Source organism: Tamandua tetradactyla, chromosome 23, assembly GCF_023851605.1.
Source record: "Tamandua tetradactyla isolate mTamTet1 chromosome 23, mTamTet1.pri, whole genome shotgun sequence".
NCBI classification, from domain to species: Eukaryota; Metazoa; Chordata; class Mammalia; order Pilosa; family Myrmecophagidae; genus Tamandua; species Tamandua tetradactyla.
In genome coordinates this window covers 31826556-32100806 of record NC_135349.1, presented here as the reverse complement: position 1 = coordinate 32100806, position 274251 = coordinate 31826556, and the positions used below count along the sequence as shown (strand labels likewise).

The following is a 274251-nucleotide window of genomic DNA, read 5'->3' as shown; positions in this document are numbered from 1 at the left end:
TTTTTTCCCTATAGTTTCTGTTTCTTGTCAGATTTCAGATGTTCTGTCCTCCAGTTCACTAACCCTAACCTCTGTCTCTTGAAATCTACCATTGTAGGTTTCCATTGTTTTTTCATCTCTTCTACTGTACCTTCCATCCCCATAAGTTCTGTGATTTGTTTTTCAGACTTTCCATTTCTTCTTTTTGTTCGTTCCTTGCCTTCTTCATATCCTCCCTCAATTCATTGATTTGGTTTTTGATGAGGTTTTCCATATCTGTTCGTATATTCTGAATTAATTGCTTCAGCTCTTATATCTCATTTGAACTATTGGTTTGTTCCTTTGATTGGGCCATATCTTCAATTTTCCTGGTGTGATTTGTTATTTTTTGCTGGCGTCTAGACATTTAATTACTTTAATTAGCTTATTCTGGAGATTGCTTTCACTTCTCTTACCTAGGGTTTTCTTGCTAGATGAGTTTGTTGTCTATATATTGTTTGACATTCAGTTCAGCTTTTTCTGGACCTCTAGCTTAGGTTTTGTTTAACAGAGGATAATTTTTCAGTTCTTGTTTTCTTGTTTCTTGCCCTGGTTGTATGGTGCCTTTTCCCTCCCCACGCTTAGGAGGGTCTACGTAGGTATTATAGACTCCAGCCGGGTATTCCCGGACTAAACTGGCCTCCTATCAGGGGGAAGGAGTCATCTGCGTCAGTTTTCCCTGAGGGTGAGACCCAGCAGGTTAAAAGACTTTCCTGTGAAGTCTCTGGGCTCTGTTTTTCTTATACTGCCCAGGATGTGGCGTGTCTGCCTGCAGGTTGCACCAGCAAAAGATGTTGCGGCACTTTTAACTTTGGGAGACTCTCCTTGCTGGGGGCATGGTGGAGACAGAGGAGAGGTTGTAGGCTGGTTTTAATGGCTTCAAATTTGCCAAGCCCTGGGGTCTGAATTCCTTGAGGGAGGGATTCCACCTGAGTTGGGCTTCAACCCTCCCCTGGGGAAGGCACAGGTGGGAGACAGCCCTGAAAGCAGCCCGTTTCTGCCTATGCCTGGGGCAGTTGCAGTCTGAGAAGTCCCACCGCTGAATCCAGAGGCTGCCAAGTCTCCGTAGAAACACAGCCACTAAAACCTCCGTTTCCTCCCCTTTCCTCTTTTTCCGTGAGCCCAGTGAGTGACCTCTGCCTTGACCAGGTTTAGAGTCTCTTTCCTTTCCCTCTGGGAAGCCACCTGTGGGGGAGGGACACCAGGCACCCGCCGCCGCAGCTTGGGGAACTCACCATTCTGGGGATGCTCGCAGCCCATCCAGCTGGTCAGACTGGGGTATGCTGTGTGTCCAGTCACTGACATGGCTCCGGGAGCTGTTCGGTACTGTTTCTGGTTATTTAGTAGTTGTTCTGGAGGACGAACTAAAATACGAACATTGCTAAGCTGCCATCTTGGCCCCTCCTCCTTAACATGAAAGTTTGCCATTTCTTTTGAAAGACACATATGAAACCAGAAGGAAAGTTAGATGATGAAGACTGAGATGGTATAATCTAGGAATGCCTAAATGTACAATGATAGTGACTAAATGTACAAATTAAAAAATGTTTTGCATGAGGAAGAACAAAGGAATGTCAATGAGAGGGATGGGTAAGGGGTATGGGATGTTTGAGTTGTTTTTTTCTTTTTCTGGAGTGATACAAATGTTCTAAAAATGCTCATAGTGAAGAATACACAACTATGTGATGATATTGTGAGCCATTGATTGTATAATATGGTTGGACTGGACTGTGTGTGCGTATAAATTTCTCAATAAAAATTTTTTTTTTAAAAAAAAGAGAATGGAGATCTTAGGAGGAGGAGGGGCCAAGATGGTGGCTTAGCAATGTGCGCATTTTAATTCATCCTCCAGAACAACTACTAAATAACCAGAAACAGGACAGAACAGCTCCTGGGGCCATGTCAGTGACCGGACACACAGCGTACCCCAGTCTGGACCAGCTGGACCAGCTGCGAGCCCCCCTAGAACCGTGAGTTCCCAAAGCCACTGTGGCCGGCACCCCTCCCCCGCAGGTTGCTTCCCAGAGGGGAAAGGAAAGAGACTTTACCAGCAGCAGGGGCTGAGCACAACCAAATGCTAATTGTGGCATTAATTAACAAATTCTGACTACTAAAAATAGACCCCCAGCTCAGGTGAACCTGGTCAAAGTGGAGGTCACTCAGTTTTGCCCCAGCACCAAGGGGCAGGGCCGACAGAAAAAGAAAAAGAAAAAAAAAAAGAAATAGAGGTTTTTTTGGTTGTTTCTACAAAGGTTTTACTGCCTTTGGATACAGTGGCAGGGCTTCTCAGGCTGCAACTGCCCCAGGCATAGGCAGAAGTGAGCTCGATTATGGGCTTGTCTGGAGCCGATTCCTTCCCCAGGGGAGGGGTGAAGCCCAAACCAGGTGGAATCCTTCCGTTAAGGAATTCAGACACCAGGGCTTGGTAATTTGAAGCCATTAAAAGCAGTCTACAACCTCACCTCTGTCTCCACCACACCCCCAGCAGAGAGAGTCTGCCAAAGCTAAAAGTACTGCATCATCTTATGCTGATGGGGCCTGCAGACAGACAAGCATCACATACTGGGCAGGATAAGAAAAACAGAGTCCAGACACTTCACAGAAAAGTGTTTCAACCTGCTGGGTCTCACCCTCAGGGAAAACCGACACAGGTGACTCTTTCCTCCTGATAGGAGGCCACTTTGGTCTGGGAAAATCCGGCTGGGGTCTATAATACCTAAGTAGACCCTCCTAAGTGAGGGGTGGGGGGAGGCACCATACAAGCGGGGCAAGAAACAAGAAATGAAAAATTCAAAATTCTCCTCTGTTCAACAAAACTTAAGCTAGAGGCCCAGAAAAAGCTGAACTGAATGTCAAAGAAGAGACAGACAACAAATTCATCCAGCAAGAAAACCCTAGGCGAAAGCAATCTCCAGAATAAACTAATTAAGGTAATTAAGTGCCTGGACACCAGCAAAAAATAACAAATCACACTAGGAAAATTGAAGATATGACCCAGTCAAAGGAACAAACCAACAATTCAAGTGAGATACAGGAGCTGAAACAATTAATTCAGAATATATGAACAGACATGGAAAACCTCATCAAAAACGAAATCAATGAATTGAGGGAGGATATAAAGAAGGCAAGGAATGAACAAAAAGAAGAAATTGAAAGTCTGAAAAAACAAATCACAGAACTTATGGGAATGAAAGGCACAGTAGAAGAGATTAAAAAAACAATGGAAACCTACAATGGTAGATTTCGAGAGGCAGAACGTAGGATTACTGAACTGTAGGATAGAACATCTGAAATCCAACAAGAAAAAGAAAATATAGGGAAAGATATGGAAAAATATGAGCGGGGACTCAGGGAATTGAATGAAAATATGAAGCGCATGAATATAAGTGTTGTGGGTGTCCTGGAAGGAGAAGAGGAGGGAAAAGGAGGAGAAAAGCTAATGGGGGAAATTATCACTGAAAATTTCCCAACTCTTATGAAAGACTTGAAATTACAGATCCAAGAAGTGAAGCATACCCCAAAGAGAAAAGATTCAAATAGATGTACTCCAAGACACTAACTAATCAGAATGTCAGAGGTCAAAGAGAAAGAAAGAATCTAGAAAGCAGCAAGAGAAAAGCAATCCATCACATACAAGGGAAGCCCAATAAGACTATGTTTAGATTTCTCAGCAGAAAGCATGGAGGCAAGAAGACAGTGGGATGATATATTTAGATTACTAAAGGAGAAAAACTGCCAACCAAGAATTCTATACCCAGCAAAACTGTCCTTCAAAACTAAGGGAGAAATTAAAATATTTCCAGACAAAAGATCACTGAGAGAATTTGTGACCAAGAGACTAGATGTGCAAGAAACACTAAAGGGAGCACTAGAAGCAGATACAAAAAGACAGAAGAGAGAGGTGTGGTGAAGAGTGCAGAAAGGAAGACTATGAGTAAAGGTAAAAAGAAGGAAATATAGATATGACATATAAAATCCAAAAGGAAAATGGTAGAAGAAAGTCCTACCTATACAGTAATAATACTAAATGTTAATGGATTAAACTCCCCAATCAAAAGACATAAACTGGCAGAATGGATTAAAAAACAGGACCCATCTATATGCTGTCTACAGGAAACACATCTTAGACCCAAACATAGGTTGAAAGTGAAAGGTTGGGAAAAGATATTTTATGCAAATAACAATCAGAAAAGAGCAGGAGAAGCTATACTAATACCCAACAAATTAGATTTCAGAAGTAAAACAGTTAAAAGAGACAAAGAAGGATACATGTATTAATAAAAGGAACAATTCAGCATGAAGACACAACAATCATAAATATTTATGCACCAAAATAGAATGCTCCAAAATACATGTGGCAAACACTGAAAAGAGAAATAGACACATCTACCATAATAGTTGGAAACTTCAATTCCACACTCTCATCAACAGACAGAACATCTAGACAGAGGATCAATACAGAAACAGAGAATTTAAATAATATAATAAATGAGTTAGACTTAACAGACATTTATAGAACCATTACACCCCACAACAGCAGGATATACCTTTTTCTCAAGTGCTCATGGATCATTCTCAAAGATAGACCATATGCTGGCTCACAAAGCAAGTCTCAATAAAATTTAAAAGATTAAAATCATACAAAACACTTTCTCAGATCATAAAGGAATGAAGTTTGGAAATCAATAATAGGCAAAGCACCAGAAAATTCACAAATATGTGGAGGCTCAACAACACACTCTTAAACAACCACTGGGTCAAGGAAGAAATTACAAGAGAAATCAGTTAATATCTCGAGGCAAATGAAAATGAAAACAGAATATATCAAAACTTATGGGATGCAGCAAAGGCAGTGCTAAGAGGGAAATTTATTGCCCTAAATGCCTATATCAAAAAAAAAAGAAAGGGCAAAAAATGAGGAATTAACTATTCACTTGGAAGAAATAGAGAAAGAACAGCAAACCAACCCCAAAGCAAGCAAAAGGAAAGAAATAATAAAGATTAGAGCAGAAATAAATGAAATTGAGAACATGAAAACAATTGAGAAAATCAATAAAACCAGAAGCTGGTTTTATGAGAAATTCCATAAGATTGATGGACCCTTACCAAGATTGACAAAAAGAAGAAGAGAGAGAGGATGCAAATAAATAAGATCAGAAATGGAAGAGGAGACATAACCACTGACCCCACAGAAATAAAGGAAGTAATGACAGGATACTATGAACAACTTCATGCTAATAAATACAGCAATGTAGATGAAATGGACAACTTCTTAGAAAGGCATGAACAACAAACTTTGACTCCAGAAGAAATAGACGACCTCAACAAACCAATAACAAGTAAAGTAATTGAATCAGTCTTTCAGAAGCTCCCCAAAAAGAAAAGTCCAGGAACACATGGCTTCACACGTGAATTCTACCAAACATTCGAGAAAGAATTAGTACCAATCCTGCTTCAAACTCTCCAAAAAAAATTGAAGAGGAGGGAAAGCTACCTAACTCATTCTACAAAGCCAACATCACCCTCATACCAAAGCCAGACAAAGATATTACAAAAAAAGAAAACTACAGACCAATCTCTCTAATGAATATGAATGTAAAAATCCTCAACAAAATTCTAGCAAATTGAATCCAGCAACACATTAAAAGAATTATACATCATGACCAAGCAGGATTCACCCCAGGTATGCAAGGATGGTTCAACATAAGAAAATCAATTAATGTAATACACCATATCAACAAATAAAAGCAGAAAAACCACATGATCATCTCAATTGATGCAGAAAAGACATTTGACAAAATTCAACATCCTTTCCTGTTGAAAACACTTCAAAGGAATAGAAAGGAACTTCCTCAAAATGATAAAGGGAATATATGAGAAACTCACAGCTAATATCATCTTCAATGGGGAAAAACTGAAAACTTTCCCACTAAGATCAGGAACAAGACAAGGATGTCCACTATCACTACTGTTATTCAACATTGTGTTGGAAGTTCTAGCCAGAGCAATTAGAAAAGAAAAAGAAATACAAGGCATCAAAACTGGAAAGGAAGAAGTAAAACTCTCACTGTTTGCAGATGATATGACACTATATGTTGAAAACCCTGAAAAATCCGCAGCAAAACTACTAGAGCTAATAAACGAGTACAGCAAAGTGGCAGGTTAAAGGATCAACACTCAAAAATCTGTAGTGTTTCTATATACTAGTAATGAACAATCTGAGGGGGAAATCAAGAAACGAATTCCATTTACAATTGCAACCAAAAGAACGAAATATTTATGAATAAATTTAACTAAAGAGACAAAAAACCTATACAAAGAAAACTACAGGAAATTGTTAAAAGAAATCACAGAAGACCTAAATAGATAGAAGGGCATATGGTGTTCATGGATTGGAAGACTAAATATAGTTATGATGTCAATTGTACCTAAATTGATTTACAGATTCAATGCAATACCAATCAAAATCACAACAACTTACTTTTCAGATAGAAAAACCAATAACCAAATTTATCTGGCAGGGCAGGGTGCCCAAAATAGCTAAAAGTATCCTGAGGAAAAAAAAAATGAAGTCGGAGGTCTCATGCTACCTGACTTTAAGGTGTATTTTGAAGATACAGTGGTCAAAACAGTTGGCATAAAGATAGGTACACTGACCAATGGAATTGAATGGAGTGTTCAGATATAGAACTTATCATCTATGGACAATTGATCTTTGATAAGGCAGTCAAGCCAACTCACCTGGGACAGAACAGTCTCTTCAATAAATGGTGCCTAGAGAACTGGATATCCATATGCAAAAGAATGAAAGAGGACCCATATCTCACACCCTATACAAAAGTTAACTCAAAATGGATCAAAGTCCTAAACATTAGGTCTAAGAACATTAAACTGTTAGAAGAAAATGTAGGGAAATATCTTATAAATCTTTTACTTGGAGGTGGTTTTATAGACCTTACACCTCAAGCAAGAGCATTGAAGAAATAAATAAATAAATGGGAACTCCTCAAAATTAAACACTTTTGCACATCAAAGAACTTCATCAAGAAAGTAAAAAGACAGCCTACAGAATGGGAGACAATATTTGGAAACGACATATCAAATAAAGGTCTAGTATCCAGAATTTATAAAGAAATTGTTCAACTCAACCACAAAAAGACAGCCAATCTAATTTCAAAATGGGAAAAAGACCTAAACGCACTTGTCAGAAGAGGAAATACAAATGGCCAAAAGGCACATGAAGAGATGCTCAACTTCCCTGGCCATTAGAGAAATGCAAATCAAAACCACAATGAGATCTCACACTCACCAGAATGGCCATTATCAATAAAACAGAAAATGACACGTGCTGGAGAGGATGTGGGGAAAGAGGCACACTTACCCACTGTTGGTGGGATTGTCAAATGGTGCAACCACTGTGGAAGGCAGTTTGGCGGTTCCTGAAAAAGCTGAATATAGAATTGTCATATGACTCGGCAATACCACTGCTAGGTATCTACTCAAAAGGACATAAGGGCAAGGACACAAACAGACATTTGCACACCAATGTTTATAGCAGCATTATTTACAATTGCAAAGAGATGGAAACAGCCAAAATGTCCACCAATAGAAGAGTGGCTAAACAAACTGTGGTTTGTTTATGATGCAATATTATGTAGCCGTAAGACAGAATACAGTTATGAAGTATGTAACAACATGGATGGACCTTGAGGACATAATGCTGAGTGAGATTAGCCAAAAACAAAAGGACAAATACTGTATGGTCTCACTGACATGAACTGACATTAGTTAAGAAACTTGGAATATTTCATTGGTAACAGAGACCATCAGGAGATAGAAATAGGGTAAGATATTGGGTAATTGGAGCTGAAGGGATACGGATTATGCAACAGGACTGAATATAAAAACTCAGAAATGGGCAGCACAATACTATCTAACTGTAATATAATTATGTTAAAACACTGAATGAAGCTGAATGTGAGAATGATACAAGGAGGAGGGCTAGGGACATAAATGAAACCAGAAAGAAAGATAGACGATAAAAACTGAGATGGCATAATCTAGGAATGCCTAGAGTGTATAATGATAGTGACTAAATGTACACATTTTTAAACTGTTTTTGCACGAGGAAGAACAAAGGAATGTCATTACTGCAGGGTGCTGAAAACAGATGGTAATTAATATTTTAAAATTTCAACTTATGTGTGAGACTAAAGCAAAAAATGTTTATTTGGCACAAAATTTATATTTTGACTAGTGCATTTCCTAATGTAACTTATGTAGATAGTTGGTTGAACAACATAAGTACTTGGAATCTCAGGTAGGACATGATATTTTGTTGGTTTGTCCAGAGTGATGCCCCCATGAATCCCAGAGTGATTTATCAGTGAGTAGATAAGTATTTGCAAAGCCCCCTTTGGGGAATGGTGAGAACAGGGAGAAATTCAACTTCCCCAAGTTGAATTCTTGATATTCTCACAAGCAGTGTGGACAACCAAAGCTATAGGCTGAGCCCCCAGTCTTGGGGTTTGTTCATACGAAACTTAACCCCACAAAGGATAGGTCAAGCCCACTTAAAATTAGGCCTAAGAGTCACCCCCAAGAGAACCTCTTTTGTTGCTCAGATGTGGCCTCTCTCTCCAGTCAACACAACAAGCAAACTCAACACCCTCCCCCTGTCTACGTGGGACATGACTCCCAGGGGTGCGGACCTTCCTGGCAATGTGGGACAGAAATCCTAGAATGAGCTGAGACTCAGCATCAAGGGATTGAGAAAACCTTCTCGACCAAAAGGGAGAAGAGTGAAATGAGACAAAGTGTCAATGGCTGAGAGATTCCAAAGAGAGTCGAGAGGTTATCCTGGAGGTTATTCTTACACATTAGGTAGATATCACCTTGTTATTCAAGATGTAATGGAGAGGCTGGAGGGAACTGCCTGAAAATGTGGAGCTGTGTTTCAGTAGCCATGTTTCTTGATGATGACTGGATAATGGTATAGCTTTCACAATGTGACTGTGAAAACCTTGTGTCTGATGCTCCTTTTATCTACCTTGTCAACAGACGAGTAGAACATAGAATAAAAATAAGTAATAGGGGGAACAAATGTTAAAATTTAATTTGAAATTCTAGTGATCAACGAAACCGAGGGGTAAGAGGTATGGTATGTATAAATTTTTTTTTCTGTTTTTGTTTTATTTCTTTTTCTGAATAGATGCAAATGTTCTAAGAAATGATTATGATGATGAATATGCAACTATGTGATGATATTGTGAATTACTGATTATATATATAGAATGGAATGATCAACATAGGAATGTTTGCATTTTCTTTGTGTTTTTTGGTATTTATAAAATAAAAAAGTTTATGGACACCTGTGCCAGGAGAAAAAAAAAAAGAAAATGTTGGAAGCAGCTATCTCTATTTCTGCATGGTGGCATTATGGGTAACTTATAACTTTCCTTTTTGCTTATAAGAGTTTCCCTAACTTTTCTATAATTCTTAAATTTCACTGCTTGAAATAAAAAATGTTATCTAAAAAAGAGAGAGAGAGAGAGAGAGAGAGAGAGAGAGAGAGAGAGAGAGAGAGAGAGAGAATTAAAGAAGCTGGAAAAAGGAGAAAAGTGTAAAAGCTTCCTTTTCTCAAAAGGCTAGTTATGTCTTCTTCCTATCTGACAGCCAAATGCAAAGGGATAAGCAAACAAACATACCAGCTGGACCTCCAAGCCCAACAACAGCCACATCTCCTGGGCTGAGTGTTTGGTTTCTGAACATTTCCCCAGGTCACCTTCAAAGTGCAAGGAATGGGATTCGCATTCTATCTCTTGGCTTCCAGCATCACTGGTTTTGGGTAAAGGAAAAGTTGGTCTCTAAAGGTTTTTCTCATGGTGACACTTGCTCCTGAATAGGATTTCTTTGAGATAGACCTGAGTTAGGACCCAGAAATCTGATGTTATAGGGAAATCAAGGAACTGTGTATACTTCCCAAGTCGTTGGGACTGTATTTCTCCTGCTTAATTCCCCATGATCATGCTTCCCTAAAAACAAAAGCAAATGGGAAGACAAGCAACTCTGCAATGAATGTGTACTGGCTGAGGATTTTTTCTGTTTTCGTTTTATTTCTTTTTCTGAATAGATGCAAATGTTCCAGGGGATTTTGACTTGAAAAAGCAGTCACTTCAGTGCTGTATTGAGCCAAACATCATAGCATCTCTCATTCCGACCCTAGAGCTGATGGGGTCAAATGGAATGACTCATATGTTTGCACATGTACAGCTAAGACCACAAGTGAGCCAAGCAGTTAGCCCTGAGACTAAGTGGGGTAGCTCAAGGTCATGAATCCTCCAGTTCTTGGAAAAGGGTGAGAATTCAAATGGGGTAGGAGTTGGGAGGAGTATGTGTGTGTTAGGGGAGAGAAGTGGAGCTATTTAGTAGCCCAATAGAGCTTGAGAAAGGAGCCATCTTTCAAGGGGCCTAAATTTTCAGATTTCAAAGGAAATGGAAAGGAAACCATGGGTCTGAAGAGTCACTAGCTCACCTAGTCATTTGATGATATCTTTTGATTCTATTATGATGCCCTTAGACCTGGGTCCTACCTTGTCCAAAGGGAAATGGATTAGCCCACAGTCACTATCCTTGATGGAATGCCTTGCTTTTCCACACTAATCTAAGTTATAACTGTGGACTAGACAAAAGGCACAACACCTCAGCCCTCCTAAGTAGGAGCATAAGTGAACTGTTGGCTAAGGTGGATTTTACTTCAGCCCCATGTAACTGGCTCTTCCCAAGAAGAGGCTGTGATAGTTTCTGAGGCAAGTGGGCTCAAGGGGAAATCTTCACAGAGAGGCTAAGCTACCTTCTCCTGGGGCCAGATGAGGGGTATTTAGGCCCAGTGAGACTTTCCCTGGAGTCCTGAGCTTCTCCAAACTCTGTACTTTGGCCAAGACCCACTGGCCGCTCTGAATGATTACAATCAAGAACACTGTTGCCTCTGACTGGGGCCAGAAGTATGTTTCATCAGAGGTTGTCACGATGGTATCCCAGGCCAGCGCCATTTTCCCCCTGGATTACTGTGGTCAGTCTAGGTAAACTTCCTCCCTCTATTCCTGCGTATTCTTCAGCCATTGGTAGAATGATTGTTATATATATGCTATGGATATGTTATGAATATTTTGAAGTCCAACTCTCCAGCACTGCAGAATGTGACCTTATTTGGAAATAAGACCATTAGAGATGAAATTTGGCAAGTTAAAATGAAGTTCTACTGGGAGTATGACTGGTGCCCTTATAAGAAAGGGAGAGAAGACACAGGCACAGATAGAAAAGATGACCAGGTGAGGACAGAGGCAAATGTATCAACAAGTCAAGGAACACTTGGGGCTACCAGAGCCAGGAGGGGGGCATGCAAGAGATTTTTCCTTGGAAAATTTGGAGGGAGCATGGCCCGACCAAAACCTTGATTTCAGACTTCTAGCCTTCAGAACTGGCAGACAATACATTTCTGTTGTTGTAAGTCATCCAGTTTGTGGCAATTTGTTCGAGTAGCCCTAGGAATCTAAGATAGTGACCATCTTCATCTCCTAGCTGCTAAAACAAATACCATACAATGGTTGGCTTAACAATATGAATTCATTAGCTAATAGTTTCAGAAGCTAGAAGGCTTGCTTCTTTCCAGGGTCAGGATCTGCCAAAACTGGCTGTTTGGCAATCTTTGGGTTCCTTGGCTTTTCCATCACATGGCAACACACAAAGCAATGTCTTCTCCTTTCTCCTCCTGGTTTCACTGACTTCCAGCTTCTGGCCGCTCCTCATGGTTTCTCCCTCCATCTGACTTTCACTCTGTTTATAAAGGACTCTAGTAATCTGGATTAAAGTCCAACTTGATTCAGTGGCGCCACACCTTAACTGAAGTAACATCCTGAAGAGATCTTATTTCCAGTGGGTATACCCACCAGATTGTGGACCAAGACCAAGACCATGTCCAAACTGGGGAACACAATTCAATTTGCCACAGAGACTTTTTTCAAATATGAATCTGATCAAATCAACCCCCTATTTAGAATCCTTCAAAGACTTCCCGAACTCTCAAGATGAAGTCCACATTCTTTAATGGGACCCCTATGACTAGACCCCTATGACTAGGCCCATCTCCAGTTGTGACTCTGCTCACTCTCCCTTTGAAATTTAAGATCCTATAATATGTTCTTTCTCACCTTTGGGTGTAGCCCAGTGCCTGGCACAAAGTGGGCCTCCATGAGTATAGCTAAATATTGAATAAATAGGTCTTTGCCCTGTCTCCTTCCCTCTGCCTAAGCAACCCCTCCTTCTTCTGGCTAATCCCTATTCTTTTAGTCTCTGCTTAAATGGTATTTCTTCTAGAAAGTCTTCCCTGATCACCCCAACCTCACTTTGTCCCTTCAAATTAAGCATCACACTTGATTAGCTAGAGTGAAAACTCCCCAAGGGCACATGGTGTCATTCTGACCTATGCCTAGCAGAGCACCTAGTGAATGGATGAATAGATAGATGAGCTTCAGGGCATAAATTGTGTCTGGCTCTTTGTCTCACCTCCACCACCCACCCATCCTGCCTCCCTGGGCTGGCTGTTCATCCCTGACTAAGTACCTATAAATAAGGAAAACCCGTTTCTGCACCAATTTATTTCAATATCTGAGCTCCCGGAAGTTACCAAATGGCAGATCCAGTCACTTGTGGACCTCAAATATGTTCCTAGGGTTGCCTGTATGATCAGCTCTTACCTTTTGGGCAGGCCCACAATCAATCATCAAATCCTGGTGACTCTGCTTCCCTAAGAACCTGTTCATCTGTCCGCTTCACTCTCTTTCCTCTGCCTCTATCTTCATTTGGGCTAGCATCAGCTTTTATCTAAGGAGTCTCCCAGCTTCCAGTCTTGCCCCTACCATAGGCCATTTTCTGCACTGTACCCTCAGGGATCTCAACTGAAATTGGACGATGCCCTTCCCTTCCTTCCTTCCTCAATGGCTCCCCGAGGCCCAGGGATAACTTCCAAACAGAGGCTCTAAGGTCCTTCATGCTCCAGCTCCTCCTAACTTCACCGGTCTCTAAGGTCCTTCATGCTCCAGCTCCTCCTAACCTCACCGGTCTCATTCTTTGCCTGTTGCCTGCCTCCCACAGTGGTTCCAGGCTCTCACCACACAGCCGTTGCACAAGCTTTTCCTGTTGCCTGGAGCGCCCACCTCTACCACCTTCACCCCCACATTTCCACGAAAGCTTCAGGGAGCCATCCCTGACTGGAGGGGTTAGAATTCCTCCCATGTGCTCTCACAAACCTTCCTTCTCAGGAACATTTCTCACTATTTCCTGTGTACTTCCTTCCAGGTTGTTTCCCAAGAGTCTAGGGCAGTGTATGGAAGAGGAATCACTCCGTGTTTACCTGGAAGAAACACGTAAGTTATTTATGAGCCGTGAACTTCGCTGATAAGGGGTCTCGTGTGAAAACAAAAATGTTGAGTTTCTACCATGAAATGACACGGCAAATGCTTTTTTTGTCACCAAATATATTATTTATTGATGTGCACTCAATTGAATTCAAATACAAGTGGAGAGAGTGAAAACAGAACCCTGAAGATTTTTTTGTTCTTCTTTGTATCAAATACGCCTCCCTGTGGTCATTTGTGATGACACATTTGTTTCTTTGTTGTTTAAAAATGCTTTTCTTGTGAAATGTAGAACATACAAGAGTCTACGGACCACAGAAAATACTGAAATATATTCCTGTGTGTATCCAACCGAGAGCAAAAACATGGAACATTATCATCTCCAGAAATTCCCTAGGATCCCTCCCCGGTCACCTCACCCTTCTTCTTCAGAGATAATCACTATTCTGAAATTTTGTGTTATCACATATTTTTCTTTAGTTTTTACTGCTAGTTTACCTGTTCTTACCCTAGACACTGTTATTTTTTTGTTTTTGAACTTCATACGAATGGAATCACACTTCATGAATTGTTGACTTGCTTCTTTTGTTCAGCATCAATGTAAAAATGATCCATGTTGATGCTTTTAACTATAGTTTATTCATTTTCACTGCTGCAACGTGTTCCACTGTATGCATACACCACAACTTTTTTATCCACTCCACAACTGTTAAGACATTTGAGTTCATTTCAGAATATTATGAACAGGCTGCTAGATATTCCTGTACATTTTGTGATGATCTGATGTGTGTAGGGGACAGATCCTAAGGTGACTACCAATGATCTCACCTCCTGAAATTCCCACCTTTGCACAATCCCCTCCTCCTGCTTATGACTAGGACCTGTGACTTGCTTCTAACCAGTATGGCAAAGGTAATGGGATGCCAGTCTCATGGTTATGTTATGTGATATAAATATATCTTGATAGGAGATTCACTCTGGAGAGTCTCATTGCTGGAATGATGAAGTAAGTGGCCATTTGGGGCAGCCCAAGTGTCAGGGGTCTGTGGGCAACAGCTAGGAGCTGAGGGTGGCCTCAAATGATGACCAGCAAGAAGCCAGGACCCTTCATCCGACAGAGTCTAGGCAATGAATTCCTTCCCTAGTCACGACTCCAGATGAGACCTCAGCCCTGGCTGATACCTTGCTTTGCTTGCAGCCTTGTAAGATCCCAAGCAGAGGACCAGGAGCATTGCCCAGATTCCTGATCCACCAAAACTGTGAGAAAATAAATGTGTTTTAAGCTGCTGTGCTGGTTTGAAAGGATGTATGTAACCTAGAAAAGCCATGTTCTAATCAAAATCCCATTTCGCAAAAGCAGAATAATCCCTATTCAATACTGTATGTAATTAGATCGTCTCCCTGGAGATGTAACCCAATCAAGAGTGGTTGTTAAGCTGGATTAGGTGATGACATGTCTCCACCTATTTGGGTGGGTCTTGATTTGTTTCTGAAGTCCTATAAAAGAGGAAACATTCTGGAGAATAAGAGATTGAGAGAGAGCAGAGCAGAACGACATAGCTATGAGAAGTAGAGTCCACCAGGAAGTGACCTTTGGAGATGAAGAAGGAAAATGCCTCCCGGGGAGCTTCATGAAACAGGAAGCCAAGAGAAGCTAGCAGATGACGCCGTGTTTGCCATGTGCCCTTCCATTTGAGAGAGAAACCCTGAACTTCATCGGCCTTCCTGAAACATGGTATCTTTCCTTGTTTGCCTTTGATTGGACATTTTTATAGACTTGTTTTAATTGGGACATTTTCTCGGCCTTAGAACTGTAAACTACCAACTTATTAAATTCCCCTTTTAAAAGCCATTCCGTTTCTGGTATATTGCATTCCAGCAGCTAGCAAACTAGAACAGCTGCTAAATTTGTGGTAATGTGTTATGCATCAATGTATAGATTTGTGTATGGATATGTGAATTTAAGTGGGTGGAGTTGGTTGCAGAAACTATAGGAAGGGGAAAATTTGTCTGCACGGGACCTATACAGCTATAGGTCTTAAAGGACAGGTTCTTCTGGGGAACTGATCAATTAGGAATCATTTGGTTGCAAGTGACAGAAACAAACGCAAGAAAATTTATGCCAAAAAAACAAAAGGAGGGGATTTTTTATGAGAAGACCAGGGCAGAAGAGCATCCTGGCTGTAGGACATGGATTAGAAGCTGGGAACTCAGAGTGCGCTTCCCTTCACTTTTCACTTCTGTTTCTCCCTGCCTGTCAACTTCTTACTTTGCAGTCTAGTTTTCTCTGCTACTCAGAATCCATGGTGGGCAGTAATGGTGACCCACAGCACCCAAGAACTCTTCCAGAAGAGACAGGCTCTGCACCAATAAATGCTGGCTGGGAGGTGTGGTGACATCACGCAGGCATGGCTATGGACTGGAGGGTGATTAAGGGATTTGTTGTGAACTATGGACACCTCTAAAAGTGGCTACTAAAGAGAGATGTCCCAATTTTTCACCTCTACCACCAGTGAAATACCTTTTGCTTTGCATCCCTTACCCAGCAGCCTGGGCAGTTTTGGTTACTTCTGGCCTCTTGGCTGCATCACAGCCAGTGACTTCACAAAGCCAGCATATCTTTCCTCTTTTCTAGCCCCCCAATATGATGTTAAAATAGTGAAAGCTATTGGCTTAGAAACATCCTTGTCAATGAAGTGCTGCCTACAGCCTATGGAAGACTCCTGGAGTCTGAGTCACAGAGGCTACTTGGGACCCTGGAGTACAGAGATGGTAGTCCAGAATTTGTGAGAAGAGGGTGAAAAGCTCTGGAACACAGTTATGAACCACCAGGCCCGTGGTGCAGGTGGGAAAATGGTGAGAACAGAACACAAGTAGAGAAGCCAAAGGGAGGGTTTGTCTTAGGAGTACCTGTGGAAATCAGTGGTATTTGGGGTAGCACTGGGAGCTGAAGCTCCCAAAGGGGAAAGTGGTTCCATTTATATGGAGCTTCCAAGGGAATGAGGGCAACTAGCTAGGGGACTAGCCCATTCCCATTGCATCTGAACTCTTGGGAAACATAATCAAGGAAGTCAGTGACCTGCTCTGACCCTCTGTGGACTCCAAAGTGCTGGATCAAGAAGAGACTTCTGCCAGTATGCTACATGGGTGCTGAATTGCAAGGCAAGGTGAAAGGAACACCATGGTGGTACGGTGTGGGAGGGGGACAGGGATACAGGACCAGATAAGAAATTGTTCAGAATATAAGAAAACAATCTGAGAAGGCACATAACTGGCAGCATCTTCCAGGAAACCAGCACCTTCCTGGTCAAGGATGGTCACCATGAGGTTAGATCATAAAGTCTCTGCTGGTGGATGGGGTGTAAAGAGGCTCTTCCAAGTTCAGTGCAAGGTGGAGGTGATCAAGCATCATGGCAAGTTTCCTGGGAGGAGTGATCACTGGTCACGAGGCTGAGAAAGTCAGAAGATCCAGGTACCACTCCTGGCTCTGCCTCTCAGATAAGTCTCAGTTCCCCCATCTGCACACGTGTCATTATAGCTCTGAATGCTCTAAGCTGAGCCACCTCACACCATTGCTTACCCCATCTATGAAGAAGGAGAGTAGCTTCCATTAGGCAGTTAGCGTTGACACATATTAAACAATCAAATAATTTTCATTTATCTGAAAATTGGGGCTCTTGGTTAGGGTGATTGCTATAAACAACAGGAGAGTAAAAACTGAATGGCGTTCTGGAATAAGGGTATAGTCTGTTGTATTTCAGCATCAGCAATAACAAAACACATGATACAGCCCGGGTAGAATGTTCAGCATGGACCTTACTTTTCGCTAGGCACAAAGCAGTCTTCTCAGCAAACACCATGTCCCAGCTTCCTCATCAGTATAGCTCAGGCATCGTGTTGGAAGAATCTCCAAAGGTGATGCAGAGAAGCCTGACTGCACAGCTGGTCAATCTGAAGAATGGACTCAACACTGATGAACAATCTTTATGGAAATGTTTGCTTTCTCTAGTTTGTTCTACACTAAAGGAGTGTTCTAGAAAAATAATGCAGGGATGGTGTACGAGGAGGGAAAGGGTGAACCTTAAGCAAATATATAAATTTAAGATATGGAATAAAATGGGCTTATTGATACATATTTTAAATGTAATTACTAAGTGTATGGAGTCCTTCGGAGTATAGGAAATTCTGAGTTAAACTTATGAAGTCTGTTTACAGTGGAAGAAGGTCCAGTGTCTCCTAAGCAAGGGATTGGTCACCTGGCATATCTAGTCAACAACTTTATCAACAAAAGGGCTCAGGGTGGCCACCCTTGGCAGTGTCTGTCTCTCTCTATACACAAGAAAAAAATGCCATCTCTGGGCCATAGGGACTGGTCAAGCAAAGAGAGGTTAAGCAAAGCAGCAAGGTGGGGATGTGACTAAAACAACCATCCAGACTATTTCATTTTCCTCCAATTATCCATTCACTCTTTCCAAGTATTTCAATCCTGGGAAAAGTGGCTTGGAAAGAGCATGAAAGCATTCATGTCATTGGAAAAAGTGAATTCCAATTGAAAGCAATAGTTTCTGATTTATGACTAGACCTGGGAAAACTAAGTTATTGTGAATCAGCCTCCAGGAGTCTAAGCAACTCCACAGGGACAAGAAAGGGGCATCTAGACTGGTAAGAATGATGGTAGACCCCTGACTATGGAGCACTGCTGAGGGACAGCCAGACAGGGAGGTCTCTAGGGCACCTATTGAGTGCTTTTGCTGCTGTGACCACACCCTCTCTTCTTTCAAACTCCTACAATTACAACTGGATGCTCCATGATGTCCCATTCACAATTCTACTGGTTTAAATGACAGTATGCACGTACACACACACACAATCCACACTTCTGCCTCCAAGAATGATCAAGTTTTCATATAAACCACAGAATATATTTAATTCAAATTAAACATGAAACTAGAATAATATTCGGTCCTTATCAAGTAGCAATTACATTGTTAAAAAAAAAAAACAGAACAGTACATTTCTTTCTACATTCTGGCAATCCATCAAGGCACAAGTCACATCCAGTTTGATGTGGTGACAGATCCAGCGGTCACCATCAAAGCTCATGGTTTGAGGGGGTCAGGAGAGACGTAGACCACACTTAATACAAAATGATTCTGCAGCACGTTTGAAGGAGAGGAAGCTCCTTCTAATATACATGAACAAAAGTCCAGTAGCAGGAAGTAGGCAACTTGCATAATTCATGCACTTTATTAAATAGTTAACGCGTTGCTTCTTATTCATTCGAATTGCTGTTGGTGCTGCCTGCATTAACAGCAGTGACAAAAGCCTCCTATACACATCTTGGCAGTATTACTTTCCTCTCTAGGTATTTTGTTTTTGTTTTTGGCATGATTTCTTTCCCATCTAAACAAAGCCAACTTCTTCAAGACACAGGTCATTCAGCTTTAAAAGTTCAGCCTCCACATTCTTGGGCTGTGCAGAAGGCAAAATCTTACATAGTAAGGTCTTCTTTTTCCCTCCGCTGAAAGCTGTTCACTGTTTTGTCTGCAAAGTTAAATGTCTGTTTGCCCCTGTTCCACTCACCAGGGTGGAAGGGGTCAAGGGCCAGTTAGGGCTTTCTTCACAGGGCAGTACTTTCTGTGTCATTGTCTATATCCAGCAGAATGCGGCCAGGCAGGTCTTTGCTTGCTGAGTCTGAGTGCATTTCAGGGACGATGCTGCGAAGCGGTTCTGAAACCCTAGAATTGGCGTCTGGACAAAAACATGAGGAGACATGGTGTCAATGAGTGGTAATGCCCAAGAGGCCTCTGGCGGCACTTTGAGAAGAGAGGCTAGAAAGTTTCGGGTTCAGCCCATGCACATACATGTTTCCTTACAAGAGGCATAATCAGCCCTTGGAAGTCAGGAGCCAAGCCTTGAGATCCCAGGGGCAGCCACGTGGCACAGCCCCATCTCCTGACCCTGGTGGTTTGTGAGCCCGCGGTAGCCCTCCTGGGGGTATGATGCTGGCAGCCTGGAGGTGGGATGCAAACACAAAGGACGCTACTGCTGTAACTGAGGAAAGGAAATCTTCCTCTGAGGAAAGGAAATCTTGCTCTTACCATTTCCTCTAAGGTATTACTTGCAAGCTCCTGACTATAACGCGGGCTGCAGGAAAAGATTAGCTTCACTGGGAAGAACTCTCTCCTCTAAGGCTGATGGAACTGCCTTACATTATTAATGCTATGCCCTCAACCTTGGCACTAGTGATGTTTTGAGCTGGACAGTTCTTTGTTGTGGGCTCTGTAGATGTTTAGTAACATCCCTGGTCTCTACCCACCAGATGGCACTCCTGCTCCCCTCAGTGTGACAACCAAAAATGTTCCCAGACACTGCCAAATGCCCCCTTGGGGGGATGGGGAGGACAATTATCCCTGGTTGACAATCACTGAGGTAAGACAACAAGTCTACAAGCATTAATTTTCTCTTCTTTTTCCAATACCTGCACCTCCAATTCCTTTTTCATATTTTATTGTGTTGGCTGGAATGCCTTTAGCTAGATGGCAATGCATGGTCCTCAAGCCATTATTCCTCTCTCCCATGCATACAGAAGATACCTTTATCTATCACAGCCCTCTTCCCAGTGAAGCCAGGTAGATCTCAGAATTCATTCATTCGTTGAACAAATTATCTACTGAGTATCTACCACATGCCAGGCACTGCTCTATCTGCTAAGGATACAACAGTGAACAAGACAGACACAGCCTTCAGGAAGCCTCAGGTCAAGCTGGGAGACAGGTCCTAATCAAAACAGAAAGGTCGGTTTCTCTAGTGATAGGAGGAGGTGTGGGTTCTAGAAAATTATAAGAGCCCTCCTGAATAGCTCAGGCCTGGTATAAGAGAAAAGGGAGCTGGTCAATTTGCTGTAGTTTTGCTTCGCCAGGTAGAGTTAGTCACGGTGGGGAACAGGGGGGGAATAAACTGGGAGATGGGTGTGCTGGGGAGTTTCCCTGTAATGCTTAGTGTTGCTTTCCTGTACTTACTGTGGTACAAAGCTACATCATAACTGTCCCTGCTGGCAGCTACCTTTAAGAGTATTTCTGTTTCTCTTGCTCCTCATCCATGTCAGGCACAGGTGGCAAGTGCTGGTCTCTTCAGGAAGGCTCACTGCTTTGACACTGGTTCCTGCCCCTACGGCTCGCGTCCACACTCTTGTCCCTACAGTTCTGAGCTGCAGGATGGAAATCTACTTATTCCCCATGGTGCTCCTTTTTGTGCAATGATTCCTGGATTGGCAGAGCCATCCTGCCTAATTTCCCATCCATCACATCGCAGAGAAATTCCTTAAACTTTCTGGCATATGGATTGTACCTGTTCCCCTAAGCTCCAGAAGTAAGTTATGTTTTTTCCTTATGATTCTATTTCTTTAGATATTTTAATGAAAATTTGAGAAATAGGGAAATTAAACGCACAGATTCATATCCAGAGTGAGAGTAAAAATTTCTAGCAACTGGTGCAGCACAAATACTACCAACAGAACTGGAAATGGCCATAAACAACCAGCCAGACCGTACTGTGCGGCAGCCTGTTTCTCACCCCGCTGGTCTACTCTCCTGGATTAGACACCATCGGCATGCATCAGGTTTTCAACACCGAAGACTCCTTACTCAATAAGTTCAGTTTATTGATATGTGGTCCATTTTGGGGAGGTAAAAGAAACTCCTAACGATGAAAAGGCTGGAGATGGCCATTTCAGAAGTGGTTAATTTTTGTGTTCTTATCATTCAACTTTTAGAGGAGTGAAAGATTAGTGGAAAGAGGGGAAGTGGCCAGAAGCAAACATGGATTTATACAAGAACACACCAGGTGCTTTCATTCCATTGTTCAGGAGGTCACTGAAAGCATTATTCACTTTCAAGCTTTCTCTTCCTAACTGATGGCCTCTGGCCTCCCTCCTACAACTTAAGCCTCAATTTACTTGAGATGAACCCATTTCATTCTTTCAGGCCAATCTGACCCTGTATTATTGTTTCACTTCTCAATCTATCTTCTCCTAGCACCTTGCTTCATATTTTCTTCTCAATTTTTATCACAAGGCTCCATAATGTTAGAGATAGCATTTTTGTTTTGCAAAATAAGCAACCACTTTTTGAACTGTAAGCCCTTCTTGGCTGAAACCTTTCTAAAAACGGATTTCCAGGTATATGGAGGTACCAAGATGTCGAGAGTTCAGGGGCTGAAAGTCATTTCAGACAATGCAAGTCTTATGATAATCAAAAAGCGAAGAGAATTGTGCTGAATTGCACCATCCAAAGGTGCAGTCAAGGGTTGTCTGTGCACACAAAATTTAAAATGTCTTGGAATTGTCCTCACTGCAACTGAAGCTAAATGAGGGCAGGGATCCTGTCTGGCTGTTCACAATGTATCCCCAGTGCTAGAACAGCAACCGGCAACTAGCAGACGCTCAGTGTGGGTGTCTGGTTGGTGGATGGATGACTAAGGAATCATTTAGTCCAGTCATCTTTTCAATTTTCTCCATTAATCAGCAAAGAAGTGGATTGCCTTGAAGGCAACATTGGTGCAAAAAATCCACTGCAAATTCAAACCTTTTACCATTATCCTAGCTAGTCAAACAAATGGTGCAACCAGCCCTATCTCTTCTTAGCCCAAAGAGTTTCTGAGAAACTGACAGGACCTGGGAGCAGATGCATGATTTAAAAGCACTGTCCATCCTAATTAGATTTCTACTTTTTAATATCTGTATTTACATGCAAGCTAACACCTATCACCCACAGACACTTTTCAGAGGCCAAATCTGCTATCTTTCCCTTTTCCTCAGGCACAAATAAAAATAATTTCTAGATCTGTACACTTGTCTGTATTTCTTTAACTATTTATGATGAACACACATTACTTACATACTCAGAACAAAAATTATGTTGGGAACATACGGGAAATTCCTTTTCTCTGTCTCCTACCTGCCAGGTCGTGAGACAGAAAACCCTTTAAGTCTGCTCCAGGTTGGCAGGCAGACTTCTTTCCCTAGCCCCTCTTTCACGCTTACACAAATCATTTTTTGAAAAAGAAAAAAAAAAAGTTTTTTTACCACACAAAAAAAGTAGTGAGATTTAGAGATGTGTGCAGAGCCAGTTCTTAGACAGATACTAATTCTGAACCGCAACAGAGAACATTATTGAGCATTTACTACATATGAGATAACTATGCTAACTGCTATCCCACATTAGTGCAATATCTCATTGAACTATGACATAACTCTGGCAGCATTAGCCCCATGATATAGAATAAAAAGGGAATTCTGAGAAGCTCAACACCTCACCCAAGGTGACAAAGTCAGTAATGGATGGAGAGGATCAAAGCTAGATGGGCTGGATTCTGGCATCTGGTTCTTAATAAGCATAATGCTTTCCCTCTTCCTTAAAGGGGCTTCTACGCCCTTGGGTGTGGGTCCTGAAAAGAGACATTTTCTGAAGAGATAATGGGTTGTGTTTTAAACACTCTGGTTCATTTTAATAAAGAGGGAAAAAAGGCTATTTTAGAAAGCTACCTACAGGAATCCTTCTTTATGCTTTTTAAGTCCTCTAAAACCCTCTGGTTATGAATTTACTTAAAGCATCAGTTTTCACTATATGAATTCCAAGAAGGCTGGTCTTGGAACATATTGCTTGGAGCTAGGGTCATATGGCAAATACTCTGTTAAAAAAAGCAAAAGAGAGACCGAGTAACCAGCCTCAGCCCAAAGACAGAATGCAATACGATTTATAATTGACTTGAAGCTCTACAAAGTGTAATCCAGGTTCCTTCGTATTGAGTATCTTTTTTTTATTTTTATTTTTTATTTTTTAGTCTGGGCAGGCACCGGGAATCGAACCCAGGTCTCCAGCATAGCAGGCGAGAACTCTCCCTGCTAAGCCACCATGGCCCACCCTCGTACTGAGTATCTTTACCCAGGAAGTGGACTCACCAATGACCAGAACAGGCATTCTACAATTTAGGGTATGGGTCTAGAAGATGTGTCACATCAACAATTTTGAGTATGTGCTTTAGACTGTAAACCTTCCCTTCAAAGGGTCCAAGATTATTCTGATGGTCACTTTGACAGATAATACACCCTTAAAATGAAACTGCAAGGAGAATAAACTACTCCCAGCAACCATTTCTCTTCTCAACTTCAACAGCTTTCAAGGCCTATAGGAGACTCTGAGTCAACTTTTTATAATATAAAGTCAAAGGAGAGATTCTGTTAAGTCTTATCAGATATCTATCTTGAAGTGATTTTGATATCTATTCATTAAAAATATACTGCAAGTAGAAGCAGAAGCCACTTAAATGAATAACTATGGGTAACAGTATACCTGCTTGATGAAATATTATGCAGTATTGTTAAAGATGGTTATTAAAAACATTTTAACATGGGGAAGTACAAATGGTATAAAGTAAATAATAATTCAGGACCAAAATCTGTATGTTAAATAATTATGACCATGAACCCCCTTGCCCTTTAGAGTAAATAAAATCTAGAAGGAAAAGAATAGCAAAATATCAACAGTGGGCTACTTCAATTACAGAATTATGGACAATTTTATATTATTTCTATTTCCAATATACGTTTTTAATATCCATGTTTAATTTTTGTTAATGAATTGCTTTCATGATGAAAGAGTGTTTAATTTTTAAAAGCAAACACTATGAGAACCAGCAGTGTCTAGTTTTAAGTGACTGCTATGGGAGTTGCTTGATCTATTCATTATTGCACAAGGGATAAGTGACTCATGGGAATTTTCATGCTCACTAATTAAGAAATATTTTCTACTCCAGAGGATTTTCTTTGTAACTCATTAAAGAACTGCTGTAATGAAAAACAAGTGGTTCATCAGCTCCACCCCAGACCTCCTGCATCTGGACCCGAGGAGGCTAGGTCTGGACGTCTGAGTTTTCACAATGTTGACATGTGAATCTAATACATTTCCCTGGGCTAAGCATATTTTTTCTAGATAAAAACGGTATCATTTATTAGACCCACTGTATAATCAGTACTATTCTTATTTTACCTACTTTAATCTCTTTAACTGCAATTCTCACAAATCTCACTATTTACCACTCAATCAGGTTGTGCGTTGCCTGGTATTCTTCAGTGAGCTGAAATATTAACTGAAGTTTGTTTAACTCTAAAGTGTGTGTCCTTTCGACTATACCTCAAGCCTGCTTGGTATAGAAAAGAATGTAAATTAATGAGGCCAGCCTGTGACCACCTGTAACACATCTGTGGACACACTTAGAATTGGGAGTAATTGACAGCAAGCACAAATGAAGCCAGCCCTCCCTTAGTACATGCACTATTAGTAGGGATGCAAGCAGCCAGGGTAAGGGTGACCGGTTAGTAACAGGCATTAGTGCACAAATATGATCACAAAGCAGCAAAAATGCTTTGGCCAATCAGGTGCCTTTTCCTTACCATTAAATATTCCAATTTCATTTCTTACTGAATATGGCAGGTCATACATCTAAATTATTTAATAAAATGTTTAAATTAGAATACTCTTTTCTAAAATCTATCACTTCAAAAACAGCGAACTGTAAACTTTTTACCTGGGAAAACGAAACTACTGTTTCCTGGAATTACAATTAAGAACAGAGAATCAAAATAATACCAGAAACTTCCATTCTCCCATCCTGGGGCTGAGCTGCCAGAGTTCGGCTGCTAAAGCCTACTTGGCAGCAGTAATCTCCCCCAAAGAGTTTATCTTAATCCCACAGATCTTAATTCAACTCTTCAAGATTAAATGCTCTAAAGGAACAATCTGTCTTCAGGAATTTGTACTTCTAATTTTCCGAGTGAAAACTTGGAATTATGTAATAATCAAGGACTGTCTTATCCAAGAAAATTTAGTTTTTTCTTCTCAACATACCCAATGATTTCCTCCAAGAATAGTTAATAGCTGCATGGTCAAACCAGTGGATTCATAAATTTTAAACCCTTTGTGGACTTCTAAATACAGTCCACAGGATTTTAAGAAATTAAAGGTTAATTCTGTAATACAAAGACAATTGTGGTCATCTGGAATCTGAGTCAGGAGAATCACAGCATAGACTGGTTTTTAAATATTTATCTAACATCTTAAGGAAAAAATTTTTTTTAAATAAAATTTCATTTACCTGAGAATTATAAAGTAAAGTACATTGCAGTATTATCGCAGAGCAATATAATAACCTTCTAGAATAAACACAACCCGGATGAAAATGGTATTAAAAAACGACACAATTCTGGTTTATGGTCTTTTCATCTAAATAAAATGTACGATTTCAGAATAAAATTTTGGTGTGTCACAGGACTGAATTTTTGTTAAAAGGCTAAGCCTAAATTAGGATTTAGTCACTTTACTCTGTACATTACTTCCCCACCCATCCCAAGGAGGTGGGCAACCCTGAACTTTTGGACTAATCACCAAGGAATTGGGAAGGTGGAATCATACCTTCCTCTGTGCCCATGTCCATGTTTTAAAGATTGCACTCTCATTTCTCCCTTCTAGTTTCTACAGAGTCTTACTCAGACCAAAGCTGTGAACGCTTTGGCTAAGTAACTCACAAAAGTCTTAGAGTTTAAATGAGTTGATAAAAGGAATTATATACTGTAATGAGAGCCTGTATGTCCAAATGACGTCCTAAAGGAAACTCACAGTACCTTTTCAAAGCTCATATAGTTGAAGAAAGCAAAACGTAAGCATGCTAGATTACAAAGGAATTTAGCATAGAATCAAGTTTTTTTTTTTTTTTTTTTTGGTCCTGAGAATTTCAGACATCAAATTAAGCAGCTCCATGCAGTTAACTGGCACTTAAGATAAAAAATTAAAAATAAAGGCTCAAGACACAAGGAATACAGTTTTCTGTGCTGAGTGGACCCGAATTCTATTTTGCTCAATGCTAATACCAATGACAGGAAAATCACGCTAAGAAAAAGCTTACCAACAAAAAGAAAAAAGACATTCTCAGCATCTTATCTGAGCATCTTGAAATCAGGCTCTTTATTTAGTTACATCTACCTCTTGAATAAGGAGTACTCAGCTCCAAGTGCTTCTGATAAAAACCAAAGTAATGTCTACACGCTACAGAATGGAAGCCCTTTTGACTACCATGGCATGGGTCAAATGGCTACTCTGAGCACAAAGTCAAAAGCACATATGCAAAACACAGCTAAGCAGAGCATCTGAAGCTGCCGTACAAGCTGCTTGAGGGGGGTGTTACAGACCTTAGTCCTGGAAACCTTCCCCACCTGTGAGGGTATTAGGACAGGGATATATTAAGAAACAAACAAAACCAATGTGGTTTTCTTCCTTTCTTTTTTTTTGGTTTTTTAAGTTTTACTCAGTGTCATCAGAAAAAAGTTAATCATTGAGAGCATCATCAAATTATGCTTAAAAGCATTACATTTCTGAAAAAGAAATGATCAAGAGATAGACTAGTCAGTTAACATTCATCATTTGGAGTGCCAGTCTTGCATGTTTTAGTCCTGGGTCATTTTCAGCTAAGAAGTTCCTCAGTATGGTCGGAGAGCCCAGAGGTATATTTCAGCTTCTTACATAAAAATGTCCTCATTTAGAACAATGACTAAAGACTCCTAATTACCTTTTTTTTTTTTTTACATGTGCAGGCACTGGGAATCGAACCCAGGTCTCCGACAAGGCAGGTGAGAACTCCACTTGCTGAGCCACCTCTAATGGCCCGTCCCTAATTACCATTTTTTAAGGCACTAAAAAAACCTATCCATCCTTAAATCAATAGTAAATTAGAGGATTTGGGATGGAAAGGCTTTTTGGGAGGGGAGAAGGGGATGGAAAGGCTTTTTAAAATCTTAATTAAATGAAATGATTATGTTCTGAACTGCCTATGAACTCCAGTAAGCAGCCCACCAAAATCTGCATAATCATTATTACTCTAGAACAAGTTTCCACTGGAATTTATGGGAAAACTTTGATTTTTTTCCTTTTGAGTCACTGGGGAATAGCGCTTTGATATGAACATGCACGAGATCTCTCCCCCAGAACATCCAATTTGGCACAAATCATGTTTTTTAAAGTTATACTGGAAACTCCTCATTCATTATGAACATTTTTTACTCTTGGGAGGAAAACAAGCATTTTAATGAAGAATTCACTAAGAAATTTATTTCCTGCTCATGTTGTACCTTTCACATGGGTTAAAATGTGAATGTAGATCAGTCTTAAACACATAATGAAACTATAAATCAGGGCTGACAAACTTTTCATGTAAAGAGCCAGATAGTAAATACTTTCGGCTTTGCAGGCCACACAGTTTCTGTCAGGACTATTCAACTACATAGCAGCAGCCATAAACAATATATAAACAAACAGGCATGGCTGTGTTCCAACAAAACTTTATGCATAAACACAGGCCAGATTTGAGTCACAGGCACAGTTTGCTGACCCTTGCTATAAATCAAAGCCCAAATGAAGGGGAGTAGTACAAAAGAAATGCAGAGAGGAAAGGGGGGGATACTGGATCCATTTTCCCACTTACCTGTTACTATTTTGGAAGCTGTAGGTGCTGTGCTGATGGGGCTGCCGTCCGCAGCTGCCGGGGCGCTGGGAGGATGAGGAGGTGGGGGCACGCTGGGGCGGTTCCTTGGCTTTGGTACTGGTCTTGGTCTTGGTAAGGTTCCAGCATGTGGTTGCACAGTCTCAGGGTTACTCACCGCCTGGGTCTGAGAAGCTGGCAGGCCGAGATTCTGTTTTCCTAGGGGTGGAGTACTGGGGGGTGTCGGAGTCTGGGGAGGGGTGTGAGATGGCTGCTCAAGTCCATGCTCACTGGGCAGTGACACAGCATTGGGAGGGCCCTGGCTCCCTGGTTTGGTGTGCATCAGAGGTGTGGCCTGGGTCGGGGGCTGCGGCGGTGGGTGATTGGGGGCTTGTATTGGAGACAGGCTGCTGGAGTACCTCCGGGGTGCAGAGAGCTGGGAGGTGGCAGAGGGCTGGCTGGGAGCCTGCCCTGTGTGCTGAGTGGGAGGAGAAGGACTTCGGGTGGATGGCTTTGGTGACAGACTGGGCGGATGCTGAGATGTTCCTGGAGAGCTCTGGGCCCCGGGATGGCCAGGAGGTGGGTTTCCTGGTTTTGGGGGTGCTGGAGCAGGTTTTTTAACAGCTGCACAAAGGGAGCAAAAAACAAAACACCAGTAAGAAGAGTACAGCAAAGCTAACACTTCCTTACCCAAGTGACCAAGCTTAAGCTTCCCAGTAATAAGTCATGCTGATGTCATGTGCCCCAGATACAAGATGATGAAGAGGGCTCTGTGGTCTTCCTCTCCCAAATTCATAGCTCCATGAGTAAAACATCAACAAATTCTCAGCAAATTGAGGACATTCTAAAAAATGCTCAAAACTGTCAAGATCATGAAAAACAAGGAAAGACTGAAACCGTCAGACCAGAAGAGACTAAGGAGAAGGGTCAACTAAATGCAATGCAGTGGCCTGGATTGGATCTTGCTACAGGAAAAGGACATTAATGAAAACACTGGTGAACTCCAAATGAAGTTTGAAGCTTATATGGCAATATACTAATGTTGTTTTTAAGTTGTGACAAATGAACTCTGGTGATGTAAGATGTTAGTGGGGGGAGGTGGGGTGCATGGAAATTCTCAGTACTATCTTTGCAACTTCTCGTTAGATTTAAATTATTCCAAAAGAGAAGTTTGTTTTTAAAAATTACATTATATGCACAGGACTTTAAAGACCTGTTTTTAAAAGTTCAATAATAAAAAGTAAAACTCTCTGTATAGATCATTTGAACAATTAAAACACAGGGAGCACAGAATAAGAAAGAGGTCCTTTAAATCCTGTATAGATTATTGTAATACCTGGATACATCCTACAGTATATTAAGCAGATAATCAAAAAGTATTGGCAAAGTCCCCTGAGGGAGGGGAGAAAGAATATGGAACTATTAAACCTTACCATCAGGGAATCCCCTGATATTGTGTCAAACTTGAGGGACACCCAAATCAATAGGCCATGCCCTCAATCATGAGGCTTACTCTTATGAAGCTTATGTAGGTAGCAGAGAAGCTTAGACTAGCTATAGGCATGCATAAGCGTTACTTCTAGAGGACCTCTGTTGCTCAGATGTGGCCTTACTCTCTCTAAGCCCAACTCTGCAAGTGAAATCATTGCCCTTTCCCCTGCATGGGACATAACATCCAGGGGTGAAAGTTTCCCTGGCAATGTGGAAGATGACTCCCAGGGATGAATCCAGACCTGGCACCGTGGAATCAACAATTCCATCCCTATCAAAAGGGGGAAAAGAAGTATAATTAATAAAGTACCAGTGGCAGAGTGAGTTCAAACAGAGTTGAGAGGCTACTCTGGAGGCTGCTTTTACGCAAACTTCAGGTTAGGTAGACCTTACTACCTATCATAACCTCCAACCCCAAACCAGAGCCATTCCAGCCAATCCTAAAGAACACCTAGGGCAACATATAAGATTCTACAAGAGTTCCGTGTACTCAGTAACCTTCTAGAAACTTACAACCTCCCGATGGGTCCTGGTCCAGATAAGTCCTGAAACCTAGCCCAGCCTCTCCAGAACATCAGATAGTTCATTCTCCCTATCCCATATTAGCGACAGACTCTTTCAATATCAAAAATTTAGAATTGCCATAGCCCAAACAACCCTAAAGAGAGGTATGGAAAGATCAAAGGTGATGGTGGAATCATATAGTAAAGATAGAATTTAACAAATGAATATGAATGCTGAATCATTAAACTGACATCTCTTTTAGTCTCCAGTATTTTAGAGCAGCTAGAACTAAAAACCCAAAATTGTGAAATTATAACCCATGCCAAACTCTAAAATATGTTCTACAACTAATTGTGGTGCTGTGCTTTGAAATTTTATAGCTTTTTTGTATATATGTTATTTTTCACCGAAAAAAAAAGAAAAAAAGTTGATGGTGATGATAAAAAAATATTTAAGTCCTCTAGCCTCCTATATTCTGGAACAGCTAGAAGGAAAAACATGAGAGGATCGTATAGTAGCCCATGACAAACACTGGGATCTGTCCTGAAATCACTTGTTGAAGAGTGCTTTGAAAAGCATTGCTTTTTTATTTCTTTGCTTTGTATATATGTTGCAGTATACAATAAAAAAAGGTAAAAAAGAAAAAAAAAAGTAAAATTCAGTTAATAGAGGCAAGACTGCCCTTACAGAGGCACTGCTCTGAGCCCATTCCTAAGCGCCCTTCTCTCCCTACTTTGACAGCACGGGTATAAATGGAGAGAAGCAAGAAAAGCTGGAATAGTGACACACCCTCAACCCTAACCCAAGAACAACTGGTCTACTGACACCATGTTCTTTGCATAAGCCATCTCAGAATTATTTCCTGAAGAGAGCTGAATCACTCACTCCTTCTCTATATCAGCTGAGATCAGCATTACAGTGTTAGGAGTTTGGTACCAGGAGGCAATAGGACAGAGCCTGGAAGGGTTCTGGGGAAAGGGTGGAAAAATAATGGACCTGGAGACCTGGTACTGGGGTAGGAGAGGTGGATGGAAAATAGAGACTTTAGCATTGTTCGATTTTTGCTTAGACCCTACTCATCCTCCAAGGAGAGAAGGAAATGAAGGAAAGAAACTAATATATCATTCATCTAACATGTCACCAGTACCAGGTTAGCACTTTTTACATAAATTATCTCATTTAAGTCTCATAAGCTCACTGCAGGATAGACATTGCTATACCCACTTCTCAGTGGGGAGATGGGCTTCGGAGAGGTTACGTTTCGCAAAATGTCACACAGCAAGTGGCAGAACAAAGGTTAATGCCCATGTCATCTGGACTCCATGGGACTATTTCCTCTTCCACAACCCAAAAATGCATGGTTCCCTGTTTACAGGGCCCAGAATTCAGCATTGAAAAGGGTAAAGTCTTCTCTGCTATGTTGGCCTACAGTTTTTGACCTTGGAACTCAGAAAATCTTTTCACATCACAACAACCAATCAGTTGACCAAGGATGAATTCTGGAATATTAGCTGTGGTCTGGTTACCTTAAGCAATTTTTAAGTTTAGTTTTTAGCTTTCTGTTCTAAGCATTATTAATTGCAAATGCATATTGAATGAAGACAATTTCTGACATGTAAGGCTGCAAAGGGAATTAGGAGAGGAAGCACTACCGCGTCATGATGGTGCACGGGGGCCCAAGTTCCATGGTGAGGCAAGGCTGGGAGAAAGGGAGGCCTTTTCCAAAACCACCTAAGAAGGTGGTGAGAAGCTGAGTGGAGAACAGAAAGGATCAAACTCATCTTGCAAAGTCCAAGATCTGATTTCAGGAATCAAGAATCAGAAAAAGCTCCTAATGTGGCTAGGAAGGAGACAATCTGAAACCAGAGTTATACCTGGAATCCAAGCAGAGAAGACCTAAATTTCCTCAAGGATTGGGTGGCATACAGATGAGGATGAAGATGGCCTTCAGCAGGACAAGTGATGTTTGTAACTTGAATTTGCCTCCCTGTCTGTAATGTGTAAAAATTCCACCTAATATTTCTAGAATACTTTATAAATACTCTGTACTTTATAAAGAAAATGTTTTCACAGATCAGACATATCTCATAGGCATTTTATTTCTACTTTACATTTATAGAAATTAAGTTTGGAAAGGTCAAATTAAACGCCTTTAGCCAGCCATGCAACGTTAGGCAAAAGATGGAACTCAAACTTTGGAGTCCAGGGCTTTTTTCCATTTATTGAAATTGCCTTTCACGATGACCATCAAGAACCAATCCATGCAAGAACATTTGACTCACCTGGATTCATCCTTTCCTGCAGCCACTGACATCCTCTTAGGTGGATGTCACTCTGCCAATGTCGCTACCACAGCCAGAGTGGCCTTCACAAGAGCCACATTAACCTTCTGAAAATACTGCTTTTACATACCTCTTCACTTTACCTAGCATGACTCCCCACTGCTTAGGGGCCAGGTTTGAATACTTAACCCTGACTCTGAAGGACTTCCATCTCTGACCTACCTGGCCTAACCACCTTTGTTTCTTACCTGAGCCTTGGAGTGAACTTTCTGGCTGCCAGACTAGTGTCTTTATTATTCCCCATTGCAGTTACAGTTACCACTGACATGCATTTACATAGGAGAATTCAACTCCAGAAACTCAGAAAATAAAGAGGGTGAGGGGAAGCCTAGTTCATTTATAGTCTTGTTCAAGTTCTCCATTTCCTTACTGACCTGGGTAGATGTTCTATCCATTGATGAATGTGGTATATATTTATATATTTTTTATTTTTTTAATTTTTACTATAAACAATGAACAAACATCTTGACATGGTTACAATCGATGGCTCACAATATCATTACATAGTTGCGTATCATTACATAGTTGTATGTTCATCACCATGATCATTTTTTTGGACATTTGCATCTTTCCAGCAAAAGAAAGAATAAAAAAAATTAAAACTCATATGTCATACCCTTTACCACTCCCTTTCATTGACTACTAGTATCTCAATCTACTAAACTTATTTTAATGTTAAAATAAATCTACTTATTTTTTTGTTTATTTCTTATCCACATTTTTTACTCATCTGTAAATGTGGTAGATTTAAGTCTCCAAATATTGGAGAGCTGTTTATTTCTCCCTTCAGTTTTGTCAGTGTTTGCCCCGTGTTTTGGGGCACCATTACAGGGGCACGGGCACTGTGGTTAGGTGCATAAATGTTTGATTGCTATGCCTTCTTGGTGAATTGATCCTTTAGTTGATATATAGCCTCCTCCTCTGTCTCTTATAAAATTCTTGACTTAAAGTCTATTTTGTCTGATGTTAGTATAGCTACTCCAGCTCTCTTTCAGTTATTATTTACATGGAATGTTTTTCCCATCCTTTCACTTTCAACCTACTTGTGTCTTTGGGACCAAGGTGATGCTCCCGTAAGCATGTAATTGGGTTGTGCTTTTCTGCCCATTTTGCCAAACTGTCTTTTCATTGAGGAGTTTAATCCACTTACATTCAGTGTAATCACTGATAAGACAGGGCTTACTTCAACAATTTTGTGCTTTCTTATACAGCTTATATCTTTTTGGTCTCTTTTCCTTATTGCAGCCTTCTTTGGAATACAGTTGATCTTTTGTCATGTAACTGATTGACCCCTTTCTCATTTCCATTTCTGTATATATTTTAAATATTTTATTTGTAGTTACTCTAGGGTTTGTATTAAACAACCTACATCATGACCTACTAATTTGAAAAGATACCAATTTAACTTCAATAACATTCACAATCTGTTCTCTAGTACCTTCTGCTTCCCCTCTGTGTTGTTTTTGTCCCACATTACCTCCTTTTATTTTGCATGCCCATAACATGGAAATAAGATTATTTCTTATTCAATTGTATTCTAAATCTTATAGGAAATAAAGAGTGGAGTTACACTGAGGATACCGTATTATTGGGTTCTGCATCTATACCATATAGTTACCTTTACTTGATGTTTTATTTCCTTAGCTGCTCAAGCAAATTCCATGCAATGGATTGGCTTAAATGATGGGAATTTATTGGCTCATTGTTTTCAGGTGAGGAGAAGACCAAAGTCAAGGTATCATCAAGGTAATACTTTCTCCCAGAAAACTGTGGCATTCTGGAGCTGGCTGTCAGGGATCCTTGGTCCTTGGCTCTTCTGTCACATGGCAATGTCCAAGGTGGCTTCTCCTGGTCTCTCCATTCTCCTCTGGGTTTCAGTGACTTTCAGATGCTGGTGGCTCACTCTTTTGCATTTTTCTCCCTCTGTGACCTTTTCTATAAGTCCTTCAGTAATAGCATTAGGATCCATCCACACCTTACCGAAGTAACCTCATCAAAAGTCTCAATTTACAAGAGTTCACACCCACAGGAATAGATTAAGTTTAAGAACATATTTTTCTGGGGGAGACAGCTCAAACCACCACACTGGAAAGTCTCACTTCTACATACTGCTCCAAGCTACTATTTCCTTTTAACCTTCCGAAGAACGACCTTTAGCATTTCTTCTAGAGTTGGTGTCTTAGCAATGAACTCTCGATTTTTGTTTATCTGTGAATGTCTTCAACTCTCCTTCATTTTTGAAAAACGTTTTGCAAGATACAGAATTCTTGGCTGGCAGTTTTTCTCTTTTAGTACTTTAAATATGTCATACCACTCCCTTCTTACCTCCATGGCTTCTGAAGAGAAATCGGCACTTAGTCTTATTGAAGATCCCTAGTGACAAATCACTTTCCTCTTCCTACTTTCAGGATTCTCTCTTTATCTCTTGCATTTGACATTTTGATTAGTATGTCTATTAGGGTTTACTCCGTTTGGAAGTCATTGTACTTCCTGAACATATATATTTATGTCTTTTGCAAGATTTAGGAAATTTTCAGCCATTATTTCTTCTCATATTCTTTCTGCACCTTTTCTCCTTTTCCTCTTCTTCTGGGACACCCATGATGCAACATGCTTCATGTTGTCCCACAGATCCTGTAGCTCTACCCACTTTTTTTCAGCTTTTCTCTATTTGCTCTTCCTACTCTATGATTCAAATTGTCCTGTCTCCTAGTTTGCTGAATCTTTTTTCTGCCTGTTCAAAATTTGCTGTTGAACACCTCTAGTGGTATTTTCAATCTCCATTATTGTATTTTCCATTCCCTTAAGTTGTCATGTTTTTTTTTAAACTTTCTACTTCTTTATTTCCTTTAGTTCTAGACCCATATTTAGTCTTTATTTCTGTCTATATCTTCCTTTAGCTCCTTGAATTGATTTAGGAGATTTGACTGAACATCTCTGATTAGTTGCTCCACTGTCAGCGCTTCTTCCAAAGTTTAAATTTGTTCCCTTGAGTGAGCCATCTCTTCCTGTTCCTTTGCATGGCTTGTGATCTTTTGTTGATGTCTGGGCCTTTGATTGTTTTGATGTGCTAACTCAGGAAGTCAGTTTTCTCCCCCTTGCCTAGGCATTAGGCACTAGACTGGCTGTGTGTTAAAGCTCTTCTTCCACACTTGATCCAGTTTACACAAGAACCTTTAGAGCAGACCGTGTTTAACATGGATTTTTTGCAGGTTTTTCTACACCTGCCTCTTGCCTTGGCCTGCACAGTAACTTGTAAGATGGCCCTCTAATGTGGGACTGCTTCCCCTCCAGGAGAGGATTTCCCTTCCTCTGTTCTGCCTCTATGAGTCTTGAGTGTTCTCTGGTTTTTTGTTTGTTTGTTTGTTTTAATAAACTTTCTTCCATAGCCGCTATGAATTGCTCAACTCGTTTGCTCTGGGTTGCCTTCTCACTGAAGCTTTTAGCCCTGGGTCTGCCCTGTCTCAGAATGATTCAGTTTCCTCTTTCTGTGTGGCTTCTCCACCTCTGGTAACTTCCACAATAGGGGATGTCAACCCATGGAACCAGATGGGGTGAGTGTTCAGAAATATCCTATTTTTTTCATTTAGGTACCAATAATGAGGGACTGAGCTGGGACTGGGCATGGTTTGCCAGTCATTCCACTGGAAATTGATCTGTTTTCTGGGGAGGTATTCTGTATGTGTACACACTCTGACTACTAGAGCTCTGCGGTGGGTCTATGTGGCCTTCGGTTCCCATGCGTGAATGTGTGTGGGGTTCTAAATCACTGCGTGGGGGCCCGAAGGCTGGATTGCTGCCAATGTTTGCCTCTCTTAAACTGCACAGAACCAAGCATGAGAAATGGGCCCAGACAAACAAATCTGGCCACTCCCTCTTCCTTCGTTTTTTTGGCATGTTTTTTCCTTTGATTTAGCATTTGTGGACTCTTCTGCCAGTCTCTATCATTTCCCAGAATTTCAAACAAGTTGAATCTGCCCTCTAATTTCACTGTCTCGAAGGGGAAATGGTCCTGGGGCTGTCTTATACCACCACCTTGATGATGTCACTTGACTACACAATTTTATTACACATTTGGTTGTGTGTGTGGCTCCACAACTACTTCTCCAAGGATTTATCAGGTATACACCTCAATCTTGCCTATTAACTGGAGGTTTACCAAAGGCAAAACTGCTATTTCTTTTTTATTTTCTCATCCCTTATAACAGAGCAGATGCAAAAAAATATGGGCTCAGGCATATAATTTTTACTACACACAAAATACACTTGCTATGACAAATTCACTGTTTCCTGAGCTACCAAAATAGCACATCACTCTGGAGTGTCATTGATATTCCAGATAAATGCAGGTGGGAATTAAGACACAGGTTCACATGGTTTTAATTGGCTTTAAAAACATCTTCACTGAATCATGTTCTTTTCTAGACCAGGGTTTCTCAACCTTGGGACCACAGGTATTTTGGGGCAGATAACTGTTTGTTTCATTGTGGGCTTTCCTGTGCATTGTAGGATGTTCAGTAGGCTCCTTGGCCTCTATCCATCCCCCAGGTGTGACAACCAAAAATGTCTCCAGTCATTGCAAATGTTCCCAGGAAGGCAAAATCACCGCCAGCTGTTTTAGACCTGAGGCACTTGGAGCTCCAGACCTGCACAAGTTTACTGAACGCATACTCCATGGCAGGCAAATTATAATAAACAGCAAGGCATACTGGAGTATATGCACCAGGTGAGAGCTCAGGTCACTCAGCGCTGACCTTTCGTTTGAGCTTTGTTGTCTCAAAGGAAAGCACATTCCTAAATGTCTGCTTTTCTCTTCCTCCTTTTCATTTCTCAGTCCCTCTTTCTCTTTAATGACTATTCTTCCCACTTGTCCTTTTAAAATATGGACTGGAAAAGATCTTTCCAAGAGCCTTAGTGCAACCGGAATCCTTACATTATCCCAAGGAGGACTGTACACTGTTCCTCAAAGGTACAGAATAAAGGTGGTACTTACCTCGGCGCAAAGTATGAGGACTGGGACCAGCAGAGTTGTGAACTGGGCCGACGGAAAGCTGGTGGGAGCTGGGAGCTGCCTGGGCCTGGTTTTGGCCAGTGGTTATCTGATTGCTGTTTCTCCCTGGTGCAGGCACAGCTGCAGACACAGAGTCCTTGGGTTTTGGAGGACTGAGGGGAGTAAAAGCCACGTTAGAGGTCAGACACACTCAGCTAGATAAGCTAAGCATACTATAAAATAAAAGACTCCAATCAGAGTGTTCACTTCAATAGGCAAGGTGATTTTAAATTTTAAATAGTCCCTACTGGACCTATAAAGCTAACACTTATTCAGTGCCAAAAAGAATGACATATTTTACGAGGTTCATTGATCAGACTGCCCTCCAAGTATTCCGCCACTCAAATAACAAAGAAAGGTCACTTCAAAACAATGATGAAGAAATTTCAACTTCTAGTTTGTCTATACTTAAATTGGGGAATATTAAAAAACACGAGAGGGCTTTTGGACTTCAGAATTCATGGGATCTTGACATAGACATTGCATAATGCTAAGCAAAAGCTCTAGCAAAATAATTATACTCTAAAATAGAAACTGTTCATCTTAAGAGAAGAAGAACTCTGAGAGTTAAATAAATGTTCAGAGTCCAGAGTTAGTGGGTAGCAGGAAAGAGATCAGAACTCATGTTTTCAACCTCCTGGTCACAGCTTTTTATACTGAAACTTTATAGCAACATTCTATCATGGTCACCAGAGAGTGAATACCATTAGTGAATGTATATAAAAATATCTATAGAACATAAAAGACACATAGCAAATTGATGACTGATATTCCACCTGTCCTGTTGTGGAGACTAATCATTGTCTTAAATAATGTACTTAGCCTTAAGCAAACTGAATGCTGTGAGTAGATGAAAATGTGTCTATCTGCTAACACTTGTTTTCACAAACAAACAGGAAAGTAAAAGTTAATAGATGTAAAGAGTGAGAGTTATTGACAAACCAACACTGAGTCCATGATATACATATGAAGTCTTATAGAGTATGAAGCCTTAATTTCTTTTAACCAAAGAGTGAACCTCCCCAAATGGTATGAGTGAAAAGGAATTCAGGAATGCATTCACAATCCAACTGTGAAGATGGAACAAGACTCTTATCTCATAAGCAGCTTCATTCACTACAAGGCACCTACCCACATGCCCCAAATAGGATAAGATGAGAAAGCTCCATTCCTCTGTGCAGAAAATACCAGATGCACAAACAGGCATCCCGTTTTATTTGTTTTATGCATTTATTTCACTTTATATATGATTATTTAGTGCTTTGGGTGACCAAAGCAGTGCAAATAACTTTTTGCTTAGTAAACAAATTTTAGCACATATTCTATAGTAAGGCTCATCTCTTACAGCAGCTGCCCATTCTGAACCACCTGAGATATCACCTGAAGTGGCCTCTCATGGTTATCTGTCCAGATTAGTGTGGAGAAATGAATTAATGCAAGTTATATAAAAACTTCAACTTTAAGAAAACACCTTTTCTTAAAGTTGCTATACATTTGTGTCCCACCCCAGGTAGGTTATTAGAATTTTAAGCACCCAAAAGAGTCTTAAGAAAATCTACCTTTATTTTCTACCTTGTACTCATGCATCAATACTCCATCAAGACTGAAAGCTCTGGGGGTCAGAGTTACCTAGTGCAGCACCTAGCACATATCAACTATTCAATACATCTGGTGAATGAATGAATGAATGCCAAGAACACTATAATTTAACTTGCTATATCCAAATATTAGCTCTTCTTACCAGTCAGCATAATGGATGACACAAGCAAATGGTACACAAACACTGACAGTTCACATCAAACAGGCGAAAGAGATTTACAATGCAGCTAAAACACCTGTTGGCTTCCAGCACCAAAGCAGTAATTGGTAAAGAATGCAAACAAACGTTGCTTTCTTTTGAAAACAGGAAAGGAAGCAAGCAATTTTCAGTCTGTTTTCTGCCCTTTGCCAACTGGAGGAGTGAAGGTGAATCTGGTTCACTCCATGCCAGAGCGATTCTTTTAGCATGGGTGCCATGCCCAAGACCCTACAACTGCAAGAAGGCTGGGACATCCAGCACATACTGCCAGCAGAAGTCGGCCCCCTTACCTGGTGTCGCCTGGGCTCAGCCCCTGCTCCAGTGTGCCTGCAGAGGAGGGGACAGTCCCACCCCCTGTGCTGCTTTCAGCCTTAGAGCCCTGGGACGGGGGCTCTGGGCCTGCAGGAGCCATGGTGCTGCCATCCGTGGGTGGGAGTGGCGGCTGGAAAGCAGGGGATATGTGCTTTCTATTTAGAGTGCTACCCCGCCGGTGGGCCTGGAAGTCCATAAGCTTCACACCAAAGCTACACAGAAAGAAGAAACAGTCAACACACCATGCAAGCTGACCGCTGAGACAGAAGCCCATCACTCCACGTGTGTTAAATCCCACACACAGGGACAACCTTCCTAGTCACCCAGCAAGCAGCAAAGCAGCAAGGGCCTGATTAGTTGTTATCCCCTATTACCAAGGCAAGCAGCTCAACTCAGTTTTAAGCCCAAGGGAAGCCAACAGACCTGGTACTGAGCAGTGTCCTTTATCAGTTTGGAGTGAGCAGCTGAAAGCAAATAAGCAAGCCTCATCTTCAGTGACATCATGTTAACATGTTTATTTCTACACTACCCAATTCCTATCTCAGACCTAAGTGTTTTGGGAATGAGGTGGAAATGTGTCCAAAAATCAGACCAATGTGGCAATGTAAGGAGAACACATTGCCTTTTAATTAAGCTGAGCTGTAGAGTTGGTTGTATGTGCATATACAAAGAATATATAGGGAGGGATATATAACACTAGAAAAAATAGTTGCTTTTGGGAAGGGGTAGGGATCGGGTTAGAGGGCAGGGTAAGAGGAAGACTCATTTTTCATACACACAAAATTTTTTTCAGTTCAAAAAATAAAAAGATAGATAGTTCCCTAAACTTATGTTCATTGGATCAGTTGGCACAGACAATCCAACCAAGCAGATAGCTTAGAATTGCTTATTGTGTGCCATTGGCACTGCATTTGATATCTTGTAAAATACGAGGGCTAATTTCATTGTTGGATTGAGTTTACTATCAGGAAACACGACCAAATATGTAAATAGAGGCTTAGATAAGTAAAACATCACAAAATAAATGTAGCCTTCAGGATTATAGAATCAGAAAGTGAAGCATTTTTCTTTGCTATACATAAAAACAAAACAAAACAAACAAACAAAAAAAACAAACACCAACCACTTCTCTGTAAGACTGGGCAAACAAGAGTTTGTTGCTTAGCTTTAATATAAAACTATTTCAAGAAAACCCATTACTTCAAACAGACCCCTCTAACTATTAGCATTACTGGGAATACAATGCCATTTCATCATACATTAGAAAGGTTGGCATCTGAAGGCAAAAATCACTAATAGCTTTAATTACCCCTGAAAAGTCCAACAAACATAGTATAGGAACATAGTATAGAGACATTCTGCTTCTCACTAGGTTCACACAACCATTTTTCTTCCAGAAATGGAAATCTGTGGTTTTTCCAGCTGAATATCAAATTCAGTGGTTGGCCTATATTGAGTGGCCAAGTTATACCGAAAACATGTCTATTTGCACACCAGATAAAACAACTCACTATGAGAGGTAAGTTGTTCTCACACTCACTCCTAGCGATAAATCCACACTATTAACTCTCTCTCTTGTTCTTTTATGCCTCCCATACCTGAATTTGTAACGTGTTCCACTGTAGGGCTTATCACAGACCATCAAGTAAAGCTTGAATGCATTTGATATGGATGTTAATTGACAAGCTGCAGACCTATTTTGTGGTCAGAATTATTTATGTTTGTCATGAACCAGAGAAAAATCCCTGAATATACTAGAATCTGTCTATCATGGGTGAGCCACTCTCAAATTACAAGTGCATTGCACCTATAGCAGATACCAAGGGATTAGCAATTCCTTTACAGAAGATCTACTGTTGGTTTGACAATGGCTCCACACACACCTCTCCTTCTTAACTAAGTCCCCTTCCATCACTGCCATGCTGGCAGGCCGCTTCCTCTCCAGCGTCCCCGAGTCAGAGTCATTTCCAGTGTGAGATGAGTGGTTGGAAACTGGGGTGGCAAGAGGTACAAATGCTTCTGATACATTAAAGTCCACCTCTGTAAGAAGAAAAATAAACAAGTGTATGAGACATACAGTACAGGGGTCAAGAGAGCTTTAAAACACCCCGCTGGAAAAGGAACCTCATTCTTCAGTCTACGAGCCTTCACTAATTCACAAGCGGAAGCAGCCCCAGGTGCTTTCGTCTTCTTGAGGATAATTTATGAAACCAGGAGGTAAAATAGCAGAACTAGAAACAGGGGATATGATTCATATTGTGTAAGTTTACACAATTTTTCTGCTTTTTTGTGGGGGAAAAATCTTGAAATACAGAAGAGAACACAGCGTGGACATTTTAACCAATAACAAGAAAAGAGAGAGATTTACAGTTTGATACAAAATAGAAATAAAAGCAACATCAATATCATACTGACTACAGTAGTTTTTCAAGAATCATTTTCTCAAAGGAAATTTTGGGCAGAATGTCAACATTCATTCATCTATCCCATATTTACTCAGCAACTAAAATGAGTGAAGCATGATTCTTGGTGTGGGGAAAACAGTAGTAAAGACAAGATAAACTCTGCCCTGGCACCACAGAGCTAACACTCTGGTGGATGTGAGAACAGCACTGCTCTGATGGAAACTGACTCCAAACTGCTTGCCCGGGGAGCCCATGGGAACCTCTACGGATCCCACAACTGCAGCAAATACAGTTTGCAAACCTATCACCTATAGATGAAGTCCTAATTCTCTCACACAGGCAAGTATGACTTTCACAAATTGGCCCCAATCAACTTCCAGCTTTGCCATCTACCTTTGCACAAATCCAGGTATCTACCTAGGGAAGCAAAAAACCCTCCTCCAGGTGGAAAACTACTTTATCTTCAATGTCACCTCTCTTATAAAGCAATCTCTGGCTCCCTTTTCTGAGCACCTGACTTTATAAAATCTTTCTCTGTCCGTTTTTTAAATACATCATGTATACAATTTATCTGTTTATGTGGCCCTCTTCATGAGTGGCCTGAATTCCTACCACAAGAATATATGGCATACAATGGGTATTCAATGTACAATTACTGAATGAATAACTCTAGCGTTGAGCGAAATAAAGTGAAATACAAAATAACATGGCTACATTAGGTCAAAACATGAACGCAAATGAACAAAAGCCTAGAAAGAAACGTGTAAAAGTGAAGCCAATTATGTAATCATTAAGAGATTACTAATGTATTTTCTTCTTAAAAAGGACTTTCCCCACTATTATAATGTTGCTTTAGCAGTCAATAAAAATGAAATCAAAGAAGAAAATTACCTTCAGGGAAGAACCAGTCGGCATGTTGAATGATTGGTTCAATCACTGCAACTACATGAACAGATGTGGCTGCTGCCATTTCAGCAAGTGTTCTGCAGAGGGAGTTCACAAAATTATAATACTTTCCTTTGGCAGCCTCTAATTTCCTCAGTTTGTATCAGGACAATTCAATTATTTTTACAGGATAAAACATCTAAGTACAGATGAAAAATAATATCTAAAAGGACCTGGCCTATGAGTCTGGCATGGATCACCCAAGAAGAAAAATTACCAACTTGGTTGTTGACGCTTAATCTGCACTGTAATAACAACTATAGTGCCCATTACACACGCACCTACGAGCAACTAAAGCCAGTAAACAGGCAGTGTGTCAAAATGCAGTTTTAAATTTGTCTGGAACAAGGGTTGTATTTTCCCACCAGAACGGTATTGCACACAGTAGTGACCTTCTAAAACCCAAGATCATCAAAAACCAATTTTGCCTATAATAGAACCAAGAGTATTCATTGTTACATGTCTCTTAATATATCAGAAAACCTGAGTTCTGACATTTACACCTAAGGTTGTCATATATATGGATTGGTACCAAGATGAATGTTCACAAAGTGTCCCCTGCCAGGGCTCAAAAGGGAAAAAAGCAGGAAGAATAATTTTCCCTGCCTTCAAAGTGCTCCTACTACAGTTGGGAGTCAGAACACCATGAAGGGAAACAACTGCAAAGCACTGACATTTACTGAATCCCTATCAGGAGCTGGACACCACGATCTGTGGCTCATGTTCTTCACCCCATTTAATTTAATTTCCCAACAATCTGTTATGAAGCCCATTTTACAGGTGAGGACATGGACCCCTCCAAAGCGTCACTCCAGGTCTGACTGCCCCAAACTGACCTCTTTCTTTACTCATTTGTCTTCCCACCAAGAACATTTTCTCAATTTACAGGTATAAGTTCTAGCTAGTTTCAAATTCCAGATTAAAATGCAACTCTTTAAGCAAGCTCTCTTTGCAAATCATCCTTCCTATACTTTTACACTGCCCTTCCTCCACATCCTAGTACCACCCCATTTGATTCGGATCACTCAGGACCAAATCAGAGGACCCTGCTGGATTTGGGAGGAACTGTCTGCTCGTGTTTTTTGCAGATGTTTCTTTTTGCAGAACTAATGTCTATCGATTTGCAAGAACTTTTTATATTTTGTGGGTATTTGGGTATTTGTAGAGCTAATGTCTATTGATTTGCAAGAACTTTTTATATTTGGTGGGTATTTTGTGTGTATTCTTTAGTTTGTGAACTGCCTTTTATTTAAGGTGCTTCCTAGCATACAGAAATTTCTAGATGTTATACAGCCAAACATCCATTTTTTTAAATTATCATTTCTTACACTGCTTTTATGCTCAGAAAATCCTTCTCCATTCCAAAAGTTAACAAATATTTACCTACTATATTTTTTGGCTTCACATTTTACATTTAACTCTTTTGTCCACTGGAGTTTATTTTGCTATAAGATATGAGGTATGTAGCTAACTTTGCATATCCACTTATCTTTAACTTTACTTTATGGTATTGGATATTTGCTAGTAATTTTACAAACACTTTCTGAAACAAGATTGGGCATATGTGAATAAAGGAAAGAAAGAATAAATGAATGAAAGATTGGTTCCAAAAGTCACTGTACTTATTAATGGAAACTTGAATTGTTGATGATTTTACTAAGCAGATCAACAGTAAGGGAGGCAGGCAAGGGTGGTGATGGTTAAAGACACAGGCTCATACCCCTGGCTTCACCACTTGCAACCTTAAGCAAGTTACTTGTTCTTTCTAAGTCTCCGTATCCTCTTCTATACAAATATAAGAACAACAATAGCACCTACTTAAAAGAGCTGTTTGTGAGGATAAAATGAGATAATCAAAGTGCCTCCAAGAGAACAAACAATCAAGGTTAGCAATTTCTTAGCCTTCTCGCTGCTCTTCCAATTCCTCCTCTGTTCAATCTACACTTCTGAATGCCAACAAAATCATCTACATTGTGATCACATGATTTCCCTATGTAGGAATTTCGGTGGCTCTCCAGTGACCCATAAGATAAATTCCCAACACTTCTGCAACATATATGTGGCCCTTTATAATGTGGCTCTGATCCATCAGTCACAGCCTCAGGTCCCCTGGGCACAAGTTATACAAGACCGTGGGACAGAGCCCTCAACTTTAGGGACCAGGTCCTTATACGGCCACAGTGCCTTTGCACATCTAGGTCCCTTCTGCAGGAAACCAGTAATTCATCAAGGTACAGCCTAAGTGTCATTTCCTAACCACAGCATTCCCTGCACTCAGCCTGAATTATATCTCCTTCACCTGTGGTTCACACATACTTTATAATGTCTATGGTATCATACACACAATACACAAATGTGCATGCATGCATATCTTGTTGTTCTGTAAACACTGATTTGCCTGACTGCCCAAGTGCAGGGACTCTGAGGACTGGGACAATGTCTCTTACATCTCTGTGTGCCAACATCTGGGATACCACCGTGCTCACAGCAATGCTCCCGGAATGCTGGTTGAATAGAAAAATCAACTTCAGAACACTGTGCAGTGCATCTTAAACTAGAATGTGTATCCTGAGTTATATCTCAACTCTTTTCATCAGGTGGAAAGAAGAAATTAAAATAATATGATATGGGAAAAAGTTACTTACCCTTCATTTTTGGCCCACAACAAGTTAGGGCCTAACACGATTGCAATGTTGCTGGGAGTCATTTTATTAATGTCACTGGTCTGAGCAAGCTTTGCAAGGAACTTGATTAAGTATCTATGAAATGAAAGGGAAGGGAGAAAGCATCCACTCTGAAAGAAATTATTTGTACGAGTATTATCTTACTGCCCAGTTGGCTCAATCCCAGATGGCTCAGGTGCTAACCTACAGAATATCACCAAAAAAGAATCTGGAAGTGGGTTAAAAAAGAACTTTTACAAATTTCTTGTCTCTTTGTTTCAAAGAACAGATTAATTTAGGGTCTAGAAGAGGTAATAAAAAGCTCATATGTAAATCTCAATGTTTTGACCTCTATTTGCTTTATAATTCTAATCCATTTCTACTTTATACCCCACCTATTTTACCCCTAAATAAGTTACAACAATGTGATTAACAGTGAGTAATATATTTTTTAATACAAACATAGTAAAAAAATATATTGATGTATATGTATATTGCTTAATAAACTAACACTTAAAGGAGACTATATTTGAAATAAATGCTTTATGCTGAAATTATGAAAATATCCAATTTATTTTATAGATACACTGAATAAATTCAATGTATCTATACATTGCCAACCAAAACCTAGGAACATTCCAAGTATCTATCAATACGGGCTGGCTGAAAAAATCATAGTACATCCACATAGTGGAATACTACGCACCTTAAAAAATGTATTATGAACTGATATGGAAAAATCTCCAAGATGTATATTAAGCAGAGATGGTAAGGAGAACAAACTCTATTTTACCCTTTGGTAAAAAAAGAAAAACTGGGAGAGGGTGAGGAAAAAGAAAATATGTATTGATGTACATTTTAATAAATGCATATATATTAACTCTTGCTGGGAAGCTATATAAGAAACTGAAAACATCAACTGTCATTCAGGAAAGGAATTAGGTAGCTGGAGGACAGGAACAGGAAAGAGATTTTTCACTATACCTTTTGTACCTTTTGAATTTTGAACTATGGAAATGTATTCTATATTGAGAAGCCAATTAGTAAAACTATAAAGAATACAATAAACAAAATAAAAGGCCAAACCCCAACCTATTAAGAAGTATAATTCAGTTTCCACTATAAGACACTGAATAGGTTGAGAGGCTATGCAATTCCAAGATAGGTATATTAATGAATCAATGAGGAATATTATAAAGATTAACCCTCATAAGGCAAAGTTGATATGCAAGGTGTCAAAAGGGAATATCTATAGATTGAATTATGAATCCCAATTTAGATATGTTCTTAACCTACATTTCTGTGGGTGTGAACCTATGGTAAATAGGACTTCAGGAAGATGTTACTTTTAGTTAACATGGGACCCAACTGAATGATGGTGTGTCTTAATCAGAATTATTGGAGGCTTTATAAAAAGAACCCAGAAATCACAGAAGAGTAGAAATGAGAGGACCTCATCATGTAATAAGAAAGCCAAGGAATGCCCAAGGACTGCCAGGCAGCCAGCACCCGAATGTTGCCATTTTCAGGGAGAAAGTAAGCTTTCTGATATCTTGATTTTGAACTTCTCTAGCTTCAAAATTGTGAGCAATAAATTCTCGTTCTTTATGCTAACCCATTGAGTGGTATCTGTCACAGTGGCTCAAGCAAACTAAGACAGTGATTGAGCCTGACACTGTACTTCAAGGTTATGTAACATAGCAGACATATCACCTATAAAGTATTTGTGGTTTATGACCAAGCCTTCTAAAAAATTTTTTTTGTTAGGTTTTAATCTTTTTTTTTGGGGGGGGGGGGCATGGTCTCGGAATAAAACCTGGGTCTCCCACATAGAAGGTGAACATTCTACCACTGAACCACCCAGGAATCCTTTTTGTTCGATTTCAAATGATTTTATTCCCTGGGGGTTTCCTTTTTCCCCTTTCTCTATGTTTTTTCAAAGTTATGCTCTAAGTCAAAAGAAAAATAAAAGTTAAAATCCAGAAATTTATTCTTTAACAAACTTTACTGGAAATATGGTTATTCTATCAAGTAACATATATCTCCATTTCCTGAAAGTTTATTTAGCATGATGACTTATGTTTTGTAAACAAACTGTGTAACATACATGAAAAATGTCATTACAGAAAATGAACTATTAATTTTGACTTTCACATACTGCACAATTTAGACTCCAAATCTAACAGTCACAAACTTTTCACAAGAATTTTTTTCCATTAGCTGCAGTACTACAGCAATAAGGCAACTTATCTGTTGAACATAGACATGATACTGATACTTCACATGTGCCACAATTACATACATCAAATCCCATCTGAAGCAACCCCAAGTCGTTCCACAAAGTACTTCCTAATGTGCCAAGTATCTTTGAATTAAGTGGCTACTAGACTGGGGATCAAATATATCCTCGCTCCACAGTCACTCTAGCTCAATGGCTTAATCTGCAGAATGCCAATCATACATACCTAAAGTTAACAAAATTTTGCGGTGGTAACTTCTGACACGTCCTCCATAAGTCTTGAAGTTTTTTGTCTTGATCCTGCACACTGAGGGAGAAAAGCCTTTTTATTTGTAATGGTTCATTAAAACACTTATGAGTTAGTAATACCTGTATTAATATGCCATATTAACAGCGATGCCTCCCAAGGACAGAGAAAGCATGGTTTAAAAACAGCAAAGATTTTAGAAATAAAAAGATCTGGAGTCAAATACCATATTCATCACTAACTATTTCACTCTGAGCAGTTAATTAACCTGGTCAGGACTTAATCTACTGATATGTAAAAATAGGGATAATACTGCTGATTTTGCCGCATTATTGTGAGCTTTGGCAATGTATCATGCAAACCACCTACCCCAATGTCTGTACACAGGAGATCACTGGAAATCCTCTCTAGAAAATGTGTATATTAATGTATGGCTTTACAGAGCACAGATTTTCTTATTCTAAGTGTAGCCTCACCGCAGATCAGTTCGCTAAGCTCAGAGGCACCGAGACCTCCATGCCCTTCCTTGCCTTCAAAGCTGCTCAAAAGTTCCAGACAGAAGAGCCGTTGCTATCCTGAGGCAATTGAAGAAGCTCTTCTACTATACACTTGTAACTTAAACTTTCTTTCACAGTCACAAAAACAGAGAAGCTAAGAGCAGACTCAATTCTGCCCAGTAGTAACGGAGAGTATATGACGTTGTCTGTACAACCTTTGTAAACCTTTGGACTTAAAACATCCCTTCAGAACTGATTAAATCTGGAGAGCTTTGGATAGGAGTGAAACATAATTATACTTTAGAAGTCAGTTCATATGTCAGTGGGATGGTGGCCCATATTCACATTTCTCAAGTAAAGAATCAATACAGCAATAGGTGGGAAGCTTCTGGAAAAGTTCAAAAGGTTATTTCCTCATGGAGATGTATTTAGGAGTCTCACAGCAGAGAGAAAAGTTATGGTTTCAGAGGACTGGAGAAGAGTACCCTTATAAAAGAAACTACAGAACTCTACTCTTAATTCAGTTTTATAAACATTAATGCTTATAACAGGTCAGACTCTGTGCAAGGTTCCAAGGAGACAACTAAGGACTTATCCCTGACTTTAAAAATCTCACCATCTACCAGGGACAAAATCTCTTATCCCACAAATACAGAATAAAGCTCAAAATGCAAATGCCTGGTTAAGGTGGTAGAGGACAGAATCACATCACATGAAGGTAGAACTGATGAGACTAAGCAGCTGCTATCTAATCATGCCTATTTGACAGGTAATGGCGACAACATCTACAGTTGGGAGAAGGAGATAGAAGAGGGGGTGATATTTGTTCCTCTTCCCCTAGAGATGAATTATCAGGCAGACCCGAGAAGAAGTGAGCCATCACCATGTGAGCAGAGGTAAGGAGGAGGCATCTGGCCAATGAGAAAGAAGCTTCTTTCAACTCCATACATAATGTTGTCCTACTGAAAACAAATGTTTCTAAGCAGGTTGATGTTAGGGATGGGGGGAAACAGGATGAGACATTCTGGGTTTGAATCCTGGTTCTGTCAACTACTAGTGGCCTTGGCTCAATTCCTTGGCTTCCCAAGCCTCAGTTTCCTCATCTTTAAAATGAAATAACAACACTACCTGCCTTTCAGGATGCTAATTAAGGATCATAGGAGGCAGTGGGTGCAAAGATTACTAAGTGCTCAGTAAATGTCAACAATTATTACTAATAATAGCATTATCAATATTATTATCACACAGCTGGGTTTCCACGCAGCTCAATGGGCCAGCCTGGGAGGGATCCTCAGTTACAGGGTTTGTGATCAGCCAATTCACTCATCTGGGTGTCACTACACATCTTTATTCATATAGATATTGCAAATTTAAGCCAGTGCATAAGTGGTAACCTTCCTAACCTAACAATTATGATATGCAATATTCTCACTCTGAATTTATATAAGAACTGGAACACATGTTATTTAACAAATATGTAATTTTAATGTTACTTTATCTTGAGAGTAAAATAACTTACAAAAGGTGTGCAATGTTACATATCAAAAGGTATACATTATACAATTTTCTTTAATTCTTAATACTCAGTGTTTTGGGGTTTTTTTGGTTCTGTGACTTGGATGTGAACCAAGACTCAGTGTTTTTTAAACTTACCTTGCAACTTGGGTCCATTCTTCATATAGATTAAAAGTCATCAAAGGTTCAGGCAATTCCCGTAAGTAGGACTTTAAAGCACCTGAAATTATTAATCCTATTGAGTATGAAAACTGGTAAGGCTGGGAATCTTGGGGCATATTATTTCGCAAGTTGAAATGATCTTAATTATAATCTTTCAAGATACACAGAACAAATCATGATTTGGCAGGGGAGGCACTAAAGAATGAAATGCTTTTAAAACAAATTTCATCCCTTACAAAATATATTGAGAGATTAATAGAAAGTAAAATTAACTTAAAAGCCATCATCTTAATAGACATCATTTTTCCAGGTAAATACAGATTTTGGGGTGAAAGAAGGAAAGAAAATACAATTATGTCTTCAAATACATGAAACAAGATACCTTCACCATCATGTAATAATATGAAAAAGAAAACAAAAAGACAGGAATAGAAAAAATATATGTGTGTATATGTCTACACATGTATTTATATATTATACAGACATATGCATACACACACTTTAACATTAGGGAACAATATCAGGAGACTATTTCAGTTTTTTTAGCCACTTAAATCTATAAATTAAAAATGGATTTTTTTTGGTAATGGATAGATGACAGTAATGGTAGCACAGTTTTATGAATGCAATTAGTATCACTGAATTCTACTCATGAAAGTGGTTAAAATGGGCATTCTGCATTGTAGTTAATGTATGTTATCATATTAAGCTTTTTTTCTTTAAAAGGATTTTTTAACAGATGATCTGTCTGAAATAGTAGCTGCCCACCACTTTGAGATCAACTTGATTCACACTCACTAGAGCTCACCTGCTACAGCATGGGGGTCGGAATAGAACTCATCCAGATGAGAAGTAGAACAGTCTAAAGCAGCTTTCAGTTTCTTTAACTTGGAGGCCCCAGCCCCAATTCTGAAAAGGCCCTAAAGACAATTAAATGCCATTAGCATCAAGTGAAAGTTAGGAGCCGCACATTAAGAGCAGCAGCTGGTCTAATGGAAGACCCCACCTTACCCTCTTACCCCCCGACCCTGCACAGCTCCTCCTTCAGGGCTGCAGGAAGATCGAAGGGGACTGGGTATATCCCCCAAGCAGGGACAGGCAGGGAATAGTCCATTTTTAATCAGCACTATAGCTCTTGCTATGTCCAACTGCTAAAATATCTATCTGTTGGAAATCTATCTAAAAACAATATTTTATACATCCACAAGATTGATTTCCCATAGATTTTCTAAATTAAGGAATTTTTTTTTAAATTGATGTTTCAAGACCATTATTAAACTAGGTTGCTAGTTATTTCACTGCCCTTCCCCTACTTAGGAAAAGAAGCAAAAAACACAGGCAGGGCTTCTCAATCTCAGCAGCTAACACCGAGCCAGATAGTCTTTTTTATTCCAGGGGGCTGTTCTGTGCATTGCAGCATATTTAGCAGCATCCCTGGCCTCCACCCACTAGATGTTGTGACAATCAAAATATCCCCAGAAGTTATCAGATGACTCTTAGGGAGCAAATTCACCCCCTGTTGAGAAGCACTGATCTAGGCTATTAGAAGACCAGGTCAGGAGGTGGGAGGAGTGGGTGGTGAGTGGAACAGACAGAAGGGAGTCTCTGGGTATTTCTTGATCTAGGTGCTGGTTACACTGATAGTCTTAGCTTGGGAAAATTCACTGAACTGTTCACTTAGGTACACTTTTCTGTTTGTACATTACATTTCAACAACAAGTTTTTAAAAGGAAAAAAAAATTTTTTTTAGTTGTGTTTTTATTGTGGCTCTACCCTAGCCATGTGACCTTTGGGGTTCACCTGAACTCCCTCTATACTGATTTCCTTATCTGTACTAAAAGAGTCAAGAGACGTGCTCCGTTTGGTTTATGGATTTTTCTGAAAAGGATCCCATAAAGATGTGAGTTGCTCTATCCTTCAGAAAAACTGCATAGCGCTACACAAGTGTAAGATTCTTGTTCTAGATGCTTGCCATTAAAAATTTATACTCATGAAAGCTCTGGTCCACAGGGCATAACGAAATCCATTCTTGTGAAGCACAACCAGCTCTTAAAACGAAATTATTAAATAGGACAAAAACAAGTCAGAGTGCACTGCAAGGAGGAAAGGGGAATGCTGTTCTGTGAAACCTCTGCTTCATCTACAGACAGGTGGATGGTGTTCAAGGTCTCAATTTAAAATGGACTTCTTACTGTGGATCATAGTGACAAAAGTGTGAAAGCCACAGCCTGTACAATATGGACGAGTGGTGTGAGGAGGGCAGGGAAAAGGGCAGAGGGAAGGGTACGGAGACCTGGCACACTGAAGTACCTCTTACCTCCTCCTTCATGCCTGTCTCCAGGAGCAGCATGACACAGGCTTCGATGGGAAGTGCGATTTCACGCCCACTCCTCTTCAAATGTTCTTCCAAAGGAGTCCCAAAGGCCGGCTTTTCTGCCCATTTATCTAAAGCAGCAAACCATTTAGTAAGACACCCAGCAACCTCATGGTATAATTATTTTCTCCCCAAACAAATAAATGGGATTTTTTTTTCCCCAGCAGACTGGTGGCTGAAGCTTTGGGAAGAGGGGAAACATCTATTCTATTTATTTTTGTCATTTAACATTCATTCACTAGATCACAAAATAGGGGGCAGGCTGTGGAGGTCACCCATGGAGCAGAAGCCCTGCACACCCAGCGTGACGCCTGCCGAGGGCTGCCCTGCAGGAGGAGTGGGGAGCCCCTGCCCCAGCCCCAGGCCCACAGTAACACAGGGGGGTGGTGACCTTGGCTAAAAGAAAGGATTCGTCTAAGCATACTGTTTTCACTGAAAATAAGTTTACTTTAGCAATGCAAAGCAGCACTGGCCTTCTACTTAGAGGACAATAAGACTGCTACAATGTGAAAAAGGAAATACTCTCTTAAAATTTCAAACACAAGCTAAGCATTTGTCAGAAAGGCTGGAGATGGTCAACGTGAACTCTTATCAATGCGACATCTCCATGACATGCAGTGTTTCCAAATGCCAAATCCCCAAATAGGACCAAAAACTTGTAGATTCAAAAAAATTACTGGATCAGCAACCCCAAAGCAGCAGTAGAGAAATATCTTTATATCATTTTCAGGCATTTACCCTGCTTTATTCCATAAAAGATTTGAGGCAACTTAGCAGAAATACATACAATAAAGCAGTAAAATAGAAACAAAAATTTAGAAAATGAATGTATTAAATTAGAAGAAGAAAAGTTTGACTGGGTTTGGCCTGCCTGTGGGAGCTGTAGAGATCTGATGCTGTGTGAGCACTTGGAGGCGAAAGAGGGAAAAGGAGCTGGTGAAAAATACTCTACCTGGTGAAAAATACTCTAGTGAGAAGAACTTAGGCCTTTCTTTGGCCATTCTGATATTAAAAATTTAGATTTGAAGAAGGCAATATTTACTCTAGTGTGTTCTTGAACACTGCTTATATACATAAAAGCAGATGTATGGGACACATCCCACAATTTGCATGTAGGGGAAGGAAGAAAACAAAACCCCACAAATCCATAGACCTGAGAGCTTGTGAAAAGTTAAAAACTGATGGAAAGAGAAAGTGGGGCTGAAGAAAGGGGTGAGGCGAAGGGCAGTCAGGTGCCACTCTCAGAACCGCCAGGAGCCCCCAGCCCCAGCCCCAGCCAGCTGAATTTCTAATAGGAAAAGCACACAGAGGACCAGGTTTCTGTGAACAGAGCTCTGTGACAGTCTTTAGAGAGGCCAGTCTTTCCCTTGAATACTACAGCCCTTTCATTTAAGGCAGTGATTCTTAACAGGGGTAGAAAATGGCCACACCCTTACCCTAGGGGCACATTTCAGAATCACCCAGTGGAGTTCTCCCAATGACCCTCACTACCTCCTCCACCACATGCCCGACCCTGTGCTGCTGCTAGGAGGGGCACACTCAACCCCCCAAAAGAATTTTCTAATAAATACTGAAGGGCATATGCCCTTTCCACCTTGGTATAAAGTCGGTAGAGAACAAAGATAAAGTACACTGACCTAGAAACAAACCTGCCTGAGGCACTCGACCCCTCAAAGAACAGACTTATTATGTGCCAGTCACTGCAGTGGGCACCAAAGTTCAGAGATAATTTCCCAGCCTCAAGGGGGAGGAAAGCAATCAAATACATACATGAAAACATTTAACAGTAATTATTAACAAGACAAAACACATTAATGAAGTCAAGGAGAATAAATGATATAGACAAGGGGTCGCAAGTGCAAATGTTTTACAGAGGTGGAAAAGCCAGAAATCAGGTTTGTTATAGTGAAAGCATCTGGTTTTTAAATCATGGCAATAAATTAAAAAACAATTTTTTAAAAGGAGATATCGCTATTTGCAACTTCTGCTGTAGATTGTAAATGGTAGAGCATTTTAGGAAACAAAGTGGTCACTGTTGGCTTAAGTTGTCAGAAAGGCTTCTGAAAGGAGGTTGAGTTTAGAGGGCATCTTGTAAGATTGGTAGGAGTCAGAACAAGAAAACGGTAAACAGTTCTTATGGAGGGGAATGTGTTGAGAAAACACTAGGGGCCTCGAGCCTGAGATTTTACATTTTATCCCATAGTTTCACACACAAAGCACAAGATACAGAGTAGAGGGAGCAGTAGGACTCGCGACGGAAGAGGGGATATTAGAGGTACAGCACAGGAAAGAATGCACAGAACCCAGGGACAAGATGTGAACATCTGGAAAGGAAAGGAAAAAGAAAAAGGAAAAAGATGGCTCCAAGGTTTCAAATCTGGACTGCCTGGAGAAAGGTGTTAGGAAAAAGAAAAGGAAGAAAAGAAAGGACAGCTGGTGTTCAGGGAAGGATCAGTTGGCTTTCTGAGATACGTTGTTTTAGGTGAGAGTGAGCCATCAAAGGGAATTGAGGCTTGGAAGGCTGTATTAAAGATGCAGATGAGAGTGGAAGCTGTCAACTGGGGGATTTCTACAGCAAAAGGGGTGAGAGGGAGGAAGGGAGCAAAGAACAGAGGAGCAAGAACTGACCTCAGAAACGGCTGACTTCTGAAGGAGGAGCCGAAATGGAGCGAACAGAGCAGAAAAAAATAAGTGGAACGAGGACAAAATTTTAACAAGGAAGAGAAGGTCAAAGCCTTTGTAAAATACTAGGATCTGACAACTAAGAGGTTGCTGGTCTCTTGAGAACTGTTGGGCTTTGTTTTGTACTGCTCTGAAATAGCAAAGTGATTAGAGGGTTAAAGGATTGGGAAGGTAAATGGAGGTGGCAGGTAATGAGTTATTAAAAGTCTAACAGAAAAATGAACATAAATGAGATTAAAGGAGCTACTGTGCTTAGAAGAAGGAGGCACTAGATAAATGTGAACTGCTGTGGATGTGAAATCACGGTCAGGAGGGTGACAGGAGGCAGTGGGGTCTTGGCAAATAGTTTTTCTATAATAAGGATATGCTGAGTTTTTCTGAAAACAGAGAAGAGGCTAACAGAAAAGAAGAGATAGACAAGACTAAGAAATAAGCACAGGCAGAGATGGGAGGCGCTGAATTCCTGGGCTTAGGTGACGAGACCAGCTTAGAAAAAAAGACGGATCACCCTCCCTTCAGGGGCTACCCCCCTTCCCATGCCAGCTGTCCTGGTTACATCCTAAAATTCTTCCCCACTCCCTTCCAGCTCCCCACCACTTTCTAACAGACTTCTCTGGGGAAAAAAGCCCTAGGAGCTAAAAAAAAATAGGAGCTAAAAAAATAAAGCACTACTAAAAACTCTAACCTTCTCCGTTTTGTTGGTGAACTCTTTCAAACCAGACTGTAAGCCACTCAAAGGCTAAGATGATGTTTTTACTCCTTTGCCCATGCAGGGCCCAGCACATAGTAGGTATCTCATAAATACACACTCTCAATGCTCTGAACTTGTCCGGCAAGAGTCTGCCCTTTGGAAGGCTAAATGTTAGCCAGCAGCTTTGTACCTTTGCACCGTGACTGAACACCATCATCTACCAATTAGGAAACCGGATCACTTAGGAAAGCAAGGGCAGCTCATCCAATAAAGAATAGCTAAGAAAATCAGACACACTGCGCCTGACATCAATGAAGACCTGGCTACACAGTCAGTCAAGATATGGAATTTTCTAAATCCTTAAACCAAAAAGTTTTGGGCACAAAGCCTTTTGAGATTTTCAGGAGAAAAAGTAGAATTATTGGGCACACATGGGAGGGCGCCAGTGTCCATGCATATCCACAATGCACACCTCCTTCCCCACTTGCACACTCTTTCACAGAGTTACCACACTCAGCACCTAGCTGCTTCCTTTTTCATCTCAAGACCAATGATTGTGCAGGGAAACCAAAGCACCAAATCAGATCTATACCATGAGCAAAAAAGTGAAAACAGTAATTTCTGCCTCAACAACTTCTGCTGATCTCTGCTGGTAAATGCTCTGATCATTGAGCAGAGAGAATTCAAATTAAAAGCTCAGATACTCGATATAAAACAGAACATCAGGGGAAATTTCATTACACTCATTACTTGTGGGTAAGATCTGCACTCTGCTTGAGTATAGTGAACAAAGTATTAGTGCTTATGAGTAGAGTCTTGTGTGAAGACATGTGAAGTGTCCTTTACGGAGTCCAAAGCAGGTGGTCATGGTCTTATCATTCAATCACATTTATTAGGTAGCTGATGAAGTGGTATCAAGTACTGGTTTCCAAAATTTGCTTTTGGAAAGTCCAGAACATTTTCCCTATAATGTGTGGTTTTGGAGTTACAGAGCTAGAATTAAGTCCTACGGAACAAACAGCTGACTTGGAAAAGGATAATTTTTCAAGCCTATTTAGATGACAAAAAAAGATACATAGCACTCCCAAAAGGGACAAGCTTTCTCTTCAACTGAGAGTTTCCCAAGAACTGCACATTTTCTATTAGTATGTTAATTTGGGGGTTGATGAAATTAAAGAATGAAGCAAGGAAAGATTACATTATGCTGGGAAACAGTACCCTCCTAGGCAGAAAGGCTGTATCCAAAGGAAATGCATGCAAAGGAGTCAGGGTGAAGAAGAAAAGGCAAAAGTGGCAGAGGCGAGAAGGAGGCATCAGCCAGCACGCAGGTTACATTACCTTGATGGGCTCGCATTTCGGGGAGGGCCTTTTCTAAGACTGCTAATGCTTTTCTATGGTAATCTGCTTGGGCTTCTAATAACTGAGAACAAACCCACATTCAAAAACAAAAGTAACGTTAGCATCGGATGGACACACACACACAATGGCTGAGCAAAACCAAAAATGAAATATTTTGCAAAAAAGCTACAATGATTCAATTTCTATGCTTTCACTATTTGTCAATGGGAAGATGCTTACCGTAACAAAGAACTTGCCATACTCCCCTTCTTTGGCCATAAAGTTGTACATGTCTGCTGCAAGTTGATCCTAGGTAAGTAGAAAAGAAGATGTGTCATTGAAAAAAAGATGAAAGAAAACTGCATTTGAGAACTGATCTCCAGGAAATGGAGATCAATGGAAAAGCAAAAGTGATAGAAACAACAAAAATTCAATGTCCATCAACTCACTGGTGTACAACCACAAACTGGAGCAACAAAAATGGATTGACATGGAAAGATTCCAAGATATATTAATATACCTAGTTAAAAAGCAAAGTATAGAGCACTGCTTACGGTATGTTACCATCTGGGTAAAAAAAGGAGAGAAAAAAAATATTTTTGTCATATATGTATAAAAATGTTTCTGGAGTTAAAACAAGAAACTAGTAACAGTGGTTATTGCTGGGATCAGTAGAAGGAGGACAAGGTGGAAGAAAGATTTCACTATATACTGTTTTGTACTTTTAGATATTTTAACTAATATAAATGAATCACTTATACAAAAGAAGAAAAAATTTTTCAATGAGATTAGGCAATTGGCTATGCATACATACATATACATACAGCCACACATACACACACATAAATACACTACCCTGTTTTTGGCATTAAAGAGCACAAGTTAATGTGAATGCCCTCCATTTATAAAAACATCTAGAAAGAAAGAGACAGGGAGGGAGGGAAGTAAGGTGGGACAGATAAACTAATGGCCAGGAGGATAAGTGTGGACAGAAACTGGACATAACCTCAAGTGGGTTTGTACCAGTCCTGGTGCCAAGGTGTTTGAGTCTAGCACTCATCGAGGACACAGGACAGAAATGAAAGGCTTGGGCCTGGAAAGGTGAGGAACTAGAGCTGAGATGCGCACACATTAAGGACTCCCAAGGAACTACACCCTCAGTGAAAGGGCAGGTTAGAAAAAAATTCACTCATCAGCAAATGGAAAAAAACAGGAAAGCTTCTGGATTAGGCTGGATCCGGGAAAGACCTGCACTTAAGATTTTACAAACATAGACCACCTCCCATGAGGACTCGAGATTTGAATTTACTATTTATAAGGCCCAGGAACCCTCCAAATTAGCAGGATTAATTATTTAGACTGGGAGACTCATTGGGGAGACTCACTCCCAACCCTGGGCATTCCATAGATAAAGCCGTCTTAAAAACTAAGCCTACAATACAAAAACCACAAAACACACGACAAAAACAATCTAATCATAAGGAAATGTCTACCACAGAGAACTTTAGAAAACAGAATTATGAGAGACTTAAAATAAATATATTTAAAAGGATTAAAGACATTAAAAAAGAAATAAGCACTAGAAAAGAATAATGCCCTATCAAAAAAGGGCAGATTTAAAGAATCAGAATTTCTGAAATGAATAGAAAATATCTGCTTAAATTTTCACCATTTGAATTACTGACAAGCCATAGTATGGACGTTGAGACAAGAGACATCAGCCATGTGGAAAAGTTCACAGTTTTGATGGTCACTGGTGTGGTTAAAACTGAATCAAAGGTGTTAAGAGTGTTTTTCTTTCTAATACATGATCACAAAAACAAATGTAAAATCTACTGTTTTTAGCACTGAAATTTAAATTGTGTGATAGGTTCTAAGTGTCTAGAGTGCAACTGATGCTTTCCCTGAACTGTTGAATTTTTTTGAAGTAGAGTTTTTTCATGTTTGATTTGAATTTGTAAAAAACAAAAATATCATTTTTGTAATTTCATTGACAGAGTTCTCTGCACATCACCCTTTCTGGTTGATAGTAATTAATTTGCCATCACAATGTTTGGAGCATGATTCCTCGCAGCTACTATCAGAATGACTAGGCTTCTTGTTACCCATAAAGGCCTTTGAATTAAGGAGAAAAATTGAATTAGAAGGTGGCAGAGGAAGAGCAACTGGAGGTCGAGAAATAAAGGAATGATATGGTGGGGAGGGGAGAAGGATCAGAATTGCTTCCCTGTGGTTCAGGAGGGTTGTTCCTTATTCTGACAGGCATTGGGATCTTTAGCTGTCAGTGTTGGTGCCAAATGCAAGTAGTGCCAATTCAGAAGTAATTAAAGATAGTGGCCAGTTCATCCAATATTAGAATTAGGGCACAATTTTGAAGTTATTCACTCGGTCATTTTAGATGGAAAACTTGAGATTACTACTGATTTGGGTAAGACGTTATAATTGTGTAGCATCTATAAAATCTGTTGATCCATTTCTTCAACCATTTTATCCTCTCAAAGATGAATGAATTTTCTAGTGGTTAAATAAAAGAACAAATGACAAGGAGTAGATTGTGACTTTTTCATTTAGTTCTTAGAATATTGTTTACCACCATCCTGCCTTCCTTGGTGTAGGTTAGTCCATTTGGAAATCAGATGAATATTATCATTCAGTTTTTAATTAAAATGTGCAAGAATTTGCTGCAGTTTCCTCAAGACAGTTTCACATGGCCATTAGAGTCATTCTCAGGGTTAAGGAACGTAGGCAAATATCTGCCTCAATTTCTCCTTCACTGATAAGTTTTTGAAGAGTTTTGAAGAGTTTAGGATTTTTCTCAAAAGTATGGTTGTAAGAGGATTTTTAATCAGGTCTTACTATGTATGCATGTGTAATTTCTGCAGATATTTTCCTTGTAATTTTTCAAGAATAAATGATCACACAATTCACCCAGTTAGCTAATACATGGAACCTGACCCACTGTTTGAAGAATTTGTGCTTACTTGATATGAGAGCTAAGGGAAAATATGTAGCTTGAGGAAACTGGTTTTAGATAGGAACAGGAGACTATTAGCTCAACTATGGAATTTTTGGAATCTGTTCTCTTGTATATGAATTTTATTGCAATTAACATTGTAATAGTAAAACCCAACGATTGCAACTCTTAAATTTCTCTAGCTGTGTTATGGTTCTTGAACTTTTTCTTCAGAAAACTCAGGTTGAAAGAAACTGACACTTTGTAAATAAGACTTGGCTTTCATGACAAATTGTTTGAATTAAAGATTATATTAAAAGGATTTAAGTGCACTAAATGTGTAATGATGCAAATGTAGAATATATAGTGGGTGAAGTAAACTACCTCATATTTCTTTGAAGGTTTTGTAGAAGCACAATTAAATATTTTAAAATGACTTTGTTACACATGAGCCATCAGGTGTAAAAGAAGTCTATATTTCTAAGTCTGAAGGACAAGGAATAAATGTATTATGCTGGCAATAGATTCATTCTTCATTGTTTGCATGTTCTCCATCAAATCCACAATTAAGTACTGTTTCTGTCATCAATATAACACCCTGAAGCAAAAAAAAAAAAAAAAAAAAAATCTCCAAAATCTGAGAAAAAATAACCAGAGCAAAACTGGTGTGCCTTCTATTGATTTCCGTCTTGGCAAGTGTTGAAAGCAAAATAATTTTTTTTTTAATTCTAGATAGGTTTTATCAGGTTCAGAGTATATGGGGAATGGAGTCCTTCTTTTACCTTTTATGTCTTCTGTTAACATTTATTATGTCTTATTCAGAAACTGAGTCTCAAACTGAAATGCCTTTGAGATCAGACACTTCTATAAAAGTCCTTTGACTTAAATAATTCACATTTGTAGTAAGTTTTATTTCGGTCTGTATTCAGATTCCTAATCATAGCCCATAAGAAGAAATGTGATTTTGATATTGGATTTTGTTGATGTGCTTGTGTCTATTCATTTTTTTCCCCTTTAAATTACAGCCATATAGTATATTTTCTACTTTGTTATGCCTCTTTTATTTGACGGGCATGCAGTGGGTGTTTCTCGGAATGGCCAATTTTTATTAAAATATTTCTGGAGGAGAGAAAAAAGTAAGACACTAGGCCATAACGCACCAGCTCAAACTCCCCTAATTGAGTAGCCGCATTCTAGACCTAGGTTTGACCAGGTGTGGAGAAGACTGCTGTGTAAGTGACACTGGCAAAAGCTACAACTCTAGAGTGTAGCCCAAAAAATAAAAATTAAAAATAAATAAATAAATAAATAAATAAAAACGAAGAGTGTAGCCAGTGTAAGACTATTTTATTAGAAGCATTTTTCTGAATATCATCTTCTAAATACAAAAGTTATAGCCTGATGTCGTGAGTTCAGTTTTAAGTCTTACCCACTACATTATTTTAAGCAAACTATTTTACCTCAGTTCATCAAGTTTTGTTATCTTGTAAAGTGAAAACCGCATGATGAAAATGTTACAGTCCTAACATTATCTTGTAGAATAAAGCAATTATTTTTGAAAGATACTGAATAAGGGGAGGAAAAGTCTAAGTCAATGATCCTAAGACATACTTCTGAAAATAATTTATCACCTCAAATGACATTTGAAATACCTATTTAGATCATAAAGCCCAGATTTAGCTAGCTAATCAGGAATTTAGTTTATAAGATAAGAAGGTGTATTTCTTGCAAATTATGAATCAACTGTCCTAGAAATATTTTTAAAAATCTGCCCTTTCCTATGGATATATCACGACCATTTTACCACATATTAAATCTTTAAATATAATCAGTCCATTCTAGAAAACCTATACTATTCCATTGAGCTATTATTGCCTATTCTGCATTATTCTAATTCCTGTAACTTTATAATATGTTTTACCATGGTTTTCTCTCCTTTTCCCACCTTTTTTTTTTTTTTAGCTACATGGTCCAGAATCGAACCTGGGTCTCCCAGATGGAAGGCAAGCATTCTACCACTGAACCATCCATGCACCCTCCCACCTATTTTTTATTTTAAATAAACAGATATTTTGCCAAGTTTTAAAAAAATACCTCATTTAAATTTTTCTAAGTTATTTCTTTTTATGATCATAAAGTAATATAAATTCTTGGGAGATAAAGAAGGAAGAAGAAAACAAAAATCAACATTAATATCACTCGAGTATTCTGATAGAAACTATGTAAAACATTAATAATCTGCAGTATTTGACTTTCATCCATTATTTGCAAAAACTGAAAGACTGATGTAAATACATATATATTAGCGAATTCTTGTACCTTGCATTGTTCTACTTTATTTCCAGCTTCATCCATCTCTTCCTTTAGGGTATCTATTTTTGATGGAAGACCCTGAAAGTTGGTTCCTGAAGATTTGTGAGCTTGGTTCCACCTATAAAACAACGGGGTAGCCAATACCTAAGAATTAGCTATATAAACTTAGTCCCACAGAGTCAAGGACTTATGGAGACAGACACCTTCCCCAACACTGAATGCACCTCAAATGAGTTTCATTACTTAGGAAGCCAGCTTCCTTCAGCCTTATCCTCTAAGAATGGAAGCAGGCAAAAAGGCATTAGCATCCACCACGACAGGACAGGTCACGTTCTGAGCATAAATGACCACATCTCATCTAAAAGAAATTCCATGGTTGGAAATTAATCAGTGGAACCCCTTTTCAATAGTGCCCAATCATGGAATCCTTGCCATGAAACATCTCTGGAATGTCCCTCTCCCACTCTGAGGTCAGCTCCTGTTCTCAAAGACTCTTTATGACCACCCTGACCTGTGACTACTCTCAGCATGTACAAGCTGGAAAAAACTTCAATCCTGTACCCATCAAGTCAATAGCTATAAAAGCACTTCAAAAATTAAAAACACTTATGGGAATTAATACTCTATAGACAATATCCATGGCAAATGTGAAACCTGTGGAATATTTACATTCCCTTTATAATTATTCAAAAAGAATTGCACTATAGTGACAGTAGGGGGATTAAAAGAGAGATAATAATTTAAACAGTTTGTTTTTCAAGTATGTTTTGACCTCCTGTTTGGGTATGGATGCATGTCTGTTGTTGTGCAAAGTTCTAACACTTCAAATTTAAACATGGACATCACGAAGATGCAATATGAAAACCCATGTTAGCAAACTGTTGAGCTTTCCAGACTGCTGCACTGTCCCTCAAACACCACGCTCTGCCCCATTTAACTTTCTTGATGTGAAGCACTCCTCTACAGAAAGGCTCCAGCAAATCTGCTGAAGCAAAACTGGTGACACTACGTGGGAAGAGTATGGACGTCAGAGTCTGACGTACTCAAGTCTGAAGCTTGGCTCTACCTTTACTAGCTGTGTGAACCTGGCCGATGTCTTTACCTCTCTATGCCTCAGTCACCTCATCTGTAAAGCTAAGATAACAAATACCACCTGCCTTGCAGAAGCGTCATAAGGAGCAAATGAGAGAATAAATATATGTGTGTACATATGTCTGGCATATAATGTATTTCCACTTACTGTTTGCTATTTTCATTTTCTTTCAAAGAAAGGCTATGGGGATAGAAGTAAAAAGGAAACAGTCACTCACGTCACTTTCTTCCACACTCACTTTGACTAACTGAATGAATAAGACCATGAATGTAGGATCAAGGATGGGTGGTTGAAATCTCCTATGGGATCTGTGTATTGCTGATGTAATATCCCTGGTGGATAATCATCTACGACAATATTCAACCAATTCCATGAGGGAGCATCCACTGCCTTAAGTCACTCATTTCATGATCAAATAATTAACCATTAGAACATTCTTCCTTATCGTGTGCAAAAATGCACCTCAGGCTACGTTCCGCTTCCTTTGGCCTTGGTTTTGTTCAAAGTACTCTAATCTCCTATGTATACATGACAAAGAGATTGTGGACTTTGCAGCCAGAATCCCAGCTGCACCACTTACTCTCTATCTGACCTTAAACAAGTCATACAGATAATGTAGGCAGGTCCCTCCTTTATAAAACAAGGTGAGGAGTCTCTTCTCACAGGTAGAGTATGTTACATTAACCTCCTAACCTCTCCTCCCTCTTCAATTCTTGAGGCCCCTCTGCACCTAGGGTTCACCACAGAGTCAGATACATAGTAAGCACCAATCAATATCTGCTGCAAACAGAAATGAGCAAATGAACAGGGACTGCTGGGCAAATCAAATGAGCTCATGTATAATGTACATAGTTCAGTGCCTGGTATGTAGCAAGTGTCCAGTAAATGGTGGCAATGATAAGTTTGCCATGTGCTAATTTCTAGACATACCTTTTTTTATTTTTTAGGTGCATCCCTGACACCATGCAAGTCAGTGATAAGAATTCCATTAAGGACAGAGCTGAGGCTGGAATCCCGCCACAAATCACACAGATGCAGTCCAGCTGACATGAATGCACGAGTCAGCAGCCCTCGGGGTAGGGTTACTGAGTTTTACGTGCATTCATCCCTTTTGCACACAGCACTTCTGGATGATGCAAGGTAATTATACCTGTGCTAGGTCTGTAACACAGGAGCACCCTCAGGGGCTGTTAAGATCACAGATCTCTTCATTTCCACTGTCTGCTGTCCCATGATCTACTAGGACTGCCTGTCATCATCCTCATCTGCCACCCCAATCACAAACTTTTTTCAGATTTTTTCTGCCTCCTTTCACTGTCAGTTCACTAACAACAGCATGTCACACTTCTAACAACAGCCCCAACACCAGGCTGAGACCTGCTCTCTGGATCCAGTGCATGGATCTGCATCCACTCACAGGAGGTTTTCTCTTGCCGTCTTGAGGGTGGCAATGGTTGCTGGGTAAGTGAAACATCACTTTTGGTAATTTGCACAGCTTTACTTTACCTGGCTCTGACCGAATCCCAGTCTAATACCAATTTAGCGAGCTGTTTCCTCTGTTTCTGGATATTGGGAATTTCCACCTGAAAAGAACATTACCAAGTAGGTTGAGCTTTGGGTTTTTTAACTTAATATTTATTTACAAAAAGGATTTTGCATCCCAAATTTATGGCTCTTATTTATAAAAGGAAGTAAAAGTTAGAGCCAGTGGACATTGTTCAAGTGATAGAATTCAGTGAAGCATGAGTCATGCAGATAGCACACCCACCTCAGCGATGCCATACAGAGGGTCCACAATCTCCTTCTCAACGAAGACTTCGTGCTGAGAGAGTTCTAGAGCCAGTTGACTCTCAGCATCTCCACACGTCTCCAGCATCTTCCTTTAAAAATAAGACACCCCAACAGGCACATGTTGATTAAATCAGGCACGGGATATGTGGTAGTTAGAGTCAGGTGCCAACTTGGCCAGGTGAAGGTGCTTAGTTCTAGTGCTGCAGACATGAGCCAATGGCATGTGAACCTCATCTTTTGCTGATTACATCCGCAGTTGACTAGGAGGCGTGACTGCTGCAATGAATGATGTTTGATTTAATTGGCTGGTGCTTAAATGAGAGGCTCAATGTAGCACAGCCCAAGCAGCTCAGCCCAGGCCTTTGGAGATGCAGAAAGGAATCACCCTGGGGAAAGTTGTTGGAACCCAGAGGCCTGGAGAGAAGGTCAGCAGAGACCTGTGCCTTCCCACATAAGGAAGAACCTCAGTTGAAAGTTAGCTGCCTTTCCTCTGAAGAACCATACATCAACTAAATAAATCCCCTTTTATTGAAAGCCAATCTGTTTCTGGTGTGCTGCATTCCAGCAGCTAGCAAACCAGAGCAAGAATATCATGTTGAGTTATCTCTCCTTTCTATATGATGAGACCATGGTAGGGAGTGGCACAAGAAAATCTTAAAATATAATTTAGGGAATCATCCAGAACATTAGCCCACAGATTTCTGCCTTAAAATAAGAGACTATCTTTGATAAATATTTTGTGTCTATGTGCATGGAATGTGCATAAACAGCAAGGTTCTCAACCTACTCAAAGATTAGATCTCTAGTCAGGTGAGTATCACGTGTTCTCAAAATTACCCTGAAAATCTCTTAAGTCAAAGGTAAAGCTCATTACAGGCTGCTTAATGTCCAATTTAGGCAGAGCTTCCCCCAAAGTTAATGCAGATTATGGTATTCTGTGCAGCCAGATGAGGTTGCTGATTAACCTTTGGGGCCCATGTTACCTGAAAATCATGTTTCCTTTTGTTTTGTTGAGTATATATAGCTGACATTGCACAAAATACAAATGCAAATGATGTAACATCACCATCTCTGTCCTTCCCCTCTACTCCTACCTCTCTCCCTTCCTTCCCAATCTCCTCCCTCTACCTCTCGCTGGGATTCTTTTGAAACTTGAAATGTGTGTGGCACTGGCAGGAGGCAGTCATGGTGTCCCAGTTAAGAACATGATCTCTGGTGCCAGGCAGCCGGAGTTTGAATGCAGGTTTTACTATTTACAATGGTGTGGCCTTGGGTAATCTATTCACCTTCTCTGTCCATCTCCATGTCTATAACACAGAAATATCCGAACCTATTGTGGTACTTAGATTGAGTTGTCAACTTGGCCAGGTGAAGGTACCTAGTTCTGTTGCTGTGGGCATGAGCTAATGGTACGTGAACTTCATCTGTTGCTCATTACATCTGCAGTTGCTAAGAGGCAAGCCTGCTATAATGAATGATGTTTGATTTAATTGGCTGGTGCTTAAATGAGAGAGCTCAACATAGCACAGCCCAAGCAGCTCAGCATACCTCATCTCAGCACTCACAGCTCAGCCCAGGCCTTTGGCGATGCAGAAAGAAACCACCCTGGCGAAAGTTGTTGGAACCCAGAGGTCTGGAGAAAAGGCCAGCAGAGATCACCCTGTGCCTTCTCATGTAAGAAAGAACCTCAGATGAAATTTAACTGCCTTTCCTCTGAAGAACTAATGAAATAAATCCCCTTTTATTAAAAGCCAATCCGTCTCTGGTGTGTTGCATTCAGGCAGCTGGCAAACTAGAAGACCTACCTTCTAGTGTTATTTAGAGGACTAAATGAATTATTACAGAGGAGTACTTAGAACAGTGCTAGCACTTGTGATGATGATAAAGGCAGTCATCTGAGGAAGCATAAACACAGAATCACACCCAGACTGGAGGGAAAACAGGAATGAAACATGTGGGTAGGTGTCACCCTCTGCTTAGGGCCAGTGCCTCCAAATATGGGACCAGAGACTGGACAAAAGAAGGGTAAAGGGAGGGAGAAAGTAAATTCCCTCAAAGAAGGAAGAGAAGATTGCTGAGAGTTAAGGACAGTAGATCCAGGGAAATAGGTTGACAGTCCAAAGGCCATACCCAGTTGGGGAGCAGTGCCCTTGTCATAGCAGGAGAAAGCAAAGAGCATTAGAGGGCATTGGCCATGCTGGATATGCAGGTGGAGGACAAACCTCCCCTCTTCCAGTGAAAATTGCTTTATTATATATTTTTTATTATTCAAATAATACATGCTCATTTTGTAAAATAAAATAAGTCTAAGTAATTCAGAAAATTCTTGAGACAATCTCCACTGACACTTCTGTGACTACCCTTGCAGGAGATGATTCTTAAGAGGTAGAAGGGACTAATCAGGGTTTATAAATCTAAATTAATACCTGGGACAAGGGGTTGAGTTCTTCACACCCAAGTTTAAGGGAATAAACACTGACCCTATCAATAACTTTCATTAACAGCCCTTTGTACCATCCAACTCCAGCCTTACTCCCACTCAAGGTAGATTCCCCAGCCATACAGCAGCCTTGACCCACTTCTCTCATGAATCCTGAGCTGTCCTCTGGGCAACTAAGCTGTGCCATCTTGCTCATGCTCCCTCTGGTCACACATGTACACCATCTTGTCCCTCCACCTCCGAAGAGCCAGAGGATGCTTGGATTCTGAAAGACACCAACTCTTACCCCAGGAGAGAATCTTCTAGTTGAGCTGATGCTTCTTGCATATTCTGAGCGAGAGCTGTCAAAGGGAGCTTTTTCTGGAAAGCAGAGAACAGTGTGTTTTTAAATTACAATTTGACACCCTTTTTCAATTATCTGCTTCAAATAATATTCATTGGTTTCTCACTCTAGGCAAATTAGTTAAGAGATAGCCTTCCTGGGTGGGCCACAGTGATTCACTGGCAGAGTTCTCGCCTGCAATGCCGGAGACCCGGGTTTGATTCCAGGTGCCTGCCCATATGGTGGGGGGAGACAGCCTTCCTGGGTTCAAATTCCAGTGCCAAAAGTGTCACAATCTCTCTGTGCCTAAATTTCCTCCTGCTTGGAAAATATGGACAATAGTGTCCATGTTACAAGATGTTGATGCCAAATACCCAGTAGTAAGTACTTAATAAATGTTAACTGCTATAATAATAATAACAATAGTAATTATTTGACATGATAATAATAATTACAGTAGTAGTTATTATTATCAACTAATTAAGTGTATAGTATGTTCCAGGCACTGGGGACATCAGACACAAACCTTGCTCTCCAAACGATTACCACAACAAATAAATACAATAAAATTTTCCATTAAAAAAAAGTTTTCCTGGAATACTCATTCTTAAACTGGGTCTTAATTTGGCTGTAATCTTAGAGTTTAACTTTAGTTAAATACCTAAAAACATCTAGCTAAACATGCAAGAATTTTTTTTTTTATGTCTTTAAATATGAAGCCACTTATTTTCCCAGAGAGCTTTGGAAATGACCATAAGGATCACGTGATCTAATGCTTTAATGTACATTCAAGATGAAGTGGGCAACAGTCCCAGTGGACCCAACTCATAGGTCAGTTTCACCACTGGCCAATGATTTATCTCAGAACATGAGTAAAAAAGGCTTAGAGTGTGCTGGTTTGAAAATATTATGTACCCCAGAAAAGCTATGTTTAAATCCTGATTTAATCTTGTGGGGACAGCTATTTCTTTTAATTCTGATTCAACATTGTATGCTGGAATCTTTTGATTAGATTATCTCCCTGGGCGATATGGCGTGCCTAATCATGGGTGTGACCTTTGATTAGATGGAGATGTGACTCCACCTATTCCAGGTGGGTCTTGATTAATTTACTGGAATCCTTTAAAGGAAGAAACATTTTGGAGAGAGTCAGAAATGACAGAAGCGTCAGAAACAAAAGAGCTGACAGAAATTTCAGAGCAGAGCTGACACAGATGCCAACGTCTGGAGAAGAGAGACATGGATGTTTAGAGATGCTTGCGTCCCAGCAGATGTTGCCAAGAGGTGTTAAGAAAGCCAGAACCTGGAGAGAGCCAGGGGAAGGCAAGAAATGAAAGTCAGCCCCAGAGAAGCAAAGTGAGGAACCTCCAAAGAACAGAGGCTAAAAGCAATGGAGCCCAGCTGACATCACCAGTTGCATCACCTTTCTTGAATTACAGTATCTTTACCTGGATGCCTTAGTTTGGACATTTCCATAGCCTTAGAACTGTAAATGTGCAACTTATTAAATTCCCCTTTTTAAAAGCAGTTCCAGTTCTGGCATACTGCATTCTGGTAGTCTGCAAACTAACATACCTTCCCAGCACAAAGGCACATCACATCAGGGACACAGGGTCCACCTTGCTATAGTTATTGCTCTCTTATAAAACTGATGGCATTTACCTCCCATTTCCACCTCCAGAGTGCTCCACCTGATACATATACACATTTATTTGCTTGTGCTGGATAGATTATATATATGTGTGAAACTGCTAATGCTAGTAGCCTTGGAGGGAAAATTTAATGTTCTTTTGTATATTCTGCATATACATGTGAATGTATAGCCTATTCAAAACAATAAATTGAAATTTAAAAATAAATAAATATATTTACCTACCTACCTACCTTCTCCCACCCCAAGTTATTTTCAAATAAATCAATAAACTGGCTCCATTTGCTTCACAAGGAGACTATTCTCAGCTTTCACACTACTAGATTATGACTGAGAAAGCTGGTAGTGTGCTGCTATCTAAGGGAATTTAAATGTAGTGTATTAAGCACTAAGCAAGAGAAATATAATTTGTGCAACTCTGGGACTCTATGAGTCAATGGACAAAAATCATAAAGAGAGGAGTCTATTTTGACAAATACCATTCAAGTTCCCAGCTGTAAATAGCCTTGTGTATTTTTTTGCCCTGGTCCCAAAGGCACACAATCCTGTTCCCTGATGTAAATAAATAAGGAAATCCTGTTTAACACTGTTAATGAAGATGTTGTCTATCAATATCAAACTCCACACAGGGCTTGAGGCTTCCCAGGGACGAAGAGTTTTCTATCACCATGGATTAATTTAAAAATCTCTAGTCCTAATCTGTAAAATGCATGTGACAGGACAACCGCACTAAAGAGAAGCAATTTCTGATCTAATACGGTCCGCAACGCAAGCTCTGCCATTTCAACAGCTTGAGCTGAGGAGGCTCAACTCTATCATGGCCCTAACTCTATCACACGCACGGGAGCTTCTGGTGGGGCCTTTGGGAGGCTCCTCCTATGTTTTCTAGAGCCTTAGACACTGCTGTTGTTTTTTCCATATTATATAATCTCTTGTGGAAATACCAGTTTCTTCTCGATCATTTTCACAGTGACTCCTCTTACCATGTGGACAATCTCATAGCCCTAAATTTTTGGTGCTTTTGCCTGAGGTTGGAAAAGGAGGCCAAGGGATTAGGTTTTAGATGATGGCCTTTGCCACCTGCTGCCCTTTCAACTGGAATACACCCAACACCTAACAATAATTTCCCTCCTTTTCAACTCAGGCACATCCTCTTCCAGGAAGCCTCAGCTGACTACCACCTTCCTTCTTTGGTGCTCATTCTTCCCATAATAACCAGCGTATATTTTGTTAATCACATTGTTTTATATTCATCCATTTGTGTTTATCTACCCCCACCTGAATGCTAGCACCTTTAAGTTGGAAATTACATCTTATTTCTCATATTTTTAGCATCTATACATAGTAAGTGTTTGATAAACATAGTAAGAGCTTATTTTTAATTAACATACATGATATTTAGGCTCAGTCTCAAAGCACTGCAGACAAAGGGAACAAGAATACACATATGTGAGAAGGACAAGGAAGTATTTGGGGCCAGCCAGATACTATGTGGCTAGAATGTGTGAAGCTGGAGACATGAGGCTGGTAAGGCAAAATGGGTTGGGATTTTAAAGGATTTAAGTCATGTTAAAGAGTTTGGACTTTACCCCAACAATGAGAGCTGACCCATGTCAAAAGAGGCACCATTGGCATTTAAATATTTAAAAAAATTTTTTTAGAGGAGACCACTGGCATTTTGGGACAGTTCTTTGTGTGAACTTTCCCTCTAGACACTGAAGAATATTTAGCATCTCAGTCTCCACCCTCCAAGTGCCAGTAGTGTCCACGGTTGTTATGGCAACCAAAAAATATGTCCCTACATATTTCCAAACGTCCCCAGGGGCATAATTCTGGTCCCTGTTGAGAGCCACTACGTTTTTTTCTTTTTTTTTAAGTCAGGAGGATGACAGGATAGATTTGTCAGGAAACCAACTCTGGGGATCAGGCTAAAAACAGGCTGGGAAGGAGGGAAATTAGAGGCGTAAAATGCAGCTGAGCTCGGAAGGTAACTACAACGGACCAAGTTCTGCATTAAGACAAAGGTGGTAGAGATGAAGCAGATGTGAGGAATTCAAAAGACATTTAGAAAGAATCACTGGACTTGCTGGGCAGGCAGCTCTGGAAGGGTGGAGGACAAAATAAAAGGGAATATAAAATAGCCTGCAGTTTCTAGCTTGCATCACAGGGTGGATGGAATTCTAAAGAGGCAACACAGAAGGAAGAAGTTGTTATGTACACTAAAGCTAAAACAGACATCTAAGGGAGGAAATTTTTTGCTTGGTTAAGGTTCACTTAGAAATCTCTGGCATGAACACATCAGTTACAAGCCATGAGAACAGAGGAGATGGTCTAGGGAACATGACCGCAAGAATATGGAGGAGAGGACAGAACCTTGGGGACTGACAACATTAAAAAGGTAGGGAGATTAAAAAAAAAAAAAAGGATAGAAAGAACAGAAGTCAAGGAAAGAGAATGAGGAGGAGTAGGGGCAGAATCAGCAGACTAGGTCTGGTTCTGATGGGCAGGACCTTGTGGCAGGCATTCTTGGAATCGTAGGTGTATGCAAACTTCCACTCCTTTAACACACTGCAGAATTCTAAGTATTGTGCAAGAGAGGAATAACCCTGTTCTCAAGATGCCCCATAAATGTTTGTAGGAAATAAAAGAAAAGGGTAACATCATAGATCATCTGCATACCAGTTCTTCCTTTTGATATATCTGGTGATAAATAAAATATAGCACAGTATCTAACTCAGCCTGTCAGGAAAGATCATTTGAACAACTCAAATACAAGAGCCCAGAATTGGAATGAGGGCTTGGAATGCCCGGATACATTCCAGAGTATGTTGAGCAGATAACTGAAAAGTATTGGCAAAGTCACTTGAGGGATAGGAGAAAAAATATGGAACTATTAAACTTTATCATGGGGGAAACCTCTGATACTGTCTCAAACATTAGGGACTCCCAAGTCAATAGGCCAACTCCTTGATCTTGAGGCTTCTTGTAAAGCTTATTTATGTAGTGAGGAAGCTATACCTACCTACAGTTATGCCTAAGAGTTACTTTCAGATGACCTCTTTTGTTGCTCAGATGTGACCTCTCTCTGTAAGTCCAATTCTGCAAGTGAAATCATACCCTCCTCCCTACATGGGACATGATATCCAGTGGTGAAAGTGTCCCTGAAAATGTGGGATACAACTCCCAGGGATGAGCCTGGCCCTGGCTCTGTGGGATAAACAATGCCTTCCTGACCAAAAGGGGGAAAGGAATTATAATAAATAAGGTATCAGTGTCTGAGAGAGTTCAAATAGAGTCGAGAGGCTATTCTGGAGGCTACTCTTAGGCAAGCTTCAGCTAGATATTGCTAATTATCATGGTTTGCCAAATCCCAAACAAAACCATTCCTGCCAACCCTAAAGAACACTTGGGGCTCTATCTGAGATTCTACAAAGGTTCCATGTACTATGATTACTTTTCAGAAACTTACAACCTCCAGATGGGCTCCTAGGCTAGATAAGTCCGGAAATCCAGAGGGGCCAGCCTCTACAGAATGTCAACTAGTTCCATCTTCCTATCCCATATTATTGACGGCCCTTTCCAACATGAAAAGGTTAGAACAGTCATAGCCCAAACACTTTTAAAGACTAAGAGAAAGATCAAAGGAGAAGGTGGATTTGTAACAGAGAAGATAGGATTTAACAAATGAATATGATTGCTGAATCATTATACTCATGTTTCTTTTAGTCTCCAGTGTCTTAGAGCAGCTAGAAAGAAAATCCTAAAATTGTGGAAAGGTAACCCATACCAAACTCTGAAATCTGCTCCATAAGTAATTGTTGCAGTGTGCTTTCAAAGCTATTGCTTTTTTGTATATATGCTATTTTTCACAAAGACAAAAAAAAAAGGAGGTTATCCCCAAAGGCACCCCAGGTTCAGATAATGTGAAAGACAGGATTTTTATGGTTGCATATAATTCTTTTATTGATTGATTGATTGACTACATGGGCAGGCACCGGGACTCAAACCCAGGTCTCTGGCATGGCAGGCGAGAATTCTGCCTGCTGAGACACGATGGCCCACCCTGTATATAATTCTTTCAAGGTCATCTTTCATTCAGAAAAATATCTACATTCAGGATGAAAAGCAGACATGGGTCATCAAGCCTTAATGTTGGTCACTGAATTCTGAACTAAGTGGTCATGGACTAATATTACGGTAGTTTGAAAAATAACCAGCCTCCTTGGTTTTTAGTTTTTAATTTACTTTTTATTTAAGAAGCAGTGCCTTAGGATTATACCACATGTCTTACACAATGTGACCGTGTGATTGTGAAAATCTTGTGCATGATGCTCCCTTTATCCAGGGTGTGGAGACATGAGTAAAAAAATAAGGACAAAAAAATAAATAAATAATGAGGGGAGTAAAGAAAAATTGGGTAGATTGAAATACTAGTGGTCAATGAAAGGGAGAGTTAACGGGTATGGGATGTACAGAGGTCTTTTTTTAAATTTTTTTATTTTTTCTGGAGTGATAAAATATTCATAAAATGATCATGATGATGAATACACAACTATATGATGCTATTGTGAGCTCCTGATTACATACTTTGGATGGACGGTACATGCATGACGATATCTCAATAAAAATATTTTAAAATATATATATGTGTGTGTATATATATATAGCATATTATAGTTTCCTTGTGTGCACTCAAATTCTCACCTTCATCATATATGGGCTTCTAAGATTTAGCAGGTGCTCATAAGTTAGCAACATGTGAAACTAAACATGAAGCTAAAGTATAAAAGTTGCCCATGCTATACTGGTAGTACACAAGAACCTAAACAAACGCTCAGAACAAACATATCCTGGAGTAGACATTCAGTGGCCTGGATATCTGGAATTCATCCTTTTTCTTCTTTACAACAGTATTCTGATTGTTCTTAGGGATCTACCTTGCCCTTGACAAGGCCCACGAGCCTGTCTGTATTCTAGTGGGGAGCCGAGGAGCTTACACCAATCATCACAGTCCATCCCCTAGCCTAATCTCACCCTCTTCCATGGTAACTAGGGTTGGATGGGAAGGTTTAGGAATGGATGATGTGACTCGATTCAAGTCAGTGCACTGGAGGGAGGAGAAAGTTCTACAGTTGGGGGCTTGGAAACAAGAAGTTTCCTCACTCAATTAAGAAAACAACTGAAAAGATGCTCTCTACTCCTCCTGGCCTTGCACAAGGAAGAAAGAAGCCCATGAAAGTTGCTGGTAAACAAATCACAAGAATGAGGAGTGCCCGTTTTGGGATAAAGCAGACACTGAAGAAGAGAAAAGGGAAAGAAATAAAGAAACTGGGATACTTGTTGAATCACTGATATGCTAAACGGAGTCTTAACTCAAGTTCACCCTGACCTTTGAACACTGCAGTTACTGAGTCAATAAATCACTTCTATATTCTAAGTCAGTTTAAGATGGGCTTCCCGCATTTTTTTTTCTTTCTTTCTTTCTTTTTTTGCCATCAAAGGATTCCTTACTGACATGTCCATTCTCTTATCAATGACAAATGGCCCATCAAGTCTTTAAAAGTACCTGGAGAAAATTCAGGGTGAGTAGGGCTTTCAGCCCAGCAGTGTCTTAATCACAAAGGAATGTTATGGTCAGGCAGGTGTCATAGTGTAAATGCTGATAAAAAAGTACAAAGCTGCATTTAAATCTGCTCATGCTGCCCGAAGAAACCAACTGATAGGAGAGGTGAAAAAGGCACAAAGAGGCAGGGATGGTGGCTCTGAGTTGCATCTGATACTCACATGTCTCCTGTCGGTGTCTGTGCCATGCTGTCCCTGGAAGCACCCCATTAGGCGCTTGTGGGAATGGTGGCACATGGACCGCACCGTGTCCAGGCGCCGCTCGATCTGACAAGGGAGAGGAAAACGAGCCATGTGCAGGGCTGGAGAGCAAACTCAGCCTCTTTCCTATGTGACATTTGCATGTAGTTAGGAAAAGCATTCTGTAGTCTGTTTTACCTCTTGGGTATAAATGGAAATAAACGGTTCCCATTCACCCATACCAGGGTCTCCTACTTTTGACACTTGGAGCTAGACATTTCCGTGTTGTTGGGGCTGTCCTGTGCATTGTAGGATACCGAACAACATCTCTGGCCTCGACCCACCAGATACCAGTCGCAACCTGCCCCCACCCCACCCCCAAGTTGTAGCAACCAAAAATGCCTCCAAACATTGTCAAATGTCCCCTGGAAGGCAAAATCACCCTTAGTGTAAGGGAGGTCAGATAATAGATCCCTTCAAGGTTGAATCTATCTGCAGGGAGAGGAGACAGTTTTGACTAAACACTGCAGTCAGACTGAGTGGTGGCAATTTACATGCAACTGCCCCAGCAGAGCCCCAGGTCCAACCATTCAGAACCTCAAATGAACGGAGCAGCTAAGGTCCATGGCCAAGTGGGAAATACCAGCGGGGTACTCAGAAGCTTTCTCCTATACATGACAATGGAGTTTTCACATAAAGAACATCAGCAAAACTACTTTTTAAAAATGTCCCACAATTTAAACTCAAACCAGTGTCTTCAAGTTGGTTCCTTGTTGGGTTTGGGGTGGGTTTTTTTTTTTTTTTTTTTTTTTTGGTAAAACTCTGTAAAGCAAAATGGACAACCAGTAGTAAGAAACACTGACTTAGGGGATCCATGGATCATGATGAGCTTCCCAAAATATTATTGCTGGGATAGGGCTGTTTATGGCAAAGAGAGCTGCTTTTTACAGGAAGGAATGCCAAAAATGTGAATTCTGATGACTCATTAAGAAGCAGAGCAGGCCCTTGGGGAAGCTTTCTATTTTAAAGAAAAATCAACAAATTTTGAAGCAGAATAAATTTTGACCCCAAAACATCTAAGACAGTCATATGGCTTTATGCCTTTCTCTCAAGGTCCTCACTGCACTGGCAGATTTCCTCCACATTCAACTCCAATCACCAGGACTCTGAGACCGTAGGCAAATTTACGTTTAGGAACAGATGCCATGTGACCATCCCCAAATCTTAAAATGACCATATTTTAAAACATTAGAAAATAAATACATACTCTTTATTTGCCACAAGAGCAGAAAACATAAACCAACTTCTTAATTTAATTTTTTAATTCCAATTTCCACTAGAATATATATCCCACCAGGACAGAGGCCAGGATCTGTTTTGTTAACTGATTTATCCCAGGGCTTCGTACGATGCCTAACACAAGAAAATGAGGGTGTTCACTTAAGATTTGTTGGAAGTACAATTATACATTGAGTAATCATGCAAGGTATTAGAAAAACAACAGTAAATAAATTGTGGTTCCTGCCCTACAGGGATTCAGTCTCCCGGGGAAAATTCTATGCAAACAAAATAAACAGCCCCTTGTCACTGCTCCGAAAATGATCTGAGGAAAAGGCTATACGAGAACACGAAGCAAAACAAAGGAAGCGTCACACCAGAAATAAAACAAACAAAATAATCTCTGTAGCCTGTAATCATGGTAATAACCACCACAAATCACTGACATTTAGCACATACCACGTACCAGGCACTGTTCTCAGTGCTTTACTAGGTTGAACTCATTAGGCCTCGTAACAACCCTACAGGAATAGACATTATTACTGCCCTCATTTTAGAGAAGTGGACACTGAGGCACAGAAAACATTAATAAATTCCCAAAGGCACAAAGCTCATGAGGGGCATACGTGAGCTTCGAATCCAGATAGTCATTATGTCTGAACTCAGACAGTAGGGCACGGGGGCTGACTTTTAACCAACCATTCATCTCCCTCTTAATAATAAAAAAATACAATAGATATCAGAGTGGGAAAATATTTGTAGTAATCATAACAGACATAGTAACTATCTGTATGATAAAACAAGGAATTCCTAGAAATTAACAAACTCTTCAGACCCCAGTGGATGTTTGGACAAAAGGACAAAAATGGACAGTTGCTGCCTGAGATTCCCGAGAACTCTGCTGCTTTCGAGCTGCCTTGCAAGGTCACCTGGTCCACAACTTAAATGTTTCAAGGATTAAATGAGATGATGTACATTACTGATAAAGGGTGTGGGCAGGAGAATACTGAAGTGAAAAAATCGAGTTTAGTTAAAGCTTGACTGGACCGAAGAGTATTTCTGAAAGTCTAAAAATGAATTTGAAATATTTAATAAAAACCTTCTATGAAATGCTGTTAAAAATATGATTGTCTAAACCCATACAACCCTAAAGAGCGGGATAGAAAGATCAAAGGTGATGGTGGAGTTATACAGAGAAGACAGGATGTAACAAATGAATATGATTGTTGAATCATTAAATTAATATCTCTTTTAGTCTCCAATATCTTAGAGCAGCTAGAAGTAAAAACCTCAAATTGTGGAATTGTAATCCATGTCAAACTCTGAAATATGTTCTACAACTAACTGAGATGCTGTGCTTTGAAATTTATTGCTTTTTTGTATATATGTTATTTTTCACAAAAAAGAAAAAAAAGTTGATTATGATGATAAAAAAATATGTATGCCTTCTAGCCTTCTATACTCTGGAGCACCTAGAAGGAAAAATCTGAGATGATGGTATGGTGGCCCATGACAAACTCTGGGATCTGTTCTGTAACTACTTGTGGAGGAGTGCTTTGAAAACTATTACTTTTTTATTTCGTTTCTTTGTATATTACACAATAAAATTAAAGGCTTTGTTTGCAAAAAGAAAAAAAAGATTGTCTAATAAATTTTTTAAAATATATATCTTCTTTCCCTTAATAAAAACTTCTAGTCCTCAAAAATAAAAACCCAAACAAACAACAGAAATAAGAGCTGCTAAAATAGTCCACCTACAGATGGCTGTCATAACAAGAAGGATGTTTTAGCACGGTGTGGTGGAAGAAGTATTTTTCTAAATTATGCCAGCTTCTCCAACAGGAAGAGAGAGAAAAGTCACCTGGAGGCAGATCTTTGTTTTTTGGACACTCACTTGAGTAGACCAGCTCTACGTTATGCAAGCAAAAAGCAAGGAGAAGAGGCAAGGAGGTATAACAGAAACTTCTGTACAGAGGCAGTTTTGCCCTTCCCTCCATGTTCTGGTGGGGCTGGGAGTGAGGCTGGGCGAAACAACGTGCATAAAGAGTCCAGGGTTTTCTGGGAAAAACTCTCAGCCCCAAAGTTAGGAAACCTGTTGAGAAATGGGCTGGAGTGGTTATGAAGCAGCCCTGCCCAGGGTCCCCTGGCAGGAAATACCCCTACTGAAAGAAGGAGAGTCTGGGCTAACAACTTGAGGCCAACCCTAGGGCCTGCTCAGGCACTCAATATATAGTTGTCCTCACAACAAAGAGTAAGTGAACACCTTCATTTTCTTGTGTTAGACATTGTTTCAGGTAGATATGCTCGCTGTCACTGACCCCTAAGCCCCTCAAGGATCCAACCCAGCCCACATCTCACCTTGGGGAACAACAGTGAGAGAGCGAGTGAGAAGTCACTGCTCAAGGTTGGAACCAGTGGGGCCTCTGCTGCAACTGGCAGAGTCTGTCCCATCAAGGGCAACATGACAACAACTACAGTCTCTTAGCCTACCCCAGGCCCACGACCAAGACACAGTGCCAGCGCACTGGCCAGGCTGGCCCAGCCCTCCCTCCACACCACCCCAACACCTGGCACTTGGAAGCAGGGCTAGCCCCATCTGAACTTCATAACATGATACCAAAGTTTCAGATCCCCTTTCAATCAACATGCAACTCAACTGCTTTACTTTCTGACTCAAAACTATGCTCATCAATTTCACTCTGTTTCAGGTAAAAAAGCACTAGCTTCAATTCTCATCCAGAGGGGTTTCTTCTTTATATGCCTTTAAGCAGAGAGTTTTAAAAATGTTAAAAATGTTATACTTTGTTACCTGTAACAGATCTTCACTGAGGACTTCTGTTTTCTCAGCTCTGTGGGAAAAAAAAAAAATTCATTAGTAATCTAGAAATGAAAAGCAACTCATGAAATCCAATAATGATTACCCTGGAGTTTAAAAGAAACCAGGCAGAAATGAATGGCAACAAGAAGGGACATTTCACCAATTTTTATATCAGAGGGCAACTTAGGCAAAACCAAAGAAAAATGAATTAACAAAAGTTTCCAGAAAATAGCAACCCTAAACAAGAACAAATTATCTGGAACGGTGGTTCTCAAACTTGAATGTGTATAGGATTGTAAGTGAACATAGGGTGTTTGCCCCGATTTAAAACACCAATACCCAGGCCTTGCCCCCAGATGTTCTAATTCAATAGGTTTGGAGTGAGATCCTGAATTTTTAACAACCTCTCCCAGATCAGAATTCCATTACAGGAGGTCCACAAACCACTTTCAGAAAAGACTGTTGTAGAAACACTGGAGTCTCAGTTGCCAGATCATAACAATTTAGAAGACTTCTCTATGCTGTTCAAAAGGTCTACAATTGTGCCACACATAACCCAGAATTATTGAAAATTGCCATTTTTACCATATGACCCAGAAATTCTACTTCTAGATATACACTCAAAGAAAATTAAAACAAGGTCATAAACAGATAGTTGCACACCAATGTTTACAGTTAGCATTATTCAAAATAGCCAAAAGGTGGAAACTATCCAACTGTTCACCAATAAACAGATGGATAAACAAAATGTGGTATGTACATACAATGGAATATTATTTGGCCATAAACAGGAATGAAGTTATGAAACATGCTGAAACATGGAAGAATACTGAAAACATTATGCTCAGTGAAATAAGCAAGGCACATAAAGACAAATATGGTATTGTTGTATATCATTCATAAGAGATGACTAGAAATAACAAATTTGCAGAGATAGAAAAGAGATTAGAAAATGCTGGGTGAGGAGAGAAGAGGAGAAGGGAGAGTATAAAATTTTTTTAAAAAGCAAGTTCTTTTCCAGGATCAAATAGAACTTGCCTTGACTGGAACTTTAAAATAATTTTTCAAAATATAGCCAAATTCCTAAGAAAAAAAATGACTTCTTTTTAGACTTCTAGTACAAATACTGACTTGAGCCACGTCATTTAACTTCCCTACCAAATTCCCAATGAAATGAACAAGGGAATTTTTAAAGGAAAAGAGAAAAATTCTGTTTCATCCCTGAACAATAAGGAGGGAAAAGGCCATCAATGAACCAACAATTCCAAAGCCTTTCCCTAAGCTACAGTGCACGGTGGAGAGCCCCATGATCTTGACTATATACCAAGGCAAGAGAAGGAGGACCTGGTTTTGTCGGAAGGCATGGTTGGGACCCCCTAGAACAAGCTCAATAAAGTACTAAGCTCAGAACAGTGCTGCCTGTACGCGAGGGCAGGAAGGACTGTGGTGCACGCTTCCAGCCTACACTTGGTACAGTGGCATGCTAAGTAAAGCAAGGGTATTGCCACAGAGGATTCCAAAGCCAGTCGTCACAGCAATGTCCCATTTAACAGGGGGATGCCTCCAGGCATAGCTCACTCAATGCTGTCTGCAGGAAACTGGAACTCTGACCTGACTCAAATACTTTCCACGTCCAAGAGAGCAGAGCCTGGAGACAAGGTCAAGGCCTCCAGGAGAAGCCCGGGAGGAAGCCAACTCTCAACCCTCTGAACATGTTCCACAAGCAGAAGGCTAAAATGTGCCATCCTAGCCCTCACCTGGCATGCACAGTGCTGGGAATTGCTAACGCGTCAAACACAGGTAGTCATGCCAGCTGGGGAAGTGGAGCAGGCCCCAGGTGACTGGGAGGTCAAGTACTGGCCTCTAAAAGAAACCTGATGGTCAGACCAGCAAAAACGTACCTGTCATTAGTCTGCCACAGCTTCACCAACAGCTCCCTCCAGTCCTTTCTCCAACAGCCACGCACCTCCTCTAACAAGATACCACCACTGAATTGTATCACTTTTGTCTTTTTTCTGTCCAGTACCAAAAGCTGTGGCTGACACCCTGAACATCTCTAATAGAATCTGCCTAAGTTCTGAAATCTCTAGAAATGCAGAACTCCTTTTTTAACTCTAAATAAGCACAGAAAATATTACGTTAAAATATTAGGAATTTCATAGATGGTAATTAATATTTTAAAATGGCACCTTATGTGTGAGACTAAAGCAAACAATGTTTATTTGTTACAAAATTTATATTTTGACTAGTGCATTTCCTAATATAACTTATGTAGATAGTCTGACTGAACGCCATAAGTACTTGGAATCTCAGGTAGGATATGAGATTTTGTTGGTTTGTCCAGAGTGATGCCCCGATGAATCCCAGAGTGATTCGATCAGTGAGTGGAAAAGTATTTGCAAAGCCCCCTTCAGGGAATGGTGAGAATGGGGAGAAATTCAACTTCCCCAAGTTGAATTCTTGATATTCTCACAAGCAGTGTGGGCAATCAAAGCTATAGGCTGAGCCCCCAGTCTTGGGGTTTGTTCATATGAAACTTAACCCCACAGAGGATAGGTCAAGTCTACTTAAAATTTAGGCCTAAGAGTCACCCCCAAGAGAGCCTCTTTTGTTGCTCAGATGTGGCCTCTCTCTCCAGCCAACATGATGAGCAGTCTCACCACCCTCCCCCTCTCTGTGTGGGACATGACTCCCAGGGGTGTGCACTTTCCTGGCAACGTGGGACAGAGATCCTGGAATGGGCTGAGACTCAGCATCAAGGGATTGAGAAAAACCCTAGAATGAGCTGAGACTTAACATCAAGGGATTGTGAGAATCTTCTCAACCAAAAGGGGGAAGAATGAAATGAGACTAAGTGCCAATGACTGAGAGATTCCAAACAGAGTCGAGAGGTTATCCTGGAGGTTATTCTTACGCATTAAGTAGATATCACCTTGTTGTTCAAGATGTAATGGAGAGGCTGGAGGGAACTGCCTGAAAACGTAGAACTGTGTTCCAGTAGCCATGTTTCTTGATGATGATTGAACAATGATATAGCTTTCACAATGTGACTCTGTGATTGTGAAAACCTTGTGTCTGGTGCTCCTTTTATCTACCATATCAACAGATGAGTAGAACATATGGAATAAAAATAAATAATAGGAGGAACAAATGTTAAAATAAATTTAGTTTGAAATGCTAGTGATAAATGAAAGCAAGGGATAAGTGGTATGGTATGTATAATTTTTTTTCTGTTATCATTTTATTTCTTTTTCTGTTGTCTTTTTATTTCTTTTTCTAAATCGATGCATATGCAACTATGTGATGATATTAAGAATTACTGATTATATATGTAGAATGGAATGATTAAAAAAAAATTAGGAATTTCAAAAGAAGAGATTTCACCTAAGATTCAGAATAAATATATCCTCTTACAAAACAACATTAAAATAATAATAATAGAGGAAGAGGAAAAATGGTTTCAAAACCCCAATGAGGGCTAGTAAATGCTCTAGCAATAGAATTAATAATTGCTCAGTGGTATGCTAGAGCCAGCTGATGAGAACCAAGTATGTACATCTTTTCCCAATTCCTTCTTCAGTGACCTTACACCTTAATGTGAAATAGAAAACCAAATACAATACAAGCAGTTGCAGAAAATACAAATTAGGCTTTTTCTGTTTTGGTTTTTAGAGCCAGTTGTTAAAACATTTACCAGCACAGCACTGCAACAGCCATGAAGAAAATAAAGCAAATGAAAAAACAAAGCAAGTACTACCTTAAGGAAAAACAAAAAGTCTGATGAAAAGATAACATACTACACAACTGTACTGGATGGCAACAGTTGTGTGCCCCAGAAAGCCACGTTCTTTAATTCTCATTCAATATTGCTAGGTGGGATCTTTTTGATTAAGTTGTTTCCATGAAGATGTGACCCACCCAATTATGCGTGGGACCTTTTGATTAGGTGGTTTCCATGGAGATACATCTCTATTCATTCAAGGTGGGGTTGCTTGCTGGAGTCCTTTAAGAGGGAGCCATTTTGGAAAAAGCTTTAAAGCCCACACAGCCAGAGATCTTTTGAGATGCAGAAGGAACACAAGCTTGGGTAAGCCTTATGAAAGAAGAAACCTGGAGAGAAAGCTAGCAGACATCGCCATGTGCCTTCCCAGATAACAGGTGTCCAGAAGCCAAAGACCCCAGCAGATGCCAGACTCATGCCTTCCCGGCTGACAGAGCTGTTTCAGATGGCATCAGTCTTTCTCGAGTGAAGGTAACCTCTTCTTGGTGCCTTGATTTGGACATTTTCATGGCCTTAAAATTGTAAACTTGCAACTTAATAAATTTCCTTTAAAAGTTGTTCTGTTTCTAGTATACTATATCCTGACAGCTTTAGCAAACTAAAACAACTATGATGTTCAGCTGCAAATAACTGGACATAATGTAAATATCAAATAATAATATAACCAAAAATTGTAATATAACTGTGTTGGGAGGATGGAGAAGAAGGAGAGAGGAAAGTTATACAAAAGTCCTAAAGTGCCGTCTATCATAATAGGAAGTGAACACATAATACATAAATTGACAACCCAAAGGACAGCAATTTTCACCTACTATTTGTAAATATAGATATGAGTAAATGCAGAATGATGAGTAAAATTTGAAAGTAACAGTCTTTGCAATGGGTGAATCTCTGGGAGAGTGGAAAGAGAACCCCTAGTACTGGCCTCAACTAAGCCTTTTACTATCAACTGATTTTTTAAACTATGAGTACCCATAGTTTCAAAGTTAAAAAATACTATTAGTTACATTTTTTTCTTTATATGCTGTATGCTATATGGCAGGGGTCACATTTCATTCTTTTTCCATGTGAGTATCCCCTTATTGCAGTACCATTTGTAGAATTTTTGTTTTTGTTTGGTTTTTCATTTGTTTGTTTGCTTGTTTGTTTGTTTTTGGGAAATGCATGGACCAGCACTCAAACCCAGTCTCCAGCATAACAGGCAGGAATTGTACTACTGAACTACCCTCCCACCCCTGTTGGTTACATTTTTAAGTAACATGCTTAATATGTTTTCAGATAAAGTACTTTAAATTTAAAGTAATGAATCCATTGTCAATCTTTATAAAAGTATAACATAATACACACTTCAGAGTATTTAAAATACAAGGAAAATAAATATACTTACTGTCCTTTTGTCAAATTAACAACTCGATCCTTTGCTTTAAATTTAGAGGTACTGTGTTTGAAAAGGTATTTGTACTAAACATATTATTGAAAATGTAACTAACAAACTGTTTAAGTATAAATGTATGCAATGTTTCCTGCCTTTATGGACACTCTATATATTACACTGGCAATATTAATTTTGGAAAAAAATCTAATGCCTTTTTTTAACCAAATTCTGGAGTCCATTGACATTATTAAAGATTATCTATAATCAAGAATTTTACTTCAACTGACAAATCATGACATTATTTTAATTATTAGATCAACACACAAATTGGGGTGGTTCCCTCACTCAATGACTCTCTCACTGGTCTGTGCCTATACCCACCTTCCTTTTTAGGGGACCACCACTGTTCTTCCTGCTCCCCAAAGTGTGGTTCATATTCCCTACCTCCCTCATCACTGACACTCGTCCAAGAGCTAGCTCTTTCCATGCTGAATGGTTTGGGAAGGTTTACCTTTATCAGAGAAGTGGAATTTTAATCTAAGGAAAGTCCAGCACTACTCAGAACACTGGCCAAAGTGCCCATTCAATACTCTGAAGTGTGTATTATGTTATACTTTTGTAAAGATTGACAATTCATTACTTTAAATTTAAAGGCAACTGGCATTTACATTAACCACGGACTGGACTGTCTTATCAGACATTTTGCTGCACTGAGCTAAACTTTTTGCACACAGGTTTTTCTGCTTTGTCAGAGTCTTTTTTGTATCTGACATTCTGCGCTTGAAAACACACTTGAATGTTTCCTGTCTGTAACTGGAAAAACAATACGAAGCAGGAAGGAACTTCCTACTCGCCATTTTACTCTGGGGTTTGTTTTTTCCTATGCAAGCCACTCTGCAATTTCAGTAGTCATTCCGAGGGGCTTACTCAGACAAGATTATAATCAGTGATTATATTTATCACTTTTTGGTAAAGCACAAAATTTTCTCCTCAAAATTTCCAGAGCCTAAAAGCAGCAGTGCTGTGCAAGCCTTGATATGTTCACCTTTTCCCGAGACTAGTGCGGTAATATCTGATGTTGCAGTCATGGCTAACAGGATGTTTCACCAGGAGAGGAGAAAACAAATGTTCACAGCCTCAAATGCTCAAACTAGGAGACAGAGCCAAAGTAAAATGTCCAATTGGCTTGACAATTTTTATCTCTTGTCATGGATTTCTGGAGGAGTTATTGCTATTTCTACACTCAAAAGCCAAATACCACCATTGTGGACCACCATTTTGTTTCCAGGATAGGGACTACTACATTCTGGACACAAATATCCTCTTAAAACATGTATTATGGGCCCGTGGGCTATGGAGCCATGGAGGTAAATGGCCAAGTTCACACCATCAACGTGTACTATGTTCTTACAAACACTGAGCACTGCTGACATTGCTCCTTCTAGTTGGCAAACTTCACAGGGTCAGAGACCATGTCTGTCTTAGATGTCATGCCTCCCCCAGCACCTAGCTTAGTGCCTGCTTGCCACACAGTAAGTGTCTAATTAACACACAATGAAATAATGAATGAAAAAAATAATTGGTTGTCACAAAGAAGACTTTGAAAAATAACTTTCTACATTTCAAAAGAGGTAGCGCACACACAAAAAATTCAACACTACATTTAACACTATATAGAAAAGCAGCTATATATGTGTAAACTCCTTGCTGCAGTAAAATCAACAATGACCAAAATTAAAATGTTATTGCCTTTTGATCTTTCATTAATATTGAAAAAAAAAAAACACAAAAAGAGCAAAACTTTCCATACATACCACATCAAAAAAAATTTTTACCAAAAAAGAGTGAAAGCCATCCCTTTACATATCTAACCTTGTATGCCAGAGTAACCACTGTTACCAATTCGGAAGACATTCTTCCTGATTTTTCTCTAAATTTAAACCAGAGGTTCTCAACCTGCAGAGCTTCCTGCCCCATCCCACCTCCCAATCCTCATTCCCCCAGGGGACATTTGGCGATGTCCGGAAACATTCTTGGTTGTTATGGTGGGTGGCTGCCTCGGGATGCTGCTACCAACCTCTGACGGTAAAACCCAGGGATGCTGCTGAACATCTTAAATGCACAGGACCAGCACCTTCTTTTCCCAAAACAAAGTACTATCCAACCGATATTAGTTTCCTATTGCTGCTATAACTAATTACCACAAACTGAGTGGCTTAAATAGTACAAATTTATTATTTTACATTTCTGGAGGTCAGATTTCCAACATGAGTCTCTTTAAGCTAAAATCAATGTGCCAGCAGGGTGCCTTCTTATCTTGGAGGCCCGAGGGGAAAATCCATTTCCTTGCCTTTTTAGAGGCCACAGCATTCATTGGCCCCCTTCCTGCATCTTCAAAGCCAGCAATGTTGCCTCTCTTTCTACCATTGTCACAGTATCCTCTGACTGATTGTGTCCTCCCTCTTCCACTTTGAAGGAAGAGATTGTACTGGGCCCACCTGGATAATCCAGGTGGTTTCTGTGATTATTTTACCTTAATTCCATCTCCAACCTTTATTCTCCTTTGCCATATTCACAGGTTCTGGGTACTAGGACATGGACATCTTTGGGGGACCCCAAATGTCAGCAGTACCTAGGTTGAGAAACTCAATCATTTAAGTGGATGCATTTACACACATACACATCACACCTGTAAACATACATACAGGAGGGGCATTTTTCCAGGTCATGGCAGAGATGTACAAGCTCTAATTCATTCCTCTTTATGGCTATGCAATAGCCCATTATGTGGATAAGTCATCACTTCCTAAAGCAATTTCATCTTAATGCATCAAGGAGACACCATCCTAATCTTCCATTCTCACATTAAATATAATCAAACTGCAGACTGAAGTCAGGTCAAGATTTTCTCAAATACCCGTATTGTAAATAGCTCCTCCAAGACTTGCTCCCCTAGAACCTTCATTACAGCTAAGAGCAGTAGAAGCTAATATTTGCAAAGTGCTTTCAACGCACCAGGCACCCTACATCTATTCTTGTACTTATTCTAATCCTCAAATCAACCCTACAACTGGAGCAACGGGAACTACTTTACCCCTCTTTTACAGATGAGGATAGTTAGGCTTTGAGAGGTAACCTGACTAATATTATACTGCCAGTAAATGGATTGGGGGGTGGTGGTGGTGTCAAAACCAGAGTCCCTGAATTCTAAGCCCTGACACTTATCTTTACTATGGCCTACAGGACAAATCCAAAACTCTGTCCCTTTTTGCTCAGCCAGCCAACTAAGCATAGCTTTTTTTGGTAATTGCTGCAAAAAATGAAAAGAAGAGTTTTTTCTGACAAGTGAAAATTATGTGAAATTCAAATTTCAGTATCCATAAATATTTATTGGAACACATTTGTATACATATTATCTATGCTGGTTTTGTATACTGGAACACATTTGTGTGCATAGTATCTATTTGGTTTTACATAGACCATTTGGCTTGCAGAAGCTGAGAATATTTACTGTCTGGCCCTTTAAAGAAAATGTTTACTGCCCCCAGATCTCCAACAGTGATTCAAGAAGCAGCTGTCAAAATGAACAAGGGTGGCTGACTTAGATAATATAGTCCAAATGTGGAAGTACAGCCCAGTGCTAGTGATGCAGAAAAATCAGATATTTCACACTTAAATTTTCTATCTCTCCTCAACCCACCCAGCCTCCCCATCCCTAAAACTGAACTATAACTTGTTTTCCTTTGATTTCTACTTATAAATGCAATTCAGGACAAGATATAAATAAACACCATCCACTATAACAGGGGTCAGCAAGCCTTTTCTGGAAAGGACCAAATAAATAATTTAGGCTTTGTGGAACATACCATTTCTGTTGCAACTACATGCTCAGCTTTGCTGCTGTAGCACAAAAGCAATCACAGACAGCATATGAAGGAATGAATGTGGCTGTATTCCAATAAATTTTCATGTGTCACAAAATATTATTCTTCTCTTGATTTTTTCCCAACTGTTCAAAAATGTAAAAACTATTCTGAGCCTATAGCAGCTGGATTTGGCCTGCAGGCACGGTTTATCAGCACTGGCTCTATGCACACGCTAAGGAAGTTTTCCCATGAAACTTCAATCTTTTTAAATCAGTTTCAAAACCCAGATTCTTCCTACTTTGAGGATTGCAATTTCCCAGTTTGCCCTTCAGATGTAGAGATGTGCTGGTTTCTCAAGACTTTGCTGCACTGGTCCTTTTCAACTCTTTTGGTCATTGTGCGTCTTGAGAGCAGGTGCTCAAATTTCTAGCACCCCCTGTATCCTCTAACCAGGGACCACAAATGTCTGATTCCTGTGCTAATACTAACACTGCCCCAAGACTACAGAGCTATTGTATTTTGGTTTACAGTTTCATATAAGAGATCATAGTTCTTTTGGCTTTTTATTTACAAATTCACTCTGATTAAAATGAAAAAGAAGAAATGGGGTATGGAGAGAGTTTTAATAATTGTGGCTACCTGAAATTATCTAAATGCGTCTTAGATGAGTAAAATAAATTACGGCTAATCCACTGAGGAATGTGAATATCATACCAGGTCAGCAACGTAAAATTACTGCATGTAACACAATTTGCATCCATGGCGTAATTACAGTGACTAGACCCACTGCTAAGTAGCATATTTCATTCCCCTGGAATTTTGTACATCATCATCTCCTGTTACAAGTGTCTATGAAATCCACTTGAGCCTATTCACTGAGTTTGGCCACAATAATTTGACTTCGTATGAGCTGGAGGACTGCTTAGTGAGTTTTTACTGTTTTACTTCATTAGATTAGCCATCTTAAATTTCTGGGAAGGAATTTGAAATCTACTAATAGGAATTTAAAAACAAAGGGCCCTCTGACACTTTAAAATGAAACAATTTGCTACATTTATGGATCAAATAGAAAATATTTTGGTAACAGTATGGGGAAAACATGTAATAGTTCTACACTCTGAATTATTTCTCCAAATGACAGAATTCTGCCCATCTATTTAGTCTTCCTTATATAGGTAACATTTCTTTTTTATTTTACACAATAACAAAAATTCTTATCAATCTTAATAGAATTTCCATGATATTTAAACGAATTCCAATAATGACTAAATAACTATTATACTTTAAAACAAATTGAATCAAATTTTATCATTTTCCTACACATGTAAGCTTATCCACATAGCCTTTTGTTTGGTCAGTTGGCACCTGAAATGGGATCTAACTGCTGCCCTTGCCTTAACCATGTGGCCTAAGTCTAAAAGCTCCATTAAACGATTTCTGATTATGTCAAAGTTGGAGAGAAACTTGACTGCCGCCCTTACCACACATAGCAGCTCCTTTCGAGGGTTTCTTGGGGAACTTCCAAATCCCTCACTCCGCAGCTAGTTCTCCTCATTTATAGCATTTGCTGAGTTTCTAGATGGCAAAATTTATTTAAGCACGCAAAAGTATGTGAGAAAGACTGCAAACTGTACAAGCATGTGGAGCAAAGACCTATCTGGGAAAAAAGCACAGGAGGATGATCCAGTTCACTGACACAGAAAGACAAGGGGCCAGGAGGAGCTAAAAAGTCACACAAAACTTTCGAGTGGAAGTGTTAAAGGTAAGGCCATACAAAGTCACCGTCTCCACTCTCCCACACTTCCTCTGACTCAGGGCACCCCCAAAGAGGCACTCCACACCTAAGACAGGTTGTGCAGGCTTTCTCCCAATGTTTCTTCCTAAGTCAGCAAATCTGGACTCTGAAAAGCACTTTCCCATAGAGAGCCGGTTATAAATGGTCATTAAATTCTCAGTCTGGCTTACAAAGACCTATTGAGCTCATAGTTTACCTAAAATGCAGCCCTAATAAGAGCCTACTGATTTTTCTGAGCCACTCCAAATCCAGGGAATGGAGGTAAAAAGAAATCTAGGCGGTAACAGTGGTTTGCCTACCACGGTCACACAGTACGGTCCCAGTAGCTTTACAAAGAATACAGACAATTCCACTTATAAGAAAAGACAAAAAGTAGATTAGTGTGGTTAGCTAGGGTTAAGGGTAGGAGTGGGGATTTACTGTAAAGGGGCATGAGGGATCTTATTGGGATAATGAAAATATTCTAAAATATAGTGGTGGCTACAAAACTCTGTAAATTTACTAAAAACCATTGTCATGCATCTAAAATTGATGAAAATATTCTAAAATATAGTGGTGGTTACAAAACTCTGTAAATTTACTAAAAACCATTGTCATATATCTAAAATTAGTGAATTGTATGGCATATAAAGTGCACCTTTAACAACATAGTTGTTAATAGTTGATGTACAATTATTAAAATGTGCTTTCATCAGTTGTAACAAATATTCTTCACCAACACAAGGAGTGAGTAACAGGGTGTTATATGGGAATTCTGTTTTTTATGCATGATTGTTTTGTAAGCCCACAACTTCTCAAATCAAATTAAATGTTAAAAAGCAGAGGCCAGGTTGAGGGAAAATAAAATATAATAAAAAAATTAAAATAATGCAGATACTTAGAACCCAAGCATCTGGAGTGACTAAATCCGAATTTCTGCAGATGAGACCGGGGCATTTTTTTAAAAGCTCTTCAGATGATTCCAAAGTGCAGCCAAGACTGAGAGCCACAGTTGGAAGGTTCAGAGTACAGTGAGGTGGTGGGTGGCAGAGTAACTACCAGGACAGGATAAAAAGATAAAAAGGGCTCCAGCAGCACAGGCTGGAAGAAGCAAAGGCAGTCTGAAGAATTGCTTATGTACTAGGCCGGAAATGCACTCTTTCTCAGTCAGGACTGCCTGCTGTGAGGTCTGATGTTCATGATTCGCGATTGGGTGTACTCTCTTGCCTTTGCAGGCAGAATTAGCCGAGTGGTAAAAAACTGATGTATGCCAGGTACTAAGTTTCATTTTAAGCAAGGTCAAGGAGCTAAGAGTTAGGCCTCAGGAGTCAGATCTGACTTTGAATTCCAGTGCTGTCAATCAGTAAGCTGCAACTGTAGGTCTCTCTTTCCTCAGCTATAAAATGATGTAACCATCATAACTGTAAAATAGGAGTAATAATAGTAATAGCACCACCATAGTGGTTGTTTAAAAACACCAACCCATTTATCTCATTATACATGGTCCTTGGCAGGCAGCGAGGGCTCAGGGAGTGCTAGCTGGAATCACATAGGGCATTCTAAACCAAGCTTCAGATAAATCCCAAGCCCTAAATGTTATATAAGAATGACCTTTCTGCAGTTATCAAGCTGTTCCAGCTTCTCTCTGGAAGAAGTTACTGTTGAGCTCAGACCACACAAATACAAAAAGCTATGTCTAACTTTCAGCAGGAGCAGGGTAGGCTGTTCAATTAAAACAAAGGGTTGGTTGTGATAATGCCGCGTGGGCTGGGGGCCACCAAAGAGAATCAAAGGCACACAATAAACAGAAATTTAGAGACAGAATAGGTGGTGAGTTAGCAAAACCCGCATCAAAGGATCAATGTCTTAGGCTGCCATCCTCACACCACAGGCAATAACGCTGCAAAAATGTCTGTGCCAGCAGTTCTCAGGTGTGCTGAGAATGAAGAGGCTAAAACAATTCTCCAAATTGAAACCTACCCCTGTTACTATCTCAGGGTGTACTTGCTACACGGTATTTAGCTCTTCATTCATTCCACCAGTATTTATAGCACTCTCATTAAATGTCAAGAACTGGGTAAAAAAGAAGAGGAGGGAGAGAGATGAGACACAGTTTCTATCCTTGAGGAACTGATGGGAAAATCACAAAGGTGAATGATCAACCTCATGCAGAGCGTGCCAGCAGCACTGATGCAGAGGTAATCGACTGTGTGGCCAGGAATGGCTTCACAGAGAGACAGTCCAAGTAGACTTCACACAAGACAGGACAATCAAAGAGCATGGGAGGGGGAAGCTTGGAAGGAATCTGTACTCACTCTGGCACAGAATATGGGGTGATGGGTGGGTGGGGTTGGCCAAAAAGACAGGCTTTACCTGCTAAGGAATTAGGAGGCAATGGGAGCCCCTGACGGTTTCTCAGCAGTGGAGGGACATCAGGTTTAAGTTTTAAAATGAAAATTCTGATAGAGCGCAGATCGATTGCATGGAAGTAGGAAGAACAACTGTGGACCTCCGCAGTTCAGGGGACAGATAACATAGACACAGAGCCCTGGCCACTGACATGCACAGAAGTGGTACAGCAGAATCACGGAATATAAACTATCAACCTGGAAAACACTTCCAAATGTACAAAGGAAAAGTTACAAAATATGTAGCTTTCTCTGGTGAAGAAGTAACTCACAAACAGAAACTGCACCTCATGAATCCTAACACGCTTAATCAGAAGTACTTATCATTGTAACATTAGATTCCAATACTAAACTGAAAAAAAAGTAATATTTTGCATTTGTACATTCTTTTTTTAAAATTAAAGCCCTTTCACATTTATTTTTCATTTTATGTATTACATGTACTCTTAGAGGCCAGTTTTTATTATACCAATTTCACCAGTATGGAAATTGAAGCAGACACCCATTGTGTGAATTACTCAGTGTGAATCAGTCTTCATCCTCAGAGAGAGTGTAATTTCAAGATCACTGAGCAAATTTTCAAGCTAGACTCTAGTCCTAACTCCACCACAAACAAAACACATGATCTAAAAATATATTCTTTTCTGTACCTCAATTTATTTATATTTTCACCAACAATCTCACATGACTTTTAAGAGACTAAAATAAAACAGAAAATAACAAAACACTGTGAAACATTAGAACTGTCCTTTGCAGATGTAGAAAAGTATCCCTATAAATAATGTACATTATATCTTTCAAAAGTGCTGAGAATTTGGATAACTGTGGTCCCTTAAGGTTTCTAAAATTCATACACATCACAGAAGTAGCCCAGAGAGTTTCAAGATAAGCTTCATGCACAAAATGAAGGGGAAAAAAATATTCACCTGGAAAATAGGGTAAGACTACTTCTGAGGGATGACGGATAGATTCGAGCTCGGAAACTCTATAAATCCTCACTTGCCCTTTTCCAAAGGTCAAAGAAAAGTATATTCCAACACCACAACTTAATGGATGAAAAACGCACAGATGACGCAAAATTTAAAAACTGATTCTTTTTAAACTAGGCTTTTTCTCAAAAGGATATTCGGAATAGTGAGATGTTAACAGCGTGGAGATATGCTGGCCCATCCCTGAATTCGCCCACAGGCTTGTTCATGCATACTTTGCCACTAAACTTATCATCTGGTTAGTTATTGAACAAATATTTGTTGGGTTCCCTTCCATGAGGCGTCACGAGTAAGAGGGATATGAGCCCTGCCCTAAGAGAGCTCAAGGCCCATCAAGGAAAATAAGGGATTATACTCCAGCCTGACCAGTGCTCTGATGGGGAAGTGCACAGCCTCTGGGAGTAACAGGTCACCGCGGCCACTGCAGTCGTCGTCACCGTCATGAAAACTAACATTCAGAGCCTGTTCCAGGTATTAATCCCCTTCAAGACCACAGTAACTCCATGGGGTAAGTATTGTTATTACTCCCATGTTGCTGATGAGGAAACTGAGACACAGAAAAATTAATTAACATGAGAAAGATTACAGAAATTACTAGCGGGGCACCTAATGCAAACCTAGGATATCAGAAAAGTTTTCTGAAACCAATGATCGATTCCAAGAGCTACAGGAAAAGTTGGAATTGAAGCTTGGGTGTTACCTAGCAGAAGGACACATCAAGGCAGGGAGGACAAAGGTAGGAAAGAGGATGAAAGGAATAGACACCGGGTGACAGAACATTTCTGTGCTTCAATTTTCTCCTCCGTAAAAATGTAGATATTACAAGTATCTAACTTACAGAGTTGTAAGCATTAAAATACATGCACAGTGCTAATATCTAGAAAGCTCAAAATTGTTTGTTGTTGTTGTAATCACTTAAGTCTGTCAGAAGAGAGACTTATTATCTAGCTTTGTGGGCTCAGACAATTCTCTCTGTGCCTCTGTTTTCTCACTTGTAAAATGGGAATAACAACAGTACTGACCTCACATCTTTGGCAGATATTAAATGAGTCAATACATGCTGAGAACTCGGAATGCCTCCTGGTACAGAGTAACCATCCAGTGAACATTAGCGTTTAATCTTTTTACCCTTCTACATAGTTTTTACATAAGTTAATCTTTTTACATAGTTATGATGCAATAATCTTTTTGTAAGTATCTTTATGGCAACAGTGTGGAAAATTCTTGAGTGAAGAAATAATGGCGGGCAGATAAACCAACGATGAGACAACTAAGAGATCTAAAAATACGAAATGCAAATGAGAAAGGATGAGGACCCATACTGAAGCCATGGGGAATACAGAGAAAGGGACAGACAGATATTACAGATGTAAAACTAACAGGGCTTCATAACGTGTGTGTCTGGAAAGTGAGAAAGAAGAGTCTAGAATGGACGGCATATTTCTATCTTGAGTGACTGACTGGACAAATTTTTTTTTCAACAAAAAAATATGGGAAGTCAGTCCCAACAGGCTGAGTTTAAGGGCTCTGTTGAGCATGTGCGTGGACATGGCCAGTGCATGTTTTGATACATGGTCTGAAGCACAGGAGTCTGGACAGGAATCTCAGATCAAGTATTAGCAACAAACCCAGATTTGAGGAGGTTCACCAAGGGTAAGAAAGCAGAGCCTGCAGCGAAGGTGAAGGCTAAGGGACCACAGCCTTGGGAATCCTTACACGTAAGGGACAGGCGATAGAAGAAGAGACAAAGAAGGGGACAGGAAAGGAATGCCCAGCGAGGGCACGGAAGAAGCCAGGTCTCTTTTCTCAGTGAAGCAGGGACGAGTGGATGGTTAGAGATGTAAACTGTGCCAAAAAGGTCAGGAAAGGCAGGGACGGAGCCAAGTGAGCGAAGGGTTACTGGAAGGCAAGTTGCGGGACACTGAGAGAGTAGGAAGCAAGGCCATGTGAAGGAAGGGGGACGCTGAGAAGACCCTGAACGTGATTATTAGGAATTCAGGAGAAAGCGTCAGTGGAGGGAGGGAAGCTGGAAATGCAGGGCAACAAGGGAAAGATCAAGGAAGCGAAGACCCTGAGAAAGTGGTGCAGGTGGGAGGACCGGTCTTAGATGGACGGCAGTACTGCTGCCATCTTCCACAGAAGAGACAAACGGGAAGTAATGATGACCATCAAGACTGAAACTGGAGGACTGACGATGAAGAAATGGGAGCAGTACCCAATCGTGCTTGGAAATGAGAAGGCAGGTCATCTGAGGAGATCGGGTGTGTCTGCAATGGGGTGGAGCAGGCTTGAGAAAAGTGAAAATTTGGCAAAACCACATAGGAGAAAAGAGGTCAGGAAACTCAGCCAAGGATTGGAATGGCAGTATTAAAAGCCCATATGAGTCACTGAATTGTGAATCTAAAAGTGGTTAAAATGGGAAAATTTGAGTTGCATTATGTTATTGCAATAAAAAGTTAAAAAAAAATTTTTTTTTTAATTAAGAAAAAAAAAGCCTAGCTGAGCTTGGAGACCATAAAATTTGGGCAGCACAATTGGATGCTCTTTCTGGGCCACACCCTGCGTCCCAGGTATAGGAGCGAAGAAGCCAAAAAGACAAATGAGTCAGGCTGTTATTCCGCAGAGCACTGGGGGAGCAAAAGGCCAGCTGGATGGAGTTTTAAAAGTAATGCCCAAGAGGGACTGACATAATTCATTAAGGCCTGACAAGGGAGGGGAATGCAATAAAGGACAAGAGGAAATGTTCTCAAAAGAAGAATCTGAAAGGGTAAGAGTCTGTGGCCAGATGGCAGGCAAAGGATTAGGATTAAGATTTTAGAAAGCGGTTATTCAAACACAATGGCAAACTGCTTTCTGGAAATGTAAACCAGCCTATATTCCTGCCAACAGTGCATGGAAGTACCTCTCTTGTCATTCCCTAGACAGCAACAGTATTTTAATCTTTGTCAGTCTGGTAAGTGAAAAAATAGTCTTGAAGCTTCATATTTCTTCAATTACTTATTTTGAAAATATTCTCATATATTTATTGGTCACGTGTAGTTCACCTATAAACTTTCTGTTCAGGGTATTTGCTCATGATTATAGTGGAGTTCCTTAAATTCATGGATAAGAGGGCTTTATATATTAGGGATATTCATCCTGTATTGTAGCTACCATAGGTATTTTTTTCCAATTAGTCACCTGTCATAATTTTGATTATGACATATGACAGACAGAAGTTAGATCATTAAAGCTACAGATTTTTATTGTTCTTTCTCTGTCCTTTTATGACAAAGCGTGAAGTACTTTCCACAATCAACTATATTTGATTTTATGATTTCTTTTTTTACACGAAAGTTTTAATCCATTTGGAATTTATTTGGGCACACAGTAGTGAGGCGCAATCTAACCTGGTTATTTTTCCCAATACTACCCTGTCATGTCACACTACTTCCTTACTGAGTTATAATGCTTCCTTATAACCTGCCAACTTCTTAAACATACCAGGGCTTGTTTTTGAATTACCCTCGTGCAGTATCAAGAGTGCTATTTTACAAGTACAGAAACGTTAAGTGGAGAAGCTGATTTGCCCAAGGTCAGAGAGCTAGTGAACAGCTCTGACGGGATCTCAGCAAATCGGACTCAATACAATGCAATTTGTTCTACACCACAACTGTCCTAAAAAGCAGTGGCAGATTAAATCACCATCTAAAAGTTTTGAAGACAACTGAATTAACTAATTGAAAAGAAAACCAACCAATTACTATGGGAAAGTAATCTGACATGACCACCAAATCTCATCATAGAGAGAACCACATTCCTGACTCTGGGAACTGGAGTGGATGTTTCAAAGGCTAGCAGAACAGTAGATATGGACGGACATGAGGAGCACATCTGTAAATAATTTTCCTCTAGAGCGTGGTTCACAGCATAAGAACTGGAGCCAGGCGTCTTTCAGATAATTAGCAGCCAACCATGTAGATGGATTTTCTGTAAATTTGGAGTTCTTGTCCATGGACTTTATTATCTCTGTGAATTCCATAAAAAACTATATGCAAATATCGAGTGTGGATGATTTTTCTCCAGGACAGTGTCATTAGACCTCCATCTAAACCTAAAGGCAGGAGGATTCCTTTTCCTAATGACAGTGCTAAGATTCAGAGCCTAAACTGAGCACCATTGGCTTGCGACCTGCTAACCACTTCTTCCTGAGAAGATACATGACCATCTTGCCATGTATATGCCACTTACACGCCCTCACTACTTCTCAACTTTCTCTTCTAATTCCTCAGTCTAAAGTACACTGCAATTTTTGTTTCCATATACCTGGATGACTACAAATTCAACATTCTGAGTTTAAGATCACTTGCCAATCCTATGACAAAGGCTCAAATATATACATAATAAAGGCTCAAATGTCAGATGCACTAAAAGATACAGTTCAAAAAGTAGGGAGAGATGCTTATAAATTTCCACTGGGAGCCTTTCACATTTCCACTAGAAACCATAGCATTTTAGCCAGATTTAAAAATTCCTGCTTCTGCAGTGCCCAGTAGGAGTGCAATCATATGTGTTTATAATACAATAATGCTAGAAGACATTACACAGCCACACATTATTTTGGAGAATCTAACCAAGTAATGAAGGTATGAAAAAGTAAACATTGACATAAATAAAATGAAAAGACCGGAAACATAATACAGATAATATTATATACAAAGAAAAGCCAAAGAAGCAACAAAATTATCCATTGTAATTATAGATTAATAAAGCAAATATATAAACAAACATTATGAGAACGCATGTCTACCAACTGAACTACTTAGGCACTATTTTCAATAACAACAACAAAAATACTTAGAAGGCACATAAAAGTTTTGTGTACATTAAGAGATGTGCCATGCTCATAGAAGTGAACACTAAATGCTATAAAATATCAATTCTCCTAAAGGGTAAGCTCACAGATTTACTAGTCCATAAATATTTGGATTTTAATTTATTTTTGTATCCCAGGGCTTAGCCCACAGCCAGCATACAATAAATAGTAGTTGAATGAATGAGGTCCAGTAGAATCAAAATCCCAACTTAATTTTTCAATGAACTGGAAAACAAAAATTACACAACACATTTTCATACAATAATTAGGAGAGAATAACTGAAAAAGAAAGCCAAAGGATGTCTGTTCTACCAGATAATAAAACACATTACTGATCAACAATTACTAAAACCACAGTGGTATTGGTGCACATAAACAAAAACCATAGCCATAAACCAATGGAAGAGAAGAGAAAGCCCAACAAAATGCCAAAGTAGATATGAGAATTATATGTTTAAAAAAAGAGAAGAGACTAGGGGAGTGACATTATCAAGATGGCGGAACGAGACACTCCAGCATTCCATCTTCCAGAATTTTTGGACAACAAACAAAAACTGGCAGGACTATCTTTCTCAGAGCTCCAGGCACAATTAAAGGGTTATAGTAACTAAGAGAGCACTGAATCAAGAAAAAACAACTTAAAAATGGGAGACGTGATGACAGAAGTCACGCTGAAATCGATGGAGAATAAACAGAGTGGGGGTACACTCTGAAAAGCAACACTGAGCCACCTCAACAGCCGTAAACTTCCTTCATCTGATGTGAGCACATAACTCCGTCACACATACATGCACTGTAGGAAGAATCTGTGTTACTTATAGCAAAGCACAGTATGTGATATTATACCCTCACAGACAAATACTTTCCTTTGGCTTAATTCTCAATAAAGCAACTCCTAAAAATTAAAAAAACAACAATAAAAAAATGATAGAAAAACCTTGTGACACCTTTGTTAGCCTTTCCTTCATAGAAGAAGTTTTTCTAATGGTCTTCCACAGAACAACAAAAGGCAATGAATACTTAACAGTCACAAATGTCATTTATTTTGTCCTCAAATCTTATGGCTGTTTCGGAAATATTGACTTTGGTGTACATAAAAGTACAAATACAGGGAAAGTACTGAAAAGGATGTAAGAGAAGATGTATAAAGATAATGACAATTAAAGAGAATAAAAGATTATACTGTAAGAAATGATGCTGCAATAGATTTTCAAAACTGCACAATTTGGGAGAAAGATGGTGATCGGTTTATAATGGGCAAAGAAAAGAAGAGTACGCTAGTTTCAAAACTTTGTAAAAGCGTTGAAAAACCAACTTACTCCTCCTATTGGGTGGAATGCATCCAAGGATTGTGGATTTTAATACCACAGTCACTCTAGACATAAGAACAAGTGGATCTACAAATAGCCATTCTGTACCTGACTGATTTGACAACAGAAAAACTAGACAAAAAGTTGTTTCACTGTCAAGAATTAGATTACAGTTATCTTTTTTCAATTTAAAGACAAAAAAATTTTTCAATATTAAACAACAGAATTTTCAGTCTGTTAGTTCTCCTCTAAGACCCACTGCCTGTGATCTCTATGTGCCTGTTATAAAGATTGCTCCAGTGTCACAAGTCCAGGGAAGCCTTTGCTAGACCCCCAGGCATATCTCAGAGCCTGCGCTCTCCCTATCCCAGCACTCGGTTTATCTAGCTAAGTAGCCATACTTTGGTGGATTTCCCCAAGGTACAGCTGGGCATGGTTCCAAGCAGCTACTTCAGCATGTATACCTGCAGGTATCCAATGACCAGGTAGAATGCAAGCTGGTTCATTCACAGATGTTCACAATGACAGCTGACAGGTAGTCAGTGACTGCTTAGAAGAATTTCTATATATGTCTGAGCATTTATTTATTTAAATATTTGTCTTCATTTGAACACCTGTTTACTTAGTCTACAATATATGACTTAAACTCTTTAAGAGGTAAATACTTGGCTAGAAACAGGTGGAAGAATTCCAAGAAACAATAGAAGAAATGCTACTGAAACATTAATAGAGCTATCAAATTGACCACAAGACCAAAAGGTATCTCTGATAAGGGAATTACCTAAAGAGAAGAATGGCAGGAAAGGAGAGGAAGACAGAAACATCTTAGAACAAATCAGAAGGCAGCAGACTAAACAAATAATCAATAAGCTGTAATTAATGTGAAATATCATGACCTAGGAAACAAGTCTTTCAACTAGATGGCTGAGATGAACTGAGTACATGCCTCTCATTTCATCTGCTACAAAAAGGCTCTACTTAATCAAAGGACAACTTCTTATATAAGTCAAAGGAAGAGGCTTTTAATAGAATCTCCTTTATGTTTTGAAACTTGCATTAAACCTGTAAGTTTCAAATGACTAAACATAGTCCTGAATGTCTTCTCTTATGGTTCTATAGCTGTACTATAAGTAATGAATGTATTTGAGAACAAGAATGTTAACTTATGTATATTGAAATATAGAGCAAATAAAGAAATGGCATTAAGATCTGCTAGAATTGGTATAATAGTTGTATTCAAATTATGTTTGTATGTCTGTCTCCCCGCTCAAGTTTTTAGGTATTGGTTTTATTTTTAACTAACCTAGCATTTCACAGGTTCTTAGGAGATGTTTGTTGAACTGAATTGATAATTGAGCTATGAAACTGATAACTAAACATTAATTTCACAACAATTAAATACAGAAATGACACATTCAGAAAACTCATAAAAGAAATATGAAATAGGGATACATTTATTTCAACCTTCGTGAAATAATGAAAAGATTATAATACAGAGCAAGCTTTCTGAAGATAATAACTAATGTTAGTAAGGCAAAACATGACCTCTATAAATAATTATTGCATTGTAAATGAAATGACAGCATAATTGTGGACAGTAACTTGGCAATACTATGGCTATATAAATATTAATTTCCAATAAATGTGGTGATTCTAAACTCCAGGGAACTCATCAGAAAAAACTTACTTTTAGGGGAAGGCTATCATTACTAAAATGGTGACTAGTCATGTCAAATGAAGGTGGGGACCTGGATGTCTGACAAAAGGTGTAAAATCCAACTCAGGGTAGCAAAGTTAAAAGGTGAAAAATTATGAGAGCCTAGACTAAGGGATTAGAAAGGACAGGCATAGAGAAATAGAGACCAAGTAAAAAGATAATAAGAAGGGAAAACTGCCAGATGATGGTGATAGCCTTCCCCTTCTTTATATGAAGGAGAAAGAGGGGAACTGACAGGTGAGCAAGAAAGTAAGGTGACATTCACTGCATTAGGGAGCACGGTCAGCAAACTCTGTTAAGGACCAAAGTGTAAAAATATTACAGGCTCTGCAGGGCATCCAGTCTCTGTTACAACTCCTCAACTCTAGTGCTACTGCGTGAAACCCACCTAGACAATATACAAATGAACATGTGGCTATCTATGTTGCTATACATTTTTTAAAAAACAGGCAGTGACTGGATTTGCCCTGCAGGCCACAGTTTGCAAACCCTTTGATTCGAGAATGTAAGGAAAGGAAACTAATTGAGGATGAAGTTCATAGGTTCGATTTTAGTGGGCACTTAAGGTAGAGACATTCAGAGACAACAACATCAATCGAGGGATAAGATGTCAAGTTCAGAAGTCATCAGACATGAGGTTGCAGTTATGGGGCTGAGATCATCCCAGGGAATGGTCTGAGAAGACAGGGGACCAAGGACCCTTCCCTGTCTGAATATAAGGGCAGATGCTCTATGTTAGTTCAGATCTCTATAGTCCTGGAAAGTTATAATTTAACCCTCCTTAATTCACCCTTTTTCAAAAGAGGGTTCCCATTTTTAAAGTGGGGTTTTGATTTCCTTTTCAAGGTAAATAACTTCAAAGTCTCAAATTTGTAGACTTTGTAAAAAAGAAAATTTCCCTCTGGTTAGAAAATATGGCAATTCCAAAATAAAGTGCCTGTCGATGTTTTTGTATTTTATTTGCACATTTTAAAATTCATTACCTATAGTGTTTTTGATTGTTAACAGTTAACATCGTTGTTGACAAAAATTTACATTGTCATTATAGAATGTATGAAAGGGATACATGGGGATGAATCAAGGAAAACTTCAAAACTGCCTCAAGAGTTGTTAAACTACTATGTAAGTTTGCTTTATTATAAAAACATGAAAAATACACAGCATAAGCCAAAAACTGTAATCAGAAAAATAGTATCTTAGAAAAAACCTAAAGTGAAAAACAGGAATTTATTTTAAATATGTATAATTTAATACAATTCATATGTAAAATATTAACAGTTTAGAGTGGTCATTTAAAAATCTGAAAAGCACTTCAAATGTAGAATGTTAAGATGGCAAAATTATATTAAACAATGTTTGCATCAGTGAATCTAAGCCACTAATTTGGGCTGCACATTCATTCACCTTCAGAAGCACTTCTTCAAGCCTGCAAAAAACAGGACTAACAGTCTTAATCTGTTCTTCCCCCAAAAGTGATAATCCAGTAATTCCAAGTAAAGTATAAAAAGGAGCCACCATTTTTCCTGGCCTGTCTGCAAATCCTCCACTTTCTTCATCTTGACATGCCAAGATGAAACTATACAGTTTGTCTCTACCAACCCAATAAAACCCTTCAAATCATCTTTAGGGAAGCCAACACTCATCACGAATAGCATACAGATAGTAACTTCTCTGGCTGTCCACTGAGTCCACCTTATGGTAACATTCACAAAGCCACTAACCCAGTAAATCAGAAAATACGTGATGCAACTGACTAGTAATCGCCAGGAATGGTGTGCATCAATAGATTTGTCCAGCATGGGATTCAGAACCTGTCTGGAACCAAACCCACCATCAAAGTTCCTACAGGACAAAACAAAATCGATTGCCTTTTCTACATTACTAGCATCCAGCTTCCCCAAGAGGGCCAGAGTTGCCACTGCACAGAAAGAAAATCTTGCAGCAATGTCTCCCCAAATGTCTACAGCAAAAAAAAAAAAAAATCTTTTTGTAGACTGTGAACATATTCCACTACTTTATTTACTTCAATAACATTAATATCACCATACAGGGTAAGAATTTGTACAGCACTAAGAGTATACAAGAGATGAGGCTCATGTCCAATACCTGCACCTATTCCACTACACTCATGTTGACGTGACTTAATATAATAATGTTAGAATTTCCTCTCTATTCAAGCGATGAAGTTGGCCCGTGAAATCTAGTATTATGAGACCCCAATAGACACCACTCATTCTCAAATACTCAGACATACAGTAGTCATAATCATCCTTCTTGGAGCCGTAGGATGCAATACAATATGCATGCTTTTCCACTAACAGGGTGTCAGGTGCATCTAGCTTGATAACAATATCCTTTTGTGGTATGCCCAGATCAGCTCCTGACTCATCTGACAGCAGCGAGACACACATCTGAAATCACCATGTCACTGTATTTTATTTTTATTGTGAAATATGTTATACACAAAAAACAGATAGGTAAGGTATAATAAATGATAACACAAATGTATCCACCCTCATCTCAAGAAACTGTTCATTACCAACACCACTATCAACTTTTCATATCATAAGAATTCGTCTTTAAATTAGAGACCAAAAGCAGGTGGACCAAATCCAGACAAAGTTCGAAGATATGTTTTCTTTGGCCTTCATCATGATTTTCCCTTACAGTTGCCAACATTTAAAAAAACATTGAAATCAGCATTCTAGAACATCATTAAAAATGAGATGATGCAGGTACAATATGTCTACATTCACCATGGCAACAAGTAGCTGAAGCTAAAGAGCAATTACCATCTTTAAATGGACATATACTAATCAGTTCACCCCAGTCCTCACCACTCCCTAATATCCTACACTCCCCTACACTTCACTCATTTATTTCCCCTGCCCTGATACTTGTATTTGTAACTCCCTTACACAGCATAATTGTGGTTTCCAACCTTCTGGATTATGGGGAACATTATTTAAAGCCAAAAAAATTTCACAGAATTTCTGTTTAGGAACATTACTAAAATAAGGCGTTCCACAATCCCTTAACCACCATTTTGAAACACCAAAAACTCTAAAACAACAAGTTTTTTTGTAACTCATTTGGTAACAGAATTGACTAGAACTGACAAAAGCTATTTATAATCTTTATTTATTCTACTCAGTGTGAATGTATTCATACATTTCACTATAGATACAGATACCATATTTGATTATGGGGTTCTATCCCAGACCATACTGGAAGTATTACACAATGATAGCATAGGTGTATTATTACCTTCCTAAAATCTGAAAATTCTGACTTTTGAAACTCATCTGGCCTCAACAGTTGTGAAGATGGGACTGTGGACCTGTTGTACTTTTAGTGTCTATGTTTAAGAAAATACACATGCAAAAATGGCCAGATACTGGGGTAATGATGTGTTTAAATGTATCCATACTAGATTAATTACTATGGCATCTACCTATAGTTGAGAAAGAGAAACCCAATGATAAATGCATCATGAAGTGTGAAGACAATGCTTGGCGCACGAACTAATTCTAGGACCCTTGATCATAATGGCAAACCCTTGGATGGGTCAAGCTGTCACCTATACCCCAGGAGAAGATAATTCTATAACAGAATCACATGCTGACTTCCCATATAAAAATGATGCTATTTTTCCATGCCCTTTTTAGGGTTTGCTTTTTTCCCAATGAAAAAACAGGTTTCCAATCACCTATAAATACCCTGTTTGACCTTCTAGAATTTTACAATACTGTAAACTACTTAATAAGGCCACAGATGACCAGATTCAGAAGAAACAGCAAAAATACTGGACATCCACTCCAGCTCTGTGCAAAGGCTGACGGAATCCACTAAGATTGAAGCAAAGCAAAGCAAAGCCACCTACTCTTTCTCAGAAATAGAAAAGGTGGAGGAAAACAGTAAGAGGAAACAGCAAAGTAGGTAAGGGAATACACAATATTACTATCGGCACAGTAAAGAGAAAGTTTACCATTGTCAAATACATGAAGGACTGTCTCATGGAAGAGAGATATATTTGTTCAGGTTGGAATCTTGTTCTGGCATCATCAGACAGAGATGCATTTTGACTCATCGTGCGAATATGAGCGTGTCCTGTAATGTAGCAATCCCTCCACTCCTGGAGAAGGTCATCAGGTTTTTGTGATAAGGATGGGATAGGCAAAGAATGTAAAGGAGAAAAACAAGCCAGGTAGGGACCTGGGCAACCTAGAGAGCTCAGGCCCCATCCAGATGTGACAGCTGACCTCAGCAACAGCTACTTATACTAAGTAGGAAGGTTAGATATTGCCAAATCTTCCAAGATTTTAGAGGAGGCTGGAAATCCAGATTTCATGTGAAAACTCCTAATTTTTACATGCGGGCCCACGATTATAAAACATAAATACTGAACAGACCAAACGGAATGCATCTATGGTCCCCTAGTAACTAGTTAGGAACCTTTGGTCTTGACAAGACACACATCCAGAATTTGGGAGAACTTGACCAGGATTTCTGAACCTCAGTACTGCTGACAACTGGGACCAGATAATTCTGTGTTGTGAGGAGCTGGCTTGTGAATTGTAGGATGTTTAGCAACATCCCTGATCTCTACCTAGGAGATGCCATGGCACCCTCCCCCCAAGCCATGACAATCAAAAATGTCTCAATTGTCAATTATCTTCTGGGGGACAACCCATGGTTGAGAATCACTAAATTAGAGCAACACCCAACTCTTAGCACAACTAATAAGTCTAACATGGGTTTCTCACAGAACAGTAACCCATATGAAGTTTAGAGCTGCTTAGGAATCAGAAAACTTGGGTTTGGATTCGCAGCATTGTCATGTACTAGGCTGATAACCTCTTTGAGCTCTAGTTTCCTCATTGTTAAATCAGGAATAAATAGCGCCACCTCTTAGAGTTGCTATGAGAAGACTGTGAGGTAATTTATGCAAAGCGCCAAGCCCAACAGCTTAATAAGCTCAGAAGACATTTTATAAACATTAATTAACATTATTTTTTTTCTTCTAGGCTGCTCAGTTACTGCAGTCAAAAGTACAGGAGATCTAAACCTAGTAGCTGTGTGAACTTGAGCAAGTCATTTTCCTTCTTTATAAAATAGAAATAATAATCCCAGTGGTGAGAAGCAAGTTAGGTAGTTTAATACAGCAGTTTGTAAACTAAACCACTATACAAACACTAATGATCATTACAATTGGACCTTTTAGAGATTTCAATAAAAGAAAGGATAAGCTCTATAGTAAATCTAAGAATTGAGAATGTAGCAGTATCAGAGAAAGGTACAGGAAAAAGAAAAATGTAATAACAAAGATACTTAACTTTCAGGTCCTTTTAGACAAGTGGTTGCCAAATCTAGCCATGGCATATGTAGTGACACAGCTGTTGTTTAATTTGAATTAAATGCCAACTAGTTTTCATCAAAATCCATATTTTAGGCTTTTCTCAAAAATACCAAAGATCGAGCCACACTGGGCCCAAATTCTAATATGGTCCCTTAGGTGGGGAACGGACCTCTGGGCCCCTACAGCCCTCATCTGGCCCAGGTCACTCACTCATATTACTAGCCTGCCCCTCTAGGCATTTGAGGCCTTATCTAAAGACAACTATCTGGGAAAGCATTTGGACCTCCAGGGGTAACTTCTGTCCCCAATGAACCTAGGAAACGTATCCTCCTGGCCATGCCCTCAAATTCCTTTTCTAATTAAACCTTGCACTTAGAAACTAAATGTTCTTCAAGCTTCTTGTCTTAAAACACACCCTCCTCCTATTCAGAACATCATCTCCCAAAAAGATGCACCTGCACCCACTGGATTATCCGCATCTAAGGGTTTAAAGAAGCATCTCTCTATCTTTTTAGCAGACTACAAAGTCAGGATCCAGCAGACATTTATTATTTGCTTGATGGGCACCTGTTCTCCACTTCTACTGTAACAGTACCTGAGATTACCTTGGGGGCCACATATCCCCACCGTTGGTCCATGTGGTTTATGTGGGGCTAACTCCATTCCCAAGTCCAAGGAAAGGCCCATGACCCAATCAAAAGCACTGTGAGTCAATCCTGTGATTCTGGCAACAGCGACGGGGGGGGGGAAAGTCTTCTCCTTCCCTATGGGACTGGAACCTAGGTCTATGGAAGACTTGGGGGTGGGGGGGTCCTCCTGTGGACAGAGACTGTCTAAAGAATGGAACTTTGGATTCTCCTGAGTCTAAGGACATCCAACTCTTGGGTCTCTTTGGTCACATATCAGCCAATTAATTTCTGCTTTTGATTAAGGCAGTTTGAATTGGGTTTTCTCTTACTTATAACCTAAAGAGATTTAACCGATACCATAGACCTATGAAAGAAGTATTAAAGATGGAAAGAAAATAAAGCTCTGCTCACATTTTCTACTCTGGGAAGATTTTGTTATCGCCCACCATCTAGTAACAACCCTTTGATTTTTGTTTTTTAACTTTTTATTGTAGTAACTTATATACGACTCAAAATTTCCCATTTTAACTATTTTCAACTGTACAATTCCGTGGCATTAATTACATCTACAATATTATGCTAACATCCACAATATCCTGCTATCATAACCAACATCCATTATCCAAACTTTTTCATCACTTCAAAAGAAACTGCACCCATTAAACAATAAAGGTATTAGCCATCCCTTGAACATCACTTATCTCACATTATATAATTATTTTTTACTTTCCTAACTCCTCAACATCCCTATTGAGCTCCTTCAGGGCAGAAACCATGTCATATTCACCTTTAAGCCCTTAACACCTTGCACAATGGCACACAATTTGGGCTCATTAAATGCCTACTGAATAAAGAAAGAACCAGGGACAGGTGGACAAAAAGAACCATCCCGATTGTCTTCCTCAGGACACCCACATCGCGAGACCACCTCATAAGCCCTCCCCTGTGATATACAGACCATATTCTGAAAGAGATTCAGCCACCCACTGAAAACAAATTGCATCATGAGTACTCATTCCTTCCAGGCATTACTAATTCTCTGACATGTCTGTCCTATGGAGCCACACCAGATGGTTACTCACAAGGTCTCTATTCTGGGGAGAGAATACCTCATTGCAAGACAACACCGAGAACTCTATGAATTGATGAACCAATACACACCGGCCATTTGTTCATATATATAACTTCCTTCCCAGTTTGATCACTCAGTCAGAAAACAAGTCAAAGCTCTTTGCTTTCTATCCTTCATCTTGACCCTCATAAACCCGGAATCCTGATTCTGGTTTCCAACAACCCACCTGCTTCAGGTAAAAACAATTCTAGGCTCCCTGATTGCCACTAATATTTCACTCTTCTGGCTCCACTTTTCCTCCTAAACCTTTTTATGATTAGTTAAGTGGAAAATATTACAAATATAGCTAGAAAATCAGCAGGAGAAAGCGACAAGTTTCCCAGTAAAAATAAATATTCTCACATTGGGTGCATAAATGCCCTGCCCTTAATAGCTCTCTAATAGCTGCTGCTTCCACTAGCAACTGGCAATAAAGATTTTCAAACAGAGTCAAAGGTCAGGTTCAGAATTACAGCCTCTGTATGAATCACCATATGTTCTATCCAGTTCATTTTCCCATACTTGGGACCATACTACCAGGGCATCTAGTAAGAACTAGAACCCTGGAATTAATGGAAAAGTTATTGATCATCTTTCAAGTGATAGGAACCACAGCAGGCGCAGTGAATCAACGAACTATCAAGTTGTTTAGTTTAATGAAGGATACAGACAAGTAGAGAGGCAATTACAGAGCAACAGGTGTTGCACAGAATGATGGAAGTGCCCAGGAGGCCACCCAATCTGTGTTGGAGCATCACAGAAGTCCTTCAAGAAGCAAGACCTTTAGAGGAAAGACCTAAAAAACTGAAGAGGAGATAGCTGTAAGAAAGGTGAGGTGTGGTGAAAGAGGCTTCCAGTAGTTCTACGCAAGAGAGCCAGACCTCCTCTGGAAGCCGAAAGTAGGCAAATATCAAGAAAGCAGGCAAAAGTCAAGAAAGAAGCAGCTACTGAGGAAGAAAGGACCAGAGACCCTGAACTGCTTTGTTGCCTTGAAAGTCTCAGAATGTCCCTTGCCTGATACAATGTAAAAACAGCCAAAATGTCCATCTGACAAATGTATCTCAATACTCACTAAACAACTGATTGCACAATGCACACTGCTGAGATCACTAAAAGAGCTACAGTACTCACAAGAAACTGTCTTATGATTTGTATGCAGACTCCAGTTGAAACACCTGCCTCTAAGCATTATTTCTTTAATTCTCTGATAAATAATAGAAAAGGAGGCATGTCCAGGCTTTTGGAAATAGGATAAATGCACAACAAGGAAACAGGGAGAAGTATAACCATTCCGCCCCCCACCAAGAAAAAAAATTAAACAAAACTAAGCAAAAAGTTGAGGGAAACGAAACGGTAAAAAGCAAATTTAGAAAACTCAAGAGGAAGTAAAAGTATTTTCATACACACAAAAAAAGAAGTGTTCCACGTGCCCTCAGCCCAACCGAACTCCCCCTTTACTTAACTTTTGAGAAAAAAAAAAAAAGCACCCAAGCTGTGAAAGAGTCACACTTTATTATCGCTTCACAGAATAAACAGTAAATTAGTACAATACAGTTAGCTACCTTGAAAGACCTTGAAAGATTTTACCCAGATAATACAGCATATGACAATCACTTCCAGAAGCTCTCAAAACCACAGGTCATTCCTGTTCCAAAAGCCTGATCATCAACAAACTCTGATATATATTCTACCACTTAATATCCATAATATTTCTTTTCAAGCACTAAGAACTACCAAGAAACATGGGGGAAGTATCTGCTTCTAAATCCACAACGAGAAAGACGTTAAAAAAATTTTTTTTTTTTTTAGTTAGTCCAAGACTTTTCTCCCAATACCGAATTCCTAAACGTCAAGAACTTGCAATAGTCAAGTTCATATTGGCCCTTGTTTTGAGAATGCACACCCTCTAAATCCCCTCACAGGACGTTTGAAATTTACTAAGCAAATCCAATTGGCTTTAATAAACTTTCAGTTAGTTACTGTTACCATGCTTGTAAATGAGGGATTGGCAACAGGGGAGTCAACCCCGGACTGGCGGGGAACACCGCCCCCAGACACGGCGCTTGGAACAGCATTAGGCACCGAAGAGATTAGAGTTTTAGCCTAAGGCAAGGAGCCTAGGCTGCTTCGATCACCGGACGAGAAAGGATACAGATCAAGTCTAGTCCTCAAGGCGAAACTCCACGGGGCAGAGACGGGGCAGTGGCAAGACCCGAGGGGAAGGGGAAGGGAAGCGGCGGCCCGCCCCAGCTGGTGTCTGGGGACAAGGCGGTGGCGGGGCAGCAGGCGACCACCCAGAGGTCGGTGCCCGAGACCCCGGACTCCGGGCCCGGTTGGCCTCGGACGGGAACGCAGTGGGGCCCGGAGCCCCGGGGTCACAGTCAAGAAGCCGGGCCGCCCCCGCCCCCCACCCGGCGCGACCCTCCGCCCGGCCCGGCCTGGCCAAGCCCGGCTCGGCGCACTACCTGCCCACGGTCTGGTTGGCCAGCTGCTTCATGCGGTTGAACTGCTTCTTCATGGCGGCGGCGGTGGCGGCGGCGGCCCACTGGGCTCAGGCCGGGCAGGGCGGGGAACGGTCTGGCGGCTCCTACATCGCTTTCCGGCCGAGGCGGCGGTGGCGGCTCCCCAGGCCGGCGGCCCCGCCCTCGACGCGTCACTTCCAGCGGCGCCGCCCGCCCCGCGCAGTTGAGCTACAGCGCCGGGCCCAGGGCGCAGCGCTCCGGGTGAGGCGCGCAGCGCGCAGCTATAGGCATCCCGGGTCCCGGTGGCCCGACCGCCCCTCTGAGTTTGCAGGGTTCGAAACCACGCGAGGGGGTGCGCAGCTCGCCCTCCGACCGCCCCACGTCACTCTAGCTCCTTGCAGTTGATTAAAGTCCCCCTTCTCCTGAGCAGAAATTAGGGCCTTTACATACTTTGGCTTCTCGATCAATTGATATTTATTTAGAAAAACTTTAGTCTTTAGAGCAGTTATAGGGTTGCAGAAAATTACGCAGCTCCCATTTACACCCTTGCCACACACACGGACAGTTTGCCCTATTAACATTTTGCATTCATGTCGCACATTTGTTACAAATGAAGAACCAGTATTACTATAATTATATTTTTAACTATTAACTAAAGTCCACAATTTACATCATTAGGGTTCAGTCTTTGAGTTGCTACAGTTCTAAGAGTTTTTTGTTTTGTAAATTTTTGTAGTAGTAACATATATACAATATAAAACTTCCCATTTTAACCACATTCAAGTATGCAATTAAGTGGTGATAATTACATTTACAAATGCTACCCTATCATCGTCACCATCCATTACCTCTATAGATTGAGATTTAAAATTACTGTCATGACTAGATCTCAAAAACATGTTGACAGAAGCCAGACACAACAAATGCACATGGTGTGAAATCATGTATATGACCTTCAAGAATGTGTCAAAGTCATGGAAATAGATACCAAAACAGTGGCTCCTTGGGCAACAAGGGAGCAAGTTGAATGAGAAAGGGCCCAGGGGACTTTTTAGATGCTGGAAACTTTAGTAACTTCTTCAGGTAGTGCTTATGCACAGGTGTCTACATTTTTAAATATGCGCCAACAGGGAATCCAATTTTAAGATATGTGCATGTTATGTAAATTTTCCTTTGATTTATTTTTTTAAGATATAGTTGCATGAAAATCACAAGCTGCAGAATAATTCCTATCATATGATACTGCTTGATAAAAAAGTAAAATACAATGTATATTTTCTGGCAACACACATACTGGGCAAAAGTATGTTTCAAGCTGCCCTTTCAGACCTGGAGTCATGGCCACTGGCCTTGAGTTGGCAAGATGTGCCCAGAAATGGCGAAAGTTACTAAATCCAAGCAAAAAGTGACTGCAAACCAGACGGGGGGAGTGCGGGAAAGAAGCAGAGGCCTTGCTGGATGGCTGTGCCACTGGTAAAGTTCCAGGCCAAGCCACAGCTTTTCTAGGTAGAGCCCAGTCCTCAGTGGGGCCCCCAAATCCCAATTTGCCTCAGAACCGCTCACTGTGTTTTGATTCAGAATAGATTTGGGAAGACACATGCAGGATCTTCCCTCAGTGCAAGAGGCTTTTCTCCAGCAGGGCCAGATTGTTTTCTGACACACAAGGACATTGCCCTCCCATGGTAGACTTGGCCCCAGCTTGGGCCATTTCCTAGGGCAATCATCAAGTAAAGAAACCCTTCTAATATTACTTTTTTAAGTGAACAATGAATGTGAAGTAATGACAAGCCCAGCTATAAGAGATGTGGATTTGGATTCAAAATTAAATGATTTAAGGCATCACTTGGAAATAAAGGAGCAAAAATTTACTGTTATTGCAAAGAAAATACTGATAGTTGAGTTGGAAGAATTGGACAAACAAAAACAAGATGCTGCAAACATGATTTTGATAAAATATCAGCTATCAAAACACCAAAATAAAGGAGAGTGCATCATGAGTAAACTAAAATGGAATCTGATTATTAACAAGAGAATTTGACAATCTGAAGAAATATACTAGAGTTTTACAGAAAGAAAAGTTCATTCAAAGTGAACTGAGCCCTAATGATTTACATTCTACCAAGCAGAAGTTTGAGGATAACACAGAAGGTGTAGTAGGTCAATTAATAAGTACACACACCAAAAAAACAGCATCCAGCACAAGAACACTGAACTCACTGAACTCAAGGGACATATTAGACAAAAATGAGGAGATACTTCCTAGAATCAGGACTGAGTTTATTCAGTCTCAGTCAAGAGTGTAATAAAAAATTTTACTAGAATTTCTTCAGCTTCCTCCACCCAGGATGTTCTCAGCCTTCAATATTAACTGCAGGTGCATATTGTGAAAAGAGAACACATATTAGAAGTTTTCATTGTGAAAATAGCCATCTACCAAGAAAGTATCACAAGATGATGGATATTATTGCTGCCAGAGAAACAGCCCACATTAAGCTGTTGGATGACAAGAAAAAATTGTTCACCTGATGTGAAAGTAGTGGCCAGAACTAAGCTTAAAGAATAGGAGATCTATGCATTCTGCTGTACTAGAAAAGCAGAACCAGCTTGTAGCTAAATGGAAGAAAAAGGCATAAAGTGTGGAAGAAAAGCTGGTGCCATTACTGGAATGCTTGAAACAAGCACTTGCCGTTCTAGTTTCAAAATCAAGACCTACAGAACCATTAGATATGAAGAACTTAGAAAAACAAAATGATCTCCTACAGGAATTGCTGAATGATGTGCAAAAGAAATGGATCAATGTAGGAAGCAGCATGAAAGGAAAAGTGGGAAAAGTCCTAGTGAAAAATCTCTTTTCTGGACATTTCACATACCAAAAAATCAGCACCAGAAAGTGTTGTGATTTTTGTGATGCACATTGGGTACTGAAAGGGAAGAAATGCAGCAGTTCACAGTCACTAGGTGGATGACTAGGTGGTTGGTTGGAGGAGGATCAGTAAGTTTCCCCAGCACACCTCTGAGACTAAATCAGCAGTCTATGCTTAATAGTTCTCAAGTCACAGGTGATACAGAACTTTAGGGAAACCATGAACATTATGTGCATGCTTTTTATAACAAAGAGGCCTTTTGGAAGAAGCCATGTATTTGTTTACAGTTGTGTTTTCTCTAAATTTAATAAATATGTTTTAAATGCTTTTATTTAAAAATGTATCCTTTTATGATGAAAGCTATCATAACTAATGAAAGATTTTATGGAAATCCTTCTAAACTTAATTGTACTTCCCTTCCTCACCCAAACCATGGATTATACTCTACCTAAAGAGTTTTATTATTATTTTGCATTTTGTTGTCATTATTAAAGTAAACATGGCTTGGGACTAGCTCTGCCAGCTGCCTCTTTCACAAAATGCCCTCAAAGCATCTGCTGACAGGCAGGACTTCAAAGAGAATGTAGTTGTTATTGTTAATGTTTTCCTTTGTAAGATAACGTCAGAAATGTATTTTATTAAAAGAAGTTTAAAATACCACTTATGTGTTTATCACTACACAACAATTCTATAAAATGGAAGCCACACTTACAAAAATTCATTATAAAGTCTTTGGACATGGTTGTTTCGATGCTAAATCAATGTCCTAAATCATAGAGGTTTATCTGTTTAAAAATATTTCAAAACCACTTTAAGTTTGGATTCCTTTCTGAAATCTTAAGTAAAATGACTAATTATAAAACATTAACAGAGTAAAGGTTTTGATTGTTCTTTTAGTATCCGTCTATTTTGAAAATTTTAAAGAAAGACTGGTCTATTGTTAAAACAAACAGTTCATATACACTTAAAAATTTATCTTTTAAGGTCTCCACAAGTATTCACCAAATGCGGTTACTTCTTGGTTGGATGGGTGTTGATGGTATTGGAGGCTGTGGTCAAAGGATCTTCAGTATTGTTTGTAGGAATTTAATTTTTTTTTAAAATTTTCTGAAAGCGTATGATTTAATCTTGACACAAGAATGCGCTCCCCCCAAATGAAAGCATCTAGGATTCCTCCAGATTTTACACATCAACTTTAGCTCACTGGTTTACTTATGAAACAGGTTAAATTTTCTACAGTTAAATGTTATACATTAGCTACTGGCTTATTGCTTTTAGTGACTCCCAAAGCACAGTAGCTGGGTGATTTTTTACTTGCCAGTCCATATTTTCTGAGTATTTTTTTCTGAGTATTCTCCTAGGAAAGCACGCCATCTGAGAGGAATCGAAGCTGGAGTTTGTTTTGCTTTGTTTTTTACTTTTTTTTTTCTTTTTTGTGAAAAATAACATATACACAAAAAAGCAATGTATTTCAAAGCACAGCGCAACAATTAGTTGTAGAACAGATTCCAGAGTTTGGCATGGGTTACAATTCCACTATTTTAGGTTTCTACTTATAGCTGCTCTAAGATACTGGAGACTAAACGAGATATCAGTTTAATAGTTCAGCAATCATACTTGTTTGTTAAGTTCTATCTTCTCTGTATAACTCCATAATCACCTTTGATCTTTCTATCCCTCTCTTTAGGGGTGTTTGGGCTATGGCCATTATAGCTTTTTAATATTGAAAGGATCTGTCAATAGTATGGGGTAGGGAGGTAGAATTTGCTGATGTTCTAGAGAGGCTGGGCCTTCTAGGTTTCAGGATTTATCTGGTCCAGGGACCCATCTGGGGGTTGTAGGTTTCTGGCAAGTTACTCTAGTGCACAGAACCTTTGTGGAATCTTACATATTGCCCTAGGTGTTCTTTAGGATTTGCTGGAATGGTCCTGGTTGGGGTTTGGCAAGTTATGATAGATAGCAACTGAACCTTGTGTGAGAGCAACCTCCAGACTAGCCTCTCAAATCTATTTGAATTCTCTCTACCACTGATACTAGTTGCACATAATTACACTTCTTTCCCCCCTTTTGGTCAAGATGGAATTGTTGATCCCATGGTGCCGGGGCTGGACTCATTCCTGGGAGTCATCTTCCATGCCGCCAGGGAGATTTTCACCCCTGGATGTCATGTCCCACGTAGGGGGAAGGGAAATTATTTCAGTTACAGAATTGGGCTTAGAGAGAGTGAGGCACATGTGAGCAAGAAAAGAGGTCCCCCAGAAGTAATTCTTAAGGATACCTATAGGTAGGCTAAGCTTCTCTGCTACCTACATAAGCTTCACAAGGGTAAGCCCCAAGATCAAGGGCTTGGCCTATTAATTTGGGTGTCCCTAAAGTTTGACACAGTATCAGGGGATTCCCTGATGGTAAAGTTTAATAGTTCCAAATGTTAAAATAAATTTAGTAGATTGAAATGCTAGTGATCAATGAAAGAGAGTGATAAGGGGTACAGAAAAAAAATAGGGGAAACAAAGGCTAAAATATATTGAGTAGATGGAAATACTAGCAATCAATGAGAGGGAAGGGTAAGGGTATGGTATGTATGAAAATTTTTTCCTTTTTCTTTTTATTTCTTTTTCTGAATTGATGCAAATGTTCTAAGAAATGATCGTGGTGATGAACACTCAACTATGTGATGATATTGTGAGTTATTGATTATATACCAAGAATGGAATATGGTAAAAATGTTTGTTTTTGTATGTTGTTATGTTTTAAGAATTTTTTTTTTTTTAAGTTTAGTAGTTCCATATTTTTTTCTCCCATCCCTCAAGGGACTTTGCCAATGCTTTTTGATTATCTGCTTAATATACTCTAGGATGTATCCAGGCATTCCATTAAGCTATACAGGATTAAAGGACCTCTTTCTTATTTTGGGCGCCCTGTGTTTCAATTGCTCAAATGAGCTATACAGATGTTTGAGTCAGATCATGTGCTACAGAAAATTTCAGTTCCATACCAAATAAACCGTTCTGCCTTTGGTCTCAAAGAGTATGTGTGTGGTTCTAAAATATAGACAATGTCTTTCTTACTGCTGTATTTTGAATTACTTTAACCCCAACTTGATTGGGGTTCATCCTTATCTCTAAATATGAGGATATATATATATATATATATATATCAGCCTCTCAAAATCCAGAAATAATAATTACCACTCCGGACCAAATGTGTCTGTTATAAATGCTTACAATCTAGGCCGCTGTTTCCTCATAAGCATTTTCTAAAGGAGACCATACCATAATTGTTCTTTCATTTCTGGCTTCATTTGCCTTACCAAATGTCACACAGGTTCATTCACATCATTCCATCCTCACGACTTCGTTCTTTTTTGTAGCAGCACACCATTCAATCATATATATACTGCAGGACTTTGATTTTTACAAGGAGATGATCTTTATGTGTAACTTGTAATTAAAACTTTATTTTGTGTTATCCTTCAAAAATTATAAAATTATGGAGGTGCACGGAAAGTTCAGTGATAGAATTCTCGCCTGCCATGCGAGAGACCCGGGTTCGATTTCTGGCCCATGTACTTACCCCCAAAACAAACGAACTAAACAACAAAAAACCAAACAAACAAAAATTCAATAAATGGTGTTGTAATAACGGGATATTCACTTGAAAAAAGAATGAAATGTGACCCCGCCATACAGCATACAAAAAAAATTATAAAATTATATGGACATTTAAGCTGTGTCTACTCTAAAATCTGTTAAATGTCTGAGGTCAGCTTCCTTGCCCATTTTCTCAAGTGCTATTCCAAAGCTTCATCAGTTTCCTCAAACATCCTGATCTCCTTGTATCTCTTGAAGACAGTAGAAACCAAACGTCAAGAACTCTGTCTTCACCTGTAATTTTTTTTGCTTTTCTTTTAAATTATAAATGGAAAAAATAAAAAGCACATTTCTTTCAAAAAAAAAGAACCCTGTCTTGACTTTCCACACCCCTTTCTTAAAATCTGCCAGCTTGTTGCCATTCATCTCTACCTCTTTTCTTTTTGTTTCAGAGTAAAAGTGATCCAACCTTACAGTTCAAGGCTAATTGCTCCATTGTTCCCTGGAAACCATCCATTCAGATTTCTCCAAATGCCTCACTCCATTAACTTTGCATTCTGCTTTATCTTCATCCTGTCTTTTGTTCTCTTTCCCTGAGTCTATCAGCATACTTCAGCTTCACTGGCATAAATCTATTCTCCTGTCTGTCCTTCCAACAACCGCCTTATCTTTCTAGCCTTCACAGCTAATCCGTTTGAAAAATTATTTACCCCTCTTAATAAAATCCTCATTTTTTACTGTTTTTTTTTGAAACCTCACAAAGTCTTGTTTCATTAATGATCCCAGGAATTCTCTAATTGCTAAATCCAGTACACACTTTTTAATCCTTTATTAACTTTAACTCTCTTTAGTGCCTGATAATTATTAACCATGTCTTCATTTTTAAGTAACCTCCTCCCTTTTCATTTTATGTAATGCCACTTTCCCCGTGTTCCCTTCTGTTTCCATTTGCTAAAGCTGCTGGAATGCAATTTACCAGAAATGGATTGGCTTTACAATGGAATTTGTTAACTTACAGTTTACAGTTCTTAGATCATGCAAATATCCAAATTAAGGCATCAACAGGACGATACCAGTACTCTGAAGACAGACTGCTGGCATCTGGGATACCTCTATCACCTGGGAAGGCACATGGCTAGGTTCTTCGCTTCTGGGTTTCATTGTTTTCAGCTTCTAGTTCCAGAGGCTTCCTCTGTGGGTCCCCTATTAGCTTCTCTGGGATTTTCTGAGTTCTCTTGGCTTATTCGGTAAAAGGATTAAGACCTACCTTGAATGTGGTGGGTCGCATCTCAGTTGAAATAAGCTAACAAATGTCCCACCTACAATACCTCTGCATCCACAGGAATGGATTAAAAGAACATGGCCTTTTCTGGGTACAAAACAGCTTCAAACCAGCACTGCTTCTTAACACCAGACCATTCTTAGTTTCATTTTTGGTGTCCTCTTCTGACCGATTCTTAAATGTCAGTGTGTTTCAAGGTACCATCCTCAGCTAACAGTACCTTTTCACTTCTTCTGCTAGCTCAGGGCATGTTCATCTACTCTCATGTTTCTTCTTTCATCTAGATAGCAATTACTTCTAAATTTTTATGTCTAACCTTACCCTTCTCCTGATTCCACACTGTTTTATCTAATTGTCTGATGGACAGTTGTCCATAAGCTTCTCAAAATCAACCTGTCCATGATATCCAGGGGTGAAAGTCTCCCTGGCGACGTGGGAGATGACTCCCAGGGATGAATCTGGCCCTGGCACCGTGGGATCAACAATTCCATCCTGACCAAAAGAGGAAAAAGAAGTGCAACTAGTAAAGTATCAGTGGCAGAGAGAGTTCAAATAGAGTTGAGAGGCTACTCTGGAGGTTACTCTTATGCAAGCTTCAGTTAGAGCTTGCTACCTATCATAACCTGTCAAACCCCAGCCAGGGCCATTCCAGCAAATCCTAAAGAACACCTAAGGCAATGTATAAGATTCCACAAGGGCTCCATGCACTACAGTAACTTTCCAGAAACCTACAATCTCCAGATGGGTCCCTGGTCCAGATAAGTCCTGAAACCTGGAGGGCACAGCCTCTCTAGAACATCAGCAAATTCCATCTCCCTACCTCATATAAGTGACAGACCCTTCCAATGTAAAAAATTTAGGATGGCCATAGCCCAAACACCCCTAAAGTGAGGGATGGAAAGATCAAAGATGTTGCTGGAGTTATTCAGTGAAGATAGGATTTAACAAAATGAATATGAATGCTGAATCATTGAATTGATATCTCTTTTAGTCTCCAGTATTTTAGAGCAGCTAGAAGTAAAAACCTAAAATTATGGAATTGTAACCCATATCAAACTCTGAAATCTGTTCTTCAACTAATTGTTATGCTGTGCTTTGAAATTTATTGCTGTTTTTTGTATATGTTACTTTTCACAAAACGAAGGAAAAAGTTGATTGTGATGATAAAAAATATTTATTCTTTCTAGCTGCCTATATTCTGGAACAGCTAGAAGGAAAAATCTGAGAGGATCGTGTGGTAGCCCACAACAAACTCTGGGATTTGTCCTGTAACTACCTGTTGAAGAGTACTTTGAAAACTATTACTTCTTTATTTCTTTGCTTTGTATATATGTTATACTATACAATAAATTTTTTTTTAAAAAATCAACATGTCCAAAGGGACCTCACTGTTTTTCCATACAATCCTGTTCCTCTTCCTATATTCTAAAAATAATTTAAAATAAAACCGTAGTCTCTTTTATCACCTAAGCAAGAGGCCTCCGTTTCCTGGTTGACATCTCTCTCTAGCTCAACCAGCCACTCTATATCCAACCAAGCACCAAAAATATTTTCATTCTCTCTTCTTTTCTGTCTCCATTGCAGATTCTTTCATTCCCATCTCTTATATGGATTGGTCCAGAAGACTCCTTGTAACTCAGCCTTGAAATGTGTAGAGACGTTTGTTACCTTGATTTCTATTTCAGTTATCTGTGGTGCAACAGATTATCAAAGCTTTTAATTTCCAAAAAAAATACTCTTTGAATAGCCCAAATCTTGTTAAAATGTTCAAATGGGGTCATTTCTTGGCCAAGGCATTCAGTACTAAGAGGATTGCCTGATGTTTGGCCACTTGTGAGGACTCTTGCGTTCCATCCTTTTAACAGGTTCATCTTGGTAAAGGGATGGAAAGCAGAAACATTCTACTGACTCGGTCATGTATTGTGGTGGCATACTGTCCATAATATGTACAAACTCCCGTTGCTCTTCACTCAGTTGATCAAAAGATGCTTCTCACAAAGCTAAGAAGTCCAGTAGAGGGGTAACTTCCTCCAGCAGCATGGCACAATAGCAAGGGACAAAGGACAGGAAAGGCCACCTTCTCCTGCAAGATATACCAGAGGCGTTGGTATCCATGCTGAACTTGTGGGGTGCTGCCTCTATGACTCAAGGCATAATAGTCAGGTGGATACAGAGAGCCATTGGCAAGGTCTGTGAGAGGCTCTATTTCCAGGAGACCCCAGTGTATATCTGCCAATTGTCACTCTAATGGTGTCTACAATAACAACTGAGTGTTAATGGAATAAGCTTCCCAACCAAAAGATACAGATTGGCTAAAACAGATAAAAAGCATGATATTTTGTACATTTTGTTTACAAGAGACTCAGCTTAGACCCAAAGACACAAATAGATTGAAAGTGAAAGGTTGGAAAAATACCATGCAAATAGTAACAACAATGACAGCAACAAAAACCGGAGTAGCTACCCTAGTATGTGACAAAATTGACTTTAAGTCAAAAATTGTTATAACAGACAAAGATGTACACTACATGTTAATAAAAGGGGCAATCCACCAAAAAGAAATAGCAATCATAAATACTTATGTGCCTAGCCATGGTACAATACTGTAGGTTGGAATCTTTTGTTTAGATTATTTCCACAGAGATGTGGGTGTGATCTTTTGATTAGATGAAGATATGATTCTGTCCAGCAGACATCAACATGAGATGTTAAGCAAGCTAGAACCTGGAGACAGCCAAGGGAAGCCAAGAGATGAAGTTCAGCCCCAGAGAAGCAAAGTGATGAACCCCCACAGGAAACAGAGGCTGAAAGCAACAGAGCCCAGGAGCAAGGGACCAGCAGATGCCAGTCACGTGACTCCCCACTGACAGGTGTTAACCTTCTTTGAATTAAGATATCTTTACCTGGATGCCTCAGTTTGGACATTTTTATAAGCTTAGAACTATAAATTTGTAGCTTTTTAAATTCTCCTTTTTAAAGGCCATTCCAGTTCAGGTATAGCACATTCTGGCAGCATTTAAGAAACTAGTACAGGGTTTATCTGGCATAGGTTCAATCTGGAAGCCTTAAGTTTCTGAGAAAATAAACTTACTGAAAAAATTTTTTTATAGAGACTTAGAGCCCAGGGTACTCTCTAGAGTTTTCAGGAATACTATTAGCTGGGGCATGGCATACTGTGGTTGTTTGAAATATCTGACTATAGCTTGTATAAGAATAACCTATAGAATGACCTTTCGACTGTGTTTGCGATTTTTAGGCACTGAGACCTTATTTTGCTCCATTTCTTTTCCACTTTTTGGTCAAGAAGGTTTTCTCCATTCCACAATTCCAGGGTCAGACTCATCCCTGGGAATCATGTCCCATGGGGGGGGGGGGGGGTAGTAAGTTTATTTGTAGAATTGGCTTTGAGAAAGAGGCCACATTTAGCAATAAAAGGGGCTCTCCGGAGGTGACTGTTAGGCATAATTTCATGCCCACCTAGCTTACCATTGCAGAAATAAGTCTCATAAGAAAAGCCTCAAGATTGAGGGCTTAGCTTATTAAATTGGGAGTCTGTAATGCCTGAGAGAATATCAGGATTTCCTCAGGTGGGGAAATACAATAGATCGACATTTTCCCCTAGTCTCTCAAGGGCACTTTGCAAATAACTTTTTTTTTCTGCTCAAAATATTCTGAAATATATCAGAGTTTTACCTTAAACCAGTACAGAATAATAATATCTCATTCCCTATCCTAAGATTCATGTAGTTAGTTTTTTTTAAATAAAATGACCAATCAGGTTATATTAGACAGTGTGCTACAGAAAATTTAAATTTGGACCATAAAACATCTCTTTCTGTTTTCTCTCACAGAGGTTGATGTTTTTAAAATACAGACAATATCATTCTTTATCCAATATTCTGTTTCACCTTAGTCCTAACCAGGCCCATGACATACATGTCTCTAATTGGAGTCATATTTTTTTCAGCTCTGTAAGAGTTGCTGTATGGAGTAATGCTCACTTAAAGGGCTGCAGATCTCTAATACTGTGTCTCAGGTGCCCCACAAACCCCCAATGATTCAGGAAACTACCAGGTTATACACAAAGGGCACAGAAGCTCAGAGTTTAGAAATACCAGTTAAAACTCAGTTGTTGATGTGACTGCTGTAAGAGCTTACAACCTAGGAATCTTTACAATGTGCCTTATTCGAACATTCTGTACTCCTTAATCATCGATTGCCCAATATCTGCCCACTTTCTATCCCCTAATAACCCATGCACTCAAATTCAATTCTGAGTTCACTCATTACAGTTAATTTATATTAGTGAGACCACACATTATTTGTCCATTTTTTTTCTGGCTTACTTTATGCAAGAACTCAACATAATGTCCTCAACATTCATTCTCCTTGTTACATGCCACATGACTTCATTCTTTCCTGTAGTCACTCATAACTCTGTCATATGTATGATTCAAGTTTTGCCCTTCCATTGTCAGACAATGTACTCTTAAGCCACCTCTATCCATTGAAAATTGTGAAAAATGCCACCATAAACACCAGTGTGCAAATGCCTGTTTGTGTCCCTGCATTCAATTCTTCCAAGTCTTTGTTTATAACAGCATTGTAGCACTAAATATTGGGTTGACACATGATTCAAAGCTAATTTTGTCTATTTCTGATCCTTGCCCCCAACACCTGACAGGTAATGAAGTGGAATATATAAACATCTTCCATTTTATTTACTGAGAAAATGTTTTGTAACAAATACGGTGCAAAATATATACAACAAAAACCTCAAAGACGGACAACAATGAAATAAACTCTTATTAACTTGTCCCAACTAGAGAAATTGTTGCAATGTCTGTGAACTTCTTCCTGATCCTCCTAGTCCTTACACACCCCTTCCCCAGAGATCACCAGTATCCTGATTCCTGTTTTCCTCATTACTTTGCTCTCTCTAAAGTATTTTTCACACGTGTATGTTCCTCTTAACAACATTATTAGTTTTGTTTGATTTGCGTTCATGTTCACTGCTATATAGCTCACCATTGTAGTCATTTTATCACATTATTCATTCATTCTCCTCATGATAGACATATATATGCTTATTTTCTTCCTTTCTATTTTGAACAGTGTGGCTATGCACATTCTTGTGAGTGTATCCTAACACACATTGCGAGAATTTTTCTGGATTATATACTGTGGTGCTTTGAAGCAATATGTACTCCAGAAAAATAAGTTCTTAAATCTAATCCATTCCTATAAGTGTAAACCTATTTTAAGTGGGACCATTTGATGAGACTACTTCAGTTAAGCTGTGACCCACCTCATTCAGGATGGGTCTTAATCCTACATCTGGAGTCCATTATAAACAGAATGAATACAGAGAGAGAGAAAAGAGAAAGCCATGGAAGCAAGAAGCTGAAATCAAAATCTGGAAGTGAAGAAAGGGATTAGTAGATGCTACCATGTGCCTTACCAAGTGGCAGAGTAGCTAAGGATCACTGGCAGCTGGTCTTTGGGAAGAAATCATCAATGATGCCTTAATTTGGAAATTTTCATGGCCTCAACTGTAAGCTAATAAATTCCCATTGTTTAAGCCAATGCCCTTCATGGTATCTGTTTTAAGCAACCTAGGAAACTAAAACCTAGGATACGTATCACTAAGCACTTAGGTCATGGAGTTTGCGGGTAGGAACTTTTAAAGAAAATACCATATTGTTTTCCTAAGTGATTGTACCAATTTACGCTCTAAGAGTACGTAAGTGTCCTGATAACTTTGTGACCTTATTGACACTGGGCATTATCAAACTTAATTTTTGTCAAGAGAGTGATACAAAATCATATCTCATTATATTTTCAATTTGAAGCTTCATGATTACCAATGAGGTAAGCATTTTATTACACTATTGTTGGCCATTTATATTTTCCTTTCCTGTGAAATGCCAGTCACTTTTTTTTATCTATTGGGGTGTCTCAATGTTCCTTATTGATTTGTAGATGTTCTTTATATATGGTGGATACTACTCCTTAACCATATACAAGTGTTGCTGTCTCAGTTTTCCAAGCTACTGCAAAAAATACTTCACATTGATTGACTTAATCACAGAAATTTATTGTCTCATGGTTTTGAAGGATAGAAGTCCAAAATCAAAGTGCTGTCAAGGTCCTACTTTCTCCCTGGAGTCTGTAGCATTCTGGTGCAGACTTGCCACAATCCTTGGGGTTTCTTGCTTTGTATCTCATCACATGGCTATTGATTTGTCTCTTTGTGTCTGCTCTTCTGGTTTCTACCAACACTGGCTACTCCCTGGGGCCTTCTCTGACTGGTGGTATCCATATTTCTTTTTTTTTTTCTTTTGGCAACTTTAGCTTTTGTCTGCATTTAATTGCCCACCACCTCCTTTTAAAAAAAAAAAACATTTTTATTTTAGAGTGTAACATATATCCAAAGTAAAGAAAGAAAAAAGCAATAATTTTCAAAGCACTCTTCAAAAAGTGGTTACAGGATAGATCCCAGAGTTTGTCATGGGCTACCATACGATCCTCTCATATTTTTCCTTCTAGCTGCTCCAGAATATAGGAGGCTAGAGGGCTTGAATACCTTTATCACCACATCGACCTTTTTTCCTTCTTTTTTGTGAACAATAACATATGTACAAAAAAGCTATAAATTTCAAAGCACAGCACCATAATTACTGTAGACCATATTTCAGACTTTGACGTGGGTAACAATTTCACAATTTTAGGTTTTTACTTCTAGCTGCTCTAAAATACTGGAAACTAAAAGAGATAACAATTTAATGATTTAGCATTCATATTCATTTGTCAAGTCCTATTTTCTATGTATAATTCCACCATCACATTTGATCTTTCCATACCTGTCTTTAGGGTTGTTTGGGATGTGGCAATTCTAAATTTTTGCTATTGGAAAGGTCTGTCACTAATATGGGGTAGGGAGATGGAACTATCTGACGTTCTGGAGAGGCTGGGCTAGGTTTCAGGACTTATCTGAACCAGGGACCCACCTGGAGGTTGTAGGTTTCTGGCAAGTTACTCTAGTGCCTGGAACCCTTGTGGAATCTTATATATTGCCTTAGGTGTTCTTTAGGATTGGTTGGAATGGTCCTGGTTGAGGATTGGCAAGTTATGATAGGTAGCAAGGTGAAACTGAAGTTTGTGTAAAAGCAACCTCCAGAGTAGCCTCTCAATTCTATTTGAACTCTCTCTGCCACTGATACCTTATTAGTTAAATTTCTTTTCCCCCATTTGGTCAGGATGTAATTGTTGATCCCACAGTGCCAGGTCTGGACTCATCCCTGGGAGTCATCTCCCACGTCGCCAGGGAGACTTTCACCCGTGGATGTCATGTTCCGTGCAGAGGGGAGGGCAATTATTTCACTTGCAGAGTTGGGCTTAAAGAGAATGAAGACACATTTCAGCAACAACAGAGGTCCTCCAGAAGTAACTCTTAGGGATACCTATAGGTAGGCTAAGCTTCTCTGCTACCTACATAAACTTCACAAGAGTAAACCTCATGATCAAGGGCATGGCCTATTGATTTGGGTGTCCCTAAAGTTTGACACAGTATCAGGGGATTCCCTGATTGTAAGGTTTAATAGTTCCATATTCTTTCTTCTCTTCAAATCTGGTGTTGTGTGCCCCTAGTGTGTTTTTTTATTTGGTCAACAGTCTTTAGTCTCTGTGATATCTGCCATTTTTCCATTTATTCTTTCAAATTCCTCTTTGTGCTCGTCTACTGTCTTCTTGATCTCCTTTATGTCATTTGTTATCCCAGTTATTTTATTAAGTAGAGTTGTATGAAAATCTTTGATTAGTTCCAATGTCTGTGTGTCTCCTTAGGTGTTTTAATTTGGTCATTAGGCAGGGCTATATCTGTCTGCATTGTGATATGCTTAATGACCTTCTGCTGTCTTTGTGGCATGTAAATATCTTGACTGATTTACTTTGGGAGTTGATTTCTTTCAGTGGTCTAAGGCCTTGTGTTTGCGGAATGGTTGTGCAGCAGGGAGCAGGGCATGGGGCGGAGCACTCAGTATGGTGATTTGTTTCAGGGCCAGTATGGGCGCAGGTTGGGGATGTTACACTGATGCTTGTGAACATGAGCACCCAGCAGCCAGGGAGAATGTAGCTGTGTGGGTACAGCGGTCTGGGGGGCATAACACTGGTGTGCATTGGTCTAAGGCATGGTGCCCTTTGTGCACATTCACAGAGCTGTGGCAGCAGGTCGGTGTTACACATTCGTAGATTGGGGGTAGATGTGACCAGCTGCGCTGGTCAGCACTTTCTCAGAGCTGGGAAGTGAGGCTGAGGGCTGTGCACCTGCGTGGTTCTAGGACTGCCATTATGTGTGTTTCCCAGAGCTGAATGACATGATTGGGGGCTCGTGAGCACGTGTCGGCCTGGGAGGCTGTGAAACACTACGGGGGGAGGGGTAGCCTAGGTATGGAGGTTAGTGCCTGCGACCTTTATGCGCTGATAACAGCCTGCAGGGAACAGGGAGGGGGAGGTAGTGCTTGGGAGGGATGTAGGAGAGGTGGGTTGGGCTGCACTTGGGGTGAGGGGGTGGGGCAGGTACATGCACTGGGGGCTGGTGGGGTGGGGGCACCTGGAGCACCGGGAATGGGAGCAGGTGACAGGTTCATGTGCGTGGGGTGTGAGGTGAGTTGCTGGTCACGGGGCTATACTCGTGAGGGTAGAGCGCCCGAGGAACGCAGCCTGGTTTGCTTTCTAGTCCCATGCTCCCATTCGTGGAGTTGCACCGGCTCCGTGGCTCCGCCCAGCTGTCTGCCTCTCAGTTCCTTGGCCTCTGTAACCAGAGCTGCCGCATGTGGTGCAGAAGGCTCTCCCAGGTCAGCGCCCTCCCAAATTGCTGCCTCAGTCGCCCTTCTATCCCTTCTCTAATTTTTCCATGGAGCAGGGCCAATCTCAAGCCCTTTTTTTTTTTTTCTTTTTGCTTATGAAAGATTCCAGTAATATGGATTAGGGCCTGCCCTGATTCAGCTGGGCTACAACTTAACAGGATCTTAGAAGATCCAGTGTTCACACCTTAATTCATACATTGTCAAAGGGTCTTATTTACAAATGGGTTCACACCTACAGGCACAGGGATTAAGATTAAGAACATGTATTTTGAGGTGGTACTAATCCAATCTACTGCAGTTGCAAATGTATTCTGCTAGTTAATGGCAAGCCCTTTAACTTACTTCATTGTATCTTCTAATGAAAAGTTGTTAGTACTGATGAAGTTAAATTTATATATATATATATTTAAATATTTTTATTGACAAATTTTCACACACATACAGTCCATGCATGGTATACAGTCAGTGGCTCACAATATCATCACATAATTGTGTATTAATCACCATGATCATTTTTAGAACATTTGCATCACTCCAGAAAAGGAAATGAAAAGAAAAAAAAATTCATAGATTCCATACCCTTCTTCTTCTTGACCACTAATGTTTCAATCTAACCAGTTTAATTTTTTTAACCCCTTATCCCCCCTATTATTTATTTATTTTTTAATCTTTTTTTTTTTTTACTCATCTGTCCATATCCTGGATAAAAGGAGTATCAGATACAAGGTTTTCACAATACATAGTCACATTGTAAATGTTATATCGCTATACAATAGTCTTCAGCAATCAAGGCTACTGGGATAAAGTTCAACAGTTTCAAGTATTTCCCTCCAGCCACTCCAATACACCATAAACTAAAAAGGGATATCTGTATAATGTATATGAATAACCTCCAAGATAACCTCTCTAACCTTTGAAATCTCTCAGCTTCTGAACCTTTATTCTGTCTCATTTCTCTCTTCCCCCTTTGGTCAAGAAGACTTTCTCAATCCCAAAATGCCAGGTCCCGGCTCATCCCAGGAGTTCTGTCCCACGTTGCCAGGGAGATTTACACCCCTGGGAGTCATGTCCCTCATGGTGAGGGGTGGAGGGTAGTGAGTTCACCTGCCAGGTTGGTTTAGAGAGAGAGGTCACATCTGAACAACAAAAGAGGTTCTCTGGGGGTGACTCAGGTATAACTGTAACTAGGCTTAGCTTATCCATTGCAGAAATAGATTTAATAGGGGTGAACCCAACATCAAGGGCAGAGTCTATTGATTGGGTTGTCCTCAAACTTGTGATAATATGAGGAATTCTCCAAATAGGGAAGTTAAATATTTCCTCCTTTCTCCCCAGTCCCCCAAGAGATCTTTGCAAATACTTCTATATTCATTGCCCAAATTACTCTGGGATGTATCGGGACATCACTCTAACCTGGACAAACCAACAAGATCTCACTCCCTATTCAAGGTTCCACATACTTTCAGTGTTCAATTAAACTGTCCATACAAGTTAGATTAGGTAATGCATTACCCAAAATATAAATTTTGCACCAAATAAAGATCTCTCCCTTTGCTCTCACACAGAAGTTGAAGTTTTAAAATATAGATGATATCACCCTTTACCCTGTACTCTGATCTACCTTAACTCTATCCAGATTAGCTTCATTTATAGCTCTAGCTGAAGTCTGATTCCCTTTTCAGCTTTTAAACAGTTTCTAAATGGTGCAGTGCTGACTTTCATCGCTTCGGAGCTCTAACTCTGAGTTTCATGTGTCACATAAATACCCTAAGTTTCTGGGAACAACCATGCTATACACAATCAGCTCAGTATCTCAGAATTTAGAAATAACAGTTGCAACTTCTGAATATATATGACTGCTGTAAAAAGACTATTTATAATAGGCTCCAATCTGATAATCCATGCTCTCAACTTTAATTCATTGAGTTTTTATATTATAATTAGTCCACATGAGTGAGGCATGATAATATTTGTCTTTTTGTTTCTGACATTTTATTCAACACACAGTCCTTAAGTTGCATTCATATAGTTGCATGCCTTGCAAGTTCATTTCTTCTTGCAACTGATCAGTAGTCCATTGTATGTATGCACCACCATATCCCCTTCCATTCGGCAGTTGATGTATCTACCCTTAGGCCACCTCCATCCCTTGTGGATCGGCAACACTGCTGCCATAAACACCAGTGTACAAATGTCCATTTTTGTCCCCACACTCAGTTCCTCCAGGTATATACTGAGCAACGGGGTTTCAGGATCATATGGCAACCCCACCCCTAGGCTCCTGTGGAACCAACACACTGCCCTCGAAGGGGCTGCCCCTCTCAGTTTCTCTACCAACAGAGAATAGGTACATCTCTTTCTCAACATTCTCTAGCACTTGTTTCTCTCTGTTCATTTTTAAACAGTTGTATTCGCACATGATACAATCCAACCCAAGTAAATAGACAGGACTTTGCCACCATGATCTAGATGAAGACATTTCCTTTTCTTACGGTAAGAATCTGTATCCCTGCTTATTGACATTTAGTTTTGGCATAATGCCTTTGTTATGATCAGTGGAAGCATATTACAATGTTACTGCTGACTACGGACCCTAGCTTGCATTGATTGTACTTTTTCCCATATACCGTTTATTTCAACACCCTGCAATACTGACATTCATTTGTTCTCCCTCATGCAGAAACGTTTTTGTATTTGTACACTTAATCACCATCATTGGCCACTTGAGGCATTCCTAAATTACGATGTCTCAGTCTTTATCCTCTATCTTTCCTCCTGATTTCATATGTGTCCCAGCCCTTTTCCTTCAATCATATTCATATTCAACTTCATTCAGTGTACTTAATGTGCTACAATCAGGTAGTATTGTGCTATCCATTTCTGAATTTTTACAATCAGTCCTGTTGCACAACCTATTTTCCTCCAACACCAATTACCCAATCTCTACTCTATTTCTATCTCCTGATAACTGTGTTCTTAACTTCAACTCTCAAAGTCCACTAATTATTGTTAGTTCATATTAGTGAGATCATATAGCATGTGTACTTTTGTTTCTGACTAATTTCACTTAGCATAATGTCCTCAAGTTTCAACCATGTTGTTACATGCTTCATGACTTTATTCTATCTTACAGAATGTTTTGTTTAGCACAGCTTGTGTCTTCTTGAAGAAATTCCCCCAACCCCAAGATCTAAAATGCATTCTATATTCATTTTCCACAAATGCTAAAGTGTATTCTTTCACAGTTCTTTCTTTGAGCTAGACTAAATTTATATGCAAGGCATAAAATATGAATTAATGTAGATGCGATTCTGGGCTCTATTTGGATCCAGTGGTATCTTTGTTAATTCCTATACTTGCCTTAATTCCACACTGCCTTTTATGAGTAAAACTTTATCATGAGTATGAGTATAGCTTTATAATAAATTATGATATCTGGTTGGACAAATTCTCCACCAAGTTCTTCTTCTTCAGGAGTTCTTTGATATTACTTTTTTTTTTTTTTACATAGGCAGGCACCAGGAATCGAACCCGGGTCCTTGGGCATGGCAGGCAAGCACTCTTACCTGCTGAGCCACCCTGGCCTGCCCTCTTTGATATTTTTGGGTATTTTATTTTCATAAGCTTTAGAATAAACTTGTAAAACTCCATGAAAATCCTTTTTAGGATTTTGATTGCAATGGCTTTGAATCAAAGGTCAATCGGGGTTTCACTAACCAGTTAATACTTGTAATGCACCTAGAAAAATGTATGGCATGTTTTAAGTGCCCAGCAAGTGTCGGCCATCATACCTGTTTTTACATATTTATTCTTTCCACCCAAGAGCTTGGTACATTTCTTCAAGTCTCCATGTCTTCTATTTTTTTTATGTTTAAACAATGTTTCATAATTTCCTCCTTGGAGGTCTTTCACATCTTTTGTTAGATTTATTGGTGGAACCACATACATCCATCTTTTAACATTGTTTTCTTAAAAATTACATATTCTGTTTTTTATTTGCATATAGAAATGCCATTGAAATTAGGATATGGACCTTATATTCAGCAATCTAGGTGCAATTATTGTAATAATTTGTCTGTTGGTTATTTTGTTTTGTTTTTTACATAGCAAATCATATCATCCATCAGTAACAATCATACTGCTTTTGCTTGTTCAATTCTTACAACTTTTAATTTTTTTCTTCTTTTATTCATTGTTAAAAACAGTGTTGACCAATTGAAGATAGTGGACACCTTTTTCTTGTTTCAGATTTTAAAGAAAATGATTCCGATTCGAAGGGAGTGGCATTTTGGTAGATACTTTAATCCCCAAGTAAACATATTTTGCTAAAGATATATTATTTCCCTTAAATCTTGAATGGGTATTGAACTTTAGCAATATTTTTCTGTGTGCATTGAGATGATTATATCATCTTTCTCCTTGTTTCTGCTAATGAATTACATTAATAGATTTTATATTAAACATCCCTTGTAGTCCTGGAATATACTAAACTTGAAATTTATGATCAGGATTCTCCCATATTAATGGGAAATAAGAGCTATAATAAACATAAAAAAGCTTAGTATAGTAGATACTTCAATAAATGGTAGCCATTATGAATTTTAATAACATTTATTAGCTTTTCTTTAATATGAAAAGTAGAAGAAACAAAACAAAAATGGTTCATAACCCTTGTTGACAATAATGATAAGTAATAATTGCACATAGAAAGCTCAAAATGTAAAGAAAAAATAGGATGAAAAAGGAAAGCTTTCCGTTTGTCTTTTCTACAAAATATCGTTGCGATCCTGAGTTTGCCCCATCCAAGTTAGGGCGCACATTAAATTAACATGCTGACCAAAGACCAATCACCTCTTGAAATAGTGAACTCTGTTGCTAGTTTTCAAATAGAGGAGAGGCTTCAAGTAACAAAATGGGGCAGGGGATGGAGGTTGGAGTAAGGCCTCTTTTGGTCTAAGATTCTAGAAAGGAGCCTGTTGCTTGTACACCTCCCTGACACTTTCTCTCCATCTCTCTAACTCTCTGAACACCTCTCCCTCCGCCATCAAATTATTACGTACATACCACGCCTCCTTCACAGTAATGCACAGGGTCTAAACGACACAAAGGAGATTGTGATTAAGGCCAGAACAAGGAGGAATTAGAAAGGAGGAACCCTCATTTTCCCATGAATACAAACTGAGTATGCAAGTGAAATTGGCGGCAGGAGAATAATGGTGCACGGTGTCCAGTTTACCTTTGCACCTCAGGCGCAACACAGCCGGGTGGCACCAGCCCGGACTCAGGAGTCAGATCATGTGGATTTACCACTTTATTAGGCATTATAAATCCTCACAAATGGATTCGGGTTTGACTCGATTGTCCTGGTTCCGCCACTTCCTAGACACATAGTTTTGGACAATTAACGACCTTTTTTTCTATTGGTTTCTCATCTGTGAAACTGGGTTAATGATTCCAAACTCATTGGGTCCTTGTGAAGATCAAAGCAGATTCTGTGTGTAAAGCCCTTGGTAAGTGCCTGGCCCAGAGTCAAAGCTGAACATCTGTTTGTTAAATTGTTGAATGAGAGAAACAACTGATAACTGGTTTCCTAGGGCTGGTTTCTCTGCACCTTTGCCCCAATGCTGAGGATGATGCTAGCTCTTCCGCAACGAGATAAGTATAGTTTAAAAATTCGCGATCCCAGTAAGAAACCTGGTGACCTGCCAAAGCACCTAAGACTGCAACTCCCAGAAACCACTCGGCCTTCTCTTGCTCCAGCGTCAGTTTACTTTTCCCGCAGTGAATTTCCGGGTTGTGTGGGCGGGGATAAATATTTCTCCAATGACAACCTCCGCTGAATCAAGGGGCGGTGAAATCGCCCAATGAGCCTCTCAGCCCCGGTGCGGATAACTGGGACCGTTGCTGGGGAAGGGGTCGGGGTCCGGCTCTGTGCGCCCCGCGGGCTGAGTCGGATGCAGCCGCAGCCCCGCCATCCCTCCTCCCTGTGGTTCCCTAGTTCTCTGTCACTCCGCTTCGTGTCCCTGGCGGGCACTTCACTCCGAAATCGCCACGCCCTTGGCCACTAGTCTGAGGGGGTCCTCGGACACTCCGTGTGCCTCCTCCTGGAGCTGGGTAAGGGGCCAGCATCCTGGGAGGCCGGGATCTGGATGGGAAGAGGATCCGTAAATAAGAAATATGCTCCTTTGCCAAAAGGACTCTGCACTGGTCAGCTCGTGCTATCCTCGTTTCACACCCCTGAAGTGCACACAGCAGGGGTTTATTCACGTTACTAATAATTATTGAATGCCTGCTTTGTGCCTGCCACGGTACAAACCCTGGGAATCCCGTGATTGGGGTCACGGTGCTGAACCAGGGAGACAAAGTCTCGTTGAAAAGACAGGCATGAAGCAAATAATAACTACAGTTTTTATGGGTTATGAGAAGGAGGAGTGTAGATTCTCTCTCTTTCATAAGCTGTATTCCACAGGGGGTTAACATAACCCCCATTGTGCATCTGAAACTCATGCCAATTGGGGGGGGGGGGGTGGCCTGTACCCTACAGTATTTGTTTGCAAAGCCAGTAACACAGGGTTTCCTGTTTCTAGAGCTCTTGCCTGTACGCGACAGGATATATGCATGTGGGTGTGTGTACAGGCATGAGAGTACAGCTTTGTGTTAGAGGAAAAGAAAACATAAGGCTTGAGTGCAGTCTATTCATTCTTCAACATAAATTATCTAGAGTATACTTTGTGCCACGCCCTTACATTTTGTTTTGCTGGTTGCTGGGAATTCTGTGACTGGGAATAAAAGACAGACTGGTGTCTGACCAAATGGAATTCACCGTTTACTTGGAAAAGACAGAAAGGAAACATATAATCACCCAGGAAAAACATAATTCCATTTGCATTGAATGCGGAAAAGAAGCGCAGGATCTTGTTAGAACATATAAATTAGGAATGATGTTTAAAGTTAGAATAATAGGCAGAAAAAATATACAGGGGTTCAGGCAGGTGATACAACCAGCAAGGAAGGAGTAAGAGTATGAACTGTTAGAGGGACTGAAAGAGTGTCCTCAAGGTTGCAAAAGCAGGCTGGGACCATGTAGGGACTGTGAGTGGGACGCACTAGAATTTTGAATTAAGCCAGGCTCTAATAGTTAATCTTTAACACTAGCCCATTTTGTAGGTTCATGAAGACAAAGCATAGTGATTCAGAGCTTGGAATCTGGAACTGGACACAGTCACTGATCCTAGCCTCGCCACTTACTGTGTAAACTTAGACAAGTTACTAGAGCATCTGTGCCTCACATTTTTGATCTGAAAAATGGAAATAATAAAAAATACTCACCTCATAGGATGGTTGAGAAGATTAAGTAAAATTTAATATTAGTGAAGCACATAGGGTAGTGTCTGGCATTTAGTAGGTGTGATTGGTCATTGGTTAGATAAGTAGGTAGATAAATATATACATAAAGACTAAAGGCTTGGAACCTGTCACTAGTGAAATGTGTGATCTTAAGTGGTTATACTCAGCTTTATTCTCTCACTCTCAGCTGATATTACCAAATAAGCATATGAGCTATATACTGTTGCATATCTATATACTTTTGAATAAGAAGCCACCTTTCTCGTATTAGCCACTCTTTATTATGAGAATCTGAAGTGCCATTAAAATTACCAGAGGGAAATGCAGTTCTTTTTGTAGCATATTAGGGCTAGCTTTATTTAATATTTATGGGTAATATTCTTTGCAAACTTTCTTTAAAAATAGAAATTATTATGAAATAGTTCAGTCACTCAGAAGAGTATAGAGAATTAATTTTACGAGAGCATGCCTTTCCTTACTCTTTGCTGAATTGTTTTTATAATATTAGCTCTTCTCTTCCTCATTTTCTGATCCCCTCTGTGTCTAGCAACATCTGAACATTGCAGGGGAGATGTAGGTTTGGTACAGTCAAGAATATAAAGCATAATTCCCATCCTGAACTGCACATAATCACAGCCTATGGAGAATTTTTAAAAAATACTGATGCTCTGGGCTAACTCTGGACCCACTGTGTCAGTGTCTTCTGAGTAAGTTACTGAGCTGTAAAGAACAGATGCAACGGCCATTTGGGGGGAGCATTTAATGAAAGCTTTTTCGTACTGGGTTCCCAATTCTGAAACAGACATGTGAAGGTCTCATGATAATCCATAAATTAATGTTTCTTCATTTTATTTTTTATTTTTTTGGCATGGGCAGGTTCCAGGAATCGTACCTGGTCTCTGTATACAGGCAAGAATTCTGCCACTGAGCCACTGTTGCACCATCCCATAAATTAATGTTTTAAGACATTTTGCAGGACTTGATGCCTTTCAAGTCCTGTGATAGTGGTAACCTGTGTCTCACTGTAACATACTCAGCCTTTACGTCTTATCGGTAAGTCCTGTTACTAATTAGGGGATTCCTTTCATGAATGTTGGGCAAATGACTGTCCTTTTTCTGCCTCAGTCTCTTTATCTTTAAAATAGGGGTAATTGTGATAACCTTCCTTTTAGTTGTAAGGATTAAATGAGGGAATCAATGCAAAGCACTTGACACAGGGTCTAACACAAAGTGGAACCCTCCATGAATTATTATTATTATTTCCCTCCAGTCTGAATATTATTTGGATGAAGTTGCAGACTGTGTAGTAGCTGTGGGTCAGGCCTGTTTCTGCTGCCCTGAGTTATAGCCAATAACCATCAAATCTGTAAAATAGAACTGATAAAGCCCATTAGCTTCCAGGGCACTTTCGGTTCTGTTACTTCTGTTTTACTTCATTTTCTCCTTTAGTGCAGAGGGCTACTGGGGCTAATGATGTTACATGTTTCAGAGGATAGTTGTGAGGATTAAGTTAATTAATGGTGGAGTGTTTCCTACAGTGACTAGCACATAGTGAGTGCTCACACATGGTAATTATTATTGTTGCTACCCAGCAGCATCAAACCATTCTCGTTATCATGGGCTCATGCTTTCACTCTATATTTCAAACTTTTCTAGTTGAATATATTAGGATTATGCTTAATAATTCCATTTGATAGAACAGATACTGATTGAGTGCTTGCTCTGATAGCTAGCACCCTACCCCTATACTTTCCTTTTCTTGTAATCCCTATCATGCTATTCTGTGCCCTTGGGTCAGCTCTGTACTCTTGTTTACCCACTCCCCATTCCCTAAACCATCTCTGTACCCTCTGAAATTACCACTCCTTAATAAACAGACTTCTCAATTTCCTCATCTTCTCCTTAGCCATTCCTTCCTTCTCTTTGCCTTAACCCTGGACCTTCCTTTCCTTGAAATCTGCGTAAGTGATATTTCTGTTTCTCATACCCTGCATATCTCAGGACTAGGGGATTCGACATTTGCGTTCTCCCTACTGTTTGTTTCCTTTCTCCATTTCTTTGTTTCCCTTCTCCATTTCTTTAAGAATCATCTTGCCCAACTGGGCCACCCTTTCTTCATGATTGCTGTTTTCTACTTGCTACCAATTTTTCATCCTATTTCACTAGAGACTTGGGTTACAGACCCAACATCTTTCCCCCACCTTAATTCTTTGCATAATTTGAGTTGACTTCAGTGTCCATGTGGAAGACCCAACCTTTGCAAGGGACCACCTCATCTGCAGTGATTAACTCCACTCACCCACATGTGCCACCTAATCCTATCTTAATAGCCTAGATTTCCATCTTGATACTGTATTACCTCACAATTGAGCAGCACAGACCTCTTCAGCCCCAATCTCTTTTTTTTTCAAGCTTGTTGGGCTAATTTTTTTCTGCAATGCCTGTTTTTCCTCAGGAATTCCATAGTTTTCTCTATCATTTAGATTCTTTCTGGCTGCTGTTACCTTTCAACTGAGTTTAGATTTCATAGTCCATCATCCAATAACTCTCTTGGTCATGCTTTATTTCCCTTGCTTTTTATCCCTGTCTGAACCAAAACCATAGTTGAGCCAAACTATTTTCTCCTTGAGTAGTAAAAATGGCAAAATAGGGCAGCTTTGTTATACTACGAATTTATGTCCGTCAATCTGACCTGTGCCTGTAACAGAGCCTGACCATCCTATTATGTTGCTCTGGTCAACTCACTCTCCCACTCTCTAGCCTACATAATTTGAACATTTCCCATCTTCCTCAAGCATTTTATTAATCCACCTTGCCCTTTATTTTCGGCTAATAATGTAATCTCTTGCTTAACATAGAAAATGGAAGAAACCTTCAGATGGGAACTAAACTTAACCATTCTTTCCTACTGTTACAGTTGTCAGTGTCCCATATCCTACAGCAAAGATCACCCAGGAGCATACCTGTAGTTAAACAGGTTTTTTACCCATTGCAGCGAATGAGAATGTGCACCATGGGGAGCCATGGGGGCATCTGGTCAAGAGGGTGTTAGAAAGAACTTACAGAACTTGGGCTTTGGTTGGATGATACTGGGTAGGAAACTAGGAAGCTGTATTTGTTCTGGATTAGGTGCTGATTATCTCAATCAGTCTTTTCTAGAAGGAGGTAGACTAGACTGAGACTAACGCTGTAATTCACAAAGGAGCAGCAGTCACTCCTATCAGAGAGAGAAAGAGATGATATTTTGTTGGTGGCACAGTGTTCTTATTTTTGTTTGTGCTTAGACAAACATTTGAAATGGTCTTTTTTTGGTCTCACTTCAGCCCGATTGCAGAATGAGCTTTTGTTGGTGTCCCATGAGATTGTTTATGCTCTTCGGGAAAGCAACATGGCCTCACTGTGATTGCCAGGCCAGCTTCTAACAAATTAAGACCTGGCTGATGGTATCACACCAGCTCTGAGATGTCAGCACTTTTCTGTTTCTCACAGTGGAAGAGGTGAGTACCGCCCCCTGCCCCCCCCCCCAAAAAAGTTGTGTTTTTAAGGCAGAAGAAAATAGCATAAGCAAAAACAGAGAGATTGAAGCAGAATGGTGTGTTTGGGGAACTTGACACAGAGTGGAGAGGTGAGGGAATTCTGAAGAAGTTGGCAGAGAACAAACTGTGGAAGGAACCAGCACTGGGCTGAGGAGTGTGGATTTTAAGTGCAGTACTGAGATGAACTGGTTTACATGTTAGGAGAATCCCCAGTGGCTGTGCGGATGGCGGGTTGAAGACAAGGGAATGTCTGTTCTCTTTTTAACTTTCCCATTGTCCCTGCGCTTATTCAGGCTGTCATCTCTTAACCTAATCTACTGCAGCACATCCTTGTTGCCCCCTCCCCCAATCAAGTGTGTATGCTGTGGTGCGAGTTTTCAGAATCACAGATCTCATCCTATTACTTTGTAATCTTTTTCATTTATTTATTTTCTATGGTGAATAGCATATATCCAGAAAAAGAAATAATTTTCAAAACACATTGCAGCAATTAGTTATAGAAGAGATTTCAGAGTTTGGTATGGGTTACATTTCCACAATTTTAGGATTTTCTTTCTAGCTGCTCTAAGATACTGGAGACTAAAAGAAATAGCGATATAATGATTCAGCAGTCATACTCATTTGTTAAATCCTATTTTCTCTGTTATAACTCCACCTTCTCCTTTAATCTTTCTCCCAATCTCTATGGGTATTTGGGCTATGCTCATTTTAACTTTTTCATGTTTGAAAGGGCTGTCTATAATATGGGATAGGAGGATGGAACTAGTTGATATTCTGGAGGGGCTGGCCCCTCTGGGTTTCAGGACTCATCTGGTCTAGGAATCCCTCTGGAGGTTGTAGATTTCTGGAAATTAATCATAGTGCATGGAACCTTTGTAGAATCTCAGATAAAGCCCTGGGTGTTCTTTAGGGTTAGTAGGAATGGTTTTGGTTGAGGTTTGGCAGACCCAGATAAATAGAAATGTATAGCTGAAGCTTGTATAAGAGTAGCCTCCAGAGTAGACTCTTGACTGTATTTGAGCTCTCTCAGCCACTGACACCTTATTTGTTACAATTCTTTTCCCCCTTTTGGTTAGGAAGGCATTGTCGATCCCACAGAGCCAGGACCGGGCTCATTCCTGGGAGCATATCCCACGTTTTCAGGGAGACTTTCACCTCTGGATGTCATGTCCCACATAGGGAGGAGGGTAATGATTTCACTTGCAGAGTTAGCTCAGGAAGAGAGGGCTCATCTGGGCAAGAAAGAAGCTTTTCTGAAAGTCACTCTTAAGCATAACTATAGGTAGACTTCTCTGCTACATAAATAAGTTCACAAAAGCAAGCTTCACGATCAAGGGCTTGGCCTATTGACTTAGGAGTCCCTAACGTCTGAGACAGTATCAGGGATTTCTCTGGTGGTAAAGTTTAATAGTTATATGTTTTTTCTCCCATCTCTCAAGAGACTTTGCCAATACTTTTAAATTATCCACTCAACACACTCTGGTCATCGTGCTACTTTGAAACTTAAAGCCTTTGCATTAATGTTACATCAGTTTCAAGTAAAATCAATGCCACATTGCATGTCATACCCCACCTTTCCATGATCTGGTCACGCTAGCCCGGATAGCCAACTGCTAACTGAATACTTGCACTTGGATGCCTTAGAATTATCTCAAATTCATTATTTCCAGAACTGTGCTTTGGTTCAACTTCCAATGTTCCCCTCTTGCTCCTTTATCACCCCCCCTCCCAACTCAGTGCTTGGTGCCTTTCTTCATTCAGTTCTCAACTGAGAAAGGAAAAATTAAATTTGGAACTGCCCTTTCACTTAACACCTTCTGGGAACAGTGACCCAGATCTGTCGATTTTATCCTCTACATATTTCTGGATTCTACCTCCTTTTCTTTGCCTCTTCTATCTCAGCCCATCTGAGGTTGTCTGTGGCGTGAGTTTTGGCACTAATCTGCTCACTGATCTTCCCACCCCTCCAGAATATTTCCTCATAATCCACATCTCACTCTGAAGCCGGAAACTTGTAAAGGCACATTTGATCGTGTCACTCCCTGGTTGCTCCTATAAAAAGACCAAAATTCCTTACATGGTCTGCACAGCTCCACTTGTTCTGTCCTACTTCTCCAGCCTCACTTCATACTACTTACTCTCCCTTGTGCCCTGCTGTATGCACTTCTTAGTTCTTCAGATGTGCCCTATTCTTTCCTTCCTCAAGGCCTTTGAACATGCTGTTTCCTCTGCTTGAAATGCTTTCTCCCATCCTCATTGCTTATTAGTTCCAGTCATCCCTCAGTCTAATGCATTTACCCAACAAATCTTTATTGAGTGCCTACTCAATTTATGGGGCACAGGAAAATGAATATGAACAAAAGAGACAAAAATGCTTTCCTTATGGAACATTAATTCCAGTGAGGGAAACAGCCAGGAAGGAAACAACCGAACTATCTAGCATGTCAAATGGTGGTAGAAGGAATGTTGGAAGGAGTTGTCATTTGAAATGGGGTGCCCTGGGAAGGCCTCTTTGAAAAGGTCACTCCTTAGCAAAGTCCTGCAGGGGTTAGGGTATGAACCATGCGATGGGAAAACAATGGCCAAGGCGGACTGTAGAGCAAGTCTAGGAAACTGGAGTTGGGAGCAGACCTGACATGTCCAAGGGTCAGCAAGGAGGCCACCGTGGCTGGAGCAGAGCTGTTAGAGGAGGAGGAGGAGGAGGTGAAGCCCTGGGAGGCTCTAGGGGCGGGTGGTCGTGGCAGGTGTTACAGGTCACTATAGGCATTTTAAATGCATTTTTTTAATTGTATAATATAACATATATACACAGCAAAGAAAGGAAAAAAGCAATAGTTTTCAAAGCACTCTTCAATAAGTAGTTACAGGACAGATCCCAGAGTTTATCATGGACTACCACATCCTCTCAGATTTTCCCTTTCAGCTACTCCAGAATATATGAGGCTAGAAGGAATAAATGCTTTTTATCATCACAATTGACTTTTTTTTTCTTTTTTTGTGAAAAATAACATATATACAAAAAACCAATAAATTTCAAAGCACAGCAATAAATTGTAGAACTGATTTCAGAGTTTGGTATGGGTTATAATTGTGGAATTTTAGGTTTTTACTTCTAGCTGCTCTGTGATACTGGAGACTAAAACAGATATCAGTTTAATGATTCAGCAATCATATTCGCTTGTTAAACACTACATTCTCTGTATAACTACACCATCACCTTTGATTTTTCTATTCGACTCATTAGGGGTATTTGGGCAATGGCCATTCTAACTTCATGTTGGAAGGGTCTGTCAGTAATATGGGGTAGGGAGATAGAACCAGTTGATGTTCTGGAGAGGCTTGGCCCTCTAGATTTCAGGACTTATCTGGTCCAGGGACCCATCTGGAGGGTGTAGGTTTCTGGAAATTTACCCTAGTGCATGGAATCTTTGTAGAATCTTATATATTGCCTTAGGTGTTCTTTAGGATTTGCTAGAATGGTTTTGGTTGGGGTTTGGCATGTTATAATAGGTAGCAATGTCTAACTGAAGCTTGTGTAAGAGTGACTCTTTTTGGAATGTTTGATGAAATTCCCTTTGAGACCATCTGGCCCTGGACTTTTCTTTTTAGGAAAATTTTTGATGACTGATTGAATCTCTTTACTTGTGATTGGTTTGTTAAGATCTTCTATTTCTTCCTGAGTCAGTGTAGCTTGTTTGTGTGTTTCCAGGAATTTGTCCATTTCTTCTAAGTTGTCTAGTTTGTTGGCATATAATTGTTCATAGTATCCTCTTATGATTTCTTTTATTTCTTCAGGGTCTGTGGTAACACACCCCTTCTCATTTCTGATTTTGTTTATTTGCATCGTCTCTCCTTTTTTCTTTGTCAGTCTTGCTAGCAGCCCATCATTTTTTTTCCTTTTTTAATTAATTTTTTAAATATAACAACAAACAAAAACATTCTTAACATATGTTCATTCCGTTCTACATATATAATCAGTAATTCACAATATTATCACATAGTTGCATATTCATCATGATCATTTCCTAGAACATTTGCATCAATTCAGAAAAATAAATAAAAAGACAACAGAAAAAAATTCATACATACCATACCCCTTACCCCTCCCTTTCATTGAGCACTAGCATTTCAATCTGCTAAATTTATTTAACACTTGTTCCCCCTATTATTTATTTTTATTCCGTATTTTTTACTTGTCTGTTGACAAGGTAGATAAAAGGAGCATCAGACACAAGATTTTCACAATCACACAGTCACAATGTGAAAGCTGTATCATTATACAATCATCTTCAAGAAACATGGCTACTGGAACACAGCTCTACATTTTCAGGCAGTTCCCTCCAGCCTCTCCATTACAGCTTGACTAACAAGGTGTTATCTATTTAATGTGTAAGAATAACCTCCAGGATAATCTCTCAACTGTTTGGAATCTCTCAGCCACTGACACTTTATTTTGTCTCATTTCACTCTTCCCCCTTTTGGTCAAGGTTTTCTCAATCCTTTGACACTGAGTCTCACCTCATTCTAGGATTTCTGTCCCACGGTGCCAGGAAGGTCCACACCCCTGGGAGTCATGTCCCACGTAGACAGGGGGAGGGTGGTGGGTTTGCTTGCTATGTCAGCAGAGAGAGAGGCCACATCTGAGCAACAAAAGAGGCTCTCTTGGGGTGACTCTTACGCCCAATTTTAAGTAGGCTTGACCTATCCTTTGTGAGGTTAAGTTTCATATGAACAGACCCCAAGATTGGGGACTCCATCTATTGCTTTGGTTGTCCCCACTGCTTGTGAGAATATCAAGAATTCTCCACTTGGGGAAGTTGAATTTTCCCCCTTTCTCACCATTTCCCCAAGGGGACTTTGCAAATACTTTTTAGCTCACTGTTTAAATCACTCTGGGATTTATTGGGGCATCACTCTGGGCAAACATACAAAATCTTATGCCCTACTCAAGGTTCCATGACCTATGGTGTTCAATTAAGCTGTCTGTATAAGTTATATTAGGAACTGCACTAGTCAAAAGATAAATTTTGTACTAAATAAACATTTTTTACTTTAATCTCACACATAAATTAAAATTTTAAAATATTAATTACCACAGCCCATCAATTTTATTGATTTTCTCAAAGAACCATCTTTTAGTTTCATTGATTCTTTCTATTGTTATTTTGTTCTCCCAGTCATTTAACTTTGCTTTAACCCTTGTTGTTTCTTTTATTCCATTTGCTTTGGGGTTAGTTTGCTTTCTTTCTCAAGTTCCTCCAGGTACACAGTTAAGTACTCAATTTTTGCTCTTTCTTGTTTTATAGGCATGCAGGGCAATAAATTTCCCTCTTGGCACAGCCTCTCCTGCACCTGTAAGTTCTGATATGTCGTATTCTCATTTTCATTCATCTCCAGATAGCTACTGATTTCTTCTAGCAATTTCTTCTTTGACCCATTGGTTGTTTAAGAGTGTGTTATTTAATCAATATATTTGTGAAAGTTCTTTGGTGGTTATTGATATCCAGCTTCATTCCATTGTGATCAAAGAAAGTGCTTTGAATAATATCAATTTATAAATACCTGTTTTGTGCCCCAGCATATGATCTATCCTGGTGAATGTTCAGTGGGCACTAGAGCAGAATGTATATCCTGATGTTTTTTTTGGAGTGCAGTGACCTATGTATGTCTGTTAGGTCTAATTCATGTATCAAGTTGTTTAACTTCTCTATTTCCTTGTTGATCTTCTGTCTGATTGTTGCTCCCTTCAGTTTTGCCATTGTCAGTCTCTTGTACTTCGGAGCTCCTTGATTGGGATTGTAAACATTTATGATGGTTATTTCTTCTTGGTGAATTGTCCCTTTTATTAATATATAGTGTCCTTCTTTGTCTCTTATGATATCTTTACATTTAAAGACTATTTTGTCTGATGGTAGTATAGTGACTCCAGCTTTCTTTTGTTTACAACTTGCATGGAACATCTTTTTCCATCCTTTCACTTTCAGTCTATTTTGTCTAAGATGAGTCTCTTGTAAACAGCATATAGGTGGATTATATTTCTTAATCCATTCTGCCAATCAGTATCTGTTAATTGGTAAATTTAGTCCATTAACATTCAAAGTTATTATTGAAAGGTGTTTCTTGAATCCATCATCTTCTCTTTTGGATTTTATTTGTCAGATCTATATATTCTTTTTCCTTTTACTCTTTTTTATCCTTTAAGTTACCCTTACTGGTACTCTTGAATTCTGTGCCCTCCTCCAGCTCTCCCTCTCCTGTCTTTTTTTTTCCAAGTGGTAGAACTACCTTTAATATTTCTTGTAGGGCCAGTCTCTTGTTGACAGATTATTTCAGGATTTGTTTGTCTATGAAAATTTTGATCTCTCCCTCGGTTTTGAAGGACAATTTGGCTGGATACGGAATTCTTGGCTGGAAGTCTTTCTCTTTCAGGATCTTAATATATCATACAACTGCCATTTCACCGCTTTCTGTCTCCTAATATCCTGTGCTTTCAACTTTAACTCTCAAAGTTCACTCATTAATGTCGGTTCGTATTAGTGACACCATACATTATTTGTCTTTTTGTTTCTGGCTAATTTTACTCAGTATAATGTCCTCAGGGTTCATCCATGTTGTTACATACTTCATGACTTTGTTCTCTCTTACAAGGCTGATCATTTTTAATCTGTTTACTATCATTGGTATTTTTATGTCAACCCTCTGACCATTTTCCAATTAGTTTTTCTTTTGGTTAGTTATTTGTATTTCTTTTTAATAATTTTTTATTAATTAAAAAATTACAAGAAAGGAATGCAAACATCCTTAATATATGCTCACTCCGTTCTACATATATAATCAGTAATTAGTTATTTGTATTTTTATTATTGATTTGTAAGCGCTTTTTATGTTAGGTCTATTAATCCTTTGTGTATGTTATGGTATTTTCTCTTCAGCTGATGCTTATCTTTCAATTTAGCTTTTTTGATGTGTTTCATAATACAGAAATTGTATATCTTTATGGTGCTAAATCTGACAATTTTTAAATTTATGGTTGTGAGATTTTGGGTGATGTTTAGAAAGACCATTCCTAATCTTTTATATTTATGTATTTCTATATATTTATATTTATTTTGTACATTGTACATTGTAAGGTAGCAATTTTAACTTAACTTTCCCCAAATCGTTAGCTAGTTGTGCCTATACCATCTTTTTTTTTTATGCTATATTGCGAGGTCACATTTCATTATTTTTCCATGTGAATATCCCATTATTGCAGCATCATTTGTTGAATTTTTATTTGTTTGTTTTGTTCTGGGGAAGTGCATGGGCCAGGACATACCATCTTTTGAATGGTCTATTTTCCTCATTAATTTGAAGCATCACTTGTATTATATATTAAATTCTTATATATACTTTAATGTGGCAGTGCATATGTTATCCTTGATTTGCATTCGAGATTGCTTTCTTTTTATTTTGATGGCTAAAAAACCTTAACTCACAAAGTCATTTCATTGTAAACCGAGTTGGAGTCCCCATAGCTTGCTTTCTAAGATAAGGTTGTATCAAGGAATACAAGAATTTCCTAGGTCTGTATGAGCAGCTGTGCTCCAGACAGGAAGAAAAAAAAAAGGTATAATATTAGAAGACATATTTCCTAGTCTGTCCTTTTTTTATGAGGAAAGAAATCACCCTAGGGAAGCCCTGGCCAGTAGATTCATGTGTCCTTCTCATTGCCCAGGAATAGGACCCCCGTTTGTGCCTAGCTGCAGGGCAGTCTGGAAAGGTCAGGATCTCTAATAGCGCAGATGAAACCCTTAAACAAAGTTAGAATCCTCTTAGTAATGATTGAAAGGACTAGATATTGGAAGGGGAATAAAAGTGTCTGCTATATCCCTCATTCTTTTGTAACCCCATAATTTTCCCAGCTATTCTTAACTTTAGGGAGAGAAAAAGGACTTGGGGAATTTATCTGCAATAAAAATCTCCAATCTCGTGTTCACTTTGAAGAGTTTTGATAATTGTATGTCCTTGTGTTCCATCACGCAAAACAAGATATAAAATAATTCCGGAAAGTTCCCTCATACTCTTTTTTACTCAGTCTTTTCCCTTTCAGTAACCATTTTTAATTTCTTCCATTGTAGATTAGATTCGCCTATTCTTGAACATTGTATATATGAAGTCATATAGCAGGTATTCTTTTGTGTCTGTCGTATATCACTCAACATGCTTTTTAAGTTTCATCCATGTTGTGTATGTATAATAGTTTGTGCTTTTAAATTTTGTGTGAATAGACAATGATTTGTTCATCCATTTCATCTGTTGATATACATTTGTGTTATACCAGGTTTTGGTCATTGTGAGTTATGAACATTCTTATGTAAGTTTTCTTTTTCTTCCATAGATATTCAGAAGTGGAATTGCTGAGTCATAGGGTGGGTATATATTTAACTGTCAAACTAATTACTAATATGGTTAATTACTTTACACTTCCCACCAGCAGTGTATCAGAACTCCAGTTGTTCTACATCCTTATCTACATTTGGTATTGTCAGTCGGTGTGAAATAGCTCCCCATTATAGTTTTAAATTGGCAGTTTCCTGGTGACCATTCCTGGTGACTAATGGTGTGGCTCACCACTTTTTGTGCCCATTGACCATTTCTGTATCTTTTTGGTTAACTGTTGCTTTAAGTCTTTTGCCCTTTTTAAATTGCTTTTTGTTGTTGCTGTGGATATTATTGATTTGTACTAGTTCATTTTATATACTGGATAAGAATCCTTTATCAGATAAACATATTGTAAGTCTACATTTATAGGAAAATGAAATAAAAAATATCATATATATCATTTATAACAGCATAAAAAAATGACTGAACCTAATGGAAGAAATGAAAGACCTTTACACAAAAAACTATACAACAATACTGAGAAAAATTGAATTCTTAAATAAATGGGGGATATACCCTGTTCATAATTAGAAGACTTGATGGTTTTTGAGATTTCTTTTACCCCTGGTTGAGCCATATAGTCAGTGTAGCCCCAGTCAAATATCCTTACAGGCTTTTTGAGGAAGAAATTAATGTGTGAGTCTAAAATTTATATGGAAATGCAAATGTGTTATTCAGGTCCATGTCCTCTTACTATTATGTTCTGTGCTAACGGTTTTTTTGTGAATGTTAGATACAGGACATTGTACCAAGGGAACTTTGCTGATTGGATTTTTCTGCTTACTGCGTCGTCTTGTTTGTACCATTTTCATGTATGCCTTGCCTGATATCCAATTACTTTTTACAACAGAGACATGTTAATCATTGTAGAGAAACTAAATGTTTCATGAAGCCAAAAGGAAATATTGGTAGTCTCCTTTAGGAGCAGATTTTATCCTGGGTGTCTTCCTAGTTATTGAGGCCAGCTTTGTAGATAATTGAACATTTGCAGTATGGCAGAGCTACTTAGGAAAGTGGCAGAGTTCACAGAAATGGAAACAAATTCAAAAATCTGTTTAGGTACAGAATCTCCTATTAGTCATTGCCCTTAAGAGTTTTCTTCCTACTTTCCATTTATAAATCAAGAATAATACCAACAGGAAACAGAAAATGAAAATGAAACCCAATGATGTTAATATCATAGCAACAAAATAAGAAGTTAGAGGTGGGACATTATCTTAAAGATCACAAATAGTCTGTAATTCAAAACACAAACTTGAAAATTAATGCTAAGAATAGTCACTGTTGATTTTTTTAAAATGCAATTTTATTGAGATATAATCACATATCATACAATCCATCAAAAGTATACAATGAATGGCTCACAGTATCATCACATAGTTGTACATTCATCACCATGATAAATTTTAAAACATTTTCGTTACTCCAGAAAAAGAAATTAGAAGAGCAAAGAAAACCCAAATCCTTCCATATTCTTTAGCCCCCCACATTATTGACCCATTATAAAAAAAATAAACATTTTTTGCTTTAGTCTCACACATAAGGTAAAATTTAAAAATATTAATTACCATCTATTTTCAGTACCCTGCAGTAATGACATTCCTTTGTTCTTCCTCATGCAAAAATGTTTTTTAAATTTCTACATTTAGTCACTATCATTATACACTCTAGGCAATCCTAGATTATACCATCTCATTCTTTATCATCTATCTTTATTTCTGATTTCATTTGTGCCCCCAGGCTTCCTCCCTCTATCATTGTCACATTCAGCTTCATTCAGTGTTTTAACATAATTGTATTACAGTTACGTTGTATGGTGCTGTCCATTTTTGAGTTTTTACATTCAGTCCTGTTGCACAATCTGTATCTCTTCAGCTCCAATTACCCAATATCTTATCCTATTTCTACCTCCTGATGGTCTCTGTTACCAATGAAATTCTCCAAGTTTATTCATTAATGTCAGCTCATATTAGTGAAACCATACAGTATTTGTCCTTTTGTTTCTGGCTAATCTCACTCAGTGTAATATCCTCAAGGTCCATCCATGTTGTGACATACTTTTTCATAAATTTATTCTGCTTTACAGCTGCATAATATTCCATTGTATGTATGTACCACAGTTTGTTGTCTGTTGATGGACATTTTGGCTATTTCCATCTCTTTGCAATTGTAAATAATGCTGCTATAAACACTGGTGTGCAAATGTCCATTTGTGTCTTTGCCCTTAAGTCCTTTGAGTAGATGCCTAGCAATGGTATTGCTGGGTCATATGGCAAGTCTACATTTAGCTTTTTGAGGAACCTCCAAACTGCCTTCCACAGCAGTTGTACCACTTGTCAATCCCACCAACAGTGGATAAGTGTGCCTCTTTCTCCATATCTTCTCCAGCATTTGTCATTTTCTGTTTTATTGATAATGGCCATTCTGGTGGGTATGAGATGATATCTCATTGTGGTTTTGATTTACATTTCTCTAATGGCCAGGGAAGTTGAGCATCTCTTCATGTACCTTTTGGCCATTTGTATTTCCTCTTCTGAGAAGTGTCCAAGTCTTTTTCCCATTTTGTAATTGGGTTGTCTGTCTTTTTGTTGTTGAGTTGAACAATCTCTTTATAAATTCTGGATACTAGACCTTTATCTGATATATCGTTTCCAAATATTGTTTCCCATTGTGTAGGCTGTCTTTTTACTTTCTTGATGAAATTCTTTGATGTGCAAAAGTGTTTCATTTTGAGGAGTTCCCATTTATTTATTTATTTCTTCAGCGCTCTTGCTTTGGGTGGAAGGTCTAGGAAACCGCTTCCTAGGATAAGATTTATAAGATATTTCCCTACATTTTCTTCTAACAGTTTTATGGTCTTAGATCTAATGTTTAGGTCTTTGACCCATTTTGAGTTAATTTTTGTACAGGGTGTGAGATATGGGTCCTCTTTCATTCTTTTGCATATGGATATCCAGTTCTCTAGGCACCATTTATTGAAGAGACTGTTCTGTCCCAGGTGAGTTGGCTTGACTGCCTTATCAAAGATCGATTGTCCATTGATGAGAGGGTCTATATCTGAACACTCTATTCAATTCCATTGGTCAGTGTATCTATCTTTATGCCAGTACCATGTTGTTTTTACCACTGTAGCTTCATAATATACCTTAAAGTCAGGTAGCGTGAGACCTCCGACTTCATTTTTGTTTTTTCTCAGGATACTTTTAGCTATTTGGGGCACCCTGCCCTTCCAGATAAATTTGGTTATTGGTTTTTCTATTTCTGAAAGGTAAGTTGTTGGGATTTTAATTGGTATTGCATTGAATTTGTAAATGAATTTAGGTAGAATTGACATCTTAACTAAATTCAGTCTTCTAATCCATGAACATGGTATGCCCTTCCATCTATTTAGGTAGTCTGTGATTTCTTTTATCAATTTGTTGTAGTTTTCTTTGTACAGGTCTTTTGTCTCTTTAGTTAAACTTCCTAAATATTGTTTTGTTTTGTTTGCAATTGTAAATGAAATTCTTTTCTTGATTTCCCCCTCAGATTGTTCATTACTAGTATATAGAAACACTACAGATTTTTGAGTGTTGATCTTGTAACCTGCCACTTTGCTGTACTCATTTATTAGCTCTAGCAGTTATGCTGTGGATTTTTCGGGATTTTCGACATATAGTATCATATCATCTACAAACAGTGAGAGTTTTACTTCTTCCTTTCCAATTTTGATGTCTAGTATTTCTTTTTCTTGTCTAACTGCTCTGGCTAGAACTTCCAACACAATGTTGAATAACAGTGGTGATAGTGGACATCCTTGTCTTGTTCCTGATCTTAGGGGGAAAGTTTTCAATTTTTCCCCATTGAGGATGATCTTAGCTGTGGGTTTTTCTGTATATACCCTTCATCATTTTGAGGAAGTTCCCCTGTATTCATATGCTTTGAAGTGTTTTCTGACAGGAAAGGATGTTGAATTTTGTCAGATGTCTTTTCTGCATCAATCGAGATGATCCTGTGGTTTTTCTGCTTTGATTTGTTGATATGGTGTATTACATTAATTGATTTTCTTATGTTGAACCATCTTTGCATACCTGGGATGAATTCTACTTGGTCATGATGTATAATTCTTTTAATGCGTTGCTCAATTCGATTTGCTAGAATTTTGTTGAGGATTTTTGCATCTGTATTCATTAGAGAGATTGGTCTGTAGTTTTGTTTTTTTGTAGTATCTTTGCCTGGTTTTGGTATGAGGGTGATGTTGGCTTCATAGAATGAGTTAGGTAGCTTTCCCTCCTCTTCAGTTTTTTTGAAGAGTTTGAAGCAGGATTGGTACTAATTCTTTCTGGAATGTTTGGTAGAATTCACCTGTGAAGCCGTCTGGTCCTGGACTTTTCTTTTTGGGGAGCTTCTTAATGACTGATTTAATTTTTTACTTGTGATTGGTTTGTTGAGGTCATCTATTTCTTCCCGAGTCAAAGTTGGTTGTTCATGCCTTTCTAGAAAGCTGTCCATTTCATATACATTGTCGTGTTTATTAGCCTAAAGTTGTTCACAGTATGCTGTCATTACTTCCTTTATTTCTGTGGGGTCAGAAATTTATTTGCCACAAGAAAAAAGAAGGTTCTTTTTGTCAGTCGTGCTAAGGGTCCATCAATCTTATTGATTTTCTCAAAGAACCAACTTCTGGTTTTGTTGATTTTCTCAATTGTTTTCATATTCTCAATTTCATTTATTTCTGCTCTAAAATCATTATTTCTTTCCTTTTGCTTGCTTTGGGGTTAGTTTGCTGTTCTTTCTCTACTTCTTCCAAGTGGACAGTTAATTGCTCAATTTTTGCCCTTTGTTGTTTTTTGACATAGGCATTTACAGCAATAAATTTCCCTTTAGCACTGTCTTTGCTGCATCCCATAAGTTTTAATATGTTGTGTTTTCATTTTCATTTGCCTTGAGATATTTACTGATTTCTCTTGTAATTTCGTCCCTGACCCACTGTTTATTTAAGAGTGTGCTGTTGAACCTCTACATATTTGTGAATTTTCTGGCACTCTGCCTATCATTGATTTCCAACTTCATTCCTTTATGATCTGAGAAAGTGTTTTGTATGATTTTAATCTTTTAAAATTTATTGAGACTTGCTTTGTTACACAGCATATGGTCTATTCTTTCTCCATGAGCACTTGAGAAAAAGGTGTATCCTGCTGTTGTGGGGTGTAATGTTCTATAAATGTCTAAGTCTAGCTCATTTATTGTATCATTCAAATTCTCTGTTTCTTTATTGATCCTCTGTCTAGATGTTCTGTCCATTGATGGGAGTGGTGAATTGAAGTCTCCAACTATTATGGTAGATGTGTCTATTTCTTTTTTCAGTGTCTGCCTCATGTATTTTGGAGCATTCTGACTTGGTGCATAAATATTTATGATTGTTATGTCTTCTTGTTGAATTGTTCCTTTATTAATACATAATGTCCTTCTTTGTCTCTTGTAACTGTTTTACATTTGAAGTCTAATTTATTGGACATTAGTATAGCTAACCCTGGTCTTTTCTGATTGTTATTTGCATGAAATATCTTTCCCCTACCTTGCACTTTCAACCTATGTTTATCCTTGGGTCTAAGATGTGTTTCCTGTAGACAGCATATAGATGGGTCCTGTTTTTAAATCCATTTTGCCAGTCTATGTCTTTTGATTGGGGAGTTTAATCCATTAACATTTAGTGTTATTGCTGTATGGGTAGTACTTTCTTCTACCATTTTCGTTTGGATTTTATATGTCATATCTAATTTTTCTTCTTTTTACCTTTACTGATAGTCTTCCTTTCTACACTTTTCTCCACACCTCTCTCTTCTGTCTTTTCGTATCTGCCTCTAGTGCTCCCTTTAGTATTTCTTGCAGAGCTCGTCTCTTGGTCACAAATTCTCTCAGTGATTTTTTGTCTGAAAATGTTTTAATTTCTCCCTCAGTTTTGAAGGACAGTTTTGCTGGATATAGAATTCTTGGTTGGCAGTTTTTCTCTTTTAGTAATCTAAATATATCATCCCACTGTCTTCTCACGTCCATGGTTTCTGCTGAGAAATCTATGCATAGTCTTATTGGGCTTCCCTTGTATGTGATGGATTGCTTTTCTCTTGCTGCTTTCAAGATTCTCTCTTTCTCTTTGACCTCTGATAATTCTGATTAGTAAGTGTCTTGTAGTACGTCTCTTTGGATCTATTCTCTTTGGGGTACGCTGCACTTCTTGGATCTGTAATTTTAAGTCTTTCATAAGAATTGGGAAATTTTCAGTGATAATTTCCTCCATTAGTTTTCCCCTCCTTTCCCCTTCTCTTCTGCTTCTGAGACACCTGCAACACGAATATTTGTGTGCTTCATATTGTCATTCAATTCCCTGCTCATATTTTTCTGTTTTTTTTCCTGTATTTTCTTTTGCTTGTCAGATTTCAGATGTTCTATCCTCCAGTTCACTAATCCTATCTTCTGCCTCTCGAAATCTAACATTGTAGGTTTCCATTCTTTTTTCATCTCTTCTACTGTGCCTTTCATTCCCATAATTTCGATTTCTTCTTTTTGTTCATTCCTTGCCTTCTTTATATCCTCCCTCAATTCATTGATTTGGTTTTTGATGAGGTTTTCCACATCTGTTCGTATATTCTGAATTAATTGTTTCAACTCCTGTATCTCATTTGAATTGTTGGTTTGTTCCTTTGACTGGGCCATTTCTTCAATTTTTCTAGTGTGATTTATTTTTTGCTGGTGTCTAGGCATTTAATTACCTTAATTAGTTTATTCCTGAGATTATTTTCACTTCTTTTACCTAGGGTTTTCTTGCTGGATGAATTTGTTGTCTATCTGTTCTTTGACATTCAGTTTAGCTTGTTCTGGACCACTAGCTTAGGTTTTGTTCAAGAGAGGAGAATTTTTTCAGTTTTCTTTTTCTTGTTTCTTACCCTGCTTGTATGGTGCCTCCCCTCCCCACCCCCATCTTAGGAGGGTCTGCTTAGGTATTATAGACCCCAGGCCGATTTTCCCAGACCAAACTGGCCTCCTGTCCCGAGGAAAGATTCACCTGCATTAGTTTCCCCTGAGGGTGAGACCCAGGAGGGTGAAAGACTTTCCTGTGAAACCTCTGGGCTTTCCAATTTCCTGTCCTGCCCAGTATGTGGCACTTGTCTGCCTGCAGGTCCCACCAGCATAAGATGATGCAGTACCTTTAACTTTGGCAGACTCTCCATGCTGGCGGCGTGGTGGAGCTAGAGAAGAGGTTGTAGGCTGGTTTTAATGACTTCAAATTACCAAGCCCTGGTGTCTGAATTCCTTGAGGGTGGGATTCCACCTGAGTTGGGCCTCACACCTCCCCTGGGGAAGGCACAGGCTCCAGACAAGCTCTCAAAGAAGATTGTTTCTGCCTATGCCTGGGGCAGTTGCAGCCTGAGAAGCCCTGCCACTGTGTCCAAGGGCAGCCAAGCCTCCGTAGAAACACAGCCACAAAAACCTCTGTTTCTTTTTCTGTCAGCTCTGCCCCCTTAGCGCTGGGGCAAAAATGAGCAACCTCTGCTTTGACCAGGCTCACCTGAGCTGGGGGCCTATTTTTAGTAGTCAGAATTTGTGAATTAATTACACACTTGAAGCTTAGTTGTGCTCAGCCCCTGCTGCTGGTAAAGTCTCTTTTCTTTCCCCTCTGGGAAGCAGCCTGTGGGGGAGGGGCACCGGATGCTGTGACTTGGGGAACTCATGTTTCTGGGGGCGCTCGCAGCCGGTCCAGCTGGTCCAGACTGGGGTACGCTGTGTGTCTGGTCACTGACGTGGCCCCAGGAACTGTTCTGTACTGTAGGTGTTCCAGAGGACAAACTAAATCTTACACCTTGCTAAGCTGCCATCTTCACTCCAGTCTCACATACTTTTGAAAAAGATTGATTAAATTTAGAGAAAGAAAAAAAAATAGTAAGTTTTTCACTATTTTTTCTGCTAAGGCCTTTATGTGTCTGTTTCCACATTACATTGGAGAGGGTTTCAGTTGACTAATTTTACTAATGCTGGGGTGAAAAAAACAGGAAAAAACTGCTAATTGCAATGAAAGAACGCAGTGCAATATTGAGCACGAGACTGAGAGAGAAGGCCAAATCAGACTATTACTTCATATTTATAAAAGTGAAGATTATATTGAAAATTTGAAAACTCAAAAGCTTTGAAAAAAGCTTAATCTGTTTTAACTTTAAATAAATGACTAATTTCTTAGTCAAAAGTATATGGCTTCTCTGCATTGATCATGCTTTCTTGTTTTCAAATTTTCACTTGCAAACCCTAAATATATCTTGTGTTCATTTTTCTCTAAGCCCCTACTCTCACTAACCTAGCTTGGGCCACAATTATTGCTTACCTGCTGTGGTAGTTAGATTCATTTGTCAGCTTGGCCAGGTGAAGGCACCTAGTTTTGTTGCTGTGGACATGAGCCAATGGTATGTGAACCTCATTTGTTGCTGATTTGCATCTGCAGTCGGCTAGGAGGCGTGCCTGCTGCAATGAATGATGTTTGGCTTAATTGGCTCGTGCTTAAATGAGAAAGCACAACGTAGCACAGCCCAAACAGCTCGGCCTACCTCATCTCAGTACTCACAGCTCAGCCCAGGCCTTTGGAGATGCAGAAAGGAATCACCCCAGGGAAAGTTGTTAGAACCCAGAGGCCTGGAGAGAAGGCCAGCAGAGATTACCCTGAGCCTTCCCACATAAGAAAGAACCTCCGATGAAAGTTAGCTGCCTTTCCTCTGAAGAACTAACAAAATAAATCCCCTTTTATTAAAAGCCAGTCCATCTCTGGTGTGTTGCATTCCGGCAGCTAGCCAACTAGAATACCTGCATTACTCCAAAAGCCTCCTAATGGCCTTTCAGTGTTATTCTTGGACCTTCAAATCACTCTTCATGCTACATAACAGAGGTTTTTACATTTATGAAAGTCTGACCTTGTTAAATAGCTTACAAGTGCTTCATGATTGTGCTTGGATTACCTTTCCTATATATTGTCTTGACACTCAGTCCATTGAATTCCTTTTTTTTTTTTTTTTTGATAACTGAATGGCACACTTTATTTTTTGGCATTTTAAGTAAAATATAATCACTGTAGTTTTATAAACCAATTTAAAATTAAAGTAAACAAAAAATCTACAGGTACAGATATCAGAGTTTCTTGAATTCTAAATATTAAATACTTAAATACCATTTGATTAGCTATCAAAACTGTACATTCTCAAAATATCAAGTAGAGTGTTATTATAGACATCAGCTTTGCCAAGGTAATAATCTGTGTTACTGAATGTTTTCAAGTTTTTGGTTTCAAGAAAATATAAAGATACAAATGTCTTTACTATTAACATGAAATTCTTATCTCATGATATCACAACATTTAAATTCTGTTTTATCTTATATTATTATATCTACTTGTGCTTTCTTTTGATTACAACTCACATAGAGCAAACATGTCCATCTTTCACTTTCAATCTACTTGTATCCTTGGGTCTAAGATAAATCTCTTATGAGTAACATATAGATAGATCATATATTTAATCCATTCTGCCTATCTGTGTCTTTTAATTAGTGAGTTTAGTCCTTCAGCATTCAAAATTATTTCTGTAAAAAACGGTTCTTGGGTCTTGCATCTTATCTTACAGTTTTTATTGATCAGAACTATATATTCCTTTCCCTTTCTAACTTTTTAATCCTTTAAATTACACTTGCTAATGCTCTTCAATTCTGTACCCTCCTCCGTACCTCCCCCCCTAGTCTTTGTTCATTTGACAGAGCTCCCTTTAATATTTCTTGTAGGGCCGGTCCCTTGTTGGCAAGTTCTTGCTGCCGTTGTTTATTTGTGATGATTTTAATCTCTCCCTCAATTTTGCAGGACAACTTGGCAGGAGAAAGAACTCTTGGCTGGAAGTCTTTCTTGTTCATAATCTTAAATATATCATAACACTGCTTTCTTACCACCATGGTGCCTGTTGAGTAGTCTGAGCTCAGTCTTATATAGTTTCCCTGGTATGTAATGTATGTATTTTATAAGGGTTGGGAAGTTTTCCTCCATTATATATTCAACTAGCCTTTCTATCTCTTTTCTCTTCTCCCTCTGGAACACCAGTAATTCTTACGTTTGTATGTTTCATTTTGTCTGTCATTTCCCCAAAATCATTTTTCCATCTTTCTTACTATTTATTCTTTTGAACATCCAATTTCATTTGTCCTGTCTTCTAATTTGCTTATTCTTTATTCTATCTCTGAAATCTACTGTTGTGAGTCTTTAATATGTTTTAAATTTGGTCTACAGTATCTTTCATCTCAGAGATATCTGATATTTTTCTGTTTATTCTTTTAAATTCTCCTTTATGCTCCTCTAGTGTTTTCTTGATATCTTTTATACCATTATGAGTACTTAATTCATTTTTAATTTCGCCTTTTGTCTGAGCCATATCTAGTTCATCTTTATGCTTCCCTAGTGTCTACTTGATGTCTTTTACTTCATTCTGAACAAGCTTAAGCAGCCACTCCAAATTCTTTCTCCCCTTAGGGTGATTTAATTTGGTCATTTGGCTGAGCCATATCTGCCTTGGACCTTCACATGCTTTATGATCTTCTGTGTGGAAAGGGCATTTTAATGTCTCAATAAGGTTATTTTGCAGATTTATTTCCTTCCTACGTCTGAGATTTGGAATCTCCTGCTGTTAGCTTTGAAGGGACCCTTTTGGATTTGCTTTGCCAGTCTTTCCCCATGAGACCAAGACCCCAATCTCAAGGGGACGCTGGAATTCTAGTTAGGGCTTTGATAGCTAGGCAGATAATTTGTCAGACTGGAGTTTCATCTTCTGCCCAGCAGATGGTACTCTTGAGCTCTCTTACTCCCTTAAGCCCTTCTGACTGACCGCAGGTGCTGGCTAAATCAAGTGAAAACTGGATGGAACTCCAGCCAGGGCCACTGAGGAGTCGAAATATACCAAGTCTGAGACTGGGGGATGTGCAGCACACACCCCAGTGGAGACTTCTCTTGCGTGGCTGGTGGATCTTGTGGCCTCCAGGCTCCCCACCTCAGGATGTCTCTGGGCTGTGGGACCGGGCATTTCAACTTTATCTGCACACAGCCAGAACGGAAATGTCTGGAGCCCAGTCATGGCGCTCAGCTTGGCCGGTTTCCTCGGCCTCACCTCTCTGCCTGACATACCTCTGTCTTTGGGCCCTCCGTGATGGAAAGGTACCAGGTCCCAAACAGGTCTCTTTGCCAGTTGGATGTCAGGCCCGCACACTCCACGTCTCCCCCTCCTCCCCAGGGAGGGGCCCTCCCTGCCCAGTCCTTGCCAACAACAACAACAACGACAACAAAACAGGCACCCACGAGGACGGGGGTGGGCACTTTGCCTTGGCTAAGCGGAGTCTGTTCACAGGAAAAGCATATCTGTTATCTTCTGAGTTCACTCACAGGCTACAAAGCTGAAGGGAAAATCTTCCCAAGCCAGCTACAGGGGTAGGCAGAGCACATTCACCCGTTCTCTCCATCCCAGTTTCTCCAGTTTTTCACCCAAGGCCTTTTATGCAGGATAGAAGACCCTCGTGATCACTTGTACCCTGGAACCGCTGTCCCAGTCATTTTCCTATCGTGTCTCTCATTGTATGCAGATGGGGTGACCTCAGCCTTTCCTACTCCACTATCTCACAGGAAGTAGCCCCTGTAAGTGTTTTTTTCTTTTGGGTGCATGGTCCGGGAATCAAACCCAGGTCCCTTGCATGGAGGGTGAGCATTCAACCACTGAACTGTTTGTGTACCCAACTGGGTTTTTTTTTGTGCAATTTTATTGAGATATAGTCATACATCTTATAATCCATCCAAAGTATAAAGTCAGTGGCTCACAGTATCATAGTTGCGCATTCATCACCACAATAAATTTTTTTTAATTTTTTTTATTAATTAAAGAAAAAAAAGAAATTAACACAACATTTAGAAATCATTCCATTCTACATATGCAATCAGTAATTCTTATCATCACATGGACGCATGATCATCATTTCTTAGTATATTTGCATCGATTTAGGAAAAGAACTAGCAAAACAACAGAAAAAGATATAGAATGTTAATATAGAGAAAAAAATAAAAATAATAATAATAGAAAAAAAAAGAAAAGGAAAAAGAAAAAAAGACAGACAGACAAAAAAATATATAGCTCAGATGCAGCTTCGTTCAGTGTTTTAACATGATTACTTTACAATTAGGTATTATTGTGCTGTCCATTTTTGAGTTTTTGTATCTAGTCCTGTTGCACAGTCTGTATCCCTTCAGCTCCAATTACCCATTATCTTACCCTGTTTCTAACTCCTGCTGGACACTGTTACCAATGACATATTCCAAGTTTATTCTCGAATGTCGGTTCACATCAGTGGAACCATACAGTATTTGTCCTTTAGTTTTTGGCTAGACTCACTCAGCATAATGTTCTCTAGGTCCATCCATGTTATTACATGCTTCATAAGTTTATTCTGTCTTAAAGCTGCATAATATTCCATCGTATGTATACACCACAGTTTGTTTAGCCACTCGTCTGTTGATGGACATTTTAGCTGTTTCCATCTCTTTGCAATTGTAAATAATGCTGCTATAAACATTGGTGTGCAAATGTCCGTTTGTGTCTTTGCCCTTAAGTCCTTTGAGTAGATTCCCAGCAATGGTATTGCTGGGTCGTATGGCAATTCTATATTCAGCTTTTTGAGGAACCGCCAAACTGCCTTCCACAGTGGTTGCACAATTTGACATTCCCACCAACAGTGGATAAGTGTGCCTCTTTCTCCGCATCCTCTCCAGCACTGTCATTTTCTGTTTTGTTGATAATGGCCATTCTGGTGGGTGTGAGATGATATCTCATTGTGGTTTTGATTTGCATTTCTCTAATGGCCAGGGACATTGAGCATCTCTTCATGTGCCTTTTGGCCATTTGTATTTCCTCTTCTGAGAGGTGTCTGTTCAAGTCTTTTTCCCATTTTGTAATTGGGTTGGCTGTCTTTTTGTTGTTGAGTTGAACAATCTCTTTATAAATTCTGGATACTAGACCTTTATCTGATATGTCGTTTCCAAATATTGTCTCCCATTGTGTAGGCTTTCTTTCTACTTTCTTGATGAAATTCTTTGATGCACAAAAGTGTTTAATTTTGAGGAGTTCCCATTTATTTATTTCCTTCTTCAGTGCTCTTGCTTTAGGTTTAAGGTCCATAAAACCGCCTCCAATTGCAAGTTTCATAAGATATCTCCCTACATTTTCCTCTAACTGTTTTATGGTCTTAGACCTAATGTTTAGATCTTTGATCCATTTTGAGTTAACTTTTGTATAGGGTGTGAGATATGGGTCTTCTTTCATTCTTTTGCATATGGATATCCAGTTCTCTAGGCACCATTTATTGAAGAGACTGTTCTGTCCCAGGTGAGTTGGCTTGACTGCCTTATCAAAGATCAAATGTCCATAGATGAGAGGGTCTATATCTGAGCACTCTATTCGATTCCATTGGTCGATATATCTATCTTTATGCCAATACCATGCTGTTTTGACCACTGTGGCTTCATAATATGCCTTAAAGTCAGGCAGCGCGAGACCTCCAGCTTCGTTTTTTTTCCTCAAGATGTTTTTAGCAATTCGGGGCACCCTGCCCTTCCAGATAAATTTGCTTATTGGTTTTTTATTTCTGAAAAATAAGTTGTTGGGATTTTGATTGGTATTGCATTGAATCTGTAAATCAATTTAGGTAGGATTGACATCTTAACTATATTTAGTCTTCCAATCCATGAACACGGTATGCCCTTCCATCTATTTAGGTCTTCTGTGATTTCTTTTAACAGTTTTTTTGTAGTTTTCTTTATATAGGTTTTTTGTCTCTTTAGTTAAATTTATTCCTATGTATTTTATTCTTTTAGTTGCAATCGTAAATGGGATTCGTTTCTTGATTTCCCCCTCAGCTTGTTTATTGCTATTGTATAGAAATGCTACAGATTTTTAAATGTTGATCTTGTAACCTGCTACTTTGCTGTACTCATTTATTAGCTCTAGTAGTTTTGTTGTGGATTTTTCTGGGTTTTCGACGTATAGTATCATATCGTCTGCAAACAGTGATAGTTTTACTTCTTCCTTTCCAATTTTGATGCCTTGTATTTCTTTTTCTTGTCTAATTGCTCTGGCTAGAACCTCCAACACAATGTTGAATAATAGTGGTGATAATGGACATCCTTGTCTTGTTCCTGCTTTTAGGGGGAAAGTTTTCAGTTTTTCCCCATTGAGGATGATATTAGCTGTGGGTTTTTCATATATTCCCTCTATCATTTTAAGGAAGTTCCCTTGTATTCCTATCTTTTGAAGTGTTTTCAACAGGAAAGGATGTTGAATCTTGTCAAATGCCTTCTCTGCATCAATTGAGATGATCATGTGATTTTTCTGCTTTGATTTGTTGATATGGTGTATTACATTAATTGATTTTCTTATGTTGAACCATCCTTGCATACCTGGGATGAATCCTACTTGGTCATGATGTATAATTCTTTTAATGTGTTGTTGGATACGATTTGCTAGAATTTTATAGAGGATTTTTGCATCTATATTCATTAGAGAGATTGGTCTGTAGTTTTCTTTTTTTGTAATATCTTTGCCTGGTTTTGGTATGAGGGTGATGTTGGCTTCATAGAATGAATTAGGTAGTTTTCCCTCCCCTTCGATTTTTTTGAAGAGTTTGAGGAGAGTTGGTACTAATTCTTTCTGGAATGTTTGATAGAATTCACATGTGAAGCCGTCTGGTCCTGGACTTTTCTTTTTAGGAAGCTTTTGAATGACTGATTCAATTTCTTTACTTGTGATTGGTTTGTTGAGGTCATCTATTTCTTCTTGAGTCAAAGTTGGTTGTTCATGTCTTTCCAGGAACCTGTCCATTTCATCTAAATGGTTGTATTTATTAGCATAAAGTTGTTCATGGTATCCTGTTATTACCTCCTTTATTTCTGTGAGGTCAGTAGTTATGTCTCCTCTTCCATTTCTGATCTTATTTATTTGCACCCTCTCTCTTCTTTTTGTCAATCTTGCTAAGGGCCCATCAATCTTATTGATTTTCTCATAGAACCAACTTCTGGTCTTATTGATTTTCTCTATTGTTTTCATGTTTTCAATTTCATTAATTTCTGCTCTAATCTTTGTTATTTCTTTCCTTTTGCTTGCTTTGGGATTAGTTTGCTGTTCTTTCTCCAGTTCTTCCAAGTGGACAGTTAATTCCTGAATTTTTGCCTTTTCTTCTTTTCTGATATAGGCATTTAGGGCAATAAGTTTCCCTCTTAGCACTGCTTTTGCTGCGTCCCATAAGTTTTGATATGTTGAGTTTTCGTTTTCATTCTCCTCGAGGTATTTACTAATTTCTCTTGCAATTTCTTCTTTGACCCACTCATTATTTAAGAGTGTGTTGTTGAGCCTCCAGGTATTTGTGAATTTTCTGGCACTCCACCTATTATTGATTTCCAACTTCATTCCTTTATGATCCGGGAAAGTGTTGTGTATGATTTCAATCTTTTTAAATTTGTTAAGACTTGCTTTGTGACCCAGTATATGGTCTATCTTTGAGAATGATCCATGAGCACTTGAGAAAAAGGTGTATCCTGCTGTTGTGGGATGTAATGTCCTATAAATATCTGTTAAGTCTAGCTCATTTATAGTAATATTCAGGCTCTCTATTTGTTTATTGATCCTCTGTCTAGATGTTCTGTCCATTGATGAGCGTGGTGTATTGAAGTCTCCAACTATTATGGTATATGTGTCGATTTCCCTTTTCAGTGTTTGCAGTATATTCCTCACGTATTTAGGGGCATTCCGGTTTGGTGCATAAATATTTATGATTGTTATGTCTTCTTGTTTAATTGTTCCTTTTATTAGTAGATAGTGTCCTTCTTTGTCTCTTTTAACTGTTTTACATTTGAAGTCTAATTTGTTGGATATTAGTATAGCTACTCCTTCTCTTTTCTGGTTGTTATTTGCATGAAATATCTTTTCCCAACCTTTCACTTTCAACCTATGTTTATCTTTGGGTCTAAGATGTGTTTCCTGTAGACAGCATATAGAAGGATCCTGTTTTTTAATCTATTCTGCCAGTCTATGTCTTTTAATTGGGGAATTCAGTCCATTAACATTTAGTGTTATTACTGTTTGGATAATATTTTCCTCTACCATTTTGCCTTTTTTATTATGTACATCATATCTGATTTTCCTTTTTTCTACACTCTTCTCCATACCTCTCTCTTCTGTCTTTTCGTATCTGACCCTAGAGCTCCCTTTAGTATTTCTTGCAGAGCTGGTCTCTTGGTCACAAATTCTCTCAGTGACTTTTTGTCTGAGAGTGTTTTAATTTCTCCCTCATTTCTGAAGGACAATTTTGCTGGATATAGAAGTCTTGGTTGGCAGTTTTTCTCTTTTAGTAATTTAAATATATCATCCCACTGTCTTCTAGCTTCCATGGTTTCTGCTGAGAAATCTACACATAGTCTTTTTGTGTTTCCCTTGTATGTGATGGATTGTTTTGCTCTTGCTGCTTTCAAGATCCTCTCTTTCTCTTTGACCTCTGACATTCTAACTAGTAAGTGTCTTGGAGAATGCCTATTTGGGTCTAATCTCTTTGGGGTGCGCTGCACTTCTTGCATCTGTAATTTTAGGTCTTTCATAAGAGTTGGGAAATTTTCAGTGATAATTTCTTCCATTAGTTTTTCTCCTCCTTTTCCCTTCTCTTCTCCTTCTGGGACACCCACAACACGTATATTTGTGCGCTTCATATTGTCCTTGAGTTCCCTGATACCCTGTTCAAATTTTTCCATTCTTTTCCCGATAGTTTCTGTTTGTTTTTGGAATTCAGATGTTCCATCCTCCAAATCACTAATTCTATCTTCTGTCTCTTTAAATCTATCATTGTAGGTATCCATTGTTTTTTCCATCTTTTCTACTTTGTCCTTCACTTCCATAAGTTCTGTGATTTGTTTTTTCAGTTTTTCTATTTCTTCTTTATGTTCAGCCCATGTCTTCTTCATGTCCTCCCTCAATTTATCGATTTTGTTTTTGAAGAGGTTTTCCATTTCTGTTCGTATATTCAGCATTTGTTGTCTCAGCTCCTGTATCTCATTTGAACTATTGGTTTGTTCCTTTGACTGGGCCATATTTTCAATTTTTTGAGCGTGATCCGTTATCTTCTGCTGGCGTCTGCACATTTAGACAGATTTCCCTGGGTGTTGGATCCAAAAGTTTGGAAGATTTTTCTGTGAAATCTCTGGGTTCTGTTTTTCTTATCCTTCCCAGTAGGTGGCGCTCGTGGCACACATTTGTCAGCAGGTCCCACCAGTAAAAGGTGCTGTGGGTCCTTTAACTTTGGAAAACACTCAGCATCCGGGAGGTTCGCTAGCCGAAGCGGCTTGGAAGAGTGCCAGCTGGCCCGGTCTGAACGCGGGGAGGGTCGCTGGCCACCGCAGCCCGGGAAAGCGCCCGTCCAAATTTCCTAGTCGGCCCGGGGCGCCAAGCGTGGTGGGAGGGCGCCAGCCGCTGCGGCCCGCCTGGGCGAGTGCACCGTTCCCGGGGAGTCACGGGTTTGGAAGGGCCCCCCCTCCCCCGTCACTGTTCTCCGTGGCCTGGGGATTTCCGATCCAATTCTCTCAGTTGGTCTGGGGGGCCGCGCGTGGTGTGGGCGCCAGCCGCCGCGGTTTGAGGGGACCGCCTGTCCAATTCTCCCAGCCGGCCCGGGAAGGGGGAAGGGAGTGACTCCGGCTGCTTGCCGCCCCGCCCGGTGAAGCCCACGCCCCTCGGCGATCTCACCAGAGCGGGTTCTCTCAGCCAGCCAGCCGTTCCAGGATGGGGTACGCTGTCTTTTTTATCTCTGTTGTGGCTTTGGGAGCTGTTCTGTATCGTTTCTACTCCCCTAGTAGCTGTTCTGGAGGAGAAACTAAAATCCGCGCGTCTTACTAAGCCGCCATCTTCTCCGGAAGTCCAAACAACCACTCTTGATTGAATTACATCTTCAGGGAAATGATCTAATTATAGCTTTTCCTTCTGGCTATTCCGAGACACTGGAGACTAAAAGAAATATCAATATAATGATTCAGGAATCATACTCATTTGTTCAATCCCATCTTCTCTTTTATAACTCCACTTTCTCCTTTGACCTTTAAAAAAATATATATATACTTATTATGTTATATATTTTATTATATATTATATATATTTATATATTATATAAATTTTGATCATCTGCTTAATATACTCTAGGATGTATCCAGGCATTGTAATAATCTGTACAGGATTAAAAGACCTCTTTTTTATTCTGGGCTCCCTGTGTTTCAGTTGTTCAAATGAGCTATACAGATAGAATTAGATTATGCGCTACAGAAAAATTTCAGTTCCAGGCCAAATAAACCTTTCTTCCATTGTATCTAAGAATATGTGTAGTTCTAAAATATAGATACTGTCTTTCTTATCCCTGTGTTCTGAATTACTTTAACCCCACCCTGTTTGGCTTCATTCTTATCTCTAAATATCAGGCTATATATATAAAAGAGACTCCCAAAATCCAAAAATAATAATCACCACTCCAGACTTAATGTGTCTGCTCTAAAAGCATATACCATGTAATCACCCAAAGTATACAATTGGTGGTTTACAATATATCATATAGTTGTGCATTTATCATCACAATTGCCTTTTTTTCTTTCTTTTTTTAACGTGTATTTTTATTGCAAAATATACATGTAAAAAAGCAATATATTTCAAAGCACATCACAACAATCAGTTGTAGAACAGGTTTCAGAGTTTGGTATGGGTTACAATTTCACAATTTTAGTTTTTTACTTCTAGCTGCTCTAAGATACTGGAGACTAAAAGAAATATCAATATAATGATTCAGCAATCATAGTAATTTGTTAAATACTACCTTCTCTGTATAACTCTGCCATCTCCTTTGATCTTTCCCCTACTCTTTAGGGGTAATTGAATTATGCCCATTATAACTTATTCATGTTAATATGGGATAGGGAGATGGATCTAGTTGATGTTCTAGAGAAGCTGGCGCTCTGTATTTCAGGGTCCAGGGACCCATCTGGACGTTGTAGGTTTCTGGAAAGTTACTCTTGTGCATGGAACCTATGTAGAATCTTAAATATTGCCCTAGACGTTCTTTAGGATTGGCAGGAATAGTTTTGTTTCGAGTTTGCAAGCTATAATAAATAGCAGTGTCTAACTGTAGCTTACTTAAGAATGATCTCCAGAGTAGACTCTTGACTGTATTTGAACTCTCTCAGCCACTGAATCTTTAATTGTTACACTTTTCCCTCTGGATGTCATGTCCCACATAGGGGGAGGGGCAATTATTTCACTTGTAGCGTTGGGCTTAGAGAGAGAGAGAGACCACATCTGAATAACAAAAGAGGTCCTCCAGAAGTGAGTTTCAGACATACCTATAGATAGGCTAAGCTTCTATGATATATACATAAGCTTCACAAGAGCAAGCCTCAAAATCAAGAGCTTAGCCTTTTCTTTTTTCTTTAAATACTTTTATTGAGAAATCTTCACACACAAACTACATACATGGTGTAAAATTAATGGCTCACAATATAATCACACAGTTGTGTATTCAACACCATGATAATTTTTTTACATTTGCATCATTCCAGAAAAAGAGATGAAAAGAAAAAAGAAGAAAACTCATACATACCATACCTCTTACCTTTCCCTCTCATTGACCACTAGTATTTCCATCTACTCAATTTATTTAAACCTTTGTCCCCCATGTTTAAATTAATTAAATTTTTATCCATATTTTTTTACTCATCTGTCCATTCTGTGGATATAAAGTGAAAGAAACAGAAGGTTTTCACAATCCCACAGTCACATTGTAAAAGTTATATCTTTATACAATCATCTTCAAGAATCAAGGCTACTGGAACACAGCCCAACAGTTTCAGGTATTTCCTTCCAGCCACTCCAAAACACCATAACCTGAAAAGGGACATCTTTATAATGCATAAAAATATCCTCCAGGATAACTTCTTAACTCTGTTTGAAATCTTTCAGCCACTGAAACTTTATTTTGTCTCATTTCTATCTTCTGCCTTTGGTTAAGAAGGCTTTCTCAATCCCTTGATGCCAGGTCTCAGCTCATCCCAGGGTTTCTGTCTTCTGTTGCCAGAGAAGATTTATGCCTCTGGGAGTCATGTGCCACATAGCAGAGGAGGGCAGTGAGTTCACTTGCCACATCGGCTTAGAGAGGCCACATCTGAGCAACAAAAGAGGTTCTCTGGGGGTGACTCTTAGACCTAATTTTAAGTAGGTTTAGCCTATCCTTTGCAGGAATGCAGTTCATAGGGGCGAATCCCAAGATTGAGGGCTTGGCCTATTGATTTGGTTGTCTCCACTGCTTGCAAAAATATCAGAAATTCTCCAAATGGGGAAGTTGAATATTTTCTCCTTTTTCCCCATTGCCCTGGGGACCCTGTAAATACTTCTTTATTCATTGCCAGAATTACTCTGGGATATATTGGGGCAACATACTAACCTGCACAAACCAACAAAGTCTCACACCCTATTCAAAATTCTGTGTACTTTGGTGTTCATCCAAACTGAAATATAAATTTTATACCATATAAACATCTTTCTCTTTGGTCTCACATAAAAGTTGAAGTTTTAAAATATGAACAATATCATCCTTTACCCTGTATTCTGATATACCTTAGTCCTATCCAGATCAGCTTCATTCATATTGTGACTCGAAGTCTGATCCCTTTTTCAACATTTAAACAATTCCTGTATGGGGTACTGCTGACTTTCATAACTTCAGAGCTCTAATTCTGAGTCTCAGGTGTCATTTAAATATGTGAAGTTTCTGGGAATGACCAGGTTATAAGCAAACAGCTCAGTATCTCAGAATTTAGAAATATCAGTTACACCTCGTGAATATATGTGACTGCTATAAGAGCTTATAATCTGGGACCCTTTACAATGGGCCCCAATGATAACCCATGCTCTCTACTTCAGTTCACTGAGTTTTTATATTTTAGTTTGCCCATATCAGTGAGGCATGATAATACATGTCTTTTTGTTTCTGACATTTCAATCAGTATTCACCCAGTTACATGCCTCACAACTTTATTCCTTCCCGCGGCTGCTCAGTAGCCCGTTGTGGTTGTATATATATATATGCTATAGTACTCCCTTCCATTCCTCAGTTGTTGTACCCTTAGACCACCTCCATCCATTGTAGATCATGAACACTGCTGCCACTGACACCAGTATACAATGTTCAGTCCTGTCCCCACACTCAGTTCCTCTAGGCATCTTCTTTGCAATGGGGTTTCAGGATCATATGGCAACCTCACCCCTAGCCTCCTGTGGAACCACCACACTGCCCTCCAAGAGGCTGCACCTCTCAGTTTTCCCACCAACAGTGAATAGTTACATCTCTTTCTCCACATTTTCTATAGCACTTATTTCTCTCTGTTCATTTTTAAACAGTTTTATTCACACATCATACAATCCACCATAAGTATATAGAGATGCCTTCACCGTCATAATCTAGCTGAAGACATTTTGTTTTCTTCCACAAAGAATCCATATCCCTTCCCCATGCTTCCTGCTTGTTGACATTTAATTTTGGCATAATGCTTTTATTACATTCAGTGAAAGCACATTATAGTGGTACTATTGATTATAGACCCTAGCTTGCATTGATTGTACTTTTTCTCATATACTGTCTATTTTTAACACCCTGCAACATTGACATTTGTTTGTTCTACCTCATGCAAAAATGTTTTTTTATTTATACATTTAATCACCATGATTGTCCACTCTAGGCATTCCTAAATTATACTGTCTCAGTCTTTATCCTCTTTCTTTCTGGTTTAACTGTTATTTCTAGATTTCCCCAGCCCTTCTCCCTCTGACATACTCACATTCAGCTTCAATCAGTACTTATATTATTGTGCAGCAATCAGGTAGTATTGTGCATTTTCTGAAGTTTTGCAGTCAATAAGGGCTTGGCCTTTTGATTTGGGTGTCCCTAATGTTTGAGACCATATCAGGGGTTTCCCCAGTGGTAAAGTTTAATAGTTCCATAATTTTTCTCCCATCCCTCAAGGGACTTTTCTAATACTTTTTTGATTATCTGCTTAATATACTCTGGGATTTCTCCAGGTATGACATTAAGCTATATGGGCTTAAAGGCCTTCTTTCTTATTCTGGTCTCCATGTTTGAATTGTTGGAATGATCTATCCAGACAGATTGAGTTAGAATATGTGCTTCAGAAAATTAGGTTCTGAACTAAATAAACCAAGGATTGGCACAAGCCAGTCTTGAGGGAGAAAGCATTGTCTTTTGATGATGCTTTGATCTGGACATTTTCCTGGTCACTAACTCTGAGCAAATAAATCCCCAATATTTATGCTAACCATATCATGCTATTGCTTTAAGCAGCCTAGGAAACTAAAATATGTATCCTATTTGGTGATAGTCTACTAAAATCTTGCCTATTTTTGCCTTGGGTTGTTTTGTTGTTGTTGTTGTTATAGGATTTATTTATATACTTGGAATATTAAATTCTTACAGGTTATGCGATTTTCAAATATATTTCCCATTCTTTACATAGTTTACTTTTATGATGGCATCCTTTGCTACGCAAAAATTTTAATTTTGATGAAGTCCTATTTATTTTTTCTTTGTTGCTCATGTTATTCTTGTAAAGTCTAGAAGCCACTGCCTAATTTAAGTTCCTGGAGATGCTTCCCTGTATTTTCTTTAGGAATTTTAAAATCTGTGGTTTTGTATTCAGAGATCTTTGATCCATTTGATTTAAGTTTTCTATGGTGTGAAGTTGGTGTCTGCCATCTTTTTTTTTTTTTTTTTGCATATAGATATCCAGCTTTTCCCAGCAACATTTGTTGAAGAGATTGCTCTACCCCCATTACATGCATTTCACATGTTTTTAAAAACTCAATTGGCCTTACAGGTGGCTGAAGGATGTACTGACTGAGAAGTAGATTAGTGAAATATGGTGAATTCTTATGAATGAAGGTTGTGCTGCTACAAAAAGGAACAAAGTTGTGAGGCGTGCAATGATGTAAATGATCATGTGGGACATTTGGTGAGACAAAATAAGGCAGAAATAAAAGTGCAACAATGGTATGGTCACCTTTAGAAAATGCTTAAAAGAAAACAGGGACCTAGATTGTAAGCTTTTAGAAAAGGCACATTAAGTCTGGAGTGGTGATTATTATTTCTGGATTTTGAGAGGCTCCTATATATATAGCCTGGTATTTAGAGATAAGAATGAAGCCAAACGGGTTGGGGTTAAAGTAATTTAGAACACAGGGGTAAGGAAGAGTATATTAAGCAGATAATCAAAAAGTATTGGCACAATCCCTTAAGGGATGAGAGAAAGAATATGAAACTATTAAACCTTACCATCAGGGAGTCCCCTGATACTGTGTCAAAATTTAAGGACACTTGAATCAATAGGCCATGTCTTCGATCATGAGGCTTACTCTTGTGAAGCTTATGTAGGTAGCAGAGAAGCTTAGACTACCTATAGACACACCTAGGAGTTACTTCTGGAGGACCTCCTTTGTTGCTCAGATGTGGCCTCAGTCTCTCTAAGCCCAACTCTGCAAGTGAAATAATAGCCCTCCCCTATTGACATGACATCCAGGGGTGAAGCTCTCCCTGGTGATGTGGGAGATGACTCCCAGGGATAACTCCAGCCCTAGCACTGTGGTATCAACAATTCCATCCTGACCAAAAGGGGAAAAGAATGTAACTAATAAAGTATCAGTGACAGAGTTCAAATAGAGTCAAGAGGCTACTCTGGAGGTTTCTCTTACACAAACTTCAGTTTCACCTTGCTACCTACCATAACCTGCCAACCCCCAACCAGGAACATTCCAGCCAATCCTAAAAAGCACTTAGGGCAATATATAAGTTTCCACAAGGGTTCTATGCACTAGGATAACTTTCCAGAAACCTACAACCTTCACATGGGTCCCTGGTCCAGATAAGTCCTGAAACCTCCTAGCCCAGCCTCTCTAGAACATCAGATAGCTCTATCTCCCTACCTCATATTAGTGACAGACCCTTCCAATATGAAAATATTTAGAATGGCCATAGCCCAAACACCCCTAAATAGAGGGATGGAAAGATCAAAGCTGATGGTAGCATTATATAGTGAAGATAGGATTTAACAAGTGAATATGAATGCTGAATCATTAAATTGCTATCTGTTTTAGTCTCCAATATTTTAGAGCAACTAGAAGTAAAAACCTCAAATTGTGGAATTGTAACCCATGTCAGACTCTGAAATATGTTCTACAACTAATTGTGGTGCTGTGCTTTGAAATTTATAGCTTAGTTGTATATATGTTATTTTTCACAAAAAAAGCAGGAAAAAAGTTGATTGTGATGATAAAACATTTAAGCTTTCTAGCCTTCTATATTCTGGAGCAGCTAGGAGGAAAAATCTGAGAGGATCAGTATGGTAGCCCATGACAAATTCTGGAATCTGTCTTGTAACTACTTGTTGAAGAGTGCTTTGAAAGCTATTGCTTTTTTATTTCTTTGCTTTATATATATATGATACAATAAAAAGTTTTTAAAAAAATCAATTAACCTTAGACATGAAGGTTTATTTCTTAACTCTCAATTTGATTCCATTAGTCAGTATTTCTGTCTTTGTGCTAGTAACATGTTGTTTGGATTACTGTAGCTTTGTGGTAATTTTAAAATAAAAAAGGGTGTATCCTCCAACTTTGTTCTTTTTTAATCTCATTTTCTATTTGGGGCCTATAATAGCCTTTCCTGGTCTTCCATAATTTTGATGATTAGATTTTCCATTTCTGCAAATGTGGTTGTTGAAATTTTGATTGGGATTGCCTTGATTCTGGAAATCACTTTGGGTAGAATTGACGACTTATGAATATTTAGTCTTCAATCTATGAACACAGAGTGTCCTTCCATTTATTTAAGTCTTTGATATCTTTTACCAATGTTTTATAGTTTTCCCCTTACAAGTCCTATACATCCTTGGTTATATGTATTCTTAGATATTTGATTCTTTTAGTTTTTGTTGAAAATGGATTTGTTTTCTTGATTTCCTCATCACATTGTTCATTCCTAGTTTATAGAACCACTACTGAATTTTACAAGTTAATCTTATATTCTGCCACTTTGCTGTACTTATTAGCTCTAATAGTTTTGTTGTGGATTTTTCAGAATTTTCTCTATATAAGATCATGTCATCTACAAAAAGGAAAATTTTTACTTCTTTTTGTCTAATTTGGATCACTGTCATTTGTTTTTCTTTCCTAATTGCTCTAGCTAAAATTTCTATTATAATGTTGAGTAACAGTGGTGGCAGCAGACATCCTTTTCTTGTTCCTGAGATTACATACCTGGGATAAATCCCACTTGGTCATAATGTTTGCTTCTTTTAATATGCCGTTGGATTTGGTTTCATAATATTTTGTACAGGATTTTTGCATCTATATTCATAAAAATTATCAGTCTATAATTTTCTTTACTCATGGTGTATGTATCTGTTTTTTGTTGTTAGAGAGTATTTGTCTCATAGAATTTGTTAGGAAGTGGTCCTTCCTCTTCAATATTTTGGAACAGTTTGGGCAGAATTGGTGTTAATTCTTCTTTAAAAGTGTCATAAAATCACCACTTAAGCTATCTGATCCTGGACTTTCTTATAGGGAGCTTTTAGATTTCTGATTCATTCTCTGTACTTGTTATTGGTCTATTGAGATCTTCTCTTTTTTTCTTGAGGCAATATAAATATTTTGTGTGAGTTTGGGAATTTGTCTATTTTTCTCTAGGTTATCTAATTTGCTGGCATACAGTTTTTAAATCATAACCTCTTATAGTCCTTTTTATTTCCGTAGTGTAAGTAATGTCCCAACTTTTATTTCTGTTTTATGTTATTTCTGTCATCTTTCTTTTTTCTTTTTCACACTTAGCTAACAGTTGGTAGAATTTTTTTCAAAGAAACAACTTTTGGTTTCATTGATTCTACATTTTTAAATTCTCCAAGTCATTTATCTCCACTCTAACCTTGTTATTTCCTTCTTTCTGCACATGTTGGTTTACTTTTCTCAAATTTTTATAGATCCTCCAGTTGTAAGGTTAGGTCTCTGATTTGAGATCTTGTTTCTTTTTAAATGTAAGCATTTTGAGCTATAAATTTCTCTTTTATTACTAATTTTGCTATATCCCATAAATTTTTTTATGTTGTGTTTTCATTTTCATTCACCTCAAGATATTTCCTAATTTACCTTTGATTGCTTCTTTGACCCATTGGTTGTTTAAGGGATTTAATTTCCACATATTTATGAATTTTCCATCTGTTGCTGATTTCTAGCTTCATTCCGTTGTGCTTGGAGAAGATACATTTTGTGATTTCAATATTTTTGAGCTTACTGAGACTTGTTTTATGACCTAACATGTAGTCTATCCTGGAGAATATCCATGTGCACTAGAGAAGAATGTGTGTTCTGCTGCTGTTAGGTAAAATATTCTATATATGCCTGTTTTGTCTAGTTGGTTTATAGTATTGTTCAAGTCTTCTGTTTCATTATCAATCTTCTATCTAAATGTTCTACCCATTATTGAATGTGGTGTCTTGTAGTCTCTTACTACTACTAATATAGAACCATTCATTTCTCCTTTTAAGTCTGTTAAGATTTGCTTCATATATTTTGGAGTTCTGCTTTTAGGTGCTTATATTTATCTTCTTGTTGAATTGACCCCTTTATGGGTATATAATTACTTTCTTTGTCCCTTATAGCAGTTTTTGACCTTGAGTCTATTTGACCTGATATTAGCATACACCCCAGCTCTCTTTTGGCTACTGCTTGCATACTATATTGTTTTTTTAATATATTTTTTATTGAGAAATCCTCGCACATATTCATTCCATACATGATGTACAATCAGTGGCTCATGATATCATCACAAAGTTGTGTATTCATCACCATGATCATTTTTTCAAACATTTGCATCACTCCAGAAGAAGAAATTTAAAAAAAGAAGAAAAAATTCATACATACCATACATCTTACCCCTCCGTTTCATTGACCATTAGTATTTCCATATACCCAAGTTATTTTACCCTTTGTCCCCACTATTATTTATTTATTTTTTAATCCATTGTTTTTTAGGATATTTCCCTAAATTTTCTTCTAAATGTTTTACGGTCTTAGGTCTAATGTTTGGGTCTTTGATCCATTTTGAGTTAATTTTTGTATAGGGTGTCTCCTCAATGAATATAGATACAAAAATTCTCAACTTGCAAATCGAATCCAAAGGACATTAAAATAATTATGCACCACGACCAAGTGGGGTTTATTCTGGGCATGCAAGGGTGGTTCAACATAAGAAGATGAATAAATTTAATATAACACATTAACAAATTGAAAGAGAAAAAAACCCTTGATTATCTCGATTGATGCTGTAAAAGCGTTTGACAAAATTCAGCATCCTTCTCTGATAAAACACATCAGAAGGTAGGAATCAAAGGAAACTTCCTCAATATGATAAAGAAAATATATGAAAAATCCTCAGCCAGGATCATAATTGTGATACCGAAAGCCTTCGCCCCTAAGATTGGAAACGATACAAGGATCCCCATTCTCACCACTGTTATTCAACATTGTGCTCGAAGTTCTAGCTAGAGCAGTCGGGCCAGAAAGAGAAATAAAAGGCATCCAAATCAGAAAGGAAGTTTCAAACCTCCCATTATTTGCAAATGACATGATGCTGTATTTGAAAAATCCTTATTTATTTTGGAATATATTTTTCCTTTATGTTTACCGAAGGGTTAAGGTTCAATATCTTAAACCTATGACAATCTTGTTTGATTTAATGCCAACTCAAATTCAATAGCATACATATATTCTGTTCCTGTTCCCTTCATCCTTCCCTTTTTATTGTACTTGTTACAAATTATGTGTCCTTAGTTTGGACATTTTTATGGTCTTAAACCTGTAAACTTGAGTTTAATAAATTCCCTTTATAAAAACCAGCGCATTTCTGGTATATTGCATTTCTGGCAGCATTAACAAACTAAGACATTTGATAATTGATAATTGATAGCTTTTAAATTCTAAAATATAATGCTCATATCCTCATGAGTACTACCATCAGTACTGCTCAATAATACTGTGTTTTTTTTTTCAATTTTAACATAACTGTCTATGTCTTATTAGAATTTATTTGTTTGGATCATTGGAATCTGCCTATGTTATTTTATTTTTTATTGATATATATTATAAATCCACATAGCATGTAATCATCCAAAGTATTCAATCAGTAGTTCACAGTCTCACCCTGTAGCTGTGCATTTATCATCACAATTACTTTTTTTAAAATCTTTTTTGTGAAAAATAATATATATACAAAAAACTAATAAATTTCAAAGCACATAGCAACAATTAGTTGTAGAACAGATTTCAAAGAGTTTGGTATGGGTTATATTTCCACATTTTTAGGTTTTTACTGCTAGCTGCTCCAAGACACTATAAAGATAGAAAGAAATATCAATATAATGTTTCAGAAATCATGTTCATTTGTTAAACCCTATGTTCTCTGTATAGCTGCACTATCACCTTTGACCTTTACCCCCCTCTTTAGAGATATTTGGGCTATGCCCATTCTGAGTTTTTCATGTTGGAAGGGCTGTTGATAATATGGGATAGGGGGATGGAACTGGTTGATGGTCTGGCCCCTCTGCATTTTAGAACCTATCCAGTCCAGGGACCCATCTGAAGGTTGTAGGTTTTGGTAAAGTTACCCTAGTACATGGAACCTTTGTAGAATTTTATATAATGCCCTAGATGCTCTTAAGGATTGGCAGGAATGGTTTTGGTTGGGGTTTGGTGAGCTATTATAGGTAGCAATGTCTAACTGAAGCTTGTGTAAGAGTGACCTCCAGAGTAGCCTCTTGACTGTATTTGAACTCTCTCAGCCACTGATACCTTATTTGTTATACTTCTTTTCCTCCTTTGAGTCAAGGTGGCATTGTGGATCCCATAGTGCCAGAGCTAGGCTCATCCTTTGGAGTTATCTCCCCTACCACCAGGGAGACTTTCACCCCTGGATGTCATGTCCCACCTAGTGGGGATGGGGAATGATTTTATTTGCAGCTTAGAGAGAGAGGCCACATCTGAGCAACAAAAGAGATCCTTTGGAGGTAACTCTTAGGCATACCTCTAGGTAGGCTAAGCTTCTCCACTACATACATAAGCTTCACAACAGCAAGCCTCAAGATTAAGGGCTTGGCTTATTGATTTGAATGTCTCCAATGTTTGACACTGTATCAGAGGTTTCCCTGGTGGTAAAGTTTAACAGTTCCATATTTTTTCTCTGATCCCTGAAGGGACTTTGATTATCTGCTTAATATACTCTGGGGTTTATCCAGGTGCTGTATAAAGCTATACAGGTTTAAAGGCCCTCATTCTTATTCTGGGCTCCCTGGGTTCGTATTGTTAAATGATCTATCCAGAGAGGTTGAATTAGATTATGTGCTACAGAAAATTTAGGTCTGGACAAAATAAACCTTTCTTCCTTTGTTCTCAAAGAGTGGGTAAAGTTCTTAAATGCAGACAATGTCTTCCTTACCCCTGTATTCTGAATTACCTTAACCCCAATCTGATCATCTTATTTCTTATCTCTAAATACCAGTTTATACACATATAAAACGGCCTCTCAAAATCCAGAAATAACAAATACCACTCTGGACTAAATTATGTTGCTAAAGAGCTTGCAATCTAGGCTCCAATTTCCTTATAAGTATATTCTAAATGAGACCATACAATATTTGCTCTTTTGTTTCTGGCTTATTTTGCCTCACCAAATGTCCCACAGGTTCACTCACAACGTTGCATGCCTCACAACTTCATTCCTTTTTGTAGCAGCACAATATTCGATCATATGTATAAACCATTGTTCACAAATTTTCTTCTCAGTCAGTGCATCCTTCAGCCACCTCTATCCTTTGGTAATCATATAAAATGTCCAAAGTCAGCAGTCCATCGCAACTCTCTATTTTGGATAATTACATTGTTCCCAAGAGAAAGATAACCAATAAACACACTGTTACCAATAGAAAATCCAAACCTCCCTTTAACTCTTATCCCTCGTTATTTACCCCTGGTATTGCCATGGTACTGTTGATGTTTTCCTACTAAACATAGCCCATAGTATGAACTAGATTTCCCCCATGCCCCCTAATCAAACACACCTTGCACAATATTCATACCTTTGCAGTAGTTCATGCAAGGACTTATTTATATTTGTAGCGTTAATTGGTGGGACACATGGCTCTATACAACCCCTTTCAGTCATTTCCACCTTCAATATTGTAACATTACGTATAGACCCACTAGTGAACCACCTTCACTTCTATCTATTTGCTTACATTTAAGTTCAACCTCATTAGCTAACCTTTCCCCCATCTCTAGCTTCTGTGTATCTCTAAGTCCCCTATGTTCTGTATTATAAGCCTCTGATTTTACCATTACCATGGTCATAAAAGTGGAACAATACAATTTATATCCTTTTGTGTCTGGCTTATTTCATTCAGCATTATGTCCTCACAGCTTACCCATCTTGTCATATGCTTCAGGACCTCATATTGTCTTACTGCTGCGTAATAGTCCATCGTATGTATATAGCACATTTTGTTAATCCATTTGTCTGTTTATAGGCACTTGGATTATTTCCATCTTTTGGCAGTTGTGAATAATGCTGCTATGAACATCAGCGTGAAAATGTCTGTTTGTGTCACTGCTTTCAGCTATTCTGGGTATATACTTAGTAGGAGTATTGCCGGGTCATAGGACAACTTGATATGTAATTTTCTAAGGAACCGCCAGTCTTTCTTCCATAGCAGCTGTGCCTTTATGCATTCCCATCAGAAGTACATTAATGTCCCAATTTCTCCACATCCTCTCCAATATTTGTAGTTTCCTGCTTTAAAACAGCCATTCTTATAGGTGTGAGGTGGTATCTCGTAGTATTGACCTGCATTTCCCTTGTGAGTAATGAAAATGAGCATATCTTCATGCACTTTTTAACTATCTGCATTTGCTGTTCAGAAAAAAAATGCTTATTCATATCTTTAGCCCATTTTATAATTGGTTTGTGTGTTCTTTTGTTGTTGAGTTGTATGATTTTTTTTATGTATGATTTTTTTTTATGTATTCAGGATATCAAACCTTTATCTGATGTGTGAATTCCAAATATTTTTTTCCCATTGAGTTGGCTGCCTCTTCACCTTTTTGACAATGTCTTTTGACACACAAAGCATTTGATTTTGAGGAGTTCCCATTTATCTCTTTTTTCTTTTGTTGCTTATGTTTTGGGTGTCAAGTTCAGGAAGTTACCTCCTAATACTAAGTCTTAAAGATGTTTCCCTATATTTTCTTCTAGGAGATTTATGGTACTGGTTCTTTTTTTTTTTTTTTTAACTTTTTTTTATTAATTAAAAAAATTAACAAAACATTAAGATATCATTCCATTCTACATATACAATCAGTAATTCTTAATATCATCACATAGCTGCATATTCATCATTTCTTAGAACATTTGCATTGATTTAGAAAAAGAAATAAAAAGACAGCAGAAAAAGAAATAAAACGATAATAGAGAAAAAAAAAGATTATACATACCATACCCCTTACCCCTCGCTTTCATTTACCACTAGCATTTCAAACTAAATTTATTTTAGCATTTGTTCCCCCCTATTATTTATTTTTATTCCATATGTTCTACTCATCTGTTGATAAGGTAGATAAAAGGAGCATCAGACACAAGGTTTTCACAACCACACAGACACATTGTGAAAGCTATATCATTGTCCAATCATCATCAAGAAACATGGCTACTGGAACACAGCTCCACATTTTCAGGCAGTTCCCTCCAGCCTCTCCACTACATCTTGAACAACAAGGTGATATCCACTTAATGTGTAAGAATAACCTCCAGGATAACCTCTCAACTCTGTTTGGAATCTCTCAGCCATTGACACTTAGTCTCATTTCACTCTTCCCCCTTTGGTAGAGAAGGTTCTCTCAATCCCTTGATGTTAATTCTCAGCTCATTCTAGCGTTTTTCTCAGTCCCTTGATGCCGAGTCTCAGCTCATTCCAGGATTTCTGTCCCATGTTGCCAGGAAGGTCCACACCCCTGGGAGTCATGTCCCACGCAGAGAGGGGGAGGGTGGTGAGACTGCTCGTCATGTTGGCTGGAGAGAGAGGCCACATCTGAGCATATGGTACTGGTTCTTATATTTAGGTTTTTGATCTGCTTTGAATTAATTTTTATATAGGGTGTAAGGTGTTCTTTCATTCTGTTGAGTATTGATATTCAGTTCATCCATGCCCATTTATTGAAAACACTATTTTGTCTCAGTTCAGTGCATTTGGGTACCTGGTTGAAGATCAGTTGACCATGTATATGCTGGTCTATTTCTGCACTCTCAATTTAATCCCATTGGTCAATACATCTGTCTTTGCGCCAGTACCATGCTGTTTTGACCACTGTGGCTTTACGATAAGTTTCAAAATCAGGAAGTGTCAATCCTCCCACTTTGTTCTTCTTTTTTAGGATGTTTTTAGCTAGTTGGGGTCTATTTCCCTTCCAGATAAATTTGGTAGCTAGCTCTTCCAAGTCTTCAAAGTAGGTTGCTGGAATTTTGAGTGGTACTGCACTGAACCTGTAGATCAGTTTGGGTAGAATTGACATCTTAACTACATTTAACCTTCCTATCCATGAGCAGGGAATGTCTTTTCACCTGTTTAGATCTTTGATTTCCTTTAGCAATGTTGTGTAGTTTTTTGTGTACAAGTCCTTTATGTCCTTAGTGAAGTTCATTCCTAGGTACTTGATTCTTTGTAGTTGATTTTTTTTTCTTTTTGGCATGGGCAGGCACCAGAAATCAAACCTGGGTCTCCGGCATGGCAGGCGAGAACTCTGTCTGCTGAGCCACCATGACCTGCCCTGTTTAGTTGCTATTTTGAATAGAATTTTTCCCTTAATTGACTCCTCAGTTAGGTCTTTACTTGTATATAGAAATGTTACTGATTTTTACACATTAATTTTATATCCCACCACCTTCCTGAATTTGTTTATTAGCTCAGGTAGCTTTGCTGTAGATTTCCCAGGATCTTTCAAGTATAGTATCATATCATCTGCAAATAATGAGAATTTTACTTCTTCCTTTCCAATTTAGGTGCCTTGTCTTTATTTTATCTGCCTGATTGCTCTAGCTCGATCTGCTAGTATAATGTTGAATAATAGTGGTGACAGAGTGCATCCTTGTCTTCTACCTGATCTTAGGGGAAAGTTTTCAGTCTCTTACCATGGAGTTCGATGCTGGCTATGGGTGTTTCATAGATGCCCTTTATCATATTGATAAAGTTACCTTTCATTCCTACATTTGGAAGTGTTTTTTTTTTTATCAGAGAAGGATGTTGAATATTGCTGAATGCTTTTTCAGCGTCACTTGAGATGATCCTATGATTTTTTTCCCTTTTAATCTGTTAATGTGCTATATTACATTAATTGATTTTCTTATGTTGAGCCATCCTTGTATCCCTGGTATAAATCCTTTTTGGTCATGGTGTATAATTCTTTTAATGTATTGTTGGATTCAATTTGCTAATTTTTTTTGAGAATTTTTGTATGCATTAGGGATATTGGCCTGTAGTTTTCCTTTCTTATAGCATCTCTACCCACTGTTGGTATTAAAGTGATATTAGCTTCATAAAATGAATTAGATAGTATTCCTTTTTCCTCAATGTTTTTGAAAAGTTTGAGCAAGAACTGGTGTTGGTTCTTTTCCAAATGTTTGATAAAATTCCCCTGTGAAGCCATCTGGTCCTGGGCTTTTCTTTCTAGGAAGATTTTGATTACTGATTGAATCTCTTTACTTGTGATTGGTTTGTTGAGAGCTATTTCTTCTTGAGTCAGTGTGGCTTGTATGTGTTTCTAGGAATTTATCCATTTCATCTAAGTTGTCTAGTTTGTATCCTCTTATGATTTTTTTTTATTTCATCAGGGTCTGTGGTAATGACCCCCCTCTCACTTCAGATTTTATTTATTTGCAATCCTCTCTATTTCTTTGTCAGCCTTGCTGGTGGTCCGTAGATTTCCTCAAAGAATCAGCTTTTGGTTTTATTGATTCTTTCTATTGTTCTTTTGTTCTCCCATTCATTTTATGCAGCTTTAATCTTTGTCATTTTTGTTCTTCTATTTACTTTGGGGTTAGTTTGCTGTTCTTTCTCTAGTTCGTCCAGGTGAGCAGTTAAGCCCTAGATGTTTCCTCTTTCTCCTTTTTTTAATATAGGTATTTAGGGCAATAAATTTCCCTCTCAGCACAGTCTTTGCCACATTCTATATGTTCTGGTATGTTGTATTCTTATTTTCTTTAATCTCCACACAGCTACCAATTTCTCTAGCAATCTCTTCTTTGACCCACTGGTTATTTAAGAGTGTGTTATTTAATCTCCATATTTGTGAAAGTTCTCATTCTTTGGTGGTAATTGATTTCTAACTTCATCTATTGTGATCAGAGAAAGTGCTGTGAATAATTTCAGTGTTTTTAAATTTATGAAGACCTGTTTTGTGCTCCAGTGTGTGATCTATTCTGGAGAAAGTTCCATGAGGACTAGAGAAGAAAGCATATCCTGGTGTTTTGGAATGTAACAACCTATATATGTCTGTTAGGTCTAATTCATTTATCAATTGTTTAAGTTCTCTACTTCCTTGTTGATCCTGAATGGTTGTTCTATCTACAGAGGAGAGTGGTGTGTTGAAATATCCTACTATTATTGTTGAAGTGTCTATTGCTCTCTTCAGTTTTGCCAATTTTTTTTTCATGTACTTTGGAACTCTTGATTCAGAGGATAAACATTTATGATTGTTATTTCTACTTGGTGAATTGTCCCTTTTATTAATATATGTGTCCGTCTTTGTCTCTTATGATGTCTTTACATTTAAAGTCTATTTTAAATTGCTTTCTATTTTCCTTTGGTTACAGCTTGCATGGAACATATTTTTCTCTTCTTTCACTTTCAATCTATTTATATCTTTGGGTCTAAGATGTAAGCAGCATATAGCTTGTTATATTTCTTAATCCATTCTGCCAACCTGTATCTTTCAATTGGTAAGTTTAGTCCATGAACATTCAAAATTTTACTGTAAAGGCATTTCTTGAATCCATTATCTTGTCTTTTGGATTTTGTTTGCCTGATCTATATTTTATTTTCCATCTTTCTCTTTTTATCCTATAAATTACCCTTACTGGTACTCTTCAATTTTGTGCCCTTCTCCGGACCTCCTTCTTCTGTCATTTTTTTTTTCTTCATCCATTAGAACTCCTTTTAGTATTTATTATAGGGCTGGTCTCTTGTTGACAGATTCCCTCAGCATTTGTTTGTCTGTGAAAATTTTAATCTCTCCCCCAGTTTTTAAGGACAGTTTGGCTGGATTCAGAATTCTTGGCTGGATCTTAAATATATCATACCACTGCTTTCTCACTTCCATAGTACAGTTATGTAGTCCAAATTCAGTCTTATGTAATTTCTCTTGTATGTAGTAGATTGCTTTTTTCTTGCCAGTTTCAAGATTTTCTGCTTCTCTTCAACATTTGACAGACTGATTGGTATGTGTCTTAGAGTAGGCCTATTTGGATTTATTCCATTTGGAGTTCGTTGAGCTTTGATTTGCATATTTATGTCTTTTATAAGGGTTGGGAAATTTCCCCCCATTATATCCTTAACTAATCTTCCTAGCCCTTTTCTCTTCTCCTGCTGGGACACGGATGATTTTTATATTTGTATAGTTTGTTTTGTCCATTATTTCCCTGAGATCCAATTCAAATTTTTCCTTTTTTTTTTCGTAAATTTCTCTTTTGTGTGTTTGAAATCAGTTGTCATGCTCTCTAGTTCACTTATTGTTTCTTCTGCCTCTTCAAGTCTGCTGTTGTGTGTCTCTAGTATGTTTTTTATTTGGTCTAGAGCATCAGTCTCTGTAATATCTGCTTTTTTTTTCTATTTATTCCTTCAAAATCCTCTTTATGCTCTTCTAGTGTATTCTTGATCTCCTTTACATCATTAGCCAAACCATTGATTTTACTTAATAGCGTTATATGAACATCTTTGATTAATTGTTCCTAAGTCTTTGCTCATAAGGGCACTTGGAAGGAGGATAATTGATCAGATTTCAAGAGAGTGGTGTCACAGCAGAGTTGGTGCTTTCCTTGTGGATAGAGTGAAGCCATGTCCTGATATTGTTAAGAGGATTCTCACACTGACTAGATTCCTTAATCTGGGAGATGAGGGTGGGTGCTCCTAGTGCAGCTATTAGTTTCCATTTCTTGCTTAAGTGCAGATAAAGATTTTACCACTAGATGGCACCAGATGCCTTCTGCCTGATCATCACAGTGAGAAAATACATTTTCTCCGTCCCCACACCACCACACTCAGTTGAATTCAAGTTTCACAAAGTATTCTTGATCCTTATTATGCATGATGCATGCTGGTATTTTCTATTTTATTCTATTCTATATTTTCTTTAAATATGCAGGTTCACAATCTACTGAACTGATTTCATGACATTCATGGGCATTTCTCACTGTTAGAAGAACACTAGTTTAAATAACTGAGCAAGTTTGCTGTTATAAAGCTTTAGAATCTTCTGTTTGCATTGGTACATCTTGGCATATAGCAAATCATGTCCATTAAGTGAGTATTTTGTGTGTTTCTGTGTAGAGTTGCTGAGTTGAGTAGCATGACACGAACCTATTCTGTGCTTTCTTAGGAGTGCATGAGAGAACACGGGAAACATATTTATACAGAATTCAGCACCTGTTGTAGTTCAGGTAGCTGTATACATTGTCAGTAAAGGGAAAGAAAAGAAAAGATATTTCTACTTCTGGGAACTCAAAATCTAGCTGGGACACATACACACTCATCTTAAATTTCAGCATCCTTATAAAGCAACATGAAAGTGACTGAATTACTCAAGGTATCAGCTAGGATACCTTCAGATATAAGTAATAGAAGCCTGACTCAAGTTAGTTTCAGTGGTAAGGAAGTGTACATTCTCACTAAATAGATGTTGAAAGGTAGTGCAGACTTCCGCCCAGAGCAGCTGGGAATGGACTTAGAGATCCATGTTCTTTCTAGGACTTCTCGTTTGTACTAAGCAGGTTCTATTCATGGCTTCCAGAAAGTTCCCAGTGCAATCCAAGCTTCATGGCCAAGGACAGCATTTAAATGAGATTCAAGTAGAGAGACTTTTAGGCTGCTCTAGTATTGTCTGAGTTTTAGTGTAATTGTTTTATTCATCTGGCGTCCCCCACTATGACATCCTCAAGCAAAGTGAAATGACTGGCATGTAATACCAGAGTTGGGAGAAATACTTAGTTATAATTAGAGATGATTGCCAAACATTTCTGAGTTCTTCTGGGGACAGAGCATTTGGTTAAATAGAGTTATATGAATAATTCTGGCCAATGAGTTGGCTGAGTAAATAAGTGGTCATGGGTCTTCTACATTTAGGGTGAGATGAGATTATTTGCTGGTTTAAGTTCCTAGGGAAGGAATTAGGGATATGAGGAAAGAGGTGAGAAATGATCGCCATGGGAATTCTGATGGAAAATGTAAATATGAGTATAAAAGTAGAGGGATGATTCCTTTCAACTTCAACCTGGTTCCTAGGAATTTGTAGTGGTCCCTTGGTCTGAGCCTTCTGATTTCTGTTAACCTGCCTCGTCTTTCATTCTTTTCAGGTTTTCAGTGAGCACTGGCCTCTGGTGTGACTTTTACATTCAGCATTTTGTGAGTTTATCCAAAGAAAGGAAGACCCTCGAAATCAACAAAGGCAAGTGACTCTCCTACCCATATATCCTTATGAGCTGAGAGGCCTGACATTTTAGAAATTCTCTTTTAGAAAGTGTGCTTCACTGTGTACTCTTTCCAACATTATGTGAAAATAGTTATTTCCCAACATTCTCACCAATGTAATCCATTATCTAACGTTTTACTTTTTGTTAATTTGATAGTTGAAGAGGCTGTCTTTTTTTTTTTCATGTAACTATTTTATCATTCAGAATAAAAAGTTACTTAAAATGCTATCCACATTTCACAGGTGAAAAATTAAGACATAAATGCAAGGTAGCCTTCCTTGCTTTTATAAAAGATAAATAGATCATATTTAATGGTGCTTGAATTTATCCTGGGGCTCTACAAACATCAGGAGCTTTTGGCCACAGGGATCATTATATTCAATCCTGGCCTCCAGGCACCTTCAGTCTTAAAATCCCTTTGGTGTCTAAAAACATGACTATTTCTGGTACATCTAATTGTCATGTGTCTGTCACTCCCTGCAACAGCTGCTTATTGTTGAGGCTTCTTTTATTATTATGATTTTTAATTGAGATATTGTATTAGTTGGCTAAAATTGCTGGAATGCAATATACCAGAGATGGAATAGCTTTTTAAAAGGGTGAATTTATTAAGTTGCAAGTACATAGTTCTAAGGCCATAAATATGTCCAAACTAAGTCATCCAGAGAATGATACCTTGACTCAAGGAAGGCCGATCTGAAAGGGCATGTGTCTGACATCTGCTGGTCTTTGTACCTGGTTCTGTTGCTTCCAGCTTCTGATGCCAACGGTTTCTTCTCTAAACATCTGTGGGCCTTCACTTGGTTTCTCCAGACACTAAGTGACATCTGGGTTCTAGTTTGCTTAGCATCTCATGAGAAAGGACATGGCAATGTCTGCTGGGTTCTGCCCATGCTCTCTCTGTTGGCACTCTAAGCATCTCCAAACATCCGTGTTTCTGTCTGCTGTGAAACAACTTTTCTCCAAGCGTCTGCATCTGAGATTTCTCTAAAATGTTTCCCCTTTTAAAGGACTCTAGTAAACTAATCAAAACTCACTTTGAATGGGTGGAGTCATTTTTCCATCTACCTAAAAGGTCGCACCCACATTTGGGTGTGTCACATTTCCATGGAGATAATATAATCAAAAGTTTCTGCCTTACAGTATCGAATCAGGATTGAAAGAAATGGCTGCCCCACAAGATTGGATCAGGATTAAAACATGGCTTTCTGGGATATATATAATAGTTTTAAACCAGCATAGATATAATCACCAAAGTACAACTCGGTGGTTCACTGTATCACCATAAAGCTGTGCATTCATCATGATAATTGATTTTTGCATATTTTCATTACTCCAAAAACAATAAAAATAAGAATAAAAATAAAAGTAAAAAAGAGCACCCTAAACATCCCACAAGCACGTACCCCATTGTTTATTTATTTCAACATGTTTATTGTATAGTATAACATATATACAAAGCAAAGAAATAAAAAAGCAATAATTTTCAAAGCACTCTTCAACAAGTAGATACAGGACAGGTCCCAGAGTTTGTCATGGGCTACCATACGATTTGCTCAGATTTTTCCTTCTAGCTGCTCTAGAATATATGAGGCTAGAGGGCTTAAATATTTTTTTATCATCACAATTGACTTTTTTTTCCTTCTTTTTTTTGGTGAAAAATAACATATATACAAAAATGCTATAAATTTCAAAGCACAGCACCACAATTAGTTATAGTACATATTTCAGACTTTGACATGGATTACAGTTTCACAAATTTAGGTTTGCTGCTCTAAAATACTAGAGACTAGAAGAGATATCAATTTAATGATTCAGCATCCATATTCATTTGTTAAACCTTATGTCCTCTCTATAACTCCAGCATCAACTTTGATCTTTCCATACCTCTTTTTAGGGTTGTTTGGGTTATGGCAATTCTAAATTTTTGATATTGGAAGGGTCTGTCACTAGTATAGGATAGGGGGATGGAACTATCTGATGTTCTGGAGAGGCTGGGTTAAGTTTCAGGACTGATCTGGATCAGGGACCCATCTGGAGGGTATAGGTTTCTGGGAAGTTACTCTAGTGCATGGAACCCTTGTGGAATCTTATATATTGCCCTAAGTGTTCTTTAGGATTGGCCAGAATGTTCTTGGTTGGGGCTTGGCAGGTTATGATATGTAGCAAGGTGAGACTGAAGCTTTTGTAAGAGCCACCTCCAGAGTAGCCTCTCGACTCTATTGGAACTCTGTGCCACTGATACTTTATTAATTATACTTCTTTTCCCTTTTTTGGTCAGGATGGAATTGTTAATCCCATGGTGCCAGGTCAGGATTCATCCCTGGGAGTCATCTCCCATGTCACCGGGGAGACTTTCACCCCTGAATGTCATGTCCCAGTGGGGAGGGCAATGATTTCACTTGCAGAGTTGGGCTTAGAGAGACTGAGGCCACATCTGAGCAACAAAGGAGGTCCTCCAGAAGTAACTCCTAGGTGTGTCTATAGGTAGTCTAAGCTCTGCTACCTACATAAGCTTCACAAGAGTAAGCCTCATGATCGAGGGCATGGCATATTGATTTGGGTGTCCCTAAAGTTTGACACAGTATCAGGGGATTCCCTGATAGTAAGGTTTAATAGTTCTATAGTCTTTCTTCCCTCCCTCAGGGGACTTTGCCAATACTTTTTGATTATCTGCTTAATGTACTCTAGGATGTATCTAGGCATTACAATAATCTATACAGGATTAAAAGACCTTTTTCTTATTCTGTGCTTCCTGTGCTGCAATTATTCAAATGAGCTATGCAGATAGGTTGAATTAGATTATGCACTACAGAAAATTTCAGTTCCAGATCAAATAAACTTTTCTTCCATTGGTCTCCAAGAATATATGTGGTTCTAAAATATAGACACTGTCTTCCTTACCCCTATGTTCTGAATTGCTTGAACCCCAACCTGTTTGACTTCATTCTTAACTCTAAATATCAGATTATATATATAAAACAGCCTCTCAAAATCCAGAAATATTAATCACCACTCTGGACTTAATGTGTCTGCTCTAAAAGCTTACAGTCTAGGCCCCTGTTTTCTTATGAGCATTTTCTAAAGGGTGATGACACCATTGCTGTTTTTATGATTGATTCTGATTTATTTTATCTCAACAAATGTTCCACATGTTCATTCATATCACTGCATGCCTCACGATTTTGTTCCTTTTTGTAGCAGCACAACCTTTGTTCATAAGTATACACCATCGTTCACCAATTTACTTTTCTGTCAGTGCATCCTTCAGCCACCTGCATTCATTGGGCATTATGTAGAGGGCCCAAAGTTCACAGTCCATCAACATTCTCAATTTTAGATAATTTCATTGTTCCCAGGAGAAAGAAAACCAATGAACACATCCTCACCAAATAGAAAATCTAAACCTCCTCTTAACTCTTGTCCCTCACCCCATATTTATCTCTGCAGTTGTTGTGATAGTGCTGATGGTTTCCTTTTGAACATAGCTCATAGCAGAAATAATAGTTTTTCCTCTGTACCCTGGACTTAAACACTCTTTATACAAGAATCATATCTTTGAAGTAATTCTTATGAGAACTAATTCATATTTCTAGTGTGAATCAGTGGGACACGTAGGTCTACACAACCCCTTTCAATCTTGTTCATCTTCAATATGCAAATATTACATCTAGACCCACTAGAGAATCACCTTCACTTCTATCTATTCCCTTACATTGGAGTTCAACCTCAGTAGCTAATGGTTCACCCATCTCTAATTTCTATGTATCTGTAAGTCCCTTTTATTCTGTATTTTAAACCTCTGATTATACCTTTATGCTGGTCATAAAAGTGGAATCATACAGTATCTATCCTTTTGTGCCTGGCTAATTGCACTCAGCATTATGTCCTCAAGGCTATCTATCCATCTTGTCATGTGCTTCAGGACATCATTTACTCTTACTGCTGTGTAATAGTCCATCATATGTATATACCACATTTTGTTGATCCATTCGTCTCTTGAGGAGCATTTGGTTTGTTTCCATCTACTGACGATTGTGAATAGTGCTGCTATAAACACTGATGTGCAAATGTGTGTTTGAGTTGTTGCTTTCAGCTCTTCTGGTTATATACCGAGTAGTGCTATTGCTGGGTCATGGGGCAACTTGATATTTAGTTTCCTAAGAAACTGCCAAACGCTCTTCCATAGTGGCTGCACCATTAAAATTCCCACCAGCAGTGCGTAAGTGTCCTTCCTAGTTTCTCCACATCTTCTCCAACATTTATAGTTTCCTGTTTTGTTTAATAGCAGCCATTCTTATAGGTGCGAAGTGGCATCTCATTGTAGTCCTGATCTGCATTTTCCTTATAGCCAATGAAAATGAGCGTCTTCATGTGCTTTTGAGCCATCTGTATTTGCTCTTCAGAAAAATGCCTATTCATATCTTTAGCCCATTTTATAATTGGATTGTTTGTTTTTTGTTGTTGAGTTGTATGATTTCTTTGTATATACAGAAAATCAAACATTTGTCCAATATGTGATTTCCAAATATTTTCTCCCATTGAATTGGCTGCCTCTTCACCTTTTTGGCAAAGTCTGTTGAGGTACAGAAGCATTTGATTTTTTCTTTTGTTGCTTGTGCTTTAGGTGTAAAGTTTAGGAAGCTACCTCCTATTACTAGGTCTTAAATATGTTTCCCTACATTTTTTTCTAGAAGCTTTATGGGTCTAGTTCTTATATTTAGGTGTTTGGTCCACTTTCAGTTAATTTTGTATAGGGTATAAGATAGGGGTCCTCTTTCATTCTCTTGGCTTTTCATATCCAGTTCTTCCATGCTCAATTATTGAAAAGACTATTTTGTCCCAGTTCAGAGGATTTGGGGGCCTTGTCAAAAATCAGTTGACCATAGATTTGGTGGTCTGTTTCTGCACTCTCGATTCAATTTCATTAGTCAGTGCTAAAAAAAAATCAAAGGAGATCTAAATAGGTGTAAAGGCATTCTCTGCTAATGGATAGGAAGGTCTTTGTGCCAGTACCATGCTGTTTTGACTACTCAGGCTTTATAATAGGTTTTAACGTCTTGGAGTGTTAATCCTCCCAGTTCGTTCTTTTTAAGGATGCTTTTAGCCATTCGGGTCTCTTTCCCTTCCAAATGAATTTGGTAGTTAGCTGTTCCAAACCTTCAAAGTAGGTTGTTGGAATTTTGATTGGTACTGTGTTGAATCTGTAGATGAATTTGGGGAGAATTGGCATCTTAACTATATTTCACCCTCCTGTCCATTAGCAGGGAATGTCTTTACACCTATTTAGATCTCCTTTGATTTCTTTTAGCAATGTTAAATAGTTTTCTGTGTGCCAAGTCCTTTACATCCCTAGTTGAGCTCCTAAGTATTTTATTCTTTTAGTTGCTGTTTTGAATGAAATTTTTCCTTAATTAACTCCTCAGCTAGGTCATTGCTTGTGTATAGAAATGTTACTGATTATTGCACATCACCACCTTGGTGAATTTATTAGCTCAAGTAACTTTGCTGTAGATTTCTGAGGGTCTTCCAAGAGTAGTGTCATATCATCTGCAGATAATGAGAGTTTTACTTCTTCCTTTCCAATTTGAGTGCCTTTTATTTCTTTGACCTGCCTGATTGCTCTAGCTAGAACTTCTAGCACAATGTTGAATACCAGTGGTGACAGTGGGCATCCTTGTCTTGTTCCTGATCTTAGGGGGAAAGCTTTTAGTCTCTCTGCATTGAGTATAATGCTGGCTATCAGTTTTCCACATGTGCCTTTTATCATATTGAGGTAGTTACGCTTGATTCCTATCTTTTAAAGTGTTTATATCAGAAAAGGATGCCGAATTTTGTCGAATGCCTTTTCAGCATCAATTGAGATGATCATGTGATTTTTTCCCTTTTGATTTTTTAATGTGTTGTATTACATTAATTGATTTTCTTGTGTTGAATCATCCTTGCATTCCTGGTAAAAACGCCACTTGGCCATTAATTCATTTTTTGTTTTTGCATGGGCAGGCACCAGGAATCGAACCCAGGTCTCTGGCATGGCAGGTGAGAATTCTGCCTGCTGAGCCACCATGGCTGCCTCATTAATTCTTTTAATGTGTTGTTGGATTCAATTTGCTAATATTTTATTGAGAATTTTTGCATCTATGTTCGTTAAGGATATTGGCCTGTAGTTTTCCTTTCTTACAGCATCTTTACCTGGTTTTGGTATTAAAATGATATTCGCTTCATAAAATGAGTTAGGTAGAGTTCCTTTTTCCTTAATATTTTGGAAAGGTTTGAGCAGGATTGGTGATAGTTCTTTCTGGAATGTTTGATAAAATTCCTCTGTGAAGCCATCTGGCCCTGGGCTTTTCTTTGTAGGAAGATTTTTGATGACTGATTGAATCTCTTTACTTATGATTGGTTTGTTAAGATCTTCTATTTCTTCCTGTGTCAGTGTAGCTTGTTTGTGTATCTCCAGGAATTTGTCCATATCATCTAGTTTGTTAGTGTATAGTTGTTCATAGTATCCTTTTATGATTCCTTTTATTTCTTCAGGGTCTGTGGTAATGCAACGCTTCTCATTTCTGATTTTGTTTATTTGCATCCTCCCTTTTTTTCTTTGTCAGTCTTGCTAGTGGCCCATCAATTTTATTGATTTTCTCAAAGAACCAATTTTTGGTTTTATTGATTCTTTCTATTGTTCTTTTGTTCTCCCATTCATTTATCTCTGCTTTAATCTTTGTTATCTCTCTTCTCCTATTTACTTTGTGGTTAGTTTGCTGTTCTTTCTCAAGTTCCTCCAGGTGTGCTGTTATGTCCTGGATTTTTGTTCTTTCTTGTTTTTTAATGTGGGCATTTAAGACAATAATTTTCCTGCTCAGCACAGCCTGTGCTGTATCCCATAAGTTCTGATAAGCTGTAGTCTCATTTTCATTCATATCCAGATAGCTACTGAGTTCTCTAGCAATTTCTTCTTTGATCCACTGATTGTTTAAGAGTGTGTTATTTAATCTTCATGTATTTGTGAATGTTCTCATTCTTCGGTGGTTATTAAGATCCAGCTTCATCCCATTGTTATCAGAGAAAGTGCTTTGAATAATTTCAATGTTTTTAAATTTATTGAGACCTGTTTTGTGCCCCAGCATAAGATCTATCCTGGAGAATGTTCCATGAGCACTAGAGAAGAATATATCCTTGTGCTTTTGTGTGCAATGACCTATACTTGTCTGTTAGGTCTAATTCATTTATCAAGTTATTTAACTTCTCTATTTCCCTGTTGATCTTCTCTCTGGTTGTTCTATCTATAAAGGAGAGTGAAGTATTGAAGTCTCCTACTATTATTGTTGAAACATCTATTGCTTTCTTCAGTTTTGCCAATGTCTGTCTCTGTCTCATGTACTTTGGAGCTCCTTGATTGTGAGCATAAACATTTATTATTGTTACATCTTCTTGGTGAATTTACCCTTTAGTTAGTATATATTGTCCTTCTTTGTCTCTTTTGATGTCTTTATATTTAAAGTCTATTTTGTCTGATATTAGTATAGCTACTCCTGCTTTCTTTCGGTTACAACTTACATGGAAAATCTTTTTCCATCCGTTCACTTTCAGTCTACTTATATCCTTGTGTCTAAGATGAGTCCCTTGTAAGCAGCATATAGCTGGATTATGATTCTTAATCCATTCTGCCAATCTGTATCTTTTAATTGGTGAGTTTAGTCCGTTAACATTCAAAGTTATTACTGAAAGGGCCTTTCTTGAGTTCACCATCTTATCTGTTTTATTTTATTTGTCAGATCTATATATTCTTTTTCCTCTTTCTCTTTGTATTCTTTAAATTACCCTTAGTGGTACTCTTCAATTCTGTGCCCTCCTCCAGACCTCCCTCTGCTGTCTTTTTTTTTCAGCCAGCAGAACTCCTTTTAGTATTTCTTATAGGGCCAATCTCTTGTAGACAAATTCCTTCAGGACTTCATTGTCTGTGAAAACTTTAATCTGTCCCTCAGTTTTGAAGGACAATTTTCTGGGTAAAGTATTCTTGGCTGGAAGTCTTTCTCTTTCAGGATCTTGACTATATCATACCACTGCCTTCTCACCTCCATCCAGAGTGCTAGTTGAATAGTCTGAACTCAGCTGTGCATGTCAGCACTTTCTCAGAGCTGGAAAGTGTGGCTTGAGGGCCATGCACATGGGCATTTCTAGAACTACTGTAAAGTGTTGTTCTCAGAGCTGAATGACGTGGGGGGCTGTGTGCATACGTGGGCCTAGGAGTGAGGTAAGCTGATCTGCAAAGCTCAGGGAGGGTGGGGTGAGGCTGTGCGACACTATGGGCAGCGGGGCAGGGGTAACCTGGGTGTGGATGTTCATGCCCACAGCCTTTGTGCACTGGCAACAGCCTGCAGGGAATAGGGATGGTGAGGTAGTGCTCAGAAGGGTGCAGGAGTGGTGGGTTGGGCTGCACTTGGGGGTGTGGAGCAGATATGTGCACTGGGGGTTGGTGGGGTGGGGGTGCCTGGAGCATGGGAAATGGTAGCAGGTGGCGGGGTTCAGGTGCATGGAGTGTGGGGTTAGTTGCTGGTCATGAGGCTGCACTGGTGAGGGTAGTGCACCCAAAGAACATGGCCTGGCTTTCTTACTGTTCCTGACTCCTATCCATGCACTCCCGCGAGCTCTGCACTTCCTCACCAGGCTCCAGCTTTCTGCCTCTCAGTTCCTCAGCCTCTGCAACCAGGGCCACCCTATGTGATGCAGAAGGCTCTCCCAGGTCTGCTGTACTTCTGAATCCCTGCCTCAGTTGCTCTCCTGTCCTTTCTCTTTTTTTCTGCCTCTTTTTTTTTAAATGACTCATTTGTCATTTTGCTGGTTGAATTGTATGAGTTCCTTTTATATTCTGCATATTAATCCCTTATCCAAAATAACATTTGAAATGGCATTCTCCTTCCCGGACTGGGCCTTCTTTGTAGGAAGATTTTTGATGACTGATTGAATCTCTTTACTTGTGATTGGTTTGTTGAGATCTTCTATTTCTTCTTGAGTCAGTGTGGCTCATTCTTGTGTTTCTAGGAATTTGTCCATTTCATCTAAGTTATCTAGTTTGTTAGTGTATGGTTGTTCATAATATTCTCTTATGATTTCTTTTTTTGTATGCTGTTTGGTGGGTTCACATTTCATTATTTTTCCATGTGAGTAATCCCATTATTGTGACACCATTTGTTGAACTTTTGTGTATTTTGTTTGTTTGTTTTTGCTTGTTTGTTTTCTCAGAAATGCATGGACCAGGAATCAAACCTGCATAGCAGGTAAGAATTCTACCACTGAACTACCCTGCACCCCTCCTCTTATGATTTTTAAAATTTCTTCAAGTCCTGTGGTAACAACCTCCCTCTCATTTCTGATTTTGTTTATTTGCAGCCTATCTCCTTTTTATCTTTGTCAGCCTTGCTAGTGGTCCATTGATTTTGTCAAAGAACCACCTTTTTGCTCATTGATTCTTTGTTTTGTTCTTTTGTTCTCCCCTTCATTTAACTCTGATTTAATCCGTGTTTTTTCTCTTCCTGTATTTGCTTTGGTGTTAGTTTGCTGTTCTTTCTCAAATTACTCCAGGTGAGCAGTTGAGTCCTCAATTTTTCCTCTTTCTTATTTTCTTTCTATATGAATACTTCTGTGTGGTTTTATTTATTTTAACAGGTTCATTGAGGTATAAATGACATACAACAAACTGCATATATTTTAAAGGGTACAACTTATAATTATTTTAAAAATTTTTATTAATAAATCAATCAACATAAAATATGAACATTCTTTTTTTCATCACATAATTTTATATTCATCACCATGATCATTTGTTAGAATATTTGCATCAATTCAGAAAAAGAAATAAAAAGAAAACAGAAAAAAATTCATATATACCATACCCTTTATTCCTCCTTTTCATTGATCACTAGCATTTCAATCTACTAAATTTATTTTAACATTTGTTCCCCCATTATTTATTCATTTTTAATCCATATGTTTCACTTGTCTGTCCATAAGGTGGATAAAAAAAGCATCACCACAAGGTTTTCACAAACACAGTCACATTGCAAAAGCTATGTCATTATACAATCATCTTTAAGAAACATGGCTACTGGAACACAGATTCACATTTTCAGGCAGTTCCCTCTAGCCTCTCTGTTATGCCTGAACTAGAAAAGGTGATATCTGTTTAACATGTAAGAACAAATTCAGGATAACCTCTTGACTCTGTTTGGAATCTCTCAGCCATTGACACTTTAGTTTGTCTTATTTCTCTCTTCCCTCTTTCGGTCAAGAAGGTTTTCTCAATCCCTTGGTGCTGAGTCCCAGCTGATTCTAGGAGTTCTGTCCCATGTTGCCAGGAAGGTCCACATCCCTGGGAGTCATGTCCCACGTAGAGAGTGGGAGGGCAGTGAGTTTGCTTGTCATTGGCTGAGAGAGAGAGGCTACATCTGAGCAACAGAAGAGGCTCTCCTGGGGGTGACTCTTAGGCCCAATTTTAAGTAGGCTTAGCTTATCCTTTGCGGGGTTATGTTTCATATGAACAAACAAGATTGGGGGCTCAGCCTATTGCTTTGATCGTCCCCACTGCTTGTGAGAATATCAAGAATTTTCCACTTGGGGAAGTTGAATTTTCCCACTTTCCCACCGTTCCCCCAAGGGGACTTTGTGAATACCACTTCATTCACTGTTCAAAGCCTTCTGGGATTTATCAAGGTATCACTCTGGACAAACTTACAAATTCTCATGCCCTACTCAAGGTTCTTACATTCATGGTGTTCAATTAAGCTGTCTATATCAGTTGTATTAGGAAATGCACAAGTCAAAATATAAATTTTGTACCAAATAAGCATTTTTTGCCTTGGACTCACACATAAGTTAAAGTCTTAAAATATTAATTACCATCTATTTTCAACATCATGCCTTATTGACATTCCTTTGTTCTTCCTCATACAAAAACATTTTATAATTTGAACATTTAGTCACTATCATTATACACTCTAGGCATTCCTATATTATACCATCTCTATCTTTATTATGTATCTTTCCTTCTGATTTCATTTGTGCCCCTAGGCCTCCTCCCTCTATCATTCTCACATTTAGCTTCATTCAGTGTTCTAATGTCATTTTGATCTTCTTTCCCCTAATAGCCAGGGATGTTGAGCATCTTTTCATGTGTTCTAATGTCATTCAGTTAGGTAGTATTGTGCTATCCTTTTCTGAATTTTTACAATCAGTCCCATTGCACAATCTGTATTCCTTCAGTTCCAATTGCCAAATATCTACTGTATTTCTATCTCCTGATGACCTCTGTTCTTAACTGAAATTCTCCAAGTTCATTCATTAATGTTAGTTCATATCCGTGAGACCATGCAGTATTTGTCCTTTTGTTTCTGGCTAATCTCACTCAGCATATGTACTCAAGGTCCATCCATGTTGTTACATACTTCATAACTTTATTCTGTCTTACAGCTGGATAATATTCCATCGTATGTATATACCACAGCTTGTTTAGCCACTCATCTGTTGATGGACATTTGGACTGTTTCCGTCTCGTGGCAATTGTAAATAATGCTATTATAAACATTGGTGTGCAAATGTCCATTTGTGTCTTTGCCCTCATGTTCTCTTAGTGGATACCTAGCAATGGTATTGTTGGGTCATATGGCAATTCTATACTTAGCTTCCTGAGGAACCGCCAAACTGCCTTCCACAGTGGTTGTACCATTTGACATTCCCACCAACAGTGGTTAAGTGTACCTGTTTCTCCACATCCTTTCCACCACTTGTTGTTTTCTGTTTTATTGATAATGGCCATTCTGGTGGGTGTGAGATGATATCTCATTGTGGTTTTGATCTTCTTTCCCCTAATAGCCAGGGATGTTGAGCATCTTTTCATGTGCCTTTTGGCCATTTTGTATTTTCCCTTCTGAGAAGTGTCTGTTCAAGTCTTTTACCCATTTTGTAATTGGGTTGTCTGTCTTTTTGTTGTTGAGTTGAACAATATATATTCTGGATACTAGACCTTTTATCTGATATATCGTTTCCAAATATTGTCTTCCATTGTATAGACTGTCTTTTTACTTTCTTGATGAAGTTCTTTGAGTCACAAAAATGTTTCATTTTGAGGAGTTTCCATCTCTTTCTTTCTTTCTTCAATGTTTGTGCTTTGGGTGTAAGGCCTAGGAAACCACCTCCTATTATAAGATTTATAAGATATTTCCCTACAATTTCTTCTAGCAGTTTTATGGCCTTAGATCTAATGTTTAGGTCTTTGATCCGTTTTGAGTTAATTTTTGTATAGGGTATGAGATATGGATCCTCTTTCATTCTTTTGCATGTGGATATCCAGTTTTCCAACCACCAATTATTGAAGAGACTGTTCTGTCCCAGGTGAGTCGGCTTAACTGCCTTATCAAAGATCCATTGTCCATGGATGAGAGGGTCTATATCTGAACACTATTCAATTCCATTGGTCAGTATATCTATCTTTATGCCATGGTAATGGCATTACCATGCTGTTTGACCACTGTAGCTTCATAATACACCTTAAAGTCAGGTAGCATGAAACCTCCAACTTCATTTTTCTTTCTCAGGATACTTTTAGCTATTCAGGGCACACTGCCCTTACCGATAAATTTGGTTATTTTTTTTCTATTTCTGAAAAGTAAACTTTTGGAAATTTAAGTGGTATTGTATTAAATCTATAAATCAGTTTAGGTATAATTGGCATCTTAACTATATTTATTCTTCCAATCCATGAACACGGTATGCCCTTCCATTTATTTAGTTCTTCTGTGATTTCTTTTAATAATTTCTTATAGTTTTCTCTGTACATGGCTTTTGTCTCTTTAGTTAAATTTATTCCTAAATATTTTATTGTTTTGGTTGCAATTGTAAATGGAATTTTTTTCATGATTTCCTTGTTCTCGTTGTTCTTTCCCTACTTGTTGCAAGTGGACTGTTATTCCTCAATTTTTGCCCTTTCTTCTTTTTTGATATAGGCATTTAGGGCAATAACTTTCCCTCTTAGCACTGCCTTTGCTGCATCCCATAGGTTTTTATATGTTGTGTTTTCATTTTCATTTGCCTCGAGATATTTACTGATTTCTCTTGTAATTTCTTCCTTGACCCACTGGTTGTTTAAGAGTGTGTTGTTGAGCCTCCACATATTTGTGAATTTTCTGGCTCTCTGCCTGTTATTGATTTCCAACTTCATTCCTTTATGATCTGAGAAAATGTTTTGTGTGATTTCAGTCTTTTTAAATTTATTGAGATTTGCTTTGTGACCCAGCATATGATCTATTCTTGAGTATGATCCAAGAGCACTTGAGAAAAAGATATATCCTGTTTTTGTGAGGTGTAATGTTCTATAAATGTCTGTTAAGTCTAGCTCATTTATTGTATTATTCAAATTCTGTTTCTTTATTGATCCTCTGTCTAGATGTTCTGTCCATTGATGAGAGTGGGGAATTGAAGTCTCTATTATGGTAGGTGTCAATTTCTCTTTTCAGTGTTTGCTTCATGTATTTTGGAGCATTCTTGCTCGGTGCATAAATATTTATGATTGTTATGTCTTCTTGTTGAATTGTTCCTTTTATTAATACATAGTGCCCTTCTCTGTCTCTTTTAGTTGTTTTACATTTGAAGTCTAATTTGTTGGATATTAGTATAGCTACTTCTGGTCTTTCTGATTGCTATTTGCATGAAATAGTTTTTCTGAACCTTTCACTTTCAACCTATGTTTATCCCTGGGTCTAAGATGTGTTTCCTGTAGACAGCATATAGATGGGTGCTGTTTTTAATCCATTCTGCCAGTCTATGTCTTTTGAAGGGGAAATTTAATCCATTAACATTTAGTGTTATTACTGGATGGGCAGTACTTTCTTCTACTGTTTGGCCTTTTGTGTTTTTTTAAATTTTTTTTAAATACCAAAAAAACACCTAACAAATGCAAACATTCCTATTTTGATCATTCTGTTCTACATATATAGTCAGTAATTCACAATATCATCACAGAGTTGCATGTTCATCATCATGATCTTTCTTGGAACATTTGCATCTATTCAGAAAAAGAAATAAAATGAAAACAGAAAAAAAATTTATACTACCATACTCCTTACCCCTCCCTTCCATTGATCACTAGCATTTCAAACTAAATTTATTTTAACGTTTTTCCCCCTATTATTTTTTTTTGTTCCATATGTTCTACTCGTCTGTTCACAAGGTAGATAAAAGGAGCATCAGACACAAGGTTTTCACATAGTAACATTGTGAAAGCTATATCATTATACAATCATCTTCAAGAATCATGGCTACTGGAACACAGCTCTATATTTTGAGGCAGTTCCCTCTAGTCTCTCCATTACATCTTTTTTTTAAACTTTGTTATTGTGAAATATAACATATGTATTATGTTATATGTATATAAGAAAAAGCAATAATTTTCAAAGAACACTTCAACAAATAGTTATAGAACAGGCTTCAGAGTTTGTTATGGGTCACCATTCCACTATTTCGGATTTTTCATTTTTGCTGCTCCAAAACACTGGAGGCTAGAAGAAACATCAATATAGTAATACTCATTTGTTAAATCCTATTTTCTGTCATAATTCCTCCTTCTCCTTTGATCCCTTTCCTAATTTATAGGGATCTTTAGGCAATGCCAGTTCTGATTTGTTCATGTTGAGAAGGGGTGTCGACACTAAAGGATAGGGGGATGAAATTAGTTGATAATTATACTTGCCCCTCTGGGGTTTCAGGATTTATGTGGCCTAGGAACCCTCCAGAAATTATAGGTTCCAGGAAAACAAACTCAGTGCATGAAACTTTTATAAAGTCTCAGGTAAAGCCCCAGGTGTTCTTAAGAGTCAACAAGAGTGAAGTTGATTGGGATTTAACAAACCATGGCAATTAGTACTATCTAATTGAAGCTTGCATAAGAGTAGCCTCCAGAGTATCTTCTTGACTCTATTTGATCTCTCTTAGCCACTGATTGACCTGGTTGATTTTTTTTTAAATTTTTAATTTATTTTATTTTATTTTATTTTTTTAAATACCATAAAAACCACCAAATAAATGCAAACATTCCTATTTTGATCATTCCATTCTACATATATAATCAGTAATTCACAATATCATCACATAGTATCATCATCATCATCATGATCATTTCTTGGAACATTTGCTTCTATTCAGAAAAAGAAATAAAATAAAAACAGAGAAAAAAAATTATACGTACTATTACCCCTTACCCCTCACTTTCATTGATCACTAGCATTTCAAACTATATTTATTTTAACATTTGTTCCCCCTATTTTTTTTCATTCCATATGTTCTACTCGTCTGTTCACAAGGTAGATAAAAGGAGCATCAGACACAAGGTTTTCACAATCACACAGTCACATTGTGACAGCTGTATCATTATTCAATCATCCTCAAGAAACATGGCTACTGGAACACAGCTCTACATTTTCAGGCAGTTCCCTCCAGCCTCTCCATTACATCTTGAATAACAAGATGATATCTGCTTGATGCCTAAGAATAACCTCCAGGATAACCTCTCCACTCTGTTTGGAATCTCTCAGCCATTGCCACTTTGTCTCATTTCACTCTTCCCCCTTTTGGTCAAGAAAGTTTTCTCAATCTCCTGATGCTCATTCTGGGGTTTTTCTCAATTCCTTGATGCTGAGTCTCAGCTCATTCTAGGATTTCTGTCCCACGTTGCCAGGAAGGTCCACACCCCTGGGAGTCATGCCCCACATAGACGGGGGGAGGGTGGTGAGTTTGCTTGTTGTGTTGGCTGGAGAGAGAGGCCACATCTGAGTAACAAAAGAGGTTCTCTTAGGGGTGACTCTTAGGCCTAGTTTTAAGTAGACTTGACCTATCCTTTGTGGGGTTAAGTTTCATGTGAACAAACCTCAAGACTGGGGGCTCAGCCTATAGCTTTGGTTGTCCACACTGCTTGTGAGAATATCAAGAATTCAACTTGGGGAAGTTGAATTTTCCCCCATTCTCACCATTCCCTGAAGGGGACTTTGCATATACTTTTTTATTCACTGATCAAATCACTCTGGGATTTATCGCGGCATCATTCTGGACAAACCAACAAAATCTCATGTCCTACTCAAGATTCCATGTACTTATGGTGTTCAATTAAGCTGTCTACATAAATTATATTAGGAAATGCACTAGTCAAAATATAAATTTTATACCAAATAAGCATTTTTTGCTTTAGTCTTACACATAAGTTGAAATTTTAAAATAATTACCGTCTATTTTCAGCACCCTGCAGTGATGACATTCCTTTGTTCTTCCTCATGCAAAAACACATTTTTAAAATTTGTACATTTAGTCACTATCATTGCATGCTATAGGCATTCCTAGATTATACCATTTCAATCTTTATCATCTATCTTTCTTTCTGATTTCATTTGTGCCCCTAGCCCTCCTCCCTCTATCATTCTCACATTCAACTACTTTCAGTGTTTTAACATAATGGTATTACAGTTAGGTAGTATTGTGCTGTCCATTTCTGAGTTTTTACATTCAGTACTGTTGCATAATCTGTATCTCTTCAGCTCCAATTACCCAATATCTTACCCTATTTCTATCTCCTGATGGTCTCTGTTACCAATGAAATTCTCCAAGTTTATTCACTAATTTCAGCTCATATCAGTGAGACCATACAGTATTTCTCCTTTTATTTCTGGCTAGTCTCACTTAGCATATGTACTCAAGGTCCATCCATGATGTTACATCAAGTTAGTAACTTTATTCTGTCTTACAGCTGCATAATATTCCATCGTATGTATGCCACAGTTTGTTTAGCCACTAGTCTGTTGATGGACATTTTGGCTGTTTCACTCTCTTCACAATTGTAAATAATGCTGCTATAAACATTGGTGTGCAAATGTCTGTTTGTGTCCTTGCCCTCATGTCCTCTGAGTAGATACCTAGCAATGGTATTGCTGGGTCATATGCCAATTCTATATTTAGCTTTTTAAGGAACTGCCAAACTGCCTTCCACAGCGGTTGTACCATTTGACATTCCCACCAACAGTGGATAAGTGTGCCTCTTACTCCATGTCCTCTCCAGCACTTGTCATTTTCTGTTTTGTTCATAATGGCCATTCTGGTGGGTATGAGATGATATCTTATTGTGGTTTTGATTCGCAATTCTCTAATAGCTAGGGCACATCTCTTCATGTGCCTTTTGGCCATTTGTATTTCCTCTTCTGAGAAGTGTCTGTTCAAGTCTTTAGCCCATTTTGTAATTGGGTTGCTGTCTTTTTGTTGTTGAGTTGAACAATTTCTTTACAAATTCTGGATACTAGACCTTTATCTGATATGTCGTTTCCAAATATTGTCTCCCATTGTGTAGGTTGTCTTTTTACTTTCTTGATGAAGTTCTTTGATGTGCAGAAGTGTTTAATTTTGAGGAGTTCCCATTTATTTATTTATTTCTTCAATGCTCTTGCTTTGCATGTAAAGTCTGTAAAACAGCCTTCAAGTATAAGATTTATAAGATATTTCCCTACATTTTCTTCTAACGGTATTATGGTCTTAGATCTAATGCTTAGGTCTTTGATCCATTTTGAGTTAACTTTTGTATAGGGTGTGAGATATGGGTCCTCTTTCATTCTTTTGCATATGGATATCCAGTTCTCTAGGCCCCATTTATTGAAGAGACTGTTCTGTCACAGGTGAGTTGACTTGACTGCCTTACCAAAGATCAACTGTCCGTAGATGAGAGGGTGTATATCTGAACTCTGTTTGATTTCATTGGTCAATATATCTATCTTTATGCCAGTACCATGATGTTTTGACCACTGTAGCTTCATAAGATGCCTTAAAGTCAGGTAGTGTGAGACCTCCAACTTCATTTTTCTTTCTCATAGTATTTTAGTTATATGGGGCACCTGCCCTTCCAACAGTGAATAAGTGTGCCTTTTTCTCCACATCCTCTCTAGCACTTGTTTTCTGTATTTTTGATAATGGTCATTCTGGTGGGTGTGAGATGATATCTCATTGTGGTTTTGATTTGCATTTCCTGAATAGCCAGAGAAGTTGAGCATCTTTTCATGTTCGTTTTAGCCACTTGTATTTCCTCTTCTGAAAAATGTCTATTCATGTCTTTTGCCTATTTTTTTAAAAAAATTGGATTGTTTGTCTTTTTGTTGCTGCATTGAACAGTCTCTTTATATATTCTGGACACTAGACCCTTATCTGATATGTCGTTTCCAAATATTGTCTCCCATTGTGTAAGCTGCCTTTTTACTTTCTTGGCAGAGTTCTTTGATGCAGAAAAGTGTTTAATTTTGAGGAGTTTTCATTTATCTATTTCTTTCTTCAGTGTTTATGCTTTGGATATAAGATCTAGGAAACCACCTCTTATTACAAGTTTTATAAGATATTTCCCTCCATTTTCTTCTAAAAGTTTTATTATCTTAGCTCTAATGTTTAGGTCATTGACCTGTTTTGAGTTTATTTTTGTATAGGGTGTGAGATATGGATCCTCTTTCATTCTTTTGCATGCGGATATCCAGTTCTCCAACCACCATTTATTGAAGAGGCTGTTCTGTCCCAAGTGAGTTGGCTTGACTGCCTTATCAAAGATCAATTATCCATAGTTGAGAGGGTCTATATCTGAACACTCTGTTTGATTCCTTTGGTCAGTATTTCTATCTTTATGCTAGTACCATGCCATTTTGACCACTGTAACTTTGTAATATGCCTTAATGACAGGTAGTGTGAGGCCTCCAACTTCATTTTTCTTTCTCATGGTATTTTAGTTATATGGGGAACCTGCCCTTCCAGATAAATTTGGTTATTGGTTTTTCTGTTTCTGCAAAGTAAGTTTTTGGGATTTTAATTGGTATTGCAATGAAATCTATAAATCAATTTAGATAGAATTGTCATCGTAACTATATTTAGTCTTCCAATCCATGAACACAGTATATAGGTTGTTCTAGTTTGCTAGCTGCCGGAATGCAACACATGAGCGATGAATTGGCTTTCAATAAAAGGGGATTTATTTAGTTAACATGTAGTTCTTCAGAGGAAAGGCAGCTAACTTTCAACTGAGGTTCCTTCTTATGTGGGAAGGCACAGGAGGGTGATCTCTGCTGGGTTCCAACAACTTTCCCCGGGGTGATTCCTTTCTGCCCCTCCAAAGGCCTGGGCTGAGCTGTCAGTGCTGAGATAAGGTATGCTGAGCTGCTTTGGCCATGCTATATTAAGCTCTCTCATTTAAGCACCAGCAAATTAAATCAAACATCATTCATTGCAGCAGGCACTCCTCCTAACCAACTGCAGGTGTAATCAGCAACAGATGAGGTTCACATGCCATTGGCTCATGTCCACAGCAATAGATCTAGGTGCCTTCACCTGGCCAAGTTGACAACTGAACCTAACTACCACATAGGTCTTTTGTATCCTTAGATAAATTTATTTCTAAATATTTTATTCTTTTGGTTGCAATTGTAAATGGATTTTTTTCCCTTGATTTCCCTCTCAGATTGCTCATCACTAAGGTATAGAAACACTACAGATTTTTGAGTTTTGACCTTGTAACCCGCCACTTTGCTGTACTCATTTATTAGCTCTAGCAGTTTTATTGTGGATTTTTCTGGGTTTTTGACATAGTATCATATCATCTGCAAAGAGTTGGAGTTTTACTTCTTTCTTTCCAATTTTGATGCCTTGTATTTCTTTTTCTTGTCTAATTACTCTGGTTCAAACCTCAAACAAAATGTTGAATAACAATGGTGATAGTGGACATTCTTGTCTTGTTCCTGATCTTAGGAACAAGTTCAGTTTCTGAACTGAGGATGATATTAGCTCTGGGTTTTTCATATATTCCCTTTATCATGTTGAGGAAATTCCCTTCTATTCCTATCCTTTGAAGTGTTTTCAACAAGAAAGGGTGTTGAATTTTGTCAGATGCGTTTTCGGCATCAATTGAGATGATCATGTGTTTTTCTGCTTTGATTTGTTGATATGGTGTATTGCATTAATTGATTTTCTTATGTTGAACCATCCTTACACACCTGGGATGAATCCTACTTGGTCAGGGTGTATAATTCTTTTAATGTGCTGCTGCATTTGATTTGCAAGGGTTTTGTTGAGGATTTTTGCATCTATGTTCTTTAGGAAGATTGGTCGGTAATTTTCTTTTCTGGTAGTATTTTTGTCTGGCTTTCGTATGAGGGTGATGTTGGCTTTGTAGAATGAGTTAGGTAGCTTTCCATCCTCTTCAATTTTTTGAAGAGTTTAAGCAGGATTCATACTAATTCTTTCTTGAATGTTTGGTATAATTCACATGTGAAGTCATCTGGTCCTGGACTTTTCTTTGGGGGGAGCTTCTTAGTGACTGATTAAATCTCTTTACTTGTGATTGGTTTGTTAAGGTTGTATATTTCTTCTCAAGTCACTATTGGTTGTTCATGCCTTTCTAGGAAGTTGTCCATGTCATCTACATTATCTAGTTTATTGGCATAAATTTGTTCATAGTATCCTCTCATTACCTCCTTTATTTCTGTGGGCTCAGTGGTTTTGTCTCCTCTTTCATTTTTGGTTTTATTTATTTGCATCCTCTCTCTTTTTCTTTTTGTCAACCTTGCTAAGGGTTCGTCAATTTTACTGATTTTCTCAAAGAACCAACTTCTGATTTTGGTAATTTTCTCAATTGTTTTCATGTTCTCAATTTCATTTATTTCTGCTCTAATCTTAATTATTTGTTTCTTTTTGCTTGCTTTAGGGTTAGTTTGCTGTTCTTTCTCTTGTTCTTCCAAGTGAACAGTTAATTCTTCAATTTTTGCCCTTTCTTCTCTTTTGATAAAGGCATTTAAGGCAATAAATTTCCCTCTTAGAACTGCCTTTGCTGCATCCCACATATTTTGATATGTTGTGTTTAAATTTTCATTTACCTTGAGATATTTACTGATTTCTCTTGTAATTTCTTCTTTGATGCACTGGTTATTTAAGAGTGTGTTGTTGAACCTCCACATATGTGTGAATTTTCCAGCACTCTGCCTATTATTGATTTCCAACTTCATTCCTTTATGATCTGAGACAGTGTTTTATATGATTTCAATCTTTCTAAATTTATTGAGACTTGTCTTGTGACCCAGCATATGGTCTGTCCTTGAGAATGATCCAAGAGCACTTGAGAAAAAGGTATGTGCTGCTGTTGTGGCATGTAATGTTCTATAAATGTCTGTTAAGTCTAGTTTGTTTATTGCATATACTCAAATTCTGTGTTTCTTTACTGATCTTCTGTCTACCTGTTCTAGCCATTGATGAAAGCAGAAAAATTGAAATCTCCAACTATTATGGTAGATGTGTCTGTTTCTCTTTTCAGTGTTTTCCTCAAGTATTTTGAAGCACTCTGTCTCTGTGCATAAATATTTGATTGTTATGTCTTGTTGTTGAATTGTTCCTTTTATTAATATATAGTGCTTTTCTTTGTCTCTTTTAATTGTTTTACATTTGATGTCTAATTTGTTGGATATTAGCGTAGCCACTCCTGCTCTTTTCTGATTGTTGTTTGCATGAAATATCTTTTCCCAGCATTTCACTTTCCTCCAGTGTTTGTCCTTGGGTCTAAAATGTGTTTCCTGCATATAGATGGGCCCTATTTTTTAATCCATTCTGCCAGTCTATGTCTTTTGATTGGGGAGTTTAATCTATTAACATTTAGTGTTATTACTGTATAGACAATACTTTCTTTTACCATTTTGCCTTTTGGATTATATATGTCATATCTAAATTTTTTCTCTTTTTACTTTTACTGATAGTCTTCATTTCTATACTCTTCTCTACACCTTTCTCTCCTGCCTTTTCCTATCTTCTTCTAGTGCTCCCTTTAGTATTTATTGCAGAGCCGGTCTCTTGGTCACAAATTCTCTCCGTGATTTTTTTGCCTGAAAATGTTTTAATTTCCCCCCATTTTTGAAGGGCAATTTTGCTGGATATAGAATTCTTGGTTGGCAATTTTTCTCTTTTAGAATCTTAAATATATCATACCACTGTCTTCTTGCCTTCATGGTTTCTGCCGAGAAATCTACACATAATCTTATTGGATTTCTCTTTCTCTGATGGATTGCTTTTCTCTTGCTGCTTTCAAGATTCTCTCTTTCTCTTTGACATCTGACATTCTGCTTAGTAAGGGTCTTGGAGTATATCTGTTTGGATCTATTCTGTTTTGGGATGTTGTACTTCTTGGACTTGTCGTTTTGAGTCATTCATAACAGTTGGGAAATTTTCAGTGATGATTTCCTCCATTCGCCTTTCTCCTCCTTTTCCCTTCTCTTCTCCTTCTGGGACAGCTGCAACATGTTTATTCATGTGCTTCATGTTATCACTGAGTTCCCTGAATACCTACTCATATTTTTTCATTCTTTTCCCTATATTTTCTTTTGCTTGTCAGATTTCAGATGTCCTGTCTCGAGTTCACTAATCATTTCTTCTGCCTCTTGAAATCTAACAGGTTAGATTTCCATTGTTGTTTTTTTCATCTCTTCTACCTTGCTTTTCATTCCCATACGTTCTATGATTTGTTTTTTCAGACTTTCAGTTTTTTTCTTTTTGTTCACCCATTGCCTTCTTTATATCCTCCCTCAATTTGTTGATTTGATTTTTGATCAGATTTTCTGTTTGAAAATCCCAAATTAGTTGTTTCAACTCCTGTATCTCGTTTGAATTGTTGGTTTGTTCCTTTGACTGAACCGTATCTTCAGTTTTCCTAGTATGATTTGTTGTTTTTTCTTGGAATCTAGGCATTTAATTTCCTTAGTTAGTTTATTCTGGAGTTTTTTTCACTCTTTTAATTAGGATTTTCTTGCTGGATGGCTTTGTTTTCTATCTGTTCTTTGACATTAAGTTCAGCTTATTTTAGAACTCTAGCATAGGTTTTGTTTAGTGGATCATAATTCTTTAGTTCTTATTTTCTTGTTTCTTGCCTTGCCCATATAGAGCCTTTTTTTTTTTCCTTAGGAGGGTCTACTTAGATACTATAGACCCTATTCGATTTTCCCAGACCGGACTGGCCTCTCAGGAGGAAAGAATCACTTGCATCAGTTTTCCCTGATGGTGAGAGCCAGCAGGTCAACAGACTTTCCTATGAAACCTCTAGACTGTGCTTTTCCTGTCCTGCCTAGTATGTGGCACTTGTCTGCAGTTTCACTCCTGTATCTGACTTCAGGAGATTCTCCTTGCTGGAGCTGTGGTTGAGACAGAGGAGAGGATGTGGTCTGGCTTCAGTTTTCCAATCCCTGGGGTATGAATTCCTTGAGAGAGGGATTCCACCTGAGTTGGGCCCCACCCCCTCTCTTGGGGAAGGCCCAGCCTTCAGGGACTTCATTCTTTGTGTCTCAGACAAGCTTAATGCTGCCCTTGCCTAGGGCAGTTGGAGCTTGCGAAGTCTTGCAGTTGTATCTAATGATCAGTTAAGCAGTAAAAATAAAGCAAAACAAATCCTTTTCAGAGCAGGACCTCCCCCTTCCTCAGGTTTATTCATCAAGAGCTTAAATGGTACATGTATCTCCAGACCCTATATGACCTTTATTTTTCTTTTTAAGACCCAGACTTTTTCAAGTATTTTGTGCTCCATTATGACAGTTGTAATTATTTGGTCACTTTCTGCATTCCATCCTGGAATCTACCTATTTGTAAATGATTTTTTAAATTTTGTATATATTAAGTTTCAGTCTTCATGCTTTTGAATCTATACATTTTTACTACTATATAATGACAAGTATCTACCATTAAAATATCACAGGGAAACATCCCCAATTCAACACTCCTGTACCCAGTAAAATCCTGACAAACCTTAATTTTTTCATTTTCTCTATAGTTTGGTGTTTTCCAGAATTTGAGTGATATTTACGGCATGTAGCTGTATCAATTTTGTCTCCTTTACTCAGAAATATCCATGTGTTTATGTGGCTTGAGAGCCCATTCATTTCTATTGCTAAATAGTATTCCATTGCGTAAATATATCTTAGTTTCTTTCTCTATTTAACTATTGTAGGACATTTTGGTTCATTTCTGTATTGGATGATTATGAATAAAGCTGCTATAAAATTTTGCCTGCTAAGTTTTATGTGTTATGAACTTTTAAACCCATTTGGTAAATTCTTAGGAGTACGATTGCTGCATTGAAGGGTCAGAACCTGTGGCTTTTTCTGAAAGTTAGTGCCGAAGTCGTCCTACCATTTTGTATTTTACCTGCAATGAATGAGTGCTTTATGTGATTATTTTAAATTAAATAAATTGTAGGTTTACAAAAAAAATGTTAAAAATTAATGCATTCCAATATACTCCCTAATGTTGACACTTTGAATTAATGTGGTACCTTTGTTAAAACTGGTGAAAGAATATTAAAATTGTACTATTAACTATAAATTTACATGAAGTATATTTTCCTATATCCTGCCCTATTTTAACACCTTTTATTAGTGTTGCGTATTTGTTATAATTCATGAAAGTGCATTTTTATACTTGTACTATTGACCATAGTCCATCATTTATAGTAGGGTTCTCTGTGTTATATAGACCTGAGTTTTCACTTTTACTTTTTATTCTAGTAACATATATACTACCTGAAATTTCCTCTTTTAACCACACTCACATATATAATCCAGTCCTGTTAATTATGTTCTCAATAATGTGCTTCAATTCCTACCACTCATTTCTAAAACTTTGTAATTAACCTATTATTGATGTTGGTATATTGAAGTCTCTAACTCTTATTGTACACTTGTCCATTTCAACCCTCAAGTCTTTGAATTTTGCATTGTGTAATTTAGGGCTCAATTGTTAGTTGCATATTCATATGTGTTACATATATATTTTGAATGTATCTTTTGTCAATATATAATGTCCTTATTTTTCAGTTGTAACCTATTTTGATTTAAAGTCTATTTAATCTGATAAATAGAGCCACAACTGCTCCCTTTTTGTTATTAATTTTCATGTAATATCTTTTTCCATCCTTTTACTTCCCACCTCTTTGAATCCTGATAGCTAAATTGATGCCTTTTATATATCATATAGATGGATCATCATTAGTCAGGGTTTTCTAGAGAATCAATATTAAAAAAATGCATACATCAAGGGATCCATAATAGAAATTTGCCCATGCTACAGTGGGGATTTGCAAAGATCCAAATTCTATAGTTTATTCCACACACCAGAAATTTCAGAAGAGTTTATTTTAAATCTGACAGATCCAAAATCTGCAGGGCAAGGCACAAGCTGGAAATTCTGAAGAAGTTGATATCTATGCCCTAAAAGAAGCAAGCTGGCTTAAGAAAAGGAAGAAATACCTCTCTGACTTCTGAAATCTTCAGTTCTACCTTTGTACTTCCAACTGATGGGTCATTGCAGAGGGAAGTCTCTTTTCTTGATTGTAGGTGTGGTCAGCTTCAGATGCAATCAACTGACTAGTGAGGTAAATTTTTATGGATGCCATAAATATTTTACCTCTCAGTTTCTCTATCCCTTTCTTTTTAAAAGCATTTTTTAGTGGAATTCTTGTGTAACATTTTAAATAAATATGTGTATGCACACATACACACAATATAGGCTTGTATTTTAGTATTTACCTTTGCAATTACATGTAAAATTTTAAATTATAGCAAGGTAGCTTGAAAAATACCAGCTTAATTTCTGTAATATGCATTTGTTCTTCTCATATACATTTGTTTTATAATTTATAATGTTATTTCCACAGATTATATTTTTTATCATTATATACATATTAAAAGAGATTTAGAATTTTTTTGTTTTATGTATTTTTCTTTTAAATATCCTAGGAAAAGTAATTTGCAAACCAAATAGAAATGCAATAATACTGGCTTTTATACTCACTTATGTTAACTTTAATATTTCTCTTATGTGTGTTCAGTTATAGTTTCCCAGTTGTAATGGCAAATACCATGCAATGGGTTGGCTTAACAACAGAAATTTTTTTCTCAAGGTTGCAGAGGGTAGAAGTCTTGTTTCCTCATGAGGTCATTTTCATTCTGGCTAGTGGGCAATCCTTGGGTTTCCTTGGCTTTTCCCCATCTCATAGCAATTTTCTTTCCTTTCTGTTTTGTGTTCTATTGAATTACAGTGTCGGGCTTGACCTTTGAATTTCTCTCATATCCTGTGACAGGCCCAAGTAGTCCAAATTGTGATCAACAATCTAAACATCCAACACCACTTATTCAGGAAAAGTTTCTTATTGTCCAGCCTGGCTCCAGCAGGCCACATCAGGATTGTGGACTGCAGGTGCCACAGCTTCTTGTCATCAGTTAGGGTTTAGGGATGGCAACTGAGACTAGAAAGGCAAAATTCACCAAAATTTGTCAAAACTGCCAGCCCTCCACTTCAGTCTTTCCTCAGTGGTACAGATCATACATTAATGTCCAGAGTTCCAAAATAGTTGTCTCAGAAGGTCCCTGAAATTTCAGTAGTTAGCTTAGGATTGAATAATTCTTCAAGCTTTCTACTACAATCTTCCCACAGTCCTCACTTTCCACTTACAATTTGTTTTTCGAGTTTGCATTTCAATCAGCAAGGTACGTGAATATCAGTTGTACCTCCTCTCCTGCATGTGCTATTGTCAGCTCTTTTTGAAGTTAAGCCATCCTAACACAAGTGTAATGCACTCTCATTGTGATTTTTTGAGAGTAATGGCATTATAAAATTGATTGTGATAAATCCGTTTTCAATTTTGATTATGAATCATCAAGCTGTCCACATAAGTTAAATTAGGAAATGCACGAGTCAAAATATAAATTTTGTACCAAATAAACATTTTTTGCTTTAGTCTCACACATCAGTTAAAGTTTTAAAATATTAATTACCATCTATTTTTAGCACCCTGCAGTATTGACATTCCTTTGTTCTTCCTCATGCACATGCAAAAACATTTTTAAATTTGTACATTAGTCACTCTCATTATACACTCTAGGCATTCCTATATTATACCATCTCAGTCTTTATTGCCTGCTTTCCTTTTGGTATCATTTAAGCCCCCAGGCTTCCTCCCTCTATCATCCTCACATTCAGCTTCATTCAGTGTCCTAACGTTATTGTATTACAGTTAGGTAGTATTGTGCTATCCATTTCTGAATTTTTACAATTAGTCCCATTGCACAATCTGTATCCCTTCAGTTCCAATTACCCAATGTCTACCCTAGTTCTATCTCCTGGTGACCTCTGTTCTTAACTGAAATTCTCCAAGTTTATCATTAATGTTAGTTCATATCAATGAGACCATACAGCATTTGTCCTTTTGTTTCTGGCTTGATTAGCCAAAATTTTTACCTATAATTCAATTGTAGAGGTTAGAGGGAACAAAAGGAGCATAAGTACCCCTAGTAATTGCCCCTGAGGTGTTTCTGTCTTCTTTAGGATCCATTGTTTTCTAATACTTCATCTTTGGTTACTGTGAGCAAATTACTGAGTTCTGATTTTTCTCTCTTTTGTGTTAGCTCTTATGACACTTGGCCTTGTTTGTAGAATAAAATCTTTAAAGTCCTTAATCAATCATTAGCTAAGAAAGGTGGCATATGTTTTGGACTTAGTAGAAAACAAATATTCAGACAAACCCCTATACAATGTGGTCACGTGATGAGAATAGTGGTTTGAAAAAAGCCTCTTTGTTGCCTATAGCTGGGTAATTTATACTCTTTTAAAATGCACGTCTCAGAATTGAAGTTAGGTAATCTTCGAAATATACCTATTTATAGAGTTTTGTTGAGTTCATAATCTGCAAAAGTATCTGGTTTCTTGTAAAATGGGCTTTCTGTGCATGTTGTTATTTGTGACTGCTCCTATTCTTCATTTTTCTGTATATATGCCGTCTCTGAAATGACCTCTCTTGCTGAGCAACTAAATCATAGTCTTATTTCATAACCTAGTCTACTACTGTGCCATTAAAAAGTGAAGTCAGGGGATTCACATTTTTCCTGATTCTCTTCTCAATGAGAAATCACATCTTGCTTTAATAAAAATTTACTGAGGTATACACTAAATGCCTGCTTATCTTTAGACAAACATTTCTCATTTTAGTAAATTTTTAAAAATGAATCTGTCCCCAATACTCATGTGGCTAACTAAATGGTAATTGTTTTCTTCATGAAAATGATGCAGTTCTTACAATATCCAGCCAGTCTAGCGGATGCCCTAAATTCATCTCTGAACTGATATTCTTGCCTTCTCTAGTCTACTAACTACTATCCTCATCTAATTTTCCCTGCATACGTGTCTCTTCTGAGAACTTCCCTCTGTCCATGTCACTCCTGGTTACAGTCTATTATAGATGTTCCACTCTGTGCAGGGTGAGGTCCAGGCTTCTGAGCAGTGCATGTGGTCCTTGACATCTTAACCCAGATCACTTCCTGTCATATGGAACTCCTATGGATATCTTGCACAACACCCTCTCTCAATAGCCCATACAGGCCATTAATAAATGATGCCTGCAGGTTTTCCAATCTCTGAACCTTATAGAACCTGAATTCCTCTCTATATATGGTCAAGAATCAGGGGCTGTTTTCCAAACCCACCCTCTAAGCATAATTCTAACCACTCACACTCATACCTGACCACATGCAAGTGCTCACAATATACACACAGATATTCCAAGTGAATATATAGTGTTTGACTACACACAAATGACAACACATATAGAGTCATTGAGCATTCTACCAAGTACCACACTTCTATATACTATCTAACCATATAAAACATTAACAAAGCACACAAGGGTCCTGAAATGATAATATAATTTCTGATAAGACACAAGCAGTCAAATCACATGCACACACCTTAACAATGTACTGGGCAATAAATCTCACAATACGCATACACTCTGTGAATATACACAAACACTGCCAATACAGACACACATTCATACAAAGAGTTAACAGGATGTGCATGTGTGGGCCATGATCATGGGGCCTCTCACATCTCAGCATCAGCATAGAAATCTACAGAAGGGGGAAAGGCATTTGACAGGAAGAAAAACGTGTGGTGTGATTAGATTACAGCTGCCTAAAGTTCATCTTAGCTTTGCAGAGTTGCTTGTTTCAATGCCACATGGAAAAAGAGGAGAAACCAAGAGGATCGAGAATGATGTAGAAGGCTGATACAAAGCCATCTGCAAAAAGAATAGAGTGTGGTGGTTTGAAAAGGTATACAACCCAGAAAATCATGTTCTTACAGCTAATCCATTCCTGTAAGTAGGATTTTTTGGTGAGACTACTAAAGTGAAGTTGTGACCCAACTCATTCAGCATGGGTCTTAATCAGCTCTTATTGGAGTCCTTTATAGAAGAATGACATTGACACAAAAAGAGAGAGAGCAAGAGGCTGAAAGCAATGAAACCAAAGGAGGAGGGAGAGACCAACAGATACTGCCCTGTGCCTTGCCATGTGACAGAGGAGTCCAGGAAGAAATCATCGCCTTGATAATGCCTTGATTTGAACATTTTCGAGGCCTCAAACTTTAAGCTGGTAAGTGAATAAATTCTCATTCTAAAAATGAATGCATTTCATGGTATCTGCTTTTAGCAGCTTAGCGAAGTAAAGCAGAGATTCTAACCAGACTCTGAGGTGAATGCATTAGGATTCAATGTGTCTCCATTTCACTGTGATGGAGGATTATTTCTGGAAGGCCAGCCATTATTGTTGGAGAAATTCTTATTCAATTGCCTCTCTATTTGATATATTCCCAAAGAAAATTGAAAAATAAGGTCTCAAACAGATACTTTTTTTTTTTTACATATTTTTTATTTAAGAAAACAAACAATACACTTAATACCACCAAAAATGGATATCTTAGTTAGCTTAACCATAGGCATATTTAAATAAGGTATCCATATAATCATTGTAAAGCCTGTGTTTGTGCAGTAAGTTTCATAAACCAATTTAAAATTAGGGCCACAAGGGAAAAAATCTAGATTTTTGGATAGCAAAGTTCTTAAATTCTAAGTATTAAAAACTAACTTATATACCATTTGATCAGCTGTCAGACCTGTGAATGTTCTCAAGATATCAAGTAGAAAGTTCTTATAAATATCTGCCTTGCTATAGTAATGACCTATGTTACTAAGTATTTTCCTTATTTCAGGAAAATATGAGGATACAAATATTTTTACAGTTAAAAGATCTTAACCACTTAAAATGAATATCTTAGTTAGCTTAGCCTAGGCATATTAAAAAAAAAAATAAAGTAATTATCGTAAAGTCTGTCAAACAGATACTTGTAGCAGCATCATAGCAGCATTATTCACAATAGCCAAAGGATGGAAACAACCCAGTTGTCTATGAACAAGTGAATGAATCTAGAAAATGTGATACATACACACCTTATTCAGCCATAAGAATAATGAATTTATGAGGCATACTGAATATGGAAAAAACTTGAAGCCATGTTTGATGAAATCAGCAAGACATAAAAGGACAAATATTGTATGATTTAACTTATAATAGCTGACTGGAAATAGAAAATTTTCAGAAATGGTAGATTAGAGGTTATCATGGGGAGGGGCAAAAGCAGGAGCACTTCTTTTTAAAAACGTTATATGGATATATACATTTTTTATTAATAAAATGTCTATATGATACTATTAATCCTAAAGAAAGGAACAAAGAATCTGATAATAGGGGGATGTTAACTGTGCAAATGCCAACAAAGTTTGCAAATGGATTAGTAAAGGAATTGTTTATGCATATGTTTAGGAAAGAATGCACAGATGCTTTAAGTCAGTATGGTTTCACTGTGAACAAGTCACCGTTAAGCTAAACCTTACTTTTTTGTATGGATGGTCAATATACAATGAAGGCAATTATCTTTGTGGCTATCACACACTGGGCCATTTCCAGGGAGATGGTCCTTAGAAACATTGCAGCTGAAACAATGGACTGCATCCCTGGAAAGGTTGAGAGTATAGTCCCATGAACAGGCAGGCTAGGTCTTGTGTTTCCGCTCTGCTGCTCTCCAAGCCTGTGTCCTGAGTCGGGCATTGTTCTTTGACCTTCTTAGCCTCAGTCTCTCCTTATGTAAGGGGGATAACAACTGCACAAAAGGAGGCAGTGATGTTGACATGAGATATTAGCAGTGATAGAAAGTTTCCTGTTCATAATATATTTACCTAATTCTAAAATGTGATGAGGTTTCTACTCTTTGAGACCAAATGAAGAAAGGTCTATTTTGTCCAGAACCTAAGTTTTCTGTGGCACATTATCTTACTCAACCTGTCTGGATAGATCATTTAACAATCCAAACACAGGGAATGCAGAATAAGAATGAGGGCCTTTAATCCTGTATAGCTTAATGTAATGCCTGGATAATTCCCAGAGTGTATTAAGCAGATAATCAAAAAGTCCCTTGATGGATGGGCAAAGTCCCTTGATGGATGGGAGAAAAAATAAGGAACTATTAAACTTTACCACCAGATAAATTTTTACCACTGTGACAAACTTTAGGGACAGCCAAATCTATAGGCCAAGCCCTTGATTTTAAGGCTTGCCCTTATGAAGCTTACATAGGTAGCAGAGAAGTTTAGCCTACCTATAGGTATGCTTCATAGAGGTCTTTTTTTGTTGCTTAGATGTGGCACTCTCGATAAGCCCAACTCTGTAAATGAAATCACTGCCCTCCCCACTATGTGCAACATGATATCCAGGGGTGAAATTCTCCCTGACAGCACAGGAGATGACTCCCAGGGATAGTCCAGCCCTGACACTGAGGGATCAATAATTTCATCCTGACCAAAAGGGGGAAAAGAAGTGTAACTAATAAAGTATCAGTGGCAGAGAGTTCAAATGGAGTTGAGAAGCTATGCTGGTGGTCACTCCTATGCAACCTTCAGTTAGACATTGCTACCTATCATAACTTGCCAATCCAGGCCAAAAGCATTCCATCCAGTCCTAAAGAACCCTAGGGCAATATATAAGATTCTACAAAGGTTCCACGCACTAGGGTAACTTTTCTGAAACTTACAACTTCCAGATGGGTCCCTGGACCAGATAAGTCCTGAAACCTCGAGGGGCCAATCTCTCCAGGTCATCAGCTAGTTCCGCCCCCCATCCCATATTATTGACAACCCTCCCAACATCAAAAAGTTAGAATGGCCATAGCCCAAATACCCCTAAAGTGTGGGAGGGCAATCAAAGATGATGGCGGAGTTATACAGAGAAGATAGGGTTTAACAAATGAGTATGGTTGCCGAATCATATTGATATTTCTTTTAGTGTCCAGTATCTTTAAGCAGTTAGAACTAAAAAAACCTAAAATTGGAATTGTAACCCATACCAAAGTCTGAAATCTGTTCTACAACTAATTGTGATGTGCTTTGAAATTTATTGCTTTTTGAATGTTTATTTTTCACAAAATGAAAAAAGTAAATTGTGATGATTAAACAACAAACAAAACAGACAAACAAAATATGATGAGGTTTAAAACAATATTCTTGTAGTTGCCACGTCCTGAAATGTGTTTAGGTAACACGAGTGCAGTCATGCAAATAAATGCCCTTAGACTTTTCAGGTCAGGAGAAGGCCCTAGGGAGACTGTCAGCAGTGGGGCTAGTGTAGTCACCTCGATCTGTCTGATAGGTCGACACCTGCCACCCATCACTCCTGGTGTTGCCCAGAAACCTGGGTATTATCTGGTAAACCTCCAAGAAGAAAAGAGAAAGAATTTTCTCTGTAGGCTCTGAGTTGCTTGGACTTCCAAGGGAGATCAAGAATCTAATGCTCCCTAGATATAGAATAAGCTTGGATTCTTTTCCCATTCATGTTTGCAATTTGAAGCCTATGCTAACGGGTAGTAAGATCAGTGACATATTCATAGTTGTTTAACATTTAGGTTAATAAGAGATGATTTTAGATGAAAAATCTTTCCAAAGCGAAGTAGAATTCTCAGCAAGAAGGAGACGGAGTCCTTATTGTCATGGTCATTTCCATTGAGAAAAATTTTACTTTTTTTTTCTTGGAAATTTCTTCTATGACTTACGTTTTATTTAGATGGGTACCTCTCAATTTCCAAAACATATGTAGTGTTCCTAGTTTTTTTTTTATCATTGATTTCTAGCACAATTACTTTATCTTCAGAGAACATGTATTTAATTTCATTCTCCTGAAATATACTGAGGGTAATGTTTGGCCAAGATGGATTAATTTTTCTAAATGTGACATATGTACTTGAAAATAATGTATCTTCCACAGTTAGAAATAATATTCTCACTCTCTATGTATATGTGTGTGTGTGTAAATGAATATATGTGAGTATGTGTGTGTGTATATGTATATATTCTCTATGATATTTAGATATTTTGCTGTACATCTATATCTTTCTGATTATTTGACTGTTTCTACTAATTGCTGGGAGAGGGTGTGTATGATAATCTACTCTTACAGTGTAGTTATTAACTTCTTACAGTGGTGCAATTATATCTTTTATAAAGTTTGCAACTAAGACTGACCATTGAAAAATGGGATATGACAACAAAGAGAAAGCAAAGAGAAAGGGGGCGGGGAGTATACTGAGAAGGTGCAGAAATGAGGACAGCTCGGGATGTTTTTTTTCGGAGAGGAGATATCGTTAGGAATGGCGCATGGTAGCCGATGGAGGCGGGGGGAGGGGCATCCCTAGAATCGGGTCACGAGGGCTTCCACTGTGATGGGCAAGGACCAGAGGCAGGGGATTGGTTGAAGAAGGGATTTAAAGCATCCTCGTTGCTAAGGCAGCTACCAAACAGGAGAAGGCACGGAGGAAAACGGAGCCTTGTCCGCGTCCTCCAGTTGCTCCTGCGAGTTCAAATTTCCCTGCTTCTTTTGTCCTCCCAGTCTGCTTACCTGCCGACTTACTGACCCCTCACTTACTGAAGTGAACCCCAGCCCTTTCTCCAACCTGGTCCCTCCTCCCATCCCTAAACCCCCCCAACCACCTCCCTTTCTCCTATAAAAAATCCACTCATCCTGACCCCTTCCGTTACATAGACTTAAACTCTGCTCCTGGCCACACCCTTGCTTCATCCCCACGCCGGGTACCTCAACCCTTGGCGCCCCATCTCCCCTCTCCGTGGCACTTAGAGTGCTCCCCAGACGGCCAGGAAATGGGGTTTCCCAGGCTACTCTTCTGGCTCATCCTGCTGGGGTCTCCAGATCATCTATACTCGATCGTGAGTAATCTTTCCTTTTTGGTGGACTGTTTCACGCTGTAATTTAAATCGTTTATCTTGGGGGGCTTTGAGAGGGGTCTCCTTCCTCCTGCAGACACAGGACCTCAGCTCTGGTTTCTTATCCAGTCTGAATAGACTCGGGTATCATCTGTCCAGGTAAACCTCTGTGTCCTCTGGATCTTGCTTATTCCTTACACAGGAAAGTTTGAAAGATTTGAGACCTGAAAGTAACAACTTTATAGCTTCAAAAAGGAAAGATCTATACCTATTCTAAAAGATGTAGAATTGTATGCTTTTAACCAGGGAATCGTATGGTATGTGAATTATGAAAAAAATAAGGGCCTCTTATTTGATCTGAGTACCAGGCATTACAGTTATACTTGGTAATGTAAGCAAGATCCTTGTTCAGGTGTGCATTTTATAATCCATTCCATGTGAACTTGCCTTTTTTTTCCCTCAAGTATATTATTCATATTTCTCAAAGTGTGGCCTCACTGGAAATGGTTGGTACCTAGTAATTGGTATTATTACCAGTGTGTGAAAAAATAAAGTGCCGTCTGCTTTCTGTGTTATGTTGTTTCTTTCTGGGCTTTAACAACTTCTAGGTCATACCTTTCTCTCTGTTTCTGAAGGCTGCCGCTGGGGCATTTCTATCTATACTTCTGAAAGGAAGATGAAAAAAATACAGATAAAATCATTCCAGTTTTGGATGTGGTAGTAGTTTGTTTTGAACCCACTCTCCAATTCAAAATGACTGCAAAAATTGTAAAAGTGTATAGAGTAGTAGAAGGAAGGCATTGGAGAACAACCAGCCGAAAGACGACTGGACCTGCTACATCCCTGAGGAAAAGGAATCACAGCGATGTGAGCACCACATTCACACGCTCCTTTTCCCTGAGGCGCTTTCCAGTTGTACAGGCAGGAGAACAGAGTCCAAACACAAAATGACAGTTGTGCTGGGCTGAGGAGAAAGGTTGGCATTTAATCACGGCAAAGTGAACGGAACTTCCACTTCTAGGTAGGATACAGCAAGCAAAGGCATGGGAGCAAGTAGAAAACATGCACATATTACAAAACCCATATGTTTTAAAACATCGAAGCCCATCACAAAGTGGTGGAAGTAAAGAGCAGTTTAACTGCTCTTTCAGTGAAGGAAGAAGCATATCTGGGTTAACTCAGGAAACCAGGCATGTCGTAACTGGAGGAGTTTATTCAGTCTGTACACTGAGATGGGGCTTTCTTAGGCAAAAGGCCCCTACTAAGGGGATATAAACCAGCAGCACTTTAGATGTGAGGTGGGATCTGGAAGAGTCACAAGCACTTCCCTGGATTTCCCCAAAGGAACTTTCCTGAGGACTGGGAGAACAAAGGTGGCTGTTTGCTCTTATGGCGTTTACAGACATGTACGCCATTCTGGGCACAGAGGATGTTCAGGTACGGGAGATGCTGAGTGAGCATCTCATATGGGTTCTTTAGGATGCCACCAGGAGGTTGGAAAGTGGTCCCTGCTCCCTCCAGGCTTGGACCAGGAACCTGCAAAGGGAGCAGGAGCTGCCTCTCCCAAATGGGGAATGGGCAAGGGAAGGGCCAGGAAAGCGCTGTGAGGTTTTCTTACCATTTTAAAGTTGCCTTTTTCTTGATTCAGCATTCATTTTGTTGCTTACATTCATTTTGTTTCCCAGAGTTCTCAGGTGATTGCTCTGGCCAGTCTCTGACGGTCTTTCAAAGTTCCAGAGGGGGACAGGGTTTTTGGACTTCTTATTCAGCCTTCTTGCTCATGTCACTCCCTCGCCAGACAGATACGCTAATTGTATTTCTGTGTTTAGCACATCACATACTGCACTTAGTCAGAAAATATTGCTGAAAACAAGTGTAAGTTTTGTCACTGTCATTTTGCCAGGATCTGTTTTTTTAGATGAAGTAAATTTTCCTGTAATATTTCTATTGTAATTATGAGAAATTGCTGCTGAATTACAAAAAATTACTAAAGATCTTCACATGTGTTTTCAAATTAATTTTAGTCATTTATAGCTTCCTAAAAGGATGCATTTTAAACATGTACATTTTAAAATTATGAAGATAATGTTGCCTACCTATGTTTTGCATAGTTCTTTTAATCTGTATTTGTTTCTTTGCTAACTCTTGATTTTGAAATTTTCCTTTAAGTGTCATTTTCCTTTAAGTGATCATCTCCCCTTACCTTTTTTTTCACCATTGTCAAAAATTTCCTCATTCCTGAAAGTCAGTTCATCCACAGATTATATTGTAGTGTTGGGTAAGAAAGGAATTTAAGTTTTTCTTGATAATAAATGCTGAAACAATAATATAACATAAATTATCTATTTCTGTCAGGGAAAAAGAAAAGCATATAGGGGTATGCAGACCAGAGGCAGAGATAGAAAAACAGGAGAAGTCTCGAGCATCTATATAATGTGCAAATGACCAGGAAATAAAACTGAACAACAAAAAAAGAAAACAAGATAGAGGACAGTAAAATCTTAACCTTGCCCAAACAGTTTAATGGGGACCCTGAGTATTCTATGATACATGCAAATAAATGGCTTCTCCTTGGTGGGATGTTTGTAACAAATGGATTTATGACATGGGGGACATGAACAGCAGGAAATAAGTTCTTGTCCTTCCCTTTGTAAAATGTATGTTATGGAGACTCTATTTACCCAAAACAGAAAGGTCCTTGGTGACCCTAGTATTTTTTAAGAATTGAGAAATAACTAATACCAACTGGAAAGATTTCACTCTCTCATTCAAAGTAAACCCTGCAAAAGAGAAATAAGGAGAGGAAAAGAGAAACTGGGGAAATTCTTTAGAGATACATAATTTTTTCTATCTTCTCGCATGTGCCAGATTACTAAGGAGGGATCTGGAAAGCACCAGTGGTCAGGAAACACCATTTTATTCAGACAAAATCATCACAAAGGAATCACTCCATGCAGAGAAAAATCTAATCTGTTCCTTATAATTCTAATATGAGGAAATTTCTTGATATTCTTCATTCTTGTATTCTTCTATTTATTTTTACTTCTTCATAGATAATTAAGCTCTCTTACCCTAACTCATTCTTGAGCATATGGATAAATTCACCCATATTTCATTTTGTATCCCTACCCTTGTGCATGGCACGAACACCTGTAAAAATCCCAAGGACCATACTAAGGTCAAATAATTTTATCACACTTTTGGTAAAGGAGGCATTAGGACCAGGTGGAATTCATCTGTGTTCTTGTCTAAAGGCATTGTCTAAAACAATAAGGAAGGAAATGGTCAACATGCATGTCAAGAAGTATATTGGTCTGATAAGACATAGAATCTTTACCATTAGGCAGATTACTCATGGTTAAAAACCTTTTATAGCTTCTAAGAGCAAACAAATAATCCAAGAAAACATTGCCATTTTAACAGAGTGAAAACCAAATTCTTGTTTTACGTGAAGATACATTTGATAAGAAAACTATAAAAATCTTATAAAACTATAAAATCTTAGCCAATCTTAAACCAATAAAATTCACCTCTAACAAAATTCTACAACTTTCTAAATCCATCCAATTTGTTCTACACATTCCTGTTTCTCATTCTGCAACAATCAGTTATTTTACGTTAGAGGAAAAGTGCTCTCTTTTCCTTAATAGAAATATTTTGTGCATTCTTTACATTTTTAAAATTATCAAAAAAGATCTTGAAATCAATCTTCAGACAGTTGGGTGTATTTTTGGAAGTGTTCCAAAGTATTTAGTTCATATAATTCATAATTATATCAAGGATGTCCTATACTTCCCATTTAAGGCAAGTTTGGATTTATATTATTTTCGCAATTTTGTAAATCGGCTGATGGGTGAAGATTAAATATTTTTAAATATTTTAATTAAAATATTTGTACTGTGTTTGCTAGGAAAATAACAATCTCACAATTCGAGTTATCAAATATTTTTTTCTAAACCTTTACTCAGGTAAAAGTGACAGATAGTAAACTGCACCTATTAAATGCATAAAATTTATATTTTGACATGTGTCTATAACTATGAAATCATCACCACAATCAAGATTATAATCATATTCAATAAGCCCAAAAGAATTTTCATGCTGTATTGTAAAATATCCATCTATTCCCTCCCTTTTTGCTAATATTGTTCCCTCTCAGTAACCGAAGGGTAATTTTTAGAATGGTACCTTTCAAAATCCTACAAGATGTATATTATTGGGGCAAGAGTTTTTATATCAGGACAACCATTGTGAGATTTATATTTATGGTTTAGTATATTGAAACTTTTGATCCTTTCCATTCCTGAATAGTATTCCATTGTATGAATCTATGACAATTTGATTATCCTTTGCCTTTATAAGAAAGACTGATTTTTCTCATTTGATCATGTCCATTGAAACATAAACCCTGAAGTAGCACCACTGTGGGATTGTCCTAGCACATAGTTAATTTGCAACTTCAAGCTGAATTGAAATTATGCCTAAAAGTAATCAAACACCTAGTCATGTAATAGCAGATACTTTTGAAACTTTTGCTTCAGAACAAGCAAACAAACAAACAAACAAAAAGACCAAGTAGACACACTGTGATGTGGTATTCTGATTTTGCTACTTATTCCAAATTTTATTATGGAAATTTTCAGTACTATACCAACATTTTCCATTAACATTTTCTTAAACTTAATCCCTTACCTTTCTATTCACCCATCGAATCATCTTGTTTTTAGTGCATTTCAAAGTAAATTGCAGGCATCAGAGTATTTCCTCCTAAATAATTCATCATGCTTCTTATTATGAACTAGAGTTCAATATTTATTTACAGAATTTTCTTTAATGCGAAATATACGTAAATGTACAAATCTTCAGTGAACATTAACTGAGTTTTATCATACATAGTTCAAGCCCCTTTCACATACACATACATAGTACAAACTGCTTTTAAGATACAGAACATAGCTATCACCCCCAGAAAGTGCCCTCACCCCCTTTTCATTGAATCCTTGCACTTATTTTGCTTGTTCTAGAATTTCATATAAATAAAAGCACATTACCTGTACTTATTCTACTCAGTGTAGTATTTCTGTGATTCATTCATGGTTTTGCATGGACCAGGAGTTCATTCCTTTCATTGCTGAGTCCTCTTCTCTGTTTATTTAATGTATTCTCTTCCAGGAAACAGAACTATAGTTTCTATCATTGATACCTTGTGACGGCTATACTGTAAATTTTGTTTATGTGTCTCATTATTTCCAATATTGTTATTCTAGCTACCTGATACACTGCCTGACAGCTTTCGTTCTGGGTCTGACTTTTTGGAATGTTTATGGAAGTCTATCATTGTTGCCGCCTACTTGGGAATTGCTTTATTTGCCATTTTCATCTGGAGCACTGTCCTCGCTGTGAGTATGTTCAAATAACTTGTGGGTGTACTTTGAATCGTAAATGAGCAGGACATGTATTACTCCTTGGCCATTTAAATTGCTTCCTTTTAGACTGATGAAACATGAACAGAAATTAAGGTTTAAAATGGACAATAACCTTGTAAAATCATCTAAGCTTTTAGTTGACATCTCATTGCAAGAGAACTGCATAACCTTCATGTGAATCCTTCAATTTATAAATCTTTTCTGTCAAAACTAATACTAAATATTAAGTATCTTTTGGCTTTTTTATACACATAGTGGAATTCATACTACTTCTGAAAAATAATAGTTCAATTAAGATTTATCTGACACTTTAAAAATGTACGTATTCTTTGCAGTCACTCTACGTCCACTCCTGGTTATCTGTCCTAATGATATAACATAAATGTTTTCAGAGTCCTTTGTTTAAGAATTTTCAGTGAAATACTGTTAGTTATAGAAAAATGTGTCAACTACAAATATTCTCGAAAGAACAGGAATAAATTACTGTACATCTTTCCAGTAGAATAATATAAGAATCTTAAAATACAGTTTTTCAAGTGTAACTAAAGTAAAGTTTCAGTGGCTGAGAGAGTTCAAATAGAGTCGAGAGGCTATTCTGGCAGTCATTCTTATGCAAGCTTCAGTTAAACATTGCTACCTATCATAACTTGCCAACCCCCAATCAAAACCATTCCACCCAATCCTAAAGAACACCTAGGGCAATATGTAAGATTCTACAAAGGTTCTGTGCACTAGGGTAACTTTCCAGAAACCTGTAACCTCCAGATGGGTCCCGGGACCAGTTAAGTCCTGCAATCTCGAGGGACCAGCCTCTCCAGAACATCAGCTAGTTCCATCTCCCTACCTCATATTATTGGCAGCCTTTTCAACAAGAAAAAGTGAGAATGAGCAGAGCCCCAATACCCCTAAAGTTTGGGAGAAAGATCAAAGGTGATGGTGGAGTTATACAGAGAATGTAGGTCTTAACAAACAAGTATGATTGCTGAATCATTATATTGATATTTCTTCTAGTGTCCAGTATCTGAGAGCAGCTAGAAGTAAAAACCTAAAATTGTGGAATTGTAACCCATACCAAACTTGGAAATCTGTTCTACAACTAATTGTTGTGCTGTGCTTTAAAATTATTGCTTTTTTGTATTTATTTTATTTTTCACACACACAAAAAAGTCAATTGTGATGATAAAAAAATATTCATTCGTTTTAGCCTCCAATGTTCTGGAGCAGCTAGAAGGAAAAATCTGTGATGATGGTATGGTAGCCCATGAGAAACTCTGGGATCTGTCCTGTAATTACTTTTTGAAGAGTGTTTTGAAAACTACTGCTTTTTTCTTTCTTTGCTTTGTATATATGTTATATTATACAATAGAAAAGTAAAAATAAAATACATTTCTTTCAATGTCATTTCAGGACAAAGATAATTCTCGTGATCTAATACCAAGTAGTAAAAAATAGAGAGACTTTTTATGTGATCTAACTAGAAACACATACATATCTGTAGACATATAGAGTGAAAGAATACTGCATGAAAATGCCATCAAGTACTTAGACTAATTTTAGGGGATGATGTAGTCTTTTTTCATATATCCAATAAATCTTTTTTTTTTTTTTTTAAATTTCATGTCAGTAGGATATTTGTTCTTTTGGGTATGACATATTTTTTACTTAACAGAACGTCCACCCGTAGTTTTGGGTGCTTCAGATCTCCATTCCCTCTCACTGTTGAATACTATTTCATTGTGTGTATATACCACATTTTGCTTATCCATTCATCTGTTGATGGACACTGGAGTTGCTTCTGTCTTTTGGCAACTGCGAATAATGCTGCTATGAATATCAGTGTGCAAATATCTGTTCTGGTCCCTGTTTTCAGATCTTCTGGGTATATCCTGAGTGGTGGGATGGCTGGGTCATAAGGCAACTCTATACTTAGCTTCCTGAGGAGCTGCCCAACTGTCTTCCACAGCAGCTGTAACATTTTATATTCCCACCAGCACTGAAGAAGTGTTTCAGTTTCTCCATGTGTTCTCCAACACTTGTAATTTCCTGTTTGTTTAATAGCAGACATTTTCATAGGTGTGAAGTGATATTTCACTGTGGTTTTTAATTTGCAGTTCCCTAATATCTAGTGAAGCTGAACATCTCTGCATGTGCTTTTTAAGCATCTGCTTTTCCTCTTTGGAAAAATGTCTATTCATGTCTTTTTCCCACTTTTAATTGGTTGTGTGTCTTAATGGGTTGTATTTTTTTTATTGTTGGGTTGTAGTATTTCTGTATATTTTCTGGATATCAAACCCATATGAGATTTTTTTTCCTATTGAGTCAGCTGCCTTTTCACCCTTTTGGCAAAGTCCTTTGAACCAAGGAGTTCCCATTTGTCTTTTTTTTTCTCTTTCAGTACTTGTGTTTTGGGTGTGAAGTCTAAGAAACTACCACCTATCCCTAGATCTTGGAGATATGTCCTTACATTTTCTTTTAGGAATTTTAAGGTACTGGTTCTTATAGTTAGGTCTTTGATGCATTTTGAGTTGATTTTTGTGTATAGTGTGGGATAGAGGACCTGTTCATTGTTCTGGATATCGATATCTAGTTCTCTCAACACCATTTATTGAAGAGAATTTTCTGCTCCAGTGTGGTGGGCTTGGGAGCTTTGTCAAAACTCAATTCAACATAGATCCGAGGGTCTATTTCTGAATTCTCAATTTGATTCCATTGATTGATAGGCCTGTCTTTATGCCAGTATGAAACATGCTGCTTTGACCAGTGTGGCCTTATTAAACAGTATTTCAGTGGCAGAACTGCTCCTGTACCACGTGGAAGACCAGGCTCGATTCCCGACCCATGCACCCCCAAATAAACGAATAGAATGAAGTGAAATAGTAAAATAAAATATAATAAATATGTGAAAGAAAACACAAAAAGTATAACTCAGTAGTAGGCTTCAAAGTCAGAAGGAGACACCCCAAGATATATTGGGAACGAACTTAGACTGGTGCCCCACAGAAGGGAGAGAAAATAATTTAAAAAAATATTAATAAAAAGTAAAGAAGAAATAAAAAGAAATAAAAATAAAAATATTTTTAAAAATATAACGATAAAAGTGAAAAATGATAATTCTACTAATAAAAAATCCAGAGAGAAAAATATATTTAAAAAGCACAAAAAATAGAAAAAAGGAAAAAAAATCCTCTGTAGATCGGTAGTTTGCCAGCCTGAACTTACCGCTTCTCACCGGCAGGTGGCTCCTGAGGCCCAGCCCTCCACAACTGCCCCAACTGACCAGGAATCGTGCACCGCAGGGGGTGCCGCTCTGGGCCTCTGCAGCTGGATGGCTGGTCCCGGTGCAGCACAGTCCGGGGGGAGTAGCTCCCCCCTGCAGCCACCAGCGCCGGCAAATCCGCCCTGTGCCGCGCCGGACAGATCTGACATTCGCTGCACCCTGAGGCCCAGCCCACCGTGGTGGTCCACTGGTGCCGCTGGCCGCAGGGCTGCCAGGGCATGTTTCCCCACCCAGCAGCTGGGCCAGGCAGGATAGGAAGGAGGTCAGTTTCTTCGATGCAGCAACTTCCCACGCTCTGCTGTCTGTCCTGGTCACAGCCGAACAGACCTACCCTGCTCTCACTGCACCGAGATCCCCTCGCCTCTCCTTCCCAAGAATCACCGAAGACTCCCCACGATCCCTCACAACCCCCCGCCCCCCACGGGTCACAGTGCAGGTCATTCTCTCCCCATCGCCTGTCTTGTCCCATAGAGTAGGGATGAACTGAATCCACCTGATTCCATCTTCTATACATATGCTTTTAACTTTTAAAATAAATTTATTATTTTATGCAGAATCATATTAATGACTGCACAATATTTTATCAAAAGACACACCATTGTTAAAGCCTGAGATTTTTTAGATCGTTTTGTTCATACTTGACACATGTAATAAGAGAAAAACATTTTTAAAAATCAATAAAAAATCTGAGACATTTTTGTCTCTCTTTGTTTAGAATAGTATCAGGACAACATTTCAAGAGATAAATTTTGTTATATTAAATGTTACAAATCTTGTTTGCTTTAAGATTTACTATTTTTCTCTGAAGAAAAATAATCCTAATAAAGTCCTATTAGAAATCTTGAAAATAAAGACAAAAATGCAAAAATAAAAATCATACTCCCACACCACCAAAAAAATATATAGATGGGCTCTCTTCTCTTGGGTTTAGATATAGATATATAGATGGGTTCTCTTCTCTTGGGTTTCTAATCATAAATTTAGAAGCACTTGGTATCATTTTACATTGAAACTATTTTTTGAGTGATTTAGTAATCTTCAAAATTATTCTTTGTTAAAATGAATGTATATTTATCTCATGCATATCATATAGTTTATCTTTCCATGTTACTATATTTCCATCTAAAAAGCATATAAGTTGTTTCTGGGTTTGCTCTTTGACAATGTCTTAAGAAACAAGATTGAGTGTAAATCTCCTGTGAGTATTATAAATTCTTACAGTGTTCTTACAAGTCGATGGCTATGTGAAAATGGGGTACATGTACAAAATGGGGATACACCCTTTGCTTCCTTTGCCACATGAGCTGGGCAGAATGACCTGATTCTGCATGCTCCTGTATCAGTAACTTATCTTAGTTTCTCCTAATGGAAAATAATCCATTTCTGACCCATAGAAATAAGGAATCCTTTTTACTCACCAGATATCTGTAGGATGCATTACCTTATGATAGACCAGGATGTAAGCAGAAAACCCAGATAGACCGAGGGCAACATTAGGACACAGCTAATTGAGGTGTGTAATGCACCCTTTGGAATGAAAAGCATTGTTCCCTCCAGGCAAAAATAAGTCTCTTCTCTTCACAAGTTCCGACATACCCCTCATCTTTTCCACATTAAGGGACTCATCTTTGGACTTGATTTGTAACTAAGGTCCTTTTAAATTTCTTAATTAAGTTGAGAATAGGACATCAGTACATTAGGTAACAGCCCTAATTCCTCAGTTATCTAACAAAATTGGGAAAACATTATTTTGTATACATCAGTTTGACAGGTGACTGAAACTAACATGATAACGTGGCAAAGGGTTTAGAGGCAGATTTTCTAAAATTGGGAACAGTCTCCTGGTTTCTTAAGTTCAGTGGACCTATCAGTGTGTATGAGTTTTTCCCTTTCATATTGTTTTTAATTTTTTTAAATTATTGCCTATTTTATTTTATTTTTTTGCATAGGCAGGCACCGGGAATTGAACCTTGGTCTCTAGCGGGGCAGGTGAGAACTCTGCCTGCCAAGCCACCATGGCCCACCCCCTATCATTTTTAATATAACTTTTAAAACAATATATTTCTTTCCAGATTTCTGTGGCATGTCTCCTCCCTTCCTTGCCTCTACAATTCCCTTCAGAAAAAGGAAAAGCACAGAGTACAAAGGAAAATGGAGAGGAAGAAAGGATGCATTTCATATTTCCCACCCCATTGCTCTCATTTCAAGCAGCCCAACCCCTGCTCTGATTTTTGCTGCTCTCTGTAGTCTTTCTCCTGAGCTGTAGCACTTGACTCCCGGAATTCTTGTCCTCACTATCCCCTGCGCATCCCTCCTGCCAGCATTCCCCTGGCTACTGGGATGGGTCGCTGCTTACCGAGGAAGCTCACTCTCCCATGACCAAGACTGCGACATTAGAGGAATATGCAGGATTTTCTGGTTCGATCTGACTGGTTGCGTTTTCCTACAGTAAAATTTTTGTGAGTGGTGTTTAGATACTGCAGTTATAGTTCCATATCTCAGCAAATAATGTGGCTTACCCTTAGTAACTGATCATCATTTAAAGTATTTGAATGGAACAATATGTTCTCCATGACAAGGCATTTTTGTCTTTTCATGGGGGTTACTTGGTGTACTGCCTGCGTTTTATTATGCTATGATTCATTAACAACTTCAGGGGAAGCTTGGGATTTGGGAAGCACTTTTTTGCCCCCTCCTGAAATGTCAGCAGTCATTTCTATTGTTGCTTGTGCTTTTTCTCTGGCCCTCTCATATTCTCCTTCTGATTTGAAGACATCAGTTTGTAGTGATCTGGCAATATTGGTGCACCCTATTTCTTAGAATTGTTTGCCAATTCACCTCTGAATAAGATGTCCAAGAAGTTTCTGATGAAAGAGGTACATCTTTGAAGATTTTACCTGTTTTATATTCTCAGAGGCTTCTAATACAATATAGGGATTTGAAATTAATTACCTCTATTGTGGCTGACAAAAGTAATTTTAGGTAAATAATACATTTACATATATATTACTAAAATTTCTCTCATTTGCTTTGTTAAAATTAAGGAGATTGGTGTTCATCTAAAATAATTTAGTTTTTTTCATTCAAAATATGGTCTTTACCTTTGTATTCTTAAAAAGAAATGGTCTATGAAGTATCACCACTTCAATAGGAAATTCTTTTTTTTTTAATTTTAGAAATTATTATGCTGATTTAAACTATAGGTGTATTTTACTGGAATAATATTTTGACTATTAGGAACTAAGATCTTTGTTAATAATATATTTTTTCATAAATTTAATTTTGTTTTCCTTCTTCAAGGTAAAGCCTCGTAAATATCAAGGTAAGCATTTAGACTTACATTGTATTTGTAATATATTCTCAATATTGTTATTAGATGAGGGTTTTAATTCAGTTAGCAGGGAATATGGTGCCTTCTGATATCTGGTTGACTCCTTACTTCTGAATATTTTCCTATTGCTGGACTATAACCCTGTACTAATAATAGATGGAGATGCAGCCAATTGAGATAGCAGACCAAGAAGAAAATGTTGAGGAAGCAAGTGATGATATGAGTTTGAAGGTTGTAGGGAGGTAATCTGCATGACCTGGCTCTTGGGTAAAAGTAAAGATGAATATGAAACTCTTGTGCCTACTAAAAAATCTCAGTGCTCAGAGAGGATTCCAGATAATTCTAGGCAATATGTATGTGTATTAAAGGTTTCAGTTAGATTTTATGAGTTTCCAGTGAAGGGAGCCATTAATTCCATTTGAGAATTAGTGAATTCCATTTGAGAATTAAGTGAATATGATACAAATGAGGATAATGAATTTGGCAAATGCTCCACCGTTTGTGATATCTGTTGAGATCTCTGGAAGCTTCCTAGCAAAATTGCAGGCTCCCAATTGTTTATGTTTATTACATGGAAGGCTGCATTGGGATGGTGAGAAGAGTAACCTCAGGCAGTAGAGCTTTCATGTTGGGGAAATAGAAGACAAATTTGCAGTTTGGAATTAGATGAGAGAGTTAAATGCCAGCTGGTGGAGGCTGGAATCCTAGGCCCTATTCTAAATGATTTATATATGTTATCCAACTATAAATTACTGGTACTTTATGCATGTTGTGTACCTGTACTGTGGGTGCAAACATTCACAACGTAGAGTGTACAATCTTGAGGCTTAGTGAAATCTTTAATTCTTTCCTGTCATTAATTGGCTAATTGGTACAGCTAAAGGTGGACCAATGTGTATTTGACTCCAATTTCCTTACCCTTCTGCCACCTCCCTCTGATTCTTGTGAAATGGAATATGGTGGGCAAACGGAAGACATTACAGTCCTGCGAATAGTCCAATAAAGTAACATTTTAGAAGGGAATTACAAGGAATTGTAAAATAAACATGCTTGTATGTAAGGAGAACCAGAGAAATTGATGATTTGTATTTTTATAACAATACAGTATATAAAATGCCATGATCTACATATTTACCCCGACATTTAGACTGCAGAGAAGTAAGTGTACAGGGTGTGCAATTTTCTATCTGTTTCATGACTGGTGATCTAGATATTTGCAGTGACTGCATTTGAAGTGATTTTAATAGTGAAGGGAGAGATCTAAGTATATGGTTTTATGTTGGGTTTCCCCATTTTTGAAAAATCCTAAATAGGTAACTCATGGAAATAATATTCTTATTTTCATAAGTGTAAAATGCATGGAATAAAAACTGTTTTGCTAAGGCCAAATACTAATGCTACAAAGATATTTGCTCTCATAGTACTGGTTAATGAAATAGAAAATTCAACTTTGGGGGTTCTTAATAATCCTAAAGATTGTTTTTATTTGTTTTTAGTGAATTTACAGCAAATTTCTAACAAGATAAAGACTTTCAAACATGAAACTGCTGAAATTGCCCAAAAAATATCCATGTGGGAACAGAAGGTATAATTATCCTTTCATCTTTTTTTCCCATGACTTTACTTTGAATTACTTCCCCTTTCCTCTATTTTGGGTTTTATATTACCTTTTCTTTCATCCTGGTATCTTATTTCATTATGTTCTATACACAGCCCACATCCAAAGCAGCCACCATACATGAAGTAATGTTTTCAGGAAAATGTGTTTTGCTAGCAATTACTGTTTTTCAATTATAAATCATTTATTCCATATTTATATAGATCAGTAAAAATGAGAAATGTATTACAGAAGCCAAGAGGCAAGTTGCTCTTCTGTCTGATCAGGCAAATACATATCAGGTAAATATTATTATTTTCCTGAATTATATTTAAAATTCAGAAGCAATTAATGAATAATTGTTACAAATCTTGATATGCTTTGTTAAAGGATAACATCAAAACAGTTGAAATGGGTAATGGAAACCTGAAAAAGATTATTGAACGTGCATGTGCTGCCTTGAAGTTTAAGAGAAATGAGACTATCGAAACTCAGTTCCTGGTAAGAATTTTGTTGCTAAGGTGCTGTCATATTTGTACACTGGGTTGCTTCAGCCTTACTTTTCCAATGCCATTGACAGCAGTAAGTGTGGGAGTCTGGGAATCAAAGTTCTGAGCAAACTATTTTTGTTATCTTGAAACCGTGGTAATTTTCACATCATTAGGCACTTTTCTCCAGGTTGTAAAGTCAAGAAGGATGGCGGAAGTGACTCTAGGTGTCTAGCCAAGATGAATAGTCCCTACCTTTGGGCAAAATAGAATTTTCAAGGGAATGAATATTTTTATGTACATTAAGGAAAATCATTCATTTGACATTTTTCATCTTGAATGATATAAAATCTTTACTATCTTCTTTTCATCCAGTCATCTATCATTATTTTGTAAGCATGAATGTTGTGGATATAACAAAATATTTGTGGTCCCAGTACAAGTGCATTCTTCATTGTTTTATGTGCTTACCTTTTCTGTTAAGTGCAAACTGGATCATTTGCTTTTCTGTCAAATGGCAAGAGCTAGATGAGGGATACATCCTGTTGAATTTCTTCTTTTTCAGTGTTCCCTTTTGAAACCCTAATATATGTTTTGTTTCTTTCCTTTATGCTGATACAGAAAGAAAATACTTGTCTCAGGGATAAGAGAGAGCAGGTAAAAATAAATTCCATAGTTTATATAAAATATAGTGCTCAAAAAGAATTCATGAATGTTTTTTTTCAAATCTGCTTTAAAATCAGGAGATGTGAATACAGGTTCCTGTTTTCAGATTGCCAAAATTTCCATGTATCTCCAAGAACAGAGGAGCTTGCAGTTTACTTACTTCTGTATTTCTCTTTCTTCTGCACAAATTTTTGTGACCATCAGGAGGATTATTCTTTCTCTTATCATACAACAACCAGAAACTAACTTGAGTCATCCCAACAGCTGAGGACACAGTAATTAGAATATAAGTCAGGTCTTTGATGACCCTCCTTGAGCAGTTATTGTTCCAGGAACCGGGTGAGGTTACCTAATGTGGATCTCACACAGACTCTTACTTGGAGACACTGAGACAGGTTCATTTCACACTGGAAATGAATTATGTGAATTGTCTGCTTCTTCACAGCTGACATTTGGTCACATCTGTGCTTTCTGAATTATGTACTAAACTGTCACTCAATCATCTTCCTTGAAAGCTATTCCCTAGGCCCAAACACGATTCAGTCTTCATTCTAGTTTTGATGGTGGAGTGACTTCACTCCTTTTTTCCAAGGCCATAGGCTGAAATGACTGGAATAAGAGACCAAAGAGGAGACATGACTTTCTCCTTCCTGCTTCATTCATATGATCCCAGTGTCTTCTATGTAAAAATCTTGAATTATTTCTTCCCCTTTTTTTTCAGGTGCAGAAAAAAATTGAAGGCCAGAGAAAAGAGCAATCTGAGATCCTTGAAAAGATAAAATTTCTAGAAAACACACAAAATGATTTGGAAAGAGCTGTGACTGAGAAAGACAATCAGGTTGTATGTTCATCTCATGAATAAAGGTTGAAATCTGCTTTTCTTAAATCAGGAGGCTCATTCTAATACAGTCTTCTTCCTTTTCTAGGCTTCCGTAAATTGTATTTCACAGTTGAATGGGTCATATGAATCTGAGTTTGAGGATAAAAATCCAGATATTAATGAAGAAATCACAGGTAAGATCAGTCTCAGGGAGGCTGGATACCTTTGGTCTTTAGTTAAGAGTACTCTCTTGAATGGGCTGTACCTCTTAACTATTGGCGTGGTGACCACTGGCTTTGTGTGCTATCTGGGTCCAGCATGGGTGGATTATTCTCCCCTGGAGAAGACATAAGTTTATAACTCTGATGAAGGTGACAATAAATGATCCAGGAGATGTTGGGTCAACTAAAGTAAGTTGGAGAAATTCTTTCTGACTGCCGAAATCCTAAATTTTCACTTTAAGGTCTCTACCTGAGTGGATGTGAAGATTGGTCTATTTTGAAAGCAGTCAGTTTTGTTCTTTGTAGATATAATCTGCCATGGACACAAATTACTGACTAGTGATTTAAATCTGTGAAATACTCTTACAGTATCAGGCATGTACTTGCGTGACCACACAACTGGATACCATCCCTAGTCAGGTCGACCCATGGAATTACCCATCCCACTGTATACAATGGTGTACTAGTCAGGGTTCTCTAGAAAAACAGAATCAACAGGGAACACTTGCAAATATAAAATTTATAAAAGTGTCTCATGTGACAACGGGAACGCAGAGTCCAGAATCCGCAGGGCAGGCTGTGAAGCCAGTGATTCCGATGGAGGGTCTAGACAAACTCCACAGGAGAGGCTCACCAACCGAAGCAGGAAGAGAGCCTGTCTCTTCTGAATTCTCCTTAAAAGGCTTTCAGTGATTAGATTAAGCATCACTCATTGCAGAAGACATGCCCCTTTGGCTGATTACAAGTGGAATCAGCTGTGGATGCAGCTGACATGATCATGATTTAATTCTATGAAATGTCCTCATTGCAACAGACAAGCCAGCACTTGCCCAACCAGACAAACAGGTACCACCACTTAGCCAAGTTGACACATGAACTTGACCATGACAAATGGCATGCCATTTTCCAATAAAAAATGAAATAGCAACATACATTACATATAGATAAACTGTTGAAACATTGTGCTAAATGAAAAGGGCCGGATACAAAAGGCTATCTTGTATAATTTCATAATATTTTAGTATAGGCAAATCTAAAGATAAAGAAAGGAAATGACTTGTTGCCAGGGTGTGGAGGCCAGGATTTCAAAGGAAATGGAAAATGAATGGTAATGGGTAAGGCGTTTCCTTCTGGTGGTAAGGATAATATCCTGAACTTAAATAATGGTGATCGTTGCATTACTTTGTAAATAAACCCACTGAAGTGTACACATTGAAATGGTGCATTTATGATGAAGTTACATTTCAGTTACAATAAGTGAATCATTTTTTACCACTTCTGATGACTAATTTGTTTTTCCTTGGAATGTTTGAAAATGATGATGGAATAAGACTTTAGTTTCTTGGAAAGCTTTAGAAGCAAGAAAATATAAAGTTAAAAAATGAAGAATTATAAAGCAATTAAATTCTTCTTGCTTTTAGGTGGCACGAAGAGAAAGATGAAAATTCAAATGACATCAATGATGGATGACTCCCAGGTATAATAATTTTTACAGAGTATGCTAAGTGCTACCTGAATCCCTCTAATCCCTTATTTTGAAGGTATTTCTCTTTTTTTTGGAATTCTTAGGCAAAAACAGCAATATTATCACTGGAGGATGACCTAAAACTATTGCAATTCAAGCTGAAATCTTCAAAGTCCATTAAATACCAGGAGGGTATGTTTGTTTGGAAAGATTCCCAAATTAGCAGAAATGATTTCAAACAGGAAAGGTATAGAATGACTTCACGCTTTCAGAATTCTCATCCTTCTCCTCTCCCTACCTCAAACAAATTCAGGACATTTTTAAGTCTGTATGCACATTCATACAGGAAAAATCTTTTATGTTTATAGAGTATCAAAAGCAATTGGAAAATGATTGCAAGTCCGTGAGGTCTGCAAAAGCTGCAATGGAAAATGAAATCTTAGCTCTCAGCATGAAATTAGAGCTTTCTGATGAATTCTATCAAAAGAGAATGAAATCTGCAGAAAAGTAAGATTTCTTCTGGTCATGTTTTAGTAACTATTGAATGAATGAATGTGCTGAACAATGTCAATAATTGTAGGTTTTTTAAATATAATTACCCCAGTATTTTTGCTGTTTTCAGTCTGTGCAAAATGAGGTTTAACCTCCCTGTCTTCATTTGCGTAGTATACACTTTTCTTTTCATTCCGACAGGTTATCAGTGATTCTTACCTGTAATTTATTTAAGGTGGCACAGAGAGTATTGGAACCACTTCTTCCGTGTTTCTTGATCCATATTTTCAGTTGTGGAAATAAATGTAAAACATCCAAAGGAGAGCAGCCTATCTGTAAATGTCTTTCTATAGCAGGGGAATCGACCACCATCTCTCATTTTGGGCAGCAAGTCAAAGGCAGGCAGAAGAATGGGAAAGATTCATAATGAAAAAAGTGAAGATCTCACATATGTCCTGATTGGAGACTGTTGGCATGGGGAAGCAGAGGATGGGCTAATCAGAAGTGGGGAATACTGTGTAATTGGTTAGGGACTAGCATATTTGGCCTTCCCTGATTGGTCCAAAATTGCAAGCATGGGCAAAAAGTAAGGAAGCTGTTTGTTATTGGTGAAGTCTAGACTATTTTGTGCAATTGTTATAAGGACTGTACTTTAGTTTCCTGGACTGAAGGTGTAGATACCGGCCAGCTACCTGCATGGATACCTACAGGTGGTGGATCAAATTTTCCTGGTTTGTTACTGCTGAGGGTGAATTACTATTTACTGGTCCTTATCAATTTGTATTTTCATTATCTCACTTTGTTCTACCACTTCATTAATACTTGCTTTCTCTGTGGTCAAGTTACCTAATTTGAGATTTTTCTTCCATTTGTTGAATTACTTCTTACAATTGTTGAATGTTTTAAAAAATTTTACTAGAAAATAATTTTTAAAGACTTTAAGGATTCTTTAGCAATCAAAGGTGCCATCAGTTTTGTGCTAAAAACAAATATTCATACAAATCCCTATAGAATGCAGTTTGGTGAGAAAGGTGGAAGTTTTGAACATAAAAAGACTTTTTTGGTGAGTGTACTTTTACAAGTTATGAATCCTAGGAAGTATACATCTCAAATTTGTAGTTAGATAACTTTCAAAACATACAAATTTGTAGTAAATAAAGATCTAGGTGGTTGTTTTTCCCTTGTTTCTAGGAGAGAACCTTTACCATGGTAGGTCCCAGACCCCACCTATGCTAGTGAGAGAACTGGGTGTAGCCAGAAACAGGTATTCTTAGATTATGCATGATATGGTTAGGTCACACCAAAAAGAAGAATTTTTTCTTTTTGAGCGAAAACCTCCTGATATCTGGGTAGAGGAAGGAGCTGAAGATGGAGGTCATCCACCATGGGCATGGATTCTTTCAATCTTGTGGAGGTGATGAAACCCCAACTAAACTCTGGAAGTATGGGGAGCTTCCACTATAAAGAAGATGCGTCGTTGTGCCAGGAAGGTGATATGTTCTGATGCCACATGGAGAGGTCAGGAAATTTCCATTTGAGACACCGTCATGTCCCTGCCAATGCATCTCTTCTTTTGGTTCTTTCTTATGTGTATCCTTTTCATGGTTATAAAACTATAATCATAAGGATAGCACTTTCAGAGAAAACTGTTTAATGTTCCACCAAATTATGGGATCTGTAGTTGTGGAACCCATGCATTTTTATTCAGTTTCTCAGAAGCAGCCTGCACCCCTGAACTTGTGTCTGGTGTTGAGTGAGGGCAGTTTTATAGAGGATTGCCTTTAATCTGTGAATCTTGCATAACTCTTCGTAGAGTCAGAATTGAGTTCAATTGAGTTGTTGTTGAAAGTCTTATGTTATTTTAGTGTATATAGATTATGTAGTGCTTTTGAGACCTTCTTCTGCAAAAATACCAGATTCTCTGCAAATAGGCTTTCTGTGGCTCTTGACACTTGAGTCTAAGCATACACTTTTTCTTGGTCTATATGGCCGTCTCTGAGAAGACCTCTCTTGCTGAGCAAATACAGTATAGCCTTTCTCATTGTCCAAGGTACTACCACCTGATCACATTAAACAGTGAAGCCAGACCACTTATTTATTCTGTCACTAGGTTCTCATATTTAATTGCTTTTAAGAAATGATTCTCTGCAATCAACAGATACTTGGTTATCTATATAACAACTATTTTTGGGGTTTTTTTTTGTTGTTTTTAATTATTTTCATTAGAAGATTTGTAGATTTTTAGGTAAACCATGCATAAAATACAGTTACCATATACCTCCCAATTACTAAAACCTTGCGTTATTGCAGCACAAGTGGTTCAGTTCATGAAAGAACATTTTAATAGTTGTGCTATTAATTATAGTCTATCATTTGGAAAAGGGTCCATGGATTGTGTTTCACTGTCCTGTATTTTATTTCAAATGCTTATTCAATTAACATGTATAAAACCTAAAATTCTCCCTTTTACCCATATCCACATACATAATTCAGGATTGTAAATTATGTTCACAATATTGTGATGCAGTCATCACCATTTACTACCAAATCCTTACAATCAACTCAAATAATGACAAATATATTTAGTTATCAAATGATTCATGTCCTCCTTTATTCAGGAAAGCCCCATTGTCTCATTGCTACCCTCTCTGTCTCTCAGAGCCACTGATTTGAGACCCCCGTATTATTTCATGTCCCAGCATCCTAAATACTTTCCTTATCTCCAATATTCTCATCCTTACCTACCACTTCCAGGCTGTGACCCATCCTCTGTGGAGCTGCTAGTGTGAACTTTAAAGATTGCACATCATCCATGCCTTTCCCAGCTCACACCCTATGGGGGATGCTCCACACCTCCAGGGTCACATCCAGACTTCTCAGCAGGTCACAGGGTGGTTCTCCTCCATGGGTCCTTACGATATTTCCCTGCTTATTCTCACCAGTTCCCTCTCAAGTATCAAAGCTGCAGCCCCTTGCAGAACAACCTTGATGCAGATGAAGCCCTTTTGACTTAGTGTTTACCATGATCTCCACAGCAAAAATGTTCTTTTACATTCTTCCTACACAGCAACCTCCTGGCACCCAGGACTCTGTGAGCTTCCAAGTAATTTCCAGAGGAGGTAATGCATGAATAGGTAGATAGACAAGGAGACTGCTGATAATTTTACATGTGAAGGGCAGGGTGCTGGGCTGCTGAGAAAGCAGAAAGCAGAGGGAGCAATTGCCAGGAGGTGAGCGCCTTCTTACCTGAAGGTAATTAAGGCCAATTAAGTTTGCAGCAGTCTCATCTCCTGTGGAGTATGCAGGAAACCACACAGGCAGTCTGGGCATGAGTCACCAAACACTTTGAAAGTTATGAGGAATGTCTAAGTATGCCAATAACACCTGAGACCCCAGGCATGCCCAGCACATCTGCTGCGGTGCTATGCTCAGGAATTTGGAGGACATGTGTAAATGGCTGATCTCTTGAGATGGTCACACACAGTCATGAGTTGCCATGGACATAGCTGCAGTCACCATCGTGCAACGAAAAATGATTTTAAAACAAGAGTGTGACTAACCACCCTTCTAGTAACCAGTTCATATTGCTGTTTAAGATCCTTACAAAATTGCTTCCAACCTTCTCACTGTTCTTTTGATTTGTGCAGCCCATGATCAGTTCCTTCCCATCAGACAAACATCCCCTCCACGGCTGCCTCTGAGGAGGAGGAAGGGGTGGGAGGCTCCCCAATCAGATATAAATGTGTGTTGAGTCACACCTGGGTTTAAACCCTGACCGGTCTTTGACTGTGTGTCCTCATTTTCCTGGTTTTTAAAAATGTGTTTAGTTGAGTGCCTTGATGTAGATACTCCAGAAGTGACGGCTGCTACTCCTAGTATCCCCAGAAACTTGTCTTCTTTCTCTCATTTGATAGTCACAGAAGGCCTGTGAGGAATGTAGGTCATGTGCTTGTCACTGAAAGTGCCTGGGGGCCTAAACTGACCTCACACAGATCTTCTGCGGATTGCCCAGTGGGTGGATCCACTACTTACCCATAGAAATCCATCTCCATGGACTCCTCATCCTTGAATACCCATTCAGATGGGCACATCTGAAGCTGCTACTTCTCCTGTGGCTTGTAGGGGCACTAGACTTCTTTCCATTTCTTTCATAGCACTTGCTTCATGTATAATCACATATTCATTGCTGGGTTTACTAGTTTGCAACTGGTTTCCTCCACTTTTCTCAAAACTCCATTGGGGATACCACATCTTTCATGTTCACTTGCAGCATATCAGTGGGAGTTTAGGAAATTCGGGTCCATTCATCAATGGCTAGCAGCAAAAGTGTCCCCTACTTCTAACAAGAATCAGATTTTTCTTTACCATTTGGAAAACAGAAGCATTGCTCTGTCCTCACAGAATCTTGTGTCAGGTAACTGTAAGCCTTAGTAAGGCAGGGATAGTGCTTGGCTGTGTGTTACCATAACATTACCAAACACACTATCTTTTTTATTGTCACTGCAGGGATAATTTGCTGAAGTATTCTCTGTATGGCCAGAAACAAATGCATAAGCCTTTCTTTCTCCCTGTTTTGATTTGTTTATTTGTCCTTTAATCCTAGAGCCCCCCGCACCCCTTTCTTTTTTGGCAGGGGCGGGCTCTGGAAATTGAACCCGGGTCTCCAGCATGGCAGGCAAGAACTCTGCCTGCTGAACCACCATGGCCTGCCCCTAAGCCCTTTTAATTATGCTCTTGAACTACAGAAAATCAATTTCATTTTGCGAAGATGTGAATGAGAACCATGAAAATAATAGTACTGAACAACCTAGCAAATCTCCTTTTTTTTGACCATTGTCCTTTGCTCACAGTGCTATTACTGAACTGAATCTTGTTAAAGTAGATTGATTCACTGAGCTTGACAGTTTCTATCTAAAATCGCTTTGCAGAGATAAAATCCAAAGTATGGGACTGTTCAGATCATTTCTTGATTCCATAGTTGTTTCCAGTCCTAAAATATGCCTTTTTTATTCAACCAACAACCTGTAAGTAGGTGTTCACAATTCCACATCTGAACTGTGGAACTGTCAGGTAGTTAATTGCACAGTTTTAATGATGCCAAGTCCTGGAATCATCTCACTTTGGCTGTCAGTGTCATGGCAACAACCTTTGAATGAAAAACTGGTTTCCTATGGGGAATTCAGGCAATTTGCCATCTCCTGTTTCAATCTAATCTGTTCAGATTTGATAATTTTTTCCATCCTAGTTTCCCACATTCAGTTAAAATCTCGACTACAAAAGAGTTTCCCCAAAGTCACTTAGAGTGTCTCACAGATGCTTATTTTATTTACCCATGAGTAAGATCTATGAGGAGAAGAACCAAATTGTAGAAAACTTGCAAGCATTCCAGAGTCTGAATTATAGAAAATCAAGTTTCATTCTGGAAAGATTCAAATGAGAACCATGAAAATAATCGCACTGAACAACCTAACAAATCCATTTCTCCCTCAGAGGAAGAATTGAAGACTTGAATCTTTCCTCTGCTTTGTTTGTGAATCTGTGTGTTTATATGTTGGGTTAGAAAGGGACATCTGAATAGCTTCAGACTGCTGTGAGGAAAGATATTAGAATTCCACATACTGACTGGATAATTGTGTGTGTCTCTTTCCCAACTTAGGAAACTGGAGCGTGAAAAGCAGAGACAGCAGGAAGTCCAGAGGCAGCTGTCAGATGCCGAGGGAAAATTCAATTTGGTTAGCGAGGAAGTACAGAATTACAAGTGAGCTCACCTGCTGAACACCAGCAGCTCATGTATCTGCTGTTGGAGACTTTGTTTTGACCTTTTGTACATTGTTGTTCAGAAACATAAGTAAATGATGAGAAGATGTGGGAAACTCCACAAGGAAAAAAGTTACTTTTATAAAAGAAGAAAGCTTTCCTGTGCCAGCCAGAAATGGGGGTGGTATAAATTGTCGGAATCCCTAAGGAAAGCAGTTTGGTATAGGATCAATCTTAAATAATAATGCCATTTGACAGACTCACTTGTCACAGCCCTGGAACATATGCAATAAATATAAAGAAGAGAAGAAAAACTCATTATATGAAAATGATTTATTCTACTCTTGATTAGGGCAAGATTGGGAATGGATAAGGAAATTATAATATAAAAACTCAGAAATTTCAGCCAATAAGTAATAAACTACAAAGCTATACCTTTGATCCTACTTTACCCTTGCAATCATGTGAAATATGTTTTTATTTATAGGGATATAGTACACAGGGGGGCCCTTTATAGCGAAGTAGGAACAGGGGAATGCCAGTTAGTATTGTAGTCAATATTGTGCTTTATATGATAAAAGCAATTGTACCTCACAGGCAAAGAATTGAAGAATTGAAACAAAGAATAGAGGAGGCAGAGAATTCATTCAAAGAACAGGTAACATTCCATCTCCTGACAGTTGCAGAATTCTTCAGCATCTAACTCACATATTTGTAATAGCTTTAGAATCCATAATCATACACTTTTATATATTGTGTTTTTCAGATTGATCTTTATGAGAAGGAGGAACATGAGAATTGGGTAAGAGTTTTGTTGTCGTAGTTCTTTCTTCTTCAAAGATCCTACCAGAAATAAATGTGTGTGTGCGCTTTTCTTCTATAGGTCAGAGCCTGTGATTTAGAGAGAGCAGTAGTTGAGGAGCGCAGGAATGCTGCCTACTTGAAACACAGGTATAGGAGTTTGACAGCCATTTTTTCCCAGTGCGTTTTTGAGTTTTTAAGGTCATGTTATTTGGTATCTAATAAGGGTAGCTTTATCTTCGTGTAATGTTTATTCACATCCATTCTTTCTGTTCAAGATTGGATACCATTCAAGTTAAGGCACAAGAAGGATGTGGCATTAAGGCACCAATGCCAGGAAGACTTGACCTACAGGCTGTTCCACACGGAGGTAGGGGTGCTGTGTGAATGACAAACGCTTTTTTTTTTCTGCTGCAAAATCCACACAGAATGCTTTATTTTCCAGTTGGTAACCCTTGTGCTGCAAGGAACAGTCTGAGGAATTTACTAAAGAGAGCACATTGTCTCACAGGGTGACATGGTGCTGTCGTCACAGGTCTCCCAGCTAGCATGTCTCCTGGACCCATTTTCTGTGAATGGTGGAACTCTCAGCTGTCCACTGAAAATCACACCCCTGCTGCACTGGCCTCTAAGTTAATCTTAGATGAAGGGTCGTGCATAGGATGGCACTGGGTTAAAGCCCACACATCCCCTATAGTAAAGGGCTTAAAGATTTGTTTCTTCTTTCCCTTATTAAAAGTATCACAGGTATAGGAATACCTTTTAGAATGTGGACTATATGTCCTGAGTTTTGAAAACAAATTCCTGTTTTTCTGAGGGGAATAGTGTTTTAATGTAAAATCTTCTTTTAATGTCAAGCATTTATCTAATAGTTTGTGGTTTCTCTTCTTCATCTGTCCCTGTGCTTTAAATTTTATTGTAAATTATAGTACTCTGTCTGCACATTAAATCTACATAATTTTGCCCATCCAACATTGACTATTGATTTGTAAATGTACAATTTCTCCATAACTTTCCCCATTTACTATTACTATTAATGTCCCTAAATTCATTTCTTTAAATAACATCTCTAAATTACCTGAACCAACATAGAAGTCAGGTTATGTAAAGATAGAAAAATTTTAAAATGTCCACCTATGTCTTAAAGAATAGTTCCTGCAGCGCTAATGTGTCAGAATTAATGCTATCTTCCTCTCCAAGGCTATTTTAATGTTTTATCATGGCTTAGATTGCAGCACTTTACCCTATGTGTATTGGTAGACTCCTCATTTTAGTGATCATTTCCAGCTAGTCTGATCGCAGAGCTATCCACAATTCCTTGATTTGGTACGAATATACCTGAGCTCTGTGGTGTCCTCCTCAGGGGCCAGGGGACTTGTCTCCCTCTCGTCCTGGAGAATCATCTGAGGTATATCAGAAACACTCAGCCTTTGGTGAGGGACCTAAAAGAGTTAACGAGCACAGGGTGATGGAGTAAAGGGGTGGACTGTTTGTTTTACTTCATTACAACATGTGCAGATCAGAGCAAACCTCAATCAGTTCTCTGTCCTTTATCAGATGCAGGACCTCATACCACTCTCATGGAAAACAGCAACACCAGAAGCTCATTTCCTGCTAACATGATGGAAGAGGTAAATGTGACCCTCCTCTTCATTTTTAATAAAATATTTCAGGAAACTCTGATCTTTTTTTTTTTTACATCACCCTCTTCTTACCTCATCTTTTCCTTGTTCATTGATATGTTACTCTCCTTTACTTTGTAAATAGAAAACTCTCCCTCCAGATCCTGAAGCTTCTCTATTCCTAGCCTGTCATCTTTGATGTCATTTCTAGAAGACTTAAGTCCTTGAAGCATGAGGACTCAAAGGCTTGTTCTTTCCTAACTTTGTAAAGAATAGAATGAGAAAGTTCACTCAACTACTTAAAATATCATGGCACAATAAGTCCCATATTTATCTCCCATATTTGGGAATGTTGCTGATTTTTGTTGTTCTTATTTTACTCCTTTCCTATATAGGGTTATGTAATGAACCTGTTTAGAGCATCTTCTCTAATTCTCATATCCAAAAATGTGAAATATTAACACCTCCAACTTTATGTTGTCTGCTTCATGAGCTTTTGAGTGCTCTTAGAGAAATCCATTGTGAATTACATAATTCATCATTCTGCTATCTCTGTTGGGATTGGTATTATTTCAGATTCGCACCCATCATGCTTTAGTTCAAAATCATCTGAATTATCAGAAATTACATATTGGGAACAGAAAACATTCACTGGAATTAAAACAGTGACTAGTGAAAGACAGTTATTACCTGTGTGGCCAGTAAAGGCCTTAAAATGTGTTTCTGGAAGTATGTTCTCTTATGGTCTGTGTAAATGTTATATGTGGTAAGTCCTCTTATCATAGAATATAATACTTTTTCCACCTTGAAATCAAAATGCATTTATTTAATTCTGTCATTCAGACTTCCCACCTGATTTTTCTATAGGCCAAAGTTAATCTGCAGCTCATAGTATACTTAAAATGCAGTATAATCCCTGAATGCAGATAAATATAGCTGTGCCTATCTAAATTCTATAAATAATATTGATTCTGCTTGAAAATGCTTCCCCACTTTATTCCAGTTCTCTAGTGCACAAGAGACAGAAACTCCAGATTAAAAGAATCTGTTGTCAGGGAGAGATGCTCAGGTCTCTTGTAGGCAGACCTAGTATCAATTCTGGCTATGTCTCTTGCAAGCTGTGACCCATGACAAAGTACTCCTCAGACTCTCTATGCATTTAAAGTTAGGATGATCACATTTAATTTTGAGAGTTCTGGGAATCAGAGATTAGACATGAAAGGCTTGTTAAAGGTGTCCGAAGAATAGCTATTATTAGACTTTTTCATTCTCTTTCACTACGTTTTTTTTTTCTATTTTCACTTTTTTTTTATTAGAGAAGCTGTAGATTTACAGAACAATCATGAATAAAATACATGGTTCCTACTTACCATCCTATTTTTAAAACCTTGCATTGGGGTGAAATATTTGTTGCAACTAATGATAGCATATTTTTATAACTGTACTTTTAACTTTTGTGTTTTCTTTAAATTAGGATTTACTGTATAGTGTAGTTCCATGGATTTTTTAGAAAATCAGTTGTTTTCATATGTACAATCTAACATTTCCCATTTTAATCACATTCAGGTCTATACTTCAATGCTGTTAATTATATTCACAATGTTGTGCTACCATCATTACCATCCATTACTGAAACATCTCCATCATTCTAAACAGGACTGTGTACATTTTAAGCTTTAACTTCACCGTCCTTATCCCTACCCTGTCTTTTGGTAACCTATATTGTAGAGTCTGACTCTGCATTTGTTTGCTCTAATTGTTTCAAATCGGTGAGATCATGCAATTTTTGTCATTTTGTGTTTGGCTTCTTTCATTCAATATGATGTCTTCAGTGTTCATCCATGGAGTCTTGTGTTTCGGGACTTCATGCCTTTTTAGGGCTAAGTAATATTAAATTGTATATAGGACCACATTTTATGTGTCCATTCATTGGTTGATGGACACTTGGGTTGCTGCTATCTCTTAGCAAATATGAATAATTCTCCTATGAACATTGGTGTGCAAATATCTGTTTGAGTCCCTGCTTTTAATTCTTTTGGGTATATGCCAAGAAGTATGGTTGCTGGGTTATATGGTATTTCTATATCTGCTTTCTGAGGATATGTGAAACTCTCTTCCACAATGGCTATCCCAGTTTAAATTACCACGAGCAATGAAGGAGTGCTCCTATTTCATTGCAAAATCTCCGACACTTATTTTCCAAATTTTTTTTTGTTGTTTCAAATTATCTTTTTTTAAAAAATTTTTTATTAATTAAAAGAAATTACAAGGAACAAGCATTCCCAACACATACACTCAACAATTCACAATATCATCACATAGTTGCATATTCATCATCATGATCATTCCGCAGAACATTAGCATCAATTCAGAAAAAGTGATAAAAAGACAACAGAAAAATATAACAAACAGAAAAAAAAAATTTGCAGGCCATACCCCTTACTGATCCCTTTCATTGATCACTAGCATTTCAAGCTAAATCTATTTTAACATTTGTTCCCCCCTATTATTTATTTTTATTCCATATGTTCCTCCTATCTGGAATGTATAATGATAGTGACTAAATGTACAGATTTTAAAAATGTTTTTGCATGAGGGAGAACAAAAGAATGTCATTACTGCAGTATGCTGAAAATAGATGGTACTTCATATTTTAAATTTTCAATTAATGTGTGAGACTAAAGCAAAAAATGTTTATTTGGTACAAATCTATACTTTGACTAGTGCATTTCCTAATATAACTTATGTAGATAGCTTGGTTGAACAACATAAGTACATGGAACCTTAAGTAGGACATGAGATTTTGTTGGTTTGTCCAGAGAGATGCCCCAACGAATCCCAGAATGATTTGATCAGTGAGTGGAAACACACTGGAACACAGCTCCGCATTTTCAGGCAGTTCCCTCCAGCCTCTCCATTACATCTTGGTTAACAAGATGATATCTACTTGATGCCTAAGAATAACCTCCAGGATAACCTCTCGACTCTGTTTGGAATCTCTCAGCCATTGACACTTTGTCTCATTTCCCTCTTCCCCCTTTTGGTCGAGAAGGTTTTCTCAATCCCTTGATGCTGAATCTCAGCTCATTCTAGGGTTTTTCTCAATCCCTTGATGCTGAATCTCAGCTCATTCTGGGATTTCTGTCCCACGCTGCCAGGAAGACCCACACCCCTGGTAGTCATGTCCCACATAGACAGAGGGAGGGTGGTGGGTCTGCTTGCTGTGTTGGCTGGAGAGAGAGGCCACATCTGAGCAACAAAAGAGGCTCTCTTGGGAGTGACTCTTAGGCCTAAATTTTAAGTAGACTTGACCTATCTTTTGTGGGGTTAAGTTTCATGTGAACAAACCCCAAGACTGGGGGCTCAGCCTATAGCTTTTGTTGTCCGCACTGCTTGTGAGAATATCAAGAATTCAACTTGGGGAAGTTGAATTTCTCCCCACTCTCACCATTCCCCGAAGGGGGCTTGCAAATACTTTTCCACTCACTGATCAAATCATTCTGGGATTCATCGGGGGATCACTCTGGACAAACCAACAAAATCTCATGTGCTACCTGAGATTCCAAGTACTTATGACATTCAATCAAACTATCTACATGAGTTATATTAGGAAATGCTCTAGTCAAAACCTAAATTTTGAAACAAATAAACATTTTTTTGCTTTAGTCTCACACATAATGTGACATTTTAAAGTATTATCATCTATTTTCAGCACCCTGTAATAATGACAATCCTTTGTTCTTCCTCATGCAAAAACATTTTTTAAATTTGTGCATTTAGTCACTATCATTATACACTCTAGGCATTCCTAGATTACACCATCTCAATCTTTATTGTCTATCTTTCTTTGTGATTTCATTTATGCCCCAGGCCTCCTCCCTCTATCATTCTCATGTGCAGCTTCATTCAGTGTTTTAACGTAATTGTATTACAGTTAGGTAATATTGTGCTGTCCATTTCTGAGTTTTTATATTCAGTCTTGTTGCACAATCTGTATCCCTTCAGCTTCAATTACCCAATATCTTCCCCTATTTCTATCTCCTGATGGTCTCTGTTACCAAGGAAATATTCCAAGTTTATTCACTAATGTCAGTTCATATCAGTGAGGCCATACAGTATTTGTCCTTTTGTTTCTGGCTAATCACACTCAGCATAATGTCCTTAAGGTCCATTCATGTTGTTACATACTTCATAACTTTATTCTGTCTTACAGCTGCATAATATTCCATCTTATGTAAATGTCACAGTTTGTTTAGCCAACTCTCTGTTGATGGACATTTTGGCTGTTTCCATCTCTTGGTAATTGTTAATAATGCTGCTATAAACATTGGTGTGTAAATGTCCATTTATGTCCTTGGCCTCGTGTCCTTTGAGTAGAGACAGCATATAGATGGGTCCTGTTTTTTAATCCATTCTGCCAGACTATGTCTTTTGATTGGAGAGTTTAATCCATTAACATTCAGTGTTATTACTGCATGGGTAGTACTTTCTTCTACTATTTTGCCTTCTGGATTTTATGTGTCATCTCTAATTCTCCTTCTTTTTACCTTTACTCATAGTCTTCCTTTCTACACTCTTCTCCACACCTCTCTCTTCTGTCTTCGTATCTGTCTCTAGTGTTCCCTTTAGTATTTCTTGCAGAGCTGGTCTCTTGGTCACAAATTCTCTCAGTGATTTTTTGTCTCAAAATGTTTTAATTTCTCCCTCATTTTTGAAGGACAGTTTTGCTGGATGTAGAATTCTTGGTTGGCAGTTTTTCTCTTTTAATAATTTAAATATATTATCCCACTGTCTTCTCGCCTCCATGGTTTCTGCTGAGAGATCTGCACATAGTCTTATTGGGCTTCTCTTGTATGTGAAGGATTGCTTTCTCTTGCTGCTTTCAGGATTCTCTCTTTCTCTTTGACCTCTGACATTCTGATTATTAAATGTCTTGGAGTATGTCTATTTGGATCTGTTCTCTGTGGGGTACGCTGCACTTCTTGGATCTGTAATTTTAAGTCTTTCATAAGAGTTGGGAAATTTTGAGTGATAATTTCCTCCATTAGTTTTTCTCCTCCTTTTCCCTTCTTTTCTCCTTCTGGGACAGCCACAACACGTATATTCGTGCGCTTCATATTGTCTTTCAATTCCCTGAGTCCCTGCTCACATTTTTCCATTTTTTTCCCTATAGTTTCTGTTTCTTGTCGGATTTCAGATGTTCCGTCCTCCAGTTTTGAAATCCTATGTTCTGTCTCTCGAAATCTACCATTGTAGGTTTCCATTGTTTTTTTCATCTCTTCTACTGTGTCTTTCATTCCCATAAGTTCTGTGATTTGTTTTTTCAGACTTTCAGTTTCTTCTTTTTGTTCTTTCCTTGCCTTCTTTATATCCTCCCTCAATCCATTGATTTGGTTTTTGATGAGGTTTTCCATGTCTGATCGTATATTCTGAATTAATTATTTCAGCTCCTGTATGTCATTTGAATTGTTGGTTTGCTCCTTTGACTGGGCCATATCTTCAATTTTCCTAGTGTGATTTGTTATTTTTTGCTGGGATCTAGGTATTTAATTACCTTAATTAGTTTATTCTGGAGATTGCTTTTACTTCTTTTACCTAGGGTTTTCTTGCTGGGTGAATTTGTTGTCTATCTGTTCTTTGACATTCCGTTCAGCTTTATCCGGACCTTTAACTGAAGTTTTGTTTAACAGAGGAGAATTTTTCAGTTCTTGTTTTCTTGTTTCTTGCCCTGCTTGTGTGGTGCCTTTCCCCCCACACACACTTAGGATGGTCTACTTAGATATTATAGACCACAGCCAGATTTCCCCAGACCAAACTGGCCTCCTATCAGGAGGAAAGAGTCACCTGCATTGGTTTCCGCTGAGGGTGAGACCCAGCAGGTTGAAAGACTTTCCTGTGAAGTCTCTGGACTCTGTTTTTCTTATCCTGCCCAGTATGTGGCGCTTGTCTGACTGCAGGTCCCACCAGCATAAGATGATGTGGTACCTTTAACTTTGGCAGACTCTCCCTGCTGGGGGCGTGGTGGAGACAGAGGAGAGGTTGTAGGCTGGTTTTAATGGCTTCAAATTACCAAGCCCTGGTGTCTGAATTCCTTGATGGAGGGATTCCACCTGGGTGAGGCTTCACCCCTCCCCTGGGGAAGGCACAAGCTCCAGATAAGTCCCCAAAAGAGCTCACTTCTGCCTATGCCTGGGGCAGTTGCAGCCTGAAAAGTCCTGCTGCTGTATCCAGAGGCAGTCAATCTTTTGTAGATACACAGCCACAAACCCCTCTGTTTCCTTCTTTTTTTTTCCCCCTTTTTCTGTCAGTCCTGCCGCCTTGGCGCCAGGGCAAAAATGAGCAACCTCCACTTTGATCAGGTTCACCTAAGCCTGGGGCCTATTTTTAGTAGTCAGAATTTGTTAATTAGTTCCACAATTGGCGTTTGATTGTGCCCAGTCCCTGCTGCTGGTAAAGTCCTTTCCTTTCCCCTCTGGGAAGCGGCCTGTGGGGGAGGGGCGCTGGCCACCGCAGCTTGGGGAACTCACGGTTTTAGGGGGGCTCACAGCCGGTCCAGCTGGTCCAGACTGGGGTACGCTGTGTGTGTGGTCACTATCGTGGCTCCGGGAGCTGTTCTATACTGTTTCTGGTTATTTAGTAGTTGTTCTGGAGGATGAACTAAAATGCGCACGTTGTTAAGTCGCCATCTTGACCCGGAATTATTTTCCAAATTTTTTAAGAGCAGCCACTCCGATGTGTGAAATATTTTCTCATATTGTTTTAGGTTTGCATTTCCCTTGGCTAATGATGTTGAGTATCTTTTCATTTACTTTTTTACCATTTGTATATTTTCTTTGAAGAGATGTTTATTCAAGACTTTGTCCAATTTTTAATTGATTTGTTTGTCCTTGGAGAATTTTTTAATATTCAGGATATAAAATCTTATTGGACATGTGGTGTTCCAGTTTGCTAGTTGCTGGAATGTGATATAGGAAACAGAACAGCTTTTAAAAGGGTATAAATTTATTAAGTTGCAAGTTTACAATTCTGAGGCCATGAAAATGTCCCAGTTAAAGAAAGTCTATAAAAATTTGCAAATTAAGGTACCAGTCAGAGGTTACCTTCACTCAAGAAAGGCCAATGAAGTTCAGGGTTTCTCAACTGGAAAGGTATGGCAAACATGGCGACGTCTGCTAGCTTTCTCTCCAGGCTTCTTATTTCGTGAAGCTCCCCAGGGGCATGTTCCTCTTCATTTCCAAAGGTCTCTAGGCTCTTGTGGTTCTTGTGGCTCTCTAGCTTTTTCCACAATTCTCCCTCTTTTAAAGGATTCCAGTAAACTAATCAAGATCAACCTGGAATCGATTGCACCACATCTCCTTCTAGTCAAAGGTTAATGCCCACAATTGGGTGAGCCACATCTCCGTGGAGATAATCTAATCACGTTTCCAACCTCTACAGTACTGAATAGGGTTTAAAAGAAATGGCTGCCTCTACAAAATGAATCAAGATTAAAATATGACTTTTCTAGGGCACATAATCCTTTCAAACTGGCACATGTGGTTTCCAAATATGTTCCCCGATTGTGTAGGTTGTCATTTTATTTTCATGATAAAGACTTTTGAGCCACAAAAGATTTTTAAGTTTATGAACTACCAGTTATCAAGTTTGTCTTTTGTTACTTTTGTTTTGATGTAAATTCTAAGAAACGATTGATGAACAAAAAGTCTTGAAGACACTTCCTATGTTTTATTCTAGAAGTTTGATAGATCTAGCTAGCTCTTATGGTTTTGATCCATTTTCAGTTAACTTTTGTTTATGATTTGAAGTCGGGGTTTCATTACCTTTTTAATATGCAAACCAGTAGGATCTATGGTGGTGGGAAGGGTGCTTTGGAGAATGGTTCTGGAAAAAATGTCTGCCCCTCAGGAATATGCTTTCTTTATTAGTTGGGATTCCGTTTGTTATTCCCTTAGGACACATCCCTTGACTCTCCTTACATGTGCACATAGGTGATGACATGACTGACACGTGTGGTGACAGCAGTGCACACTCATGGTATCTATCAACACCCCAATGTTGTGTAGAACTGGTTGAGAAGGAAGCGTATTCTTGTACTGATACTGGTTTTTATTGGGTTTCAGATTTTGTCAATGGTATACTTTTGTCTGTCAAATGAATGGATAAACTCTAATTTCTGCTCTGCAGGTTAATATGGCTGCAAGAGGACCCCCTCCTTTCCAGGGACCACCCTTCATGTATTATCCCATGAGAGGCCCTCCATTACCACAAATGGGCTATCAGCCAATTCCGCCACCCTGGTGGGTGTTCATGCCTCACTCATTGCCTCCTTGTCCTCCATTTGGTAAGATAATCTGAAGAGTATGAGTTGAATTGTGCAGTCTTTTCTTTCCTGTTCCTTCTAGTAAAGTCACATTTGCTTCAGAAGGGCTTTGCAATGCGAGAACAATGCTGGCTGAGGACATTGTAGCTATCTTCATATTTGTGAGGCTACGTGATAGACTACATCATCTCCCCACAGTGAGATGGAAAGCAGGTCTATCTTATAGATAAGAAAAGAGGCTGTTTTTAGAAAGCCAGAAATAACAGTTACACAGATGTACATACTACAGTGGCCTTGGGTCCAACTCTGCAAAGGATAAGACAGATCTCTAACTTCAAGAGCTTAAGATGTTCTCTAGGAAATAGATGAATACTTTTAATTGCACAATGTTGGCAATCATTCATAACAGAAACATCAGTGAAGTGCATAGGAGTACAAAAGAAGGGAGTTATGAATCCCTGAAACCCAAGGAATAAATGTGAGTGTGTTGAAGAGAAGGAAAAACTAAGTAGATGAAAAATGAACATTTCTTGAATCCAGGAATATGGAATGCAGGACCATTCCAGTTGTGACTCAGCAGCTAGAGCTGGGCGTGGGAAGCACAGCATGAGGTCTATGCTGACCTGCTACCTGGATGTTTATAATGCTGGACAATGGAATCGTATTCATCAAAAGTTCTTTGTTGTCATGATGCCCTTAGTTCACAACCTGAAATAAAGATGGCTTTCCTTTTGGAATTCTGAATGTTCTGGATCTGTGAGAAAGAATCCTTTGGAGAACTGGATAATTTCATTTTATTTTAACAGGATATTTGGTCTAACTGAGTTTATTATGCCCCATGTAATGAAAAGTAAAGACGGGGCTAGACTTCCTGTAGATATATTCTAGGGGAGCAACTTCCTTGGCCTTAGGGTGAGTCAGTTATCTAGGAGAAAATTCAGGTCCTTCATCACTGGCCTCAGATGTAGCTCCATCACCATATTACAGCATCCTCTTCTTTCTTTCCCCTAACTCTTGGCTTCATGTACACAAATATGTCATGCAATATCACAATAATTAACCTTTAGTATTGAAATACTAGCTTTTATGAGGCCATAATGAGGATCAAGAGCTATATACATAAAGAGAGAACCTTTCAACCCAGCTAATACATATTGTATGTTCATTTTACAGTATACATGAAAATATTTCCATACAGAAAATCTTCCAAAATGTACCTTGTAATACAGTAAATTGAACTAATGTTATATCCAGCTTGGTCTCAAAGATTCACAATTCCCTTTTCAAAATACAAGGCAACGTCTGTTCCCCATCTATTAAAATTCAACTCCTGTCAGATGAAGAAAATGCTAATGATCAGATTGTACACAAAGCTCAATTACATGTAGACACATAGATGCAGGCACACATAAAAATATTCATCATGGGCCACAGAAATACAGCAGAACACAAAATGTAGATAGGGAAAATTAAGATAAGATTGATTTAAACCCAATCTTTTGCCTTACAGGACCAACATATTGATATTTGAAGAGGACACTCAGTGGCAATCAATAGGCTGCAGTGATCATCATCTTAGAAGATGTGCCAGATCTACATTAATATTCGAATATTTTCCATGTCCAATCCTATTTCCTCTCCCTTTTATCTTTCACAGGTCTTACCCATAGTAAACCTCTTGTTATCCACACACTGTCTCAGCATCTCCTTCCTGTAGCACCCACTGACACAATCCCTACTCCCCAAGGAGTGTTCAGAGTGCACTTTATTGTGTATGCAGATCAAAATCAGGTAGAAACTATGGAGATGGAGGTAAAAAAAAAAAAAAAGGTTACGTGTTGGGATAAGATTAGCTGGTAGGTTTAAGAGGAATCCTGGATTCAACTGGAAAGATCTGATATCTTGATCCTTTATGGTGGTTGATATAACCCAATTAAAATAATGTTCAATGAGTTCCTAGTGACTGACAGGCAAAGGAGTGCTGTGTTATTATGATAAAAATGAATCTGTTTCTACAGAGTAGCTGATTCCTTCCTCTGGGAAATGGATATGGGTCCAGGAATGGCCAAGGGAGAACAATGAGAATGCATAATAGTAGTCCAAGGTTTCGCAGGTGCCCTTTCCCCAGCAGTCCGTCTGCTATCCAATAGCCCCATGCTCAGGAGGGCTCTCAGGGAAGCTGAGCAGAATATTCCCAAATTCTACAACTCCCATAATCCTCCCACAATTTCCTTCATGTGGGGTGAGTTGGGCAAAAGTCAGTGATATTGACTCCCTACTATGAGGAAGGAGCTTGTTGGAAAAATCTAGTTCCTCTTCATGTACCTCAATGCATTGCATTCTGCCCCAGTGCATCCTGGACCCCACATGAAATGTAGATAGAAGCATCTCAGTTTGCAAAAACCTTGGGATGAGGGCAGTACACCAAGGAATCGTGGTCTGGCTTTTTACTGGTTATTCAAGGGGGTTCTGTGAGCATCATCAGGACAGTAACTCCAACTCCAGTACTACAGAACCTGTAAACCTGAGGCTCATCCGATGATATTCAGGGCCTACAAGGTAGGCAGGTTTGTCAGCGGGGGAGTTTAATCCATCCACTGTACCAGGAGCTGTGATGGAGAAAAGTGCAGTGTGAGGGCATTTTAGAGAAGGCCACAGCAGTACCATAGGCATGAATCATTAGAACTCATTTAAAGATTTTTATTCAAATTGAAATTAATTAAAATTCATAGATCATAATCTAGTCTACCAAGTAATTACTTCACTTAAGACCATTGGACATGCTCAACCTTTGTTTGGTATGCTTTCTTCCTGGCTCTTTATGTGGATCCTTAACCTTTGGATTCTACTTCAATTGCTTTCGGTGTGTTCACCATGATAATTATCTTTTCTCTGCCTTTTTATTCTCTCTGTCACTCCACAGTTCCTCTGCATTGTTCCTCAGATAAATTTCCCAAATAAACGACCTACTAAAAACTTACATAGCTGTTTAGAAAACGGTGAAGTAAAGTAAGGCACTAAGATTATTTTCTTACCTATAAAATGAGGCTATACATTTTTTCATTTATAGTTTATCCTCTCAGAGAAGAGGGCTTCGCCTGCTGTGCTCAGAATACTCTGAATGATCGAGTGGGTTGAACTGAGGTCTCTCTCAATTGGTAGTGAGGGAAATGTGGCTGGTGTGTCTGGAAAAACTGAAATTAATTAAAATTGGTAGATCATAAACTAATTTACCAACTTCTTCTCTTAAGGCCATTGGACATGCTTAACCATAGACTTTTATAGTTTTTCCTGGTACTTCATGAGGAAAGTCCTAATCCCTTATGTCTCACCCAACGTGTATTAACTTTTTGGGAAGCTTCTTGATAATCACCCCACAGGAACCCACGGCTGCCTACTCACAACACCCAGCTAATTTCCTTCCTTATACAATTGGTAATTATCTCATATAAAATTTTCTTTGATATTTTTTTATTAGAAAAGTTGTAGGTTTATAGAAAAATCCTGCATATAATATGAAGCCCCAAATTCCACCCCAGTATGAGCACTTTGCATTTGTGTGGGATAGTGTTATAATTCATGAAAGAGCATTTTTATACTTGTACTATTGACTGTAGTCCATTGGTTATGTCAGGGTTGACTATGTTGCATTCTCCTTTATTGCTTTTCATAATTTGTATTGAAGTAAAACATATACAACCTAAAATTTCCCCATTTAAAGACATTCAAATGTATCATTCATTGCTGCTAATTAAATCCACAATGTTCTGCTACCATCACTATTAGCCATTATCAAAACTTCTCCATCAGCCCAAGTAGAAACTTTACAATTTAAGGATTAGCTCCTCATTCCTATTCCCACTCCAGTCATCCATAAACTAAATTCTAGTTTTGGACTCTATGATTTTTCTTGTTTTAATTGTTTCATATCAATTATGTCATAAAATATTTTTATTTTGTGTTTGGCTTATTTCATTCCACATAATGTCTTCATGGTTCATCCATGTTGTTGCATGTATCAGAACTTCATTCTCTTTTATTGCTGAATGATATTCTATTATGTTTATAGACCACATTGTCTTGATCCATTCATTAGTTGATGAACACTTGAGTTGCTTCCTTCTTTTGGCAATTGAGCATAATGTTTTTGTAAACACCGATGCTCAAATATCTCTTAGGAACCCTGTGTCATGGTCAGTGGTACTTGGGCATGTGTCAACTTGGGCAGTGGTAGTTCCTGGTCTTCTGGTCAAGCGCTGGGCAAGTGCTGTCCTGTCTATTGCTATGAGAACACTTCATTGACTTAAATCATGATTACATCAGCAGCATCCACAGCTGATTGTATCTGCACTCAGCTAAGGGAAGTATCTTCTGCAATGAGTGACGCTTAATCGAATCAGCAGAAGACTTTTAAGGAGGATTCAGAAGAGATGGTCATTCTTCCTGCTTCAGCCGGTGAGCCTCTCCTATGGAGTTCATCCAGACCCTTCATTGGAATTGCCAGCTTCACAGCCTGCCCTTACGGATTTGAACTCTTCCACCCCCATGATTGTCTAGCCAGCCTCTATTTTGAGTTCACTGCAGACTTCATCAGAGTTACTAGCTTGTGGCTTGCTCTACAGACCTTGGACTCTACATTCCCATGGTTACATGAGAAACTTTTATAAATTTTATATCTACAGATGTTTCTCGCTGATTCTGTTTCTCTAGAGAACCCTACCTAATACACCCTGCTTTAAATTCTTTAGGCTATATACCTAAAAGCTGGATTGCCAGGTCATATGGTAGTTGTAAACTTTTTGAGGAACCACCAAACTATCTTCAGCAGTGACTGCCCAATTTTACATTTCCATCAACAAAGTATTAGTGTTTCTATTTCCTTAAATCCTCTCCAACACTTGTAATTTTCTATCGAAGCGATTCAAGTGATATCTCATTGTACTTTGGTTTGCATTTCCCTAATATCTAATGATATGTAACATCTGTTCACATATGTTTTGGGACTTTTGTTTATCTTTCTTGGAGGAATGTCAACTCAAGTGTTTTAATGATTTTTAGATTTTGAAATTGGGTTGTCTTTTTGTTGTTGATTTGAAAATTTCTATATCTTGGATATTAAAACATTACAGGTTATGTGGCTTTCCATATACTTTCTCCTATCATGTAGAATATATTTTTATTTTCAGATAAAATCCCTTGAAGAACAAAGGGTTTTTATTTTTCATTTTAATGAGGTCCCATTTATCCATTTTTTGTTTTATTGATAGAGCTTCGAGGGTAAATCTTAGAAAGCAAAGTATTGAAGATGCTTCCCAATGATTTCTTCTAGAAATTTTATGGTTCTGGCTTTTTAATTTAGTTCTGTGGTTCATTTTGAGTTGATTGTTCTATGGTGTGTGGTCGGGTCCCATGTTCTTTCTTTGCATGTGCACATCCAGTTTTTCCACCACCATTTGTTAAAAAATCCATTCTTTTCCAATTGAGTATACTGGGACCCTTGTCACATATGACCCTTGGCCATAACGGTGAGGGTTGATTTTTTTTTTTTTTTGTATGCTCTTTGGCGGGAGTCACATTTCATTCTTTTTCCATGTGAAAAAGAATACCCTTATTGCAACACAGTTTGTTGAATTTTTGTTTGGTTTTTTGTTTGTTTGTATGCTTGCTTTTTTGTTTGGGAAGTGCATGGGCTGGGAATCGAACATAGGTCTTCTGTATGGCAAGTGAGAATTCTACCACTGAACTACCCTTGCTGTTTTGTTTACTGTGACTTTCAAATTGCCGAAGTAAATTTTTGCCCGATGCACATGGAAACTGTTTTGGTTTGCTACAGGTACTGGAATGCAATATACCAGAAACAGGTTGGCTTTTTCAAAGGGGAGTTATTAAGTTACATATTTACGTTTCTAAAGCCATAAAAATGTCCAAATAAGGCATCTAGACAAAGACACTTTGACTCTAAAGAAAGGCTGATGTTGTCTGCAGTTCCTCTGTCACATGGGGAGGCACATGAAACATCTGCTGGTCCTTCTCTCCAAAATGTCTCTGGGCTTCTGTGTGTCATTGCTTGTTTCTCCTGGGGTATTTTTGCTTTTCTCTAAATGTCTCTGAGCTCTGAGCTCTCTGTGGTATAAGAGGACCAAGATCCACTTTGAAAGGACTGGTTTACATCTCTATGGAGCCAACCTAAGCAAAAGATCACACCCCAAATCAGTTCTGCCCCCACAAAAATGGATTAGAAGAGGGCTGTTTGGGGGCATATAATAGTTTCAAAGCAGTACATCCCACCCTCTGGGCCCCAAAAGGACATGATTTTTCCAAATACAAAGTACATTAATTCCATTACAATATCACAAAAGTCTTGAACCACTTCAGTAACAATACAAATATAAGAAAAAGTGAAAAGCAGTACAAAGTCTCATCAAATCATCTAAGGTATGGTCTCTTCCAAGGCCCTGACTGTGGACCTTTGAAATTCAGAACAAGTTATCTGCTACCAAAAGACAAAGACGGGACAGTCATAAGGTAAAAGTTCCCATTTTCATGGGGAGAAGTTCAAACTGGTCAACATCCCCAAATAGTTCTGAAAACTTGAAAGGCATACTTCATTAGATCTCAAAGTCTGAGAGTCATTTATAGAATGACATTTTATCCTCAGAGCTTGAGAGAGTGGTAGTTCCACACTCTCCAAGGACTTACACAGTGGGCCTCCTCTCTCTAAACACCCCCTCTACATGTGATGGATCTGTTCTCTTGGCGGAAGTTGTTCTTATCTCTAAACCTTGGTTGCCCTGTTTCTGCCATTAAAGTAATTTTTCCTTCAATCTGTCCCCTTTCTGTCCCTTTTAATCCAAACTCGCAGTGGTTCCATTTATACAGATCCTACAACAGCATATAGGGGCCACAACCAACAGACAATAGGACTTTCCTCAAATCCTTCCTGGATAACTTAATTTCCAATCCTGGATATACTGAAATGGCTGGCTGGTTCTATGTTTGGTTAAATCCCCATGTATTGGCACTGTTCTCTGGGGATGTATTTTCAAAAGCTCAGAATTTTCCAAGCTATCAGTTTCTGGTTTTATTGTAATCAAGAGATCAAGTCTCAGTTTAACCCTATCCTCCTTAATTTTACTACAAGGAACAAGGAGAAGCCGGGCTACATTTTCTACATTCAGTTTGGAAATTTCCCCAGTTCATCACTTTCAAATTCTACCTTCCAACAAACATTCTAACTCACAAAAATTTGCCTAATTCTCTACCATTTTAAAACAAGATTAGTCCTTCCAGTTTGTAATAACACATTCATCATTTCGTCTAAGGCCTCATCAGAAGTATCTTTCCAGTCCATATTTCTAACAACAGTCTCTTCAAAGCAAAGACCTTTTCCATTAAACTCCTCATAGTTCTACCAGTTACTTCCCTTTATCCATTGATAGAGCTATTGTAGCAATTCTGGTATTTTCAAATCACAGTCCTGCACTTCTCTGGTACCAAAATCTGTTTTGGTGTGCTCAAGCTGCCAGAAAACAATATGCCAAAAATCTGTTGAATTTTTAAAAAAGGTATATACTGTGTTATGAATTTACAGATGTAAGGCAATGAATATTTCCAAACTAAGGCATCCAGAGAATGATTCCTTGACGCTGAAGAAAGACCAATTGCATTTTTCTTCCTCTGTCACATGGGAAGGCACATGGTGACATCTGCTGGTCCTTCTTTCCTGAGTTGGTTTCAGAATGATTTTCTCAGTTCCTGTGGGTCCTTTTGGCCTCTCCTGCCATGTTTTCTTTCTCTCTCTAAACGTATCTTAGCTCTCTCTCATGAAGGTCACCAGGAAAAGATTAAGGCCCACCTTGAGTGGGATGTGTTACATCTCCAGGGAAACAACCTAAGCAAATGGTGCTACCCAACACCAGGTCTGCTTCCACAAGAATGGATTAGAACAGCATGGCCTTTCTGGGTTACAGAGCAGTTTCAAATCAGCACTGAAGCTAATTTAATTACACCAGGATTTCAAGGACAGGAAGAATTTATCAGCAAAGGCTAATCTAGTGCAGACAGGAGGAAAGTCCTCAGATCTTTCTCCTGAAGTTGGACAGGTGAGGGATTTTTATTAGGTTAGACAAAGAGATGTGGAGATAAGGATATTGGGGATACGGGCACATAGTGATTAGCTAGTAAACATTCAAATGAAAGATTGCAAGTTGGCTATTACTGCTGATAGGTCATCTATTTTGATGAGTGGCCTTGTGAGGCTGCTGGAAATTGTAATGGTTGGACTCTCACTTACTTTTTAGATCAGATGTTTCTTTTTTTTCTCTTGTTCCTGCTCACTTTTATTCCTCTCACAGGTTATTTTAATATTCACAGGTGGCTGTAAATTTCTGCTCCTTCTTTTGGCACATGCTTCACTATGTTTAGCCAGCTTTGTAGAGAAAGAAGAAAACAGCTACTTGTCCTGGAGTTAGGCAAGCCCTTCATTAATCTTAAAAGAGCGAAGTGAATGCTTTAACTAGTTGGTAAGGGAGGGGTGAGTCTAGTAACTTAGTCTGTGGCAGTTTCAGCCTTGTTATAACTTTTAAGGTCGGGAAGTGTGAGTCTTCCAAATTCATTCCTCTTTTTCAAGAAGGCTTTGGCCTTATAGGATCACTTACCATTCCATCTAAATATGATAATTAGTTTCTCCATTTCTGTAAAGAAAGTTCATAGATTTTTGATTGTCATTTTGCAGAATTTGAATTAGTGCTTTGGGTAGAAATGACACCTTTACAATATTTAGTATTCCAATCCATGGACATGGAATGCCATTCCATTTACTTAGATCATCTTTGATTTTTTTTTTTGCAATGATTCCTGAGTTTCTGTGTATAAGTGCTTTACATCCTTGGTTAGAGTTATGCCTAGATGTTGGATATATTTAGTTGCTATTGTAAATGGACTTTTTTTCTCGATTTCTTCTCCAAGTTGTTCATTACAAGTGTAGAGAAACACTTCTGAGTTTTGCATGTTGATCTTACATACTGCCACTTTACTGAAATCATTTATTCATTCTAGTAGTTTGTGGTGGATATTTTCAGATTTTTCTGTGTATAGATCGTGTCATCTGCAAATAGGGGCATTTTCACTTTTCGTTCTGATTGGAATGTCTTTTATGTCTTTTTCCTGCCTACTTGCTCTAGCTAGGACTTCCAGTACAATATTGAATAACAACGGTGACAGTGGGCATCCTTGTCTCATTCCAGATTTTAAGGGGAAAGATTTCAGTACTTCATTATTGATGTTAGCTTTGAATTATTCATATATGACCTTTATCATGTTTAGAAAATTTCCTAGATTTCTTAGTGCGCTACATGCTTTTATCAAGAATGGCATGGTCGGTATTGCCAAATGCTTTCATCAATCAATTCAGATGATGGTGTTTTGTTTAATTTATTCCTTTGTTCTGTTAATGTGAGGTATTACATTAATGTATTTTCCAGTGCTGAACCACTCTTGCATACCTGGGATAAATCCAACTTGGTCATTGTGTATACTTCATCTGATATGTTGTTGTATTTGATTTACAAGTATTTTGTTGACAATACTTTAATCTATGTTCATAATGAATATTGGTGTGTTGTTTTCCTATCTTGTGGCATATTTATCTGACTTTGGTATCAGGGTCATAATAGCCTCACAGAATTACTTTGGAGGTGTTCCTTCCTCTTCTATTTTTTGGAATTGCTGAGCAGGATTAGTGTTAATTCTTGGAATGTTAGGCAAAATTCATCTGTGAAGACATCTGGTGCTGGGGTTTTCTTTGTTGGGAGATTTTCAATACTAGTTCAAACTCTTTAGTAGTTATTTGTTTGTTGGTGTCCTTTATTTCTTATCGAATTAGCATAGATAGTTTGTGTATTTCTTGTGATGTGTCCTTTTCATCTAGTTTATCTTATTTGCTGGTTTACTGTCATTCATGGTATCCTCTTCAGTACTTTTTATTTCAGAGGTTGTTGGTAGTAATGCCCTCTTTTAATTTCTTATTTTATTTAATTGAATTTATGTTTTCTTTCTGTTTTCCTTATCAATCTAGCTAAAGATTTAACAGTTATATTAATCATTTCAGAGAACCAGTTTGGTTACACTGATCCTCTCATATGTAATTACTAACTCTCTGTTTTATTTATTTACATTCTAAACTTTATTTCCTTCTGTCTGTTTATTTGGAGTTTGATTTGCTCTTCTTTTTCCAGATTCTCTACTTCTGAGGTTAGGTTTCCGATCTGGTTCTTCTTTTTTAATGTTGGCATTAAATCCTGTAGATTTCCTTCTCAACACTGAATTTTCTGTATCCCTTAATTTTCAGGATGTTCTATGTAAATTTTCATTCACCTCAAGATATGTTCTAATTTCCCTTGTGATTTCTTCTTTGACGCATAGGTTGTTTAACAGTAGGTTGTTCAATTTCCACATATTTGTGAATTTTTCATTTCTCTCTCATTGATTTCTAGCTTCATTTCATTGAGATTGGATAAAACACATTGCATGGTGTCAATATTGTTGATTTGATTGAGCCTTGTTTTGTGATCAACATATGGTCTTTCCCAGAGAATGATTCAAGTACACTAGAGAAGAACATGCATGCAGCTGTTACTTGTTAAAGTGTTCTGTGTATGTCTGTTAGGTCTAGACAGTTTAGAGCATTGTTCAAGTTTTCTATTTAATTATTGATATTCTGTAGCTGTTCTATCCACTATTGAAAGTGGTGCACTGAAATTTCCTACTATTAATGTATGTATTAGTTAGGGTTCTCTAGAGAAACAGAACCAACAGGGAACTCCTGCAAATATAAAATTTATGAAAGTGTCTCACGTGACCGTAGGAATGCAGAGTCCAAAATCCACAGGGCAGGCTGCGAAGCCGATGACTCCAATGGATGGCCTGGATGAACTCCACAGGAGAGGCTCACCAGCCAAAGCAGGAATGGCACCTGTCTCCTCTGAGTCCTCCTTAAAAGGCTTCCCATGATTGGATTTAGCATCACTAATTGCAGAAGACACTCCCCTTTGGCTGATTACAAATGGAATCAGCTGTGGATGTAGCTGACGTGATCATGACCTAATCCTATGAAATGTCCTCATTGCAACAGACAGGCCAGCGCTTGCCCAATCAGATGAACAGGTACCACAACTTGGCCAAGTTGACACCTGTCCCTAACCATGACAATGTAGAACCGTCAATTTCTCCATTTAAACTGTCAATTTTTTTTTTTTAATATTTTGGGGCTCTGCTCTTGGGTGCAAATATAGTTGTAATTATTATGTTTCCTTTATTATTCACCCCTTTATCAGTCCATAATCACCTTCTTTCTGCCTCATCAAAATTTTTTCTTGTCTTTTTTAGTAATCTACTCTATGTCTCTTTACTACTTCGATGATGTATTGTCCATCCTTTCATTTTTCAATCTACTTATGTCTCTGAATTTTTAAGGTAAGGCTCTTATAAACAGCATATCATTGTGCCATGTCTTTCTGTCCATTCTGCCAATCTCTGCCTTTTGACTGGAGCATTTAATCCATTTAATCTGAAAGCAATGACTGATAATAGAGTACTTTCTTCTCCCATTTTACAGTTTTGTATTTATAAGTCTCTTACCTTTTTTGATACTCAATTTTCCATTAATGCCTATTTCCATATTTATTTGGTATTTTTACACTGTGCCATTTTATATCCCTTCTCATTTCTTTCTGAATATGTCTCTTGTATTTTCTTTGTCATTACCATGAGGTTAAAATGTCACATGCTGAATCTATAACAATCCTATTTTATTTGATACCAATTTGTCTTTGATGGCATAAAATATATACTGTTTGAATCGCCTTCTACCCCCCTACCATTTTTTGTAGTTGTTACAAATTGTATCTTTGTACATTGTGTGTCCAAAATCATATATTTATTATAACTTTTATGATTTACATGTGTACCTATAAGAAGAAAGAAGTGGAGTAACAACAAAAATACAATACAATATTGCTAGCTTTACAATTACCCATCTGGTTACCTCAACTGGAGGTCTTTAATTCTTCATGCTGCTTGCATCACTTTCTAGTGTCCTTTCCTTTCATTCTGAAGAACTCTCTTTAGCATTGCTTGTAGGGAAAGTCTAGTACTAATGAACTTCCTCAGTTCTGTTTTTCTTGGAAGTTAATCTCCCACTCATTTTTGAAAGTAATGTTTTCAAGACCTAATATTCTTGGTTTACAGTTGTTGTTCTTTCACTTTTAAATAATTTGTACCTCTGCCTTTCTGCCCCTTTGGGTTTTAGATAAGAATTTCACACTTAAGCTTATTGTTCTATATTTCTCAATAACTTGTTCCTTTTCAGTTGAAACATTCAGAAGTCTCATCTTGTCCTTGGCATTGGACAGTTTGATTACAGCATATCTGGGCATGATTCTCCTTGTGTTTGTCATATTTTGAATTCACTGGATATCCTGAATGTCTACATTCATGTCTTTCAATAAATTTGGGAAGTTTTTTGCCATTATTGATTTAAGTATTCCTTCTCCTTCTTCCTCAAATGTTTATTCTCCTTCTTGGACTCTCTCAATGCCTTTATTGGGTTGCTTAATGATGTCCCTCAAGTTCCTTTGGCTTGTTCCTTCTTCATTCTTTTTTTATTCTTTTCTACTTTCTGTTCCTCAGTCTGAATCACTTCGGTTTTCTTGTCTTCAAGATCATTGAGTTGTTCTGCCATTTCCAATCTAATGCTGAAACTGTCTAGACATTTTTTTTTATTTCTATTAGTCTATTAGTGTTGTACAACTCCAGTATTTTTGTGAAATGATTCCCACCTTGTTCATTCTTTGTTTTCCTTATATCCTTCAGTTCTTCATCTGTGTTTTCCTTTAAGTTATTGAGCATAATGAAGATTATTTTTTAAAAGTCTCTGTCTTATAAATCAAAGTCTGCTCCTCTTAACTGATGATTTCTGGATTTTTATCTTATTCCTTTGGCTAGGTCATCGTTTCTTGCATTTTATTTCTCTTGTAAGCTTTTGTTTCACGCTATATAGTTTACTTTTTTTTTCTGGTTCTTTTTTTTATTAAAAAAAATTAACAAACAAAACATTTAGAAATCATTCCATTCTACATATATAATCAGTAATTCTTAATATCATCACATAGTTGCATATTCATCATTTCTTAGTACATTTGCATCGATTTAGAAAAAGAAAAAGACAACAGAAAAAGAAATTAAATGATAATAGAGAGAAAAAAAAACTATACGTACCATACCCCTTACCCCTCGCTTTCAATTACCACTATTTCAAATTGACTTTATTTTAACATTTGTTCCCCCTATTATTTATTTTCATTCCATATGTTCTACTATTCTGTTGATATAGTAGCTAAAAGGAGCATCAGACATAAGGTTTTCACATTCACAGAGTCTCATTGTGAAAGTTATATCATTGTTCAATCATCATCAAGAAACATGGCTACTGGAACCCAGCACTACATTTTCAGGCAATTCCCTCCAGCCTCTCCACTACATCTTGAACAACAAGGTGATATCTACTTAATGTGTAAGAATAACCTCCAGGATAACCTCTCGACTCTGTTTGGAATCTCTCAGCCATTGACACTTTGCCTCATTTTACTCTTCCCCCTTTTGGTCGAGAAGGTTCTCTCAGTCTCTTGATGTTAATTCTTGGCTCATTCTAGGGTTTTTCTCAGTCCTTTGGTGCTGAGTCTCAGCTCATTCCAGGATCTTTGACTCACGTTGCCAGGAGGGTCCACACCCCTGGGAGTCATGTCCCACATAGACAGAGGGAGGGTGATGAGACTGCTCATCATATTGGCTGGAGAGAGAGGCCACATCTGAGCAACAAAAGAGGCTCTCTTGGGAGTGACTCTTAGGCCTAAATTTTAAGTAGACTTGACCTATCTTTTGTGGGGTTAAGTTTCATGTGAACAAACCCCAAGACTGGGGGCTCAGCCTATAGCTTTGATTGTCCACACTGCTTGTGAGAATATCAAGAATTCAACTTGGGGAAGTTGAATTTCTCCCCACTCTCACCATTCCCCGAAGGGGGCTTGCAAATACTTTTCCAGTCACTGATCAAATCATTCTGGGATTCATCGGGGGATCACTCTGGACAAACCAACAAAATCTCATGTGCTACCTGAGATTCCAAGTACTTATGACATTCAATCAAACTATCTACATGAGTTGTATTAGGAAATGCTCTAGTCAAAACCTAAATTTTGAAACAAATAAACATTTTTTGCTTTAGTCTCACACATAATGTGACATTTTAAAGTATTATCATCTATTTTCAGCACCCTGCAATAATGACAATCCTTTGTTCTTCCTCATGCAAAAACATTTTTAAAATTTGTACATTGTACATTTCACTATTATTATACACTCTAGGCATTCCTAGATTATACCATCTCGATCTTTAACATCTATCTTTCTTTCTGATTTCATTTATGTCCCCAGCCCTCCTCCCTCTATCATTCTCACATGCAGCTTCATTCAGTGTTTTAACATAATTACATTGCAGTTAGGTAGTATTGTGCTGTCCATTTCTGAGTTTTTGTATCCAGTCCTGTTGCACAGTCCGTATCCCTTCAGCTCCAATTACCCACTATCTTACCCTATTTCTATCTCCTGATGGTCTCTGTTACCAATGACATATTCCAAGTTTATTCACTAATGCCAGTTCATATCAGTGAAACCATACAGTATTTGTCCTTTAGTTTTTGGCTAGTTTCACTCAGCATAATGTTCTCTAGGTCCATCCATGTTGTTACATACTTCATAAGTTTATTCTGTCTTAGAGCTGCATAATATTCCATCGTATGTATATACCACAGTTTGTTTAGCCACTCATCTGTTGATGGACATTTTGGCTGTTTCCATCTCTTTGCAACTGTAAATAATGCTGCTATAAACACTGGTGTGCAAATGTCTGTTTGTGTCTTTGCCCTTAAGTCCTCTGAGTAGATGACTAGCAGTGGTATTGCTGAGTCATATGACAATTCTATATTCAGCTTTTTAAGGAACCGCCAAACTGCCTTCCACAGCGGTTGCAGCATTTGACATTCCCACCAACAGTGGATAAGTGTGCCTCTTTCTCCACATCCTCTCCAGCACTTGTCATTTTCTGTTTTGTTGATAATGGCCATTCTGGTGGGTGTGAGATGATATCTCATCGTGGTTTTGATTTGCATTTCTCTAATGGCCAGGGACATTGAGCATCTCTTCATGTGCCTATTGGCCATTTGTATTTCCTCTTCTGAGAAGTGTCCAAGTCTTTTTCCCATTTTGTAGTTGGATTGGCTGTCTTTTTGTTGTTGAGTTGAACAATCTCTTTATAAATTCTGGATACTAGACCTTTATCTGATATGTCATTTCCAAATATTGTCTCCCATTTTGTAGGCTGTCTTTTTACTTTCTTGATGAAGTTCTTTGATGCACAAAAGTGTTTGATTTTGAGGAGCTCCCATTTATTTCTTTCTTTCTTCAGTGCTCTTGCTTTAGGTGTAAGGTCCATAAATATAGTCTACTTTTTAAAGTGTTAGTGTGGGGACTTTCACCCTGACCTCTCAGTTCCTTAAATTTCTATCCAGTTAATGATATGGCATATTTTCAGAATTCCAGGAGGTAATCAAAACAAACAAACAAAAAAACCAAAAGAACTTTTTACTCTATTCCTGGTTTGGCTACTTGTGGTCTTCAGAGCTTAGTTGCCGATCAAGTAAGTTTGCTCAAGGCAAGTGGAAGAGCAGGGTCCTCTTTATCTTGTTTGACCTGTGTAGATCCTTAGACACAGACCCTGCTTCTTTACAAGGGCTTTTGCTTGCTAGAAGCCTTAAGAATTCCCCTTTTACCATTTACATTTTAAAATGTAAATTGTAGTTCCAGGGTAGGCCTCCTTTACTTCTTTTGAAATAGTCTTCCTTCCCCTCCAGAGTGCTCTCTTGAGTGATTTCGTATAGATAGTCCTTTGCACCAGGGCACCTCAACTTAATTGTTTCTCACAGTTTTCCAGCTGTCTATAAGTTGCTTCTCTGCCCTCAAGATAAACACTGGGGAGGCAAGGTGAGAACCATTCCCTCACTCCATCTCTCAAATCGCCACCTGACAGATTGTAGCTGACATGCATGCACCCCACTGTTCACACAGGGCCCACTCTGCTCTCTTTGGAATGGGCCAGGCTCCTACAGTGACAGCCCATACTGACTCCAACCTGCATTGTAGAGAGTGGTGGGGAGGGCCCAGCAAGAAGAGCAGGAGATGCTTGTAATGACAGCCCACACTGACTCCACCCTGCATTGTGGAGAGTGGTGGGGAGGGCCCAGAAAGAAGAGCAGGAGATGCTTCTAATGACAGCCCATACTGACTCCACCCTGCATTGTAGAGAGTGATGGGGAGGGCCCAGCAAGAAGAGCAGGAGATGCTTCTAATGACAGCCCATACTGACTCCAACCTGCATTGTAGAGAGTGGTGGGGAGGGCCCAGCAAGAAGAGCAGGAGATGCTTCTAATGACAGCCCATACTGACTCCACCTGCATTGTAGAGAGTTGTGGGGAGGGCCCAGAAAGAAGAGCAGGAGATGCTTCTAATGACAGCCCATACTGACTCCACCCTGCATTGTGGAGAGTGATGGGGAGGGCCCAGCAAGAAGAGCAGGAGATGCTTCTAATGACAGCCCATACTGACTCCACCCTGCATTGTAGAGAGTGGTGGGGAGGGCCCAGCAAGAAGAGCAGGAGATGCTTCTATGGCTATGGAAATTGCATTATCGTAACTCAGCACATGACCAGTTAATGTAGTCCTCTAACTGTTTTCCATACTTTCAAAGGAATTTACTGTCTTCATTACTTCTCTGCCACCACTGCACAAAAGGGCATTAGAACAATGGCTGCACTTAGAACCAGCCCACCGACAATCAGAAGCAACTGATCAAATATCTATAATCAAACCCCAAAACTCCAGAATTTGGAAGACTCGGCCTTATGCCCCACACTGGCACCAGCAAAAGGCGCCAGAAGCATGAGCTCCAGACCCAACTGCTGCCTGCAATGAGGCTGTGGGGAGAGGGATGATAGCCACTGCAGGGATGATTAACTATTACAATTTACCGTCTTCTTCCTCCTGCTCCTACCTGGGTACTAAAAAATGCTCCATTAGGCATTAGAATGTCAAAAAGACAGTTCCACCATTTCTATATTTATTTTGGTGAAGGCCCCTGGAGTTTCCTAGCCTGTTATCTTTCCACAACCCCTCACATATTAATTTTTAATCTGACAGTCTATTCTTTTTCATTTAGTTTCTTGCTTATTGTGTGACTGACATCATTAGAATATAAACTCTTTGTGATAGTGGCATTTTTCCTTTTCCTGATTTTTTCCATGAACCAAACAAAGATTCTAGTAAATGTTTGGTGAATAAGTGAATGAATTAAAGAGTGATTCTTATGACACAGATTGATAATCTTCTCCTTAGCACTATTGTGCCAATGATTCCTACACACACGGGGTAAGATTTTCCTTTAAGAATCTGAGATACTCTGTGAACAGTTTCTTAGGTATGTTTGCACATATACAAACACAGCCATATAGCAGAAAACCTCTAATTATTTACAGACCCTTTGAAACACACGTCAACCTATTTGCCTTAAATTGAAACAGTTATAATCCCTGTTTTGGACAATCAGGAGAAAGTATCAGATTAGTAGTGGCTACAGGTCATCATTCAGTTGCCACCTTCTCTCCCTAGAATCCTTCCTGTAGGCTTAACTTATGTGAAACCATCCTCCCTGGGCAGTCATTTCCTTCTCTCAGGTCAGTCAGTGTATTTGTGCTTGCTCGTGCTCCATCCACTTCCTGGCTCAAAAGCTGTCTTAAAGTGGGTAAGAAAAGGTGGGACCATGGTCCACAGCTTTGAAGGTGGTCAGTCTTTATTCATAAATTAGTGTCTTTGTGTATTCAGCTTGTCTGGGTGATATCCAAAGGATTGATGCAAGGCAGAAGTATTTGATTCACCTGATTCAGAACCTGTTCAGGATGGCAAGCCAGAGGCCTTATTACAAAAATACTTTCTGTACATCCCCTTCAATCATTTGGATGTAATTGGCACATATAGAAAACTTCATCTAGCAAAAGCAAGATGCACACTCTTCTCTAGCTCACACAGAACATTCAAAAAGAAGGACCATAATTCATTTAATATAGCATAACAAATGAAAAAGAACACAAATGATACAATTTTTGCTCTCAATTAAAAAAATGGAAATGAACTGAAATAAATAACATATATAGTGGGAAAATCCAAAAATATCTGGATATTAAAAACACCCTTCTAAAATAATGTATGTGTCAAAGAAAAAATCTTAAGATAAATTGAAAGAACATTTTGAACTGAATGAAAATGGAAATACAACTTTTCCAATTTTGTGGGATGTAATGGAATTAGAGTTTAAGAGAAAATTCATAACATTCAATATATGTATATTAGAAAAGAGGAAAGATTGAAAATCACTAATCTTTACTTCTACATTAGGAAACCAGAAAAGCAAAGTAAATTAAATAAAAATGAATCATAAGAAAAGAAATAATGAAAACTAGGGCAGGAATCAATGAAATTGACACAGGAAATTAATAGAGGAAATCAATAAAACCAAAAAGCAGTTCCTTGAAAACACCAAGAAAGTTGATAAACCTCAGGCAATCTAACCAAAATAAAGGGGGAAAAGTCAGAAATTACAAATACTTGAAATGAAAGATGGTCCAATACTACTGATTTTATTATTCCAGCCCAGCACAACCCTGAGACCAAACAACACGGTAGACAAAAGCTTACCCATGAGTTTAACAGAAGGAACATCTTGCCAAGAGCAACCTGGTGGGAGATGAAAGTTTGCATTCTGCCCAAAGCCAAGAGAGAAAAAGAGAGAGCAGGAGGCGGACCCAGGGAATGGCTTTTAAAGTTAAACAGTCTCATGAGATTTGGTTACAATGGAGTTTCAGCAGACTCTCAAGAGATTTTGTTATTAGGGGAGGGAGGTTTCATATTCTTTGACCTTTAACATGAGTCCCAGTCATGTAGTGGCTTTGTGACTTGCTCTCAAAATGCAGGAGGGCGGGGCCTGGGCTGGGTCTTTACAGCCCACCCCCACCCAGCAGACTACGTTGACCACAGGATAGACTTGCATTCATTCACAGTATAAGAGACAGTAGCACCTTAGAAATTCCCTACATTAGAGATAACAACTGTACAAAACAAGGCTTCCATGGCTACAAAAGGGAATCGCATCCTTTTACTGATAATTGATAAAACCTGTGATTTCAGTCCCAAATGCGAAAATTCTCTTCCGGATGTTTCTGATGTGCTGAATTCTGCCAGGCCAGCAGGGGACTCTACCCAGTCCAATCCACAGGGGTCACAGTCCAAGGCAGGCTGGTGGCACTTGACAGGGGCAGTTCAGTGCACAGTCAGCACTGAGGTCTACTGTGCAGATGGGTTGCCACAGAAGCCTATGGCAAGAAGGTATTTGTTACGACGCTAAGGGCAAAAAGAATGCAAGCTAAGTTTCCATTAGCAGACAGATACAACACCTTTTCACCCTGTTTGGAGTCAAATCCATGGTTAGCCTGGGTATAATAAGTATCCCCAGAGTCATAATAATGTACCTTGGGGAAAGGGGCATCCTGGGTTAGCGATATATACAACTTTTGACATTGTGCTTATAAACTTTGGACTAATACTCAAAATTTGGGTGACCCAAATGCCCCAGGGACCTAGGATTCCCAACCAGCATGGCTGCATTGGTCAGGACCACAGTTTTATATTCCCCAAATTCTAATGCTTGTGGCACAAGTAAAAGAAAGTTATTTTCAGTTCCTCATGGTGGCTGTAGTGTTGCTGGTCCTTTTACCTGAATTTGCAGCATCTGCATGGGCCCCTGCCCTTACCAGTTCATCTGGGACAGGAGTTGGTTGGGCCATGAATTGAAGCTTTCAAGGGCTGGATACAACCAGCATGCCCACTGCTGCAGAAATTGCTTATTGCCTTTTAATTGCTCTTTGAAAAGCCCATTCATCCTCTCAATTAACTCCACTGCCATGGGGTTGTAACACAAATGAAATGTTCATAAGATGTCATGTTCAGAAGCCCCTTATTGGGTTAGTTGTCTGGTAAAGGATGTCTCCCTATCAATTCCACATGTCTGGGGATGCAAAATGCACTGAGCTTTTCTAAGTTACGCATTGTAGCTCTTTGGTTAGCTCTCATACTGGGAAGCCCAGCAACAGTCCAGTGGCCACATTTGTGGTTGTAAAAGCATTTTGGACCTCCAGATGAGGCAAGGGGTCCAATATAATCTACTTGACACTTGGTGACTGGAATCTGCCTACGGTTGATGTGAAGCTTCCTTGGGCATCGCAGCACACAGAAGGAGTAGGTGTTCATGACTTCTTTCAATTGTTATTTGGTGATGGGAAGCTGGCTTGCTCTGCCAGTCTCCACAGAGTCTGGTACCCTTGGTGTCCTGTCTGTTTTATGCCACCATCCAGCAGCCTTGTGTGTTGGTGATTTTAGGCTATAAATTTTTGCTAAAGCTCTGCTTCTCTAT

The 274251-nt window shown here is 38.5% G+C and overlaps 2 protein-coding genes, 2 long non-coding RNA genes and 1 pseudogene across 8 annotated transcripts; 3 read left to right on the top strand and 2 right to left on the bottom strand.

Moving 5' to 3' along the window:
* Positions 1 to 18657: 18657 nt before the first annotated feature.
* Positions 18658 to 111480, bottom strand: ARHGAP17 (Rho GTPase activating protein 17). 3 transcript variants are annotated; one of them, XM_077141498.1, is made up of 21 exons: positions 111318 to 111480; positions 79670 to 79709; positions 75565 to 75669; positions 68094 to 68167; positions 65345 to 65456; positions 65083 to 65159; positions 62490 to 62601; positions 57458 to 57526; positions 57218 to 57299; positions 52450 to 52577; positions 50941 to 51052; positions 50109 to 50190; positions 47938 to 48018; positions 45455 to 45568; positions 42756 to 42847; positions 41343 to 41499; positions 39438 to 39671; positions 37293 to 37462; positions 27966 to 28586; positions 24886 to 24934; positions 19073 to 19184 (listed from the first exon to the last, which is right to left on the bottom strand). In XM_077141498.1, exons 1-20 carry the CDS (start codon positions 111368 to 111370, stop codon positions 24927 to 24929), a joined length of 2523 nt encoding a protein of 840 aa, XP_076997613.1. In that variant the 5' UTR covers positions 111371 to 111480; the 3' UTR covers positions 19073 to 19184; positions 24886 to 24926. The 3 variants fall into 3 exon arrangements, with proteins under 3 accessions (XP_076997612.1, XP_076997614.1, XP_076997613.1); XM_077141497.1 differs by lacking the exon at positions 24886 to 24934 and having other exon boundaries at positions 18658 to 19184; XM_077141499.1 differs by lacking the exons at positions 24886 to 24934; positions 39438 to 39671 and having other exon boundaries at positions 18658 to 19184.
* Positions 19749 to 24048, top strand: LOC143667353 (uncharacterized). The gene is made up of 3 exons (XR_013168006.1): positions 19749 to 19865; positions 20542 to 20804; positions 23286 to 24048. It is a non-coding gene; the product is annotated as an uncharacterized LOC143667353 (long non-coding RNA).
* LOC143667351 (geranylgeranyl transferase type-2 subunit beta pseudogene) lies at positions 87408 to 104809 on the bottom strand (annotated as a pseudogene).
* Positions 111481 to 133506: 22026 nt separating the features above from the next.
* Positions 133507 to 214490, top strand: LOC143667350 (uncharacterized). 3 transcript variants are annotated; one of them, XR_013168004.1, is made up of 8 exons: positions 133507 to 134031; positions 136141 to 136317; positions 138588 to 138761; positions 146921 to 146969; positions 147181 to 147211; positions 185052 to 185143; positions 210392 to 210615; positions 214380 to 214490. It is a non-coding gene; the product is annotated as an uncharacterized LOC143667350 (long non-coding RNA). The 3 variants fall into 3 exon arrangements; XR_013168005.1 differs by lacking the exon at positions 214380 to 214490 and adding an exon at positions 214233 to 214372; XR_013168003.1 differs by lacking the exon at positions 214380 to 214490 and having other exon boundaries at positions 210392 to 214212.
* A 4569-nt stretch (positions 214491 to 219059) lies between these two features.
* On the top strand, positions 219060 to 257500 carry LOC143667349 (transport and Golgi organization protein 1 homolog). The gene is made up of 20 exons (XM_077141494.1): positions 219060 to 219342; positions 224607 to 224738; positions 231343 to 231364; positions 232870 to 232958; positions 233195 to 233272; positions 233361 to 233471; positions 234080 to 234115; positions 234846 to 234962; positions 235051 to 235138; positions 236587 to 236642; positions 236735 to 236822; positions 236999 to 237137; positions 242779 to 242880; positions 243477 to 243537; positions 243646 to 243681; positions 243763 to 243830; positions 243959 to 244050; positions 245238 to 245311; positions 253487 to 253643; positions 255133 to 257500. Exons 1-20 carry the CDS (start codon positions 219277 to 219279, stop codon positions 255144 to 255146), a joined length of 1626 nt encoding a protein of 541 aa, XP_076997609.1. The 5' UTR covers positions 219060 to 219276; the 3' UTR covers positions 255147 to 257500.
* Positions 257501 to 274251: the final 16751 nt, after the last annotated feature.

Excerpts from the sequence above, each read along its gene's own strand:
- ARHGAP17 (XM_077141497.1), bottom strand. The coding sequence starts at position 111,370 with ATGAAGAAGCAGTTCAACCGCATGAAGCAGCTGGCCAACCAGACCGTG. Across the intron at positions 68,168-75,564 it reads CAGACACCGACAGGAGACAT|AAAAAGCTCCCTTTGACAGC; the intron begins GTGAGTATCAGA and ends TCTGCTTTCCAG. Across the intron at positions 19,185-27,965 it reads AGCTTCCAAAATAGTAACAG|ACGCCAATTCTAGGGTTTCA; the intron begins GTAAGTGGGAAA and ends GTTTTTGTCCAG.
- LOC143667349 (XM_077141494.1), top strand. The coding sequence starts at position 219,277 with ATGGGGTTTCCCAGGCTACTCTTCTGGCTCATCCTGCTGGGGTCTCCA. Across the intron at positions 234,963-235,050 it reads TGACTGAGAAAGACAATCAG|GCTTCCGTAAATTGTATTTC; the intron begins GTTGTATGTTCA and ends TTCCTTTTCTAG. Across the intron at positions 245,312-253,486 it reads CTGCTAACATGATGGAAGAG|GTTAATATGGCTGCAAGAGG; the intron begins GTAAATGTGACC and ends TCTGCTCTGCAG.